At 39.6% G+C, this 288358-nt stretch overlaps 1 protein-coding gene across 7 annotated transcripts; it reads left to right on the top strand.

The window, feature by feature from the left end:
* Positions 1-65677: 65677 nt before the first annotated feature.
* EML4 (EMAP like 4) lies at positions 65678-232372 on the top strand. Of its 7 annotated transcripts, none has more exons than XM_074897121.1 (24): positions 65678-65907; positions 157632-157814; positions 168885-169014; positions 174605-174778; positions 176850-176978; positions 180036-180061; positions 180528-180560; positions 193473-193596; positions 198687-198836; positions 200310-200379; positions 201731-201841; positions 204236-204331; positions 206483-206617; positions 206845-206980; positions 208793-208944; positions 210058-210183; positions 210292-210423; positions 211046-211113; positions 217308-217396; positions 218561-218658; positions 223183-223270; positions 224505-224603; positions 228919-229049; positions 229533-232372. In XM_074897121.1, exons 1-24 carry the CDS (start codon positions 65883-65885, stop codon positions 229995-229997), a joined length of 2970 nt encoding a protein of 989 aa, XP_074753222.1. In that variant the 5' UTR covers positions 65678-65882; the 3' UTR covers positions 229998-232372. The 7 variants fall into 7 exon arrangements, with proteins under 7 accessions (XP_074753222.1, XP_074753220.1, XP_074753224.1 ...); XM_074897119.1 differs by lacking the exon at positions 65678-65907 and adding an exon at positions 102584-102886; XM_074897122.1 differs by lacking the exon at positions 65678-65907 and adding an exon at positions 106310-106429.
* Positions 232373-288358: the final 55986 nt, after the last annotated feature.

Genomic DNA, 288358 nt, shown 5'->3' with positions numbered 1-288358 from the left:
CCAAGTGCTGAGGAAAACACTACAGTGAGAGTCGGTGAGTTCAATCTATACAGGTTATCAAACAAAAATGTGAAACACAAGCTGTTTGCCACATAAAAACTTTCAGAAAAGACAACACCAGGCATTCAAGGGCTCTTCACTTTAAACATCAGAATGACTGAAACCTTCATGCAGCCACTGGAGTCAGACAAAAATCAAATTAGATCGCTGGAGCACATTTTAATTGTGATGATGATTAACTACTGTGGCAAAACTTCAAAGGAAGGGTGAATTCCCCGCTATTTGTCATATCAAGGGTAGATGCTTTTCTGGGGAAGATGATTTCAATAAACAAATTAAAAATTCAGTGCAGGTTTGGGTGAAACTCTGCAGCCTGTGCTACACGGAAGATCAGGCTAGATGATCTAATGGTCCCCTTCGGCCTCGAAATTATCTGTCTGTGGACATATGTCCCTCAGCTCCAGTCGCTCTGTGCACGAAGAGAAGAGAAATCCCACTGCCTGCTGCAAATATCGGTTTTTGCACAGCGGCCCGGCCCCCGCTGCAGTCCAGCGGGCTCCTGGCACCCAGGGCAGCCGTTAACAACGTGAACGCTGCCTACAGCCCCCCTTCCCCGGGGCGCCGGTAGGTGGGCGCGCTGCACGGCACCCGGCCCACAGGCAACTCCGGGGCCTGCGGGGGCCTACACCCAACGGGGCGTCACTCTGCAGGCCCGCCGGCCGCGCTGCGCGCCGAGAGAGAGCACCGGCGGAGCGAGAGCAGGGGAAATGCACGTATAAAGCCTCCACATCGTCTCACGCCAGTGCCCCAGCACACGGACGGGGTAAAAACTGGACAGAGGTGGCTCCCAGCTCTGATCATTAGCTGGTAGCAATCTCTACTGATTTGTAAAAACAGGCTCTTTACACCCGAAAGCCACGAAGAGAGAACCGGTAGGATCGCCCCTTCCGGAAAAATATCCAGCCCGCTCCCGGCGGGAGCTCGGCCCACCTGAGGAGACGGGCGGCGGCAGGCAGCCGGCGCGGCCGCGCAGCGCGGCCCGGTCCTGACGCCCCACACCGCCCGTCCGCCGCGGGGCTGCTGCGAGGCTCCGGCCGCCGGCGGAGAGCGGGGGCCGCGGCGCCGCCAGGGGGCAGCGCCGCGCCGCGCCGCGCGGGCCGGGGCCGGGGCCGGGGCCGGGGCCGGGGCCGGGGCCGGGGCCGGGGCCGGGGCCGGGGCCGGGGCCGGGGCCGGGGCCGGGGCCGGGGCCGGGGCGAGGTGCTGGCAGGCCGGCGTCCGCCCGCAGCGCCGCCTGGGCCTCCCGCGCTGCGGGGAGGGCGCTGGAGGCGGTGGCTGGCGGGCGGGAGCGCGGCTGAGCGCTTTCTTCCTCGAGCAAAGTTCCTCAATGGCTGTGGGCAGAGTGCACACCTGTTTCTTCCCGCCATCGAGGCCTTAATTCGGAAACAAATAAGAAAACAGTGATAGGAGGGAGGCAGTGAAGTTGTGTGCTCAGGAGGCATTTAAAACCTCAACCTCAAATTCAACCGAAGAGCTAAAACCTATCGTTTTTCCCCTGAAACGAGATGCAGTGTAAGGCATGGGGTAGCAGAAGTCAACAAGGTGTCTCCGATTAACTCACCCTTGTAGCATTTTAAAGTGATACAAGACATGAATGTGTTCGCTGTTGCTTTGTATTTGCACATAGACGTACGTGAGGAAAGGTTCCTGTGAGGAACAACCGTGACGCACACCGAGATTTATGTTCGTGGAGAAGAATATCCATGGGGAAGCAAAAGTTGTAAATGTCTAATTCTTCAGTTTAGTAACTAGTATGTTTTAGGAATTTACTATCCTTGTAAACTCGGAGGATTTGGAGCTTTTGTAAAACAACTGTTTGGTGAGCCAGACCTGCTGTCTGTGTCACACTGAATTTACGTGCTAAACGCCGTTTCTGATCCCATAAATGCCAGTTCCAGAGTGCTTGCAAAACTCTGTAACAGGACAGTGGTTTTGCTCTGTTCCCTCTGAACACAGAAAACGTGCTATTTTAGTATAACATTAAATTTGGCCCTTATTTTTAGCGCATGCTGATAACTGGGCAGACATAGTGTAGCAATGGAAGTTTGTAGCAGAAACAGCCATTGCCTTCCAAAGTGCTCAGCCGACTTCCAGAATTTGTACTTGTTATATGGCAACGCTTCAAGACACAAGTGACATGACACAGTTGTGATGGAAACATCCTAATTGCTCAGAAGATGAAGTCTGGCCTCTCTCTCTTTTTTTCCATGCTGTGAGTTTTGTATTTATTAAGAGCAAGCTATCAGGAAATTAAATTTAAAATTACTGTGCACTCAATAGCTATTACTGCAAAAACCAGTCATTGGACTTCTTACTGTTCCCCAGCTAGGCAAAGTGAACTCCCTTTGACATTGCCATTTTTCTTGTGCAGTCAAATCCACACCTTCCTCCCTAAATCCTGCCTGGCTGTTTCTCCTACATTGGTAAAAAGCAGCAGGAGAATTGACTCAATTCTTTTACCTTAAGGTCCCTTTTTTTCTTCAAATATGATTATTCTTCATCCAAAAAGATACCACAAGAGTTGGACTACAATCTTCATGAGATAAGAATTGAGAAGATGTCTTGCTTCTAACGGCGTTTTCTTGTATTATGTCACTAAAGGTTAGTATTTTTTATGGAAGTTTACAGCCAACAAAATAATTCCTTTTAATGAATAGTTTCTGATCGATGACAAGTTACATTCCCTTGTGCTTGAAAGGGAAATGACACCAAATAATTATTTTTAGAAGATAAAGTTAATTCATTAGGAAAGAGCTATACTTCATGTGTCTTTTTTTTTTTTTTTTTTTTTTGAGATGTGTTGGTTATTTATTCCTTCTGGCTGCAGCTGATGTGGAATAAAGGACTGCATACAATATTTTCTAAATGAGTGGCTTCTTTAGTTTTTCTGGTATCTATTGGAGATCCAACATCATGAATGAACAAAACAAAAACATCCATTTATTTTAAACAGTGTGAAGGGCCCTTCAGACACTTACCTATTGCTGTTACCTACTCACTGTCCCTTTGATACTGAAACAGTTAAAAATGTCTGAAATAGATTGACTGGGCCAAATTTCTCTCTGGTGCGATTCCATAGAGTATATCAGGAATGAATTTAGCACTATTTCATCTGCATTATAAAAGCTACATTCAGTCATTAGCCAGTTGATAAATTATTCAGATTTTCTTCCATGCAGTCCATTAGGGACAAAGAAAATCCTTTTTCAATCAGTCATTGTCTCCACTTTATTTTTGGTACTAATTTAAGAAAACACACCGTGTGAGCAAGTGATTAATAACATAGGCAGGCAGTCACCAACTCTCTCGTCTGTGTGCACGTGTAGGTGCAGCTAGAGCCTGTCCCATGTCCCACACCAAACACAAACAGCTCGGGGCTGAAAGTCAGACAGCCTAGAATGTGCCCTCATTTACCAGCTCTGCCTGCCAGGAAAGTTCTGCCCCATGTAATCTGTGGAGTAGCCCCACGGTGCCCAGCTGCTGTGCCTCTGACTGCTCTCTCAGCTCTGGCAGCCTCTTTGGGGCTGCCAAGTGCTAATTAATGCCACTCGTGATGGGGAGCTCTGGTGAGCCCAGATGTCTGCAGCAGCAAATCTGCACATGCCAAAACCGATAACTTTCCGTTACTACTGACAGAGGCCAGGGCTAAAGATGTGCAATAAAAACAAAAATGATGGTTGCATCATTGTGCATCCATCCACCCGGCCTCACCCCAGCCTGTCATTATACTGTTTATCAGTGCTCATGATGAACTTTTTTTATTACTGACACTGTGAAGTGATCGGGCACTGGACACTGAGCATGGCACACCTGGTTTTGTTGACAGTGAGGAGTGTGTGTCATTGCCACAGAATAACTTCACTAGTCACTATGGGCCATGCCTGTTAAAAGCACTCAGATGTGCAGCTTTGACTTCAGGTGCCAAAATCCCACATTGCTGATTCTCCTGCTTCCCAAACTCTACAAACACCCATATTCTCTTAGCACCAGTTTCTGGCTGCAATGTCCCACAGAAGTACCCAAGGCCTGAATCCTTAGCTTGTTGAAGCCCTGTTACACATCCAAATGCCTTGGGGATTTCCCACTAGGACATTATGTCCGTTTCCTTGTTATGCATGTTCTGAGAATAGCCAGTGAAGCAGTATACATCCGGGAGAGAAGGAGAGGGTGTTTTCCCCATTCTTCTCTCTTCAGACATCAGCTCTTGAATGACTACAGCAATCGGCTAAACTGTCAGAGATGCCAGCTAAAATTCCTCTTCCACCAGCTGTTTCAGAAGAGGACATCAAAATTCCATCTCCTATGGAAAACAGAAATGCCTCTCCCTTTTGTTTGCACAAAGTCTGTGGTGAACTAAACTCTTTGCTGAATATTTTTTGGTTTGCAGACATTTTTAAGATATAAATCAGAGGATGGGCAGGGATTGAGGTCTCACAGCTGAATGTCGTGGACACGGGGCTGTGGCCTTATTGTCCTTCAATGTAAATAGTTACCTGTACTGAGGATCTACTCTCAGACCCTACCATGAGCATCTGAGATGCATCCTAAGCAGACAAGAGGGAAAGAAGTATTCATCATAGCCCAAGAACAATGGGATGAAGGTGGTTAAAGGTATTTTTCCATTTAACATAAAGAAAAAAACTCTGTAATCACAGAATTTTATCTGGATCATTTAAAATCAGGTCTGCCATATAAATTAATGTTGAACTGGTAAAATAGAATCATACAATTTATCTTTTCCTTAGTTCTATTGTTTCATGGTGTCTCTAAAAAGGAATGGAAAGTTTCTATCTGCCTAGCAGGAATGTTGGGAAACTGATCTGCAGAAAATGGAAAAAAATCAAAACTATTCCTGAGTTCAGAAGTGCAGCAACTTCTAGGTCAAACATCCACATCCACCTGACATTTTAGGAGAACTCTTACAAAATGTGGGGAAGAATTACAGACGTTTGTAACAGACATAGGGGGAAGTATGAACTGTACTAAAATTGTCTTTATAAAATGTCATTAGTTTTATCCCTACTTGAATTGTGTAATTCTTTTCATATAATCTCACCACGAGATGAATACCTGACCCATTGTCTATTACAGGGAAAGAATAAGTAAAAGTTAGGATATGTCTGTCATAGCAGTTTGGGCTCATTGCATCAGGGCCCAAAAGATAATGCTTAGCTCTGCAGCAAAATACTTGCTGCTCTGTCACGCGGGTGAAACTAATTCACATTAGGAGATAGAGTTACACACTCATAAAGCCAGTAACCATGCCAAAGCTTTGATGCGTTATATAAAAACTCAGTATCAGTTTTCACTCCCCTTCAGTTCTGCCTCACTTAAAAAATTCCCCACTCAGGTCTGTTTTTTCCAATCCAACACAAATTCTTTGCAATATAAGGGAACACAGAGCACAGTCCTCTCCAAAACTGATGATATTTAAATTAGCTTCATGTATTTGCTTATTTAAAGCAGCATGACAGCAGGGATAGCTGAGCTCCACCTTGATAGTATAATAAACTTGAACTTAGTGATATGTACAGGGGATTGATTTGTGCCGTTGACAGATTCTAGGCTTAACAATGACTGAGTTAGAGGGGATGTAAAAGCAAATGGCCACATGGTTTCCTGAAGAGGAGTGCTCCCATGGTCTTATACTAATCACTTCCACATTTAACTCTTATTTTTCTCTGTGTAAGCTCCCTGGTTTTCACCGAAAGGTTATGACCATTCAAACTGAATGCATTTATTCACCAGATCAAAGGCTTTTTGAGTAATAAGCACCAATTAAAAAAAAAAAACAACCCACAAAATTTCACTTTCAGATATATCCCTTGAAGGCACCTTCTAATATGTGTTAGACCACAGCCCTTACTAAATGCAAACTGACATAGGGTAAAAATCCATATAAAAAAGTCAAACTGTGTTGGTATAGATAAATTTGTACTCTTTTTTCATAATCTCCAAAAAAACTTCAATCAGAAACACAAAACTGTGATGACAACTTAAATTTTTGCCAAAAGGTAGCACTGGTTTTCCCCCTTGTTTCACCAGACTTTGTCTCTCTCCCCTTCTCAAGAACCGCAGAACAATCTTCAGTGCCGGCTCTCAGACTGGCTTCCAGAGCGTGGGTGTTTTGCTGCTGGTTTGTATTGAGACCAAAAAGTCCCAGAGATGTTGTTACCTTTCCCCAGAATTCTTGCCTTGCTTAAAATAAAACATAGATTTGGAGTTATAGAAAACCTGTTAAAAGAAGGAGGAAGAGGGGAAATCCTGATCCCTTAGCATTGTAATTGCCCATTGAAATATGACTCAGTTCTCATCAAGATAGCACAGGTATAGCCATGCTGACAGTGTGGTCGGAAACGCTCAGCTCCTTCAGCTTCCAAGAGCCTAACACAGCCACTTCACAGCATACTGCATGCCACAGCGCACAGCTCCTTCCCAAAGCCTGTCTCATGCAAGCAGGCATCAGCAGGGTTGGCCTTTTGGGGAAGGAAATGACCTTGCCTATGAAGGGGCAAGGTCGCAGGCAAACCAGCAGCTGCGGTTTTGCAGAGGAAGTACCAAGTACACAGCTGATGTTACCTTTTCGTGATTCTTGCACCAAAGGAAACAGAAGCAAGACAAATTTAGAGCATTGTCCTGGCCAGCAGTGAATTAGTTCTTGCAGTTTGAGCCTCTGCCACAGCTCCTGGCAATTTAAATGAAATTATAAACATGAAAGGCTTGACCTTGCGTGTAACCGGTGTATGGTATTGTGAGAAAAAAAAAGTAATGGAAGGACAGAGCTGTCCATACAACCCCAGCTAGGCAACAGATGCACATACCTGCTAGCTGATAACAGCCAGCAAGAGGTGCCCGCAGTCTCCAACGTAAGTTTATTTCCTTGTCTCTTTGTATTCAGCCTTACCTCTAGCCCTGTCCTGTTCCCTTGTACTCTGAAGGGAGCAAGTGCAAATGCAAGGCTTTTGCCAGTTTCTCTGTGGAATCAGTGTTACAAATTTGTTGTTTGTCCAGGCTCTGCTCAGGAGCATTTTGTTGTCAGAATATAAAATACATCCTGAGCCCTGTTTGCCCTTGATCTTGAAACTGTTGGTGTTATTTTCAGCTTTGCCCTAGAGACACTTAAGCTAATGTGAGTTCTTCTGTTGTAGTGAAAGAAAGATGAAAAGAGATTAATGCTAGGACTGCAGAAAATGGAGTCTTAAAGAAAAAAAAAAGTCACAACTTTCACAGTACTCTTGGTAAACCTGAGGGTGCTGCATGTCATGATGCTGAGCTATGTAAAGACCCACATAAGCAAAGAGTTGGTTTAGCAACACCCAAATTAGAAAAAGTCAGCCTTCCAAAGCAAAACAGGAAGTCAGGTCTCTGTGCCCGCTACCTGACTCACGGCAGCGAAACCATTGGTAAAGTGCTGTCCAACACTGTCAGTGAAGACCCTCTCAGAAAAAAAGTGTCAATGACCCCCCCAAAATCACTACTTTTTTCTTTATTCTTTTTGCATTATGTCCTGGTTTTATTATGTGGGACAGATTTACTTTCAAAGATTTTTATGGGCTATGGGGAAGTCTATTAAACCACTGCATTATACTTCCTAGTTCTTATGCATATCCCTTTATAAACCTGAAACTTCACAATGTTCTCAAAGCAGGCTCTCTATTTCTATTTTAGAGAGAGGGAAGTAAATTGGGTTGCCCCAGCCATGGCTGGGAGTTGATGGCCGAGTCATGATTAGGACCCTGGACCTCAGTGTGTTGTTCAGCCCCAGACAGGGCGGGTCTTTGATGGGCAGTGGTCCATCGTGGCAGTCCTGGAGGGCAGCATTTCAGGCTTCAGGCAGAGGCTGCTGGCAAGGTGCAGTTCCCTATGCAACTGGGAGAATGGTTCTAGGTTACCAAAAACTAAACTAAAATCAAAGCTATAACCCAAATGGAGAGTAAAATCACAATTTCATTAACCTCGGCTATTTCTGAAAGACAGCATCAGCCTGGTGCTAGAGTATACCACAAGTTCAGTCACCTTAATAATGCCCAAAGAATTCACAGCTTGGTCAGCTTTAGAATTTAAGGGACTGTTGCTTGTGCAAACTCTGCTCAGAAGTGTTTTGCTGTCAAAAGTTGGAAGATATCCTACAGACCAAAACTTCAGATGCTGTGTATGCCCAGAGCATATTCCTGGATACTCTTTGTGTGACCCATCTTTTTGAAGCAGCATGTGCATCATTCTGCCTGGAAAGCAAAGCAGAGTCACAGAGGATTAGGAGCTGGACAGTGTCAGAAGGGCAGGAAGTCAGTATCTGAACAACAGAATCACAGACACTGCACTTCAGTAATTAAATTGAAACAGCCAGCAGGACTGCTCTCCTACCAGGAGCTCTTCATAATAGGCAAGAGAGATGAGTAAAATACTTCAGATTTTATTCAGCTCTAGTGTTTCTTCTTCTTGTAACTTCAACAGCCTGATCAACACTCAAAACTGTGCATTCAGCTATTGTCACTATTGCAAAGTATCTTGAAGTTGTGAATGCTTTGTATTAAGACATTTAGCATAGTCTAATAATTCTTTGGCTAGAAAAAAAAATCCTCCTTTTCTAGCATGCTGCATTCAGCTTAAATTACATTCCTCTTAACTCTTGTTCACTGCATCATAGCATAATGGTGGAAAAGGATATCAAGCACCTCTTGGTATTTCAACTTCTCACCATCCTTGCTGTAAATTTCAACGTGGATAGCCTGGACCCTAGCACATTGAGTACTGTGTTTTTTAAAATATCATATATCCTCACAGAAGAAGTTGCATATGCTCCGGAACAAAGAAATTAGTTGAATGCCCATGCCTACAGGGCTATCACTTTCCAAATATTTTTTTATTTTATTTATGGCAATATCATACAGCTTCAGCAATTAATTACCTTGCTTAGCATTATACAATTGTTTTGACTTAGCAACTGTTTTTTCATATTCTGGTCATGGTAGAAACCCAAAAACAGGTACCCCTGGAAGAGACCAGGATTCCTGACCTTAACTGTAGGTGGCATTCTTCATCTGTGCGTCTGCGTTATTGCTCAAGGAACAGACAAGTGAATAATTTTCATGTACCCCTGATTAATGTTATCAGCCCTCTCCTAACTTTAATTAAATTGTACTTTTAGTCAGAAGGAATGCAGGTTCATAAAATGTGAAGTTGCGTAACTATATTACCTGGAAAGATTAAAACAATTTTCTGCTGTTCTTGCCCTAGAAGCTGAGGAAATGACATGTGTTTGAGTGATTTGGAATGTTTCCAGAGAAATTCTTCCATCATGTGCTATGAAGAAGAAAAAAACGGTAATGCCCAGAGGTTTATCCATGGTCTAGAGACCATTTTCAATTACCTTGCAGCAATAGTGAGTAAATCCAACTACATTTTAAATTATCAGTGTTATCTCTAGAGAAATCTCAAATAATTTCCTTTAGTAGAGGGATTTTGGCATGCCCAGAATTCCTCCTGTGTACTGGGTTATCTGAGACAACTCTGAACTCTTCCAGCAGAAAAAAAAAAAAAAAAAAAAAGAGGAAATTTTCCTCTTCAGCTTAGTGAAAAATTTAGTGAGCTCAAAAAAGAGAAGTAATCATGCTCAGCTAGATCCATATTGAACTACAAGCAAGCAAGTAAGTTACCTTTGAGTATCCCATGCAGCTCGTAAGTACGTTTTGCTTTCTGAGCTTTTCCAGCCTTGATCCTTCTTCTGAAGCAATGCCATCAGTGGTATCAGACTGTGTGCACCCTTCATTGATGCAGGCAAACATCCACAAAGGAGTAGACTAAGGACACAGGGTTCATCTACACTTGTGACCTGAGAGAGTGCACAGCTTCTAATCCTGCAAATAAATCTTCCAAATAGAAATGCAATTCAATTAAATTATTCATTTCCCTTCTCAGCTTAATCAAAGATTAAACTACAAGAAATACGTACTTGTGCCAGATAACTGAAAACAGATGGCTAAGATTAATTTTGTTCATCACAGAAATTGGTAGGTCAAAGATACTGAGTCCTTCAAATTAGGCTTTTTTCTTTTTTAAAAAAAGACTTAGTTTGTGAGTGACTCATTTTCTTTTAATGTTTTTATTTCTGTCATGACAGTGAGGTGCAGTCAGAATCGTGAAATGAACTGTTTATCCACATGGCTGAGAGGATTACAGGAAAAATTTCACAGGGATGTATTAATTTTTCCACATTTTTTATGTGTGAAATGTGTTACCAAAATGTTAATTTCAGCCTTCTATATGACTGAGTTAAAACCAAATATTTTAGTCTTATCAAAGGGGGAACAGTCAGATGAAACTTAAATCAGATATTCTGGAAAGATTGATTTTTTCAGTAACAGTTTGGGGGTCAATGCAAACAAAACAAAATACTGAATTCAGCTGCAGAACTGACATTATTTTTGATCAGTTCTAAATGTTATTGCTTTCTATTTCTACAGCACTTATTGGCAACAAACCTGAAAGAATATAAATTTTTCAGAACTTACAAAAGTTTAGCTGGATGGAAGTGCTCTTGCATTTCCTTTGTAGAAAAATAAGTGATTGAAAGACAAAAATGATTTGACAAAGCCCTGTCCAGGATTTGTGCCTAGATTTTACTTTACCTTGTGTGGATTTTCTGAAGACAGTGAAAGGACACTAAGTGAACTGTACTTACCTCTTTCCCCTGTCTCACATCCTCAGTGCTTGGGTCAATGTGCCTTTACTGATACATGACAGAGAAGAAGATGTGATGAATCTTCTCCTACCTATTCACAGTGTTGCTGGGTTCAGCTTTAGCTGATAAGATCAGAAGTACAGATCAGTCACTACGAGAAAACTGTGAAAGCTATTGTCATGGTTTAAACTTACGTGGAAGCTATTGTCATGGTTTAAACTTACGTGGTTGGCTGCCTGGGACCATAAGCAGAAGTATCTTTAATTAATGGGCAACTTTGCAGCTATTTGGACTCTACCTTGACTCTTTTCCATGAACTGTTAAAGGTCAAACTCATGTTCACATAAATATGACCAAAGCAAAATCTAGCCTTACTGGGTATAGTTAAATCCCACCTCAGTCATATCCCTTGAAATTGTGGTGATAGATTCCCCAGGACAGTCAAATGGTTGTAAAACCTCCCCATTCTGCACATAATGAAATGGAGATAAGATGGTCATGGATCCTCCACAGCAGCCCAGGGGCTGAACTAACACATCAGGGCAGCTGCACTTCATGTTCTGTGCCATGGCACAGGTGGCTCTAAGAATTAGTTTCACAAATCCCTTTTCTTAGATTTAATAAAGGGGTTTGACTAAAGCAAAGATCACCATATAAGCTGGAGACAAACATTCAGAGAAATCCTCATCGCATTATGGATTTGATGATCAGAAGCTTCAGGTGACCCACCTGCACCACATCTTTGCAAGCCTTGCAGTGCTTTTTCCAAATCAAATTCATTCAGTGCTTTGGAAGAGTGCCTTGGAAAATGAAGTCCATGATTCTTGTTATCATGTGGACAGCACATAGGCATTTTTTACCATACCATAAGAACAGATAGCACATCTTCCCAGTCCTCTAGAAACTGAGTTAATGCAGAATGACTAATGCCTCTGTTTGAACGGTCAAAATGCTCATTGTAAACTTGATGCATCATTTAGCCTAAGTACATTGCAGCAAAGGATACAGTCCAAGGAACACAGTTTCTTTTCCCTTGATTAATAAAGTCTCGGAAATCATGCTTACGAGCATTCTGTGGTCCCTCAAGGTCAAGAAAAAGATGCAATACTTGGGAATTAGAAGTGGTTCACTAAGGCATTAAGTAGTACTTTAGCTCACCCTACATTGCTCAATCATTTACTTTAAAAACTTCCATGTGGCTTCATCTACTCTTCCCATCTCGTTCTGCAATGTTTTGTTTTGTTTTGATTCCCCATTAGGACGGATAGTGCAGACCTTAGGACTGACCACTTAGTCGTCATGCCATGGGCAGCAGTAGTTTGGCAGAGCTGTTCTTTCTTCTATAAAGTATCCACTTCATGGGAAATGTTGTGCAGACCCCTGACAGAAATTAGGGCAACAACCCAAATTTATTCATCTTTTATGTATGATTTCTTGAGTTTGGAATTTGCCCCCAGATATTGCAAGCTGACTTTGCAAGGTTGCTATAAAACATAAGGAAAGGTCAGGTTTTGTAGGAACTACAAGGTCAGGTTTTGTAGGAGCTATATGCGGCATCATCAAACATTTTCCTTACAGCCTTCTTCTCAGTGATTTATTTCCAAAATAAACTTCAGTGATTGTGTCAGTACATAAACGATCATTCCCCTGACTCGCCAGTGCTAAAAAACTTTCTAATACACAAGGAACAGAGGGTGTTCAGGCAAAGCTAATCAGTGTTTTCTGTCATAACACTGTTGAATAAGAGCAAAGAGAAAGAAAATATTTATAAAGGTATCAGACCAATGAGCATCACTCAGGACCAACCCAACTGATGTAGGTGACAAAAGGTGGAGCAAGGCACAATACACACAACTCATGGGGACATGGTGCTGTACCCAACAGCACTGGCAGAATTCAAAATTCTATACCTTCCTTATGTTGTTTGGTGTTTTAGCCATTTTACAGAAAGACAGTGATGGTATGGTTCAACAAAGTCTCCTGTATGTTTGTTTTCCATAACATCTTATATATACGTAACTTAGTATAATACCTTTGAAGAACTTGGCTACAAATGCTTTCAAATGGTTTCTTCAAACAGCAATACACTGAAAGTACTATTTTTCTCCTGAGGAAAAAAAGAAAGTCTTTGAACAGCTTATATAATATGCAGCATTGAATGTCTTGATTAATGAAACCCCAAGGGATATAGAATAGAGCTCATATCACAGGAGCAGTTCTAAGGCCCAGAAGCCTATTATTTTGTAAGAATTACTATAGAAATACAAGCATTCATTGCAGCATGATCATTAGGAGCATTTCTATTTTATCATCTTTGGAATACTCTAATATCTGCTAGTCAACTCAGGAATGTGAGATTGCTACAGGAGGGAAACTATTTTTAAAGGATGGAAGATACTCATTCGTCTATCTCAGGAGCCAGTTTGAACATATCAGGATAATATTGCTGTCTAGAAAGAAAGATGTTTGGAGCACTAGAAAAAAGATGAATGGCAGCTTCATGTTTGTCAGCATAGCACCGTAAAATCATGTATTTCAAGTACTATGAATGGAGTAAAGGTCTGTGTATCTCAGTTACCTTCTGTTCATCAATAGAAGAATAAAATTTTTTAAAATGGGGGAAGTGTTTTCACTGCAGTTATGAATTTAAAATATTGTCTGACAGCAGCTCCAGTATATTTTTACTGCTCCTTCAGTAATTATCAATCAGCTTAAAAAGAAATTATAACCACAGCTGTGTGGTTAGAATAACAGCTGTAACTGAGAAATAGTAAGAAAAATAGGTGTCAATAAATACATTAATTTCACATTATAACAGTTCACTCTTATTTCCAATATTTATTTATTGAAGCCCACAGTTATCTAATTATATACAACTGAATCAAAAATAGAGACAGATAGTCTAACTATATCCAAAAAATATAAGGGCTGGCAACAGCAAAATACTATGATCAAGGTAAGGAGAAGAAACTGAAATACTGAAAAGTAAAGGAAGTTTTAGCAAAAGTATGCAGTGTAAAAGAATATAGGAAAGACAATTTCAGGAAAAATACAGTGAAGAGGTATAGCTAAAACAAATGAAAAAGAAAAAAAAAAAAAACAAACAAGGAAAATGCTGTTTAAAAAAACAGAGCATGAAATATAATATTCCACCTTCATTGAAAAGAAATCCAGTGTCTACTTCTTTTATGCATTGAAGCGTAAACACTGGCTAAAACATGCTGGCTTCCAAACAGCATTGCCAACATAAATACCACCAGGAAACACAAGCTGTGTGTAGTGCTTGCTCTGTAGTTAATTCTGTTGTTCTGTCTTCTACAGGCATAAAACACTGCGCACGTTGTTCAGTAATGCTATACCTGAAAAATGTGCATTGAACAAAACACCACTGGTGCAGTCTCAGTGCGTGTGGGGGGTTGCTCAGCAAAGTGAGAGAAACACCCACCATGGGGCTCCTCCATGGTGCCCTGTGGGGCACTGGCCACAAACCCACAGGCTCCCTCATTACTGCTTGTTAAGTTGTTCAAATAACGTATCTTTCAAATTTAGCATTTCATCTTTGAAATGCAGAAAACCTACACTGCATCATATTTTACATAGGTGTCCCTCCACAGCTAAGGATAATCTCATAGCTGCACCCTTAAGAGCTGGAATCTGTGCTCGGCTCTGCGCTAGCTGTGTGACCCACTTCCCTAGCATCTACCCACACGTGGTTACAACAAACTGCCTGTGATCAAGCTTCCCTACTGATTTCAATGGTTTATCGTAAAATACTAGAGTGTGAGAACCACTGGGAAATGTGAGGAATTTAAGCAGATCAGGTCAGTTAGAGATGGCATGGTTGCTGAAGGTGGTGGACTACCTGAAAATCCTGCCCACTGGGGCACAGCTATCAGCATCTGCTGGGAGTGGACATGTCACCTTCTGAAGGCTTTCTGACTCTGGCGGTATCCTTTTGTTTGGTGACTTCTGCTGCTTGCTAAGGGAAGAGGCAGAGTGGTGAACAAGTGGTTCTTACAGTTTATAGACTCTGCATAGGGCCCATAACATATGCCTAGCATACCACATACCTGTTCTTTCCGGGGCTGGCCTTATTCAGTGCTGACATCAGTTTATTTGCCCTCACCTTGACGTGTGAGTGAGATCATGTCTTTGTAGCTGCAGAAGACCCAGGTTGAGACAGCCCTCAGCAGGCCTTCCCAAGGCTGGCATGTGCTTGGTGCCAACAGTCTGTCTAGCAGTGCCCATGGGCCAGTCCATGTCTGGCAGTACTGTTGGGACAAGATTAAGTAAATACAAGGTTGCTTTAGGTTTAGAATATCACTGAGCATGGATAAAAGTCATGTTTCTTTTCCCTTTCTGAAGAATTGCCGTGGCTCCCCAACACCCTTAAGACACTCATAATTATTTGGGGAGGAAAAAATGAAATACTTTTATATCATGTTTTCACTGGTTTAAAGAAAAACTTACATGTCATGGCTGTGCCTTAACTATTCTTCCTTTGATGTAGGAAAGAAAGGTAACATCATCTTTGAAGTCTTTTAATGGATGGATGTAAAATATACTGAATTTGTGTCAGGAACAAACATTTCTCCCCTACTTTCTTGCCGCACCAATTAATTTTGCAATGAAATGACAACATTGTCCTTATTAAAATTTCTGACTGTGTGGTACAGACTTATTTTCGACTAAAAGTGTGAGTTAAACATATCTTGACTTAATCACTGTCTTCTATATATTTGAAAAGGTAGTCTATGAAGATACTCATTGAACCAAAAATACATAGTGAGCCACAGATCTCTCAGAGTGATTTTTCCCATAGTCTAGAATCTGGAAATTGGTTCAAGCTAGGAAACTCTTAGATGCAGCATTTATATAGGTAGTAAGAACAACTCTCTCTAATGACCTTTTAAGGTTCACATACTGCTCAGTATTTTCTTACTCAAGAAACAATGTTCAGCTGTCTCAGCTCTTGCAATGAGGTAGCAAATTTCTATTGACAACTATGAATGCACTTGCAACTCAGATTTCCCTGAAGTCCAAGTCTTAACCCCATGAAACTATGTCACGAGTGAATCAAGTAATTGTTGTTAAATGTATAAAGAGAAGTGTTAGAATTTTTCAAAAATGCAAATGTGTTGTTAAGAAGCATAAAAGTATCAAGAAAAAACAGATAACAGCATGTTTCAACTCATCATTTCACAGAAACAAAGTTCAGCTAATGTTTGAAAAGTTATGCAAACATTGCACATTGACTGCCTTTTAAAGCAGAAAACTAGGGGGTGAGGTGTCCTGCAGTTTTTCTTTGAGTAGACACTGGTGATTTTTACGGTGGAGAAGATAAACAAAAGACCTATCTCAGGTATCTCGGGAAGGAACTTGCCAACCTGTTACTGAACAAAACTAGTGTCAAAGTGTTTTCCAGCATGATAGAATTATTTTCTTGTTTTTTCTGTATCCTATCTTGACAATGAACAACAGGCAACAAGAATGACATTTTTTAAACTGTATGTTTTGAACATACCAAACTTCTGAATGTTAGAATTAAAAAGCATGCACGCATACATACATAGATGTTCTTAAGTGTAAAAACAGAGCACAAAATCAATGCATGACACACTATGCAGCCCCTGGGCAATTTTAGGAGAAAGGACATGAAGATCCCTGACCTTTTGACATTTATCCTAAAATATATGAACCGCATTTCATGATTTTTTCCTCTGCTTACTTGGTTATTGTTTTCTTTTACTACTTTTATTTTCTTTAACTATTTTTACATTTCATTCGTTAATAGGTAAGCATTCTACATTTTTTCCTTTTTTTTTTTTTTTTTAAAGCTAGACAATGTAGACCATCATCAAATTAAGAGCTATTTGAAAAGAAATACAAGCTGGTTTAAGTCAGAAACTCAAGAGAGTCAGAGTAATGGTCTCCAGGTAGCAAATTCCAAATCTTTCTGCCTGCCCTCCGTGAAGAGTTAGTTGTTGCTTCTTTCTCCTTTCCAAGCAGTCTGACAATAGGAACTTCGAATAATGAAAATGCAGAGTAAATAGTCCTGAGAGTGCTTGACAGAAAAACAAGTCGTGTCTCTAATGGAAAGCTTAAAAATACATTTTTTAATGGCAGAGATTTTGCAAAAAGTTTGCTCTTATAAGCCAATGATTCAGTAGCATTTTCAAGATCAGGAAATCCTTTCTCTACAATGGCTACATTGTCATGCCAACAGACAGATCCAAAATTGCATTGTGACTCATTCATAAGGCATTCAAACATTTTTATTTTCTTCAACTGTCTGGAGTTTGAATCATCCAAATCTCCATCAAAAGCAGCAAGCAAGCACTTTCGCCTTTCAGAAGGGATGTTTTGAGGAGAGGCAATGCCTTTCGCCGGCCAGCGCGGACACATGTGGCACTCAAAGGTCAGTAACAGCAGTCAGCGGTGTGTGCAGTATCCCAGGCGCTAAAGGGCTGCTTACCAACTTGTCTCTACAGATTTTTTTCCTCTAATAGATCCTTTCAAAGAACAAAAGTACTTTGGCTGTGGCAAGGTATGTGTACATCATAATGACTTTGTACAAGCTATGTACCGTTGAAATTAATCTGTTTAGACAAGTTCCTCATCTGATTCACAGCTTAAGTAATATACCCTGAAAAGGTTTTCATGGGGTTTTATTAATTTCCTGTGTTGCTTCTATTCAAGTATTGCTTATGTAACATTTTTTAGATGAACACAAGAACAGCAAAATCTTCATCACTGACATTCATGGAACTCCACAAATTGCTTTCAAAAGTGATTTTATCCTCCGGAATATTCCAGAAAGCACCAATAATGAATTCACAGGGGGTTTAAAGAATTAGTGCACAGATATTTTAAGTCAATGTTCACTTCTGAAATCTTACTAATAATCTGTGAGGATTTTTTTAGTTCCTGAGAAAGTCTGTCATGTTTGTTTTCTTTCTCATTTGGATTATCTGCTGCACTGTTCACAGCTGAGAACTTTTCACTTCTGAGTAGCGGAAAATGGAGCCATAGGTGGAGAAAGGTAGTTTTGGTGTCTTCTCCCTTTTTCTTTTATCTGAGGGCAATAGGGTTTTGGTCATAAATTTAAGTAATTACTGCATGCAGTGAATTTAAAATGCGTATGAAAAGTACTACACAGGGTAAAGGAACAAAATTTTTGCCTTTTCAATCCAGTACAAACCATACTATGCCATTTGCTAGTCGAGAACAAGTGCATCAGTCACAGGGAAAAACTAGTCAGCTCATACAGTTTGAACCAAATCAGTATTTGAAGAGGCTGATAGAATTATTAACACCACATAGTTAACCAGTGATTACTGAACTGTAGATCCAGGATCAATATTGATAATACAACAGATACCCCAATACCAGGCATTTATGAAATGTTAATAATTGTTAATAAACACCTGAAAATTTCTAAACACATTTCTAGTACATCTGTGGTTACTGCTGTGTCTACCCCAAGGTCTCAACACCAGCTACAAATCTTCGTGCTTCTTTATAGACTATCCACGTTTTCCAAAACTTATAATAACTATTAGTAGTCAAGAACTGTGAAATATCTAGGTTCTTGCTTACAAGCCAAGAAAATTAACTACATTGTTATGATTTGTTCACTCAGCTGTCACTGAAACGAAATATAACACTTCAAATTTCAGACTGACCCTACAGGCTCCTACAAGCCCCTGTATGTCTGCCTAATTTTACCAAGAGGGGCAGTTCCATTTGGTCACTGGCATAAAGAGAATAATAAGCGTAAAGCAAACATATGAAAGTATGCTAGATTGATACTTTATGTCTTAAAAATTGGTGTGTTGAAACAAAGGTATTCAACACATTCATTTAAACCTGTTGATTACTTTGTCTTTAATGAAAATTCAATTTTTAGTCTCTTCATTGCAATAGTGGTTCAGCAGCTGTTTGCTACAAGCTTTACAAACTTTCAGATTATCTAGAATTACACCACAGGCATTTATTTTTATTTTTCAGAAAATAGGTCAAATATTTGACTAGAAACAAGTTGGTTCACAAAGTTTTAATGCACACAGAAAGATTAATCTGTAATGGGGAAATATAGAAAAACCCAGCTGCTCACACAGCCTGGGAGCTAGTATTTTCAAACTCAAAAACAGTGGCACAAAAAAAGCATACTGGAGATTCCAAGCCTCAGCTTTTCAAGATTTCCAAGCATTCAACCTTAAAAAGCCTTATGAATAGAAAGTACTCCACATCCTCCATACCTGCTTCTGACTTTTTGCAAAAGCACTCAAATGCTGTGAAGATTGGCATTCACAATCGTCAGTTAATTGAACACATATGCCATGGCACCTATACAATTTATCTGTCTGTGTATTTCCACAAATGGAGTATATCTGGCTGTAGCAAGATTTTGGAGGTGCTAAATATGTAATGCCATATTTTGCAATCTAAAAATGGAGAAAATTTTTGCTATTTCTGTCAGTTATAATGGACTTAAAAAACCCTTTAATCTCCACAGTGTAGTTCTATCACATCTGTTTCACCATCAGCTAAATCATTACAGAAAAATGCTCTACCTTTTTCTACATCAGACTATTAATCCAGCAGAATTACCTTCTCAGATTTAGAGATATACATGCAATATAATATTTCCAGTCTTTGTTCACCTCTGTTCAGAGCTGGAACAAATCTATATAAGAACTGCCAACTGGAAAAATACTGGTAGGACAAGAGATTTGCCATGGGCTGGATTACACTATGAACCATAAAACCCCCAGGAGCATGTTTTAACCACTCTTTCTGGAATAATTTGTCCTTGTCTACTGTAGCAAGTCTTATTAAATATAGAGCTAGTTCAACAGCAGCATTTACTGACACTCACCAGGAGCAGTAAGTGACATTTTAAGGTAGATCATGACTGTGAGCAAAATCCTGACCTCAGTCACTCCCTCTGGAACACCATTGACTCCAGTGGAGAGAAAGCAAAAGAAGGTTTGAATCTAATTGCTATTTTTGGGATAAAATTATATTTGAGAACTATTAAATGCCAAAGTAGATTGACACTTTCGCTTTAGATGCTGGTGTCAACCAATATCAGGCAGTATTTTGACTTCCAAAGGAAAGTTACAGCCAGTGAATGTCACTACTACTTGCCACTACCTTGCAGAGAAAACTGGCCACTTCCACAGTATTATGTACTCCAATGCCATCAGGGTGGATGTTTTCCTAGGGTGCATTTGTAGCCCATACCTTTATGAATACTCATGCAATAGCAGATTGAAGCATGGCTTATTGAATTGAACTGTAAAACACAAACTTCCCTGGAACAGGATATCCATTAATATACCAATCCATCTTAGAGAGTTTATGAATGGCTGTCAGTTTGAATAAGAAACAAATAACTTCTAAACACCCCTCCAGTGGAAGCCAACAATGAAGTCTACATAATAGTAAAGTGAACAAACAGAACCTACTGGGAAGGAGCTTAGGTTATCACACTAAGCCATGTCACGTATTTTCCTTGCTTTCAGCCCTGTGGACCCATGAAAAAGAAAGAAAACATGATTAATGCCTCTCTGAAGTCCACCTGTCACTATGTACCAGATTGTCCTTCTATGCCTGTCGCTTGCTAACACGTGCTGGAGCTGAAGTCAGGATTATCTCAGCTATACCAAAAGAAAATCAGCCATCCCACTGTAGGATGGAAGACTACCATCTGCACTATCTCTGCTCATCCTCCCCTGCTCCTACCAGCTTAGTCAAGAAAAGTCAGGTACTAATAGGATACGCAACGCAGAAGATTCTTTATTTGAAGCAAAATGTGATGGAGTATAGCATAGTTCAAGACAAGCACAGCGTCTAGGAGTATTACTACTAAAATGCTCCTCCAAGGGGGATTCTGCAGTTCTAAAATTAGTTACACACAGTATGAAAACCCACATGGTAATGACCAGGAAGCTAAAAGACTAATTTTTCAAGCTCTTTGCTCAGTAGGAAATGTTTAATGCAACACAGTTACATTTACTGTTTTTCTGCTAACAAGAGTGAGCTCTCTTCTGGGAGAAGACATTGGCAATTTCTTTGGCCAAAAGACACGTGGCAGAAATTTCCTTCAGGTACTCCAGACTGCACAGTGATGCCCATTGACCTACCAGTCCTCCCAGCTTACTCAAAACAAACTTCTCTAGGGATGTTGAATGGGAGACAGGGAGTGAGTGTCCACCGAGACCCAGCACAAAACACCTCTTCTAAGCTGATATGAGCGTAGGCAACTGGCAAGAGGTTTCCTGGCTTAGAGAGAGTAAGAAGATAACCAGAGGACTTAGAAAAATCAAAAGTAATTACTCATAAACCTGTCATCAGTCATTTATGGAATGAGATGGCCATGGAAAAAGTTACCTTTTACTGTATGCCTGTTTTGACCAGACTCTTATTTTAGAAGTCCTGTCAGACTGTTTCAGAAGTAGGCATGACATGAAGAGCAGCTCTGGCTCCTTACCCCCATGCACTTTGCCTGGGTAATTCAGTGGTGTCTGAAACACCCAGAGGCTGCTGACGCCTTCGTACCTGTGCACACATCCATGTCCATTACAACACCAAGCAGTGCTTTCCTTTTGGGAAAGCAAAAAATACTCAGGTGGACATACTCAAGCAAGGAGAGAGGAGGTAGAACATTTTGAGCCTCACTTACTTTCCAGGTAGCCACTGCTGGTTACTGGTGACCATGGGCCATCTCAAATCAACACATAGTTTCAAATGGTTTCATCTTCTTCTCAGACACAAGGCAACAGGTTAACAAGGGGCATATGAGAAACAGTGATAGGACTTCTTCAGAAACATCCCTACTTAGGAAAAAACATGCTTTTTCACGCATTCTTTCTTTGCACCTTATTATGAGTGCTAAAACTATCTGCTCTGTGAGCATCAGTAACTGCAAAGCAAACATGTCATGTAATCATGCTCGATGGCTCTGTTTCCTCCATGAATCTCAAAGTACATTACAAAGGACAAGATATATCGCTATTCCTATTTAAAGTGGATGGTGCCTTTTTCACAAATGTAGTTACCATACCACACAGTCCCCTCAGACAGCAGTAATGCTTCCTTGGTGTAGCTCTAGCTATAAAGAGAATCAGCCCAGTGATGCATTTGGACCAACACACACAAGAGAGATGAACACATGGCTTGAAGCATTGTATTTCAAAGTCTGTATCTCTAGAGAACATATGAAGATTAGAGAATATCTTTCTCACAGGCACACAAGCCCAAACACCTGTATATTCTTTTGGGTTTATTGTATATAATGATTTTTCTTTCCATTCTGTTTTATTAGCACATCTTCCTGACAACTGGAAATGGTTAGAAAACAGCAGGAAAATAGGGGTGGGAGAGAAGCAGGGAAAAAAAGAGAATATTTACATGCTGCTTTAAATTTTTTCCAGATTTGAGGTTTCAGGGTGGTGGGAGAAAAAGAAGGGGCCTGTTTTTCTAAAAAGCATGTGAATGCAAAAGTCGAAATCTTTAAATTTCCAAATGCCAAAATTCAATGGCATTAAGTCAAAACAGATGTTTCATTTTGGTTTTGCATTTTAAAAATTGATGTAAGTTTGAATATTGTCATTTCATAATAGAACATTCTGTTTTTAAAAAGTGCTATAAAGAACTCCATTTTCCTTTTACTTGAGTTTTTTTGAAAGAGTTTTCCCCAGGGAAGTTTCAACAGGAAAAAAGAAGGGGCGTTCTGACCTCCTCTACCTCCAAGCTTGACTTTAATCTGCAATGAAAACAGCTTGCCTCATGGTCTTTATTATGCTGGAAAAAGACGACCAAAGAAGGTGTTAGAATATTCCCTACTGGACATTATGGTGATATAATGAATTATGGGCATTGCAGACACTACCTTTTACCACTTATAATTTATGGGGGAACAGTAGGATATAAAACTGAAGAAGAGGAGAGTACATTTTTCATTTTACAATGTAGAAATTGCAATGTATAATTTTATAGCTCTGGGGTGTCTTTATTTTGTATTTGTTTTTCCTGACAATTCTTTTATAGTATTGAATATACTTTTAATGATCAATATTTGACATTTTGCATTTTAGTTGCAATTTTTTGAAAGATGGTGTTATACTTGAAAGAACCTTAGAGCAGTCCATGCAAATATACATATTTAGTATATGCAAATGTACATACCTCTGTATTTTCATTTTTAATCTATTTTAATGCAGCATGTCTTCAACACAAAGGGTCAAAAAAGAATTCTAAAGACTGATTTTCCTTGGCCTAACTGTTTGCTATATTGAAAATGCTGCTTTGTGAATGATCTAGTTGACATAGTTGCAAGAAAACGCAAAATCTTTTCTAAATTTTGTAACTAATCATCTTACTGCTGCAATCCCATTCTCTTGTAAAGATTCCTGCACCACTGTAGTAGCATTTATGCAAATATGCACACTAAGATGAGACTAAAGACTGTAGAGCAGTTAAAGGGATTTTTTGATAGAGCAGATAAGAATAATCTAAGAGGAAGAAAAATGCAGTTGCAAAACAGAGTTAACAGTGTGGATCCTGTGGGGGGGAAGGAGTGGGGAAGGAGAGAAGGGAACATATGCCAGAGGATTCAAGCTAAGAAATTCTGGAATTGCTTTGCAAAAGGCAGAAATAGCTCATTTGCTATTTTTGTCTTTTGCAAAGTAAGTCTAAATAGCACACTAGAGCCCAGGGCCTGATTTTTTAAGACACAAAGGATGTAGATAAGATACTTTGGGTGCAGAGAGAAAAAGTGTTATCTGGCATCTAACTCCCACTGCGAATCAGGAGGCGAGCAACCCATTTTAACTTTAAAAAGTCAGTCCCCACCTCCAGATGCAGACAAATAGTGTATGAGGGAGTAGCATTTCCTCGTTAAAATGTTTTTCCATAACCCCTCAAGCAGTGGTAGTGTATAAGAGCTCTTTGGCAGAGGGCAGAGTGCAGCAGGAGCACCACACTACAGCAGGACATCTCTTTTGACTGTTAAATCTGCACTCTCAGCTGTCCCTTTATAACACAGTGCAAGAAAATACATCCATTATGTTAGGTACCCTCATAGCTGGGCTGAGCCTGTGATTTCATGGTCAAGAAGAAGGCCTGCAGCTTTCTGCTCCCTTCATCTGGACCTCTGCTGCACACTGTCTGCAGAGCTGCGACAATTTTCTTATTAATCTGTGAATTACCAAGAATCTGATTCTTGGTTACTTCAAAGTCTGGTGGGGTTCATTTACCCAGAACAGCATTTCCTGGGGGTGACAAGGTGGCTCAGGGAGTGGGTGAGCTGTAAAACCCAGCTCCTCTGGGGAGCCCACACATGCTCTTTGGTCCTGGAGAAGCAGCAGTGTGTTGCCCGTGGCGGGGAGGGGGATGCAGCCTGTGTGGGAGCTCCCTGCACTCCGTGTTGGCTCCATCCCAGGCAGTCAGTGTGGAGGCCCATCGCAGAACAATGCTATGTTTACAATTAAATGTATTAATTAGCATCACTGTCTTTGTGCTGGCTCTTGATCGGGGTTGTTGCCTACAGGATAAGTAATCCCATTTTATGATGGGAGAGTGCAGCTAATGTACACAAGGTCGCTTTTGGTGTGAGACAGGGCAAAGCACTTTTGTGCTTGTAAAAGGGTGGAAACAGAACAGCAGATGTGGCCCCAAAAGCTCTCTCCTTTTGTTTCCATTGGGATATTTTCTGGTTTTATGCAGCTTGAAGAATAATCGAAACCAAATGATTCCAAGCAGCAGCTAAATAAAGTTAAGGAAGAGGTTAATATAAACTACACGAGAAAGATACACTGTGCACAAAAGAGTTTTCAGTGTAAGCAGACAAGAAGGGTGAGACAGTAAGACATAAGGAGAGCACATATTTCCCTCAGCATCGCGCAGGGAGCTGGTGAGAGCAGTACAGCTTTCTGAAGTCAAACATGAATCTCACTCCATTTCTCTAGCTATAAAACCATGCGTATAGGCTGCTGTGCCGCTCTTCAGAGACTCAGGAGTGAGTCTTCAGTTCACACATAGCAATTCTCCAACTTAATTTTTACTGTTTGGGTCAAGCTTCCCCCTCCTTAAGTGTGTGGTAAGATAGGTATTTCTGGTGTTTCAGCACCGGAGTCTTATTTCAGTGCTTACTAATATTTACAGAACACAGTTTACACTTCTCTTAACAATTACAAAATCATTGTTACTCAAAATAGTGGCCTTTTCCCTCAGAATTGGCACTTTGAGTTCTTTTTTATCTTTCTCCTCCTCCTGTTCGCATTCCCTTTCCTTTCCAAACCCATCCTGTTGTCTCTTAGGCAATTTACAAAGAAAGTCACTGACCTACCACAGTTCAACTCTTGTACAAACTGGATTGAAGGAATCGTGGGTTTTAGTAGAGGGGTCTGACTGCTTGGCTGACAGTGCCGCTTCCCCAGAGCTCTGGCTTGGGCTATGCACTGTTCACAGAGCTGGATGCCATTGTTACACACCATTAGCTGACCAAGAATTAAGCAGGTTGTATCACTATGTTCTCAAGAAATTATTACTTCTCGACAGTCCCTTTGTTTTGACGTTAGCCTCTATTTTACTGTAACTGATTGAAGTATTTCTTGTGGCATTTCATCATTACTCAGAGCAGAACAAGTGCAGCCAGTGATTAATAGCACATTTGTTGTGGGTCTTGGATACCTGGTGATCTGCATCATGGTACTTAGTTCCCAACATCTGCTACATTCAGAAAACATTGTGAAGAATGGGGCCTTTGTAATGTTTCTCTGAAGGTTTTCAAGCATATTTGCTTGCATTGTGTTTACAGTAATCATGTCTATTATTCCTGTGCTGGTGGAACTTGTGAGCCCTGAGCTATGTCTTGGCACCTGCATGCAGACATTGTATAAATATATACATAGCAGATTTTCAGGCTGCTCAGGACTGGACTAGTATTGCTTCCTGGCAATATCTTAGCAAAGCAAGTTTATTGGCACAAATACTCATTAGTTAAAACAAGTCTGAAGTAGCTTTTATAGAAGTCTATTTTGAATCGGTATCATGCAAAATCTCCATAGGAGCCCAGTTCCCTGAGGTATAGACATCTGATCGAGGAATGTGCTGGAACACTCACATCCAGCAAACACATGCTCAGCTTCAAGCTTTTGTACGATACTAAATACTTGCAGTGAACTGATATTTTGTAGCGCCACTCCCCATCTGAAAATTCCTTGTGCTCCCACTACAACATCCTGCCTAGTGGGCTTTCCATGAGCCAAGTCCCCAACAGGAGAAGACCTCCCCCCAGAAACATCTCACAAGGAGAAGAGATGCTGGTGTTTCTGCTGCCGGGGTTGTCTGGGGCAGAACGGATGGATTGCAGCCCCAACAAGCAGCTTCTCTCCGTCCCTGCTGGGGGAGCAGACAGGCTCAGCAGCAGTCTGCTCCACATCTGGTTGGCTGCTCCAGCTTTTGGCATGGAATCTGCATGGATATTTGCAGTCTGTCGAGTGGTTTGATGAACATGTCAATACGATGGTCAAGCACGTCAGTTTTCATTTCATGTAGCATTGCCAAAGTATGTTTTTATTTAAAGTAATGCTATTTTGAAACTCTCTTTCATTCTTCCACGATGGCTCACAGATTACTGACACTCATTTTTGGAAGGCTTAAATGGCCTTTACAGCTTAACCTTTGTTCTTCCCGGGCTTCTCAGGGAATCTGCAAGCTTCTCCCCACCTTGAACTCTACCACAGGCAGGTAGAATGGCTTTAAATGTTAAGCTTTGCACATACAAAAAAGACTCCAGCAACCCTCACGTTTTGCAGTGTTTATACAGGAACAGGCTTTCTCCCTGTTGGAAGGGGCCGGGCAGGATCTGAGCAGTGTAAGAGCTGTCCCAAAACAGAAGAGTCTTCTTCAAGTGAAGATAGTATACAACAAGGAAGGAAAAATAAAATCTGTTTGAATGAGCCTGTCTGTATACAAGGGTTAAAATCTGCTCACTTTCTTCCTTGCTCCTGTCACATTCCACTCCGAATTATGCTTCTGCAGCAAATCCTTCCTTAGGAATAAATCCTGCTCCCGTTCTACTACGGAACCATTACAGTGGGTCTTATTTCCCCCATATCAGTGGTTAGAACAAGGATTATCTGAAGGGACAAACAAAACAAATATTACAGGAAGTCTATAAAGCCTTCAAAAGGAGGGTAAATAGCTAAGCCATGATACTGGGTGAAGGTTCTCCAGAAAAAGAAAAAAAGAGCTGTAGAGAGGGCCATCTCCTCATCCACTTCTTTATCTGTAAGATCCCAAGGAAGAGATGCCCGCTCTGCCTGCCACCTTTGAGGCAGCTGGTGAGGGTGCCTGGAGGGACTCTGCATCAACCGGCATCACCTGCCAGCCAGTATGCTGTGCACCCCGATTAAACCTGGTTCAAATATCTCCCTTCCTCCCTCTTCCTGCACTAGTCTTTTTGAGGGGGAAAAAAAAATCTCACCGACTTCAGAGAAAAGCACAGTATTGGCCTAGTTAGCCCAACAGTCACTACTGGAGAAATGTCCCAACATTGTTTAAGTTCAGGCTAACCTCTGATAGGGCTATGTGCTTGTACAAATGAGGACACCCAGGAACATTAATCCTTATTTGTCTTTAGAGTGGATTGGTTAAACTAAACTCCCACACAGATGCTTTTACGCTTTCAAAGGGAATAAGCACTGGCCGCCACAGTGGTGTGTTTAACAGTGTCCACAGGGCAGTTTAATTCAATTTAATTAATCCATTTTGGAATTTACTCCTTTAATTAAATTTAAGCTCGCTTTCTAAATATACGATTTGTTGACAAGCCCTAAATGAATAGCCCTTCACATGAGGTTGTCTTTTTTGCTAACCAAAGGAGCTGTAAGAGGAGCTGGTACAAAGAGAGTGCTTGGCTTTGTTTCAAATTATGAGCCTTTCTATGACATTTCATATCACTTTTCTATTCCTGCTTCAGGTTTATAAGGAAGAGTTCAAGATGCAATTAAATGATAAGAATGTCTCCTGTTTCGTAAGGAATCACCCAGTTTCTGTGGATCTGTAATGACTTGAAACTTATCAAAAGCAAGACCAAGCATACTGCCTTAGAGAAATGTGTTATAAATGGAGCATTCTCATCCCAAATCTCCATCCCAGGTACCAAGAATGGACAGAAAGTATTATTTTTACACAAAGAAACACCAGCCCTTTTGGTTCAGTGAGCTCAAGACTCAGAGAGATCCAAGACCTGTTGGACGACTGGATGACTACAGCGTTTAAGGAAAAGAAAAATAAACTGATAACATAAGGTGATTAATGACTAGTGCATTCATGGTATAGTTGTTTATGGTCTGACCCCCCAACCTGTGGGTATTTTCAGGATGCATGAATACACTGGTGCATAGCAACCTTCCAAAGTCTTGTTAAAAGGCAGATGCTGAGTGGAAATCTTCACTTTCTTGAATTGCTGTTTATTATCTGAGGAACTTTGGGCAGCTAAGATACAATTCTCCAAGGGGTTATTAGACATTATCTTAATACAATGAAGCACTTAAGCACCAAGCTCTGCTGGATCTTTAAACCAGAGGGCTTTGCAGCACCTTGGTTATCAAGCCCCAAGTGAAAGCTACTCAGTGAGGAACAGGAAGATAAAGTGCTTCCAGCCCTCTAGGAGTTAAAAGCACAGCTGCAGCATTCCAGTAATAACATCCGGGAAACATCAGCTCCCATAAGATCACATTGACCACAAAAATCTCTCAGGCTTAAACTCTTGGAAAATTGATTACTGCTACTTTTTTAAAAAACCCTGTCTAGTGACAGCAGGTTTATGACGTAGATTTGTAGCCGCAGTTATGGCCAATATCAAGTGGATTTCCTCTCTGGAAAGAGACGATAGCAGCAGGCACTGTTCTCCAAAGGTCTAAGAAAATAAAACTGTGAGGGATTGTTCAAAGACTTTTCTCTCAAGTCCTCAAGAAGAGGGGAGGTGAGCATTAGCAGTCATCACCTTCCACAGTTGCGCAAACTCCAGTTCACAACCTCACACATAACATTAATCCAATTTTCAGACTGGTGTACCAACCTAGCAGTGCTCTAGCTATGTCTCATTCAACACCCAAGTGTTTCATTCAGTCAGATGGCTGGGTCATCAGTTTTGCTTTGTAACAGTAGGGTATAGATGTGTACATTTTTTGGAAGCATAAGTACAGATCCATCACAGCCCAAGATGCATGAAGTACATTAAACAGCTCTGTGGGTATTCTGGAAATTATCCGTAAAGAAGCTGATTGGTTTTGGTGTACACACCCATGGTAGTATGGGTTCAAGTGATCTTTGCTATATGTCTGGCTGCTGCCTCAGCTTTCTCTTTCTGAAGACATATCCCCTGAATTTCCTTTTCAAAGAAAGGAAGAGTCTGAGAACACAATTTAGGTCAAATGTCTTATCTACAGATTTTCTATGGGTTCCCCTAATGGTCATCAGGAACTCCACTGAGGGCCTTCCTGCCTGGAGGGCGATGAAGTGCTGACTCTTATGAGGAGAGTTTTACCTCACTGGTTGCTAAGGTAAACTCTCACATCTCCTTCACATCGCTACTTTCTTCTGGTCCCATGTGGTCAGCTGTGTACTTTACCCCTTTTCCACTTCAAGGGAAACAGCTTATGAGCTAACACCACCTCCTTCTCCTCCAGTTTCTACCTCAAGGAGTACATTGATCAAAATATATGTGATAGCAGTGATGGCTGATCATTTCCCTACCCCAGCTCTTAAATACACCGCTTCATCTTTTCTGCAGGCCATTGTCTCCGCCATCTTACACTTTTCCTTAGCTTCTCCTTTTATTAAAAAATCTGTTTTAGAGGTTGTGTTCCTTGCTGCCTTTCTGCCACCACCGCCCCTCTGCAGTCCTGCCCGAGGCACTAGAAGCGGTATTGCCCGGCTCCAGAAACCTGCCACCATGCTGCAGCACAGTGAATCTCTGGGTTGCCATCAAGCCCTTTTCCCTGAGGATTCCCTCCCCAGTGAAGCCCAACAAACACTGGTCTCGTCCCACCACCGCACTCTGCATCCAGCCTACAAGCCTGCACTTGCTGCAGGTATGATCAGGGAGGAAAAAACACATTGGCACTGTGTAAGTCTGGGTCTGAGCCTTGGTTTCTGTCCCAGGTCGATGCTGTACCCTCCAGAGAGGCAGAGAGAAACTTTGGGTGGGTGGTGGCCAAGCTGACAGCCCCGCTGCAGTATGTGTGAAGCCGAACTGCGGAGAACGAAGGGGAGATTAACACACAGGATAACATCTGCAGCAGGTGGATAACAACAGGCAGATCTAAGAGGCTGAGCAAGGTCGAATGGCCCTTGCAGCCCAAGTTTGCATGAGACCTGCTTCTGATCCAGGCTAATAATGAAACATAAGTGAGTAGATCTGAGTTCAATGTAGTTTTAAGCACCAGAGTACCAAACCCCACAGTCTTAGACAATGCTGTAGCATTTGTAGGCTAACAAGGAATTAATTTTTCTCCTCCAGGACTATTACTTGGGTTTATTGTCCTCAGCAGGAGGTGACTTGTGCTCCCATGCAAGATATGCAGGGTGGAGAACTTACCGTGCCTCCATTAATGTCTGTAAAATGGGAAACTGTCTCTTCCTGGGTGGTATCGATTTCAGCATCTCACCTTACTGATTATTCCATGGCACCTTGACAAAATTCAGATTTATCTGCACATCTGGCATTAAGTATTTCAAAAACATGCATAGGCCAAGACCAGCCTGAAAAAAACTGCGTGAACTAAAAAATATATGTATTTTTCCTGGTTTTGAGATAGCTTCTCTCCATTGTTAATGATTACAACTTCAGATGTTAACAGAGCATAGAACGCGGTATTTAGAGAGCAGTGATTATGCAGCAGTTTAAGCAAGGTCTGTAAGCAGAAGCAGTACATTTTATTAGACTTGCTGCTGTTACAGGAAGAAACAAATAAATTCTGGCCTTGTGTGCACTGAATGCCCCTGAATATCTTTTGTTTACTTTTCCTGCTCTACAAACCATGCTTTTCTTACAAGTTATGTAATAAAGATAGGTTAAAGAAACAACGGGTAAAAATAAGAAGACAAAGTTGGTTCCACCAGGAAAAAAAATAAATTCAAATGATGTTGTCAAATCCTGAATTCAAACATGGTCAGTCTATTCCATCTCAGGTCTTAATATCTGAAATATGGCCCAGCCCATATTTCTGACTTATTGCTTTCAAATTTTATCAAAACCAAGTAGCCCAGAAGCTCATTGCCAGATCATCTATTTGTGCCACACATGCAGAAAGGAGATCCTTTTCTGCTTGTTCTGATTTTTTCCAAGCACATCTTAGGTCTGTTTAAATCGTGGTAAATATCTATTCTCCAAAGCATTATAACTGCAGAAAATAAAAATTGCAATCACAAATGTGAAATATTTAGATTCTTGTTTGGGATCAGTCTGTAAGTCTAGATGATTACTCTGTTTTTTTGAAATATATGTAAGCACAGATGTAAAACGAGAGGAATTATGTAAAGATACCAAAACTCAGTGGTAACTGAATCTCACATGATTCCTTTCAACTTTGGCCAAAACCTTTGCCTCTGCTAATACCAAGGAAACTTGAAGGATGCAGCAAAATAATAGATGGAAATTCTTGCCTGCCAATTGTTTATTTAAAAGCCTGTTCAGCACTGCATAATAATAATAATCTGGGGTAGGAGAAGAAGGCACAGCCTTACTCTCTTGAAAGGGCAATTGAAGGCGCTACAGACAAACACACTGATGACTGAACTGTAATTTATAGCTTAATCTAAAACTTTCCACAAACAAAACCACAGCGGGTGAATCAGAGCTTTTGCCAGGGTACCAGCATTACCATCACTATTCACACAGGAAAATGTCTTAATCTGGCAGCAGGCCAGAGCCTCACCCCCTCACTGACACTGGGAATGTAGACACTGAGAAGGACACCCACCAGTATCAGCAGTGACCCAGGTCCTGGTCCCCATGGTCAGAGGTGGTCACGCTTTGGGTCAGCTCTGGTTGAAAGAGGAGGTGATCAGCAATCCCTCCAGACTTCTGGGAGGTGTGATTGAGGGCTGACTCAGAGGGAAATGTGCAACCTACTGACTCTTGCAGCACTCGGGGTTTTCCCTGAAAAATATTCAAAAATTCATATGGAGCTTCACTGATTTACGGGTAAGGGATCAAATAAGACAAGACTCATCACACAGAATGAGAAACGATCAGCTAAACTACCGTAGATGTCAGAGAAATCTTTGCCTGAGAGGAACTTGTATTGTGCTGCTCTGCAGTACTGTGCAAAACAAACTGCTGTTTTCCAGTGAAATAATATTAGTTTCAGGTTTATGGGATCATTCTGATAATGGCCATTCCCACAGATAGAGCTTCTGTGATTTGTATACATTAGCTTCAGTGGGCTTCTTCCCCAGATTTGTAGGTGTCTAGAGTCAGTTTCTTTCTGTACATATTGTAGAAACTTTACATCACTAAATAGCCCTTAATGATGAATAATCAAAGAGTTCTAAAAAGAATTTTTTTTATTATGATGCTGTTCTTTTACCTCTTTGTCTGCAGAGGGAAATTAGTTCTGTTCTCGTTTAGATTAGCGTTATTTTTTAACAACTCTGTTTATTTTGTTTATCTTATTATCATTTGTATTGCTTGCAGAAGAAACTGCAAGCCTTTTTTTGACAGCTAGTGAGCCAAATTGTAATTTGGTATATGACCATGCACCTAAAATGAACCCTTTCCAAAATCTATTGCATTTAGCAGAGGTAGCATTGTCTCTCACGATTTTCATTAGTGATTCCAAAGTCTTATTTTATGTGGCACGAGATAACAAATCTCACTTAGATCAACTTGAAAGAGTCTTTCATTGAGAAGCCAAAGTCTCAGAGCCATTGTACCCATTTAAAAGCAAATTAAACTGCACAGTGGCACTACAGGTTTCCTGTTTCTGAAGCTGTATAAAAAAACCAGGTTCTTTCTTTTCTGAGTGTGGTCCCAAATATTTTCAGGATGCTTTGTGGCTGTTCATTACAAATTCAACTTTTATATTTCAGAGGATATAAAGAAATAGATAGCTGGGTAAAAAGCTGTGCATACATTGCCTGGCCTTCTGGCAAGATACCACCTATGTTTTCCACAGACAGACAGAAACACCCAGAAAAGAGATCTGTGCAAGTCCCTGCTGTGGAGAAGGTGAGTACACTGGATTTAGATTTAATCACGTTCTGGTGCATGTTCACTCATGTAGCAATTTGTCTTTTTGCATCAGGAATAAAATATACAAGCTGTCAGTTTAAAACATGCCTTTTCCCTTCTGCTTCTGTTATTCTTTCACTGGCAGGCCCCAAAGTCCATATTCTGAAATGAATTTCCAGAGTTAGAGTAAGGGTTTTTTTGGCAGATCAGATTTCAAGGCTTTTCTCCTACACATGTGAGATCTGAAGTTTGCTGAGCCTTATTGCCTTAAAAATGGGGCTACAAAGGGAGCATAAGAAAAACTGGAGTAGTCTGCCAGAAGAAAGGGGTCAAGTGCCCAGAAAGAGCATGGTATCTGTTAAAAAGAGTTTTCATGTTATCACATATATTCAGAGCCTATTTTAGTTTCAAAAATGACCAGCGGTGAGATGTTTTTCTGTTGTCACAAGCAAAATGTCTTCTGTCTTCCTTTCACTTTCAGGTATCTCTGACTATCTTCTGCCAAAACCAAGTGCAGTCAAGTGTCCAGAAAGATCACTTGCTACTGATGTAGAGCGTGGCAGTGCCAGATCTGTGGTATCAGCAGCAGGGTTCATGGCTACCCCTCCTCTGGAAGGGATGAGAGGACCAAAAGACAGGAGAGCACAGAGAAACTGGTGGCAGTTTATCTTGCCCCAGCATCTGGGCAGATGTACTCCTTCCTCAGTCTACTCACTGCCCCTTCATTGGGCATGAAGAGGCTGAAAGTTTATAAAGCTGAATTTAGAGAAATGTCAAACACAGAGGAGATAAAACGGAGAAGACCACCCTCTGAGTAATTCATTCAGTCAGTCTCCTGATAACACACAGTATCTTCCTTGTGCAATGCAATCTCACAGCCTGTAATTCTTCATTTCTGCTCTTTGTGCTGTCTGTGAATGCTATGTGCTCCTGCTCCAGCAATTTGAAGTCACCTCCCCCCATAGCCTGTTTAACAACTACAGCTCCCCTTAGAAGAATTAACACCACTTCTAGCTGCACTGAAAGCTGCTGAATTAATTCTTCAAGCATCTGCCAGCACATAGGGTTACTTCCCATTTTTGTCAGCATTCAGCTTTCTGGCCATATTCTCAGCTGCTCAGCCTCTATCCTTCTCCCCTCCAGCCTGCTTTTCATTTCCTGCCACTCAAATCCAGTCCCCCCAGCCCCCTTACCGAGAAGGAAAAAAAGAAAATGAAACTATCCTAATATCCTTTCACAAATTCACGAAGAATAAACTTATTTGCCAAATGTCAGGCACCAAAACTATCCACATCTAAGACACATTATTATTTGCACAATGAGAAGCAATGTATATTACCTCAGAGAAATGCAGAAAGAAGGGAGCTTTTTGCAATAACTGCATTTCCAGTTGTGTGTATATATATATATATATATTTTTTTACTTCAGGGAAATTTAGTACAATTAATATATAAAACAGTGTCATTCTTTGATCTACAACCACAGATATATTTGTGCAGGAAAAAAAAAAAAAAGGCAATTTCCTAATAGCCACAGGGAAAGAAAAAAAAATAAATTGCCTATTAAATAGCACCAGTGTTGATGAAAACAGATTCCAGTGACTTGACATTCACATTGTCTGTTGCTCATTACAGCAGCACACAGTTGTACCGATTACAGTTGAGACTCTCAAGATTTCCATACGGCACCACTTGACCAGACGTGTTTGTTCTGGGCTGAAATGTAGCATGCTGGACACGGGGCATCTTTTATTAAGCAAATGGAAATTGAAGGGGTAGCAAAGCCTTAGCCAGCATTGAGTTTCCCTCACAGACCCATGAGCCCATGCAAACTACTACTAAAAGCAAGAGAGGTCTCCTGCAGCACAAGGTGCTCTTAGAGAAAACAGTGTCAAATAATGCCACATTGTTCACCACAATAGCATCTCTCAATAACAGATGGTTAGTGCTATGACTATAAGCAACACAAGGCAAGGCTTCTAGGGAAAGACAATTTCTTTCGCTAGACTAGTTGGCATATTTGGAAGAAACGAACAAGTTTGAGGAACGCAAACTCTTCTTCAAGGCACCATCTGAAACCATTTTCATCCCATTCTTTCCTCAGCCACTCCTCATTCCTCAGAGAGGATTTTTTGTTGTTCATAGAAGTTCATAAGATCATTAAAAAAGTTACCCTTTCACTGGATTTTGTTCTGGCAGATTGAGTTTATGCCACAACTGTTATTTGTATCATGTAGCTATGATGTCTGCAGGGATCAGAGAAACTGTACAAGAGGGCATAAGTCCAGAGGAAATGGTGAAAATTTTGGTATAAAAATCACTAGAGCAACTTCCTGGCTTTAGTGGTTTCTTAAAGATTATTATTGTGTTAGCTATGCACATTAGGGTGCACACTGTAGGTGAGAGGATCAGTGGCTGGGAGGGAGGTCTCCCGCTCAACCTGCTACTCAGGGCAGGGTCCCAGCTGGGTTATTGCCACACACATGTCCCTGGCCGTGGGCTGCTGGGAGTGTGGCCTTGCCATGGCAGTGAGTACCCCAGAGGCTGCAGGAGGAGGGGGCACCCATGGCAACAGGAGATGGGTGATGCTGGCATGACAAGAGGGTCCCCTGGACAAGGAACACACAGGAAAGCTACATCCTGAGACCTTCCCCTGATGTTACCCCCAGGTTCTTCCTCTGGGGGTCGCGGGGGACTGGCACCGTGGTCCGGCACAGGTAAAAAGCAGCAGGTAAAAATCAGAGGCAGAGCACCACCCTCCTCCTGATCTCAGGAAAAGCCACCCCTTACCCTGCCCTAGCCCTAGGGGACTGTCCCCTCCTGGCCATGTCTTAATTCTCCCAAGGTTCAACTCCTTCAGGGCCCTGCAGGTTGCACTTCAAGTCCCCATCACACATCTGAAGTAGGGAATTTTTCTGGATGACTATCGCAGGAAGGCCAGGTAGGCAGGGCTGGCTTACTGCTGTCAAGTCCGTGATGGGAAAGAGTGCTTCCTTAAGGATAAAAAACCCATTTTTGGCAATTGAAGAGCTCCCATCATTGCAGCAATGTACACGCCATGTTTTTGACGAGAGGAGTGGAGGATGTGTGTGACAAGGGCAGTGGGTGACACAGCCTGGGGCAGATGCCACTGTGCCAGAAGGACTCAGACTCAATCCCAGCCCAACTCCCCAGGGCAGGACGCAGCTCACAGCAAGCAAAGCCACTGCTTACCCAGCACGCCGGGGAAGAGGGCACTCCAGCAAGCTGTCACACCAGCGTCTGCATGCGTTTTCTTCATTTGGGAGCCAGCAGCCACATCCAGAGGACTGTGCACTGCTCTACCTATGCCTTTTACAGTCCTCACCTTCTCTTAAATACCTTCTTGGTTTAAATGCCAGGCTTGAGTTGAAACCACCTCCCAAAGCCTTTTGGGTGCTCTTTTCCTGAATGCTAAATGTTCCCAAATTAAGCCTGTTGCAGCTTGTGTGCATCGTTCTCACTGTACTTCCCATCCTGAGGCCTGACCATACAGACAGGTTAGCTTGCATAATGTTATCAGAAGCTCGTGCAGTCTGTAATTTTCCCAAGATTGCAGCTCTTGGCACACAGCAACGTTTTGGCTTTCTGTTTTATTAAGTACAGTTCTAGCCTTTACAGAAGTAGGAGCTTTGAAAATGAAATGCTGTCAGTCCAGAAAATAAAGGGCAACCAAAACGAGAATCCATAGTTATTATTTTAAAAAATACGTGTTGTCAGACCATCTCAAGATTTCTGAAGGCTTGGGGTTGGCAATATAAAACCTGCCTCTAGTTCCTGGAGTCAAGAGAGAGATGTATCTGTAGTGCAAAAGCCCAGCAATAGAGATTTCATTCTCATCCTGTTATCATCCATCATCACTCTGTCAGGCACAGACACACAGAGACCATTTCAAGCAGTCTGGGCCACATCCTTATTTAGAGAATAGTCTCAGCTTCCTTGTACTTTTGCTTGGTGCCCACTCATGCCGTGTAGCACATTAACATAACAGCTGACAGAATTAATCAGCAGTAATAAAAGCACTTGCATGACTTGACCCATATAATCTATTTGAAGACATCCCTGTCTTGCCTGCTCTTTCACTCACCCTCTGCTTTTATGTCTAGCTCACTTATTTTTATCCGTCATCTGCAGAGCAATTTAAACATGCTGCAGCGCTAGTGTGATTACTAAGCTACACAGCAGAAGTTACTTTTGGCAGTGGCTATAGTACAGAGCAGGTCAAATATAGCTGCAAAGCTGTTCTTGGGTAGCCTTTTTTTTTTTTTTTTTTTTCCCCCCTAATGAAGATCTATATTGGAAAAATGTCATTTAATGCGAGACAAAAGAATAAATCCAATTAAGTTTTGAAAAATATTAAGAGGCAAAAGAAAAAGTAAAAAGAGGAAATAAAGGGAAGGAAAAACTTGGAAATGACCACAAGAGTTATTATGCATGACAGGATAAGTCACTCTTTTGTCCTGGTGTGTTATTGTTGTTAATGAAGGATATTTAATCTAATCAAAGGATGCAAAAGCAAAATGTTCAGACTAGGGCAATGAAATTTTTTACAGACCTGTGGGCCTTCCTTTTGAGAAGAGATGAAAATGCCTGATTTTATTTCATGTGCAAAGAAGTAAATGATGAGGACATGAGTAATTCAACAAAGCCAATTGTAAGGACTGTTCAAGAAGAAATAAGGGAACAATTACAATTTCAGCTATAATCCAGGTAGAAAGATGGCTCCCTGCCTGGGCTGATGGTGAAGACCAGGCAAGTCAAGCAACAGGAAATTCCTTCTCATATAGCTACACATATGCATGTTTTCCCCTGGGAATACTGTTTTGTCTTACTTCCTAAGGGCTCATTGTAGGAGGTTTGTATGGGTGGGATCATCTGAGGAGTGGTACTGCACTCTGACCACCTGCATGGCCTCTCAGCTGACAAGCTCTGAGAGCAGATATCCAGCACTGGGCTGGCTCTTCCTGCTCCCATGGGTGCAGGTGACATCCAGAATGTACTACGAGTGTCTGATATTGTGACTGACGTAGAAAAGGATGCCTTTCTACCCCTACCTTCTCATGCACAGGGTGTCACTGTCTAACCTTTATCAAGAAGGTTAAAGTACAGGCAGATGCAACTCCCTATGATACTTTTAAATTTGAAAGTATGCAAATACACATGCAAGAAAGGCATGGCCCAGGAGACCTCATCTGCTGCCAGGGTGCAGCTGCAAATTTGAGGGAGTTCCTCTATTAGGCAACTGCATGACTACTCCCCTTAAATAGGCTAATGATTATAAGATACATTCTCCATCTGAGTCAGAAATGTATTTCCCTTCATTCCACATTGTGATAGACCCCGCTTGCACTATTTTTGCCTAGAAATGTATCACAGGGAGACAGGTGAAGATGACTAAATGAAACCTTACCTTATTAAGTGCACTTTCTACTTGTTTAGCCTATATACTAGCCATTTCCAGATGGCAGTTTTCCCGATTGTGTTCTATTGATAAATTTTCTCAGTAGCTCTCTGATTTCATACTTCGTGCAATGCCCGTGGAGCTGCCCGGATAGAGTTGAGTGGGACAGCACAGAAGGCATAATTTCTGCTTGCTGGCTGTAGGAGATGGGTAAGCTTCAAAAGAAAATGATCAGGTCAGGTTCTAGAAACAAGATCATTAATTTGAAATGTGCAAATCTTAATACTGGTAAATCTTTGCTGTTAGTGCGTTGCAAAAAGCAAATCTGGAAACAGAATTCTTGGTTGCTTTACTGAGGTCAAATAAAGGGAAAGGACATTTGGTACAGATAAACAAATTTGGAGTGGAATTTTGCTTTTGAATTTTTCCTGTGTACCTCCTCCTTACAGTCCTTAATAACAACTCTCCCCTGAGACTTACAGCTTTTGATACTAATTAGATTTGTTGGAAATAGAAGCTATTTTGGATAGGCAGTCTGGTGTCTTATTTGACGTCTGAACTAAACGTCAGTAGCTGAGGCTCTGGACTATACTGCCCACCCTGCATACCATGCAGATGTTTCCAACAACTCCTCTTCACTTTCTGTGCCTTGTCAAGGCATGAAATGCCATCCCAAGAAGGGTTCTTCAGCTCTTTCTAAAATATCATCAATAAATTATCAAATGTTCAAGGCTTCATGGACAGGCCTCTTTATTTGCATGTGCTTCTCAGTGGTTTAACTTGCAGTTCCCTACACTCAAGATGTTGGTGTTTCTCTATTTGTCTATCTGCATTTTAGTGAAACAGCAGAGCTCAGGAGGGAAGCCTCACATAAAACTGAATTGACTGGCAAAGTTTCAGCCCTTCTCTACATAAGTCTTTTACCCAGTGCCTGGCTGAGCTGTGGAACTCTGTCACAGGGTGCTGTGGTTCCTAAAGGAACTTTCATAAAGTGGGTGGATTAAGATATATAAGTAAATATTTGGGGCTGTAAAAACCAAAACCACTACCTCTAGGACAGGAGGACTCCAAGCCAAACTTTTCTGGAGTTGAAGGAGATACTCTATGGAAGTTCTTAAACTTCTCCCCAGGATCTGCTATTGGCCACTGTCTGTGGGAGGACAGAGAGAGAGGCTATACAATCTTTGATTATCCCTTGTCCTTTTTTTGTTATCAACAGATGCAACAAATAAGTTCTACAGGTATTTTAATTCATTTCAATTTCCCAAGTTACCTCTGTATGCAGTCATACAACGGCCAGTAACAGTGCTTTTGGCCCATCATGTTTTCTTCCCTGAAGGCAGTTCTTGGTGGTTCTGCTGAGTCTGCTGAGCCTGGACCCACAGGAAAGCTCCAACACTACCTAAGACCAGTGGAGAAACTGAGGGGTTCTTGAGAAAACCTATTCAGAAAGCATCACTTGCTTCAGTTCAATGTAGAAAGAACTGGCCAACAAGAAATTGACTGGGAGGGTAAACCGTTTACATCTAGAACATGGAAGAGGATCAGCCTACTCTTCATATGGTGGAAGGTAGAAAACAACAAGCAAGCCATGGCCATGAAAGGGAAAAGAACTGGGTAAAATTCTGCATAACTGGAAGACTCATGCAGTGTCAGTAGCACAGAGAATGTAGAAAGCAGCCTTAAAATTTTAAAAATAGCAAGTGGAAGAAATAAGGAAGTTTATGATAAAAATATGCTTCGGAAATGCGTTTTACCATTGCATTGTAAAAACTTGAAAAGGGAAGCAAAAAAATTATGGCCAGCACAGTTAAGAACAGTAAGAAGAGATCTTTAAAAGATTAGGAGTGAGAGGACTAAGACATTCAGTGCATGTACTGGAACAAATGGTCAACTTTGAGAGCATGGCCAAATTTTCAACAGTGATAAACTAGCAAGAATGTTTGATATTAGTGGGAAGGCTTGGACAATTTCTGTTCAAGAATTTTACAAGAACTGGCTGAGGACTTTTCTGAACTCCCTCCTTGAGTCATTTTTGGTTGTGGGTTTTTGTTTTTCTGCAGCAGCTGTCGGAATGTAGAGGAAAACCTGGGAAGAGAGATGAAAATAATTTAGGATTGTGAAAATATTTAAAACAGGTAGGTAAGATGAAGACTATTACATGGGTGCTTGTCTCTGAATCTTGAAGGATATATCCATATATCTCTCATCAGTCTTAAAGAGCATATCTACATGGCACAGTACAGCTCATTGCTGAGATAGTATCTTGATTTCAGGAACAATACAGCTGTATCAGTTCAGCCTCTCCCCCATTTTAACTAGCCTGGGCATACCACTGTGCTGATGCAGCTAAATTGTTCCCAGTTCTGGAGCTGGTTCAGTTGGAGTTATGTCAGGTATCATAGTATATGTTGATATTGCACCATAAAGACAGAAAGGTTAGATTCCATATGTCTGGCCATGTAGTATATTGCTCAACAGAGGGGTCATACCTGTAACAGTAAGGAGAACTTCCTACAACATGCAACAGTACAACATAAATCTCATCAGGTATCCTTCCAGCAGGGTAATTTGTACTTGTCTCCAGCAATCGTGAACTAACAGCATTACAAACAATGATATATGAGCATTCATGTGAAATATAGTTTAGGTGTTGCCACCATATCATGAAATACTTTGCACAAGACTTCTTAGTGCAGATGAGGTCAACAAGAAGGTGCCAGCCATAACGATTTATGCACACAGAACCAAAAGGGAAAAAAAAAAAAAAAAAAGTTGAGAGAAAACTCTCAATTAGAAGGGGAAAGAAAAATACTGAAGGCATAAAAAATCATCACATTCTAGAGCATGGTTTGTTGAAGACTACAAAATGGGATCTCTCATCTGTGTATCATTTTGGTTTTCTTTTCTGTAGTTGGAATTTTTTTTAATAATTTCTCTTGGAGTCTTATGGGACTTCTTCCACAGTAACTGCCCTGGAAGCTATTATCCTAATTGCACAGATAATTCATGCAACCCACGGGCTAGTACTTGGACTTGGCTTTCCCTTCTGCCAACTTTTTTTTTCCCATCAGATTTTCTTCCTTGTTTAGTGCCACACTCCTCATCTTTCTCTTTTCCTCCCTGCTGTGAAAATATGTTTCTTTTCTGCTCTCTCTAAATCTCCTCTCGCCTGAGAAGGAGATATGGGATCCTGCAGAGCCGTCCACAAGCTGCTCGTAAATGGGAAAAACAGCGGTTGCAGCAGCCCCTTGCAGAGTTTGGCTGCCTGGGACAGTACCCTCCCAGGGTACCCAAGTTACCTCCAGCAAAGCCCTGCTAGCTGAGAAGTATCAACAGTATTCCTGGAGGAGTGAATACATGGCTATCCTGCTCCACGAAGACAGCATTCTTGCTCCCCTGTACCATTATGATACCCAGTGATGATGCTTGGTGCCATCATCTCATTGCAGCATGTGCCTGGCCATGCCAGAGGAAACCCTCAGCTCCATATGTATATGGTCCCTTTGCTTTGAAGAACATCCACGCCCCAGCTTGAATGTATTTGATTGTTTTTGTCATTAAAATGACAAGCAGATAGGATTCATGGGAGCATGGACTAGAGGTAAACCCACCTGAGCACAACAACTGGCCCTCCCTCCTGTCTTCCAAAACATAACAGAGATTACAGACGCTCACCAGTATCTGCCCTTCTGTTGCCTTGCCTCTGTCCTCAACATTCATGAACTTTCACTTCTAGTTACAAAACATACCTTCAATATCCCTGGATATGCATGTAAAATCTTAAGAACAAAGCCATAGGAAGAAAGAATGAGAAAGAAAAAATATTGTCTGTATCTATGGCTCCTTCAATGCAAGGGCTTCGAGCAAGGTAAATTACAAAGGGAAGCCCAAGACGATTTCATGGTGGCAGCAGGACTTTCCTTCCCAAGCTAACACCCAGTCTGCTTCACTATGTGATTAGGGAAGAAAGAAATACAGTCTTCATGATTAGTTCCAGAATTTGCAGAGAGATGCTTAGTTCTCCTCTTGTAGAAGGGCTTTTGTGTGTATGCCTATGCTTTTTAAAGTCTTTGGCAACCTCCCATCACTACAATAGATTCACTGCAAGCACATGCAGAGTATTAGTAAGTTATATTGTCCTTTACCTTCCCTCATCATGTCAGCAGTATCAAGTTCTGGAATTAATTTGATGTCCTCTTTCTTCATTCTGATTGTAATAAACCAGTCCTTTCCAGTTACCCATGTAATATTTTGAGCATAATATTTCTAACTCTTACCATTTGAAGGTTTGCTGGTTTGGGGTTTTTTTTTTTTAAACTATGGTTTCTAGGGTCATGTAGGTTTCATTTAAAAATTAATCTGCCCCTGGGATTGCAGAGAAAAATTGAAACAAAATTGAAAACTTCTAACAATCTAAAGCAAATGAAAAGAATTGCACAGCTAGTATTTTTCTATCTATCTCATGATTTTTAGGCCAATCTAGTGATTTTTGTGATCTGCCTTTCAAGTTTTGAATGCATAGGACTAGTGCATCTGCTTCAGTCCCTGTTGCGCTGAGGGGGCATGCTGTTCACATGCTGAAATTCTGGCACTTCTTAGGGAAGAAACCTTTTCTCAGGAGATAACTCCGCTGTGTAGTTCAGGATGCTGCCTAGGTCCTGTAAAGAAAGGATCGAATACTGGGCAACAGCAGCTCCAGCTGAAGGAAGGGAGATGTTCTCCTTCAATAATTAAAGGTGGATTTTTGTTTCTTAGTTTTTGGCCTATGCTTCTTATGCTCGCTCAAGCATTACCTCCCAGCCTTTGCTCTGCAAAAAGCTTGCACAAGAGCAGACATGAGTTTTCACTTCTCAGACAAGGATATACCATTTCCAAATTAGATCTTAACTTCACTGGATCAAAAAAAACTTACTTCTGATTTACACCTTTACAAAGTAGGAACAAATCAGGTTTATGATATCCTGTTTCTGCTGAGTTTTTTTTTCACAAGTAAGGTCTTGTTACAATTCTGTAGGCACAGACCAGGGCCTGTCAGCACAAACTACTTATTTATCTGTCCCGTGGACACCCGCATACTGCCAAGTCTCAACTCTAAGCCAGTTCCCAATACACATGCTGTACTATGCAACCCAGTACATATGCATAGCTGAAGTAAAATAAGTCTTTTCCTGCATTCTCTGCACGTATTGTGTATCTCTGTTCGTACAGCTATGGTAGTAGTTATTCCAAAAATGAAGGTGCTAAAAATATCTAGGCTTCAGAACTGAAATGGCATACTGCAGCTTTTTTTTCCTCTAGGTATATGTCCTTCTTATCAAATGTTAGTAAGACCCTGTACATAACCACATTACAAATAAAACAGTAGCACACATCTTTTTTATAATACTATATTTTTTAACAGCACATACACAGACATCTGGCTAATAACATTGGAAGACATGGTACAATAGTACCCCAGTTCTTGCATTTATACAGAATGCTGAAGCAAAAGGAATCTAGAGGACTCTTCCTCACTTTCATAAATTAAATACATAACATGCCCCTTCTGGAAAATGCACACCACATTTCCAACGTTTAGTCATAATGAAAACCAGAAGGCCACAGTCTGGCTGCTCTGGAGTGTGTGTGCACTGCGGAGAGAAGGAATAAGGACCATTTCCTCTGTTTGCATGTCTCTCGCAATGGAGATGAAGTCTCTGCAAAATGGTGGGGTTGAGAGGCTTCTGGCTCTATGTCCTGAGGTCCAGCCCCGCAAGCCCTGCGAGGCTCCAGCTCCATTGGACATCAGGGCCAGGGGGGAAGAAAAACAGGGGAAAACCCAGCTTTTGTACATGAGCAAAATCTGATTATAAAAGCGCCGGGATGGAGGAGTAGGAAGTGTCCGTCTCATCTCAGCTGCATGTTGATGCACATTTTGGCCCCAGAATTGAGGGCTCCAGAGATGATGAGCACTGGTGGACACCTGGGGTGGCCTTGCCGTAGCCAAGCGGTGTGGGGGCAACCAGAGGAGTGCAGGAGAGCCCCTGGCTCTGTGAGCCCTCTTGCAGAGGGGAGCCCTGGGGCACTGCAGGCTTTCCCACCAACCTCCCCTCTGGCAGGTGCCTGGGGACCCCCTGCTGCCACCACTGCCTCCACTTCCACAGGCAGCAATGGGAACGGGGACCTCCTGCCCACAGCACAACTCAGCCACCCGTGAAATGGTGAGGAAGTGGCAGTTAGGGTCCACAGAGGTCTTTTAAAGTAATTTTTTAAAACTGGGTAGGAATATAGCATACTGTTAGCTAATACACATAAGAGTCAGATGAAGTCACTGGAGATAGCCAAATCCTTTTCTCCCTCTGTAAATACATATGATTTCCCTCCGTCTGTGAACAGCACTGCTGGATAAGAACAGCCACAAACTGTACTGAAATGTACTTTCCAAACAGTAATCAAATTTGCTTAATTTATATTCACATCCTTTTTGGATCCTCTTTCTGAAAACATCCCGCTAAAATCCTCTCTTTTAGAGACCACATGTCTTGAATGAGCAAATGCTGTAGAAATTAATGAAAAGACTAGTTTATGTGGGGATTTGTAATTGCAGATTTGCAGAGACTACGGGGTAGGCTGAGACAAAACAGTGTCCCGGGCAGGTATTGCTGGGTCAGGAGCTAGGTGTCAGACTGGCACTGCTAAAAAGGTACCAGCAGGAGCTGGTACTCAGGTGTCCCTCTGTCACTGGGGGTCTGCCCATGCAGAAGTCCACATCCTGCACCTGCAGTGAACTGAAAACATGGGATGACTGCATGAAAAAGGAAGAGAGGCTGAGCCAAACATAAATAATTAACTCAGTTGTCTCTCGGGGAGACTATCAGCCCTTTCAGGCTACGAGTAACACCATTAAAGACCGTGACTGGAAAGAGAGGTATGTCATGGTGAGGGAAGGATTTGTTACCTCCTCTGCATAACAAGTGGAAAACTATAAAGAGGGGAGAGCACTAAATTACGTATGCAATCTGCTTGAGAAACAGTTTGGAGACATGGAAAGTCAAAGGTGATGTACTGTTGACAAGTAGAGCACAGGAAAAGGAAAACACTGTCATGCTAAACACATTACACAGCTCTCCAAGGGCTTGCCGGAGAGAACACTGAATTTTCCAAAGGTTGCCAGCATGGAAGCAAGTAGGACCAAAGTTTATTTTCTAGGAAGTTCATCAAATCCGAACATTAGACTTTAAAACAATAATAAAATTTAAAAGACCACTGAAATAAAAAATAATTCCTAGAATTGTATCCAATGAACCATGAAACAGAAATTAATGGTGTGACTGGTGCATCCAGATCAAAACTCCAGATCACATTGTTTAAATAATAACTATGATTATTTTGCTAGCATAGAAATAGTTCTTGAAAAATATGTTCTTCATAGATAATTAAAACAATTCATACATTCACAGTCTGTGAGGAAAATGAGAACTACATTGTAAGTACAAATAAACACATAGCTTTGGTTTGACACCATGTGCTGCTGAAATATGCTTACATTTGCATGCACCAGAGGTGGATCCAGGTTCCAGTGATTTTTAATGCTACTTGATGCTAACTGGCACAGCAGATCTGACATTGTTCCCATATATTTGCCCCATTTGGAGCAATCTCTTGTTCAGCCACACTTTCTGCAGCGGATTAGGAATAAAGATCATGTTGCTGTCAGGGTGTCTGCTGCAGAGAATCTACTGATGTCATTAAGGTATTACAATGGCAAAAGAGGAAGAGAGATTTTTATCTAACCGTTACCTCTCCAGCTTTTTCTGCCAGGTAGCATTTTTGTATGCCAGGTAACATTATCTGTTTGTCACTTTGTAACTGCATAGCAATTTTTCATCATAGATAGACCTGCCTTAATATGAGATTAAGGATAACAGCTATATTTAGGAGGATTTGGAAGACATCTATATTTTTTAAAAAATCTCGAGAAAAGGAGCTTTAGGAAGATGTTAAATATGTAAGATATGGCCAAGTAAAAAGCTGTTAATACATCAAGACAGAGGGTTTTCTCATGAAAAATGCTTATGGAGTTTTCATACTTATGGCTTCACTACAAAGGGAGGATATGGTGCAGGAATGGAGCATGTGAATTTATAGAGCACCGATTATCCACCACTAGCTTCTTGCCTGGACACCCCTAATGCATAATGGATGTGAGGTACCTTATTCCATTTCTTACAGTAAAAGGGGTAGCTTTCCTATGAATACATAAATCCAAGACTTTGTCTTCCACAACAGAGTTATTGGGGAAGAGGCAGTTTGTAAAGAAATGCCTGTTACTAAACTGTTATCTCACCCTGTGTCCTAGATGAAAGCAAGGCATCTGGAGTGTTCACAGCAGGTACTGAGGAGGGTTCAGTGCAATACCACATACCTGTGTTTGACCTCTCTTATGTTGTCCAGCAGTAGATGCACAGTGCTGTAGCTCCATTTTATTTTCAAAATGAGACAGCTAACATGCAATAAGAAGAGGCTGATGCTTCATCTCTAGTGTTAGAAAGGCATATTTTTACTGTGTGCTTCATTTCCCTTGCATAACCTTTGTGGGTGCAAAGCACTGAAGATACACTGGAAGGGTGAAACAGGTAAGGTGAGCCATCAGTAGCTATTGTGCTGGACTGTTCTTGTCTTAAAAGACAGCAACATCAGTTGGTGTGTCTTCTCCACTGATATTTTATGGTGTTATAACAACCCCACTAGCACCAGTTGCCTTGTAGAAACCATCCTCGGTGCAGTGAAGAGAAAGAACCAGGTAATGTGAACTAGTAGGAGCACAAAGCTCTAGGATATGAAAGGGGATAGTTTTTCCAGACAGTAGTAAGCCTTCAGAACTCCTTAATTCAATGCAGAATTAGCCCAGCAATAGCTCTCAGCAGTCATACGTGTCTTCTTTATGCAGCTTCTTGCTCTAATTCAGCTCTATTTCAAATAAAATATTGTTCCATTAAAACCAAATTCTGTGTGGTTTAAAAAAATATATCTTAGATTTTGACTAATAGTGCTTGGTGAAGAATAAATTCCTCTTTTGAAAGAAGATAGGAAAACTGATTTGACAGCCAACACAGAAAGAGGAGCACTCTTCCTCCCAAAATAATATCACCAAAAGGATTGCAAGAATTACTGTGGATAAAAATAAAAAAACACCAGGGACTGGAAATTTATACCTGATATTTATCTGTGAGTTCAATCATGACCCCTTAAATGAAGGAAGGAAGAATAAGAAACTTGAAGGTTCCCATGGTATCATTTTAATCCTGTACTACATATCCCACGAACTAAAGGTAGAGCTGTAATGGGAAATAGGAGTTTGGAAGTTTGAAGACAGTGAAGGAATGTCTTCTACCGCATCATTTATGCAGTGGAAGGGCATAGGCTAAGTCATTATGGTTTTCCAGTACAGGTAAACACCTAGGGAAATAAATTAAGCTAACACACATTAGGAAGTGGATGTTAAAATCTTTTCCTGATTTTTTTTTTTTTTTTGCATGTTCATAATGTTCAGTGCCTGAAATGTGAAACCAGCCTCAGATCCAGGTCATCTAGACAACTGATGGCCATCTTAGCATTGCCCTAGGAGGTTCAGGAATAGAAAAAAGAAAAAAGAAAGCAGAAAAAAAGATGGAGCTGATTTTAAACAGTGAAAGCAAAAAATAATTTCATTAAGATATACAGTGTCCTAAGAAGTTTTCTTAAGTATTTCTCTCTTCTGTAGGCAAGAAAATGTACCTGTACAGACTTTGAAATCTCCTTTAAACAATAATGCAGAAACATTAGTCATTATGTACACAAAAATATAATAATATAATAATATAAATTGAATTGAACTCTTGGTGGAAGGTTATATTTGCAATCACTGGCATTAACACTTAAATAAAATTGAAGACTTGTCATTGACTTCAAAGAAGTCAGGATTTCAACTTTAACTACATTTTCCAAGTGAAATTATAGGGCCTAATGCAAAACCTTTGGAAGCTAATAAGAAAAGACTGTGGTTGATGCCAGTGGATTTAGTGGGAGTAGGTGGTAAATTAAGAGTGTATAAAGGAACTACTGAAAATATGAAAGAATATTCCCCAAATCTTCTAGAATGTCTGTTTCAAATTCTGTATAGTATATTGGTTATTCAGACATGTATCAGTGAGTGTGGGTGAAACGAAAGGAGTGTTTTAAGGTTTAAGCCTACTGCTTTTGGAGTAAGTGAAGATTTGTCTCATTTTTATTGGAAGCCATCCTAGTCCTTTCCAGAGCAGCAGAGCAGAGCAGATCATGATGTGAACTGGCGACACAGTATTGCTAAGGCAGTTTTTTTTAATGAAAATTATTTTTGTGGTCTAGTGTCTTCTAGACACAGCCCTTGCTTCTTTTTCATGCAGTTTATCACAGAATCTCCTTATCTCTGATTATTGATAAATAATACTAAGCCACATTTCATTAAACACTCAACTGATAGTTTTAATTGCTTCAAGAAAGGTTGGAAAAGCACATTCATGGGTGGAGGGTGTGGCACCAGATTTGGTATCTTTGCTTTACTTGCTCTTACTATGCAGATTTGTCCTTTTCAAAGAGGTGATGAAGAGCCACATGTATTAATTCCAAATACGATCCAAAGTCAAGAGTTACACTGAGCAGCCAGCCTGTAGTCCTTTCTCACTGTGGATGTCCCTGACTTCCCTGGACTCCCCCAGGCAAGACCATGTGCCGGGGATGGTGTCTGTATCAATCACGGCCAATTCTTCCTCATAAGGCAATGCTGCTGTGGTGCAACTGATAAATAACAGGTGGTTAGTGCAGAGGAATGCAGGCACATAACAAAGGCTGTATAGGGTTAAAACATTGGGATTTTGCCTGCAGCTGTCCACAATAAATATGCATAAGTTCATTTTTTGCTTAGTTATGGATTCATCCACCTGTTTTCCTGAGAGTGCCAGACATTTTGTACTCTAATTATTACCAGGTCCTATCCAAAGTCCATTTAAGTTGACACAAAAGAACTTGTCAGTGATCTCAGGGAATTGGGATCAAGTCATATGGAGCAGTTTCACTAGCACATTTATATTACAGGTTCTTAGTTTTGGCTTTACAAGAGCAAGCCCTAGAGAAAAAAAACATTCATACTTTGTGCAAGGGACTTACAGATTCTGTGCTGTTCTTACTTCCATATTGTTTTTAAAAATAAAGCTGTGCTCCTGTTAAATTATTCCAATAGATGTCTTTGCAGAACCACAAAGTCAATGGAGGGTTCAGAGCTGCAGCCCCAGTTGATCTGCTGATGGCTCCCACCTCAGTTCAGACTTCAGACCTTCCTAGGTCAGCTTTCACACTCTCCAGAGCGGCTTCACCCACAGCACAACATTGCTGGTAAAGCAGATGAATCGTTGCTGCCACAGAAACGAGCAGATTTCCTCCTTCAGGCCACCACTTTGCTCTCCATTGACACTTCTGATGCTTGTTGCTTTCTACCTGTTCTCTTTGACTGTTATCTTACCAGTTTATGTCAGATGATTTTATCTCTATTGCCTTTGTACCCAAAGTATCCTACAGGTATAATTAATCACTGGATCCACAGGCAGAATAACAGCCCTCAGAAATACAAAATTATCAGGAAAGTATCTATAATCCACGAATGCTCCAGAAAACTTCACATATAGGGGGAAAGATTTACCAAACAAAAAACAAACAAAAAAAAAACAACAGAAAAGGAATACCTAGAGGTTAAGTTCCCACCGACATAGTTGAAAAGTCTGTAGATAACCAGATATACAAATTACTGAAGTTACCAGTAAGTTCCAGTGAGTTTCAGGATCCATTTTATAAATCTGGAACTGCATCACATAATATACTATATATCACTTAATTATACATGTAATGATGTAAGCCATCATATTGTGCAACCTGGCCTTCTCTATACTCCATTTTCCCTCTTAGTGAAGCAATCAGTGAAGCAATTTCTTGAACTCAACACTGAGTGGCTACTCAGAATCATTAAATCTCATGCTTTATTTTATAACAAAACCTGTAGTTCATCAGTATCAGACTTATCTCTTTTTATTACTGTCTGGTATTTACATTGAAGATGTTGGCTAGTCTTGAAACTGAGGCAGTAGAAATGTGGTTTGCATTTAAAAAATGAACCCATGTTCACTGACACCTCTGCACAATTATTTTCTGGTGTGAGTCCCTTGGGATGGAGATCCTTGTCAGCCAGGTTTTGGGAGGTTCATGGGTATGATTAGGTGACAGTGTCCCAAGTGCCTAGCATGCACAAAACAATATGAAATCAGTCTTCCAGTCTTGGCAAGTAAATGGAAGAAGAGCTGGCCTAAACTTTTTTCTTTAATAAGTCTTTAGCTGTTATTTAAATTTCTCCATTCCTACTTTATACTTACGTTAGCAGACTAAGCTAAAATTTTACAGGCAGTTTTCCTCTCTGCAGTATTGCAATTTGTAGTGTAGACCTACTTGTGTGACCTGTCAGTAGCAGTTAATGATTTTGAGCTGGAAAAAAAAATAATCAAGAAGATTCTTTCCCCAAATCAGTTTGCTTGTTAAAGGCTGGAACAGAAAGTTTGAAATATCTACTCTTAAGATCACATTGGTGAGTCAAGATGTATTTGCTTGCTGCTGACTACTTTTCATGTGGTATTCTCATGACTGAGTAAGAAGAGCAATAGGGCCTCTCTGATCCCACATGGGATGGGAATCCTTCTGTCAGATCCAGATGCGGAGAAGCAGAGCTGCCACTCAAGGTGCCCCAGGAGAGGCTGAGGAGAGCTTAGCTCTTTGTGGTTCAGGTGAGTGCCTACCCAACTGACTCATGTCCTCTCTTGTTAAGTGCTGTGTAATAAAATCTAAGACCAGATCTATTGACTTGATAGATGTATTTTTCAAAACCAGAAATTGCACTATGATTATTTTGGCATAGAAACACTGTGCAGCATTTTCTGCTTCTGAAAATTGCTTCAGCTCTGTGGATGTCTAATGATTTACTCACATTTTTTTGAGACATCAACATTTCAGAAAAGACTACATAGCCTAATTATAGTTTTTTAGTGCAATATATTGTATTAAAATACTATGTATCATAGAATATACATCACATTAAAATACAATAGTCAATACATTATTATATATCTATCATATCATTATTCTTGTCACAAACCATTAATATGGTAAAATTGATGGTGAAATCAGAAGTCTTTTCTGAAGCCCTGAAAATATGAAATCTGATTAGAAGACAATTTCAGCTATCAGTTAAAAGCAGTTTTCATATTCCCTGGTGTGAAGAAAGCTCAAAAACTTAGGCTGAATGCAAACTGAACAGACTAAAAGAGAAGAAAAATACACATATTTGTTAAAGCCTTCTGTAAGCTGATTTCATTCAGCAAGTACAACCCTGCTAAAAGTTGATTAGACACCTGATTGATTAAAAATAGTAAAAATTTCTAGCAAGCAAAAACTGAAATAATTCTTCACACAGGTATGTAGCCTATTATTGAACTCTGTGCCTGAATGCCTTCCAGACTTCTCTGGTATGGCCGAGAAATTTTAAAAGCCACATTTTCCTTTTAAACTAATATTCAAAAGAAAAAATTAAATAGAACTTCCAGAAAATAATCTCCTGGGAGTTCAATAATGTTTTTCACTAGAGTTTGCTGCAGCAAGTCAGACTGTACTCATTATTGCTTAGAATTAAAGAGGTAATTAGCAAAAAAACAGACAGAGATGCCTAACTGGGTGAACCTGTACAGCTCTAATGCAATCCACAAAGACTGCCAGGACAAGGTGAAGACAGAGTTAAGACTTTGCTTTGTATATTCCTTTGATATACAAATACATGAGCCCAAGATTAAAGCTACATTTTTAGTAAAATCATAAGCTATAATACCTGATGCAAAATTGCACTCGGCTTTAAAGGCGCTCGGCCCGCATCATAAACCTTATTGTATGAGAAGTTAATAATTGATTTGGCTCTGTATTCCAGACAAAGCCTTACTTCTCAGAAGCATCAGCATATGCTGTAAAGGGACTTGAGGCTTATGGAAAAAACATGCATCACAGAAGCAGGCTGATTTTACCATAAGTGATCTGCCTCAGGAAAAAAGTTCTGCAAAGACATATCCCCCGAACTTAATAAAAATATAAAGTGCTTATTCCTAGTAAGTCCAAACTTTTTCTGGTGAGATTATCTCATGCAATAAATTTGGCAAGGATCATCCCTTAAAAAAGTTAACTGGTCTTACTAAGCATAGATAATAATGTATTTTAAATGCAAGACATATGCAAAGACAGATTAATGTAGCAAAAGAATTCTGAATTTTGCAGCAAATTATTTTCCTTGCAGATGAGCATCCAGAATAATTTCAGTGGAAGTGGACATCAATAACAAAAGACTTCTTGGGCACTGAGCAAGAATTTATCCTTGGTTTTTTGTAATACTTCATAGGTAATGAACCTAAGAATCTGGAATAAACTACATAGTACTAATGCTAGGAAAACTAGTTCTGTTTTATCTAGTTAATGGTAGTAACATTGCTTGCAAGTGTGGATGCTGGTACTTTCATGATAAGAAAAAGCATCTTTGAAATTCTTTTATAATTTGTGTTATTTTATTAGTCTTCAAAGTGTTTTAAATAAATGTATTAAATTGGGGTAAACCTAGTTTAACAGTGAAAATCTTTATGGTCTACTGTGTTTGATATTTCTGTGTGTCCTGAGACACTATGAAAAGATTTTGATGTTCAGAACCTGAAGAAGTAGATAATTAAGTATAATTCTGCTAGCAGATGAATCCACTATTCACTGGTGCTGACTCTTCATCATTTTGCACCTGGTGTAGTCATTCAGAGATGTGCAGAGTCAATGCAAAACATTACAAAATTAGAATCAGATTGTTCCAAATCTTTTTATGAAGGTACACAAAATGTAAAGGCAAGAAAATGGAAAGTCACTCCCAGTGTCTTGTGGATCTCCTACTGATACTGGGCTGGATTCTAGTTTTATTCAAGTAAATTCTTCAGCTCTGACCCATTTTACCATTAATTCACACTCAAAGATGAGATTTATGGACCTGACCTCGTAACTTCAACCATGTACAACGTGGCTTCTTTGAAGAAAAGTTATCCAGCAGTAAACAGGAGGAGACCCTCAATTAGTCTCCATGAGGGTTTTTTTTCAGGCATTTGATAGAATTCATACCGCAAGAGTCTGGGCATTTTGCTGGATAGAATATGCACGAAAATATTTTCAAACTAAATGCAGCTGGTTCTAATCCTCTGATAATTCAACCTACATGCATCCCTAGCTTTAACATGAACCAAACCATCTGTAAAATGTTAGTCACATTAGAAGACACAAATCTAGTTTTTGACCAGACCCAAGCCAATCAATATGACTTTCTTTCTTTGATCTTTGTATTTTCTGGAATAATGGCAAGAAACCAAACAAAAGTCACCACAAAATCAATCCAAGACATAATGCAGTCTTAAAACTACTAGGCACTCTTTTTGATGAGGGGCTTCGTTGCTGGTAGGGTTTCTCTGCTTGCCACATGCATTCCAGTGGTGATTTAAATTCTTTTGCTGAAATAAACTTGGAAGATAAACTGTACTTGCAATCATATAGCAAGCAGTAGGAATACTAAAAAGGAAACACGAATTTTATCTTAAAAGGCATAGATGGCCCTCCTTGATTTTTTCTGATGAAATCCAGATGAAATTCGTTTAAATAAGCAGGACATACAGACAATACGGGAACTGAACGCAGGAAAAATGCTGAGAAAAAATAAAATGCAGCCAATTCCAAATACACCAAAAGCATTTTATTCATATTGTATGTTCACATTACATTCAAACTATGCTTATTCCATACTCTAACATTCCAGCTATAATGTGGTTTCAGTAACGATTACAGATAAGAGTTTGTATTTAAAAAAAACCCAAGGCTGTTTTATTAAAAATAAATTTGTTCGTATGACAGATGCCATTTTTTTCTGAAAGTCCCTTTATGTATCAAGTAGTTTTCCTCCATTTGTGAGATTCATATTCTTGGGTTAGGATTTTCACTGTCCTACATTTATTTGTGAGAGCTAGTTGGGTAAGAATGGGCGTGAAGAACTGCTGCTGGAGTAGGGTAGTATTTTGATTTTGCTTGGTGCAATTGCCCATGCAATGGACAGATGAGCAGAGTCAGAAACTGCTGCCTGCCCACGAACTTCTCTCTGGACCTTGGGGAAAGACAGTAGCACTTGAAATACACTCAAGTAATTTTTTTGGCTACAGACAAAGATGATTCAAATGTAGCTCTTCACTTGCTGCTTGAAGCACATGGCATGTTTTTAGCAGTATTCCTCCTATGAATCTAAACCCATAAATTATAGAAAACAAGAAAAAGATTACTAATTTGACACCAGGTCTGTTAAAGAAATGCTGCCCCATTCCTCCCATTATCAGGCATAACTAATAAGTTCTCCTCCATGTTTTTTTTTTGCGTGGTTGCTGCAGTCTTGTATTTCTCTTGCCATTTTATTCAGGTTTATTAGTTTTAATCGACATTTTTTGCAGTCCTCAAGATCAGTCACTCTTTGCTACTGATGTGAAAGCAGCTGGAATAATTTAAAAGCTGTTCCAAACACCATCATCACAACCAAACCTTTACTGTTTCATTTACCTGAAACCCTTATAGTCTAAGTAGTGATATTTTCATTTGGACTACTAACCAAGGTCTACTAGTGCCTGATGGTGCTTTTTGCCTTTTCCACTTAGCTGTAATCGTTATAGTCTCCTCATAAACCAGAGGACTGGTTGCTCATCCCATTCTTTCATGTTGGTAAAAGATTTGGGAAGTCTCCATCCTTTCAGCTACTCTACTGGTGCAGTGTGCCACAGCAGAATGGGTGGAAATGATCTTACCCAGTTATATGGTCAATACAAGTAACCCCTCTCGTACTCCCAGCTCTGAAGGATGCTGGAAGGCTGACACAGGTAGGGAGTGACATAACAAAAAAACATTCAGTGCTGATCTGCTGGCCTTCAGAACATTACCTGATGTTCTGAATACAGTTGCAATCAGATTGAAATAAAAAGAAGAGAAATAGATCGATTCTCCTTTTCCTATGCTGCCACCTGCCCTCTCCCAGCAAGACTCTGGTTTGACAGTCTTTGTAGAAAGAACATTTAAATCAGATTTTGATCTCCATAAATTGTAACAGCTGGGACAGCAAAATATAAACCAGCTCATGATGGTTTTCCATATGAAGAAATGCTGGAGACATCTCTAAATCCTTTGATTTGGCAGAGAAAAGTAGTATATTTAGCCAATATAGTCCGTCTGGTGCATCTTTTATTCAGAAAGAAAATGTCATTCATTATCATGCATACTTCAACCAAAGCATGCAGAGATACAGAGAGAGGAAACCTTTAAAAGACTTATATAGGAAGAGGAAGAGCACTGTAACTTTAAAGTCCCTAGGAGACCATGTTCTTCTTTAAAGCTGAAACGAAGAACCTTCAGAAAATCTCTGTTAGTTGTGAACTGGGACTGGCAGGGCCATCTAAGCCAAAAAACCTCTTATATCCACAGTAGAAAAGAACATGGTGAAAGAATTAGCAGAGCAAAGACTAATTTAGAAATATATGGCTCTTAAGAGGACTGGGTTGCCTGATCCAAAATGTGGTAAAGGAACCTACAGAGTATGAGACATCTGCATAGCCAGCATATAATTTGCAGGAAGAGTAAGAAAAAACTTCATATAAGAATGTCCATCAAAACAATGGAAGTGGGGAATTTGCTCAAAAAAAAAAAAACAACCAAACCCAACAACAAAAACCCACCTATTCATAATGTCACAGGAATTGTTAACTTGAGACTTTTTTGCTAAATTTGACTCTGTACTGTCCAATGTCCTTGCTTTCCTCAGCTATGAAGCCCTAAAGGAAACATGCCTTTCTCACCATTCAAGCTTTATTTCCTTAAAACATATACCTCTGCCAAGATGGAGCTGCAGAACCTAATGTCAATGCCCTGAACCACCTGTGGAAATCCTACCTCCACTGGCTGCTGTTTAAAGGATGAATTCATGAGCATCTGGACATTATATTAAACTTTTGTTTTTAATGCTTGTCTCACAACTTCAGCAATATTAGTTTTTGAATGACATTTTCCTTTCTCTTTTGAAAACCATTGCCTTTGCCTGTGACTCCATTTATTTATCACATGATGCTCAGGCAGCAAGCAGTTTTCTCCTATCTTGTCTCCAGTCTAATACATTCTCTGCATCTGGCAGTAAACCCTGAGAGTTGTGGCCCTGACACATGAAGGATTTTGTCTGAGAAGCATGTTTAGAAGGAGAAATGTTCCTATTCACCAATATTATATTTGAAACAAAACAAAAAGATCAAGTTGCTCTGGGCACTGACCTTTGCCTTCAGCATGATTTCTCAAGCATTATAAACCACATAAAAGGACAAAGGATATTTCAGTGCCAGGCCAGAGAGGTTTGAGCCAAGAAACACCTTTCCTGGATGAAGATCACAGATATTGAGATCACGTGCCTAAAAGAAAAGGGAATTTTCAACTTTCCTATATTTTCATGACCAACTAGAAGAGATGTTAGCCAAGAAATGATTCAAAGCCTGCCCACCAAAGGAGGAAAGGCAAACCCCAGGCTTGGATGCACACTGTCTCTCCTGCTGCCATCTGCTGTTTTCGCGTGGAAGCATGGACAATTTCAAATACTATACCATGATTTTTCCCTCTGCTGACTGCATTAATCCTATCTGCAATTCGGCAAACCTGCATGGACCACGTGGGGAGCAAGCACAGCTCTTCGATTTGCAGAGTTACTGACAGTAGCTGCTGTTAGTGAGGATGCCGGATTCAGATCGGCTTTGCTCGTAAGCAGCAGCAAGAAAACCAACGTGTGGAAAGGCTAACGCTAGCTGAAACGCTCTGCAGAAGCCGGTCTGTTAATCCTTCGGGAGAAGAAGGGCACCAGAGATACACTAAAAGGCGCTACTCAGAGCTGAGGAGCTGCAAATGTTGCTGTGCATAGTACTACGGTCTGACAAGAAACTCTTCATGGATGCTGCATGAAAATTGCTCCTGGCTTAATAAGAGTGTATGCAAGAAAGCTTTTGGAAGCCATTTGTTATGTCTGTTTGGAAGTGCCTGGTAAATTTTGCTCATTAGCTTTAAAAGGAAAACCTGAGTAGTTCATGGTGCTATTATTGAATGATTTTCTTGAATGATTTTCTTTCTCTGAGATACGGGCCATCCTGTGACAGAGGTGGCTCTATCCTGTGACATTTTTCTCTTGACATGAGGGGGAGTTGGTATTGTGTAAGATCAGATCAAGTTCTTTCAGATTTTAAATGCAATCATCTAAGCAAAAATCAAGGAAATGCTTTCATTTCCCCAATTCTTTATTTAAGAACTGTAATTTACTCAATTGAGCTGAGAAATTTTATTTTTTGCTGCCTATTTCAGGATTGGTTTTGACATGAATTCCCATCTGGGGCAAAGGGAAAGGTTGTTCATTTCTGCTGAAAAGCAAAGCAAGCAGATTAATAGGGGAAATAATGTATTCATTCTGGTGTATTACCTACTTTCTATGAGTAAATTTTGACTGGAATGTAAATGTGTCTACAGCACAGCATGGGTCTGGTGCTTTAAAAGCCAAAGTTCAAGTCCTGATGTCATTAATTAGGAACTATAATTTGTAGATGTCAGCTAGGTAAAGGAAATGAAAACAAATGTGCTTTATTAACTAATTCTTCAGGCACAGGTAAATGTATTTGAAAATGAGTTCGCTCACCCCAGCTATACACTGCATGTCTAAAACAGCCTTATTATGAATAAATTAATAATCTACTGTCTTTGACTACAGAAAAGCTAACTCCTCTGGTTACATCTGTTAGGGACCTACGTCCAGGAATCATGGTGCAAGACAGGTTTTAAGCTTCATCTTTAAGTCTACAGATTTGGTCCAAAGAAAGCTCAACTATCATCGCCCCCATTACACTATCTGCCTAAATGAGTGAAGGCCTTCTCAAAGCACAAGGTATTAAGAAGAGACATATGTTTTGATGACCATTAAGAAACTAAGATTAGAATTTTTATTTTCTTGATTGACAGTGATGATCCTGATATCATTTATTCACAAAGATGCAACCAGGTATCTCATTAGACTTTGCATTAGACTTATGCTATTTCTGTATGACCCATCCTGCAAATGCAGTAACGGTGTGTGTCCAAGAGCCTGGCAGAAACCTCCTTCCCGATCTACATTTTCTCATGAAGTAGTAAAGTAAATGCCTGATACTGTAGACATGGAAGATATCAATGCCTAAAAGCTCAGTTGTGCACTGCTAGTATACAGTGAGCAGCTTTGCCCTTAATCCAAGTTATCCATATATAGATATTATTGCAGGATTAATATATTTTAATGGGAATAGAGTTTCTTTCCACTTTATTTGTTTAGCCTGTGCTGACCTGGTTTTGGTCTTCATTCCCCAGCCTATGGTCTTACATTAATGTTCTTGTTGGTATTCTCAGTCTGTAAAGCGGAGGATGATCACTGTGCTGCTCACTGAATTTGGGTGCGAACGTTATAATTTCTAAAAGAAAATACTGCACGCCTACCCCGCTAGTTAATAACCAGGCAATAGGGTGGTTGTAACAGGTTAAAAATGTAGAAATGAAAACGGGAAAGAATCCCAAACTCTCAGAGGGGAAAAGGACAAATATGAGAGAGAAATTTATTGCTGAGTATGGCATAGCTGAAAGACAATAAAAGATTCCTTAAACTGGGCATAACAACAGGACAAAAGAAAAACAAAACCTCCTAAACCATGTCTGTTCATTTTTATTATGGGGTCAGCTGCAGACTGCCAGCCTGTTTTAAAATCAACATTTCACAGCAAGAAACTATACAGTAATGTATCACTTCTCTGCATGCACTTCCTTCCACTGACAAATGGTTCAAATGGAGTAATAGCTTAAACAGAATTGCACAGAGGGGTGAATGGCACTGATGAAGAAGGATCTATATGAGTGTATTTATTTACAGACACATGCACATGCACACAGGCTATTGTGTGGACCAGCTTCTTATTGTGGATAATGATCTGTATAAATGAAAAGCTACAGGAGATGTTTTAACAGTCAGGGGAAACAAATATAAACGCCACATGCAACGCTAATTTACTCCGTCCCCAGGGGGGATATCCGTAAGCCAAAAATCAGCTCCTCTTCCAGCAGTTTTACTAGTTAGCACCCTTAGTTAACATTGCTAACCTGCTAGCTTTACCTTTTCCTAATTTTTCTAAGTAAGGAGAACAGAAAAGGGATTGCTCCAGAGCTCATCATAGTGCTCTTGAGTACAAGCTGAAGCACATTTTTTCCTGAGGCAGAGAATAAACTGCACCCTAATGTAAATGGCTGATACAAAGCCAACACACCAGTTTATGCCTCAGCTAAATCCTTAACTTAGCACTTATGTAAGACATTAGACTTTTATAGGGCTTGGACCAAGGTATGAATTTCATGAGGAGCTCACTAATTTGAGAAAACAAGTGAGTGTGCTCTTTGGTATGACAAACCAGACCACTTATCCATTGGGGAGAGATGAAGGACGATAAGAGTCTATTTTTCCAGCTTTCTGAAATGTTTTTTAGATTTCCTCATTTAATATAAGCTCGATACAAACAAAGTTTCAGAATAAAATTTTTAACCTGCTCTCTAGATAAAATGCTAAGCCTTTCCCCTCATGTGAAAAAAAAATATTGTGCACACAGGGTTTCAACTATCTCTGCTCAAATTCAGCCAATTTTCAAATGCTTAGGAATCACACTGAATCTGCTCATTCCCCACCAGGGCTGGTGAATGAATTAGCACTACAGCTCTGCTATTTTTCTCTTACTCGGTAGTCACATTTCTAGGAGACTGCCATTTTCTAAATACATTAATGCAATGATGTGAAATTTAGCTTAAGCTAACAGGGTTTTGTAGGTTCTAAATGCATATTTAATGAGGACTCCAGGAAATTATGCAGTTCTTGCCAAAGTTTCATTAATAGCTTGGAATTGTAATTTTGCGATAATCAATAGAAAGCAGCAAACTCTAAGCTTGATTTTTGGGAAGTGGGTGCTCAGCACTTCCTCAAAATAAAACCATGTCTACTGAGTCTCCATTTTGGAGGCCCTCACAAATCCTTAATATCTTTACAAAGTATGCTTTTTTTTTTTTTTTCCTGACTGTCAGTAAATTGTACTTATCCTATTAAATCAAGACATTTGGGAACAACTTTGCAAACTGTGTTCAAAATCTATTTGCAATAAGCTGAAAAACTAAATGTGGAGAAGTAAATAAAAGATCAACTATATATAGCTGCAAAAGTCAACCCTCACTCTTTATGAGCTTTTACATTAATCAACAATGAAGGAGTAGCATTACAGAAATAAGACTATGATCCATCCTACTACAAAAAAATCCACCTAACCAGAGATTAACCACTTGAAACCTTTTGGCAAACTTTGCTCTTTTTGTTTCGGAAGACAATTTCTGCTCCTACTTTATACAACAACGTAGGAAGACCAGGAGATGTTTAAGTATGCCTTAACCTCAGACCTCTAGGAAAAATTTGCAAAAACTGAGTGAAGCAGGTACACAGCAACATCAAGACTGGCTTCTAATATGTATTATACAGTAGCAGCTAGGCATCTTAATAAAAATTAATGAGGATAGACACTGCAGTTAACAAATTCAGCCCCATTTTAAAAACCCTGTGTCATCTTTTCGTTAAACACATAATTAAAAGCTTTAATGGAAGCTCTCTAGTTCTTCTCAAGTCCTGGCAAGACTCCTAGTGCCTTCCAGCCCATTCAGCATTATAGGTGCTGATTCATGCCCTTGGGTAATTGAGAAGGATGGAGCCTTAGGCTGCTTCTATGGAAAGGCAAAATCCCAGCCCAGAAAGAAAAACTCTAGAGATTCTATGTTGGAGGTAAGAGGAGCACCCTCTATAAATCAGGAAAGAGTAATTTAATCTTCCTCTAGGTCAGGCATCACATTTTTCCCTTACATCAGTGACCCCTGGGAACTTGTTATAACTTTGGAGAATTAACAATATCCCATGCCTCATGGCAAGCCAACAAAGTTGTTCCTCTTGAAAACAAGGCCCCATAAAGAACCCCACATATCTGCAAAGGAATAACATCTCAAATGAGCATGGGGAGTGATCATACACTGATTACACCACCCCCAGCTGTGGGGCACAGCTGGTTACAAAGAGCAGCACTTTTTCCACTCTCCTAGCTCTGCAGGTGGGAGCAGGGGGAAGGCAGGATCAGGCCTGTGGGACTGGGGCTCCCTGGCTGTTCCTCGCCATGCATCCAGGCTCTTGCCACTCACCCTGAAGAGGTGCACCAGAAAAACTGCAGGAGAGAGATTTCCTTCAGATGTTTCCATTTTGGTCCAGGAAACTAGACACCCCTGTAAGTAACAGGAGACGAGTACTGTGGGAAGCAGATTCTGCTTTCTAATGAGTAAAATGAAGCAGCTCATACATCCAGACTCCCAACTTCGTGTGCAAGAATCTCAGCAATTTCGTTTTCAGTTGTTAATCATTTTTATGTTTCCTTAGTGGAAAAATGCTTAAATATAATTTACATTCAAGCCACCAAAAACTTATAAACAATTCCTGGGCTGAATGCTGCCAAAGTATGTCAGTTAAAGAAAAAAAGGACAAAACAAAGGTATTCTTACAAGAAGTACTGTTCAAAAACCTGTAGTCCAAGGAAAATGTGCCAGAGAAATGAAACAATGGGGGAAAATAGTCTATTTCCTCAAGGGCCGGGTAAAAATCTCTGGAATGTGTGTAGCCTCCATTGTGTATTTCAGGGTGACCTCCTTCTGTGGTTCATGTTTTCTGTAAATCCTTCTAGTAAGAGGGAGGCTCCACAGGTATGCCCAGGTCCTCAGCTGGGGTATGTCACCCTCGTCCGGTGAAGTCTGTAACACCAAACTGATGTGAGAGCAGCTGAGGCAACAGCTTATTGCTCACCAGCTACTCTGCGCAGCATCAGGCAGGCTTCATCCAACTCCAGCACCGCAGGGTCCAGCTGCCTCCTGCATCAGTGGGATTTGCAAAGGGCCAGGCTGCACTGCCAGGAGGAGGGGAGGCTGCAGACAAGAAATTTGGATTTCCTAAACTGCGAATCTGTCGAAGTGATGTAAAATTCCTGCTCTGCTGTATTGCACTTGTCTTTATTTACCATCTGTATCTGTAATAAAACACTGGATGTTTCGCTGATTTGAAAGTTAAGGTGAGATATTCTAAGTTTACTCCAACCCCGAATAATGGAATCTTTCTTTAGCATCAAAATGTAAACTAAAAGGAGACAATCACTGAGCTTGTTAAAACTTTGTGTTCATGTTTTTGAATCATTGTCAAGTAAGAAACAGAAGTTAAACCCCTTACGGCACTGTACAACTTTCTCCTCCAAGTTAAGAACTAGGTAGTATACCAGAGGTGAGAAATCACCTTGTCCTTAGGCTTTGCACCTGGAACAGTCATACGGTTTATCAGTCTACAGGCTATACTGAGTAATTTGCCAGTACCTCTCTGAAACCTACGTTAAAAAAAAAAAAAAAACAACACCAACAAACCCCTGTTTTTTCTTTAGTTGTGAGTTATTCTGCTCAACAGCCAAGTAAAATTGTTTAATATGATAAACACACACCCATGTATGTATTTACTGCAGATTTTTTGCTAAAACTCTGATTGTGTTTTGTCTATACCACAGTTACATCTGTTGTCTACATTGTAAACACAACCAATAAATAAATTACCACTCCAATTCCTGTGTAAATTCAGATAGCATTCAGAGCTTGGCTTAGACTGAAGGTAATGTAAGAATTTAAAAGCTGGAGTTTGCTATATTTTGTTAATTCCTCTATAGCGTTTGTTTTTCAGAAATTCCTAATTAAGAAGTCAGAGATAGACATCCTTGGTTTTTTAAATTTCCTTAATTTTATTCAGTTCCTTAATTCTGCAGCAGTTATAGAGCTTTATTTTTTAAAATGTTGGTACCAAGTTTAGGTTTTTAACAGTACTTGAGTAACAAACTCTTCTTCAGTTTAAGGTAAGATTACGGAGAACTAGCTTTCTTTGCAGCTCTTAAACTTTTTATGTACTTTTGCGCAAGCTCTGGAGGACCCAGATAATAAAAGGTATTCATTCATGCTCCTAACCACTTTTAGTAGGAACTAAACATCTGACGTGTTGTTGTCTTCACCTCTGTGCCTCAGTTTCGTGTGTATAAAAGAGGCATCACTACTTACAAACCTAAAGATGTTTGCAATAACTCACTCACGGTCTGTCTGAAGGATGGTCCTGCTGAGAGCTCAAGAAGGCGCTGGGCATGCCTTTTGTTTGTTTGGGGCTTTTTTGTTTAACAAAACAGCATACTGAAGTACACAAGACCCACCTGAAGAATTTACATAAAGCTTCACCTCAGAGGGAACGAGCTGTTTTCTGAAGGAAACTGTCCATAGGCTCAGAATTCCCTGGACATTTTTTCTAGCTAGAGATTTGTATCTCTGTATTCCCAATGCTTTAAGCATCCTGGAAACCTGACCTGAGGCAGGTAATGAATGGGGGATGGGGAGATGGGACTGGAGCTGTAGTGACTTGCTCTTCTTGTTTTTGTCTGTGAAAGAAAGCATTTTTGAGGGACTTGTTGCTGGAGTGACTGCAGCACTCTTTGCCATGGAAGTAGGCTATATAGAGTCATTCTACAGCAAAAAAACCCATGAGCAGCTAGGATGTCTAATACCTGCTAATAATTAAGAACTAGAAAGAATAAGAACCAAGAAACTTAGTGGCTAATGATGTCCCATTTATATAGCAGATCGACTGAAAGACATCTCTTTTGACAAGACTGCAGGATGTATGGATTATTTACTAGTTTACAGGCAGCCACACTCAAATTCATTGCTGTGGCAGCTCTTCAGTAAAATCTACTGGACATCAGGTTTAGATGAAAAATTTCAAGGCGTTTTCCTCTAATGTGAGCAAGCATAAACCTCTCAGGTTTATTTTATATTGCAGATCAGCAAGATAACGATGCTTTTGCCTGAGCGGACGGAAGGTGCTGGGGAAACTGGATGCTGCTACAGCCAGGTCTGTGCTGCTCTCCAGCACCACGTTTCCCCCCAGGCCTGTTTAAACAACATCCAGAGACTGTCATCAGAGGGCACGGCTGCAAATGCCAGGGCCATGCTCAGGAGGCAATTATCCCTTTCTCTGTACGACCGCAGCACTAGCACTTGAGTGCATTACAGGAAAAGACTTACAGCAAAACAGGATGTTGCAATGGGTACGTAGCTTTTCCTGACCAAGGGGAAAGCACTGCATCACACAACTTGATGATGTTGCTTAACATACGAAACACTCTTGGCTAAGAGATGAGATGGTAGGCAGCATGGCTGACTTGAATTTCTGGTTCTACTTCGTATTTTCCCTCGTCACCAAGCACATGGCTGGAAGTTGCAGGAGACAGCAGGGAGCGTGGCTGACTGGAAGTGGAAGGGAGAAGCCGCCTATACACAGCTATGAGAAACATAAAGTTACAGAAGTGACAATTCCTCCGGCTTAATATCCAGCGAAGAAAAGCTTCCCCAAACTAGTTTGAACGAACGTTTTTGGCCTAATCTAAGAAAATCTCTGTTTTGATTGCTGGGATCATCGTATTAAATCGCCCAATTAACCCTCCCACAAACTGCCCGAGAGTATAACCTTCCGACGGCACATCGCGATGTTATTCCTAACCGGCTTATCCTGGGGAAGGTGTGCTGGCACAGACCGGGACCTGGCACCGGTTCCCCCCATCCCCGGTGCCGCTAGCCGAGAGCTGCGCCCCCCCCCCCCTCCTCCTCCTCCTCCCCCCGGGGGCCCTTTGCCACCCGCGCTCCCGGTCCAGCAGCTGCCCGGGCCGTGGCGGCGGCGGGAGACACGCAGGCGGCGGGGGCTGGGGGCTGCCCGCCGGCGGGGCCCGGGCCCGGGGCCGCCCGCAGGGGAAGCGGCGGCTGCCAGGGCGGGCGGAGTCGGAAGCACGACAGCGCGGGGCGCTGGGGCGGCGCTGGCGGCGGCGGGAGGAGCTCGGCACTAGCTGCCGTGCTGGGTCGCGGCGCAGGGACGGAGCCGGGCAGCGCCGCCGCCGGCCCCGCAGCAGCAGCAGCAGCAGGAGGAGGAGGAGCCGCCGGAGCCGCCTCCCGCCGCCGCCGAGCGCGGGGAGCCGCCGGAGCCGCTGCCCCGGGCGGCTGGTGAGCGCCGGGCTGCGGCGCTGCCGCCTGCCGCCGCTCCGCGGGTGAATGAACCTGTCCCGGCCGGCGACGGCGGCTTCGCCTCGGGCTGCGGCACCGGCCTCCCCCCGCACAAAATGGACGGTTTCGCCGGGAGTTTGGGTGAGCGGCGGCGGGAAGCGTGAGAGAGAGAGGGCGGGACGGGACGGGGCGAGTGTGCCGGCAGCCGCCTCCCCGCCCGCCCCGCCGCGGGGCCGGGGGCGCGCACCTGCGGCCGGGGGGTGCGCTCGGCGGGGACCGGCCCGGCGGCTGGGGGCGACGCGGTGCCGGCCGGGCCGGTGCGTGCAAACGCCGCCCGCGCCGCGGCGGGCGGGAGGGAGGGGATGCCAGCGCGAAATCTGGTCAGCTTCAAACCATCTGTTGAGAGAGCCCCGGCTGCACTTGCCTCCTTTGTTCTTCCCTCGCCGTGGGCTTGCGCTTCCTCCGAGTTAGTTGCTTGGGCTGTTGGTTGTGGGTTTGTTTTGTTTATCGTTTCTTTTTTAGTGTTGCGATTTTACTTTTCGTCCCCCACTTTTGCTCCGAGGGTGGGAGGGTCCCCGACCGGGCGCCGCGGGCCTGGGTGCCGCCGCGGGAGCCCCGGTTCCGCGCTGCCCCGGGAAGGCGAGGAGCAGCTCTGCCCGTGGCCCGGCCCGGCCGTGCTGGCTCGCACGCCGCGGAAGGTGGGAGCCGTGGCCGTGGCCGCGTCAGAGGCGGCGGCGGGGGGGGCGGTCGTCGCCTTCCCGGTGGGCGCGCATCCCTCGGTGTGCCCCGGCCGCTCGCCTGGCTCCCCGAGCGCCGGGCTCCTCTGCCCGCAGCTCTGGGGTGCGATCGCAAATGTTTATCTCTTGCTTAGTCAAACAGTCCCAGAAAAGCGGTAGGCTGCGTTCTCTTCGGTTTTGTTAAGGCTGCGGCAGATTGTCGCCAGTTTCTTTAAGAAAAAATACTTCGCCAGCCCGCTTTCTGAATGATTTGGAGGACAGGCTGCATGTAGTATGAAGTCATCCTGATTAAAAGTGTGAACATGCATCCAAATGTCAGGATTGTAAAGCCTGTGCATTCCTGTGTCTTTTCTGCAAATCGTGAGGGTAACGCCGGGCCGAGCGTTCCCGTTCCGCGGGGCGCCCACCTGCCGCTCCCTTCGGACGCCGCCTCTTCGCTCCCCGCGCCGCTGCAGCTGGGCAGGCATTGCGTGATCGGGCTCACTCCATCCTTTGTAGAAGAATAAATCCGGGCCTCTAAAAAATTAGATTAATTTGTTTTTACAGCACTCCTGTGAAATCTGTAATAATAGTGAATAGTTCTCAATTTTCTGGAAAAATTGACTCATTTAAATGCTTCTAAGTGTGATCCTAACCTTTCAAGGTTTTTGAAATGTCAGCTCCAGCATTTTGGGCACCTGTCCAAGCCAAACTGGTGCACCGTAATTAACAGTACGCTTTGGTAGTTTGGCTCTTTGCCTGATACGCTCGCCTTGCTCAAGTAACTTCCATGGTCATTTTATATCCGACGATCAAAAAGCGAGACACGGAGGAATTGTACAGGTTCTGTTCCCGGTTTTCAGAGGGAAGATTGTGCCTGTGGGTGACATATGCAAATACTCCACGGTTAATATTTATGAACCTCTTTACCCAGTAGTGGAACTGATCACCATATCAAAGGCCACCGATTTTGCTTTTAACTCATGCGGTATTGGCCCCGCTGAGGTCGGTATTTAGAAATAACCGTTTTCTGTTGGAAGTGGAGAAAACCCTATTATTTTGAAATAACAAAGCATCATTTTCCTGTGTGGAGGTTGCCGGCTGTTCAATGGCGCGGGCTGGTTGAGTGGCCCAGCACCTTGCTCTTTGGAGCATCCCGTTTGCCTTATTAAGGGAGGCTCCATCTGGACCTTTAATTTGTTTCGCTGTTTGGTCGGGAAGGCACTGTAATTTTATTAAAATTTAAAGAGGATTAAACCCAGCTCAATCTTTTCAACTGTGTATCATGATATTCGCTGTTAGTTGGCCTTTGGTTTTGTTTTTATGGCAAGCACTGGTGCATGGTGGTTTTCTGGACTTGGCCTGAGGTGAGGGCATTCCAGAATCTTTAGCTTTGAAGTATGAAACTTGATGTAACTTTCTTATTTTCAGGTTTGAATCGTGCTGCTTAGTCCTCTTCTATATTTGTAGTCACCTGTTGGTAGCTTTAGCTGCTAACAAGCATGCAGCGTTCACAAAGATGTGTGAATTGTCCTGACTTATTTTTTTTAAACATCTCTAATTAAAATCTAATGGCTTGAATTTAATTAGCTGTCTGCTAAACGTCTTTTAGGAAGGCCATAAATTAATGTAATTTAGAATGAAATGTAAAAATTAATTAAAAATATGGTTGGCAAAACTGTGCTATCTATGTATGTGCATGCTCTACCAGTCAAGCGAGCTTATTAGAGAGCAAGTTGTCCTTTTAATGCCTTTTGTCATTATCTGGAAGGCAGAATGTTATTACAGATTGTGCCCTCCAGCACAGGCAGAAATACCTTCTTACATGTCTCTTGTAGTTGAAAATACTTCATGCAGCTGTTTTCTTTTGGCTTCCACATTGAAATTTTTATGAGAATAAACAGATGAAAGAAACCATTTTATATGTAATTTAGAAAATTGTTTCGGTTATTGGTTTAGTAAATGCTTATGTAGCACTCTATTTAAGAGTATATGATTACTGTATACAGTAAAAAAAAAAAATCTATGTAGGATGAGTTAACTTGCACAGCCAGTGCACTTGCACAGAAATAGGTATTGATTTACTCTTTTGATAAAGCACTGAGTTATTTCACGTTTGCTGGGACTTCAGTACCTTTCGAATATCACCAGTAGCAAAGAGGTTATTGAATCCCATTTATTGTCTCAAGTAGGATAGTCATACCTTGCATTTGGACATTTCCAACATGATGGTTGTCAGAGGGCTCAATGGACTTTGGCCACCTGCTTTTTCAGATGCATCCCTTGAAGTGAGAGAGTGTGCTTCTGAATGGGAAAAAGAAGTCCAGGAACTTGGACTTAGCGCCTGGGCTCCTGCTTCACATGCCCTGGCCGAGACAGGAGCACAGCATGGGTGTCTGGCTCTGCCAACTTCTCCCCTGTCTTAGGGTACTGTTCAGAACAACCTGAAGGCGGCAGCTTCAGGGAAGACAAAACACTCTTAATTCCACCACAAGAATCAAGCAGAGAGTTCTGCCAAAAAGGAAACACCAGAAAACCCATGTGGGAAGTAATACAGCCAAGCCTGTCGGTGAGGGTCATCCTGCTTTAGCCTGCTCTCCTCTTGGTGCTGCACCATGGCCCCATATCTCTTCCACCCTCACACTGGTGCCTGTGAGCCCATGGTTCAGAGATGCCCATCAGAGAGGCTGCAGGATTGTAGGAGACTGACAGTTTTGCTGCAATAATTTTGATTTTTGCATATAATCGTGGGTTATATTAATTTACAGCCTTCCTGCTTGCCCCAGCTGTTTTGATGATTTTCTGTCTAAATTTGCTCGTTAGAGGGTAGGAGAAGTGGGACAGGTGGTGGGAGGGAAGCGGTAGGAGGCCTTGGCTGAGGGTAGGTGGGATGTGGTGGCACTGTGTATAGCTGACAGCTCTTGGGTTGGCTCTGCTGTATTGCGAACCTGCTGCAGTGTGGAGGGTGATGCCTTTCTTGGGCCTAAAATGTAACTTTCTGGTGCAGCTAATGTCCGCTTTCTGCTGAAAGGTGTCTGAGTGCTATCTTAATATGAAGCATTTATCACACTGTCACTTCTCTGTGGCACTTCTTAAGGTGTTCATTTACTTTCTGTAAGGTTAATTGGCTAAGGTATGAGATCCACTAGATTTAGGTTTATGAAGAGGAAGCCCTGCCTGAGGCTGGTAAAGGGTGCTCTTTGGTGGACAGTTTTCCATTGCTTTTAGCTGTCTCATTGTTTTCCCTTCTGAGTAAGCTGCTGCTAATTGAGCTCTGTAACAATAACTTATTGTAAACAAAGATATGGAAGCATTCATCAGATTATGTTAAAAAAATGACTACAGCTGTTTCCAAGTTTGTCACCGGCATATGATAGCAACATGGTATAAAGCATTTCAATAGGACTCTCTCCAATGATGAGGTCTGTGGCAGAATAGTAGCTCATGAAAACAAATGAAGAAGTCTCGACTTCTGAATTCTAACCATGGGTTTTGTGCAGCTGTACAGGATGCCCTGAAGCTTAGAAGTAGTCTTTATTGGAAAAGTCTCTATGATTGAAAATATTTTCACAGAGAAATTAAAATCAATCTCCTCTTCAAATCTCAGGCAAGCAGAATAGTTTAGGGTTTTTTATTTTTTTAAATTTTTTTAGAAAAGAATAGTTGAGTTTATGCTTTTTTTTCAGAGAAATAGAAGGCAAAGGAGAACTGTAATGACTAAGTGGAGGCCAACGTTTTGCTCTGCTGTTGATGTTATTGGAGAGAGAACTGGAGAAATAATATTAATCTTTTCATTTTATGTAGGATCTACATATTGTTGTACCACTGAACATGTGCTGCTACTATGTATACTGTGTACTGATACAGTATATGTACTAACTGCTTACTGGAGGGGTGGCGTGGCATGTAGGTCAGTTCCTAATTTTTTAACCCAGTAAGTTGTCTTCTCTAAAGCACCCCCCCCCACCCCGAGTGATGCACAGGCAGGTGTGTTGGACTGATCAGGAGAGCTCGAGCAGAGAGGATCTTGTGGTCCATCATTGGTGCTCTGAGCCTGGGGAGCGTGTGTGCATCATGATTCATCTCTGGCTGGGTTCAGTACTGAGAAAAATGAGCATGTGGAATGACTAACTACAGCAAGTTGTGGTATTTGTCATTTATTTGGGCTAGAATGTGAAGTTTTATGGTTGCCCGTCTAGACTGCAGAAGTGGCTGTGGTGCTGCAGTGCAATTGCTCATAGTGACAGCGAGTTCAACTTAATTAATGGGGCTCTGTTTGTGGGATCGCTGTGTGCTATTGTCAGTGTGCTAGTCTTCTTAAAAATAAAAACTTTGGCAGGACATCAGTCTATCCTGCCTGGGAAGGATGGCCTTGGTTGGTGCCAGGGGTGATTAAACTATAGGAACAAGGAGGACAGGCTGTTTGCTTTAGAAACTCGGTGGTGGCCCACCTTTTGCTAAAAGGGTCTTTAGTTAATGGGCAGTGAGGAGGAACCCTTTGCTCTCTAGCCAGCTGAGAAGCAAACGATTGTGTGTTTAAAAAACACAATTTTTTTTTTTTTTTTTTTTTTTTTGCACAGAGCAATTGGCAATATTTGGTCTTCTTTTAAAAACAAAAAAACCCAGAATCCCAAACACAGGCGTCTGTATTAGAAAGACTCTCTTCTCTCTCCTTTAGAAAGGCTTTTAATGCCTGGGATGCTGAGAAGAATTTTTGGCCTCACAGTGTGTTTTTCATACTCTTTAACTGAATATTTTTGATATGGGAAGCAGTTATCTGACAGGATTTTCTCTTGCCTGAAGAACCTACTCTGAAAGGATTTTTCTTCTGTGCTTTATATCATGAGGTATATAAGAGGGAAAAATTGGTTAAGAGCAGTTCTCTTGCCCTCTGAAGCATCATTTTGTTTTGTAAGCAGCATTATGTTGCTAATTGTGTTGTTATGTACTGGGAGATATGTATGTCACTTCTTGCTCTTCAGAGTAGCTGCTTCCCTTGTTGGTGTGTTTTCTGTCAATTACTGAGGATTATTTTCTCCTTCTCTTTTTAGGTCCTTGCTAAATCTAATCCTTAATGAATATGATTTTAAGGCCAAGAATGTTGTTCCTGTTTTACCCACACATAATGTAGTAGGAAGGGTGTTAGAGGGTAATTAGTTTTATAGCACATGGCATGTGTGATGACAGTGCAAGTCTCTGCTCTTGCTGGTGTTGAGCATTTCTAGTAGGGACATTCTTCTGTTCAGATGAGAAGCACCTGATAAACAACTTTTTATAAGCTTCACTACCTTTTCAAGAAATCTGTCTGTGGTTCCTTACAAGCTCAGGTGGAGCCACTGCTCTTATGGGTTTTCTTCTCTGTAAGCAAGTGAGCACAGGCACCAACAATTTAAAAAGGAATGGCTTGCCTTTTTTTCTGTCATCTGCTTGTTTAAATGGATGCAGAATTTTGGTTTTCCAGGCTTTTCTTTTCATCGGGTGCTGAAGGACGGATACCTGGAAACACCATGTGGTGATGTGCAAGTTCTTCTGAGAGTTTTGAGTCATCTTCAGGAAACACACATGCATGCACTCAGATTTAAAAAGGCTGTGTTCATGGAGAAGCTTGCAGTTTGAGCTGATAATTCACTCAGTGGAAGTAAATGGGTGGTGCTGCTGGAGGGGTGGGATGTGAAGAGACACCAGAGTCGTTAAAGGCCTGAGTTTATTGCTAAATCTTGGAACATATGAAATGATTTTCTTTTCTGGTTTTGCCCTCCCTCCCCCCCCCCCCCCCCCTTTTTGTTTTTCTTTTCCACCTCCTTCCCATTCTCCTTTGCTTCTTACTTTAATATTTTTTTTTCTTTTTGCTCCATGTTGTAAGCATTCCTGCTACATCCCATCAGTGAGTACTACAATATTCTTCTTAAACTTTCTGCCCTGATATGTCTTACTGGGTTGGATGAACTAGGGCTTTTTTAATTAGTTTTTTGATTGTTTTGCCTCTCAGTGGATTGTCTCTCTGCTTACCCTCAATAGTTTCAGCCTAACTTGTTTACTAAATATAGCTGTGTCTTGATGTTCTTTAACTGCTGGTTTCCCGACTACTCTTCTGACTTTCTACTGTCTGTACTGATCTACTTTGCATGACAGTGCTGTTCATTGGGAAGGACAACTTTTTTTTAGCAGGTGTTGGAGGATCGAGTTTCTTTGGTTGGTGGTCTACACTGCCTTTCTGCCCCATCTATAATGATGTGGATTGTGTCCTCTCGAAGCTTTTAGACAAGATACTTTTGAGTGCAAATCTGTTTTACTGTAGAAGTTGGCTTACTTTTTGTATTTAAATAAATTTTCTTTAGCTTTCTGGAGCTGCTTGCACATGTGAGAGACTTAGGCATAAGAACAGTGCAATGGAAGGGGCAAGAGATGGAAGTAAACCAGCTATGCTCTATAAAGAGCTACATTATATTTTAGACAGGTACAACTACCTTGGATTTCAGATGTTGTATTAAGTTAAAGAAAAATACTTGCTGTTGTCAGTTGCCTGATTCTCTCTTGTTTCACTGAAGCTCAGTTCATAGCTGTGAATGTAGTGCTCCAGCCTGGAGTTGCTTCCCACTTCTCCTGCCAGTTTCTTTGGGCTTTACAGAAAAAAAAAAAAAAAAAAAAAAAAAAGGAGGAGGGGCTGAAACCAAACTGTTTTATATTTGAATGTATTTTGGATTTGTGTAAACAGTTTTAATGCATCAAGTCAAATTGGCAGGCTTTCATAATCCTCTGGGAAAATTAGGAGTTTGAAACCCAGTGGATAAATTAAAGTCACAAATGCTTCTAAGCCCCAGATTTGGCTCCCTAAAGGGACGCTGTAAATTAGTTAGGCCTAGAAATGTGGTTTAGTTAAAGTAAATGAAAATGCTTTTTCATGAAATTTTATAATTTTAAAGACAGAAGAGTTGGATTTCTTTATCCTGAGTAGAGGACACAAAAGCAAAAAAATGGCTATTAACAAGAGAAATTTATATTTGCTGTCCAAACAAAAGAGGTAATGATTTCATCACTTTTTATGTTTTTTAATAAAATTATGACATAAGGGTAATAGAAATTTTTAAAATGCTTAATTTCAGTCAGTGGCTGAGGTCAGCAAGGCCTCACATGTGTAACTAAATTAACAATCCTAAATATATGTAAAATGTAGGTAGAACTGTTAGTTTGCTTATGGTTTACTGTATGTTACATTTTTTCCTCTTTTTGAGAACAAAAGGAAGATGTCACTTTTATGTCAAGGTTCTGATGAGCTTTGTGCTCATCACTGTACAAAACAACAGCAGTAGGGTGGGCTCCAGTTTGTTTCCTTCCCCCCTTATTCACAGTCACAAGCAGACCATGCCATTTACTTAAGAGGTTTCCTGTTGTGTGTGCATTATATGGATCTTTATTTAATTAGACTTCTGGGTTTCATTGGCAAGCTCTGTTTAGAAATGGCAGAGTAAAGCCTAATCGTGCAGGTTCTGTTTTTGAGGATGGACGTCACCTTCCCAAACTAACTGGTTTTAATTAGACTTTTATTATACATTTTACAGTACCTCTGGCTTTTATAACTAGTAGACAAACTTTGGAGTGGCTTTGAATTGTAGATGTAATCCTTTAGGTAGGGCATGGCTGACTGAATTCCTTTCTAGAAGCAGTAGGTGCTGGAAGCCTGACCATGTAGAATTCGGAAGTAAGAGTATTGCTCTAAGAGATTTCAGGTTTGAAGAAATACAGTGCATTTCTGGTTTGATGTAGCTGTGGTGAGCTCATGGCATTGAGTTGAGCATTTCTGAGATGACTGCCACACAACATACATCTGGGCTTCTCTGGGAGCAAAGTCCACTTCAGATGTGTTAACATGCATTACAGCTGTTACGGTTTGGGGTGGGTTTAGGTGCAAATTTCAAATTTAAAAATGTGCTTACTTGGTGTTTCCAAAGAGAGGTGTGGAGAGGAGGAACCCTCAGCGGTAGGAACCGTAAATTAAATTCTTTCAGCTGCAGGATTCATGGCAATAGTCATTTCTGCATAGTATCACTTAGTTTTTTTAAACAAGAACTCTAACAAGGAGAAAATGACAACTTTGCTTAGCTATGAAGTTCTGCATTGAACTGCTATCACCTCCTCTCCCAACGTGTACTGTGCAAATGCCATCAGAAGATCTGGCAGGAAATTAGTGCTTTGTGTGTCTGTAATGATTTCTTTCTAAACTCTAAACATGTCCATTAAAGTCATGAGGCAAGGGGGACAACAATAACAAGAAGTCCAAATGCTTTGTCTTCTTTTTTTTTTTTTTTTTTTTTTTCCCCTAATAGGACAAGCATGAAAGAGCTATGAGTTCCTATTGACAGGTTTGTGATAGCTGTAATAAGCTCTGCTTTGAGTTGGTTTTAGACTTGCATGAGTTGGGATTGGGGATGGGGAGGATTTCTGCATGTCTGTTTTTTAAACACTTGACATGTGGGATGGCATTTTTCTATGAAAACTATATGTCATATTTAGGAAAGATGATGTTTTGGTAGTGCTCTTCTCCAGATTTGGATTTTTTGCTCTATTTTTTATCATCTACGACCATAGTATTTTCTGAAAGAGGGTTGAAGCATGAATAAGGCAGCAGTTAGCCTGTGACCATACTAGCAGACTGCTACAATTCTTGGACTGAATCCTCATTAGAGGAGTGAATGTATAATTACTATGAATATATAAGTTGCTTTGGGAGGTCGATATGGTGAAATGCTTAGGAGCTTGATTTCTTTGAGTTTATTCTTTACACTAAAGAGCCAGAGTAATAAGGCCATTTATTTAGCCAGTGTGGACTTGATGGTGGTATTCCTGATGTAAATGTGATTTTTGTAAAAAAAAGTATTTTTTTGAATTACAAATGTCTTAGGGGTGATGTTGTTTCTATCTGTTAAAACTTTTAAATTTTAAAAATTTCTATTTAATAAAAGTTAAAACTGAAAAAACTGTCTTGCGCAAGTATTTAGCCTGAAGCTAAGAAATACCTGAAATCTTGTTCTGAGTTTGGTAGGCATGATAGTTTTCCAGGAAAAGCTTCCTGGAGGATATATGCCTTTTCTGCAGCATGCCTCCTAGGTGGTTCTCCTTTAGTGTCTAACCCCATATCAGAAATCTGTTGTAGTGACATGGCTGAGGACTCAATTTCTGACAGGACGGATCAAAGGGAATAGGAACCGCACAAAGATACCATGTTGGCGCAGGATTTATGGTGCAAAGTGGTATGCTGAAGTTGCAGCATGCCCAGTGACAATGAGGACAGATCCAGTAAGGCAGTGTGGTATAGGTATTTATATAATTCCTTTTGACTGCAGGTTCTGCGTAACAGCATAATATTCTTTAATTCTACAACTAGACCTGTGTTTCCTAACTTCCATAAGCTAATTGAACTGGGTTCTCCTAATTTGTACTGTTGGTTTGTTTCTCTTTTCTATTTTTTTTTTCCAAGATATTTAGCCTTGATTTATACTTCTGGTTTCAGTTCTGTTTGATTTTTTAAAAATTCTGTGAACATTCATGTATTATTGGTATTGTGAAGTTAATGGAAGCTATAGCTATGAAGTGTTTGATGGCTCTGTAAAGAAAGAGGTAGGCAATTTGAGATATTTTCAGAGTAGCTTTAAAAAAGAAATTGCTTGTTTTCCTGTTAAACACAGAGGAAAATGGGTGTTATGCATAGCAGTAGAAAACCGTAAGGAATTCAGATTCTTGGAAAAAAAGTTGTTTTGTTTGGTTTGGTTTTTCCCTCAATCATTTTGATCTGGCTTACTGGTGTTTCATTAGAAATGATGTTCCAAAATGGCACTATTCCTGTGCTGTCTGCTAGTCCAGCTAACCTGAATGGTTAGGTAAAAGCATTAAATAGGTGTGCATTCATATCCATTACTGCTTGTGTACCTCTTCAGTTCTGGAGGTGAACGTGCTCACCAAGTGGCACCGGTATGGCTGGGTAACTGGGATGCTCTGTGGATTGTAAGCTAAGGAGTGTCAGCAATGTGCCTTTTCCAGAGGACTGCAGCACCACAGAAATGAATCATCTCAGATGTCTTGTGTGCGGGTGTGAGAGAGTTGGGAGCTGCTGCGCCAGGAGCTCTGTCCTCACCCCGTGGTGGGCTTGGGAGGAAACGATTGTTGAACTCCCAAGTGCAGTACTGCCTCAGGTTATGCATCTCCAAAATCTACTCAGCACCTTAGTCAGTAATTGTATTACAAATTTATATAAATTTTTATGATTCGATTTAAAAACTTTAGAAGTGTGGAGAATACAAATAATTTCTATGTAAGATTAACATCAGGCCTTAAGCTTTTCCATGCTAGATGGTTTAAATGCAAACAAAATGTATATAAGCTTGCGGTCTGCGAATTTGTAAACTTTGATGTTTAGAACAACTGCAGCCAAGAACTGAAAAACAATCCAACTTTATTCACCTAGTCAGCACGGGTTTAATGAAAGGCAGGTCCTGCCTGACAAACCTGATCTCCTTCTATGACAGGGTGACCTGATTATTGGATGAGGGAAAGGCTGTGGATGTTGTTTACCTTGAATTTAGCAAGGCCTTTGACACCGTTTCCCACAGCATTCTGCTGGCAAAACTGGCTGCTTGAGGCTTGGATGGGCACACGCTTTGCTGGGTAAAAAACTGTCTGGATGGCCGGGCCCAAAGAGTTGTGGTGAACGGAGTTAAATCCAGTTGGCGGCCGGTCTCAAGTGGTGTCCCCCAGGGCTCGGTTTTGGGGCCACTCCTGTTTAACATCTTTATTGATGATCTAGACGAGGGGATCGAGTGCACCCTCAGTAAGTCTGGAGATGACACCCAGTTGGGTGGGAGTGTTGATCTGCTCGAGGGTAGGGAGGCTCTGCAGAGAGACCTGGACAGGCTGGAGCCATGGGCTGAGGCCAACTGGAGGAGTTTCCATAAGGCCAAATGCCGGGGGCTGCCCTTGGGCCACAACCACCCCCAGCAGCGCTACAGGCTTGGGGAGGTGTGGCTGGAGAGCTGCCAGTCAGAGAGGGACCTGGGGGTGCTGATTGACAGCCGGCTGAACAGGAGCCAGCAGTGTGCCCAGGTGGCCATGAAAGCCAAGGGCATCCTGGCTTGTGTCAGCAATAGCGTGGCCAGCAGGGACAGGGAAGGGATCTTACCCCTGTACTCGGCACTGGTGAGGCCACACCTGGAGTATTGTGTCCAGTTTTGGGCACCTCAGTATAGAGATATCGAGGTGCTGGTGTGAGTGCAGAGGAGGGCAACGAAGCTGGTGAAGGGCCTGGAGAATAAATCCTGTAAGGAGCGATTGAAGGAGCTGGGACTGTTCAGTGTGAGGAAGAGAAGGCTGAGGGGAGACCTCATCACTCTCTACAGCTACCTGAAAGGACGTTACAGAGAGGTTGGTGCTGGTCTCTTCTCACAGGTGATTAGTGATAGCACAGGAGGGAATGACTTTAAACTGCAACAGGGGAGGTTTAGACTGAACATTAGGAAGAAAATTTTTCACAGAAAGAGTGGTCAGACAGTGGAATAGGCTGCCCGGGGAGGTGGTGGAGTCACCATCCCTGGATGTGTTTAAGGGTCATTTAGATGAGATGCTGGGGGATATGGTGTAGGGGAGAACTTTGTAGAGTGGGGCTGATGGTTGGACTTGATGATCCCAAGGGTCTTTTCCAACCTGAATAAACGAATGATTCTATGATTTTGTGTGCCCTTTTGCAATAATACTGCTTTTTCATTGGGATAATCTGTCAGTGTGTTGTATGGTATTGGGTGGGACTTAATCTGGCATCCTGTTTTCTGAACTGAGATGACAGACAGGTTTTTTTATTATCATAGAATACCAGGTTGGAAGGGACCTCAAGCATCAACCTTTCTTGTCAAAAGCACAGTCTAGACAAGATGGCCCAGCATCCTGTCCAGGTAAATCTTAAAAGTGTCCAGTGTCAGGGAATCCACTGCTTCCCTGAGGAGATGATTCCAGTGGGCAATTGTTCTCACTGTGGAAAATTTTCCTCTTGTGTCCAATCAGAATCTCCCCAGGTGTAACTTGTACCCATTATCCCTTGTCTTTTCCATGTCACTCCTTGTAACAAGGGAGCCTCCATCTTCTCTGTAGCCACCCTTTAAATACCGGAACATGGTGATAAGGTCTCCTCAAGGCTGAACAAACCCAATTTGCTCAGCCTCTCCTCACATGGCAGGCTTCCCAGTCTTTGATCATCTTTGGGACCCTCCTCTGGACCCTCTCCAACCTGTCCACTTCTTTTTTTGTATGGTGGGACCAAAACAACACAGTATTCCAGGTGTGGCCTGACAAGCACTGGGTAGAGTGGGATAATGACTTCTTTATCTCTGCTGGTGATGCCCTTGTTGGTGCAGCCCAGCATCCTGTTGGCTTTCGTTGCTGCTGCAGCACACTGCTCACTCATATTGAGCTTGTTGTCCACCAGGACCCGCAGGTCCCTTTCCAAGTGATCTGAGTTTTAAGCAGATTTTTAATCATTCATTTTGTATGTGTGTACCAAGCTTGTGGTTCTGCTACAAAAAATGGTTTGTATGTGTGTATTGTGCTCTGCTCTCAGAGGAATATACGGTTGCAATTCTAATTTAATTAGAATTTTAATAATCAAATGTTGAAGTGTCATCCGTCTCACCATGAAGAGTGTAAGCTGTTTACTAATGTGTTAAGGTATTTCAAAACACGTGTATGTAACGGTTGTAAGCTGTGCAGGCAGCGTCTCTTTCTCTGTACCTGAAGAAAGCCTTATGGCTCAATGTGCGACCCATCTCTAAGTATGGCTGGAGCTGTAGGAGGGAGGGGAGGCTCTGGGTTGCTGGATGAGCACTGCTGTACCTGTGTGCTCTGAACCCAGGGCACTTGCCTGAGACCAGCCGGTTGTTTTGTGAGAGGGAGGAGATTGCGTAGTGCATTGAGCAAGAGTGTCTCTAAATGAAGTTCAAACCTGCAGCTTCCCCCTGCATGTGGAATCACTCAGTGTTTTTTCCTGTTGCTTTTACACGGCCCTTGGACCTTTGATGCCCCTGTATTCAGTGCGTTTCCTCCTATTTATTCATCAGGTCTTCTATTTTAAGTTGTACTGAAAGTGTGGGCCACCAAAGAGTTAAACGTCTGCCCTTTAATTCAGGTATTTTGGGGTCGTAACCTATGCATTTGAAATGCCGTCTATGCTGAAGTCAATAATAAATCAATAAAGATATGTTAGTGTTGACAGAGTGGAGATTGTACCTATTGCCCATTCCAGACCGTGTCCTGCTCCAGTTCTCTGAGTTTTCTCCTCTTGCCGCAGGGAGTCCCTGTTGGCTTTTGTGCCCGCAGAGCTGGGTACAGCTCACTTACCCAAAGCCTTACAAATTTGGGGTAAAGGCTGCAGAAAGGTAAAGAGGGGAGATGATGTCTGTGCAGGTGAGGTTTGAACCCCAGGTGGGACTTGACTTGCTTGATCATCCTCCTCCTTACCCCTCTCTCAGCATATCAAAATATGGTGATTTTGAAACCTTCAGAAATATAAAAATGAGAACTATGGTTTGTGTGCTCTCTGGTTATCAGTTCAGTTATTGCCTAGCTAAATAATATGCAGGTATGTGTGTAGGAGTTCTTGGCTAACATGCTTGTAATTATCTGCATTTACGTAATTATTATTTGCAGTAGAAATTTCAATTTCCTGTTCCTATAGCTATAGCAGCTTTACCAGCAAAAGGGTCTAACTTGGCTGTTGTTTTTGAATTAATGGCAACACTTGCTGTTTGCTTTTCATAGGCCACAAAGGGACTTTTTTCCAAAGCTACAGATAAAATGATAAAGGGAATTATGAGAAAGCAAAAAGGAACTGACAAGAAAGCATACATATAGAGTATTTGCAGCATATAGCATGTATTGTGTTTATTGGTATGTGAAGATTTGGTTTTGATAGGGTCACTTACATCTGCCTTTCAGCCTTCAGTTGAAGTTAATTTAAACAGATAAAACATGAATAGTCCTTATTTTTGTTTCCAGGACTAATTGGGAAGTTTCTAGACTCTGGTGTGTGCTTATATATACCACCACCACTTCCCCCTGCCCCCTGGTTTTATTTAAAGGGACTGAAGTCTGGCCTTTTTTAGTTCATAACTGAACATTTCAAAGAATGCCATTACCGTTTGTTCTGGACCTAGTAATATCTTACATTTTCAGCAATGTCTACAACAGGTCTTTTTAATTTCTACAAAACCTGCATAAAATCATTACATAGTGCTCCTGTAATCTCATTAAAGTATATATGCATTCTTCAGTTGAAACATTTCTATTGCATTATATAACCCTATTTTTGGGTACTTTCTGTATGTATGATTAATACATGTTTTAGTTTCTTTTCAGTGTTACTGTGTCTGAATTATTTTATGCATTGCAGTATGTATTTTGATTTTGCATAACTTTTAAGCTAACTTTGAAGTAGCTTTTTTCCTTTTTGTCGTATTGTTATTTACAAGTCTCTTGCATACAATGTATGGATTAAAACTCAAATACCTTCAAATTTAAACTCATTGGCAGGTAAATGAAGATAGAAATCTTTACTAGAAAGAAGTGACTTTCCTAAGATGAACAAGAAGCTACACTTTGGCAACCAACTCTTCTGTACTATCGTATGATCTTTGTGTATGTATTTTTAGAAGAAAAATGGGTAGGGTTGATGTCATCTAAGAGTTGCCTGTTCACTCTTAACTCTTCTTCATCAGCTTAATTACCCTGTGATGTTTTGGACTGTTGAGTTGCAGTACTGGCTGAACAGCCTCCGGTACTGGCTTCTGCTTTTGATCTGCATCATTCTCTGTTGTGGAATAGAGGTGAAATAACCATTTCATAGTGTTTTTCATAATCTGTTTCACTGGCTTTCATGTCCCCTGTCCTGTGCAGTGCCTAGTACATGTTGTACCCGAGGTTTTCCTCTACACTCTGTGAGGAGTGGTTGGTTGGTGGCCTTGAGTCACGTGCTACCCTTGGACACTGTCATGCTGGGAAGCAGAGCTGGGTCCCTGCTGAGGCTTGGGGTAACCCATCTGGGGGGAAAACTCTTGAGGTGTTGCTCAAGATGAAAACCATTCCTGCGGCTGTTTGCTAATCCCACTGCACATGTGGTCCTAAGTGGTGTCTGGGGAAGCTGGAGACATGTTGTGTGACAGCAGAGACTTCTGTGTTCTTGCATGAAATAGGGGTAATGTTAATCATCAGATATTAAATGCAGGTTTGGCTTGCTGTGAACAAGCAGTGTTGTAGCAGGGAAGGGAAAGGCAGACACCAACCCCTGGAAAAAGGCCTCTGATCAGAGGCTGTGGGAGCCACCCTTGGCTGCTCTCTGGGAAGTGTCACTGGGATGCTGACAAGCTGCAGCTGACTCGAGTGGTGCTCTGCAGAGCAACTCCTGTTTCTTCCTCTTGAGTTCATGTGCTCCTCACTATAAATACCTAGGTTGTCCAACACTATATAATTTTGTAGAGCTTCTTCCACCCACAGTATCTGTATAGATGTTTTGTTGTAAGTTTTTTTTTTTTTTAAACTTTTGTTCCTCATGGAATACTCTTTTTCTGGTTTTCAGTGTCTGCCATTTAACTTCAAGTTTTTGCTGAAAAATCCTTGAGGTGGCTCCTGAGTATTTTTGCTGTTAGCTGCAAGGCTGCACTCTAGTCCTCCAAGAGGAGCCAGGGAGAGGTGACCATCATCCTGACAGCATACTTGATAGCAGAGAAAAATGATACTGCAGTCTTCCTTCGCAGCGTGCTGTGCTGGGGAGAATGGTGGAAATGAGATGCAACTTACATTTCTTTTTATACATTAAAATTACATAAATTGTGAAATGAGGAGGCCGTCCATGATGTCCCCAGCTGATGACTGCACTGCTGTTGATGCCCTGGATTGAGATCCTTGACAGTGTGTCCCCGACCTCGTGGTGGTGACAAAAGGAAGTCATCTCTCAAGTCTGGGGACCACTGTGATGTGTAGACAGCAGGGCTAGCACAGCTGTTCTCTGCAAATAATACTGTTTGTCCAAATCTGGTGGCGCACAACATGCACCCTGTGTTCTCCTACTGTGCTTTTGGTTGTCACGGGCTTTTTTATGTCATGTCACTCTTTTTCTAACCTGTGGCCTCCTTGCATGCTGACTTTTAACAGTTTCAGCATTATAGAAGCGATTTTCTGTCTCCTAGAAGAAGCTATTAGAATAGGTTTTAGCAGTTTAACTTTGTGCTACATTAACCATCAATATTCTCAAAATGGAAAACTGAATCATGTTGATGCTCCGAGAACCCAGCGTGTTGCTGGGCTGCTTCCAGGGAGCTTAGAGCAGAAGGGTGCTGTCATTGCTGCACTGTACGGGGTGTTCAGTCCAAAAGGACCTTTTCTTCAGTTGCCTTCTAACCAGAACCATCATCCTTATTATGATGGCTGCCCTATGGCTTTCTTCTTTCCCTTCTTCCCTTCTTTTAATTTTGCATGTGTGTTTATGTACTAAAACTGTCAGGAAGACCATTTTCTATACTAGTATAACACTGAAAGTAGGTAGGTTTCTACTTGGTTTTGGGGTAGTTTACTCATAACTCAGTGAATTAAGAAAATGTTTTGTTAGTATTTGTAAATAGACTCCTAGAGTTCCCGAAGGCTCATACATTTGTGGCATTGTTTTGATGTTTGGATTTTTGATGCTTGGATTTCTTTGTTTGCAGAATGGTTAATGCATTTTAAGGTAACGTAATTATGGAAAAATAACACAACTAGTTTTTCCAAAATAGAGCCATGCTTTTTTTATCATATAACATACAATCTTATTTTAAATGCGTTTACATTGGAGAAGTTATTTATATTGTAAGGTACGTTCCACTTCTTTGTTAATCATTACAGTTTGATTATTTTGTTTGACATGACTCATTTTTCCAAGGACTTTTATTGCAGCAATTACACATCTACAACAGGAAGTCTAGAAGGAAGTGGAGCATCAGATCACTAAAGATTCTGTGCTGCTTTTATGGCTTATTTTTATGTTTTGTGGTGTTAAAGTTAATGATTTCTTGATGTACATGTTCTGTTTCACATGCATAGTGTATATTATGTCTGCTTTATCACGGAGAATATTTTTTTTGAACCCATACACGTCAATATAATTAGTAAGAAACTTATCTTTGGCTTTGTAATGGAACATACAGTTGTACTTAAGTTCTTTCTAGTGCTGCTTCTTTTGTAGATCTAGAAAGTGATCTGTAGTAGCCATATAAAATAGTTACGATTATCAAGAGGTAGTGTGGCTCTTCTGCTATATATTGTGATCTTGTTATTGCCATATGTTGTCTTCTACAGTCATTTTGCATTTCTCTTTCTGCTCAGTTTTGAGTAAGCCTTAGAGAGGAGCTGCATATTCAGCAATTCAACTACTTACTACCTACCAGAAAAAGCTAATTTTTAGTTTTGAGGCCCTATTTATAATGCTTTGGTAGGCCATTGCTACTGTTTGTATGAAAACATTACTAAAAGTGTCAGCAAAGGCAAACCAGATGGAGTCAAGTTCTGGTTGCATTTTCACTTATGTTCCCTTCTTGGTTGACAGATGATATGCTGCTGCCTTTCGGACTGTGCTTTGCTCCATGTGTGTAAGCTTGTCTGTGTGGTACTGTGCAGTGCTGGACCCAAGAGGAGCTGGACCCAGTTTGGAGGTGTTCTCTGAAACTTGTGGCTCAAACCATGTGGTGCGTGAGGCTTTGTTGAAGGACTGTAGAGGGCTGGCAAGAGGCAGCTCTGGCAGCAGAGGCCAATGGGCTACCCAGTGCCATTCAAGGAGAGGGTTTCTTAGCATGGCTCTCCTGCCTGGGGAAACAAAGGATTTTTTTTTAAAACTCATGAGCTTTTACCAAACCCTTTTCATGTGAGGACTGAGTAATGGCTGCATTTGAGGGTAGAGGGATGAGAAAAAATGAAAGGTGAGTGCTTAAAGTCCAAAGGATGTCTTGTATAAAATGTTTAGGATTAGTTGTGCACCATCAGCATGATAATGGGTACATTTCTGCAGAAAATCAGCTAATTAATGATTTGAGTTGCCGGGTTAGACAGTTTACCTCATGGTAACTACAGTCTTGCATGTCTAGGTGTGGCAGCAGTAACTATTCTATCCTTTCAGTCATGCTGGAGAAGCCCTCCAGCCTTTCTGAGGAGTTTTGAGACTGAGCCTTGTAGGCTTAGCTTTGTCCTCCATGAGGAGTCCAGGTGCAGGAGGCAGAGCCAGTGTTGTGTCAGTGCTGCCATTGACCTCAGTGGATCACTGTTAGTGGCGGTATAGGAGGTTACTGGGAGAATCAATTTGTCATCTTATCTCTGGAGGACAGAAGACATGGGTCTTGGAAGTGAGTGGGCAATGGTGGTCTGAAACCTTGGTTTGGAAACTGTAGAGATGACACTGTGCCTCTGCCCTTTTGAAAAGCTCTTGAATTGGGGGAAATTAAAGAAGGTGCTAAGCTGTTGTATGTGCCACCTGGTATGGCCAGCCTGTGGTCTGGTCCCCCTTTTCAAAGCCCTGTCTGTGTCTGCTGTGGAGCCTCTCTCTGCCAATGTGGTGAAGTTTGTTCACTTCCCACCCCAAAGCTGAAAATATCTTCTCGAGGCAGGGCTCGATGCAGGGCATCAGGGCTGATGCTGCAAGGGAGAAAAAAACTACTTGGTATGGTGGTAGAGCAGTTGGAGAGCCAGGTGGATGCTGTTGAACATCCCTGTTCCTCTCTGCAAAACCTAGCAGCTTTCTTCTCCCTCTGTTTCTTTTCCTCCATTTCTTTTCTTCCTTCTTGTCATGCCATCCTCAAAAGGGTATGTGAAAAGAGACCAGGTGCTCCTATCTTGGTAATGGATTTTCCTTTCCAGAGCCTTTTGAAAAAGATGGATGTGAAGCATTAGGCTATGTCATTGTTTAATCTCAAAATTCATATATAAACAAATATATTACTGATTTTTTGAAACAAACAAACACCAATCTTGAATGCAGCTAATTGATATAATTATCCCACTTGATTATCATTATTTGTCTAGCTGTTCTTGTTAAGGCAGTTATACATCTGTTCCAGATGAGAAAATGTATTTTAACTTGGTTTTACTGTTGCTGTGTGCTGAAAGAAGAAATAAGCCAACCTAATTCAGGCCTTTAGCATGTACATGTTTTAGGGAAGGAGCCTCAAATTGATGAATTAATATGATGAATTAATAACTTCAAGTTAATATTTTGTTTAAAGACCAGATTTCAAGCCTCATATCCTAAAGCAAGTATGTTGTGGAGCAGCTAATTATAAGAAAGGCAAATAAATATTGGATTACAGAATTTTTCAACATTAAAAATATGACCATATGTGTGTTTGAATAATTCCAGATGGAAGGCTGCTGGTTTATAACTTGTTGTTTTGGATTTAATTTCTTCAGATTTTTTTTTTGTAAACAGGCCATTCCATAGATATATTACAAGCAGAAGAAAATAAAAGAATGTATTTGGTTTGCTAGGTGTATAAATCTAAACTCTTAACCTATCCATTCTCCCACCCCCCCAACATTTTCATTGCATAGCTGAGCTATCAGGGATGTGTCAAGTTTCGATTGTTTGTGTAGAGCTTTCATATATTATCATTATGTAGTCTCAAAGTGATCATATTTTACAGTATGATTATTTTTAAGAAGTATATTCACATGCTTATTGAGAGTATTCCCAGAGTGAATGTGAAACCTTTCAAATAACAAGGTAAATATTTGAGAAAGTTACAAACCTCTAAAAAAAATACTATAATGGAAACTGTTTTGCAGTGTTGGCTCTGGCTGCCAGCATGAGTGGACCCTACATCTGCTTTTAAAAGAAACATACTCTGAGAGCTTACCAGTTAATTCTCTTTAATAATTCCTTTCAAAAAAAAAAAAAACCAAACCAACCCAAACCCCAACAATACAACTTTGTGTTTATCAGGTAATTTTAAATACCTTTTTATTACAGAAAGAACCTTTGAAATAGGCATAAGCTTGGTTCATGTCAAAGGTAGTGGTTAAATATCCCATCTCAGTAACTGCAGCTGCATTTTCATCATCAGGTGAGAAAAATGCACTTCTAGGTTATAGTTAATGAAGTTTTAATTGTTCCTGTGTCTGGTCACTTGGGACTCCCTTGCTTCAGGATTGGTTTTGGTGATCCTCCAGTGTTCTTACCTCCTGCCCCAGGCAACTTGATTATTCTCAATCACCACAGGGAATGCCTGAACCATGTTTCAGGTCCTTTTTATTCCTTTTTTGCTTATTCTTTGTGATAAGGCACTAGGATATCCCAAGGTAATTCAGGATGATCATTGTAATTCTTACTATGCGTGTCTATTTGTGTTTTCCTTGGGGGTTTTTTATTTACTACTTCCTCACACAGTTTGAACAGTATTTTATACGGCAGTACTTTAGGAAATAATAACTATACCCATGTCAATAGATTCTTTATTTTTAATTTCACTCGGAGTATCATGTGAGGTCCATGCATGACCTATTAATAACAGATGATGGGCTTGGCATCAGAAGTGCCTGTTCTAAGTTGCCTTTTCATTTTCATCCTCATTTTATTTCTGCTGACACAGTCAAACTTCTGAAGCTTAAGAAAGGCTATGTACTGTATTTACTTCATGGCAGAGGAAGGTGTAGGGATTTAGTCTTGGCCATGACAATTATAAAGTCAGAATATCTGGAAAACTCCTTTTCATGGGTGAGAACTTTATCCTTCTTTTACTACTTCTTGAGGCTAAAAATATTGTTTATTGATTATTCAAAAGTCATGTGAAGTATAAAATAGGACTTTCAGAGCCCTGTGGCTTTTAAGCCTTTCTAAGCTTGTCCTAATGACTTTCAACCGGTCATTAAGACCTGTGCTTTGGTGAGGCATTAGCGTTTGTGTCTGCAAAATGTGGGTTTTCTTTATGTAATGTAAGAAAGCAGAGTTCTGTTATATGTCCTTTTTACAATAAATATAAATGTGAAGAAGATAGGAACTTTTTTTAGAAATCAGATCAATTTCAACCAGTGTTACAAGTATGTGTGATTCAAGATAAATCATCTTGATTTTTCGGGAAACATCATCTTTGTGGAAAAGTGAAATTTGAGTAAAATAGTTTCTGGAGTACAGAACCTACTGTACGGTGCTATTTCTGAAATATCGCTAGGAAAGAGGCCAGGATTAGAAAGAGAGCAAAATTTAGCAGTATGGAGGACTGGGATTGCTAACAATAAGCAGTTTCTCATGCTTGTGACTGTACCATTTTTACACAGCAGTCCTTTAAAATGTTCAGAGGAAGGATAACGTGATATGCCTCTTCAGGCTCTAGTATTTCTGTGGTTCTCTTTATCTGTGGTTTAGACTTTTTGGTTTGAATTCTGTATTTTAAAGGGTTTTGTCACTTTTCTATGAAACCTTTGCCCTGGCCTTTCAACATCTTAGATGAAAACAGTCCTGTGCAGCTAGATATTCCCATTGACTGGCTTCTACCTTGTTCAGTGTGTAAGTTTAAACATGGTCGCAAGCCCTTGTGTCTAAGGAGGAGGGCATTTCCATGCAGTTGTTGTGAGAAACCAAGGCGTGAATGAGCTTTTGCAGTATTAGGCTTGTTTGCGCAGTTGCTGTTATAAGAACCCCCTCAGAAATGCTGCTTTGAAAATGAAATCCTACCTACTGTTCAATTTGTTTTGGAATTAAAGACAACTTATTTGATGAGCAGTTAACCTGGAAAACTTGCCTTTAGGTGTAAGGCTGGTTAACATGTGTGGTGCAGTGTTCTTTGTGTGCATTTTAAAAAAATTTTTAAACAGCTGATGTAGAAGCAGTGAGGCACTGTCTGGTATTTTTTAAGCTCTGTGATCATTCCTCTGCATGAGGGTTTCAGGAAGACACTGTCACCACACCCACAAACAGCTCCCTCTTCTCTGGGGACTCCTTTTCCTCGTATTTCCTATGGTGGCTGTGGGATTCAGCTGTTCAGAAGTATGTTTGACTCGTTCTACAGAGGCAACAGGATTTTGCTCCAGAGTCAGAAGCCCTTGAGCAAAACCATTTCAAGCTGACAAAATCTGTGAGCCCATGCCGTTGCAAGGGATGGGAAGCTGGTGGGTGGGGGAGTGTGTGCACCTAAAATCTTGGAGTAATTTGTGGTAGGAACTGTATTTTGGAACAGAAATGTGCACATTGCTCAGTTAAGTCAGCACCAATTTTCTGTGCAGACCATGAGGAAGATGCTGTGCAGTGGGTGCACAGACAGCTTAAACAAAAAATGGCTGAATCAATTACATTCAGTTTTTCTACAGCAAGTACCTTTGGGTAGAAATTGGGCATGTAGAGCACAGGCCCATGTGGAAGTAATTTGCTGGAGCTATGAGGAATTAAGATTTGGAAAAAGGAAAGGAGGTGCTCTAACAGGAGCGGGCTGGGGTTGCCTCTCCCAGTGTGTCCTTCCACACAAACAAACGGTATTCTTCAGGTTAATCGTGGGCTATCAGAAGGCAAAAGACAGCATTATGTCTCAGACTAAACAGTTAAACATTTAATTAATATACTTAATTAATCTATGTAAAACTGAGTATGTGTGGAGGAGAGGATGCATTAGAAGCTATTACAAGACATTGTCAAAGCATTACTAAACGGAGATGGCAGAGGTGATTTCTATTTGCTTTAAGAAGTAAAGATGAATTGAAGAAATACCAAATACTATTACAAATGAGACCCATGCTGTCCTCTCCTGCAGAGCAAAATCTGTTACGTAATTATGGATTTTTAAAAATATGTAGTCATTTCTATGCTATGCAAATAGTATGTAGTCTCACTTCTCTGTAGTCTGGGTTGCCACAGGCAATTGCAATAACCAAAATGTGTTGAAAGATAAGGTGATGCATTGCATAAAAACTAGAGTATTGTTGAATAAGAAAACTTTGTTAATTTCTTCATAAAGAAGTTTCTCTGGGTTACTCAAAAAACATTCTATGGCTTCTGGCACAGATATATTTATAAATAGATAATATTTGGCCTGAAAGGCACCATTTGATTACTTTGCTCTTTCTATATGGGTGTATTTGAAATTTTTAGTTTGAGACCTTTGAAGAGGAAAATGATAGGTGCAAATAGATACTCAGGGGCAAAAAGTTGATGCACCTGAGTAAAACTTCTAACAAGAGGAGCTGTAACTGTTTAAAAAATACCTGTAGGCAGGTGTTCTCAGGTTAAAATCCTTAAATATATAGAAATGTACTTTGAAATGTTTCAGGGTTTTGTTTACGTAACTGGATTAGACAATAGTTTCTCCAACTCTTTTTGGTGGTGTAACCTGGTTACTTTGATTGTCCAGATAAAATCTTGAGTGACATAAGGACACCACTGGGGGACAAAAGAGTGCCATTGTACAACCAAGTTTTCTTGATATCTTTAGTAGACACATGTAAACCTCTAATCTGTATAACCTTCCTAGTTTAATGAACCATGGTATCGATATTAAATGTGACTACATAATTTCTTCAAATGACTAAATGGTTATTCAGTTCTTCTCTATTTTCTAAATGGATTAACCAGATGTATCTATTTAAATCCTGAATTTCTGATGCCACAGTATCTTGAGTCATGAAGTGTCTTGTTCACTCAGACTGCATTTTCATAAATGACACTTGACAAGTCAGCAGACAGGAATTTAGAAATGGATAAATCTTGGCATCTTCAGTCACTGATCAAACTCTGCCACGCTTGCTCTCTCTCAAAGCGTTTTAGTATTCTGAGGGTTTTTTTTCTTCCACTTACCTCTGTTCATACAGGATTCATTCTTTGCTTGTTAGCTGATTTGCAGACATATGTTAGTTCAGTTATTTTTGTGATTATTTCTTTGCAACCGGGGAGCTAGCAAAAACTGTTGGAATTAATGTGCATTTGCACATTGCTTATGTTATTGGTGTAGGTGTTTTTGTTTTACATTAATGTAATGCATGCTCAAAGTGTTAATTTGCAACTCGGCAAGAATGGTGAGAAGTTTAGCATTTAACATCTTTCCCACGTTTTTGACAGCATTCCTGCAGTACCTCTTCAACACATTTGAATATATTCCTTTCATCAGATGTCTCAGAGGACTTAGCATTTTGGCCAGGAAAATGGGGAATCTTCTATTGATTTTTTTTTTTTTTTTTTTCCTTTTCTTACATGTATGCGTATATAAATTGTGCTTATATAAATAACTTTTTGTACACCTCATGTAGAAACTCTTAAACAGAACCTGTTTTCCAAATGTCAGAACTGACGTTCTTGCTAATGGTTGAGTACCCTCTCTGCAACATGTCTCAAACCTCCATTTTTGAATTACAGACTTTTCAGTGCATAAATTCTGCAGTATTTTAACTTCTGAAGTTACTTTTACCCAAGTATGGTCACTTTAGTCTCCTTGATTTGCTCATGGGCTTCTTGCGTTCACATGCCCCCAACTTTAAGCAACACGGCGTGAGTGAATCTTTTTTTGGTGGTATAGTGCTAGACAAGCCTGTTTGGTTTTATCTCCCTTCCTTCTCCCCACCAGGCTATCAGATTTTCCTATTCCAGAGAAAGGATAATGTTTAGACTCTGCAGTTAAGAGTGCCCTATTAACTCCCTGAAATTCACAGTCCCCAAGTGAGAACAAAATTCTTCAAAATAGTAGTTTTCAAATGAAAATAACATTCAATAGAGTAGATGAGCTGTGTCTGTGTAATTACAGGAAGCAGGAAGATCAGTGTTGTGTGTGAGAGTCAGCTTATTACTGGCTCTCATCTTGTCTTCAGGTTCTGCTGGCACCTAAATTTTCAACCAGTGTAGGTTCCTCTTGTTTCACCTTACTAGGAAACCTAAATTATGACAAGATTCCAGTCTTTGTAATAAATTTCAATTAGTCTCCTAAAGCTAACATGGACTTTAGTTACACACACAATATTTTAATTATATTTATTAGCAAAAGGCCATAGTTACTTCTGTATTCAACATGTAAAGTAGACTGGTTTTACATTTTTCAAGAAGGTGGCATGCTTCTGTCCACTCTCAACTTAAACTATCAGACATCGAAACAACCCAACTCTTGACTTCCTGTTGTGAGGACTGAGCACCAAGATAAATCAAAATTCTGAAGCTTTTTCAACACATGCAACAAAAGCGCAGCAGGCCAGCTCCACTCTTGATGGAGTTCTATTGATTAATATCAGCTGAATTTCTGGCTCAGCATGTCCAGTGCTTTTAATTCCCAAACATAGCTGGACTGGCTCTCTGAGACACCAGGAGGACATTTATATTGGAGGAAAGTTTGTTGTATCAGCTGTGTTACAGAAAACCTATTTTCCCTGGGCTGTTTGTTACAGATTTTTTATTGTGACTTTGGCTAGCTATCAGATACTTCTATTGAAACAAACAAGTTTCTTCCCTAAGTTTTTCTCAAGATGTTCTGCAGTGGAATACCTCTGACAGACAAAATGGGTGATACCTAAGTATTTAATAAGTGACATCAGGAACTCTTCAAACACATTAGTAAGCCAGTCATTGAATTGTGACTTCAGAGTAGGTTCTAGTGGGAGTAAACCAGAAGAAATTTCCATTTCAGAACACTCATCTTTTGCCCCATATGTTTGTTCCCTTCAAGCCAGGTCTGTGCTACCAGCATCTGTGCTGCCTATGTCTGTTGCTCAAGGGTGAGCTGCAAAAAGATATTATCTGCTGTATATAAAGTAAAGGTCCTTATGTACAGGTATGGCAGAATAACTCTGTGTTTGCATTTCAGGATTTTTTTTTTTTTTTTCTTCCCCTTGCCCTTTCCCATTAGCTTTGACCCAGCGTTTTGGAGCATCTGCTGACAAGTGTATGTCAAAAGACTGTAGAGTGGTATCTTCTATTCTTGCATTTTGGCTGGCAGTACATTTTGGCTTGCTGATATATTACATTTGTAATCCTATACCGTGCATGCCCTCCTAGAATAGATCATAGAATCACTGAAAAATGTAGGTTGGAACCGCTGGAGGTCATCTGGTCCAACACCCGCCAGGCCTGGCAGTGCTGGCTTCAAAGTCAGATTGTGTTACTCAGGGTCTTGCTCCAGTTGAGTTTTGAATATCTCCAAGGAGAGAAAGGCTACAACTCCAGGTAGAAAGGAGAAAAAAAAAAAAAAAAAAATCTGGATTGGAAGTTGTTAAGAGCTAAAACACCTTGCTGAGTTGGAGTTTCCTTTGTTGCAACTTGTGATGGTTGCCTCATGCATGCCCCTTCCCTTTTCACCTCTGAAGAGAGTTTGGTGCACATTTTTCTGTAGCCCCTGTCTCCCAAGGTAGTGAAGAGTAGAATTGGATCCCACTTTGACTTTTCTCTAGGCTGAACAAGCCCACTTCTCACAGCCTCTGGTCATATATGCTGCCTCCTTACAATCTTCATGGCCCTCCACAGGGCTCTTTCCAGCTGATCAATCTCCACTGTACTGGGGGACCCCAAATTAGACATTGGTCTAGCTGCCACCCAGAAGGGAATAATAATTTCTGCCAGTTTGTTGGGTACGCTTCTGCTCATACAGCCCAGTATGCAGTCAGCCTTGGCTGCTGCAAGGATGCCTTCCTGACACCTGTTCAGTTTGTCCACCTGGATCCCCAGCTCCTTTCTGTTGGTTACCCCAGTCTGTGCTGCTAAGTGGGGTTATCCTGGCACTGTTGCAAGACTGCATTTGTCTTTGCTGAATATTGTGAGACTTCTGTCAAGCTACTCTTCCAGTTTGTCCTGATGCTGGCAGCCCTATGACCCAGCATTTTAGTCTTCCCCCAGTTTGGTGTCATCCACAAATTGGATGAGGATGTGTCCCTCCCACTGACCAGACAAAGCAGTATTGACCATGGTACTGACCCATAAGGAACACACCACTTGAAATCAACTGCCATTAAACCACCATTAGACCAGAACCATTGACCACAACTACTGCATTTGAAGCCTGATGACCCAGCTAGTTTTTCACCCAACTTCTAAAACTGATCATGTATCTTTTTCTCTCACCCAATCCTTACATTTCAGAAATGCGTATGTAATAAACAGATTAGTGGAAAGCTGAAAAGTGAAACAGAAATTGTTTGTATTGTAGACTTATAAGAAAGAATCCTTGCTTTTAAGAAAAAATTTGGAATTGTTTCTGGAAAGGACAAAGTCCAGCAGATGAATGATTTTTTTTTTTTTTTTTTTTTTTAAACCAGTCTATATTCATGTTACGTGGTACGTTCAAAGTGATTTGAATTGGAAAGAAATTAAAGGGAGAATTGGAGTTTTGAGTTAATTTTTTTTGGTAAGAATTTATATCTTTTGAGCTTTATTGCACTGGTTTCATGTGGAGGATCTTTATAGGAAGAGCAACTGAGGAAGAGTGTTTTTAAGGGAAATACGTGTTAGCAAAACCACAGAGTATCAGGAGGGTTCAGCACATTGGAACTATTTTAAAATAATTTCTACTTGAAAATCACTGAAGTTTTAAAGTCATTTTATGTATGACTTTTTTAATTTCTTTTTCTTAAAGGTTTGGGAGACTCTTCTCTGGAGGTGGCGGTAAATTTTTGTTAGTCAGAATTTGCTTTGTAAATTGTTCTTCATCTGAAAATGAACTTGGGTTGGATTGGATAACCCCGAGGTCTGTGAGCATGGCGGTCCTGAAACACCTGAGCTCATCTGAGCAGTGAGGTGTGGCAGTGGGCAGGGTTTGACTGGAGCATCGTGTGTGCAGGGGGATGGTTTTCCTGCACAGTGAGACAACCTTAGCGGGTGTTGGTAAGTCACAACTGAACACCGTGGAGCTGTGAACTTGCTCAGGAGAAAACAGCATGGGAGAACATATTTCCAGCTCGGCAACAGCTGATGTCCATGAGCTTCATGGAGCATTTTCCCACCGTATGAATGTGAGGAATGGTGCAGGGAAAATGCTCTCTGGGCAGAGGTAGGGACATGTTGCACAGCAGCTTAATGTTGGAAGACTTTAGCCCAACAGTCATGTTTTAAGTGAGGATTTGTATGAAAATCCTGTGTTGTGCTGATTGCAGGGATTTTATACCTCTGTTGCTGCTCTCCCTCCTTGATACCTCCTGCTCCATCCCCCTCCACTCCTCGGCAAACAAACCAGTGCCTGCCACAACTGGCTGCATTGATGGGCATGTGTTCAAACGAGTACCTTGTATCTTAAATATATACACGTAGCTGTGCATAGTTCGGGTAAATCTTACATTATGCTGTAGTGCACACATTTTGTTGACCTCACTAGATCCATTACTTATACATTTTTTTCCTTTTTCTGTTTGATTTGGACTTGGAAAAGTTTGCAACAACAAAGGTGTATTTGCATGCCTTTTAGCTAAGCCAAGCAGCTTTGATTGTCAAAAGATACACAAGTATGTTGACTTTGCGAGTGGACAAGCATTTGGTAGATGAATTAGATGGATCTATGGAAAAACTCTTCTATGAGGCATCTAGATGAATGAACATTCATTTTCATTATGCCACAAGTAACATGTTCTGACCATTAAATTTCACAATACATCACCTGTAAAAGAAAATTTGTTGGCGGAGATCAGAACTAGTGTTCTGGAAATGAGAAAAAAATTCTTATCAAGAACTTGCATGTGAATTTTTTTGTCCACTGTTATAATAAAACTGTGTATGACTTTCTCTCCAAATAGTGCTTTTTTTTTTTGTTCCTTTTAAAAAAGTAAACAAACCAAAAGAATTCTTGCAATGAGTTTGGAAAAAAAATCCAGGTATGAATTTATACAGCTGTGCATGGTACTAGAGATATTGACCTGTCAAATACAAAGGAGGCTGGAGATGCATTGACCTTTTAGTCTTAAACACTCAGGTTTGCTGGAAGCACAGAATAAAATCATGATCTGTTTCTTAAGGTGCTGGATAGATATATAGATTGATGTCAGCAGGAGTACTTAGAATAAAGAGAATGCCTTCAGTTTTGAGTAGAAGCCTGTTCGCCATACCTTGAGGACTACTCACTCTCCTAAAAATAATCTGCTGTCAAATACAGGGAAAAAGTGAGAGCTATCAACTTGCAGCCTAGTTTACCTAATAGAAGATGTGGACTTTTTAAAAAAATTACTTCTTTTCATTGTTGACAGTGTAGAGTGAGTAGGTTTTTTGTTTATTTGTGGTTTTGATTTTTTTTCCCCCTCTTTACATGTTGCCTGAAGCTCGTCTTGCTGTGGTTGAATGTGGAAACAGGCAGCGAGCTATATCTTCTGGAAGGAGTTGCAAGTTCACCTTTAAATGCTGTTGCAGCAAGAGAGGACTTTGGTGTTGGGGAAAATGGGGCAGGGTTTTGAGAAGGAAAAGGATGTGTATAGGTGGGAGTTCCCCTTATGGTGCTGCAGGCAGAAATAATTTATTCTGTTTTCACTGTATATGATCACTGGAGATCTTCGCCTTTGGAGTGACTTAATCAAGATCGTGTGCAATCTTCAAGTTTGACACAAGCCAGTAATTGTAGTTTAGAGAAGACTACTTTTAAGCAGCTCTGCTGATCATAAGGTACATGTGCCCCTGACTAACCCTTGATTTGCAGTTACAAAGGTGTTTAAAACATCTTGGTCTGTCAATCTGAAATTTAAAAATCAAGCTAATTTTGGAGAATAGAATTGCTATTCTAATATACTTTGCAGCTGCATCAGTTTGAGGAACACTTGTGTTGAGCGTTTGATTAATTTGTCTTCTGTGCTGTTAGACATAAGCACAAAAAACTTGTAATAAAAATCTGACCCTGATCTGTAAGTTTGTTAGAACTAGTGGGGTTGAGTATGAACAGAGCAGTTTGACTGCATGAACCAACAGTGGCGATGGGCTCCAAAACTTGCAATTTTTCAGCACACAGCTTTGTAAGAAATTCCAGAGGAAGAAACTTTATTGGGTTGCTCATGGAGTTTTATACATTTATTTTTATTAAGATAGAAGTGTAGTCAAGAGAGCACTGTTAGCTTGGGAGCTTAGTTTGTTTACTGACAGCATCACATTCATGCTAAATAGAAGTCTTTAATCAAAAACTAATTTAGATGTGAAAATATACCTGTAGCTTGTGCATGGGATACTGTGTAGAGCATGTTATCAGCTGATGTAAAAGTTTTGCTATTCACTAATCTTTTTGATTTTTTTTTTTTCCCCTAATACAGTAAACAACATGGTATAAATATGGTACTCTTTTTGTCAGTTCTATAAGTTTAAATCTTAGTAGCAATTTCGAGAAAGAGACAATTTCTAAAAGCAATTGTGGTCCTCCAAAACACTCTAGTATCTCACAGGATATTGAGCCTTAAATGCATTGTTCTGATTATGTATGGCGCTTTTTGTTTGTTTGGTTTTTTTTTTTTTTTTTTTAGGCTGTGATGTAGCTTTCTGCTTGGCTTTTTTTAGTAGCTGGTGTTCTGTAGATAAGTGTGTTGTTTTTTTTTTTTTTTCCTTTAAATTCAAAGCTTTACATAATTTCAGTGGATTCTGTGGTTTCGGCAGGTATAAGGCAGTGGATTCTAACTAAAGCACTTGAACTCTGAAAACGTCAGACTATAATACCTTGTCAGGCAGAAAGCTGGTGATTAATATTAATTTTGATCTTGTCTTTGTTATTAGTTGCTGATGCAGAAATGAAAAGTTTGTATGTTGTTTTGGAACTGAGATTTGCTACTTATCAGTTATGCAGTGGTTTTATCTGAGATTGCCTAAAGCCAATTCTGTAATGTAGAAGCTCTTAGTGTTGTCTGTTGTATGGATGCAGCAGATCTGGTGCTGGTGTTGAGTCCATAACAGCACTACATTTTACATTCACTGAACATCATAGTGCAACAGGAAGAAGAAACTTCATTTCTGCAGGGAGCAGAAAGCCGACAATGGAAAAATACTGTTTTCTTTGTTTCTGTGGATTACATCAAGAGATGTCCAGAAACTGTCAGAAGAAACAGGAGCATAGCTGGAGTTAAAATGAAAGAATAAATGGAATTAAAAACAAGGTTGGAGTTAAATTAAAGGCAGTTTAAGAAATCTGTTCACTGATTTCTGTGAGACCAGTCCCCAAGGTTCATCCGATTAGGCAGTTCAGTCACTTTTACCACAAAGCAAAAGAGAAATGCAGAAGTTCCCACTACTATCCTGGCTGGTTTTTCCCCTTGCATATTTAAAATGCTAACTGAAGTTTAATCTGCTCTGTGTGCTTATATGTGTGTGTCTACATGTAAATAAAACTCAGACTGCAAATAATACTTTGTAGCATAAGAACTGGAAATCTCCCTTGGTGATGCACTGCCCTTTTCTCCCACACCATCTCTTGCTGTGCTCCATTGCTCTGCTCCCCTGATTTGGCTGCTCCATTTTCTTATTTCCCCCAGGTGCAGGCAGGTGCTTAAAACAATCTGTTGGCAGGGTCTGACAGCTTTTTCCTCTTTATTGGCGGGATTTGGTGAGATCACTTGGGCACTTGCTCTGTGAACTGGGAAACTGTGTTGCAGTCTGTTCCAGTTAGGTTTTTGTGAGTAATCCAAGCTTCCCGTATCTGTATTGTCTTAAGATTTTTCTGCTGTTAATTGATTCAGTTGCATGAAGCTGTGACAGCTAAGATATAAGCCTTACCATTTTTACTTCCAGTGAAATATTTATAAAATGTGAATTTCACTGTATGTGGCTTGAAAGTCAGATGGTGAGTCTCTGGCTGTATTTGTTTAACCATCTGTAGCCAAGTACAATTAGAACGTACTGTAAGTGCAGTGGTAATTAACCTGTCTAGAAAGCATGCAGAATTCTTCTTTACTGGACGATTATTTTAATATTCCCTTGGTGTAGCTTGGGGCGGCAGGGAGGTGGATCCCCATGCTAAAAATAATAAAGAAAGAGGTACATTTGTGTGTTGCATCAGCTTTCAGCAAGCTTAAAATAATGTGTTCTGCAAGAACATGTTTCCTTCAGCTGATTCTCTACAGACAAGTTTAACTTTGCACAAACACCCCCACCTCCAGTGTACATACACAGAAATAGTTCATATGGAGAAAGCTGTGTTTACCGTTCAGGTCATATAATAACTAATCCATTTTTATGTGTTGTTCTAAATTCAGGAGGCTCTGCACTAAGGAAAGAATCTATAAATAATATCAAATGGTGCAAGTAAGAGGTGACTTTGAATATTCAGGGCAAAACAAGTTTGCTTGCTGAATGAAAAGGCTAGTGGTTTGTTCACATGGAAAAGAAGAGATAGTGTTAACTTTAACTAAAATATAGTATTTTGAATTTGATTGGTTTGGTGTGAGCCCTGCTCTAACTAAAGTGCTTTCCAAAAAGGTTGTTTAGGAATCCGTGTAATTCCTTCAGTTTCTTTGTTCCCCAGGGAAGAGAATTGGAAAATGGATGTGTAATGTGAAAAGGTTTTCTGGGGATGGGGGCGCGGTTGGATGAGGGGGGGTTAAAGTGTGGTTTTTTTTTTTGTTTGTTTTTTTTTTTTTTTTTACAAGTGAAATCATATATGGGTGTTTTGGAGTTCTGGGAAGTCAAGGCTTATTGTATTGCTTGCTTTGGAAATGATGCAGTCTTACTGCCTGTTCACAGGGCAGGACAAAAAAAATGTTAAGGAATTGGGTACAGGATGGGGGAGATCACTCTGACACTGAAGTACTTCTAACCCTCAGCTTGCTGTTTAGGGAAGAGAGAACTTGTAAAAAAAGTGTTATTGTAACTTTTCCAAGTTGAATGGATTGTTGCACTTGTTGATGTTTGAGTCAATACTGAAACACAGTTTCTAATATCTTTTTATATTGGCAGGGGAGCAAAATGAACCTATTTAATGGAAAGACTCACTGTGAGCTTTTTTATTTTAACTTGCTGTAACAGGACTGCTCTGAAATCATACGTCTCTCTCATTCTGTGTGCTAGAGCCAGAATCTCTTGATTGCACCGCTTAGGATGCATTTATGCTGAATCTCCTCCTCAAATACCAATTATGCGTTACTGCATGTACTGGCTCATAATTTGACTAAAGGAACTGTAGTATGAAATATCTTGTACAACTTCCACAGAGGTGCTTAAAAATAACTACACATTCCTCTTCTCTGTTTTACTTTAGTTGTAGAATAATATTTTTGTTCTGTGCTTCGGTGAGTTTTGTGTTTTGCTTCAATATAGTTGATATTTAAAAAAAGGACATAAATGGTTGTTCTAGTAGGCTAAGTAGCTATTGACCTAAATGTTTAAAGCTTAGCTTGGAGATGTGAGATTAAAATATAACTTCCATAAATGAACGACAGCTCCAATGTTTGAAACTTTTGTTTCCTGCTCTATTTCTCACTGTTATTTTTTTTAGGTGTAAAGTAAAAATAATGACATTAAGAGGAAAAAAGCAATGAAAATATAATTCATATCTGTTAAGATAGTAATTTCCACACAAGTTCTTGTAATGCTGTTTCCAAGCAGGTATTTTCCCACTGAGGCATCTATCCCCTCAGTTGGACCTTTCTTAATGTTGTACATCACTGCTTGCCCTGGTGTTTCTCCCTTTTCTTCTAAACCAGATGGCAGCTGGCTGTAAACCTTGTCTATAAACTCCCCAGGACCTTCTGTCTGTCCAGTGCTTATTGCTCTGATCTCCATCCGGCATTTCCTGGGGTGTACAAATATCCTAACTCATCTGACTTGAGTGATTGGTCTGTTGGAAATACACTGCAAAGACATCTTGCAGTATAGGATTACATTTAAAGAGCATCAGTGGATAGCAGTGATAGTTTGTACTGTCCGTTACTTTGTTGGAGAGGTACTGAATTGAACAATACGTGTGCTTGAAAAAGCAGAATTACATTTATCTTCGAAGAGAAAAAGAAACTGAATAAAATGTTTTGGAGTATGATTATAATACTACAGAGGAGGCATGGTGCAGAAAATTGCACTTTTGCCCAGGTGGTTTATTCATGGCCTCAGAGTCAGGGGATAGGTAGGCATGAAACAGAAGGTATTTACCCTCTAAAATGTTAAAAAGAAACTTATCCTGAAAATATGATTTTTGATTTTTTTTTTTTGTTTCTTTTAAGGAGGACATGTATATGCTTTCAAAACTTGCATAAAGAGCTGATGTTTCTGTTTGTGCTTTTGTAAAACACACCGGCATGTCTAGTAAAGTGAATTGAGACAATAAGTCGAGGCTGTTTTATGATAATTATTTTCTCTACTAAATCAAAATCTGAACTTGAGTGTAGTCCACAGAATAGACTTAAAAGTACAAAATTGATTTTTGTCTCTAAATAAGTAAAGGCTTCCAGATATTACCACATATGGGAGTCTGAAGTTACAATTAGTACTCTGTTAAACTGCATTGATATACCACTGTATTAAAAAATAACAAATCCATATAAAGCTGCAGAGTAGAAAGGATACTGTGCCTTGCTGATGATATTCTGATGAATTTTATTAGTCTACAGTTAAGGTTAAATAAATATAAATCAGCATTTGACTTTTTTTGTGGCTTGAATTTTACATCTAATTATATTATAAGGAGTTTAATCACGAGTCCATTGCTCTTTACCTCTATTTTTATGTAGAGTGCAAGGTCTTTTAAAAATAAGTAAATAACCTCTATCTACACAATGAACATTCCCAGCCTTAACTAATTACTGCTACAAATAGTATCAGAGCTATAATTTGAGTTGTGTACCTTAGTGTTTGTGGGTTGGGTTGTTGGTTTGGGGTTTTTTTTGTTTTGTTTGTGTTGTTGTTGTTGTTTGTTTTTTTTGTTTTTTTTTTTTTTTTTTTTTTAGCTTATGGCAAGTGGAATTTTTTCTCATACTTCATTCTGGTTACCAGTAGGATTTTAAATCTCTTACCTCTGAACAACACTTTTCCTTTTTGTGTTTTGCAAATTTGTATTTTTTTATCACTCAAGTATGAAGAAGGAGGATTTTTTTGTCAGCATAAGAATTATTTTATATGATTCTGCATTAGAAGGTATCTATTGGATTTCAGTATTACTTACTGATCTGGACAGATGAGCTAAGCTGCGCAATGTGCTTTAACAGGTTGCTGCAGTTTTGAATGCCTGCCTTTCATTTGCACTAAGTACAGAGGCAGCTGATTGGGGTTGGCCAAGTTCTGCTATATCAGTCGTAATTTTTTGAACTTAGACATGCCGGTTGTGATTTAAAAGAAGAAAAAAATCAATTAACATTTTAGAAACGTCTTCCTCTTCTATCTTCTGTCTTCTCTCCCTTATTTAAAGTGAAAGCAAATTAGCTCAGAGCCAAAAATGTTTTGAAAATCTTTGTCATGGACAAAGGAAACTAAGCCATGATACTTGTCTTTTTTACATATGAGTGGTTTTTCTAGATATTTTCCTAAATGTAATGTGCAAGAGTGCTGCTGAGGTGGTAACCCTGACCTAACTAATGCCATGCCCAAACAAGCCCAGTGAATTTGTGGAGGAAGGATTTAATTCCTGTCTTCCTACCCATTCAGACAGAAGCGTGCCATCAATAATTTCACTCAGGAAGCAAAGAAACTTGAATAATCAAATTTAGGCCATAAAAGTTTTAAGTAACTTCTGGTCTCAGAAAGGATACATATGTCTGAAGGGAAAAAAAACCCAAATGACAGACAAAAGGGAAGCAGGAAGACAGAGTGGTACACCAAGGTTGAGTCAACAGAGACCCTTCAGAAAAAGGGAATTCAACCCTAATGAAACCAATACAGAAAGCCATAAAATACATCAGACAAACGCATGGGAAGGAAATCAGAAGGGTGATAACTCTATGAAGCAGATGGTCTACTTCGTAATGTGTCATCTTACAAAAATACAGAATAAATGGAATATTTCCTTCTCCAACAGGTAGTTAAAGGAAAATTTTAAATGGGACTGTTGTGGTAAGTACTCTAGTTTTGTGGGGGTTTTGGTTTTTTAGTTTTGTTAATGAGAATGAATTACTGTCAGGCTTTAGGATGTTAAAAAGATGCTGAACCTGGTGCATTGAAGCACAGCAAACTGTTGTGACCAGTTGGATATGTCAAAGAATTATTGTAGAATTTAAGGATGATGGGCTTTCTTTGTTCTAAACATGTGTTTTACTGTCAACATGAGCAACATGGTGAAATGACAAAAGCTGTATAAGAGTAGTCAGTTACTTAGTTTGGTTAAGACAAGGGAGGTTTATGAGAAAATAGAGTAACCTGATGAAGCAGCATGAGTGAGCAACAAGGAGACAAGGACAGCAGGTTGGACTAAGAGGATTTACAGAGGCTTAATTACTGTCTTAATTTATGAAGGAAGGGGGCAGGACAAACATGACTTTACAGATAAAAGAGGACCTTGGTGTATATTCTAAATCCAGAATTGGGCAATCAAACTGTAAGTATATAGAAGATAATAGATGGCTTTATCTTAGTGCTTGTCTTCAAGGGATCAAAAAAAAAAAGGGGTGGGGGAAGCATATGAAACAATGGAAAGGTAGAACATCTCCAGTGAACAATGAACACTCAGCAAAACTAAATCCAAGGAAAAGGAAATACTCCCACCCACTCTTTTTTCCTTATCCTTGTTCTCATAGAATTAGTGTTTACATTGAAAAACACTTCGGAGGCTACCGAAGCTGAGAACTCTCCTGAAACCTGAGATGTTTTAGATAGTCCTATGAGTAGCAAGAAGGAGGTGTTACAGTAAATAATCTGTTTTTAGAAAAGTGTAGAATAATCATGCTTTTGAGCATAAGCACGTTTTGGAGGTGTGGGGGGTTTTTCCCCTTCAGAAGAAAGCATTTCTGATTGCTATTAATGTAAATGGAGAAGCAAATGCTGTCCATTTTTAGAAACATGGTGTAAGTTAGATTCACTAGTAATCTCACCAGACTCAAATTTTTTTCTCAAGTAGAGCCCTACCACATGGGCAGCTCGTGACCTCAGTGTATGTCAGGTCCTCCTGAGATGGGAGGAACATTTATTTACTTCCTTTTTCTTAAAAAAAAAAAAAAAAAAAAGGCACAAAACAACCCAAAAACCCCCACACCAAAAATCAAATGCTTTGATTTTTATATTGCTTAACTTTTACTTGGGAAAACCATCAGGAATAACTGGTCTTACAAACATACAAGTATCTTCTTCTCTCCTGCTTTTACGAAGTTGGTATGAGGCTGTAGCATCAATGGAGAAGTCATGGGCTCTTAACTCTGTGAATATAAATAGAATTAAACAGGGATTGCTCTGGCTGAAAATGAACTGTCTTAGCAGTTCAAGTGCTTCCAAGTGGTACTGACTGTTGGAGCCATGTTGCCTTCATCTGCCCAATTCTGGCTACTTTGCAGCCACTGCTGTCACCAGGGAAAAGACTTGTGAGAACTTGAGATCTGCCCTGTAGCATATGAATTTCCATCTCAGATATGTAAATAAAAACCTGAGGGCTGAGCAAGGGCTGGTGCAATAGACTCAGTCTTGAAATTGTCAAATACAACTCTTGACTTCTCTTACTAAAGAGAAATGTAAGTCAGTTGATGTCAGGTTGGGCATGTTGGATCTTCTTGTCACTCCTTGAGGTTTCTGAGATCTGTTGTGTAGTTTTGAAATACAATGTAGAATTCATAAGGTGAATTTGTAGGACATGGGTATTTTGGCAAATCGTGCTGGAGAACCATCTAATCTAGTGCAGATTCCCCTTCCTGTGGTACAGGGAGCTCTGTAGTTTGTGATTATGAAATAACCTTTTCTTTTGATGGTCAGAATAAATCCTAGTCAATTGCCATTAGTAATTATCAAATGGAACGAAATATTTTTTTTCAGAGGGGCTTTAAACTTATAATGCACTTAAGTATTCTTTCATTTGCTTGGTGTTACAGAGCACATCTGCAAAGCAGTTTATACTGGATTTGTTACATTTTTGTATCCATGTACATGTGTGTAAATCCTTGATGTGTGAATTGCTTGTACAGATGTGTTAAAGTAGAAACCCTACACTCCAAAGTCTGTATGTTATGGATGTAAAGTACTGTCTTGGGCATGAGGAGGTCTCATGTCAAAGTGTTATCTCAGTACATGTTTCTAAGGCTTGCAAAAGGAAGGTGCTTAACTGACTTTTCTGCTTGGGAGAGAAAAAACCCCACTTTTATTACTGTTTGTATTGAATTACAGGAGTTAGTCATTGCTCATGTGTGTATGTGCGTTGAGAGAGACTGCGTTTACAGATGGCAGTAAATCTATCAATTCGTTTTCTTCATCTGTTTCGGTTGTTTTCTGTGGTCTCACTGAGATATTAAAGTGTGATTTTCCTGTGTTAGGTCTTTTGAAAGCTTTTTTAAATCCAGTAACCACTGGTGAACAGTGTCTTACCAGAACTGCTCTTGTAATGTTTGAGTAGTCTTGTGTATTCTGAAGCACAGTAAAGCTGAAGTATGGTCGTGCATCCTAAAATGTAGTTAAATCTATCAAAGCATTAGACATGACAACTTATACATTTGCCAAAGGCAAAAAAAACCCCAATCCAAACCAATTGCATCATTTTCACTGTCACTCAGTATTCAGTTGGCAATATTCAGTTTACCCTAACTGAAGGATGAATAAATACACAGGTGAACTAAAGAAACCTCTGTTTTTAACAGTTGTGTTGGAAAGTCCATAGTAATAGTTTCTACACACCTGGTGACCTTGAGTATGAGAACATACTGTTGTCTGTCTAGTCTCATATCATGTATTTAACTTCAGGCATCATCAGCTGATTTCAAGAAAGGTGTAAAACCTCCCTGCCAGACAAATGTGGGATAATCTTCCTCCTTGTTCTTAATTATTTTACATCCTTAAGAAGGGTGCTTTGTATCTCTTTTAAAGCACTTGTGTTTGGATTATTTTGTCGTCTTCCCTATCATGTCTGTTTTTAAAACTGGCTTTTCTTTGTGTTTTTTTTTAATGCCTGTTTTTGTCAATAGTAATCTGAATGTATTTATTGCGCTGCTGAAGATCAGAACAAATGGCATCTGTTAGGAATGATTGCAACTTTTGATTTTGTTAAATGTAAATGTATTTGTTAATATAGATATAACAGTACTTGTAATTAGAGTGCTATTCTGTTTTTAAGGAGAATATTGATATAGCTTACATAGCCTGACATTAACAAATATGAAAATGCTTCTTTTCCAAATATATATTTGCATTACGGTTCCTAATATAAAGGAGATCAAAGTCCCTGGTGAATATTTTTCTTCTATTCTTAAAATTGTTTTAAAGACAACATTTTCTTCTCCCAAAATTATTAAAATCAGGCATTTAATTTTGTTTTCCTTTGTCAAAGTAATACAAAAATAATCCTGGTTGTAAAGAATGGTAAAAATAAGGTGTAATAAAGAAGAATATGAACCTCTAAAATACTGGTTGCTTTTTTAGTGGATCTTTTTGTTCACGTTTATTTGTGGTCAGTTGGAAGGAAGTAAGCACTTTGCATCCTGCTAAGCATGGAAAGCTTTAAATATATATTTCTTGGTGTTAACTTTTTTAAAACATTACTTATGAGTGACACATCCTGGTGTAGTTTGTTCTTCCTGCTAGTGACCTTGAAAGCACGTCTGTGCAATAATTGCTTATTACTGGAACAAAAGATAGTTCTGTCTAAGATTTGTTTGAATTCAGGAAGCCGTGTTTGCCAAAGTAAAATCTTGGTGACGCAACTATGTCAGGTTTCAGCAGCCACACCTCTGCTAAGCAGTTTCAAGTTTTCAGTTTTAACCTTTGTTCATAGCTATATTCCTTTTCCAGCAGACCATCTGAGGCAGTTTTCTCTCTTTTGCGATGGAACCGTGCTAAAGAAATGCAGAGTTTCAGAAGTGAAGCAGCAGCAAGTACTGTTGAGGTTTGCAGTAGTTTTATGTGAACCGGTCAGCAGAAGGATAAATGGATTCTCTTCCCAATAATTGTGGTAATGATAACTCTCAATATTCATAAGTATTGAATGGTATAGATGGTGTGGGTTTTGCAGAATATGATTTTATAATAAGCTATATTTGATATCTGAAAACCAATGCGAAATGCCATCACTGGGTTTTGATTGCTTTCCACTGTGAAGGGATACTGAATCAAATTAAATACGTAAATCTTCACTGCCGTAATACAGTTTTCAGCATGGCTTGGGGGTATTGCATTAACATTTGTCTTTGGTATTGGTGTTTAATGCAAGAATACCTTTCTAATGAGCCATGCTGCTGAAAGTGCTTCCTCTAGGACTGTGTGAATAAAGTTTTCAATGCTTTTATGATGAGGATTTGCTTTACTGTAATTATGGATTTGTAAGAATCCCTTCAATATTAATAGTTTTTGGATAGCAATTCTAGTTCTGAAGTTTATTTCACAATTAATGTGCTGAGCTGCTGAGTTGGTTCCTTTGCCTGTGCTGTACCTGTGCATATTGACCTCTGTTCCTGTGCTGTAGGTGCTCCTGTGAGTGCAGGACTGGGTCTCTGATTAGCCTAATTTCTCACCATTATCAAACTGGAAGTGAGCATGTAATTAGAAATTAGCTGTTCTAATTGACTTGGGGGAAACCCAGAGTTTTGAAATCGAGTCCTGAAGGATCAGCATTTCAAAAGCAGTTTCATCCATTTCTGCCTGGAGCTCCCCATATTTATGTGTGTGCATACACATGCTGCGTTTAATTACCAAAGTTTTGTACTAAGACTTCTGAAATTTGTCCCTCAGATGCAAATGCTAATTTTTGTCAAGCCTGTAAGTGCTGTAGCCTCCTTTTTGAATGTTTGCCGGACGTAGAGGGCTGAAATCAAGAGCCCTGGTCTTGGAGAATGTTCAGTGCGTTGTTAATCCTCCTCTCAAGCCAGATGCAATGCCAGGGGCTGAACCCTTGTTTGCAGCAGAGGTATATAAAACAGTCTTTTTACAAATGGCTTGCGAAGAAGTGATAGTAGTAGTGTCTGGAGCCTCTTTACTTTGTCACTGTGTTCAGCTATGCCTCATCTTTGTACTACCCCTATTTACTGCCAAATTATGGGACAGCGGCCAAAGACCCTCACTGAGAGCAGTTTGCAATCCTCTTCTGCGGTGAGTTACCTTTAAATATGGCACCACGTTGAGTACAATGTAACAGTCATCAGCACACTCCACTGTTGATAAGTTAAAATGGGCAGGCGAAATTAATCATTTATAAAAATGCACATTATTTTTTTTCTCTAACTTGCCAAGAATGCCATGTTTTTCTTTATGTTCCTTCTTTCTGACTTGATTTCTTCCAGGGCTAATCAAGACTACACCCTTCCTAAGTCCCTTGGAGAAGCTGGTGAAGGATATAGGCATATTCTGTGTGGGGAGGGGCTAACCTGTAGTTTCCACTAGGCATGGACAAGGAAAATGAACTTAGAAACATAGGATTTTTTTCATGGGCAGCACTGTCCCACTAACTCAATTGTCACCAGTGTCAGAAACTTTTTTTTTTCCTTACGATTTTTATATGGTTACTAAAATATTTAATGTGGTTTTCCATTAGGAAAAAAAAAAGTTCAATTTCCTTATTGAATGCACTCCTAGTCATTGATATGTGCTGAGTTGCCTGCTGCAATGCAAATAGGGATCTGCTGTGCTCTGTGTGGTCAGAGCTTGCATCTGTCTAGGAGACAGTGACTATCTGCAGAGACAATAGCTTCAGCTTTCCTAGAAGTAAATCTGTTACATGATAGAAGATACTTGGAACAAGATTCAGATGCTCAAGAGTGGTGTTTCCCAAATGGTAAATGAAAGAAAACTGTGCATGCTGCAAGTGGCTTGGGGAACATACTTCCACCAGGAATCAGGATAATTGCTCAAGTGATATTTATTGAGCGTTTACTTGGGGGGGAAAAAAAAATTTTTTTTTTTCCTCTCTCTGTATAATAGTCAGAAATTGCGGGACTCAAATTAAAATGAAATAAAAAATGCTTGCTGGAAGAGGCAGTGAGAAAGAGGAGATCCTCAACAGCTGTTACAGCTGGAAAACCTCTTTCAGCTTCCAGGAGACTGATCTAGAAGATTGACTGACTGTTACCTTCTCCTTGGGCCACATAGTGGTGAACGCTAAGGTGATGTGAAAATAGGATGGTAAAAGACTTGGAAAAACATGAAATAATCTGATTTAAGAATTTTTTAATTGAGCATTGTTTTTTTTGGCTGTGTTTAGCTATAACCGATACAGTTTACCTGGTGTGTGACAGGTACCTCTGAGAAGGGCTAGGGTATGCTGTGGGTTTTTTTATTTAGTTAGGAAATATGTAAAATTAAGAGCATTGATAATTGAGTGCTTAAATTTATTCTATGCAGAGATGATCCTTTTTACTTGAAGACAGCTTTACGTGCTATTCACAGCCCATAAATCATTCTTGCATTGCCTCCTTGCAACACTATTGGCAGTAGTGGACGTTACTGAAAATATGCCTGTTTTCAGTTAGCTCAAGGAAAATTCTCTAGTCATGGAAAGAACATCCATCTCTATTACCTGCCTTGAGAATTAAACACCCAAATACATTTGCATGAAGATTACCAAAGTTTACTCTGCTTAAGTAGTGATAAGTGCTGATTTTTAAATAGGAGAGGATAGGAAGATTTAACAGACCTGCCTTTATAATGTTTCAGCGTTGTAATTGGTTGTGGGATAGCTCCTAAGAAATAGAGAAGTGCAACAAAAAGCATATTTGCCTTGGAAAACGGGGAAGATTTCAGAGAGCCATCTGTAGCAGGTGGGGTGTGTGCTGGAGCTCCTCAGTCAGTGCTGTGGGGTCAGGCATAATGGCAAGGCACTGCCTGCTCATCCTAACCCACTCTTCTCTTCTGGACAGGAGAGCAATCCTGGTATTTGGCTTTTCCTCTTCAGCAGCAGTCTGTACACTCTGTATACAACCTTCCCCCTTTTTATCTCTGGAGTAGGGGAATTGAGAACTTTTTAGTTCTGTTTTGTCTTGTCTTCACTCTCTGTACAACTCTTAAGACACCTTTGTTTCTTGTTTGTGGCTTTGCCTGTTCCATTGTGCTTTGGTTAAAAAAAGGTGTTTGGTCCTTGCACTTAACATGTTTCAGCACAGATGGTTCTATGCTCTCATGGTGTTCCTCCTACAGCTGGTTCCACCTCTTCTGCATCGACTTTGTTCTCTTAATTGGAGAAAAGGCAAGAGACACTGCCAGCTTTCACAAAAAGCTCCTTTTCTTCCAAGGGGAATTGAAATACTTTAATCTGTGACTTTTTCTATTGAAAACAAGTTCGTGTGAATTGGCATACTTAAGAAATGAACAATATCCCATTAACGTGGTCAATCCTAAATCCCTTTTTGAAGGTAGAATAGATGTTCCTGATTTATGTGAGGTTGCCAGAGTAAATGTCAGTTGAAGTCTTGTGGCTTGTGCTTAGCTGGAACAATATACCTGGCCTTTAAATAAAGCTTTTTTTCATGCCTGATCCCGGATGAAGAGCTAATTTTATTCTGTTTTGCTGTTAGTGAACAGACTTCTAAGGGTACTGAATCAATAGGCACAACTGTTTTCTCTTTTTCCAATGAAAGAGGCATTTACTTCAGCACGTACATTTTGATGTGTAAAACTTATGGTGCAGATAATATTTTTAGGAGCATCTTGTCAGCCTAGTGAGGAGTACAGGCTGCTTGAGAGCATGTGCTTGTGTGTATAAATTGGAGGAGCCTGTTTTGTGAACGGATGTCCACTGTTTCTAGAAAGTGAAAATTTCCATAAAGTAGTATCACTACATGTGTTTAGATTAAAATCGTGGTGGTGTTTGTTTGGGCTGCTAGGGAAATGCTGATCACCTAATAATTTAAGTAGTCACCTTTTTATTGTGGTCAAAAGAAGTGGGTCATTTTGCAATGTGTGTAAAATGGAGAGCAATATACTCTGTGGCAGGATACGTTGAGGCTTGTTGCTCAGGCACTCAAAAGATATACTGTTAAAGAAATACTTCTATACATATATATACTCCACTGGGAATATTGAAAATTTTGTTTAATAGCACATAAGTCTGCGTTTATGAGACTTTAAAAGTACTTTAGAGATCTTCACGCAGTTTATGGCTGCACATAGAAGCTCTGTATGTAGCTGTGTCAGTAAAAAACTGGGCTTTTATTAAAGACTTAGTGGACAGTTCTGAAGTGGCTGTAGTTTATCATTGCCTGAAGTGCCTGACAGAAAGATCTGTTGTGGCAGATACCCATTAAGGGACCTTTGTCTACTGGTATTAGGCTTCTTAAGATGCAAAATACTTTTTACTAAACTTAAAAATCTGGCTGTGGGTTGTTTGGACGTGATGCTTGGAGGAACAGCATCTTTTTTAATCATGTTTTTATGATAAGGTGAAGGTGGAAGAAGAGGAGGCAGGTGGAAGGTGAGGATGGCAGAAGAGGAGGAAAGGCCTGACCATGATAAGCTGATTCGTGTAGGTCATGAGTTAAGGGGTATCAAGTGTTATTTTGTGTATCGATTTTTTTTATTTTTTACTCTTTAAATATATCTGTGGTTTCAGGCTTTTGAAGGCTCAAGCAGACTAATGTCCAGTCTTTATGAATTCATGTACTAGATGAGTAGCTCTCTACTGAAGGGCTTCTGGACAATGTTGTTTATCCTTTACTTGCACAATAAAAAAGAAAAAAAGTAGAACTGGAAACAGATTATTTATTACTTAATTATAGGTTCTCTGCTTTAATCACAATTGTATGCTTCCCTTTTATAAATGCTTTTACCCTCTTGACTGCTGTATCCCATCGAAACGCCTTCCACTTGAGGAAAATTTTGAACTTCCAAAAAACTGCAAGTTTGTGGCAGGAATAGGAAGGGAATATCTTGAAGTGAGACCCTGTATTTTTTATTTTTTATATATATATAAAAATTATTTTTAATATATAGACACATACAAAATATATATCTATAGATACAGATAAAATATGTATATAAAATATAGATACAAATATGTAGACATTTATTATATAGTACATCTATAATATATACACATAAATATATATGTTATATCTATGTGTGTATAGGTATTATTTTTTTTCTGTCTTGCTTCAGTAACAGTTAGTAAGGTGGCTGGTTACTGAAGTTAAACCATTTCTGTGCAACTCGAGGAGGACCATTAAGGTTGCCTCTGTAACCTTTCAGGAAGCAGCTGTAGGGAGCGCAGGTGCTCTGGCAGAGCAGTACACAGGGAAGAGGGAAATGTTACCATCACACACAGACACATGATGCTATTTGGTGTGCCAGGTTGTTGCAGTACCAACGGCCAAGTCTACTTCAGTTTGCTAATAATAGTGTTAGATAGACTTGAGGCTAACAACTGAGAGAGGTCCTGATCCTTTTGGAATTAGTAGGAGCTTTGCCCTTGACTTCTGGAAGGGAGAATGGGTGAACTCCCAGAATAAGCTGAAACGTGTGTAAAGCTAGAATCAGGCGCATCTTGGATGCCTTAATATTTTGTGCTGTCAGAAGTATATTCTAGAAAATTTTTTCTGAGGGATTACTAGATTATCACTGCAGCCCTAAATTAAAGCTGTTTAGGATGGGTGCTATACTGAAATGTCACACTGGGCCATGAAAGGTAGGCAAAGCTAGCAAAAGCTTTGGGTTGCTTTTCAGGAACAGATGACGCTCTTTCAAAAGCTTTTTTATGCCTTCCAGAGAGTGATTTTTTTTGAGTTTAAACATCCTGTCTCTTCAGGTTGTTTGGATAGAACTCACAGGAGTGGAAGGAAGAGAATAGATGCCTTATGTGTGAGGAAGCGCTCTGTTTAGCGGAGTCAAATGGTGGTATGTGCCAAATACATAAAAGCAAGAAAACTGCTATTTATTGCTGAACTATTATGTATTTTTGAAGGGGGAAGAAGAATAAAAGGAAAGAAAAAGGGGAGGAGAGGAATAAAAGGAAAGAAAAAGTATGATGGGTTTCTTCCAGCCCTGATAGAATCTCTGTTGCTTACATAATTTTTGAAAAGGAAATAGTCATAATGGTTTTTCATGGATCATTGGTTTATGGGCTTGGCTCCAGAAAACCTTGTAGAGAATAATTTAGTTAAAACAGTGACGCTAATCAAGTGAAACTGAGAGGGTAGATGCTCCGCAAGGTCAATAACAGGATGTTGATTCTTTTGTTGATACAGTCTCCCGAGTCCCCTAACTGCCCTAACTGTGGGCTTCCCGGTGTTAATAGACTTTCCTAGGTGGCACATGAGAGTTCCGTCTGACCTTTTTTTTAATGTGTGTGTGTGTTTGTGTATGTGGCTGCGTTTGTCAGGAGCCAAGGACCTGTGCATACTACCAGGGTTCAGGCTGTAAGGCAGAGGATTCCTCAGTAAGGCTTCTGGATTTGAGGGGGTGCTTTTTGAAACTCATTTTCTTTAATCTGTGTCTGAGCCACCTTTGGCTCTAGCAGAGACAATGTTTTCTAGAGGACTGAGTGTGCTAGCACCAGGTCCTTCTAACTTTCCTGGAGCTAGGAGCAGCAGCAGACAGTGCCCACATTCAGTGGAGGGTTCTTGAGTCCCAACCCTGTATGTTAATGGATCTTTCCACCATCCTCGGTGGTCTTCCCCTAGTTTCCCTTGAATCTCCCTTTTGCTGTGTGGCAATAAATGCAGTTCAGGAGTGGATCACATCAAGAAAGCCCTGGAATTGTGGGACACCTGAGATTCCCAGAATGATAAAATTCTTGTTGCCTAAAAAATTGTTTGTTTTTTTTCTCCTCTCTAAACAGTATCAGAGTTTTCCAAATGAGTTCCTTTTTACTGGTAACTGTTACCGTGCCATGAGCAGTCTTATTTTCACGAAGCTGCTAGCTTGAGCTAGAAATAAAGATTTTTTTTTTTTTTTTTTTTTTTTTTTTGTTCCTTTCCCCTGATGTCAAGCTCCCTAGCGGGTCTCTAGTGCAGAAACAGGTGGTACCACCAGCTGGTGTGAACTTGTGCACGGGAGATGTTGGGGCTAGCAATGCACTGGAGTGGCAGTAGCTCCTGGAGCTGGTATTGCTGCTAATCACAACGTCATGTGGAAAAGCTGTTGGTGATAGCTAGGTGTTTCATATGTGTTTTAAAAGCATGCTGTGCATGAGTTTAATGTGAGCAGTTAAATACTAGTGCCAATTTGAAACCTCCTCTGGACTGGGCATTGACCACTTCTTCCAGCGGCGTGAAGGTACAACATCTGCAGGGTGCTTCCTGTAGGGGTGATGCACTGGTGCACTGGGCTGTCACTGACAGACAGCACTGATGGCACTGATGTTTAACCTCTGTTGGCAATATACCCCATGTTTAACCTTTTACATTTAAAAAATACAATTTATCCTATGAAAATTTTCTGAGTATCAAGTGAACTATCCTTTTCTTCCTTCTGCTTTTTGAAACCAACAGCTTTGTTTGAGAAGGTTTTGTTTTTTTTTTTTTCTTTTTGGTGTGTGTGTGTGTCTGTCATGTTTGCTTTTGCCTGCATATAATCCCCAAACAAAAATAACTTGCTGTAGTATATTTTCAAAAATCGATTTATAGCAGACAGCATGTGTTAACATACTGTCAAAAATAACCACATGTTCCTATGGAGGAGGCAAGGAAAGGACAGAGTTCTTGTAAGCGGGACTAACTACATACTTATAAGACAGGGAAAGCTGGTGAGAAATGAATATTAAATACCCTGAATGGTTTTGAATAGGTTGTATACTGTCTTTATTTATGCTTTAATAAAAAAACAGCAAAATATCCACTGCTACTCTGTAAAGGTTTTGTGAAACATTTCTCGTGCTTCTACTACAAGCAAAAAAGAAAGCAATTCCTCTGCAGTTAGAAAGTCTTGATTTTTTTTTTTTTTTTTTTAAAGTCTGCTTGTTTTACCCAGCTGCTTTTCTTGTATTCTTGTTTACTTTTTCAGGTTTTGAAAAGTTGAAATGTAATCTTTTCTTATATACTAGTTTTGCCAGAGCTTTTCAGTGAGGTTTGGACCTCATCATTCATACATAGAAAAGAATGAGAAAATGAAAAATGCTGAAGTGGGCTTAATATAACTTTTGCTGTTTGTTCTTCCTTTCAATTATCTTTTTTCTTTTTTCTTTTATTGACTGTAAAGTCACCATCAAGTAGGGATAAAATCAGAATCAGTTATGCAAATCAAGTGTACTTTCCTCTTTTCATAGTTCATCTTACTGCTTTGGACTTGACAGTAGCCTGCTGCTTTTGGACAACTACAGACCATTTTCCACAGTTCAGTATTACATAATTTATTAAAAACCAAACCAACCACCACTCCTATCCACCCCCCCCCCATTCAAAACAACTAAGGATGGAGAGCTGAAGTTTGTTTTTAAATAGGGTGCAGCCTTGTTTGCAAATAGGAGAAGGGAACTTTTTTTCAGATCTAACTACTCAAAAGTCTTATACTGTATGTCAAGCTGAACTAGTCTTAAAAAGAAGAAAAGCAGAAGGGGGGGAGGGGGTTGGGAAGGAGATTGTCTAGTTTGCCAGAAGACTGCCATGCTTTCAAGTAGAGGGGAAGACTAGAGGCATAATACATGCCAAGTAATATGTAAACTTGCTGAAAAACAATAGTTTGGGGTCATGCATATGATTTCTATTGAAGTATCATACAATTTAATGATTTACAACTTAATGATCAAAAATTAATTTTAGATGCTATGGTATTGTGCATACTGCATCCATGCAGGTAGTCCTGTTTGCTGGATGCTGTGCAAACTTGGGAAGAGAACAGAAGTTACTATGAAGCATTTCTAACCAAATGAATCAGAAAGTGTAGATTTCATTGGTTGTCCAGGACAGTTAAACAAACCAAAGGTGTTGCCAGTAAAATGGGATTCAAATTCACTTTGCAACATGGAGAGTTTGTGTCTGTGAGCTGCTAGACTGTGAGCCTGCTTTGTTGTGGGGTAAGTTGAGGGGAGTTCCAATTCAATTTTGAAAATTTATTTCTCTTTGAAATCAAAACCTAAATAAATATTTCCTTTTCCTTTCAGCACTGAGATTTTTAGCAGTGGGGAACTTCTTGTCAAAGTGCTTAGTGCCTACCTTGTAATGGAAATTGTGGGAGAATGTGAATAGAACAGAAATAGACCCAGAGTTTATCTGATAGTTCCACGAAAAGTAAATATTGAGATTTGTTTCTCTTCTGGTAATGGACTATTAAAGTACAGCTGACTTGGGAATGGAGGGCTGAAGGGGACAATTTGCCCAAACAGTCATGTAATAAAGAAAAGTTTAAATCTAGGTGGGCCTGTTGCTTCCTCACCCCACGTGTTTTAACAAATTTAAAACATTAATAAAAGACTGAAATTTCAGAGTGAACAAACTGTAGCCTGCCCTAGAGAGACAGCAAAAAAGATCAGAGACATTTTTTCTACATCCCTGTTATAGTAGGGAATGTACTAAATGTCTAGCTGAGTGGGGGAACAGACCATACCTAAACTACAGAAGTCTGGCCCAGGAAAGATTCACTCAAACAGTAGTGAAAATATGAATAAAGTGCTGTGCAGACCCTGCTGAAGTTTGTTTTCATGTTGAAGTACAGCTTGTCTGTCATCTTTCCAGCTGGAGAGATGCTTGTCCCTCTTGCTTCCGGGCAGTGAGAGCCCTTCCACTCCTGAGCTAGACAGTGGGTTGGAAACTTTTTTCTGTCTCTCTGACAGTAAGTAGAAGCTATCAGTACCGAATTTAAATTACTATAACATATTTTGTTGTGTATTAACGAACCTTAGGAAACTGGTCAGGTTGAACATGTGAAGCCTCAAAGCAGAAGTGCTTGGGTCACTTCTGTTGCTCACTTGTTTGAGATTGTCTTGAAACAGTTTTTGCTCCTTATCTGCCCCAACCAGTTTGACAGGCAGTCAAACCCTCTGCGCTGGGACCAGCCTCTGTTTTTCCTCCTCTAATCAAGCCTTGTTTTTCCTGTGAGGTTTACGCTACTTAACACAAGACATACCTACAGAGCTGTGTTGCTTTCAGCACTGAATTGCTTGGCAAGAGGATCCTAAGTGCTTTATGTCCCCTTATACAATAGATTTGCTCTATCCTCTATCTGAGTAGTCTTTTCTGCACCTGTTTAAGTTAAATTGGTTTTAGGGGAAGGCATGTGGTTTTCCATTTTGCTTTGGACTAGGTAACCACAACTGTATGTATAAAATTAGAAATACAAATTTTATATAAATTGATCAATCCTGGTTTTCTACTAAAAATGCTTTTTTTTTTTTTTTTTTTTTAATTTCATGTAGAAGCACTGCAAAGCATCAGTATCAAACACTTGTTAAGAGGGCTAGTAGGATCCTGTGATCTTTTGATGCTATGACAGATCCTGTTAATGGGTCTCAGATCATAGTGGAAGTTGTTATTCATAATTGTCTTTCACTTTATATGCTTAAATTTGATTTCATTTGTGTTGCTCCAGCTAGCCCAAAAGACTGTCTGACTTCTGTGAGATGCTTTCAGGAACAGCGAAGTCTCCAGACTTTGGTGTCCCAGAAGGTGTTAGTGGATACCTGCCTTTTTATAAGGTCACCGTGCAACTTACTTATTAGCCCTGATCTCACAAAATCTTCTCTTTGTCTGGATATCTTATCTTTTAATTGTCTGTTTTTTAAGCTAGTGCTTTGCTTATCTTTAAAATTTTACAGATCTGTACCTTAAACATTATTCCATGAGATATCACATCAGTTCTTGTTTTAACTCTGGATTAAGTTCACTGTTTTATTCTTTTTTGAAGAGTAAATTACCCAGGTAAAATAATATTTGTCTTGTCGCCATTTCACTGTTCAATTACATTTCCTTGATGACTTTTGTTCAGATCTTGTATTATCAAGGTCATACTTACGTCCTTGTAGTGCCAAGATTATTTTTCCTTCTCTCCCCTAAACTACTTCCTTTCACCCTCCCTGCCGGGGTTGTTTTCCAACCCTGCCAGGGTCGTTATCTTCCCATGCAAGACCGGGAACGACACAACACCAATATGATGATCAGATCTTCCTCTATTCTCAGATTCTGTTTACATTTTATAGTATTCTAAGATCTGCACACACGTAGTTATCTGTTCTCTAATAGGCTTCATGCATTGTTTGGTCACGTCTACAAGCACTTACATTGATTAATTATGCTTGCGTAAACAAAGCCCAAAACTTGCCCAAACTTCTTTTATCAGTATCTTTGTTCTGCACAAACTGGTACACTTCTGCTGACCACAGCTGCTCCTTCTTTGCTGACCACAGGTGTTCATTCTTTTGATAACTTTGTCTTCAGCCCTTGTACTTTCCCATCTGCATTCTTTTTCACTGACTTTTCCTTTGGCCTTGCATGTTTCAATCTACATTCTTTTCCCATTGGCTTTGTATTCCTATCTGCATGCTTTCTGCATTGGCTTCCATCTAATGTAGCCCAGGACCCTACACCTTCCTTCTTTTAATGACTTTTGGCATATCTGTCATTGTTATGTGTGGCAGTTATTTCAGTGCTCTGTGGTGGAGATTATCCAGATCCCCTTATTTTTTTTTATTGTAAATGGTCTAATTTTGTGTCCACACTGTATGTGGTAATAACCATTATCCTATCCTCATTTTCAATGTATCATTTTACTATCTTTATTGAAACAGAAAGTAAAAAATTTACCGTCGTGTTTGTTCTTGCTTATTTTTTCCTAAACATTCTCTTAAACCTCAGTGTGTAGTTAGCTGCCTTTCTCTTCCTCTTTTGAAGCTGCAGTGCATAGTAACAGTGATGCCTCCAGTATTTCCTTTGCATGGTTCAGCTCAAGCAGGCTCCCAGTTGGTTTTACTCTTCTGTTTGTACCCTGTAACCTCTGAAACATGCATTTCTTTCTTAAGCTTTTTTCTACCTGTGGAAAAAAGTTTTCCTGTTTGTTTTTAGCATTACAGGTCAGGTTTTTATTCATCCAGGTAGTCTGGAGTCCTTCTCACCAAATTTGTTCTCTAGCTTGGAAAACAAACCCAATGAGTGGAAACAGATTGCAGTTAGAGTGCAAATACCCTTCAAAATCTGTCCACCTAATCAGCCCCATTAACAAATTCCAGTTGTTTCTTGAGCTTTGCCCTTCCCAAATTCCAGACTGCTTGATCTGTCTCTGGGAAGTGATCAGAAATGGTCAGGATTAGTTTGTACTATTACCTGTCCAGCAGCACGAACTGACTCTGAGACAGCATCCCTGTTGAGCAAAGGAATCCTTCAGCTAGCATATCCATGACATTGCTAACATTCATAGTTTTGGGATTTTTAAATAAAATATCTTGTTTTCCCAGGAGTTCACACTTTTCATCAGCATTTTATGAGGGATAATCTTTGGACTGCAGTCTGTGTTCAGGTATAAACAGGGCAGGATCTGTAGGATCCCTGTTGCTCTCCAAAGCGATAATTGCCAAAAGTCTGTTATGTTCCAGCTATTCTGTATTTCTTAACCACTTCATTGATATACAGTACATCCTTATTCCTTTATTTTTTAAATTTTGTTTTATCCAGCTTTAATATCTTGCAGCCTTTGGTGCCTGTGTTGAGGTTGCTGTTGGTGTGTAGCGGATAGATGTTGCCCATGTGCTACACAGCAGCCGGCTCTGTGTTCTGCAGTCAGCCTCATCCTTGGCAGTCAAATGTAGCAAGTCGAGCTCTTAAACTCTCTGATACGGTCAATTGCTTCATCTTTCTACACTAGTTGGTTTTGATGGATGGACGAATCCACTGTGGAAGACTTGTGTGTGTTTAGTACCTCTCTCTTCCTTTATTTTTAGTCCTGTCTTATTGACCATCCTACCTGGCAATTTTAGCCTTTGTGTAAGTATTGGCAACCTCTCAAAGGTCATGTTTCTCCTAATCTACTTCTTGTATTTCATAATGTGGCAACAGCTCGTCTTCTGTGAGACTAATGCTTTTTCTTTTGAATCTCTTAATTGCTGGCTGTGGCTGGACGGTATAGTGCTAGCGCTGTCATCTTAATGTGGAAAACAATTCATCATGCAAGAGAAATGTGGCTGAATTATTTTTTGCGTGTGTTTAAAAACCCCTTTTCTGCAGGAGACTTACTTTAGGAGCAAAAACTGTGTGGGAGAGCTGAAATTGCTGGAAACGTGTTTATAAGGGAAATTCTGGCAGATTTTTAACTGCCACAGAAGAAATGTGGCTGTTTAAAACCCAAGAAGTTGTACAATTCTTTTTCCAGACATGGACCCTTTACCTTTAATTGCTATTTTAGGATATGAAAAGGTTTAGGAACAGAAAGACTGGTATAAAATGTCTAATCACACCCATAATTAACTCAGTTAGTTTCTAACTCCGTGTGCACAGTATTGCATCTGCTTGAAGGTGCATGTACTGTATATGCAATTGTTAGTGGTTCCTCCCTCTAAAAGGGGAGTGATAGATGTTAATTGTGCTGTGAAATCACGTGAGCTTTGAATGGTTAAAATTCACTTGTATATCTGGATCTGCTATATATGTTGGTATACCATTTCTGTGAGTGCTCTCTTTATTGAGTTGCCCAGATCATCTTCCATGCTTGCCAGGCTTTTGGGGCTTTGTTCTCTGTCTGTGTGTGTTTTCTTCTTTCTCTTTTCTCTCACCTTTCCCCCCCCTTTTTTGGGGGGGGTGGGGGGTGTTGTTGATTTTATTTTGGCTTTTTGTGTTTGTTTGTGGGGTTTTTGTTTAGCTTTTCTTAAGTTCCAGATGGGAAAGACATCATCAGGTCTGTTGCTTGTGTGTAGGCCTGGGTATGCAGAGGGTGTGGGATTTTTTGTTGTTGTTTTATTCTTCTGAGTTAACAGTGAGGAGAGATGGGCAGAGGGAAAGCTTTAGCAATTCGTGATGCCTAGCAGGGTTTGATTACATTTGAAATAACTAGTTGTGATTTCTGTTTGGTTTTCGATGAAAAGAAGGAAGTGGGGCACATCCTGCCTAACAACTTCTTGTAACGGTCTATGATTTCTTTGCAGCATGTGCAATGATATAATTCAGATTGTTTTCTGTGTGAAAAATGTTCAGTACTGCCAACTCTTGAGACTTCTACATAATATTGTCTGTGCTGGTGGAGAATACCAGTCTTGATCATCTCTGTAGACCTTTGTAGTTAAGTATCCCCAGGCATATTGTTGCTGCTGCTCTCTTAACATGTGAGCGTGTTTTTAATGCGTGTTTTTAATGTTAATACCATCAGATACAGGGAAGGGTGTCGGGGGATTCAGAAGGGGCAGGGTGAGACAAGGTCTCTGTTACTCTTTCTAGAGCTCTTCAGAGATGTTAGTGTAATCTCCCCTTGACCAGTGACTCATACCAGAAAAGGGATCTCAAAACTTTTGAACCCAGGAACAACTCATTTATAAATATCATTTTGTCTTCTCACTTAACACAGTACTTCCTTCCTCTCCTTTATGATCACTGAACAGATGCATCACCTGTTAAAACTCAATTGCATTTTACAGTAAGCACTCGACACCTTGGTGCTAGGTGTGTCCTATATGCACCCTGAGTGAGCTGCTCTGAGGGGCCAGGTAGGTACCTGGCTTTGTAGGTCACAGATGCATACCTGCATCCATCCATATATTTTTTTTTTTTATATATATATATATATATGTATTTATGCCAATTGGACTTGCAAGCTTTTTTAATCTAAGTTTGGGGTTGTTTCAGAGCTGTGGTGGTTTAAGGTGCTGGTGACCTGGTGCGGCATGTTGCTCAGTGGTGTCAGTCATTGTCTGTACAGCTGGTTTGCCCCGGGGAGCACTGCCCTTGTCCATTCTACCGTGAGGTTGGGGGTGCAGCCAAGCCCTCCCTGGGGAACATGCACATACCCACCTCGGCAGAGATGAAGGATTGATGCCTCTGTAGGCAGCTGCTGCGTGTGAGGGCGGTTGTCTGTAACTGCAGTGTCAGAATAAGATACGTTAGGGCAATAATTTTTTAAAGAAGTCTGCTGAATCTTGCAGGCCACTTTTTTGTCTTCTGTGCAGGTGAGAACTTGTTTGCTGTTCTAAGGAACCTACTTAACCCTGTAAGCAGGTTATTTTTAAGATGACTTCATGCTGAGATCTAAGGACTGTTGTAACCAAGTCCCACTTTGTCAAGAAGGGGAGCTTTTAACCTTTATTTGGGGAAGTGCAAATCTTAATTGAGTTCTATGATTTGCAACATTTGCCAGGGTTAGTGCCAGGTCTTTGAACTCTCTGCTTTTAGGCTAGGGAGAACAAAAAGAAATAAGCATTTGAAATAAATCTTGTTTGCTGATCTAGGTGTAGATTTCATTTTTATGAAGGTCCTTTTGGGGAGTGGAACAAAGTGTAGATTTTAAATCTCTTCTCTGTCTGTCCTTTTGATGCTCAGAGGGGGCTGGATTTGTGTATCCAGGAGAAATCCTGGACTGAGGGTATATGTTTCTAAGCAGAAATACTAAGAGAAACTTACGAGATTGCGAAGTGAAAAACAACCTTTCATAATAAATCTAAGCATCTCTTTTAGCATAATAGGATTCTCAAAACAGTTCCTATCATGAACAATTCATGCTTTAGATAGGGAAGAAAAGCAAAAACAGGAAAAAAAAGAAATATTTAAAGGAAATAAAGGTATTTTGTTGGCCCTCTGCTCTCCCCTCACTGCCAGTGTCCCCTATATATTATTTCCTGCTTGGTGCTTAGTGTTGAAGGTGCCCATGTTATGCCACTTCTGTTCCCAAAGCTGTGGAGTTACCACCCATGTGCATGTTGACAAAGAGGAGTGAACAGTTTTAGGTCACTCTTTAAAGGCGATCCCTGGAGGAGTTTGGAAACAGACCCTTTGTGCAAGTACTGCTTGGGAGTTTGTGGCATGCCCTTCTGTGGTGCTCCCAGGAGATTGTCGCCGCTTTGAAGAGACTGTGGGGCTGGTGTGTGTCACATCTGTCACAGAGCTGGAAGCGGCTCTTGTCTTGTGTTCGCTAGAAAAGCATTGCAGCCAAGGGTTCACCTTTGGAAGGGCCTTGTTCAGTGCGAGGTTTGGGAAACAAAATACTGGCTGAAGTAGAGAAATCCATCCTGTCAGTAGGAGAGTATAGGAGGGTGTGGGGGTGATCTGTGTTTGTGTGGCTTGTGTTTTGGTTTTTACTTTGTGTAACTGGAATACTGTTGTGTACCTCTGAATTGTTGGGCATGGCTAATAAATTCCTACTTTGCTTGATTTTCCAGTGGATTGGAAATATGACTGTTTCCTTAATATGGAAAAATTTGTTTTCATTGATACACTTTACTGCTTTGTTTTCATGATCTATGAAGGAATTATAAAACTCTAATGGGCACAAAATTCTGATGTAAATCTAGAAGAATGAATAGAAGCAAAAATACAGTCTTGCCTGTCTTACACTGAAACTTTAGGGATTTTGCACTGACGATTCAGATGTGGGGATTTGCTTTTAATATGTAGCCCCTCCTAACTGTGCTGGGAATAATCCAACCATGTCAGCAATGCCTAGAGTAGGCTGTGTGGTTATGTTTTAGGAACCTGAAATTGTGTTCATCTGTGGGAAGGTTAGAAAGGCAAACTCATAATTCTTCCTTATCAGTTATATGTTTTGAAATGATTTTGGAAATGTACAGCTACAGGTTATGTTGCAGAATGGCACACACTTCAGTTCTTTCTGGTACAGCCACTTGCAGTTCAGACAGGTTAAATAGAAAAGAGTTTTAAAGGCTCTCTGCTTAATGCTCCAGTGCAATTAAATCCTGGCTTTGTTTGTAGAAGATACGATCAGCATGCATTAGAACAATCAATATGACCCATAAAAATAAGAGGCTTTGTTAATTTGTAATGAATGTTTGAGTAAGCCAAAATGAAGTGAGCTTTACGAAGAGCTGTATAGTCAGGGGCTGAACTCCAGCAATCCTCCTGGTAGAGGAGGCCTTGTAAAGCTCCTGATGTGGGGTTTTTTACAACATCAGCAGCTCTATTGCTAATGGGTATGATTGTTGTGAATGTTTCAAAGGTTTGGTTTTCTTCGAAGCTGCTCTTGATGAAACTGTGAAGTAGGAGAAAGAGGATTTCTGTGTTTGTGTAAGAGAACTGGGAAGTTAGCAGCCCTCAAATTTGCAAAAGGAAAAAGCATGTAAATTAAACATCTCAGGGATGCAGCATTAAGAAAGAAAGAAATATCCTGAATTAACAAACACAAGATGACCAAAAACATTGCCCCCCTCCCAATAATTCAGTGTTCTGAGGTTGTCCTTGTATTTAAGATCTGCTTCGTAAATTATGAAAACTTGGATGTGGCAGATATCTGTCGTATAACATATGGTTTAAACAAACATTTAATTTAAACTGACACTGTTTATAGCTGTTCTGTTCAAGCTGCTATCTCACTGAACAGATTCTACTATCTAGTGGCTATGCCTAGCAGACAATCTCACTCACCTCGGGGGGGGGGGGGGGGGGGGGGAGCTTCACTCTGCTCCAGCTACCCCATATGCTGAAAAACATTTTTGCAATTGTAGAAGAAACTCAACACACACACACCCACACCCCCCGCAATAGAAGGCTGATATTCCTCCCCTTCACATTCTCTGAAAACGTTGGATCATTTCAAAAGCAAACCCAGAGTACCAATGCATCAATGATTTGTCAGCTGTGGTGAGTTCAAGCGAACTTGAAATGCTGATTCTCCTGTACTTCTTTCATGTTCAAAGCCTTCTGCTGGCTTACAAAACAAGTTAGTGCTTTGTGTAGGATGGTGCACTGTCTTGCTTATGCTGCTTAAGTTAGATCATAAAGAAACCCAAAGCAATGGAACGTTTGAAAAAAAAATAAAATTGAGAAATGGAATGTCTTGCTTGGGGAGTTAGTTTATATTACACCATAACATGAGGGGTGGTATCTACAACAGTACTAGGGCAGCAGCCTATAGGGGGAAAAGATGACTTTCTGTTATTAACTACAAAGATACTTATTTTTCAGACTTCAGTTACACCATCTGACTCTTACTCTATCTAAAACATACATGACATTTTCTAAGGTAAATGTCTCTGTTAGTAACAAGTGTTTCAGATTTTAATAATGAATTGATTGATGTGGACCAATTTTCAGTTTTAGTCTCCTAGGAGTCAAAACTGTCCTTGACACATTACTGTGTAATACAAACTAATTTTAATACACAGACTCACTTATGTAGCATTTTAATACACATTAGTGGAACTCATCTGGTGAAGAAGCAAGTCAGTGAAACCTGTGCTGGTCCTACTTCATAGGGTACTTTAATGCATTTTTTTCTGTGGAATTCTATTAAGTCAGCATAGTTTTGGTTTTGTCATCTTTATGAATTAAACATTTTTCTAGCAAAAAAGTATGAGAAATCAAAATTTGCATAAGCAAATTTTTAAAACCGGTGGAGTAATAATATTAATAACCATTCTTTTTATGAAAGTAGCTCTGATAATCATTTGGAACATGATGCTATAAAAGAAGGAATGACAGTATCATACCATATTTACTATAGCCCAAGCTGTCCAAATGCCATGTAGGTACAGATTATTAAAATGCTGTTTTTCAAACAACACGTGTACCTATGAGGATTGTGTGCTTTACTAAATGGCTGGAATTGCCATGTTATGTTAAATTGTATCAGAGTAAATATAGCCTTGAGGCTATTTTCTTTTCAGCCAGCTGGAGTTTGTCACTGATTTTTAGCCTGTCCATCACCTCCCTTTGGAGATGGTCTGTGTTCAGAGCTGCATCCCCCTTCTGCCCAGTTCCACAGCTGCCAGGCAAACTTCTCCCTGCAAAACTCTGCAGCAGGATCTAAAAAATCTCTTACCAAATCAAATCTTCCAACAGTGAATCTAGTTTAAACCACTAATTTGCTAATGATCTAACTGAAACTCCTGACTCAAGAGGTTTGTGCCAAGTATGGTTTTTTTCCACTCTAAGGTACCACTCCTTTTACTGAAGAGTGGTACCTTGAAAGCAGTTACCTGCAAGCATTTTCTGTCATGTTTTCAGGGATGGCTGGATTCATCCCCATAGCTGGTGCCTGGTTCCATCCTATCTGTAGGAGAAAGGACCTGTGCTGAAAAGCCACACACTCTCCCCACCTGCATCAAGGTGCTCCACACCATCTGTACATGTGTGCAATACCAACAGCGCAAGGTGGTGCTTTGGGTTTGAAAATCAGTAATGTCGTCTTGTGTGGAGGACTTTGCTAATTAACATTTAAAATTTATTGCTGCTACAGATTCGGGCAGCTTTTGTTTTTAAAGACAATAAACATCTCAGTTTTCTGTAGACTAAATGCTCATGGCACGTTGACGTTGATGCGTGATGCCCACGCTCAGTGGCCGCAGATACAGTCTACCTCTGGACCATTTTGTCATGGCTCTGGGGGTGGGTGATTAGGAAAGGATTGCAAATTCAGTTTACTGTTTTGCTAGCTTGTTCCTTCCAATGTATATCCTGCCTAAGGAGAGCAATTGATTTTTAAATGAGTAAAGGAAGGAGACAATGCAAATAAACTGTGTTCTCTCACGTCGGTTTTAATGCCACAGACCTGATTTCATCAGTGGAGACAGAAAACAGCAAGATGCTTCCTCCAAATTGTTGTTTAATTTAATCCTCTTCTCTCCACTTCTCCCCACCTCCCTCTAATGCACGTATCCGCCATGGGTTTTGAGGATGCTGCAAGAACAAACTGATTTTCTCTGATTGCAGGTATGCTGTAAAACCTGTAATTTGCCTTAATGGAAGGTAATGCTGACCACTTGATAGCAATGAAGCAGATAAAATCGGTTGCCTGATTACCTATCAAGTGAGTTACTCATTAAAACAAGTACTCCTCCTTTGGTGAAACAAAATGAGTGATTTGAATTCTGTCAAGAGATTAGCAAAGAAACATACTGAGGTATGAATCTCTGTTAAGAAGATCTCGAAAAGTATGAAGTATAGTCATTTTCCAATCCACAGCTGCTCTCTCTTGACCTTGTTTTAAAGGGGCTGGGGGAGCTGCCTCCTTGTGAGTCACCTTGCAGGGTGATAGACACTTTTCAGCAAGGAGGTGTATAGTGGCAGGAAGAAAAATGCAAAGCAGTAATTTTGAGGATTTCTTCTGAGATACAGATGTGTTTGTGTTAAAATTTAAATATCCTAGCTATTCAAGTGTAGGAAAGCCTCACAAGTGACTTGCAACAATTCATTAATTCCTGATATTGAGCATTTTGACAGAAGAATGGAAACGTGTATTTTTGATTGGATGATGCCTCTAAGGTTGCTTCAAATCTGTTACGTTACAAACTGAATGCATCCTCAAATGATGCCTGCAGAGGCACACACCATTTAGTTTAAACTTCAGAAAAAATGACTGGAATTTTCTTTTCCTTGCTATTTTGGCCTGTCTTTTCATTGCTACCTCTTTTTGTTCTGGTGTCCTGCAATATAATTTGCTAGTGTGTGCTTTCCCGTAGGAGGATTTTCAGTTATGTTGAAAATAGAGAAAGCATATTCATACTGTGAATACAGCCAATGGAGAAATATAATAACATGTCCAGCATTACAGGTTTGTTACTTTCAAGCAGATGTTGCTGCAGGCTCTGTTATGTTAGTAAGTCTCTAGCACTTGGTTGAAGGAAATAGCTGAGCCTTCCTGTTTATAGATATAGCAGACAAAACATTTCTACTAAATAAAACTTAAGCTGAAAATTTTGTCAGTTGCTCAGTGTCCTGTAAGCTCCTGTGCTGGTTACAAATTTACTGGTAAATAAATCACTGTTACAGTTTTTCTTCTGAAGCTTTGTTTAGACAAAAACTTCTAAAAAACATTTAAGTTATTTTGGCTTGGGGATAGAAAAAGGAAGAATATGGGAGTTTTGGGGCTTGTGTGCTGGACCGAGTATTTCAGTGGTCAGATGTGACCTATGGTATGCACGATTAAAAAAAAAATTTTTTTTTAGTTAACTTTTAGAGCACTTCACTAAGTTTTGATCATCTTTTATGTCTCAAGGCTGTCTTGGGATCAAATCTCACTTAAAAAATTTGGAATATGAAAAAACCCCATGGACTGTGAATATAATGATGGTTTATTATGTCTGTAATTTAAAAACTGTGTAGCCATGTGAAGTTACAATTCTGTGATCCTCCATTTGGCTTTGTGGAGTGCTTTAAACACTGTACAAGCTGAGAGGTGAAAAAGTGTTTACAGCCCATTTCACAGGGAATACATAATTCAAATTGAAGTTGTATGTTCAGGTTGTCTGTAGGTTAGAACTTTGTGTTAAGAAAGAAACGCACACCAAAAAAAATCCCAAAACTTGGATTAAAAAAAGCTATGTGTAAAGGTATTTGCCAGGTTTCTATCTAAAAATCCTGTGGAGGGTTTGTGCTCAAATCAGTCTTGGTCGCGTAAACTTGCATGTAAGCAGTTACATGAAGCCTACTGACTTTGTGGATTAGGGGTACCCTCTCGTCTTAAGACAAATACAAATGCTGCCGTAGTCTGTATCTCAAAAAAAGGTGGGGGGAGTAGCTTTTATTCTTTTAGTTTACCTCCTATGCAAATAGATACAGATTATTCCTTATCCTAAGACCCTGGGAGCTTAGACTAGTCATTACTTTTGTCTCTTCTGATAGTGAAGAAGTTGCCTTTAATTATGGTCCCATCACCTCTGTTTTTTATTCATTTAGATCATGGACTTTTATCCTTCTCAAAGAACAGATGGGTAAACTCTTCATTTGAGACTTGATTAAATTCCCGTTAAAGTTGTGACTTCAGTGTATTTTGGGTTCTCTTGTTTTCCAGCTCTTATTACTTGAAGATGACTAGGTAGATCTGGAGCACAGAAGCGTCTTGCGGTGAGGTAAGGGCATAGAGAGCTCAGTCATATGGAGCCGTAACCATCCCCACCTCCTAGGGCCGGTGGTTTTGCAGTGTATGAAAATGCCTCTTACGTAATACGATACCATCAAATTCTTGCCGCTTCTGACCTTTAGTAGGTCTCTGAAGCTTTGGTAAACTGGATTCTTGGAAATTACAACTGCGTTTCTTAAAGCCACCAAGGATCTTCTCCATTTTTCTTGAGGTGTTTTCCCCCATAGCATGATGTGTCCTTGTCTACACCACAGCTATTTAATCTGTCAGCTCAGTTAGAGTTCTGCTGCTGCACTCCAAAGTTTCCCCTCTCTCGTTCTCCCTCTCTCTAGTTAGCCTTTTTGTTCTTTGCTTTGACCTTCAGCTGTCATAACAGGATTGGTGATCCAGAGGAAGAAATTATTTTTCCTGACCTATAGAATGGTTTTGCTGGCAATATCAACACACCTTTCAGTAGTCAACCTCAGTCTTGACCTGTGAAAGAGCTACCAGTTAAAATGGTGGGTTGCTTGTTGTCTTTTACTGTCCTTTGGTTTTTCTCCAGAGGGGCTAGCAAAGGTATCAGTTGTGTCAGCTTTTTGCAACATTACACCTTCTACAGGAAGAATAAACTGGAAATCAATACCTAAGTTTGTGTCATTAATGTTATTCAGACTTTCAAGTAAGTGTGACTTCTACTCTGGGAGATTTCATTTGCTGACGTAGTTGAAAGGCCTCGTTTGACCTCTGTGTGTGAACCAAGCTTGTTGCTACTAATGACGATTTTTTTATCAATGCATGGAAACAGTGTGACTTGTTCTTCCCATTTTATATTCACCAAGTTTTAAACTGGAACTGAAATATAATACTGAGCATGTTACTGAAAAACAAGAGAAGTAAACAGAAGTTTCCATATTTGTCTTTTTTTTTTTTTTTTTTTTTTAAAAAAAAGTATATCTTTTAGGTTCTTCTAACAGCATAGGTCATAAGCCCTGCCTGAGTATTTCGTAGTAGTTCAATCGTATATTTGTAAACAAACAATGATATTTATTATTGTGACCCATTTTACTCAGCATACAAAATCTACTGTCAACTAAATTTAAAGGAATGACATGGATATCAAACCATCTTTACAGATTCCCTTTAAACCACTGTTTAGTAGTCCATGCCACTGGAAGGCTAATTAATTTATGGACTGTACAGCTGTTATATATAATATGTCAAAACTGTGTGGCTATAAATGATCTTTTGATAAGGTCAAACTCTGAAGTGTTGTAAGAGTTTAAGGTCTGACACCTACATCACATTTGCGTGTACTAGTTAATATTTAAATTAGAGATGCTGTGTTTATGCTATGTGGTCACAAATAGAGATGATCACCCCACTCCTCAGGTGGAAGGTTTGAGTTCTGCTGGCGTATGCAGAAGTCTGGAAGCTGAAAGATGTTCCTAGCCATCTAGATTAAGCCAGACTAGTGTCTCTAGTTTTTCTTCCTCATTTACATGCCGTACGAAGACATGTGGTTACATCTGAGCCTCCTTCTGGGATGCGTTTCCCATCCCTGTCTGCTGCCCACAGAGTAGCTTTCTGTTCATAACAAGGATTGTGTCATCCTAGTGCACTGCTGAGCTGGTCACCCTCTGTGTGAGCTGCAAGTCTTGTGCTGGATGTCCTCAGCGAGAGTTAGTTTTGTGTGAAGGATTACCCTTTTTGTTGGTGGTGTTTTCAGAAAGACTTTTCTACTTCCTCAGCATATCAAAGTGGATAATAAATGAAAAACTGTCTGCTCTCTGTCATAAAATAGTGGACTCAATTTCTGTGGTGGGTTTTTTTTTTTTTGAATTTTTACACAGTTTATTTTTCACTACTTTTAAAAGTGATAAAAATAGTCAACATTGCAGCAATGTTAGTTGAAACGTGTGGAGACGTTTTGGTATGCAAGAATGACATTTAATCTTTTTTTGAAAGAATACATAACTCTTAAGCAGTATAATATTTCTAGAAGTAGATACTTTATTTTGAAAGTGCTTTGTAAGAAAATACTTTTGCAGTTCGTCTCTCCCCTTCTTTCCCCACTTCTGCATGGCAAAAGTAACCTTTTTCTTTCTGTTGGCATGAGCTAAATGATGAGACAGCAGTTACTTAACTATAGCTAGTCTATAACCACAGCTTTGGTATAACAGAGGCTACCAGTTAGTAATTTCTCTAACTTTTGCTAATTGTTTTCAGAAAGTGGAAATGCTTCATATTTAACAACCTTGTATGATTTACCTGTAGCTTTAAAAATTTCACTTATGCAAAGCTTCTGTGTTTGAAGCTGCATAAGTTCTTGACCAGAGACAAAACTGCAATTATCTCCACAAAAATACAAACTGCACCTAACAAGGATGCTGCTGTTCAGACTCTTCTCAGTGGCAGGGTTGCACTCTTTTATGGGCCACCATGTAGGATATGTGGTTTGGAACATAAGACCAAACCAGAATTCACAGGTGAAACCTTTCTGTGGCCGTGTTTTAAGTTGAATACATTTTCATCCTGTTTGCTGGCTGTTTCTGCATTGCATTTGATGGGTATGCAGGAAAGCAGCTGCAAGCAGTCTGCTCTGCAAGTGCTCCAAGCAGGCAGCGGAAACATGGTACAGCTGTGGTTTGATGTTCTTCTCAGTGAAATACCAGCCTTAAACATTGCCACCCTTCCTGCTCTCCACATCAGCCTGCTGCCACCTCCGTCATGTTGGTGCAGCTGCCTCTTCAGGTCTGTGCAAACTAGAGTAAGCAACTGATACAGCAGAAAAAACACCTGACAAAAATAGACGTTCAGGTGGTTATTCTTAAAATATGCATGTGCGTTTGGAGGGCCTTTTGTTGTTTCTGTTTGTTGGGTTTTTTTCTCAAGTTAGGTAGTGTGGTTTGGGGGAAAATAAAAAACATTCAGATTCCTTTCCCTGGATAGTTGACCTGGTGGACATATGTGTATGGTTTAGTTCCAGAGGACAGCCTCAGGACAGCTTTCAAGATGTGATGTACACTTACTGCTTCTTATGTTTTCTGTATGCTAGCTCTGTTTGAGAAAAATGCCCATAGGACGAAGGAGCTCAGTTTAGCACCTGGGAGGGGTGATAGAGGTATGGCCTCTGGCACGGCAGTGTGCTCTCTGCCACGTCCAGCCTTAGCACCACTTGCTTGGGGTCTTCACTGTCTTCTGTATCAGTTCTTATTTCGCTCAGTTTTCTGGCAAGGAAATGTGATTTACAAGTGTAACTGTTTCACAATCACCTTAAGTCATCCATGGGCAGAGCTGCTGTTGACCGGCACAGTTCCCGACACTCTTTACAGAGAGTGCTGCCACCTCCCAGCTGCTGCTACATGGTTCATTGTGCCATATGACTGGCCTGGTGAGTTTCCCTGTTTTGGTGTTGGTGAGTTAGTTTTCATGCTGTTCAGTCTCCCAGTGTGCTTCCCTGGGCAGCCCTGTGAGCGGTTGCCCCAGTGACAGGAGCAGGATGAGGATGGGAAGGATGCAGAAGGGCAGGGATACTTATTTTAGCAGTAGTGCTGCCATATGCCAGCTGTAAGTGAACTTAATCATAGCTAAAGGTCCTGCCTTCAGTCATTCTCGGTATTAATGCTTCAGAGAATGGGGCTTTGATAGGTTTTATTACAGTGCTAGCACCGGGAGTGAAGAGGAAGAGTGAACAGAGGCTGCTGCATCCTACAGGTGTTAATGAGAGCACTGGATCCTGCGAGGCTGTCCTTGTCCTTCATAGCTTCCTGACCTAAATACATCCTGCAGGTCCTGCTGGAAACAGACCTGGTGCAGGGAGCGTCCTTAACTGAAGTGTGTATTTTAAAACTGCTTAATTATTTTTGTCTTATCTGATGAGATGGTTTTGATCTGTTGTGCTAGTTAGGCTATTGCAGATAAAACATGGTTTTAAAAACAGTCTGTTGATTTCAGAAAGGATTCGCTGCCCCCCCCCCCCCCGAGAAAAAGGAATAAAAGGCTTCAAGTATTTAAGAATTGGGTAGTAATTAAAGAAATCATTGTTATTCTCTCTTTTCCTTGGGGTAAAGGTAGTACTGGAGCAGAGATGCATGCAGCTGCTGAAAGGTGATACTGTTTGGCCATGAGGTTAATTGCCAACTGAAACATTGCTGCAGTTTCTTTTCAGAAAGAAGAAAGCAAAATAGTTGAAGGGTTGTTTGCCAGTGGAAACATAGTTAGTTTTATACATATGAAGAAAAAATTAACTAGTGCTGCCCTCTTGCAGTTCAACAGCAAGACAGTCATTAATCTAGTCCCAGTACAGTTATCCCTTTCTATTACCTAGGTACAGTTATAGCTACAGGCTTTCTGAAGGAAGGGTAGGTCAGGAGAGTTTCCAGTAATCCTTTGGAGGGAGGATAACAATGAGATGGCCTCCTGCAGCAGCTCTTGGATCTACAGTTTCCTAAGTTTGAAGGACATAGAGACCCTTGTTCTGTGAAAACTATTTTCCAAATTTCATGTAACTGCATGTATTTTCCTAGTAGCAGAATCACTTGCCAAAGGAACTCAATCATAATCTTTCTCTTTGTTTTTTTAATTACTGAAGGTATCCTGAGGACAGGGTGTCCTGCAGTCTGTGCAGTTGGGGTTGTGGTGGCTTTGGAGGGGGCTCACCCCCAGTTTCCTTAGCTGGCCTGGGCCACCAGAAGGCAATGGCTGGGGTATGGGGCAGAGGACCCACTTCTTCCTCCTCTTCATGGGGAAGTGATGATGACTCCAAAGAGTTCATGCCTTCCTGCAGCTCTGTTCAAAAGCTGGAGGAACCATTGGCTCCCACCTCTGAAGAAAAGGTGAGTTGGAGTGACAAAAACCTGAAGTGTGTCTAAAACGATTCCTTTTGTGGGTTTGTAATCTGAGTGATGCTGCTGCAGTCTTCGGGACATCTGCTGTTCTTACTGGATATGTAGTGTTCCTAAATATCTGTATGTGGGGGGCAGGCAAGCAATGAATGAATCTGTACTTCTGTAACGTGCGGAGCTCTGTTCCTTATCTTTAACTGGCTTTATTATGTTAGACTGAAGAGGGTTGGGTTTTTTCATGGTGTAACATTGTACTTTGCACCACTAATATTCTGAGAAGTTTTTTTCCTAGGCAAAGGTTACTTGCCTGTGTCATGTGTGTTTTATTTTGGCCTGTGCCATATTTTAAGTACTTGTTTCATCGTTTGTGCCTGCCTAAAATGCTGAAGAAGGGTACCTCCTCATGCCCCATCATTCATGTTAAATAGTGGCAGGGAAGAGAAGCCTGAGAGGGTGTTTAAACCTGAAAAGGGTAGAGGTAGACAGCTGTTGAAGAGCTCGAGATTGCTTAGCAGGGCGGGTACAGGCCAGAGCTAGAAGAGTGAAAAATCCTAATGAGGAGTTAAGGTTTTCAAGAGAATTTGAAGGCAAATCAAGGAATGTTGATCTAAGTCCTTAGCCCAGCAGGAACAGGTGATGGGTGGACTGAGACTGCTTCTGCCATTTCAGGGTGAGCTGTATACAGTGGGCCATCTGAAATGTTATTTCAAACATTAGCATTCAGAGGATTGTTCTGAAGGTGCTCTAACATTTGCTTTGGTTCCTTCTGCCTCACTCTGTATGCTCTTGATTCAGCAGACGTTAAGCTCTGTTTAAAATACTGATGTAATGCCATTTTTTTTTTTTCTGTGCTGAAGAAATTCATTCTTTTTAGAGGTAAAATTTAGAGGGAAAAATTAGGGTCATAGACACTTGGAAATATCCTTATTTCATATCCTTTTAGTACAGTAGGAGATTTGTATAAAAAACTTTTTTATACTAAGTGTTTTACTTACTTTCAAAATGAGACATTCTAAAAAAAATTTATTAGTTTCAACTATATTGGATGCTTCTTGCCTGTTGTATGTAATCTGTCATTGTTTGGAGCACTAATGGCCACTTAAAGTTGCAAGTTATTTATCCTTCTGCTCTCTCTGCCAGTCTTCACCAGCACATACAATGTCTGTTTGGCCTTATGGAGGATTTTTGCCCCCAGTTTCTTTCAAGGCTTCACAGTTGTATTAGGAAGGATGTTGAGTTTGAAGGGATACCAAAATGTATGTCTGTGCCTGTTAAATAATCCTGTGTGTCCAGCTCACCCAAGATAAGACTCAGTGTTTCATCTTGCAATGAAGATTGTTTAATCTAATGACGTGATGCAATGTGGTGGTTGGGACAAGTTGAAAGCATGGGTTCTTGGTCAATCCCAGTGCCTTAGCTGTGTGTTGAGGCCTATGGTTTCATTAGGGCCCTTTTCCTTATTTGTGTGCCATTGCGTTTGACCCTTTTTTTATCTTCTGCCATTCAGTTTCTTAGTCCCTTCCTTATGTTAATCATGGTAGCTGGTTGGCTGGCTTCATACTGCAGAGCTGTGTTGAGTTGCCTTTCTCTTTTTTTTCAAATCACTGCAGAGGTCGATTCCTCCAGTGTTTCAGGAACTGCTGGAAAAGGAAGGTACAGCTGAAATTATGTAGATTGATAATTCTGGGGAAAACACACAAACCCCATTGTGTGCTGTATTAACTATATGTGTTGTTATGAACCCTCTTATCAACTGCTGTGGCAGTGGAAAAAAGAACTGCCCCTCCTTGTTTTTTGAATGGAGATGTGGACTTCCCAGTGTATTTCTTTTTTTTTTTTTTTTTTTTTACTATCCCACTGTTGTCTGGAAATCAAAACTTTAATCCAGAGTTATTTAATATGCTTGCAAAGCTTGAAAGTAATAAACTATTTGAAGAATGATAGAGCGAAGAGGCAAAATATATGCCGTACATATTCACAGATAGTTTTGTTTTGACATTTATCTTGCTGTCGTCATTCTGCCAGTTGGCTTCAGGCACGGCTACCAAAAGAATGAACACATGTTGCATTCATTAGTTCTCATCTGGCTGTGCTGCTTCTTGCAAGACAGACGAAATCATGATCACGCTAAATAGATTGTAATGCATTCATAATATGAGTTCCCTTCTGCTGAATAAAACGACAGCTTTGCAGAGCTACAGCTTTTTAAGCCCCGATATTTTGCTCTGTTTTAATAGAATGGATAGGAGTATATTGCCAGTAATGTCATTGCTTTTTCGTCCCGAAAGATGTCATATGAAAAATATTCAAATCTAATACTAAGCAACCACCTTCTTCCTCTTCCCCTCCCGTGTGAACTTTTCATGTCACGTTGTGCTTTGACTGACGTGAGATCTGCCGTGATTCTGACACACAGACCGACACGCTTTGGAACAATAACGGTTTATCTGAACCGACCGAGTATAAAAATCCGTTCCATCAGCCGTGGGTGGTGGTTCTTTATGCTCAGACCGAGGGCAGATGGACCGCCGTTGGCTTTCTACGGCTAATGTCACCAGTCGGAGCCGGCCGTGAGCGCCGCGCGGAGTGGCGGGGTCTGGCGGGCCGCCTGCGCGACAGCCCCCTGACGGCGGTTTCCCGGGGGAAGGGCGCAAGCCGCCGCCCGCCCGGGAGCGGCAGCCGCTTTCCCGCTCGGAGCGGCTCGGCCGGCTGCGCTTCGCCGGGCCGGGCCGGGCCGTGGCGCCTGAGGGAGGGACAGCCGCCTTCCCGCGCTGCCCGCGCGCCGCCCGTGCGGGTGCGGGGCTGACGTCGGAGAGCTGGCCACGCCCTGCCGCCGCCGCCGCCGCGGTGTGTCCCCGACCCACCCCCTCCGGCCTCTGGCGCTCGCCGGGGCTGCGGGGAGCGCACCGGCACCGGCTCCGGCAGCGGGACGGGGACCGGCCGCCGCCAGCACTGCTGCGCGTCCCGGCGCGGCGGGGGGCTCCGCGGAGCCGGCGGCATGCCGGGGCGCGGGGGCTCGGCCTGAGCCGCACCGGGAGGGCGGCGGGGGCCGCGGAGGGGCCAGCTGGGCGTCGCGGGCGGCGTCGCCGGGAGGAATGGAAGACGGCTTGCCCTGCCTGGCCGCAGCCGGCGACCCCTCGGCGCTCGTCGGCTTCTGCGCGGGTAAAGTACGGCCGCCTGCCCCGCGCGGGGAGGGCACGCACCCCCGGCGCGCCGGCGGGGGCTCTCCGAAACCGGCCCCCAGCTCCTTGGGGTCAGCAGTTCCCGGGAACAGGGGGAGCGGGGGAAACCTCTACAGTAAATACCGGGGGAAATACTTACCGGTGTGATGAAGTGAACTCCGCGCCCTCCTCGGCAGCCGCCAAGGTGCGCTTACTCGGAGGCTGAGGGGGCTCGCTGCCGGGCAGCGCCCGCACCTTCAGCAAATTAAAAAAAGATTAAATAAAATGTCGATGTATGTGGGTAGCGGAGAAAATGACGGGAAGAGAGCGACAAAGTTACCGCTTTGCTGGGCGCTACCCGGGGCAGCGTGGGGCCCGCCGGCATCCCGACCCGGCGGCTGGGCTGGGAGGGGGGAAGGAGTTTGTGCCTGGCAAGAGCCCCTTCGCAGCCGCTTCTGTGTGCTCGGTCCTGCGCTTCGGCCTCCCTCTTTCAGGCGGTACAAGGGAGAAGCGAGCCGAAGCCCGCGCGGGGCTCAGGCAGGAGGCAGCAAAGGCTCGGGCAAAGTCGGCAGTTCAGAGCCGTGTCCGCCGCAGCGTCAGCTCTGCGCCTTGCTGTACTTTGTGTGTGTGTGTGTGTGTGTGTAACGTGTGCTTGCACAAATTCCACCCCCCACCCCGCTTTATTTTTACTAATGTCATCGTAAAAAAAAAAAATATTTCTGCACGTATGTCCTTTCTTCAAACGGCTGCTATCGAACCAGCCCCTCTTGAGCGTAAATCAGGTCATCACTCACAGCGTTCTGGCTGTATCGACCAAAAGTATACAAGTTCACTCTGAAAAAGGGCAACCAAAAAAGTAATCCCCACCAACAAATCAGATCCCAGATAGAATGTATTGCTCCTGTCGAGGGTGGAAAAGTGCGTTACTGCGAATGAAACAAACGTCACTGAGCAGCTCTTCTTTGTTTGCCGATTCATGCTGCGTGGTTTTGATACCAATACAGCATCTCGTGTGGAAAAATTTACACTTCTGGCCCAAAATATGATGGTCAGCAGGAAAGTTTGCTTAAAAAGAAAAAAGGTAGGTATTTAGTGTGTGTATTTAGTGTGAGAAAGGAGTGACCTTGCTGCAGTGTACTTCCTTAAAGCGAGCAATGCGCTGCACTTTATCTGCTTTAGCATTCAAAGCATTCGGTTTAGAATTCAAGATGTTGCAACCGTCCGGGAAAGAGGGAGGGTGAATTGGAAATTTTAAAATTACAAGTGCTTTATAACAGTCTTTTGCAGGCTTGCAACGATTTTTACAGCAGAAACTAAAAGCTAGTGTTTAGCTGTTTATCTTCAGAACAAAATTCAGAAGAACAGCGTAAATTTTATGGCTATAGCTTGCAACGTTGTTACTGATGAAGAGGTTTATGTTAAGACATTTTCATTGACTTTAATGGCTTTTAGCAAGAGTTTCTGTGATTGTAAAAAATATAGCAGTGTTTCAGACTTGAGGCTGAGGCGTATCTTGGATTTTCAGAAATAGTGTGGAATGATGGAATAACCTTCAAGATTTGTCTAGAAATCCAGCAGAATAAGGTGCAAGATTTTTTTTTTTTTCAATTCATATGTTACACTGTAATTTTTTTCTACATTTTAGAGAATAATTTTGACTAAAATCTTGATACAAGACTGAGGATTTTGCTGAATAAGAGTTAAAAACAGAATTTGTAACTAAAAGAAAATGTGGCTTTGGATACTCTTAGCAGTGTAATGTATTCTGCTGATTTAAATCTTGATTCCTACTTAATATCATTAAACCTAATGTACCTTTATATAAAGTTTTCTGAGGAATATGCGTTGGCTGGCAAGTAAATTTACAGTGATAAGAAACTGGTATAATTGAGAATCAACAAGTGCTTTGTTCATATGAAGTTTCTGAGCTCATCCTCCAGACCTCCTTGCCTTGAGGGCTTTTAGCAACATTATAGTGGTAATAAGTAGGAAAAAGCCTGAGATTAAACTGTAGAAATTTTTTTTTTTTTTTAAGCCGTACTTGCTCATTCTTGCTTTATTTGAAGGAAATTAAGGCTTTGTACTAACAGTAGGATATTTTGGGTGAGGTTTTGGGGGATAACTTTTTTTTTAAATAAGTGACCTGTACTGATATGCTTTTCTATAGGAACTTCTCTACCTTACCTTTAATTTTGATTTGATTTGTGCACAGGTATCATTGTATATACATCCAATTACTTATTTCTTGCTAAAGCTAAAAATAAATTCCTAATTCAGCAGTGAAGAACTAGCACTCCCTTTTAACATATGAGATATCAATGCTGGCAGGCAGCTTAATCAGATTTTTTAAAAAGCTTGTTTGATGTCAGTACATAATTTCTTTTTTCTACTTGTATTTAATTAGCCTTTTATAACTAAAGCTAAGGCAGTGACTTAGTCCCTTCAAGACGACTTCAGCTATCAAATTAGATCTGGAGTAGAATTTAGCTTAAGTGATAGAGATCAGGATAGAAATTTTTGCTTTGACAAAGGAAAATATTTACCTGGAATCAAAACTTTAGTTTGGCATGTTTCTTGGTTAATTATTTGCTTCCAGTTGGCATTGTAAACACTGTTTATAAATGGAAAAAAAGCCCACCAATGTCTGCAGATTTGTAAACTTTACTGTTTTCAGGCTCTTAAATTGCTTTGGATACATTTATCTTTAATGTTAAGACTATTAGTTTGCTTCGGTGGTGTTTCACAGTGGGGATTTGCCAGTTGCCAGAGGTGTTGATGGTGAGGGTGGCGGGGTTGTGGTGGCTCTGCAGGGTTTCTGTAGGGGTGAGGCCGAGTCTTCCTTGGGCCTGGTGCAGCACACCCAGGGGGTGTCACCAAGCCTGGGAGGGCACCTCGGCTGGCTGAAGCTCAGCCCTCCGCCTCGCTGGCAGAGCGTGATGGTGACCAGTGCATGATGCTGCTCCTGCTGCCTTGTCTTGCCCAGGTGCTTATGGAGAGATAGTACTTACTTTGAATTAGTATCCAATATAAGGAAATTTGCTTTAAATTTAGATGTTAAAAGGGCTCTTTTCTTTCTAGTGCCTGCTATGTAGGCAAAAATAGAAAAATTTGACATAGGAGCCCTACTTTCAGCTTGATATTTTACCTAAAGTGGTTAGGCAACCATTTAAATAGACCAAGTATCAGACTGTTTCAGGGGATTACATCTCCCTGAATATATATATATTTTTTTAATAGGCTTGGACTGCCATAACTACAACATTTGTGTTGATGCAGTGAAGCCTTTTTAAATGAGATGACTTTTGCTGTAATTGCGTTGAAACTTTTGAGCTAGTGTTAGTCTAGGTGCTGCCAATAATAATGATGATAAATGTAAAACTCCGTATCAATATCTTAATACTTTTTAAAACACAAATTAAAAAAAACCCCAGTCTGAAGAAGCCCGTAGCCTCTTTACCTAAAATGTTACTATAGTCAGTGTTTGTTTAAAGATTTAACTTGCTGTAGGTTTCAGTGTATTTGACACGATTTGACTATTTGAGAGTCAGTGCTGTCATAGTTAGTTTTAAAACTACTTTAAATATTTTTTTTTTCTAAGTAATTGGTCCACATTATTGTTTCCCTCTCCCCAAAGTATCAGAGCAAGTGCTCCTCCCTTCAATTGATTCATTTTTACAAAGGAGAGGGTATGCAACCCGGCTATTTCAGAAGACCTGGAGCTCCTTCTCCCCAAGGTTCTAGTAGTCAAAATGGTTTAGGCTGTATTTTGGGAAAATTCTGTTTTCTATTGACCCCCCAATGGAAGGGCAAACTGATTCCTACCAGGAGGAACAGCAGTTGCCAAGGAATGAATGCAAAGGTTTGCATTTTTGTAGATGTGGCTATTCATGCTTGTAATTGAAGGGCTTAAATGCCTGGAAATGGGGCTTTCAACTGTAGGGATGGATGGGATATTACTCTCCTTTTGTATGCTTCTTTGCTTATTATGCCCTATTTTATAGAAGGAAATGATGACAGCCACTGCTCTTTACTGGCATAATTTTCCACATCAGTTTGACATCTTCAGCTAGGATCCTTGTCTTTGTCTAGAGGTGAAATCCCATTATAGTTCATGAAAATACCATTGCTGCCTCTTACACAGCCGTAAGTCTACTAAAATTTGCAGGATAATGTATAACTGTTTTTAAGTTCTGCTTCCTTATCAGGTTAGCATAGTTTTACTTACCACCTTCTACTAATTTGGCAGAGTTACATAAATCTTTTATTGAGTGGTTATATTGAGTAATTATAAGTACAGTTGGACTAAGCAGTATTTACTTGCTTCATGAGTTAGCTGAGCCTGTGCTTAATGAAGGGAGCTGTAAGCTAGATAGGCTAGCTGGTTCTGGGCTTGATTACATTAAATTTCTTGTCAAAGTGCTATTTCCTCTTCAGACTACCCCCTTTCCAGGTAATCAAGTGGATGCATCTAGTCTGATCCAGCTGTGCACAGTACAGGCTGGTGTGGTGGCATCGTGCAGAGCTGTGAGGACCCCTCTGTCAGGTCAAACACAGTGTTTGATTCTGCACGTCGCTGACTGTAGATGTGCTGTAAATGTTTGCATGTACACAGCTCATTAAAAGTCTTTCAATGTATGCCTCAACTGAGAAACAAACAAAAAAGTATATTGTGCATACTTTGGTAAATAATTGCATTCTTACTCTATAGCATGTAACTAAATACCTACGGTATTGCTCTGTAACAGGCAGTGCTGTGTAGATACGACATAAAATTACAAATATCATGAAGGTCTGTATGGGATGTCAGCTCACACTGTTTAGAAGGTTAATACTTAATGCTGACTCAATGGAAAAGTCTCATTTCTTTAACTTAATAGTTACCTTTTAAAAACATGGTTACATTTTTTGTTAATGTTTCTTCTGCTTTGCCTGGTGTCTCTATCTCACTTTTAACAGTTCTAGGAATATTATTAGTCATCAAAAGTGGGTTAAGAAGATAATGATGACTGTGCAGGGTAAATTAGCATTTTCTTAGCAGTCACAGAAACTAACTGCAAGATGAAATGACTGCAAGCCACACTTGAAGTTGCTGAAATATCAAAATTGGTGAAGTAACAAAGGTGCAGTTGATCCAGCAAACTTGTCATTAAAGGTTAGATAAAAAAGTTCAGACTGCACACACTTTCTCAGCAGTGAGTCTTTGCTCTCAAATTTTGAGTAATGCACAGACTAAGAAACCCAAGAAAGTATCTTTGTGAACCCTGTGTTACACCCCTGCTTCACACAGATAAGTAAATTAATCAGGAAAGCAGCAGCATTGGAAGCCTCCCTTTTGCAGCACCCCGAACTGAAGTGCTTTTTCAGTCTGCCTCTGCAGTGAGACAGAGTGGCGGCTCTGAAAGCAGAATTTGCAAAGAAACACAGAAAAACTGCAGGTCCTGCAGATCCCACCCTGTGAGCAGAGAAGGAGAAGGAATGACCAGATGTGAGAGTCGTTACAGTTGTTTGTTGTGTGATGAGAAGATACTCTGATGTATCATCAAAACAGAGAATTTAGGTGCCGCGTCTTCTGCCTTTGGTCTTCATTCCCAGCACCCTTTTTGTTCTTCATATGCTCTAAAAATGCATGAATTTATTGGGTTTTGCCCTTGTTTGTGATGCTCTTCAGAAGCATTTAAAACTGTGAGAATACCCACAGTCAGATTTCTGATAGCTATGAAGTGCATCAAAGGGAGTGTTCCCTTCCACAAGAAGCTGATTGAGTTGGTCTTTCAGGTTTTTGCATGCCGCTGCCACCACGGCTTTTACCTGTTTGCTCAATGGCTTAAGTGGCACGATGTCTTGAGCAATAAGGTTTTTGGGGGGTTGGGGGCAAAAATCAGAGCTGGCAGTGGCTTTTGATTCCAGAGTAGCTTGTGCTGATCACGTGCAATTTCTATATCAGGGTTACGTTACATGGGACGTGGTAGAGTGGCCCTGGGAACTGTTGGGCAGGGGTTTGGTAGAGGCAAAGCTGTGCTCTTGGCCCTGCTCCCTCCGCACCAGAGCAGTAATGCTGCTGGGGCAGGGTCACTCGTCCTCTCCACCTGCGGGTTGGTGCTGGGAGGTCTTCCCCAGCCCTCAGAGGTGTACAAGCTGCATTTGGTGTAGCACTCTTGTACAAGGACTTTTTGCTATGAAGCTGCAGGTCTCAAACAATAGTCACACCTGGTCTATGGGATTGCATGAGTTGCAGAGGGTTAAGTGAAGGTGGAAACTTACATCATGTTGACACAGTAGGTTAGTAAATGTGGATTAGTAGGTTAAACAACCTGGCATTTAGTCTTGAGTAAGAGCGTGTGCTTGACTAGTTACTATGTGGAAACTTTGATGTTGTTAACTCACTCTTGGGCTCACTCCCTGGTAGTTTATGTGGCTGTACCACAGGTTGTACCCTATAGAACATGCTGATACTAGCTCAGTTTTAATTCTTTTCTGCTAACGCTGAAAATAAAATAAATTTTGTAAAATGAGATTATCAGAAAGGGTAGAAGATGCTGAGAATGTGTAAAACAATTTTGTTCTCATTGATGTATTCTGTTGTGGTGGGGATCCTTTTCATGCATGAAGGATCCTGTTAATGTGGCTGGCAGTATTATGCAGAAATAGCATGCTCCTGGATGGTTCTTTTGTATTTATAAATAGCTGAATTATTATAGCTAATGCTTAGTAAGTGTATGTGGAATTAATCAATCTTAAAACGTAAGCATTAAAGGAATAAACTGTATAATTCTGTGGTTTAAGATGATAGCTGCTTTCAGAATAACTGACATTTTTTTTGGCCTTAGATTGTTCTCCCCACAGCTATCAAAGAAAGTTATACAAATCTCTAGGATTTTAAAAAGGGAAGAGAACTGAATTGCAGACACTGGAGATCTACAATATATAGCTTTTTCTCGTGTATTTTTCACTTCATTAGTTTGAAGTGTATTGGTATGAAACTACAGATTTTTTTTCCATGGGTTGCAGGCAGGCTTTACCTAGCATTGCTGTTCCTGATCTGTTATCAAAAGCTGGAAGTGATACCGAGTGTACTGAAGAGAAGAGCTTTGAGGTAGGTCTGTGAGGGAGTGATGGCTGACGTGGGTGGCAGTGGCAGCTTGAGTGGCAATGTAGAAGCTGTTGGATTGCATCGGTGCTGGTATACAGTTGCAGCAAAACGTTCCTGTGTTTTTTGAACTTGTTTACTTTAGCACAGAAAGATTCTTTTTTCAGAGGTTTTGATTGATATAATTTCTTGATTAGTTAATGCCTTGGTCTGGGGGAAGAAGGAAGAAAATGGGAAAAAACCACATCTTATTCCTGGTTTATGGAACTGCTGTTAGTCCCAACCAAATTTAATTCTTGTTTCCCTGCCAAGTTTTGACCAAGTACTTGATCATTTCTAATATCAGTCACATCTGTGATCAGTCCTGTCTCCCTTGACATTTGTAGGGATGTTATCTTTACCTAAAAACTGTTGCTTTGGAGTAGATGGTGAGTAAAGAAACCTGAAGATTTTTTTCCACTTCAGAGGCTCTATCCGTGGAAAAAACAGTTAAGTAATCTGTTTCTGATACAAAACGTGACGTGTTTAAGTAACTTTCATAGAAATATGGTTGCTTTTGAGTTTACAAAATTTGGCAAACATTCCATATAAGAAATGTATGTGTTCTTCTACAGGATCCTTTGAGAAGGAGGGAGGAGGTATCGCTGTGAAAAGGCTTATGTTTTTCCCATGCAGGCAAATTCTATGCATGCATTTGTGATGGTTTCTTATGATCTATCAATAGCAATTGTGACACTTCCATTTTGTGTAGGACTTTTACATAAAATATGTTCAAGGTGAAATTTTAGAAGGTCTTAGCCTGCCTATGTTGTCCAAGTGTCCAAACAGAAGTTCATTGATATTTTTTTTTTTTTTTTTTAATTTTTTCTTTTTTTTCTCTGGAAAGTTGTAGCATCACGTAACACTGTTTCTGTGTGTCTGTGTTTGCTTGCAGGTCAGTCAATTCTGAAACTTGCTTTGTGGCTTAGCCTAAATAAAGAGGAGACCTAATTCCTCCCTTTCCAGCTGACTTTTCCGTTTTAGGCATAAAAGTGCCAGGATTATCAGCTGAAATGACCATCGAAACTGACTTAATTTTTATGTATTAATTTCTGTAGAAGCAGCCTTACTATAGCTTTTTAAGCTATATGTAGTCACACATATAGAAGTCTGTCATGCTGTTCAAGAGTTCTTACTCTTCATGAATTAAATTAGTTTAATTTCACAGTTACCTCACGTTTATAGAGCATTTATGGAAATTTACTGTTGATAGTGTCCATGCAGTAGACATGGTAGATCTGCAGTCTGAATTGTTTAAATTGTGTCTTTTTTTGTAAAATAATGAACAATAATAAATATTTCTACAGTTGTCCAGATGCAGTGTGTTGCAGAACGTCAGGATCGATGATGACAGGACAGTCAGTTTGTCAGGCAGCAGCAGCCAAAGCAGCAGGAAAGGTGCGAGCAATGGTTTCCACCCACACCTTGTTTATAGGTGTTAACTTCGAAGCTTCGCTGGGGCTGTTTACTTGCTAACATAATAAAACAAAAGGAGCTTAACTAAAGAACGTCAGTTTTTGAGTTGCATTTATGCTCACTTCCCCTTTTTGAGGATGGCTGTTGACTTACATCTGTATAAATATTTCTGCTTGATGTCTGGTCTGAAATGTTTTCTGTGACACACAGCGTGCAAATACTCTGTTTCTCCATACTTGCTCCTCTGTAGTAACTGAAGTGGAGACTGTGGCTAATGTGCAATGAGTAGTTGCAGATACCACCTTACAGGTTGGCTGTGTGGGAGTCATGTAGCTTGTGCTTTATCCTTGAAACTAAGCAGACAGATTAGCAGCATCTATACCATGCCTAGTCTGTACAGAGATGTTTTATTTCTTTTCTATGCACCACCCACACCCCCAAACTGCAGTTTATTTGGTTCCACCTGGAGTAAGCATTAGCTGTTGTAGAGGTGTTCCTCTAGTACCAAAGCTGCAAGCAGTTGCAGAACTTGGGGAGGCATCTTGGAGGTACACAAAAGTGGGATTTTGACTGCTGCTGTTGGAAGTGTCATCTTGGATCTAGCTTGTGATTAGAGAGATTTAGTCTCATGCTCCCAAAAAACAACGGACTTTTAAAAATATCAAAAGCAAACCTTATGTCTGTTCTTGCCCACAAGGTTCAGGAGAGGTTTAACGACTGCGAGATGGTATCCCCTGCTGCAACAGCGAGTGTCATGTTTTATCCCAGCAGAGCTGGGATAAGGGGTGCCTTCTTCAGAAGATGCTGCCTGCTGGGATGGAGCATGATTGGCATGCAAGCACAACATGTTGCCCTGGTCCTGCTGTGGCAGCATCTCAGCTGTAGTGAGCAGTCACTGGAGAAAACACTGGAATTAATACTGCCTCCAGAAGGCTTGCCTCTTAGCAGACTCATATTTCACAAAGGAGGGAGGGTATTGTCATCCTTAGCTTTTGGATAAGAAAATGCAAAGGAGGACAGTGACTTTTCAAGGTCACTTTAGCTTCTCAGAGAGAAAGTTGGCATTTTACTGAATGGGCTCTGGTGTTGAGAGGTAGTAAAGCTGTGGCCCCATAGAGATGTGAATAAGTGGAAGGAATTGCTATACCTGAAATACCAGAAAACTAAGATAAGGCAGTGAGTTGTGAAGTCTTTTCCAAACAGATTTTACCTTTATCTGAAATCACTGTGTCCTGTGACATGGAGAGCTGAGAGCTGTCAAATACACAGCTGTGTACACCAGCCCTGGAGCCTCTCCCCTCCTCTAGTGTAAGCGCATTTCTGCTGAGCACAAAAACCTGCCAGATCCCGTTCTTCCCAGCAGAGCTGAAAGGGAAGGCTTCCCCCGTGGGGAAGAGAAGCATTTTGGGAGAGGGACTTTGAAGGCTCAGGGGGATGCCAGCACCATGAAACCAAATTGCAATGGGTTGATGGCCTGCAGGAGTCGTCAGCCTCCCTGGGAAGAGGGTGAAGGGCTCTAGCCCATGGGAATAGCGTGGTGTCCTGCCCTGCTGTCCTGGCACCATGAGATGTTTGCAGTGAATTTGGGAGAGTGCTGATGAACAAGGGTGTCGACTTTAAGGCTGAATTTTGAGCCTGAAATGATGCTGCAAAGGACAGGCTTGGGCAGCTTTCCCTTAAGCACAAAGGAAGGTGAAGACAATTGAGAACAGCTTTCGCTATGCTCCATGTTTAATATTGGTATCAAGAAGTGAATCTCTTCAACGGGTCAATACTCTAATACTGATGTTTTTATATGCATGTCCATCATTCCAATCATGGACTATTCTTGTTGCGTAAACATAATAGTAAATCTACAAGATAACATCCTATTGCCTATGAAACACAAGCAGCTGCCGACAGCTGCGCAACCTGTAGAACCCAGATTCGTAAGTGGACTGTATGAACAAAAACATATTTATTTGGGAAATAAAATAAAATACACCAGGACTCTGTTTTTCCTGACTTGATGGAATTTTGCCTAGTGGCATTTATGATAGAGTGCCTTAGAATAGCACAGAATGGAGATCAAAGAAACTTAGTTTGTACAGTGGTATTTTTGATGTTACAAATTAGTTATTTATGAGTCCCGAGGGAAGGAAGAAAAAGCAGCACAATGAAGCAACCCATACAGCAAATTTCAGAAATGTTCCAACGCTCTTATTAACAGACATAATGTCTAACTTTATTGCTAGATAACAGAAGCTGGTGATTATTCATTTGTGTTTCAGGATTTGAGATGAGTAAAACTTTGCAAATAAACATTGCATGGTACAAAATAAATTGTATCCATAAAATAAGAGGGTATGTTGCTTTGCCTGATGTTATCTCACTTAATGATTTCAGTGCTTTTCTGTTTTGCTGCTGAAATTATACTCTAAAATTGATGAGAATATAGCAAGCTTAAAGAGTAGAAACACCTTTCCTCCAGGGCAAAAACGTACTTTTTAAAAGCACACCACAAAAACTCAGATAAGTTTGTTGCCTGAATAAGCAATATGTATTTAAGATCTTGGCAGGTTTCTGTAAATTTCAGACTAAAAGTATATTGATACTACAGAATTCAAATGTTTGGCAGCCAAGGAGATACACTTCAGTGGTAGGGAGTGTTGGACTTTCCCTTGTTGCAATCTAAAGAATTAATGTTTTGCAAACAGGGTTTTATTTGCATGTTACTGGGAAAAAAAAATATTGGAAATATATTTTGGAAATAATAGCTTGGAAAACCAGAGGTGAACTGTATGAATTGGGGCTTAAATTGTAGGGAAAAAAAAAATCATCCTAAATATACAGACACTTCTCTGAGCACCATTACTCTGACAAGTGCAGTTAAACAATAAGTGTCCCCTGGAGGAGGTAAGGTGCAGAGAAAGAAGGTGGATTACCCTGAGTGCTCTTTTTTTTTTTAATTTTATTTTTTTTAATTCCACCGCCCCGCCCCCCCCCCCCCCCCCCATCCCTCCTGTTTTGGGTTTGTTTTTTTTTTTTTCCCACATTTATAAGCCTTCACACCAACTTCCTTGTCTGCCAGATAACTGGTGGGTACCTGTCTGTGTGAGTTTTCAAAATACTCCAGGAAAACCAGAGTGTTTCAGATGATGCCTTGTTTCTCTGTGAACTCTGTGAATTTGCTGGACTTTGTGATGGTTTGGATAGCAGCATTTTTGTCCAAGCCTGAACATGGTTATTATAATTATTCATTGTGTATAGCAGATCAGAGACAATGCTGCTAGCTTTTATAGATTTATGCAGTAATGAAATACATTTAAAGAAAAGTGTATGAGTGAACATAAAAGCCAGAATTGGGGTAGTCCTTCAAGCCTACATTTAATCTTCTAGATCATACGGTGTCAAGACACAGCCTTTAATTACTTGACCATAGTCTTCCCCAAGTCAGTCAGTACTCCAGAAAGGTGATTCTGCCTAAAAGGCATTTGCTTAGTGTTTTTGAGCTGCCTTCATCTTCTTTGCTTGACTCCGTGTGTTATTTTTACCTAAAAGGCTTTTAGGATTCCTTTTCAAAGAAATGCCTCAATTTCAACACTGACTTTACTGCAGGTAGTGCCTCGGTAGTCCACAAGTGTTCATTAACTTTTATGTGGTGTGGGATGATGCTTACACTTAACAGATGAAGAGTGAAGTTAAAAAGAGATTAAGGTCAAAAGCATTTGCTAATTACCCAGTTTTCTAGTTAAGCAATTGCCCAATTTGAAACTTGGAAGACTTGATTGTCCAAGTGCCTACGTAGGACAGCTTTGTACCTTCAAAAAGCCTGATTGCTGCTGGTGTGAGGTGGCGGGAGAGCTCAGCGCTTTTCCACGCTGATGTCCGCTGTTTCAGGTTAGTCAGAACACGCAGGTTTTAACTCCATGTGGCCTTGGAAGTGGGGGAGGAATGCTTTCCTGCTCTTGGCGTCTTGCTCTGACCACCCTGGAGACCCGGGGAGTGTCTGGCTTTGCCTTTATTATGCCAAGCTGGAGCCTGCTGAGTTTCTCCATGGGGTGACTGGGGTGCTATCCGCTTGTGGTGTGGGGAGGTGAACGGTGGCAGAGCACTTGGTGAAGACTTAAGAGATCTGGTCCCTCTTCAACATGTGAAAAGTTGTTTTCTTAGAAAAGGTTAACTAGGTCAGTTTGGGTATGGGGGAGGATAGGGGAAAGGAACTCCAGGCACTGAAATCTTTAGCCTGTGTAGTTTCATGCTTGGCAAAGTTCTGAATTTGGTAACTTCAATTAGCATTTTATCATGGAAATGTTCTAGCACAAGATGAAATATTTTCGACAAAGGAATACTAATACATCTGTGCTAAAGTGTTATTTTTAATGCATGTGTGACCTACAACAGAGCAGTTCATTGCAGCTGTCTCCCTGGTTGCTATGTGAAATTCCAAGCATATGTGTTAGAAAAGATGCTCTCTGCCCCTCTCTTTCTCTTACTGTGACACAAAAATAGGGTGACATCAGATACTAAAAAGACCCTGGTATGAGTGGGATTGCTGCTGGCAGAGTTATAAGGGAGATCCCAAGAAGGTGCCTGTAGCCACCATGAATTCTGTCTACAGAGTGTAGAGGTCGCTCATCTGTTTAGCAGAAAAATAATTTTGGAAGATAAGGGCATGTCCTGCTGGCAGAAGGCCACGTGTTGAGGAGTCCTGAGCTTCAGAAGGGTATCAGGAGTATCAAAAGCGAAGCAATGCTAGGGGAAGAAAAATACTTAAAAACCACAAGGCTTTTTAAGTAGTGGGTGGTGAAAATCCTATGAATGGTTTTACTGTTGATGTTCCTTTCAATGGCAGTGGAACTGATACAAAGTATGCAGTTAGGGAAGGATAGGTGAGAGCACCGGCATAATTACCTTCCTCTTCGAGTACTTGTATGGATACCAATGACAAACACGAGAAGTATGTGTAAGTGTTGGTTTTCTTTTGTTTTCTTGGTCTATGTATCAAAACTAGTATCAGCAAGTATAAAGTGATCTGTTTCTTCTTAAAACTTGTGTGCCCAATAAATAATACAGTTACTGGAAACAGGCAAACTGAACACTCATGTTGGTCAAATACATCAGGAGTGGAGTTGTGCCCTGTGAATCTCATGCTGATATATTTCTAGATTATCTGTATTAAAAATAATACTAGTGTTTACAGCAGCAGATGCACGGGATTATTACAGAAATGCACTGTAGATGGGAACTGTGCTAGGCAAACGGTTGGACTAGATGATCTCCAGGGTCCTTTCCAACCTAGATGATTCTGTGTGAAATATTTTTGTCATAACAGCTGTAATTTGTGTTATTATGAAGTTATTTTTTTCAGGATGTTTTTGTATCGTCTTTTAATCTTTCTCCTTCCCTTGCTTTTTCATGTCAGCAAAAAAAAAGAGAAAGATCTGAAAGCCTATGTGCACAAATCTGATTAGAATACACAAGTAGAACTACTAATTATCAGGGATGAACTGGTAGATTGTCTTACGTGTCAGACCAACCCTTTAAAATTAGATTGCCTGAAAACACTGGTGGTGTTCTCTATAATGTAATGGTGCAAGTAGTAGGCTCACAGTCATGAACTCATTTCAAATAAACCATAAAGCGGTTCACAAATAGCAAAGATCAGTAGTTACTATTGTATTGCAGAATGTTCATGTGCTAGGGTAAAATCTTCTCATGGATCATCTGGTGAAGGACCTGGAGAACAAATCCTATGAGGAGAGATTGAGGGAGCTGGGACTGTTCAGTGTGAGGAGGAAGAGGCTGAGGGGAGACCTCATCACTCTCTACAACTACCTGAAAGGACGTTATAGAGAGGTTGGTGCTGGTCTCTTCTCACAGGTGGTTAGTGACAGAGCAAGGGGGAAAGGCTTTAAACTCCAACAGGGGAGGTTCAGACCAGGCATTAGGAAAAAATTTTTCACAGAAAGAGTGGTCAGACAGTGGAATAGGCTGCCCAGGGAGGTGGTGGAGTCACCATCCCTGGATGTGTTTAAGGGTCATTTAGATGAGATGCTGGGGGATATGGTGTAGGGGAGAACTTTGTAGAGTAGGGCTGATGGTTGGACTCGATGATCCCAAGGGTCTTTTCCAACCTGAATGATTCTGTGATTCTATCTACAGACAGAACACTGCAGTTGTATGATGTATATATGTTGTGCTTAATTGAAAAGTCCTAAGGAAACTTTGCCCAGTGTAGTTATAGATCTTCTTCTTTTAAAATTTGATGCAGTGCTTCAGTGATTTAAATGTATAGGCTATGACAGATATTTGCAGATCTATCTATACATATATATGCAGATCTGTGTAGATCTATTCCAGATGGGACATTTTACATTTATTCAAGTCATGCATAAATTCTTAACAGCATAAATTATATTCTTTTCAGGGTTTTGACTGAGGTTTTTAGTCACAGTCTGGATTTTCAGACTTAAATGACAGTGGGGTGTGGTTTTTTTTGTTTGTTGAACTTTTTTTTTTTTTTTTTTTTAGGGCCAAGTTCTGTATCCATCAGTTAACATGGTAGATTGCACTGCTGTGTTTTAAAGTGAACAGTAAGCAATCTTTTTACATGGTTTTTGATTAAAAATGCAGTTTAGCCATTGGGATGATCACTTTTGATGTTTAAGTCACTATCCACTAGACATTGCACTCTCATTTTATGGTCTGATTCTGCAGTATGATCTGTGCAAATAAAATTGCTGCTTACTGTGGACGTGTTTAAAGTGGCTTGTGAAAAGCTAGTGGAGAGTAATACCTCTTTTAATTAACTAGCATGTAAGGGACTAAAATAAGATGGAAACACTGGACAATCTAACGAGCTGCACAAGGAGGACAGTTTTGTCAGCATGATGGTTCTTGTGCAGCATCAACCCTGAGCAAATAGTGGTGTGTGACAACATACGTTCTTCCTGAAAACCTAACAAAATGTCTGTGGAAGAGAAAATTACAAGGCCTAGCTAGTGTTGGAAGTACTAACACGCTGCATATTTGAGAGCCATGAGTTGGGGACCGCTGTCTGCAGTCAGTGACTTATGTATACCCATCTTAAACCATCCGCATTATTGTTCTACAGGAAAGTACAGAAGGAGCTTTTACTTTTGTCTCCAATAATTAATGTGAGATCAAGTAATGCACTGTATTTAATTCAAAATAGAAAAATTGAGAAATTGGGGAAAGATAATGAAAATGTAGGAAAGGAAGTAAAAAACTATGTGGGGTAATCCAGAGTGTTAAAGGGTAGAGTCGTGCATTTGCGGGAAATGACAACTTGGGGACAACTTCCCACTCCACTTCCATGCCGACACATCAGAAGTTCATACAGTATTGTTTGGGGGTGGGGGGGAGAAGCTTTTTTATTCTTCCATGTTTGTGTTGTGTGTTTTAATTCCCGTTCTCATGTTCCTTCCATGACTCACGTCGTTTACAAAACCAAGATAATTTGTGTGTGTGCTGGCACTTGGAGGAGGTAGAGGAGTTAATGTAGGCGAAAGTGTAAAGTCTAACTTTTTTTTAAAGAAACTATGTATTAAAAATACAGAACAGAATTACTGATCTTTTATAAGCATCTTTCATAAGGTAGTCTTAAAACAAGTGATCTGCAGAAAACTGCAGAGAATTTTCTTTCACTTAACATGGTAAGAAAAACAAATTTGTCTATTATCTCCCTGGAAGTATAAGCCTCATCCAGAGTCAAATAATTCACTGCTCTTCAGAATAAAAATTGCAAGTTGTGCAAATACATACCTTCCTGCATACATGGACAGACCACGGACCTAGTGAAAAAGGGTTCTTTAGGGCCAATTACCTCCTGAAATTGTGAGCCAGAGCTTTATACCAGTCCAAGTAACTTCTGTTGCATTTCTGTGATAAAAGACTCATACCACTCTGGGGAAAACATAGAAAACTCTGTGGGTGCCTTGGCAGGCAGGGGTTTAAAAATATCTGTGGTTTGTGTGGTTTTATTGGATAAAACGTAGGATTTTCCACCCTGTGGTTTAAATTTCCATGTGCTGGAGTTTGTAGAATTTGTTTTTCTGAAATGTTGCTTATGTCTAAAATGAAGCCCTTACTTATGTTTAGTTGGGGCTGGGAGGAATTGACTCAGAGAAGTGATAATGTATGCTCTGGAGTTGTTGAGGGGCCTCCAGAATAGATGGTTCAGTAGCAAGATACTTTTAAATGCAGCCAGTTCAATTTTCTCTCAGGTAGTGAGTGATGAAGGGTGGTACTTTTAAAATAGTTATCCTCATGTGCCTGGTTGGTGACATATGAGTTGAGGAGTGATATGTGGGTTGGGAGGTTTAAGTACCATCTCTATGTACTGGATACCCCTTTCAAAGTTCCTGGCCAAAGTCTAAGGGGTGGTTTGAGCTGCTGCTTTGTTCAATCTGCTGCGAATGTTTTGATGCATGTGAGTGTGAGGAGTCCTATGCAGCATAATGTGACTGTTTAATGCTGTTCATTGGCTATGAAAAATGAATTCTAATTTTTAGGGTCATCCAGATGTCTCATGAGTACTGAATTCAAGCATCCCATATACATCTCTGCTTACTCCAAAAGGAGGGGAAGAATCGATGTTTTAATGGCTAAAATTAAAAATCAAACTAATGAACTCTGATAAAATAACAGGACATCTTATTTTGAAAGTTACAGTACTCCATGTTTAGACCTAGCATGGTTTTGCTGTCATTTGAGTACCAATACTCTTACTTTAAAATACTTCATAAAATTGAAGGACCTTAGATCCACATCTGTGTGGATGTCTCCTCACTACTACTGGTGAGCGCTGCAAATGGTGATTCTTTCACAGTGGATCTTGTTCCCAGTGTGTATCTTGAAGGCATAGGTCATGGACAGCTTGGGAAATGTGAACAACACAGCAGAAATTATGCTATTTGGTTATAACAACTGGATAATTAAACAGGTCTTTTTAAGTAAGTGAATGAGTCAACACTCAACTGTACTTAAATATTTCTTGCTATATTCCCATAACTGGTTACTCTCTTAAATAAATAAATCTCCCTCTGGTTTACTAAATTATGAGTGGCTTATGGAAGGCCTGGATAGATTTCTGAGAATGCCTGAGGGGAAAAAAGGACAGATGTTTAGGAGTGGCAGAAGAGGAAGGGAGGAGGTGGACTTCTGCTTTGCGAGTGACTGACTTTTTACTTGCATTTTCCTTTCTGAAGGGGGAAGGGCATGCCCTTGAAGGAAGCTTTTTGTTTAAACTTCGGAAGAAGTAGTTCTTTAGATTATAAGAGTGTATTTTTAACAGAAGAAGAAATCTGGAAGAGATTTTGAAAGCTTCTGTAAAAAAAAAAAAAAAGTATAGTTTTGCATTGTGCAGATTTGTCAAAATGATCTCAAGATTGCAGTTGTGTTTACTTTCAAGGCATCTTCTTTTAAGCTAATCCCTAGTTGACTTACTTTTCAAGACACTGCCAAGAAGGGCATGTTGGAGTTCAGTTGAATATTTGCTGTCATGGGTGAGGTATTTGGGTTGGGAATCATGCATTTTAATTCCCTAATATTTGCCAGGGTAATATGACTGTCATCACTTGAAGCAGATGCTGCTTCTGTAGAGTGATAAGAACAATAAAATGCCTTCCCAGTGTGCTGTTGTGTTCTTTGATCAACCAAGATATTCTTGATTTCCTAGTGATCCTCTTGCTATCCAACTTCTTTCAGTGACTGTCTCATGTGCTCTCTCTGCAAAGCAAAGTAGGTGCTGGTGGTTTGAAACCTCTTTTCTCCCACTGTATGCACACAGCCAATTTTTGAATCAGCTGAATGGTTTAACCTTGTTTTCCTACTTGTGCTCTGTTTATACAGCTACAACCTCTGACAAGCTGTTGGGATGAAGTTGAGTTTGAGGGTCCTTCTGCCTCTGCATGCCATTTCTAAGGGTTAAGCCTCTATAGCACAGGCAACAGAGGTGAACATTGGCCAACTCCTCTACCATCTCATTTAGTATGTTGAGGAGCTCAGCGCATTGCAGCTCACCCTTATGACACAAAGATTTGCTCTCCTGTTCTCCTTTGAAGTTTATAATTAGTGACATAACTGTGGCTTTGGGAGCTGCATGAGCCATCTAGTGTACCCCTTTTTTGGGGTGCAGGGGTTCAGCAGAAGCAGTCTAGTCAATTTTAGTAGTTGGGGGGGGAAAAAGATGCCCACGTTAGGCAGAGCACTTGCATCTGTGCTTACCAGACAGACCAGATTGACAATGGAGCCTTGCCTGCCTTGGTAATTACTGTTATTTGGACTCCACGCAGGGAACACAGTAATGTCTGGCTTCTAAAATGATGATTTGACATATCTACTTACTTCTTCTACAAATGTTTTCTAGTGATCTGCTGTATATTTATATAGCCTGGGAATTTATCCATAATTTATTCATTATAAGACTTTTAATAGTTTGTTAATTGAAGGCTTTGGCAGACAAGAAAAAGGAAAAAATTAAGCTTTCCTTTTCTCTTTTTTTTTTTTTTTTTTTTAAGGAAATATCAAACTTCTCTCTTCTGTTTGGAATGCTATCCAGTGTAAGATGGGTTATAAAGATTATAATAATTTGAAAATAATTGTCATTGTTTTCTGCTGTGTTCCTTTTGATTGGTCCACTGCATATGTTTAAAGGCTAATACTGTAGACAGCGAAAGTATGAATTATATGGTGATACTTCAGCTCCATTTACTTCCCTAAAGTAAAAGCTTTTCTTCATGACTTACTGTAAATTTAGCTCAGTTCCTTTTTATATGCTGCAAAGGAACTTCTAGGATCTTCTATGTGCTTGTAGGAACTTCTCCTAGCTCCTTAAAAGCGATGGAGTTTCATGTTTTGCAAAAGGGGGTTTTAAGAGCAGTATTTTACCCAGTCCTTCCCAACCTGGGGTAGCTGTCACTGGTCTGGCTTTGTAAAGTACTATTGAGAGAGCATTGGATATACTGTGCTGTAGAGTTGTTAAAATAACTTTTCTGCGTATAGGAGGTATAGTTATGGCTGGTAGTATTAAAGGCATTTTGTTCAGAGTTGTTCTGATATGTTGTCTCCAGGTCTCAGTCTGATTACATGCCTTATTAATTCCCCTGCAGTTCTTTTTATTTATTAGCCTGAATGAATACAGTATTAACCATGAAGTGATACACATCTGCCTTTGGTTTAACCAAATAGTGAATTAAATCAATATGCAAAGCTGTCTTCTTGTAGGAGTTGTTTTATCAAAGTAATCTTAACTGTTCCTTTCAGCTTAATATTAATTGTGAATACATATAATACTAATATTAGCTTGTTTTACTAATTCCTTGTAGGAATTTTGTTAGTATTGTGAAAGTATTACTGTGATTCTTTAGTTTGGTTTGTTCAATTCTTGGCCTTCATTAGTGAGCATCATGTTTTAACTGAATGAATGTTGGCATTAAACTCCTTAATCTATTTCATATTTAATTTACTGGAGGGGTTTGGCTCAGTGTTTCTTTTGCTTACATTTATTTTAAAAGTGCCCTTATGCAAGTATTTCAAAGATTAAGGATTATTTTTTAGTGAAAATCAGAGTTTTAGGATTGTGGCTTATATTAGCTTTTTTCTCCCTTGGTATGCCTTCTTAAGATTAGTGAATTAAAGTTTAGATTGTATATAATTGTAGTAATAATACCAGCTATTTACTGCTATGTGTAAATTAGCTGTTTTTAAATATTTCATGGAAATATATACAATTTCATATATGTCATTGACTTAAAATGTCTGCTTGTATAACACGGGTAAATTTTGTAAACCTATATTAGAAGTTCCTTGGTGAGTTTTTAGTAAGCCTAAATCAAGATGGATAAGGAATTCAGTACTTTGTGATTGAGCAACATATTCTTATGGGGTTTTCTTTTTTTTTTTTTCTTTTTTTTTTTTTTTTTTAAGTGGTTAGCCTGTGATTTATTGGAACAGCCAAATACAAAAATCTGTTATGTGTTATTTTGGCTTGGCAGAAATAATGCAAAGAACTGTCAAAGGCAAAGAGTATGAAGAAGCTGTAATTTCCTTTTTACCACTGAAGAGTAGATTTGGCTGGATTATGCCTTCAGTGCTAATCTATCTCTGTGTGGCCAAACAGATTTTTGGAACCTTTTTGTAGCGTATTTATTTTTTGTCCGCTTCAGGCCAAACGTTATAATGTCATTTGGTTTTTTGGCGCATACAGGGTGGCTATGTGAAAGAACTTAAAGAGAAGGAATTTGAAGTTACAAACTCTGATCTAGACCATTTAAATTGAGATTGCCACTTAATGCAATTAGGTCATGGCTAGCAATACTTGTATGTTCAACTGTTTTTTTTTTTAACTTTACAGCTTGCTTTAATATTAAGGATCATAGTTAAAATTCTTCAACAGTTCCAAAAAGAATATATTGCAAAATTTTGTCACAGTTTTATACCTTTTAAGTTAGTTCAGTTGGCTATTTAAATAAACATGTTTTTCTTTCTACACTGTTTTAACGAAAAGTACATTGCCTCCTCTGATTTTAATAGGGCAACGCTCCTTAAGCCTTGTTTATAAGCTAATGATTAGTAACATCTCTTTCTTGAAGCATTAATTTGATGCGTGTAACCTAACACCTATTCTGTATTTGCTTGAACATGACTGTTTGAACATCTTCAGTATTTCAAAATGATGGGACAGACTGTACATGCTTATTTCTGTGGCTTTTAGTTTAGAACAAAGCATTTAAATGCCTCTTTCTACTCTGTTTTCCCACTGTACAGATGACAGCATCTCAGCTGCGAGCACGTCTGATGTCCAGGACCGTCTCTCAGCCCTGGAGCTGAGAGTACAGCAACAAGAAGATGAAATCACTGTGCTAAAAGCAGCATTGGCTGATGTGCTAAGACGTCTTGCTATCTCTGAAGACCATGTAGCTTCTGTGAGAAAATCGGCACCAAATAAAGGTAAGCCCATATTTGGTAAATTCTGTCTGGAGTCAGAATGTTATAATTTAGAATGTTCTTCGCTGATCACTTCTTTTTTCCCTTTTCTATCTCATTTGGAAAGGCAGGTATATTTTGATCTGGAGGGATTAGTTTTTTAAGAGTGGCTTTATCTATTATAGCTAATAGATATCCGATATATGTGTATTAATTTCACTGTTTGCTAACATTTTTATGTACTTAACACCCCTGAAAATTTAACTTACTTCCTGTTAAAGAGTCCCTGTTTTACTTTGAATGGTGAAATACTTTACAGCTTCAGTTTAACCTGCCACTGGGGGTTTTGGGACTTCTGGGTGGTTCTGTCTCAGCTTTTACTTCACCTACAAGTTATTCAACTGAAGGGGTATATTTCCCCCTGCTTCTAAATGAAAGACAAAACAAAACAAAAAAACAAAACACATTTCCACCAAATAAGGAAACTTTCTGGATGTAGTTAATTTCTGTTCACCTACAGAGATAACTTAACACCAGTAGGTTTCTTGTAAGAAGTGGCCATGTAGCCACTCAGCCGTCTTTTTTGGTTAGTGGCTAGTAACTTTTACACTGCAACTTTTAAATATGTAGGATTGTTTAAAAGTAAATAAACTAGATGCTGTTTGCACTAGTTTTTACATACTTGTTTTTAAGCTCATGGGCATTTCCTTTTCTATTCTGAAGAACTATTTGAATTTCCTCCAACTTAAAAATTGTGTGTTTAGAGAGAACTATGGCTACATATGTTTGTGGTATATATTGGGCCTCTGATTAAATAAAAGATAAGGTCATATTTCAGATAATTCACAGTTCTAATTCACCATAAATGCATGCATCCCTATCAAACCATGCAGCACAGAGCTCCCTGGGCTCAATCCCTGTATTTCAGCCTTGAACTACACCCATCACACCAATGATAGTAAAATACTGAACTGTCACATCATAGCCTATGTTTGTTTGAGTGGCTGCATTATACAGGCTAAAAATGCAAAAGCTGAAAATGATGAAAGTTTGCATTATTTTAGATGTGTCAGAGAGATCAAATTCCTTAATTAAGTGTTTTTGCAGTCTCTCTGCCAGATGGAAGGAAGTGATGATGCTTAATTGGCCTAGGCTCTGAATTCTGCCATTCTCTATTGCTTGCTAAGTGGTAGACTCTTGTCATCCCTGCTTATAAATGCAGCTTTTATCTACCCGATATGTGTTTCTGGTCTCATCAAGATTGAGAATTCCTTCTCTAACTCTGTGTAAATAGAGCTCTAGCAAGTATTTTGACTAAATCACTCTGCTGTCTGCTGTCCATTATGACAAAAAAAAAATGTCCAAGTGGAAAACTGGGCAAAATGTGGTCAACAGAGGACTTATTTTTGCCATTTAAATGCAGAGAAGCTTCGATATGCACAAACATGGCTAAAGACCTTTGTCTTGGAGCTAATTCCCAGCAAACACTGTGCACAGGCAGGGCAAACTTGCTGTGTTCTGCAAAATACCCTGGGCCATCTCCTTACTGGCACTTAGGGGGTCTTGGGGCCATACCAAGTTCTCTGGGTGAATTTGTTCAGGGAAAAATAAATTCATTCTTTCTGGGGGGGGGGAAGGGGAGTGTGGAATATCTAAATATCTTCAGCTTTGTGTTGTTACATCTCTACGATTAATGACAGCAGCATGTTACTGTGAAGAAAGAGATGGGGTTGTCAGCAGAGATGTACACATATGAGCTAATACACTGAATTTAAATGAGTTATGACAAATTGTCACTGTATTTAATTTGTGGTAGATGTGTCCTCATTGTGTTCAGCTACCCAGTACCACCAGGCAACATGTTAACTTCACTGTTTATCATGAAATCAGCTGCATATAGATGGTATAAAGAGTCACAAAAGAAAATGTTCACATATAGTCACTGGAATTTTATACAAGTCTAAAATTAGTCTTGAAGAATGAGCCTAAGATTAATATTGATTTAAACCTAAACATCAATATTTTAATAAATATTTCAAAAGAATTTCATGCATAGCTTTTTGCAATACCTTAGATTCTACTTTTGATTTCTGTCTTTCAAATTCATTCAGCAGATAAAAAACTCTTGAAATGTTTTAACAAAGAGAAATGTATTCTTTTTGTGAATAAGTAGGATTGGCAGAAGATCTGAATTGTCATACAGAAATACTCAAGGAGAAGTCATTGTTAATTTTTCTTTGAAGTATTTTATGGGTACATAACAGGCTCTTACTAGTCAAGTCATGGTTGCTGCAAAGGTAATTGTACTCCTCCAAAACTCTTTTTGGTCTTCATGATCCTGTCAAGGATCTGGATTTCTGCATTACAACAATTGTAGTTTCATGGTAAATAATATAGGTAGGTTTTTTTAAAAAAAAATTTGCTGAGGCGTTGATTCACAAAAGTATTTGCAACAGCCTTTAAATACATACTAAGATAAAAAATGAGTAAAGAGAATAGATGTGTATATATTATGTGAATACACTGAAAGAGATACGTTTAACTTGAAGTATGGCTACGCAATGAGATAAATACTTTTAAATAAACTGAACTTTGAAGAATCATAGTATCAGAAAAAGCTATCTATCTTTAATATTTCCATCAAACATTTGCTGCTGAAATGAGTTTTCTGAAATCTCTCGATTTTTTGTCTTGTTGCTACCTCAGCAGTGTCTTTGAAGAGGGTCTTTTTCACAGGCTAGAAATAACTGTTGTGAACAGACTGTGTCATGCTGAAAGGGAGAAATCCTGATCACTTTTTCACTGATTTTTCTCATGCTGAAGTTAAGAGCCCATCTTGGTGCAAGAAGAAATCTTCATTCTTTATGTTAGTTTGTCTGGATTGCATATCTGGTGAGCTCATTCTGTTCTTATTTTTCTTAGTCTTTTATTTTAGATTGACAGGTTGAATCAACCATAGTTGAAGATTTTTTTTTTTTTGCGTTATCTTTGTACGCTTTGTTTTTCTTACAGCTTTGTTGCATGCTTATTTTGAACTTAGTCCGGTTTTCAGTGAACAAATTCACATGAGCATGGGTAGATTTTAATTTCTAATCCATGGGCTATCAGTCAGGAAGTTGCTACCTGTGATTTTGTCTGTCTAGCCCTGTCTCAGAGGCCAGGTGTTCTTCATGCAGGGTTAGGTGTTCTGTGAACTGCATGAGATAAGAGAAAGAGTGAGGGTTTTCTTTTTTTTTTAGACACCTTAGTGCCTCCTAGGAAAGCATGAAGTGGAGATACTGTTTGAGGGAAATACCTCTAGTAGAGATTGCTACAGAATTAGCACTTGTCTGTTACTGCACAGTGAAAAGCAGACTGGGAGTGTTCACATGTGGCTTGTTTTCCTCTTTAGTATTTCTCAGTGCAAAGTAATTCTAAATAGATAAAATCTTTTCAGAATAAAAAGGCTGTGATAGTACTTCTCCATCTCTGCACACAGCTAGGAATACCTGCACGAAGGAGAAATTACCAGATCCAAAGATAGTGTTAAGGATTAGAAATGTGAAGGGACTTGATTAAGGAACAGGTCCCCAGCAGCTACAGGGTTTGGGGGGATTGTAGTGTGGCAGTGAATTTATGTTTGTCGTTTTTCCCTATCTTTCTCTCTTTTTAATAGATGGCTTGGTAAGAAGAATTTCTTTGGTGAGAAGTTCTTTGCTTTTGGCATCTCTGCGCTCTTGTTGCCACATGTCTCTGCTGTTGATGCATGGTTGATGCTGTTAACATTCACAAAAAGTTCCAAACCCAAAAGATTACCTGGACACCAAAGAAAAGGAAAGCATAAAGCAGCCTGGTACTTGTAGCTGCCAGCAAGATAGATTGGCTCGCAGCTGGTGCCCGGTAAACCTATTAAAATCTTCCAGGGTGTCAAAATGTATGTAACAGGAGAATTCATCCCTCAGGCTCTGGGTGTGGAGGCAAGTTTGTGGCACACAATGGCACTAGTAAAATGTCTCAGACTAATCATGTCACTGGGGTATGAGCTCTTGCCTGAAAAAGTGGCCATTTACCAGAAAGTATATCTGATGTCTGCCCATAGAGGAGCAAAGAGTTCATGTCCTTTTTCTGACTCAGAAGTAATGAGGAGGCTTGTCACGGGTTAAAGCTTTGGAGAAACATTTCCTATTGCTTGGACAAGAGTTGATATCAAATAACTCATATGCATCAACTCTCTAGGTGAAACTGAAGCAGTGGGTGGCAGTTTTCAGAGAGGATCTCCCATGACACTGCAAGCTGGCAGACTTAAGAAGCATTTATTTTCCTTAGAGCAGTGATCTTTGGGACCTGCAAAAGCAACTATGTACCGGAAATGCAGATATTTGTTTTAAATTTTCTTTTTCTATCTATTGTGTAGTGGATTTTTATAATAGGGACCTGTAGAGTTTTCCTTCCTTTCCTGCTCCTTTCTCTCATGTGAAACAGTGTCTCTGTTAAGTAGGAAAAATCCTAAGTAGCATCTCGCATCAAATTCCATCTTATTTCACTAATGTAGGCAAAGCACTTCAGATTATATTTTTACCTTATCTCAACAGTATTTTTATTTCAATAACATGGAGTAATTTTGTTTTATAATGAAAGCATAAGATAGACTTGCATTTGTGGTTTTAGTCTTAACACATTTTAATGTGCAGAATTGTTCTAATAACTGGGGCACGTCTAATCAGTAAATGTTAAAGGAACAGAAAATAGAAGTGTAGATAGGAAAATCCTTATGGTAGAGGTAGGACATAGGCTCTTATCCACACAACTAAAACTAACCTGGCAAGCTTGTATGTGTGTCATTTTACTCATGGGAATAGTCCAATTGAAGTCTGTAGGCTGCATGCTCGCATAACAAATAATGATACTCTTGAGGTCTAAATGGATTTTCCAGGTATTGGTTTTAGTGCCATCTGTTCTTTCTGCATTAAAATTATATTTTCTGCATTCCCCATTTTTTCCTATCTTCTCCTCTGTCATCTTTAGTGTTTTCTTTTTCTTCTATTATACTTACTATTGATGTTCTTCATGTGTTTTCCTTTATTCAAAGAATATGGATCTAGAGGGCATAAATGAACTAAAGATCACTAACCAGCTAAACCAAATTTAAGTAGAGAAGTGAAGAAGAAGAAAGTTCAATTCCACACCCCGCGCCCCCCCCCCCCCCCCCCCCCCCAACTTCTGTAACTTCATCCTGTTCACTGGAGAACATATTCAGAGCATTGTAGAGGAGTGTTTTTCAGTTGCGGTGATAAGTGTCCTCATATTTCTTCTGTATACTTCCTAGAGTTTTGGATGTGTTTTGTGCATTTGTGTGCTTTTTTTAGAACACTGTGGGCAAATTCTCCTGAGTGGTACTCTGCTGTTCTCCACGATGCTTCTCAAACTGAGAATTGCAACCTTGGAAGAGTTAAACGGTGCCACTTTTTCAAATAAGAACTGCTTGTTGTTTATAGTGTTTGAGTAGCTCTTTCATCACTGTTTGCCAGAGTATATCAAATTATTTCAGATTACTGTAGTTAAAGTTTTATTTCTTCTGCTTGGCTATAGGTCATTTGGCAGTTGGTTGAGGAAGTAGATGGTGCTTCTCTGAAAGTATCGCAAAATTATAAGATGGTAGGGAGGGAGGAAGAAAAGGGCTGTGTGGTTTGAATAAGCAATTGTCTTTCCCACACCGAAGAAGACTTCAGTTTCCCTGGGTAGTAAGATTTTAAATGCCTGCCCAAAGAGCCAAGCATCAGAACAGGGGCATGGCTCCCCTAGACTCTTCAGCTTTAAAGCTGAATCTTTAGGAGGATTAGTTACAGTTAGAAATGTGTGCATTGACAAGTCACTAACTATAAAAATTTTGTAGGAAATCTCTAAATAAATATGTATATTCTTAACATTGTAATTAGCTTATCTACTTACTGGGAGAGATTCACTTGCATCTCAAGATGTCGCATATTAACTTACCTCTATTCAGATAGTTCTGCCTTTAATAGAAGACAAATAATACACGTTTAATAGGTAGTTGCCAGTTGAGATTTATGAAATTTTACTTCAATTAAAATTAAATATAAAAAGGATTGTTTTTTTTCAGCTATATATGATTATTGTAAGAATATTAAAGTTTGTCAAAACTTAATTTTGCCTTAAAATTGGATTATTAAACAAGATTAAGTATGATCCATAGCTAATGAACCAAATTTTTTTTTCTGATTTATATTGGTCATTATTTGAGAACTAGTATCTTGCCCTGAGCTGTAACGTTTGTTCATGTAATAGAAGACGAGAACATTTTTTTCTGGTTAAAAACTGAATTAGAATTTGACTCTTACTGTGTAAGGGAAGTAGTTGAATAAAACAAAATGCTGAAGAAGAATTTCCCTACCCTTCATAATAGAATACTCTTTCTGAAAAGAGTCTTAGTGTGCTCCCAAGCTATTTCTTTGCCAGCATCTTCCATGAGCTGAAGGACTTGACATCCTTTGGAAGCAGAGCAGTGACTGTGGTTAGTTGCTTTGGTACAACTTAACATCTTGAAGTAAATTTAGGATTTGTCATAATTTCTAGTTTGTTTTTAATGTCTTTATTTTAGGAAGGAAGTGCAGATAAAATCATACGTTCTGCTACACTTAGAACTATTTCAGTCTGTTTTTCTGTGGCTCACCTGTGTGGGTTCTCTGGTGACTAATAGTGTGGTTGAACACACACTACATGCTTCTTTTTAGTAAGAGTACTAAATTGGATTTTTATCCTTCAAGCCATCAGTTTTATTTGCACAAAACCCCTAGGCATGTAATAGATTTGAAAGATAGAAATCTTTGTCAAGTTTTGTTGAAAATAAAGTATTCTAAGGTGGTTGAAGGAGTTGGATGTTGTATGCCTTCTTGTAACAAAAAAAAAGAAAAAGCAAGGTTAAAAAAAATGGTACAAGTAAATCTTTTTTTCTTTAATATTTAATTTGTTGAGCGTTTTGTTTTAAATCCACTTGAATGAAGTGTCTTAGTTTACATTGAAACTACCCGAAGAAAAGAAAGAAGGGTGTGTTTTTTCTTTAGAAGAAAGTCAGTTTACCTGTCAGGATATCAGCAAATACAAAGATATTAAGCAAATCATTGTTCCAGTTAACACAAATAATAACATAATAAACTGTATTTTGACATAAAAAACCTATAACTTTTGGGTTTAGGAAGAAGTGAATTACTAACTGATCCTCAGCTCTAGTACCTTATATGTATGTTTGGAAAGAAATGCTCTCATGTTATCACAGGACACACATTTTCAAAACTTACCACTGTCTCTTACAGCTTGGCTTGTTTTTCCCCTAGCTAATCAAGGCTGATAAAGAGTTGAAAATAGATTCTTGGTTTATTGTGGTCTGTTTTTTCTAATCCTACTTATCTTTCATTCACACACTTGTATACTTGACAGATGTTAATGAAATAGTTCTTTTGAACTCAACAGATATGTTGAAATTTATGGCAATTTAGGAAAATTATCAGAACGGAGATGAATCCATTATCCATAAAAGACATTTTTTACCACTTTGATCTCTCACAATTTGGCTTTAATCCTGGTCACCATACACTGGCTTTGATTTTACGTGCAGTTTATGTCTGGCTTTTGTTCCAAACTAACAGATAAAGCTGAGTGCTATTCAGTCTGAAAAATTTCAGACTGTTTATGCTAGTAGGTGACGTATGACATGATATTGGCAGAGATGTGCAATCCGAGGGCTGGGAGAACTCAATTGGTTTAGTTTATTGATCTGGAATTTGTGTTCTCCTGTGCCACTTCGTTATTTCTGTGAAGCGAAGTTGCTTGACTGCTATGGAAGACTGTCTCTGCAGTGAAGAAGGTTATAGTGTTATTAATTTTTGACATATTTTGACTGTAGAGATGCCCTTATTAAGAGTTGTGAAGAGAGCTGGATGTTTCTGGCTTGGCTTCTGACCTGGGCTTCTGACCTTGCTGGGAAAGATCCCAGTTGTGTATTTCTGACCCGTGGGCAACCAAGCTTCACTGCTCCACTGCCTGGGATGTGCACAGGGCTTAAACTTGCCCTTCCTCCCACAATGTAAAATTTAAATGCATTTTCTTTTCATATAATAGTTTACTTGATTTTTTATTTCCCCCCCTCCCTTTAAAAATAGGTATTCTGAAGGTCACTTTTGAATAGCTAGTTAAAAAGGTGTATATAGAGAGAGTCTGGAGGGGGGCTTACTTCTTAGGGGTGTTGGGTTTGGGATTTTTGTTTCTTTTTCATTGTTTTTGTTGTTTTTTACACTTTATTGTGTATTGAGTGTGGCACACTCAGCTGTGACTGACCAAGATTTTTTTCTGGAGTGTAAGAAACCCTGATATATTTTTTGACACTTTAAAAAAAAATAATCTTTCAATGCGGTTTTTCATAGTTATTGATGTTTTGGTCTGTGTCCAAATGTTTCGGTCACTTTTTCAATAAATGAATGATTGAAGAGATCAGGAATATGTCATTTTACAAAAATTGTTCTTACTTTGATTCAAAAATCTTCATCTCAAACTTAATTGTACATGTCACTTGTTGAAATTAGGAAGTACTCTGCAGATCTACCATCAATATCCACATTATCGAAAAGCAAGTAACTCAAACTGCCATATGGATCCTTTTTAAATTATTATTATTGCACTCATCATTGCATGGAGCAGTGTACGTTCCTGTTATGAGTATATATTGATGTACAGTTTTATTCATAATCAGTTTTGTCCTTGGATGTAACACTTTTCTTATCTAGTAGGGGGAATTCTTCTAGCTGTTGTCAGTGAACAAAATAGCAATGTGTTCCTTGCTTGAGAAAACTGACCAGTTTGTTCCTCATCTTATTAAGTTTGTGTACGCTGTCTGTAGCATTGTTCTTTACACTTTCCACAGAATGCTTTACCCACCCTACTGAGAATTACCGCCGTTATGTCTCCTGATTCACGTTTCTGGAAAGCTGTTCTAGTGCTGGTTGGAGAGGCATCGATTTATTACAATGAGCAGACGGAGATGTTAAGGTCATATGCAGTTCAAGAGTGAAGCATAGGCCTTGATATTATGCATCTTCACAAAGAAGATGATTTACTTTGTCACTGAAAATAAAAGAAGCTAATTTATAGGCTTCTAATACTAAAAATGCTTTTTAAGGTCATACACTTTTGTTCTTGCATCTAAGTACACAGGGGGGTAAAAATCTCTTAAGCTTTAGAGGTTTTGTACAGTATATTAACTTTAAAAATAAAATCTGTATTCCAAATGTGTATGTTTCAAGTAAAACAGTCTCTAAGAAGTACTGGTTGGAAGGAATCACACTAAGTTGATTTAGGCACAATTTAGGAAGAGCAATGATCACTGCAGTGTTTCTGTATCTAAGTGTGTCTTTACTTTCTTCAGATTTCCTTTATTCTCATTTCTGCCTGGGATATTCTGTATGCTCCTTTTGCTTTTCCTGATCTGAATTTTCAGATGTGGTCACATGCTGCTTGGTGTGTTTAAAGCAATATATGGTTAGTGCAGGTCAGGCCATTTCTGCCATCTTCCCAGTAATTCTGAAATCTAATATTTCCTCTATGGGTATCTCTCGGATGTAAAGTCCTTGTTTAAAATAAGAATTAATTTGCCTCTCAGCCTGCCTGATAGAACTGCGATGTGACAGATGGACCGAATTCTGGTATTGTTTAAATGATGCATCTGTGCGAGTTTACACTCAGCGTGCTGAGCAGTTGATTCTCCCTCACTGCTTTTTTACTCCTTTCTTTTATCTTCAATGTGTGGCCTCATGCCTTATCTATCTCACACTATTCCAAGCCTGCCATGAACACAGACATGTTATTTTCCTGTCAGTCGTGTCCTTCATGCTTGTTGCTGAAGTCAGAGGGGCTGGACATCACAACCCCGTGAGATGCGGTAGCAACTTGCTGTTTCTGAAATGGGGATGGGGCACAGAAAGGGGGTCAAAAGTGACTGCTGATTTTTGGATGCTTAATGTCAGATTAGCCCAGGGATTTTCTCAGGGCATGTAATGCTTCAGAGGTGAAAAGCACAAATTTAGCACTTGGGGCGAAGGAAGAGGCAAAACTCATTTTCTGAGTAAGACCTTAAAAATAAGACAGGCATGCAAAAAAGGCGACACACACACAACTAGTGGGAAAGGGTGAAATGTCAGGTTCGAGTAAAATGCCTTGTATTTCACCGGCGGTCTGTGACAGAGGCAAGTCTGGCAGCCAATTGCCAGGCTAGCGTTCAGCTCTTTAAATAGAAGAGCCTTCACTCCTCCGTCTTCCTTGCAATCCCCTCCCACATTCACTGCATAGTTTCAAACTTCTGCAATGAGTGAAGTTGGCATCTGACAGACAACAGCCTTCTTCACATATACAGTCTTGATTCATCCCTGGAGGGAGTCTGTAATGTTTGCTGGATGTAGCAGATGTTCTATGGAGTGAAATATATCAGAAACTTAATAACTATGCCATAGCGTGTATAATATAATGTGGAAGGGGTAGCTGAAAACAAGTTGAAAATCTTCATTTTTAGATGAAGAACACAGGATCACAACCCTTAAATAACCTATTTTTTTTCAGTATAGACAGGGCTTCTGTCTGCAACTTCTTTGAACTTTAGTAAAAGACAAACCAATTGAAAACAACAAACCTCATGGTGTTATCTGAGCTGTGATGGTTTTGAACAACAGAGCTGAAATAATCAGATTGTCTGTCCAGCAGCTGTTGGAGCTAACCAGCTTCCAAAGGCTAGCTGTAATCTATAAGTCTTCCTGTGGATCACAACTGGAAGAAGATGTGGCTGAATTTAATGTATTTGCTGGCAGCATGGCAGTAGAAAAGTTGACCTCTGTCAGAGCGTATTCTTGCTTGTCTTAGTGTCCCAGGTCTCCCATCTCCAGCTGCCTAGCTTTCATAAATGTCTGTCACTGGATATAGGCTAGATAGTTGTCCTGAATGCTGGGGCTGGTGCCCTGTGATACCAGATCCACATCCAAGAGCTTTTGCTTTTTCAGATGGATCTTTGAATACAGCTGTAAAACCTCATGTTCTTCAATATTACTTTTTTTCTAGGTCAACCAAGTCTCCGAGAAGCTATCTCAATGTCCTGTATAACTAATGGGAGTACAGGAAGCAGGAAAACAAGCCATGGTTCCTCTGTTTCTGTTGCCAGAAAAGAAACTCTTTCATCCGCTGCAAAAAGGTACCGACTTGCTATTAAAATTGAAATTGCTTTTTTTAAAAAAAAAACCCAAACAAATAGAGCAAGAGTTTGATTTTTGCCTCTGCATGACCCTCAGCAGAGCTTCCTGAAGTCTAGTAAAGCGCAAATAAACTTTGGAGATGTACCATGCTGTTGGACTGCTTGCATCAGGGTTCTAAAAAGAATTTATAAATAGAGAGTATTTCTATAAAGTATAGTGTCCAAAATGCATCCTTGCTAAGGGACAGAATGGGCAAATGTATTTCCAGTACAAATGGACAGTTTTTCCTTCTGGTATTCATCTGCATCTTTATTTTTTCCCAAGGAAATTAAAGGACAAAACTGCCTCCATTGTCTGGAGTGTAAATAGTAGACAATAGTAAAATAGCTATGAAACAATACTGAACTGTGTAAGATAAAAGTTTACATTTTAATGTAGAAAATCTTAACCCAAAATATGGCTACTTAGTCTTTATGAAGAATATCTGTATCAGATCTCAAATGTGTAGAAATAACACTGCATGAGTATTTGTAAGCCAGATGAGCCAAGCACCAAACAGTAGCTTTCCCCCTCATGTAATGTTTTCAACTGCATACAGTAAACAGAGTGTTTGTATAACTACTTTCTTCTACGGGTCTGTCAGACAGCGATTACATGGCTTTTTTAATCAGTAGGGTTTTCACCTATTTCTGTTTGTTGGGAAGAACAGGCTGCCCGGCACAGCCCCAGGACAGACAATACTCTAACATAAAACTGTGGTAAATTATGTGAACAAATTCTTGGCCTCTGTAGAGTAATCTGGTAACTCCAGTGGCTGGTTTATCTTCTAGTGTGGCTGTAAATACTGTGCTATACAACAAGACAGGGAAATTATATACTTCACGGAATAAAAATGCTGTATGCAAATATAAACTGTATGAGAACAAACCAAAAAAAGGTTTAGCACCCTTTGGAATTTGGAAAGCAAGGGTAATGCCCTGATCTTTGTTCTTCTCCATTGATTGTGTAGAGTTGCATATCTTTCTTTTTATTGAATCCTTATGTTTACTTTTTAACAATAAATCAGAAAGTGATCACTGTGTGTCTCTGCTAGTGTGACAGGCACCGGGACAAAAGACATTCCTGGAGGAAGGTATTGCTTAGCGCTTTTCCATTAATCTTACCTCTGTGGCTCTTGGCACTTTGACGAGAGCCAGCCCAGTTCCCGTGGTGTTAGGCTTGCGTTTGCACTGAATCACCTTCTTGATTCATTGGCTGCTCAACACTTGACTACAGAAGAAGAGCAGAATAGAGTGGCTGGCATCCCTTTCATCTGAGTTAAGGTCTTTAAAAGGAGACCTGGATAGGCCAAAAGACGAAAGCCTTAATATGCAGAGGGCAGCTCTCCCCAGGCACCCAAATAACTGTCCACGGGAGGTTTGGTGCTTCCAATGCATCTGAAGATAATGCAACTCCGTTCTTCATGGCTTGTTTTAGGAAGGCTTAAGGTCCCCTCTTTAGTTACCTTTTCAGCAGTTCCTTTCACTATCCTGTCTTTATACACTCCCATGAAATTTGTTTGGTATTTCTAAGAAGATAGACTTGCCCTTTTCTAAAATGATCAGTTCAAAAAAGGTGAAAGAAAATGTCAGATCTTGGAGTTTGTGGTTGTCGTTTTTTAACAACAGGAAAACTGTTCAGTGCCAAATAGCATTCCTAGTAGGCAACATAAGTAGGAGACATTTCCCTAAAGTTAGGGTAAATGTATCTATTTCTGACATTCTTGTCACAGTTGAAAAGGAAGGAGGCCAAAGGAGAGTATTGGCTGGTCATGGGATGCTTCACATCAACTTGTCAGGGCTTTTCTTCTGGCCGTAGGTTGAACTGGTGCAGTAGGTGGACATGGTCATCTATTGATGTAGAATTACGCTAAGTTGCCAAACAGCCCCCATAACCTGCCTATAGCTTTTCATGTTCTAAATATATGTAGCCATACATCTAGTCACAAATAACAGAAAGCCTACTTGTGTGCAAACTGTGATTGTTGTTGAAGTTTAGTGTCTGAATTTTGTGCAGTCTTAATGTTGGACATTTCTGGGGCTCTGGCCTCTATAGACCTGCCGTCTTTGAGAATTTCTTCTGTTTCATTTCCTGGACTGTTCAATCCTTGTTCTACCAACCTGAACACTGAGATAATGGAGATGATCTGATGACTCAATAGCTGCACAGCAGCAGCATGTCTCATTTCAACAAAAGTATGCTAAAATATCAGCTGTCACTAAAACTAGAGCCCAGGCATACACCATGAACAACAGGTAGATGATGTCCCATCAACAGAGATTAATTCATTTACATGTTGGGAAAATGTCATCTCTATAGTCTACAACTGACTCGTGATAGAGATTGCAAAACACTTTAGAGCAAAAACCATGCTACATACCTTGTATTGTCACTACAGTTGGAAACAGGTTTGTACTGCATTCTACAGATGACTTTCACAAAGACCTGCTTGATCATTTTCATTAGGACTAAACATTCTTCTGAAAATGGCTTCTGGTAAGAGTAGTTTTCATGTTTCAGAATGGCCACCCTTCACAATAGCTGCCAATGTGTTGTGGTCCAAAGGATAAAACATTGTGTTAAGTGAAACTAGAGTATCTGCAGAATTAGGACAGCTAGTAATACTCACATGTAGACTAAAGAAATGCCTTATCGAGTTGGGATTTGGAAAGAATTTTTGGATGCTTTAAATGATTGTTTCCCAGAACAACTAGTCTTTAGAAACCCACAAGAAAAGGTGCTGGTCTTGATTTGGTTTCAGCTGTTGCACAAGATCTAGTTCAAGAGGTATTAGTTGGAGAGCTGCTCTGTAATAGCAGTTATAATACGATTAAGTGGAAGATTTCAGCAGGAGAGAGCAAACAAAATAAATTCAGCACAAAAATATTCAATAGCAAGGCTGACACATACCTACGTGACTTACTTTCACATTAAAATGGCAATCGAAAAAGAAGCCCACTTGCAACCTGGTGGTAGATGAAAGAAAGCACTGTGTTGGAACCCAAGGTACACTTTGTGCTGCTTGGAGAAACCAGAGTGGTCCAGTGACTCTCGTGGCCCAACAGAGAATTTAAGGATTGAACCTAATGACAGAGGTGTGAAACATAGTCCACAGCTGACAAGCTCAGTGAAGCCATTGAAGAGATTCCCACATTGAACCTGTGGTTTCTAGGAGATGGATCAGATGAGCTAAAGGAATTTAGGTAAGAACACAGAAAATACGAGACCAAATTGCTAAGTTAGATGATACGCTGCTGTCAGCAGGTGGCATTCAGCTGAGCATGGTAGAGGAATGCAGAGGGGAGTTGCAGGAGTGCTGGTGTATCATTGTAAACAGGATATTAAAAAAAATATGGGGAAAGGGACTGCAGGTCCTCACTGGTGAGCTCCTTTATGCCCATCATCAGAGACAAAACATGGTACCAGGTGAGCCGTTGTTCTGACCAAGTAGGACTATGCTTTGTAGACTTGCAAGCTGGAGTTATGGAAGTCACTACATCTGTATATTCTCTCTCCTCCTGCATCCCTCATCTCTTTTACTATTATTAGACTGTATTTTGAAATCCCCAAGTAGAATAAAAGTGAAAATTGGAAACATGTCTTCCTGAAAGATGATTTATTTAAAGAAAAAAAAAAAAGGGGGGGGGGGAGGGGACGGAGAAAAAAAAAGGAGAGGTCTGTCCTAGTGGATGGACTTTGTTGTGAGAAATCCTGTATTTATGGACGAATTAATACAGAGGTCTATGAGTGTACCTGTTGGATTAGAAGTAGAGACACTCTTCTTTAATGACTAGAGATTCCAAGAATTTATTTAGCTACACTGCATTTCTTGCCACAGACTGAAAAGTTTAAGAATGTCTAGTGTGCTTTTGCATCTAGCAACGCAAGCTAAGTCTTTTGATTAAAAAAATAGTAATTTTTATGCTTCTAGTTAATCAAGGACTTCTGGCTATAAATTATTAACCAAACCCTCACAGTTCTTCAAGCTTTGTTCTCTATGATCCTGTGCCCTCAAGAAATGTGAAAGCTCTTTTTGTTCTGTTTTTCTGTAAGATAAATGTAACTTTGATGGATTATATTGACATTATTAACTAGTAAATATGGTTTACAGAAGAAATCCTGAGTGATCCTTATAAATGTATTTTGGGTTTTATATTTTTCATGTTTTGACCTGTTCTTCAGTTCTTTTTTGGAAGCATTTAGAAAAGTTGAGGGATTTGCCTTGGTGGTAGATGATATACTTTAATGGAAATAAATGAAACAAAAAGAGGGTTCTATGAATGTTATATTAAAATCAGAAGCCCATTTTTATTCGTTTATTTTGAATATTGTCTTACTGGTTTTTATTGTTTCATGGGGAAAGGTAAATGGTAACACAAATAATTAAGATTATACAAGGGTTGGGGGGGATTGGTGAGAGGGAATAGAAATCTGGATTTTCCCCTTCAGAAAGATACTATTTCTTTTTTACTTTGCAGGTTACTTTAAACTTAAGAGAAAAATCTTCCTTTTTACCTTTATAGCCGGTGTTTGTATCTTGCTTTGTTCACTGAGAAATATATCTTGGAAGATTTTTTTTTTAATCTTAAAAAAAATAAAGCCGGACTGTACTATGGAATACTCTTCTCTTTCAGATGCTGCTATTGTTTCTGTGATTCAGTATATTGCCAAGCATGCTATTTTATAGAATAGCCTTTTAATTAGTCTTTCTGTTTACTTAGTGGACCTATGGTTAGGTTGTTAGTGACATGCATTTAAAGCTGTTTCAAATGTTAACCTAATAAATACAGCACTATGAAAACAAAACTGTATTCTCAGCTGTCATTTACTGAAGGCATTAAAGAAGTAGCAAGACAGTCTGAGTTAGTCAGCCACAGATCAAAGCAGCAATGAGTTTTCAGGAATGATTTCCTTTGAACTCTGGTGCCCCCAGGGAGAGCACAAGGATCAGTAACAGCATTTCACTCTTTCCATGATAGCGCAAAGATGAGCAGTATCACATACATGTGCAGAAATACAGAGACAGGTATAGTTTCATGGCAGGCTCAAGCTAATTTAAGATAGTGCAAGTCACACTCCTACCTTTCGCTTGCACTGAGCCTTGGCTGGCAGCGTGGTGAGATGGTCAATGAGCTGCACCAGACAATGGGTTTTTTTTGTTCTGAGGGATGGTAGACTCGTGGTGCATCAACTTGTATCAGCTTTGAATGCTGTAGAAGCTCCTGCAGATGAAAGAAACACTGAAGTCAAAGTCATATTCATTTTAAAATCAGAGAGTAAACTTAGTGCAACTACACAGTAAAAAATAAGTACATAATCTTCCATGCCCCCCTCACCTTTTTTGGTTTTGGAGTTCGTGAGTACATCTTAAATCAGCAATGTGCTAACCTGAAAAGAGTGAGTAAATAATCAATGTTCTTTCAGTGTTTATATATAGTAAATTGTTACATGCTTCTCCCATCGTCTCACAGAGGGCATTTTCTCCCATCTTTTTAATTTATTTGCTTGTTCTCTTTTGTTTTTCCCCCTATGTTATACTTTATTTTACAGCGGTACAGAAAAAAAGAAGGAAAAACCTCCAGGACAGAAAGAAAAAAAAGAGGAATCTCATTCTAATGATCAAAGTCCACAAACTCAAGCATCACCTTCTCCCCAGCCCTCCTCACAGACTCTCCAAACACACAGGCAAACTCAAGAAAGCAAGAGTTCTGCTGCAGCTAAAAGGTTTTCACAGTACCACACTACAGAACTGGAAAATTATTGTAATGATAACGAGTTCATATTTGAAAAGTCGTCACATGAAATAGTTTCAATCTCATGATCAAGTTAATAATGTTTTATATTTTTTGTGCTACAGAAGATGCATTCAACATGCATTGAAACAGAGCAAATATGTAAAAGTGTAGTTTTTCTTGGAGTAAATTTTTAAGATTACAAAGGGGTTTTTTTTGTTGTCTGTGATTGAAATCCTGATATGGTAGATTACTTATAATCAGTCATTATTCTAAAATATGACTGACTTGATCCTTCTCAAAATATACTTCACAGGTAGCTGAGTTGTGGAGTGTATTTTGCACATAGCCATTTACTATATCTTGTAACAACATTTTTTAAATATTCGTATCATTGTAACTCTTCCTTCAGGAGTTTTTCTTCTCAAATTATTGTAAAGTGACTGCAGTTCAGATTTCTTTTACGGCCCTTCACTTTTTAATTCCTTCTAGGTTGCAGGGTGGTTCACTTCATTTTTATTTTGATTCTTTACATGAGTGAAGCTCTGCTTTTACACCAAATCATAGAACTGCTTGACTTGAGTGAATGTAGGAGTTTATTTAGGATTGCCTCCAAGTTCCCACTCATTTCAGTGGGAATTAGGCACAGAAAAAATGAGAAAATGGATTTTAAGATTTGGGTGATTATATCTGAGTTTCAAAACTATGCATATCACTCAGTGTGTTTTCTTTTTTTTTTTTTTTTTGTACATTGTCACCTTACTGTTTTGGAAGGTGTGAAATTTTCTTTTATTGTTTAACATTTAGGAGACGGAAACAATCTCTTAAATAAATGAAATTTATTCTTCTGTAATTTACTGTAGTTCACAGGATTATGTTGTCTTGCATTGCTTGAATTCACAGCTCTAATAAATATTTGAACTTTCACTTGACTGATGCATGTTATAACACTTCATAGAGGCTCTGTCTCCATGTCTTGCACAAACTCTTAAGTTGTCTGAAGCTGAACTTGCGGCCTGTTCTCCTGCCTGGTATCTCACTGTAAAGATGTTTGTCTGAAGTCTCGCTTACTAATCTTTTGCAGTGTGGGGGGAAAAAAAAAAAAAAAAAAGCCTTTTTTTGTCTCCTAATGGTTTAACTTGATTTGATTAAGTTGTTCGTCGCAGGACCTTTCAGCCTCTTGAGGTGCTGTGGAAGAAGCTTGCCATTTCTAAGGTTGCAGTTCAGGACTTACTCCTGCAAAAAGCATTTCTGACGGGATGAAGTATGATATTGTTAGCAGGACATATGCAGACTCTAAATCAGATGGTTGAAGAATAATCTGGACTAGATCACTTTTAGATGTGTTTTCCATGATTAATATGTGTGTGAAATTAATGAACTAGTGACTGCAAAACTTGCAAGTTCCCATTAGTGTAAATTGGCTACAATAAGACGGCTGAAAAATTATATCAGAATTCATGGATTTAATAGTCTGTAGTATTGGACCAAACCTGGCTTGCCTCATTCATGCAAGAAGTTTGCAGACAATCGTTTCAAAGATTAAAGTCATTAATGTTATTTAGAATGTGCTGTCTGCAAAACAGCCGTATGAAACTGTAATCTAATAAAACTGTTCTGTCTCAGAAATCAGTGTGTTAAAGTTGGTGAACAGTTAATCAGGGAAAAAAGTTCTACTTTTCTTTGTTACTTTCTTAAGCTTTTTTTTTTCATAATTTATTCTTTAAGGCTAATATACTGTAGCCTCATTTTTTTTTCCACTTTTGCAATTTGTTAGCAATATAGTAATGAAGTACAGAGTTACTTTGTTCAAGTTTTTATGTAAGAACATTTGGAAATGGAAAGGAATGGATAAAACATTTGGCAACTGTCTTGCTCAGTTGTTTTCATTCATCCAGTTAGAACTTTTTGACTAATCTTTTTTTCCTGTTTCATGCTTCAGCTTGAAGGAAGACCTAGCTCTGCTTTTGTCTCCTGCTGCTTGATCTGTCTGTTGCATACCAGTTCCAGTCTTGATTATCTTATTATGTTGTCATTTTAAAATATAATTTTGTTTCTTCTAGCATAAAGAAATCCTTGACTGCTGAAAAACCTCACAGCACCTGGGAGAGTTCAGATGACAGTCGTAACAAGCTGCTGAGAGTAGCATCAACATCTAAATTAATATCAAAAGTGGCAAAGAATGCAGATAAGTATGTATCAGTTTGGTAGATAAAAGCAAGTGAACTTTAAAGTCAAAATATTATGAAATTGCATTATTTTGGTGAATTTATTTATGTATATGCTAAGACCATTTGCATCTTTGTTTTTACCAGGAGTAATTACTTGCATAGCCTGCCAGTATGGCACTCCAGGTGCCTGTGGAATCTTAAAATTATTATAAAATGTGAATGCAGGATTTGAGCGTAAATATAATGTTGCCTATTTGGGTTAGAAGAATTTATACACCGTGAGTTAAGATTTATGGCTTAATGCCATTGTTGTGAAGCTCCCAACCATTTTTTTACTAATTAAAACTGATTTGAAAATGTAATTTACTGGATTTCACATAGTATGTATATTTCTAAAGCATACTGTAATAGTAAAAATATCCTTTTATGATTTCAGGTAGGTCTCTCCAATTAACTGTTTTAACAGCTTCCTGATTAAAGGTTCTAGATAATAGGCAGGGATCTTCATTTCAGCGTCACCTTCAGTAGGTGATGTGCTGTAGTCCATCATTCCTCTTGCGCTCTTCTTCAGCAGCAGGTTTTCTCAGTTTGTGGTCTTCAGTGGAGGCCTTGCTGGGGCTGAATAGCACAGAATAGTTACTTCTACTCCTGTCAGCACAGGACAAGAGTTTGCTTTTTTTGCTGTAACTCCACGTTGTTGGGCCCTATTGTGACCCACATGTTGTCCTCCATACTCTTTGCCAATTGGGCTTCTGACTTTGTATTCACACACTTAGTTTCTTTTTATTGACTTTGTTGACATTTTGCTGAATTCGTTGAAGTTGTTGCGTTGACTTTTTGACTGACCCCTCTCATATTTGCCGAGATCCCCCCAGCGTGCTGGCAGCTTCTCCCAGCTTGATGTTGTCTGCAGATATCATATATCACCTCATTAATCTTCATCCAAATAGCCATTAACTGGTCCAAGGCAGAACCCATCCCTCTATGACAAATAAAACTCTTCAGACCCTTCAGTATAATTTCCAGTCTTTTTATGATTGTGTCTGTAGTGCTCTCCTTAGCTTGCATATAAGATTGTCAAATGCATACTTAGAGTCAAGAGCTGTGCAAGTGCATTCCTTCTTCCCTAGGAATGGGAAGAACAAAAACATCTTAAATTAATCTTGGGTGTGGATATCAGCACGTTTACTAAAGGCTTTATGTTTAGCCTGAAGAGCTCTGCAGAGCAGTGAAGTGTTGTGTGTGAGGGATTATGGGTTATGTATTTTGCAAGTATTTCTTTTGCTTTTGTAATTGGTTTTCACTGTTGGAATTTAAAAGCCCTTTGGCAATTTAGATGATAGTAGGGTACTGCTAGATAATATTTTGGAATGAGAAAATCCTCTTTATTTCTATTTACCAAGTTTCTTTTCTTGGCTTTTGTTATGCTACTAAAATATCTTTAACAATGTGGTATATACTTAAAATCTGCTAATAATAATTGAAAAAATTGCTTTTATTGACTTTTTTATATTTGTTCAGACATGTCAAAATACAGATATCTTGTTTCTTTTGCCTGTGATTCTGTTTATTTTGTAAAAGACTTTAATGCTGGCCTTCTACAGTCTAATGTAGGAAAAAAATCAGGTATCTAATAAAAGACTTGACAAGGGAAGATTAAGATTACTTATTGTTAGAGAAACTTGTCCATAACTTGAAGCTGTTGTAAAGTATTTGGCAAAAAACAAAGCTTCAAACATTATCTCAGTTGCAGGCCATCGTCTGATTGAAGGCTGGGTGTTCTGTTGTTTGAGTACCTTGTTTTTATGCTCAGATTTATAAAAGCACTATTTGCATTCAAGAGCACACATTAATACTTATTTCTTACATCCTGTGTGCCCAGTATCTAAAGGAATTGATTATATTGACATATTGTTACATTTTATTTGTCATTCCCAATTAAGAAATGTTGGCCTAATCTGCCTGAAGTTATCAGTCTTGTGCAAGGGAATAGAATTCAGTCCCTAATGTGGGCCCCAGGACAGAAATGTTTTACATATGATTTGCACTACCAGCCCAGGATATGAACTTGGTTTACTAAGCTCAGTCTTTAAGCCAGCACCGAGCTGTAAATCAGTCTGATAAAGCCATAAGAAGTAGGAGGGTTCCCATGCAGCCCTTTGGTGTTTTTCAGGCAAGACTGGGAATCCAGTTTTAATTTTTCATTTGTCAGTGTGGTGAAGGGCGATTCTACCAATAGCCAGAGATTACTTTCTTCATGCATATGCCTGACCCTTTGTCACTGTTACAAAAATTTGACCTCCATCCAGCTAAAAATACTGGATGCCACTCATACCTTCCTGCTGCATTTCAAATGAATTCAGTAGGGGGGTTTTATGCAATACATTCTCCTATCAAGGAGTGTTACTGTGGTAAGAAGTAGCTCTGATGCTGGAAATTAGTATTTCTTCCCTCTTCACAAAAAAGGATTGAGGTTTTTTGTGAAGAGTTCATTTCTGGTTCTGGTGAGGAAAGACATCCCAGCTGCACTCCTTTGAAGACTTTGTGTTCTATATCCAGTAACGCTGCATAGATCCTGTTTAAATGAAACTGCAGCTTGCTTACATTTAATCCATGCATCCAACAGGGTTAATTCCTAGAAAAATTTGTGTTGTTGTGTGTTGACAGCTTATTTTGACAGGTGTTAAATGCTTTGTATGCAGGCCTGAGGGTGTTTGGCAGCTTAAAACATTTGTTTTTTACAGGTTTCTCTCAAGATGGAATTTTCCGTGCACAAAGAATATGCCCTCCATAATTTATTTTTAAAAGCTTTTTGTATTTTGTTGTTATCACAGTAATTCTTAGGAACCCTTGCCATAGGGCCAAAGACTTTAAGTTACTCAAAAGATAGAGAACTGCATAGAATAGTATAATGGTAAAATACACTCTGGTGACCAAGATTAGTTGTTTAGCATCCTATACTACATAGTTATGCTGTACACAGAATCTGATGAGATTGCTAAATGCAGTAATGTGTAAGAAATGGTTTGATAACTGTTTCACATAATATTAACTATATTATTTTGAATTTTTCCTTAGGCACAAAGATGTCATCATCAGCCAAGGTAAATAAAACCATTTATTTTTGAATACTGGATTAAGTTGAAAAGATTTGCTTTTGACTGAGCAGTATTTCATGTAAAAAAAAAAAACAAACAAAACAAACATTGGGACGTATGCTTATGCAACAGGGATATAGACCTAAAATAGCATTAATAATTACTCCAAGAATTCATCTGGCCAAATGTTACTAAAGACCTGTATAAGGATCTTTGTAATGATGGAGAAATGCCTTATCAAATTGGATATTTAGGAAGGACAGAAATTTTTGGTGGGTGGTGGGAGGATTAATTTTACTTTTGTGAAATAAAAAAACCTTTTCTGATTATTTTCTCTGTGTGTATGTGCATAAATAGAGGTTTTGAAAACAAAAATCTTAAGTTTTGACCTGTGTGCCAGTCTTCGTCCAAGCAGGTGTGAGTGAGACTTTAGAAATAGTTTTAAGATATTTTATTTCTGTCCCATAACCAGCAAAAATGTCAACTCGTGAAAAAAACAGCCAAGGTAAGAATTGAGCTATGCCCTTTGGTCGCTTTCTAATTTAGCACTCTCACGAATCTTTTATTTGGCTTTTCACCATCAAAGAGCATCAGTGCATGATCTCTTAAAAACTGACCATTCAAGTAAATATTTCAACTTTCTTATTATGGAAATATATCTGCATATACATGTTGCAATCTATGGGAATTATTTGGGGGTAGCCTAAAATAAATTACTACATGCATAATTTCCTCAGAGAGGAATGTGTGTTCAAATAAGGTTCTAGAAGTCTTGCGTTGTTGCCTAAGATATCAGAATATTATGAACTGCCAACTAAAAGATTGTTTTATCTCAGCTTTCTGTCTTGCCAATATTACAACATATGCACACTTATCAGACAAGAACAGAGACTGAGGGTTTTAATACAGTCTCCTAAAATGAAAAATGAGTCTCTTCTAAAGTGCAAAGTCTTTGCACCGATGAATCTTGCATTCTGTGGCTACCTGCTGCTGCTGGCTTGTTCAGACAGGAAAAGGAGCCATCTATCTGAACGTGGTGGGACGTGACAACAAAAGAAATCTACTACTTGTGTTGCAAACTAGTCTGCTTTCATGTCCTGCAAACTGTACTGAAGCATGCAGTTTCAAAACTAAAGCATGTAACCCAATTGCATGCTGTACACAACATATATCTATGTCCAGAGGTTCTGTCTCATGCTTTTTTGCTGCTAATTAACAAATCTGTAGTCTCCAAATTCTGTGCTGTAGGCAAGGTTGCATTACACACTGTTTGATTACTTTTGGTCGTCTTTGATTTTTCTTTCAAAAACAAAACAACATGCAAATTTTTTGGAAGTTAGTATGTGAATTGTTGTAATGAAAGCAAAATCAACTTGAATCCAATGGCTTTATCTTTCTCTAATTAATAATTCATTTCTCAAATTCATAATTCACAATATTCTAAATTGATGCTTACCAAAAGCACACTTCGATGACAAAAGGGGTGAAAGAGGGTGCATGAGCATCAGGAACAAAGAAGAAATGTTTCTTTATGCCAGGTTGCTTAACACCAGCCGTGGAACGGTACATATGTGCAACAACAGTTACTGTAAAAAGAAAACTAATCAGTAGTGTCCAGACCAGCTGCAATTTCGTTTTGCAAGAATTAAATAAAACTGTTATATTAAAAATACCTTTTCTACTAAACACAGCTTTTCACAAAACCAAGTTGCATACAGCTAAAATACCTTCAATACCAGTTCTTTCCTTACAATGTGCTTCTGCAATTCTACGTATTCTGCCAAGAATGGACCGTCCTTCAGTTCTCTCATCCTGGTAGCTGTAACTTCCATGGCCTTGATGTGTACCCTGCTATCTGTTGCATCACTCTGCAGATGATGTTAGCTTTCCCTGAATGATGAACGGGTACCTGCCGTGTGTCATGCCATAGTCTGTTCTGAGCCCGGCTGCAATGAAAGAGAAATATGATGCAGATGACAGTGGCGTCACAAGTATGGAAGATGGAGAGAAAGTCTTGTCATAGAAAATGCGTTTACTAACATTTTAAACATGTAGTGGCAAAACATCATTCTGCCTTTAATATGGATGAAGTTGCAATTAGCAGGATTCAGGCTCCCAAGATGTGATTTTTTTTATATGGACCAGTGAATGTATTTTTTGACAGCTTTTAGAGTATGTGCCTCTGTGTGTGGGTGTAAGGCATGTTAGGCGTTGTATTTACTGCCACAGAAGTAACCACCTGTCAGTGTAGTTGCAGAGGGTCCTCCCATACTTTCCAGTATAAGCTCAGAAATACTCAGCCAATTCCCTGTAGTACAATGTCCTGTTCGGCACAGGTGACTTTAGCCTGTTTCGTACTTGATAGTTGCCACATAAATAAACCAACCAATTTCCACTTGGCACCTTGACCCAGCCAGTCAGAATGTTGCACAGACAGTGAACATGGTTTCTGGAGGTAAATTCTGTGCAGCTGGACAGGGTTGTCTTGGGCAGGGTGGGATGAAGGGTAGCCTTTGCTCATGCTGTTTGTACAGGACCTTCCTGTTCTGCAGCCAACAGCATGAAAACTTACAGCTGCTTTAACACTCCCTTGTGACTTGCCAGCCTTTGCCTCTAGAAGCAAATAGTCTCTTGCAAGGTGTTAATTAGGTTACAGCAGCTCCCCTGAGCCTCTCATTTCACTGGGCTGTATGTGAAACGCCACGTTGGCCCCTGCCACATACCTCCCACGCTAACAATTGTGTCAGTGCGCTTCCTAGAAATAGTGTGAAGGGGACTCTTGGGAAGACTGCTGGTGTGCAAACTGTCAAGCTTCAAAGCAAATCTATGTAAAAATACCTCAGTGTCTTTATACACTCTTAAGTTTGGAAACACAGTGAAATTGCAAATTATCATAGCAGGTGTTTGCATGGGATAATAGGATGGAAGGTGACAATTCTGTGTAGCTTTGAACATCCTGGAATCATTTTGTTTCCTTTTTTTGATTCAGCTGTTAAAGAAACTGCTTTGAAACACGTTAGTATAGTACAGTACCACAAAATGTAGAGAAAATGTTTTTGCATGTTTTGTTCTTGGAATCTTATTTTTCTAGCAGCAGAAGTTACTGCAGTATCACCTGTATTGTGACCATCTGTGCACGTTCATTGTGATTTCTGTTGAGAGTATGTATTAACTATTAAAGACTGAGGAGCAAGTGGGAATCTTAGATGAACTTCAGTAGTGAAGGTATTAACTTAGATGTCTGAAATGACATCAACATTGGGTATGGAGTCCCCCACAGAGGGTGCTACAGGTGTTGCATGTAAATGTCAGCAAGACCTAGGCAGTCCTCTTCTCCTGCCAGCGGCAGCAGCACGGGGAGCTGCAGCCTGCAGCTGCCTTGCCCAGCAGTCACTTGAGTTTTCTCTGTTTAGCATCATGGTGAGGCCAGGTGTGCTACCAGTGTTTGTCACATACTTTCTATCTCAGTACCCAGTTTTGTTCCCTCAAGTGCCTCTACTCCACGTTAAGGTTAGTCCTTGAGCTTTAAGGATGTGGGTATATGCTAAAGCAGAGGTAATACAGACAGAAACATCCTGGTGATGCCAATCCAGTGAGGGAAGTATTATACAAACTTCCATTTATTTGCTGAAGAGATTTTTGGGTTTAGGTTTTTCAGCTTATTTTTGAACATTTATTTGTTTATCCTTGTAAACCAGGACAACCTTTTTACAATAAAATCCAATACTGAGGAGGTATTAAAATTCTGTGAAAATCCAATAAAGCTATGGGTGAAATGAACAGGTGCTTATGACAACCTTAAAAGGACTCTCGCTAAAAGTTTTTCCTTTAAATTCTTTACCAGCAGGTGTTTATAATTGCCTATAAAAGCCATCTTGCTTTTCACTTCAGCAGAGACATTTTTAAAGCATTAATTGTAAAGCATTCATATTTTTATACCCAGAAGTTAAAGACCTGGCTTATATTAAGATAAAAGTTGTGTTTTTTTTTTTCTCTGAGGTTCTGTGTTTGAGTTTGGTTTTCAGTGATAGCAGCTCTGTATTGTGAATCACTTGTTCTCTTACTGCTTTATAATAAGTGACACTTAGACGTTTTTGGATGGCAGTAAAAACCATATGTGAAAGAATTAATGAAAAACATTCACTGCATTCCTAACTTTCTTTCTTTTTAGATTGTGCTTTATTAGTTTCCTGTGCTTTTGCTTCTGTTAGTTTAGCCGTGCTATAGTTCTAGCTTCACAGAATGGGGCAATCGTGTAGCACACAATGGAAAAATTTACCCTGCAGACAGTGTATCCTGTCCACTGAGAGTGCAAAATTCAGTAACTACCTCGGATCAGTTTTTCATCAGACATGTATTTCCTGTCAGATGCTTATTGAAGGTGCTCATGTACCTGAGGGCAAATGGAGACCCAGTCTACCTCATTATTATTAGGCTGCTTGCTCCCATTCAGGCACAGTGCATATTATTAAAAACTATAGATACTGTCAGAAAAACAAATCCATATTTGGGAGTTTTTATTATTAATTCTTTGTGAAGTCAGAATTTTATTATGTAATCAGGAAGCATTTAGATACAGTCTTACTCAGTTTGTGTCCAATGCTCCTTTCTGAGTCTTTTTTTTTTTTAATAAAAAGCTGGAATTTAATATTAAATGTGAATTATTTTAACACAAATGGTAACTGTTGTTAATACCCAGATAGATTCCTAATGTCATCTGGTATGTGCAAAAAGCGGGTTTTAATTGTGACTTATCAAGTTATATAAAATTATTAACCAGAGATCTATTAAGAAACCACAAGGCAAAGCTGTAAAATCGTTCCAAACTGAGGCAAATCTCATCTCATCTGCTTTTTTCAGCTGTTTGATTTGCACTGCACCAGTGCTCAGTAGTGACAGTGCATGTCTATTTGTCAGGTTCAGCAGGCATTGACACATAGCTGAGGGTGAGAGATGGCAGACCTGCAGCCGCATCTTAATTCCGCCATAACTTAAAATTTAATGATCTGGGCATGGTGGCTGAATTTGGCTGTATTTGTGTCTGTGCTGTTAGCACTGATTTAAATTAGAAACAGGTTTGTAAGCCTTTGTCCCTCAGGTTAGTGGTCCCACGGAGTTCTTGGACACAGGCCTGAAAGCAGAAAGCTTGTGGGAAAGAAACTATTTGTAGTATTAAAAAACATAACTTCACTGGTCAAGCAACTAGGAGGTGAAGACAGATTAATAAATGTACTCTGGATGTGGTAGTTTATTGTATATTATTAGAGAGTTCTGCTTTGCCAAGCTAGTTGGAGTCTTTTGGCGTTTTTCATTTGGTTGTAAGTCACTTTAAGGCTAAGATTCAGATGCTAAACTCAGTTTAGAACTGAGATGAGGATTTTGATGCTTCAGTCCATGTTGCTTTTTCAAATTAGATGGAGTGGAACTTACTGAAAATTAGTCACTAATCATTTACATGATAATATTACTGTAATGATTCCTTAAAAACTAAACTTATAATCGTGTAGAAAAACAGATAAATTTCTTATTTATTCACTATTATCTACTCTGTATGTACTCTGTGTATATATACATATATATATATATAAATATACTGTGCTCATTAGACTTCCCATTATGCATATCATACACTTGCTAGCTGAAGGGCAGTTAATTGCAGTACAGACTTGCGGGGCTACCTCGGGGTCTGTCTAAATAATGAGAAATAGTGTGATATAAAATACATTCTTATAATATTTTGTCAAGTTTTGTTAAAGAAATCAGTAATTGAGGATGAGGGCTTCTCATATGCTTCTGTGAAACTACCATGTATTCCTTGACAATTTCATTTTGAGGCATGTTTTTTAGAAGCCAGGCAGATTTTGGTTTTGTCATGTCACTGTCTTCAAATTTCTGAAGGATCTCAACAGTAGCTTTTATGTCTCCTGAATTGCTCTTCTCTGTAAATACTTCTGAGTTTGTCTACAAAGACTGATGGTTTTTTCCCCTCCTCCTTCCAGTTCCTATTATTTTTATTATTTTCCTCTGAAAACCTTCCGTATTCCCCTAAGAATATTTATCACAGAAAACAGTAAATTGCTTAAGTGTCATTGCATGAGTCTTTCTGTGCTGACTTCATGGAAGCACTAATTTCAGCTTTTTTGCATTGCCATATCTTTGCTGTCTATTATTACCTGCAGTATTTTTCATTGGTCTTACCTTCCAGCTTGCTTTCCCTGATTTGCTGGGATTTAAACTTTTTTTCCAAGAGCACATTAATAGGCATCGCTTGAAGTTGAATTTTAATGTTACCTTTGTGCTGCTTTTTCTTTTTGTTTTTTGTGGGTTTTTTATTTGGTTTGGGGGGAGTTGGTTTGGGTTTTTTTTTTCCCCTTGTAATAAGGCCTGATTAAGAGCTTATTTATGTTAACAGGAATCTCCTTTTGATACAAGGAGGCTTTGCAAAAAATTTTCAGCCACTGTCTACTGTTTGTCTACAGTTTTTTATTTGGCCGTAGTTTTAGTCCTGGATTCTTGGTGTTGCATGCTTTACCAACAGTTTCCTTGCATGCAAGGTAAGTACGCTGGCTTAGACTGTCTGTGAAGAAGATGCACTTATATCCTTGCAGATCAGGCAGGCTTCTAGGGTTCCCTCTCAGTAGCAGCACCTTGTTTCACCCACATATTTATTCGTCTTTTCTCTAGCAGGCTATAAACTATCAAAGAACCTGCAGTAGATTCTCTTGTTGCTAACATCTGCCTCCAGCCTGTTGGGACCTATTTGGCTAGGTTTAGACTAATGAACTTAACACAGGAAAGTAGGAGTGCTGATGAAATTTCACTGATGACATGAAGCTGAGAGACCAAACTGGTACACTGGAAGCTGAGATTTTAATACAGTAAGACCTAGATGTTCCTGAGGCCTAGAGTAGTGTAAGACAAAATTAAATTATTTGGTGTGAAAGATCACACGTGCAGGAGTTGCTAGCAATGTTCCAGCTGTAAACAGGGTGTTTGCCAGAAAGAATTAAATGGTGAGGAAAAGGGTTCTAACATGCTAGTTAATCATACAAAGATTGAACCAGTCCCTCATTACAAAAATACAAATACAATCCCAGGATGTATCAGAAGTAACTCTAACAGATACACAGCCTTATGGAAAATGTTTATGCATTGAAACCCTGGTAGGTTCTCCTCTGTAATGCTGCATGCAGTTATAGCCACACGCAATCATAAAAGGTAAATTTGTGGTGGTGTGGAGACAGACTGAAATCTTATCATGCAAAAAGAGAGTTAAATAGCTGGAAGTTTTTATTATTGCAAAGTGAAAGGTATGAGGAGGAAGGACATGATTGCTGTTTTCATGCTCACCCGATGCACTTTCAGACAGCAGATGGACAGACCTGTGCTAAAGTTAACAGCTACGCTGTCACATGCACAAAAAGTAAACAACGGGGCCATGCTTTACTGTCACCTGGAAGTTGAGAGTTTCCCAATTGTTAGGAGACGGAGGCTTTTGGACAGTATTCCAAAATCAGTAGAGCATGTTTGTGTGTATCCCAGTGACAGCCAAGGTTTTGCTGTCCAAAGCGAGTGCTGCAGTGCCCTGATGAGAGTTAAAAAACAGTGGTGCAGGCAGGGAGAGGGCACCTGGGGGGCATGTTGTGCATCCATTGGGCTGGGTTTGACTGGGCTCAGCTGTGATGTTCCTCCAGCTCATGACCTGGGTTTGCAGAGCCTTGTGGCTGATTGGCACTCAAGTCCACCTTTAGGTGACTGTTCACCACCAAGTCGCTGGGCTGACTGTGCAATTCTTACTGACCAGTGTTGTGTGTCCCTTCAGCTGACTGCAGCTACAGTGTAGTCAGGTCAAGTGTATCTCTGGGGCAGAGTTAGTAATTTCCCCAGACCTCTGGAAGTCCCACAGAGAGCTAGGACCTGCATGGAGTTTGCTTGGGCCCAGCACACCCAGGGGACTCCCATGTGAGGCTAATAAGCCTGAGCCTGGGAGCAAAAATGGGAGTGCTAGTCCTGTGTCCCCTGGAACTTGTGCAAGGAGATTGTTGAGACTCCAGGGGTGAATTATTGTGGAGCCAAGCGGAGTTTGGCAAGGGCTGTGAATTTGAGCTCACAACTGCCCAAAAGCAGCTACAGCTGTTCGTGTTGAAGAGCTGGTCCCTGAAGCACTGCATCCACTTTGATGCTGCCTTTTGTAGCAACCCTGGGCCTGAGCTACTCCCTTTTGTGTGGCATGGCTAATCCACAGCACCTTGGTATGCTATTCGCAGAGCTTCAACTGTACTTTTAGGTTGGTTTGATCCATATTTGAAAGGATTTATAGGATTTCTGCAGTTGCAAATTAATTAACTTAGCAAGCACCAAGGTCCTTTCAGGTATGCCCTCCTGCTCCTTTCCCCCTGCCCCTCTGTGCTTCTTCATAGTGGGTAGTGGGATCTGAACAACTCTTTATATGGGGTAGAGAATTTTTATTTTCATATATACTGTTTTCAGGCTGATAGAGATCAGAATTGTTGAGGACTTTTTGTTTAAAACTTCTAAACTCCCTTACCCACATATCTGTTACAAGATGACCGAGGCTCTTTTATTCCAAAAGATCAAGTGAGGGAAGAACAGTCTTAACATCCTGCTTTGTATTTGGAAATAGTGAGAATGCAGAGAAGAAACAGATAGTCTAGTGCTCTTGACCATTCAACTGAGCCAGTATGCTGTGAAGGAGTTAAATCACTGGTTTTCTTAACTTGCAAATACAAGAATTTGGCCTCAGGCAATTAGTTGCTGTTAGAGAACTATATGCTGCCGTTCTCTAGTATTTCAAAAGATTTTTACATGAATATTATATCTGCCCTACAGGTTATTTTGACGAAAGGAAATTTACAGTCTTAGTCAAAAATCTTTCAGTGGGTTGTCTCTTTTTTTAATCCTTAACTCTTCTATAGGGAGAGGCTTAAGTTATCAAGTTATACCTAGGCTATGTCTCTCTAACAAGTGTGTTAAATACGTATCTTCAAAGGTAATCTTGAATAACATGCAGCTAGCTAATAAAGGCAAAAGATGTTATTTCTTTAACAGGGAAGTTCAGAGAGCTAATTTGTAGCTGAATGCCCTGCAGATAATCTTTTCCCTGAGCTCCAGGAGAGCCTCTTCTTTTCTGGCCAAAGACCTGACTAAATTCCTCTTGCAAAAGGGAAGGCTTAGGTTGGACATGAGGAAAAATTTCTTCACCCAAAAGGGTTGTCAAGTATTGGAACAGTGCCCAGGGTTTGAGTTACTGTCCCTGGAGATACTTAAAAAATGTGTAGATGTGGCACTTAGGGGCATCGTTTAGTGGTCTGGTGGACTTGGCAGTGCTAGGTTAATGGTTGGACTGGGTGATCTTAAAGGCTTTTTCCAACCTAAGCAATTCTATGATTCTATGATCTCTGACATCTGCAGAGTCTGACAGGTGCAACTGCCTCCATACATATGGATTTCAGTTGCAATTTGTCTCCACTGTTATAAGCAGCGATGAGAAACTTGATCCTAAATTTGTGGTGTCATTTTGCATTGATCTTGTGGAACCTGAAGTGCCAAGCTCAGTGTTAAATCAAGAACTTGACTTGCACCAACAAATGGTCTTTTCTAAATACCCTCAGGCTGCACTGTGCTTGAATTTCTAAGAGTATGAGTGCCAGATTTTAATAGAAAGTTCATTATTAATATATTACTCTTGGTTTTGGCCAGTATTATTTTATCTCTGTAAAACACATACTATAAAAAGAATATTTTGGTGGAGAAATGATTCATGTTACTAGATTGGAGTAATTAATCTAAACATTTGTGTCAAACTAGTGACAACACTGATCTTTAGCTTTTCTCAGCAATGCAATTAAGCAGTGCACATTTAGTAAAATATTATTTCTAATTTAGCTACTGGGAAGTGCTTTTTGTTGTTCTTTGATATTTGATCTGAGGCAAGTTTTCTACTATTGTGGATGGACTCAGGGTTCTCGTTCAAAGGAGCTCTATTTGTACTTAAAAGTGGGACAGCTGTTTTTCATCTTTGTATTTGTTCCTTTGATACTGGACTTAAATGGCCCAACTTTCATTCTATTGATATTCTAAATAAGGGAAAACCTTTATGCATGTCTTAGTTTTATGTTGCTCAATTATTATGACTTCTGTTCATGAATTATTTTTTGAGTCTCTGGGGTTTTTTTCTGTATTTGGACTGTCATAGGAAAACTCCCTTTTCTCGCCTCCAGTGGAGACTAAACCTACTATTAAGGGTCAAAAGTGACACAAAATTCAAGTAAAATGAATTTTTGATCTCAGAAGGTTGATTCGAGCACACCAGAAGTGGAAAAGGAGTCACACTAATCATATCTTTTAAGTCTGGGAACTTGGTAAATTTAATAAACTGTGATCTGTTTCACCAAGCAATTAAAAAAATTGTTAAAACATTTAAGCATCAAGAAATTAAACTACAGTGTGTTAAGAGGAAAAACAAAAGTTTTTGACAAATTAAGCTGTATGTGTTTTGAAATCTTCAAAGTGAGTATCACACATGTAGAAAAATACTTTTAACTAGCTTATGTTTAGGTACGTGGATTCATTGACCTGGTTATGTTTGAGCAATGCTGTGACAAGTGCTGTTAAAACCACACAAGCTCATGGGTAGTTCTTTCTCTGACTAGGAGTTACTTAATCTATTACATGATTTGGTCACCATAGATTTTTCCTGTATTTGTCAGTGCTGTCCAAGTCATTAGTGTGTGCTAGGATCATTACTGCTGTATTCAAAGCTAGTGCTTTCTAGTGTTTTCAGAACTGGTGTGGTGTTCCACAGAATTTCACACAACTCCGATATCCTCTATGATCAGAAATGCTTCTTTTAAATACCCTAGAATATTCACATTTTTTTATTAGACTGATGATTGTTGGTCTTCTGTCTTGTCTAGTTGTTGAAGAAAGACCTTGACTGTCAAGAATTAATTTCTAAACTTTGTGCAAGACTGCTTTATAGCTTAGGTAGATGAAAGTAGTTGCAGGGTTTTCATCCTCATTCTCTTCTGACTGTTGTAATACTGAATATGTTTCTGCAGTCTGTATAGTAGGGGTATTTCAAATTCAGAGAAGTAAAGACCCTGACTTAATGTTGGTCTTGCTCACAGCTGATTATTTCTTGATCTTTGCATCTTCTGAAATGTTTCTGTGAGCAAGAAAAATTCTACACTGCTTCTATTGTCACTGAAATGATCTGCTTTCTCCTGCCTTTTTTAGATCTCCAAGTCTGACTTGAGCTGTTAAGTTGTAATTCTTTGGGGATGTCTGGCTTTCTCATAATTTCAATTTTAGGTGTTTTAGGAAATGCAAAACATAGGTTGCACATTCATGCAGTCTGAGTAATAACCTTAATGCTTAATTGGGGAAATATTTACAAGTATTCCCTGGGCATTTGCAGGGAGGTCTGCTACACGTTTGCCTTTTGAAAGAAATAAAAAAGTAATTGTTTAAAGATCTTAACTTTAGAGCTCGGTATTAATTGCATCAAATGCAATTAGAGATTTCTTAATACTGTATTGCTAATTTACAGTTATTTTTCTACTCCAGTCCTACTCAACTATTTATAGTTTGTTTTGAAACTCTGAGTTCCCTCTGGCTGCTGTGATTTTTCAAATCCCTACTCATAAAAAATATTGGAGTTCCAGAATCATGGCAGAGTATTATATTACTTTGGGTTTCTGCTATTAGTTATATTAATGGTTATTAATTACTAAAGAAGTTGAAGAGTGATAAAAAGTTACCATTCAATGATGCAAAATTAGTGAAATACTTGGGTCTTTGTTATCAGTGGTTTTTGGAATAAAACTCCTGTGTCAGCAGTGTTGAAGGCTGGCATTAATTATTGTGGATTTGAGGCATGATTTAACCATAGTTAAACAGCACTACCATGCTGGTTGTGGTGTGTGGGTAGGACAGAAAGGCTTTTATAAGTCTCCAAGGGCTTTTCTGGTCTTCTGAAGCTAGAAAATTATTACTGTCATAGTGTAGAGGGGGACTCCTGTAGGGTGCCTAATAATACTAGTCACAATCATGTATTCTTTAAATCCAGATGATTTACTTTCCAGTGACTAACTAATGTGTTTGACCAAGCCACTCAGCTACTCTGTAATTAGTTTTCTCTGATGGAAAATGATCTCATGTTCCTTGAAAAGGAACTCCTAAAGGCTTGTGAGGTTCTCAGATGCCCCAGCAGAGATATACATGTATTTTGGTCACAGCTACAGACAATGCTATTGCTGGAGTCATTAGGAGCTGTTGCTTTCTTCCGTACTTCAGGACATAATGCAATATGCAGTAGCATGCAATTGGGATTAAAAAAATTAATAATTCAGGTTAGTGTATTAGTTTGTGATGATACATAATTTCACACTATATTCCTCAGCAAAGCGTTTGACACTTTTTCCTGCAGTATCCTTGAGTCTTAGCTTGGTTGTTATGGTTTTTATAGGTGGGCAGCAGAGTGAGTAAAAGAACCACTTGGATGGTTGGCCTCAGGCCATCGTGATTAATGGGTGGCCAGTAGGTAACAATTGGAGCCTGCAGGGGTCTGTCCTGGACCTGTCCTGTTTAATATCTTTAGCAATGACCTGGAACAGGCAACACAGTACACACTCATGTTTGCAGATGACAGCAGACCAGGGAGCCTAGCTGATATGCTGGAGGGTAGAGCTGTCAACCAGGAGTACCTGGGCAGGCTGGAGGGATGGGCCTGCAGGAACCTCACAAAATTAAGCAAGGACAAATGCCAAGTCCTGTGCCTGTTGGAAAGAAGACCCCCTGGCAGGGATATACAGGCTGGGGACAGAGAGGCTGCAGGGAGCAGGTTTGTGGGAAAGGCCCTGGGGGTGCTGGCAAACAGCCAGGTACCAAGAGAGGTTGTGCCATCTCCATCCTTGGAGGTTTTCAAGACTGGACTAGGCAAAACCCTGAGCAACCTGGTCTGACCTCATGGCTGAGCCTGCTTTGACCCAGAGGTTGGACTTGAAGGCTTCCTGAGGTCCGCTTCAAGCTGAAATACCTTATCCTGTGATTCTATAACTACTTCTTTATTCAATTTCTGATTTTAATTTGGATTTGAAATTTGCCTTTGTAATTTAATTTGCATGTCTAAAATGTTATATGCTCAGTATGTTCTTTCACAAATCCAACTAACGCTTACTTTGTGTGTGTGTGTGTGTGTGTGCGTGTGTGTTTTAGTCTTCTGGGTTTTTTTTTTTTTAAAAATAAAAATCTGGGCCTTTACTGAGCTCACATTTCAAAAATAATTGTTCTATCACAAGTATTATCTGCATCTCTATGCTTATTACTGGTTTCTTTTGTGCTTATTTCTTGTGTAAACTTGCCACATAATTAATAAGCTTTTTTGTTTCAACAGAGGGAGAGTATATCAAGATGTTCATGCGAGGTCGACCAATCACAATGTTCATTCCTTCTGATGTAGAAAACTATGATGATATTAGGACAGAGCTGCCTCCTGAGAAGTTAAAACTGGAGTGGGTGTATCCTTGATATCAGTAACTACTTGCTGTTCCCTTTTTTCTTGTCTTGCTTTTTCTTTTTTTTTCTTTAGAATCTGGCCTTGTGTCTTCTCTGTTCAGAGATAAAAATTACTTAGAAGTGGGGGGAAATGTTCAATTTAATATAACAATTGAAATGGTTTGTAGCTGCTGTACAGTATGACTTTTAGCTGCAGAATATGTAGGCACAGAAAAGCTGGACTTTTTCTTTGTTTGCTTTGCTGTTGAAACTAATTGCAATGTATTTTTAGTGTGAGAGAAAGTGTCTTTAGAGAGCTACAGTTTCAGAAATACCACACTCTGCCTCCTACTATATTAATGTAGGCTTTGGGTTCAGGAATATTGTTAGTTTCCAATCCCTGTTCATTTTTGGGAGGTTTTAGAGCTATGGAAGATCTTGAGTTTCTCACTGTCCTTACGTGTGGAGCAAGGATTGCAGAAGCAGCCTTCCTTTGCACTCACTGCTGCTGTGTTTCACCTTCAAAGGGGTTAATTTCTTGGAGACTAGTTTTCATTAAACGCACTAAGTAAATTTATCATTTGTAGAGTGGAGTTGGTGTGTGGCTGATGACAAGTCTCCAGGCTTAGTAGATCAGATGGTAAGTTCATTATGAGACATGTTTTTGCACACATTTGGGTCTTCCTGTCATCCCCTCATCTGCAGATTCTTCCAGTAAGCTATGATTATATAAGTAAGGTTCTTAGTACTTCAGTAAAATAACATGCCTAGGCAGCACTTGAGTTGGTATAATAATCTCAAGTTTGATCCTTCTGATGTGTCTGAAAGCAGAAAGAGTTTTAGGAACATTGATGATACACTGTTCATATGTTATGTACAGAGAAACTGCCCCTACCTCTCTCACCATATCTGTTAGTGACTTAAGGCATACATATATCTTAAGCCACCCCTTGTTACTTGATTTAGGAAAGAAGATTTCTCTATTATTTTTCCCGCCTTTATTAACTAACAGATGTTTGAAACAAATAATGTTGGGTACTTGGTTATGAAGAGCAGCTGTGGAGCTCATGTCCTCTGAACTTTTCAGTGAGGCTGTGGAAGCCTAGATCACAATGGAGGAAAGTTTTAGATTGAAAGTCTGACTGAAAAGAAAACAGAGCTCTTGGTCATGCTTTGCAAAGCTGTGGTGCCCAGCTTTCCTACTGTCACAGCTCTTGGATGCTGATGCTGGCGCTCATATGACTGTGGAGTGAATTGGGTCACTGATCTGGCTGAAATGTAATCTTTTTTGCAGAGCTAACTTTCAGCAGGATCAACTCATTAATTTGATTTGCCCCACAAACATGCAAGGGCTGGAACTCTAATACTGGAGGAAGATCAGATCTACTTTTTCAGCAGCAGTGAGCACTTTAGACTGGTGAAAACTGATCATGAAAACATACCCTCAGTTAAGTAGGTGCAAATCCCAGTGCGGGCACACTTATTTAATGTCCAAAGACCTTAAGTTCAGGTTAAAACTGTTTCCTGATGAGGGCTAATTAAAGTGAAATAAATCTAATCTAAATAGGCTGTCCATATGTTTTTGGAATCTGTTTAAAGAAATGTCATCCTAAATCAGACCACTATGTTTTTGAGTGTAGGGTATCTTCTGGATATGATGATGAAGAAAACAACGAGGAAAAGGCAGTAAAATTTACGAGGACTGGATACTGGTCTCTATGAAGTTGCACAAAATTGCTCTTTGGTTTTGGAGACAAGGAAGATACCATGGCAGAAGATCTTGTACTTCATACACAGGTTTAGCAAGGAGAAGAAATCTGCAAGCCAGCCATAACTGCTGAATATGATAGCAAACTGAAGCCTGTTAACTTATTAAAAAGTCAGGGACAGTTATTGACAGAATATTTTAGTAATGTTTGTTTTGCAACTCAAAGGTCAATTGAGTGTTGAGTTGTTCAATCTATAAGTTTTGTTTTGAACACCTTTAATTCTCCTGACTTCTGGATAATTGTTTATAATTGGGTTTTCCTTCAATATTACTCTTTTGGAAGATGCCAGTCAACTATGAACAACTTCCAAGGCAAGAACAGAAGCGTTTTGGCATTGGTTTTTTGTTTGTTTTTGTTGGTTGGTTGGTTGGTTGGTTTGAGAGAGGGGATGTCCTTTTTAGATGAACTGTGTCCTACCAGGTATATTCAACTACTGAATATACCCAGTACTGTAGATTCAACAGAACACACTTAACTTATGGCTGTTCTGCAGATTACTCTTGGTTGAAGAAACACGAGCTGCTTTGCAAGATAATGTAGCTCGTAGGGAAATTTGAGCTCTTGACTGTGTCTGGCTCCTGAGTGATTTCATTTAAATTTAATACTTTAGTTTGTGTATCCCTGCTTTGTAGTGCAACCTTTTGTACTGCAATTCAGAACTGGTTAAAGCATATCTAGCATTCCTACTAATAGTGAAATGGGCTTATTTAGCAGCTACAGAGGTCACAGTCAGTGCTGCTATTGATAGGCAGTGACTTTAGCTTGGTTTCTGGAGGATGTTTCTTACTGTTTTCTAAAACTAGTTTTAGCATTGGTGCTCTTCTAAGAATAATTGAAGCCAGCAGTAAATGCACTATTGAATTCTGGTGTACAGTGGATCACTTTTCATGAGGGCCATAGATATTCTTTGCCAGTTAAAACCAAAAAAAACCCAAAACTAAAAGCTGTTAAGCATATCAAATGTTGTGACAAAGCAGTCCTTTTCACGGATGAGAAGCATTCACAATATGAAGACAACTGTTTCTGAATTTCCCTCGTTGAAACATCAGTCTAACTGAAAGTTTAACATTGAAATTTAGTGGAAATTATGTGTCAAAGTTGTGTCACTGCTTTTTTTCTGGAGAGAGAGAGAGAGAGTCACTTATTGTGTTAACATATCTGCTGCTTTGTTCTGAGTGGGTGGAGAAGGAAAGAACTTCTGTGGAGGCAAAAATGCCTCTCATTTTCTCTCAAGATATTCCAGGATGGAGAGTGAAGAAAGCAAAAATTTTCTCCCACAAAATAAGTTGTTCCTTTACATGCTCCTAAAAAACCACAGTCCTAGAAAATGCAGCTGCTCTTTGGTACTTTATTATGTAGGAGGTGTAAAGGAAAGGAACGGACTGAAAAAAGCATTTTTTGCAGCCTCATGAATGCCAGAGCTCAGTGGTGGGTGCCAAAATACTTAGCCTTATTTTTGCATGTTAGCCTTCTGCTGTGGAAAGGCATGTTTGCGTAAATCATTAATACTTTTCTAGGATGAATGTTCAAAGATGTCCATCTTACTAAATCCTTACCAATACACTCCCTACTGTGTACAGCCGATTAATAAGATCTGCCTTTCTTCTCTGAGAAGGTATTTAGAATAGTGTTCTTCGTGCTTCAGGATAGAAAAAATATTTTCATTGGTTGGTAGCCCATCATTTTTGAGAGTTCAGTGGTCTTGTTGTTTTCATTTGGCTTGTTCTTTTTATAACAGGCCATTTTGGAGTCTCTTTTTGTTCCATCAGTGTTTAAAACAGAAGAAAGAGGGAATTTTAGTGGGAAAGTAAATAGTGATAGAGGAGAAAGAGGCATCCTTTTTTTTTTCTGCCCTCAACATTGTGTTGTATCAGCATTTCTCTCAATATCATTTGCTAAGCAAAGCAGTGAATCATTTGCTAAGCAAAGCAGCTTCAGAGGAGCCATTGTGGTGTTCTGTAATAAATGGAAGACAGCAAGGTATAAATCTGTTTTGTTTTCTGTACTCTTCAAAGAGATTTAATTGACAACTGAATGCAGTGTCCCCCTTGGAACCATTTTTTAGTTACAGCATGTGTTTAATTTTGCAATGTGTTCCTGCAGTATAGCAGTCCTGTGGCTTGATGTGACTGCAAAAGAGGAAAGGTGGTGTGGTGGGATTTTTGGTAGAAAGGTAGCCCATTTCCAAGCAGAATAGAGGCCAGGCCGTCAGCTTAGGAGGTGTCAGTTTAGATACTCTCAAACTTGGACTGCCACACCTGATTTTATTTATGAGAAAGGGCCAGTTTCATCCATCAAGCTTTCTCCATGTGAGTCTTTAACTTCCTTTTATTTACCTGTTTAACCAGGACCTAACACTGGAATCCTTTAGCTAAAGTTGCTTAATATATTTACGATGTTTTCCTTGCTGTTACAGGTGTATTGGCAGTGAGGTGAAGAGTTCTCTAAAGTACAGGACATAACGGGAAAATTATATTTTTTTGAGGCTACAGAGCTACTGTTAAAGTCTGAGTTAATGATGTTAATCATACCTGGTGACACTGGGAACTGAAATACAGGCAGACAGCCACATTAATAGTCTAGATGAAGAAAATTGCACCTGTTTCAAAGAAATAATGAGTTGTAATAACAGTTGATCAGTGCTAACCAAGGCTGGTTCGCAGTGTGTAAAACTTCTGAATGTCATTAGGAGTCATGCAGGTTTACTGCAAAAATCATCTCTTTTATATGTTTTGGGTAGGTTTGGATAGAATATTTTTCACTGTGTCAGTTCCTTTTGGGTTTTGTTTGTTTTAAAAATACTCTAAAAGAGTCTGAAGAAATATTTCCTGAACTTGGCAGCTGCTGTGCAGAAGCTTGCCTTTTTCTAAAGGGCATTAGGAATTTTCACACGCTTGTTTTTAAAAGGCCAAATGAAAGTAATACTCTGGTGCCTGGGGTGCAGATGCACAGTTCTGTTGCTGTAAAAAATGTTAAATCAGAACAGTGAGTCCTGCTGTTACCTAATGAAACTTCACATGGAGGTTTTTATAAAATTATAAAAGTGTATTTGTTTTACTTCACTGTGTCTTACATATTTTATTTTTAACATCAACGAGCATCACCTTTTAAGGGATTTTGTTTCCTTAAGTCCAATTGTATGAGGTTTGGTTTTTTTAAACTGTATAACTGAAATTGTGCTATAGTTCCAGAGGAAAAACTTAAAGGGCCTTTGCTGACATGAGAGCTCCCTAGGAATCCTTTTAGAAAAAAAACCAAACAACCACCAGGTGTTTTGTTTTGTTTCTGGTATATACTGATTATGAAAACCTTGACTTAAAAAAAAATTAAATATATATGTATAGATATGGGTATCGTGGAAGAGACTGTCGAGCCAATGTTTACCTCCTTCCTACCGGAGAAATTGTATATTTCATAGCATCAGTGGTGGTACTATTTAACTATGAGGAGAGAACTCAGCGACACTACTTGGGTCATACAGACTGCGTTAAATGGTTAGTATATGACATTTTCATGTAAGTATGAGTGTAATAATGTGGAAATGTGGGGGTTTTATTCTCTCCCACTGTATGTAAGAGCTCATTAATGTCATCGTAATTGTAGTTATGTTCTGTTTCATCAATCCCTGTAGATTTCACTGTAGTAAACATTGCACAAATTAATGGTGCTAGAGCAGTCCGTGCTAGTTTAGGATTTCTGGTTTATTTGTAAAACAACAGGATATATAGACAATCAAAGAGTGCCAGATTAGAGAAAGAGTCTTCGCGTAAATTATTCTAAATAGATGTTCCAGAAATTAAAAATTGTCAGCCTAATTCTAAATCAGTTATTTACAGGCAGTATGGCAAAGGCTTAGTCTTAAAGGAGAATTAGAAAACCAAATGGAAAACTGAGCAAAAATTTTCTCATTTTTTAATAGACCAAAGTATTAAGGCTATCTGGGAAATTAGAAGGATATTTGCAAAACAGAAGAGAGAAGCAAGGAAATTGAAGCCAACATTATGGGTGCAAAGGCAGTTGCTGATTTTACGATGTTAGTTTGAAGAGTAGGGCACACAATGTAATGGTGAACATAAGCTCCCTACCTGAATGAAGAACAGTCGCCATTTGAACCTCTTTTCTCCTGGCTGTGCTTTGATAACTGTAATTGCTTCCTGTGGGAGGAATGCTGTCAGTCTTGTGTTCTTCACTTTCATTCAAAAAACTAGCTTGAATTGTAAATGTGTTTGGTGTCCATCATTCTGACATCTTCAGACTTCCCCTTGGTCCCCCTTTCCTGTTTTCATGGCTTTCTTCACCTTTGTAATTTTACAGAGAAAGCAAATAAGAAGGTTGGTCAAAAAATCACAAGGACTAAGAGGATGTGTACTCTGAAATCCGTTTTTTCACATCAACTCCAAAGAAAAATGTGATAATCAAAAGCAGATTTGTACTTAAACCAGTAGTGCACCATACTGGAGAACTTCATTAGTACAATTACATCAGTAATTCATTTCAAGTGGCAGTAATCCCTGACTCCTGGGTGCATAAGCCCTCAGCCAACTTTTCAGCTGTTTTTTTCTCCAGGTTCATGCTATCTGTAGGTTTACACATAACATATGCTGTAGTGTTTATAAATATGGCACATAAGTCTGTGTAGGAAGTTAATCATGAGACAATATATGTTTTGTTACGGTGGACCCCTGATATAGTGCAAACCTTAGATTTGCCAGAGCGCATGTAGAGGTGGCTCTTCTGGCACTCCTGGTTGTGTGCCAGCAGCCATCACAAGAGCCTGATCAACTCATCAGTACAGTGTGTAATGAAATAGTCTGATGAAAAACATTCAAGCTGACTCATTAAAAGTGGGATTAGGACCATAAGTATCTTCATGGGCTTCTGTTGAGAAAGAAATAAAAATTACAAAAAACCTCTCAGTTTTGAAGACCTATGACAGCAAAAGCAAGTCATATTTCTGTCTGTCTTAGTCTTGCAGTTCATCCAGACAAAATTAGAATTGCAACAGGACAGTTAGCTGGAGTGGATAAAGATGGAAGGGTAAGTAATAGAGCTGTTGAGCAGTAGTATCTTGTTTTGAAAATCAGGAAAAAGTGTTTGGTTTTTTTTTTCAATCTCATCTTCACCTTCTGTTTGCAGTTTATTTTATGCACTGCATTTACTGAGATACTTTGCTGTTTCTAAGGTAACAGCCTATATCTCTAGCATAAGACATTAACAACTAAGAACTCAGCCATCATGAAAAAGAGCAGAACCTCATAAAGCTTTATCTGTGACACAGGAAACTCAATTTTAATTCTGCAAGCAAATGTGAAGCTTGTAATTGTTTTATGAGGCCACATAATTTCTGTCACATTTCTTTCAATAAGTCTTCTCTCAGAGAGAACAAGTCCCCAGTTCTATGAGTCAGTGTACTCTTAAGGCTTCATGGAAGAGGAAACCATCTTTGAGAATTCACGGAAGGTGTGTCAAGCTTTCTTAAAACTTGCTCATTTGAGAGCAAGTGCATTTAAATGCTTTTGTCCCTGGCTCTTGGCAGACTGTCAGAATTTGAGTAATTGAATTTTCTTCACGAAGTTAAAGAGGAAAAAAAAAGAGGGGGCGGGGAGAAGACAGATGCTACAAGATGTAGAAACACATTAACTATAGCCCTTACTCAGATGTTCAACTTAATTTCTTAAATTTTGTAAGAAATTGATGTGGGTTTTTTGGTATAGATGTTGTTATGGTTTCCACTGAATGTTTGTTGACTCTCTTGTTAGGGCTGGTTTGTTTGTTCCAACAGTGGGATGATTTATTGTCGCTTTTTATGGTGAATGCTGTCTTAAACCAGCTTAATTCCCACGTTTTTGTGATTGTTTCACATTTATGAAGCTAAGCTAGTTTGGAATAGTACTTGTATGAAATACAGCCATGGGCATTTTAACTGAGTGTTTGGTGACGGTTAGGGGACTTGGTGCACCAGGGTTTATTTTTTTATTTTATTTTTTTCCTACTTTATTAAAAAAACCCCATGGTTTTATCATTATTTTCAGTTGTTATATAAGATTGCTATGTTTGGGGTCTGAAATGCAAGATGACTTCCATTATTTGTTCAATGACTTAAGTTGGGCAAAGATTGATTTTTCACAGCTACCAAATGCCACCATACTTAATTTCCTGCCTTGACAGCATGACTGCCATGTTTGTAGCCCAGACACAGGGAGCAAGATTGTCTTGACTCTCACCTTTGGAGCTTTAAGATACTATCCAGCAGCATCGTTAACTCAAGTCATCCTGCATTTTGGTCTGCAGTTTGTAATTCAGTCAGCATCTGCTTAACCAAACTTGGCACCTGAATATGATGCTTTCACTGTTGATGACACTATTTGTCCCGTTGCTTTTCACACAGCCTCTGCAGCCCCATGTTAGAGTATGGGACTCGGTGAGCCTGGTGACACTGCAGGTTATTGGCCTCGGGACTTTCGAGCGTGGAGTGGGGTGTTTGGATTTTTCAAAAGCGGTAAGATGGATGCAATTACTTGGTGTGTTAAATAATTCATCCAGTCCTATGTAAACAGGAAGGAAATCTCTGGAGATTTTGTATATGGTTGTCTAGCTGGTCTGTTTTGGTATTAAAAGTGTGTCAGTAAAGTTTATATATACTTTATAAAACCAGCTGACAGCAAGCTAGCTGGAAAACAGGAAATTGCACATGTAAAATTGTGGTAATAAACTAGTACAGTGAATAAATAGCAGGCAAGAAAAACTGTAACTAGAAATTGAAGTCCATGCTGGATTTGGTCATTTTGTTTTGTTTGAGGGACTTGTTTTTCTGTTTGGATGTTAAAACCAAGTTCGTTAGTGAGGTTCACAAAGACAAGTTTTAGGGAGTTCTGATGAAAGGGTAACTTTTCTGCTTGCACAGCTGGAGTTAGGTTTTTCCAGCAACAGGAAATTAAAAAAACCCCACAACATATTGTCTTGTGCTGTCTTTTCCTGAGGAATAATTCATTCAATTTGTGCCTCTACTTCTGCATAGGAGGGGAAAAAAACCCTCTTATTTCTGGGCCTACAGAATTTATCAGAAAAATCAGTAGCAAATGGAGGTGTGCTACTTGGCATTGATAAAGTTCTCATTTCAAAATTGGCAATAAGTTTATTTTTTTGTAAAATATGTGTATATTTTAATCTTTAAGCTGCCTTTTCATTTTCACGAAATCACTGAGACATATCAGACCTCCTGAAAACCCAGGCTGTGATTCTTGCATCCCAGCAAGAAGAATTAATATGTCTAAAAAATAAAAAATGCAGAAAAAGAGCATCTACTGTATTTTGCTAATAGAGGAAGAGATTCACGGGACAGGTAAGGTGGAAAAGGGAGGTGTGGATATCACCTCATGCACCATCCTGCTCATGGAGGCTCAACCTGAGCGGGCTGCTCAGGGCTATGGTCCAGATGAGTTCTGGATATCTCCAAGATTTGAGACTCAGTGGTGTCACTGGGTGACCTGTTGGAAAGAAATGCTTACACTCTCTTGCTGCAGTTTCACTTAACACTGAAATGTTGCTACATTAGTTATATCTAGATTTTGTCTTTTAGTCAATTTTTTTTTTTTTTTTTTTTTTTTTTTATTACAAATGGGGGTAGTATAAATAAAATAGAATGATATGAAAGGAGTACTGTCATTCCTGTCACACTACAAATCAATAAAATTTCTTAACTCTGATACTTTATTTTTTTCAAGATGAATAAGTATATGTTCCATCATTTTAAAAACAAAACAAACAAAAAAGCCTAAGGAATTTTTGATCACCTTTTTTTTTTTTAGTAGTTCTATTTTGCAGCTGAAACTGGTTTTGATACCTTATTATAGTCTCACATCATTCCTCACTAGTTAGAAACTGTGAATGTGCAGTATCTAAAACTGTGTTCTTAACCACATTAATTTAATTAATCTATTGAAGAGCTGTGTATGCCGCCAATGCTGTCTTCAGGGTTTCTTTCCATTTAAAAATCGACATGTATATTTGCATATTACTGCTCATGATAGTATTTGGGGGTAAAAATTTCGGCCACCTCTACTTTCACAATTTGTTAGAGGATGAGGTTGAACAGCAAGAATTGAATTTAAAATAAATAAGGCCTCCTTCAAATCTTTCTACACATGCCTTTGAAACAACTGGTTTGTGCAAGTATGTGTTGCTGTGAATAAGTATGTTTTTGTTCTAAGATTTTCTGTCTGCTATTTTAATTCCATATAGACATATTTATCATTTTGTTATAAAATTGTTCAAAGTAAGCCATTTCAGTTATTCAATGCGTTGATGCCAGTCTTTTGCTCTGTAGGCATCATTTATTCAGAAAGTGTTACATTTCCTGCAGTTTTACCAACTATATGTTGAAACTGCTGGTAGTTAATACTCCAGAAGGAAAAAATGAGATGCGTTTGCAAAATTCAATAATGTAAAATTGTATGTATGTGATGGTGACATTTAAGAAAAGAATGCAAGTTGAGCTGTGTGTCTGTCCTCTGAGACCTGAGGAAAAATAAAACACTTGCAGAATAGAAAAAGGGAGAAACCTCTTTGCTACTAGGGTGCTATTGCAAACAACAGAGCAAAAAAAGACACCAACAAAGACAAACTAAAAGGGAGAGACTTGGTAAGATACTTTTTAAAGCTTTCCTAGAATATTATTTGAAGCATGGTCACTTTTTGTGAGACTGTGCTAAAATCTATGTCTGTCTGTAAGAGAAAAGGAAAATACCAGATATATCGAGATTATAATTACTTTAAAAAGACGCTTAATTTTTATTTCTACCTTTGTGGTTTTTTAAAATACTACTGCCCTGCCTTGTTTCTGGTGGAGTATGGTATCACTTTGTTAGCACTTTCTTTTTTCTTTTTTCTTTAGGACTCTGGTACTCATTTGTGTGTAATTGATGACTCAAATGAGCATATGCTCACTGTGTGGGATTGGCAGAGGAAATCAAAAATAGCAGAAATAAAGGTAATTACTGCACAAATTAACGTTTCAAAATACAAGTGGATTTATTCCCATAAATACAACAGTTTGAGACACACAAATTTGATCATCCTTGGAAACTGCAACTGTGTGATACTGCTGGCTTGTGTAAGGGCAGAAAAGAAATGTATTCTTAACCTGTATATTGGAAGGGTTTTGAATATTGGAGCACTTACAATTACATTTTACTCACCCCTAAGAGGCAATCCAGATAAAGCAATTCTCTAATATTTTTCTAACAAAAAACAAAAAAAACAAAAAAAACAAAAAAACAAAAAACAAACCCTGGGAACTTCAAGAAACTGAAGTGATGATTCAGTCTGTAGTTGTTTATTTTAAAAAAAAACCAACAAACGTTTAGACATTTCTTATTTTTATTTTTGCCTGAAATCTAGTTCCAGACATTGATTCTCAGTATGTGTCTCTTCTCATTTGAAGCCCTTTTAGTACTCTTGTAGATTGCCATCTTGTCTGCTTTCCTGTTTCTTTCATAATCTTCTAAATTTCTAATTGATGAGTAGTATTCAGAGGTGTCGTGCTCAATGTTTGTTGAAAGTTTATTCCACAAGAAACACCCAATCCAATAATAACTTGCTAATGAAGTCCATATTTTGAGACACATCATACATTATCAAGCACAGAGATATTACATAGATGTGCAACTGAGCATTTTTTATTTTTTTAAATCATGAATCAGCAAGTGGAATACTCTACCAACATATATGTCTATATGATTACAAACTTGAAATTTCAGATTGTTTTGACCTATTTTCTTTAAATTATGTTAACCAATACTAATTATATTCTATTCTGTAAGTTTTAATGCAATTCTATGTCAGTATTTTCATTTCCTTGCTGATATTTCTTGTGAAGCTATGTGGCATATGCTTTGTATTTCCCCTTTTATTGACATTGTGTTTTGACTATTTTCACTCTCCAGGGACTTCCTTGATGTTTCAAAATTGGCTAAAACAAATTTGGCAGGGACAGCTTGCCCTTCAGCAATTATTCACATTTAGGGCTTGATCTTGCAGTATCTCAAGTGCCTTCCTCAATAGCTAGTATGAGCAGAGTTTCATCCCTTGAGCTGGGATGCAAAACAGAAGCCTTTTCCCAGCTGAACTCCATTAAATTTTTCAGTCCTTAGTTTTCATAGAATTTGTGGATATAGCAGATCTGCTCATGTGGAGGAAACTGTGTGTGAGAAGCATAATTCAATATCTATGACCATTAATAAAAAATTAAACTTAAGAAGGTTATTTTCCTGAAGTGAGCCCGAGTGGTGAAGTGGGAAAGGGTACACTCACAAGTGCTGATTCAGCAGCACTTTTGTGTACACCCCTTCAAAGCATGGGCTTAAATCCCTCAGAAGTAAGTGCGTTGATGCATTTACTTATGTGTTTTAGAGAGTCATTGCCTCCAGGAGATTGTCTTCCAAGACAATATGGTTGAATATATATTAGAAGATAGAGAAATGACCAGTTAATTTATGTTTGTAAAATCTGTTGGTAAAGAATAAAATACTGAGGTGTTAGTAATTCAGTCAAAGTCTATGCAGCCAGTAAAAATACAAAGGCTGGACCCTATGTTTCAGAGTTTTGAGTTAGCAGGCTTCTCTTTTTCTTCTTTGTGAAAAGGAAAGGAGAGGAAAAAAGAAACCAAACTAATTTATATAGATTTTCAGAAAGAGAATGATGGATACAATCCTACTGTGTTACAGTTTCAGTTGCCTCTGTCACAGCTTTGTGATCCAGAATAGCAAACCAGTCTGTGTGAAAACGAAGAAGATTTTTCAACCCAGGAGAGTGTCTTTTATACATCATTCACTTCCAATGGCAGAAGTCTTAGTTATTCTAGAAGTTAGGATCTTTTTGTGATTTAAAAAGTGAATGTAAACCCCTGACTTTTTCTACTGCATTTTTATAAAGATCTCTTATGAATGTAAAAAAAGAAATAGAAAAATTATATGTACATTCATTCAGACAGTTGATTTAGCACAGAACACTTATGGATTCTTTCAAGTATACAATGAGCTGTCTGATTCCTTAAATCTCTGTTCTGAAACTTGGGATTTTACATGTGTTTCTAGTAGTGAACGTGCCATCTGAATAAATACTATTTCTGATGTTATTTCAGACTACAAATGAAGTTGTTCTTGCTGTAGAATTTCATCCAACTGATGCAAATACTATAATAACATGTGGCAAATCTCATATATTTTTCTGGACATGGAGTGGCAATTCATTATCAAGGAAGCAGGGAATATTTGGGGTAAGAATGTCTTGATATCAGGTCAGTTTTAAATCAATGGAACGATCTGCTCACACTTTCTGTAAATAATTTGCTCCATTGTTATCACTCACTGAGCAGAGAGGTAAACAAACAAAAAAGGTTAAATTCTGCTTACATGTATACAGGGTGTATGGGTGTGAATACATTATACTAATTACATAAAGAGTACAAGCAATTATCCCTTTCTTTCACTTATTTTGTTTCAGAAATATGAAAAACCCAAATTTGTTCAGTGTTTGGCTTTTTTGGGAAATGGTGATGTGCTCACTGGAGACTCAGGTGGGATAATACTTATATGGGGCAAAACTACTGTAGAATCTACTCCAGGAAAAGGACCTAAAGGTAGGATACATTCACAGTTAATTGCAGATGTTAGATAGTCTGTAGAAGGCAAACATAAAGGATTGCATAAGAAAAGGAATAGGGAAACAGGCCTGACTAAGGGTGTATACTTTCTATTATTAACAAGTGGTACTAAACTCCTTCAAGCTTCATGAATTTGCTGACTTAAGAGAAATCTAGAGTTTCTCAATAATTAATGAGACTGCCTGAAATGAATGAAAACTACTTTATGTAGAAGTTTTGCATTTAAAAAAATGTGCAGTTAATCAGCTTTCCTTTCATCTTGAGATTTGAAAAGGGCTGTAGGATCAGTTTGAGGAATTCTGCAGGCTACCTTTGCCTCTTAAGGCATATGTAGTACCATGCTTGCTCTCAGAGGAATACCATTAAGTATGGAAGCTGATGTTAATATGACTTGTATGTGAAGGAAAGATATAATGCTTAGTTGTACCAGTTATGCAAATAACAGTATCTGGTTTAGCAACTACTCATCTTGGCTGTAAAATATACTTTAAAACCCATCTGATTTGAAATCTGGGTTAAACTTACTCTTTAGGGCAAAGCTTTAGTAAAAAAGAAAGGAAAATGATTTGTTACCTAGCATATGCAGACCTGGCACAGTTGAGCCCTAAGGTAACTTCTAAATTCAAGGATAATTTATTTTACTTGGCAGCTATTTCAAACTGTCTGGTTTAAATTGGTATGCCAGGAAAACATTCATGTAAAAAGTAAATTTTTAACGGTAAGTCTGTTTTTGTAGGTAAATCTTGTTCTTAGTCTTTTAAACTAACTGCAATGGAAAAGTAATATAACAAATTATCCGATGTTTAATTTTGAAGTTCTTGTGCAAAAATAACCTTTTCACAGTATAGTCTTAGAAGATATCAAGTAGGACATTTATTTACATTGGCTTAATTGAATTTGGTATCTTTTAGTTAGTTTATCACCTTAAGATTAGTGACAGGACTTGATCTCAAACTCTTTTTCATAGTGTGAAGCATGCAGACTTGAACTGACTTTAGCAGAGTCAGCAAAGTTAAGCTCGTATTTATTTGGGTGTTTTAGGCTTTTTCTGTGACTGCTATTTGAAAATATGCAAGTCTCAAAACACCAGAATATTGCTTTTTTAAAAATATACTTTCCTACAGCAGTTCTTTTTGACACGAAGACCTGATTAGGATGCAGACGGCTTCCTTTGCTACCTTTGTTGTTCGATTTTTCTCATCTCTCTTTCATTCTTCCTAGTGTTTTCCTTTGGGTAGACTGCTATATCGATAGATTCCAAATGCTGGTTATACTATTTTTAAGCGAGGCAACATCCAGCATTAGATATTAGATTCATGCATCCTGGAAACTTTGCTATAAATAATTTGCTTTTTATTCCCATAAGACTCTGGACAACAAGTCTTTTGAGTTTCTTTTAATAAAATAATTCTTTTCTAATAATGACTTTCTAAATATTTATTGACTCTAAAGGACAGTTTTTCTTGCATCTGGAAAAACTGTGTTCCCTTAGATAACAGAAAGCATTTTGCAAATAGTTGTTGTTCTTGCCTTCACAAGTTGTAGGACAATCAATCTCCAAAAAAGTGTCTGTTCAGAAAGGCAGGCCCTTTGTTTTATCTTTTAATCCTGCAAGAAAACACTACCACCTTGTGTTTGCAATACTGATGCATTACTAATAGCATGACAGTCCAAATGTAATCATTATTATACAGTTTCTTTATTCTTCTGCCAAAAGTCACAGCTTCTTGTAAACCCCAGGTGAAAAAACAAGTAGTGTTCTTTATTATTTTCTTTCTGTGCATGTAGGAGTATATCAGATAAGCAGACAAATCAAAGCTCACGATGGCAGTGTGTTCACACTCTGTCAAATGAGGAATGGGATGCTGCTAACTGGAGGTGGGAAAGACCGAAAGATCATCCTGTGGGATCATGATTTGAATCCCGAAAGGGAAATTGAGGTAAGAAAGCAAGAGTGACAAGGAAGTTGCCTTGAGCAAGTTATTGACTAGCAAGACAGAGACCTCCTCACCCATTGGAGGTTGGTAGTTGGGTTGATAGAGTATCTTCTGGTTGCTGTCTTTTTAAGTAGATAACAATGTTGTATTATACAAGTGTTTAATTTTTCAGCCTATCAATGAGCTTATGTGAGGCTTCAGTTCTCCTCTGTTCTTAAAACAGTTGTTCTAATAATGGTTTACTCCACTTACCTAGTGTCCATTTATAGCATCCTTTGTTCCTTAACATGTATGTTTAGTTCCATCTAGAGTGTGTTATTACCTCAAATCTAATGTTGACCTTTAGAAAACATGGCTGAGAGCAAGTAAGCATTGACTATCATTTACAACTCTTAGGCTTAAGTAACATACTCTACATATCAATGTCTCTGTTTTCCTTTTGTTAATATGTTAAAGCTAATTTTTTATGTTGAGAAATATTACCAGAACCCTGACAGATGACTTTATGAATTATTTCATTGGTTTTCTATCTTGTTTGGCTATTATTAGTGCATTTTCTAAAGATAAATTGTTTAGAAAACAAAACACATGCATACTGTAAAATAAAGCAGTGTATTAGAATTCCAGCATGCAATAAACAGTGAAATTCAGAGTCATTGCTGACATAAGGCATATGAACATTTACTTAAGGCTAATCAGGAAGCATTTATTGTGTGCCACAAAATTTTTCTTATTTTGCACAATGTGTTTTGAAGAGTAAACAGTAACTATGTATTATTTCTATCCTTATAAGATAGGGTGAGGTTGTGGAGTGCACTTGTTTTGTGTATTTCACACTTAAAAATCCATGTAATTTAATTTGTAATTTTTTTCTAAGACCTTAAAATGACATCATTGTGATTGTTTTGGAGTGAGATTGTCTTGTATGCTTGTACTGAACAAAAAAATGAGAGAGGTTTCTGGTCAAGTCCTGATCTTGTGTAAACACAATTAGATTGTTCCTTTTTACGGGGAGAACTGCTGTTCTGATACTGCTGTTATGCACTATTTGTGGCCTTCAAAAATAAGCATCTGTCAAGATGTATGAAGTGGTTTTACAGATGTTTCTTTTCCTAGGTTCCTGACCAGTATGGAACAATCAGAGCAGTAGCGGAAGGAAAAGCAGATCAATTTTTAGTGGGTACTTCACGGAACTTTGTTTTGCGGGGAACATTTAATGATGGTTTCCTAGTAGAGGTACAGGTAAGCACAACTTTTTTTTAAACAAAAAAGTAAAAACTTTCCCTGCTGGTGTGTTATTTTAAGAATGTTATTTTATTCATTGTTAAATCATATGTGTTTTCTTTCCAGGGACATACAGATGAACTGTGGGGACTGGCATCCCACCCTTTCAAAGACTTATTTTTAACATGTGCCCAAGATAGGCAAGTTTGTATGTGGAACTCTGTGGACCACACACTGGAATGGACCAGGCTGCTAGATGTATGTCAACCTTTAATGTTAAACATAAAGCTGGAAATTAGGAAAAAGCATTAGTTTTCTGCAACATCTTTGTCCCATCTGATTGCAAGAGAAGCAAAAATCCTGTAGTTACGGATTTAAAAACAGCTATTTGGAAGCTTTGGGAGACTTACCCAGATTCATCAGACACTGTATATAGACTGTAATCTGCTTATCATTGTCTGATGCCATCCTGACAATCTGAGTTAAATAAGACTTAGTCCTTTGTTCTTGTTACAGTTTAACTTTTTTTCCCCAATTTTTCACACAATCTGAAGAGGATGTCATACAGTTGTGCAAGGTTTGGCTTTAGGTGTCTTTCCTTACTGTTCATTTTATATTTTAGCTAGATCTGTCCTAATACCCAAGCAAAAGTATCTTTTTACGCAGAAATTCAGGCTTTTTACTTTCGAGAAGATCATGTTGTGCATGTCACTGATACGTTAAAAGAAAACCTATCTGAGGATTATAAACACGCTGCTAACTGATTGGTTTTTCCTGTGTCAGTTCACCTCAGATGTTTAGGGTAGCTTTGGTGTAAGGAGAGTTGTTTGACCGTAAGGGAGCGGGTGGGTGAATGACATGTCTGTGCCTCTCTGTTCAGGAACCGGGACACTGTGCTGACTTCCATCCCAGTGGAGCAGTGGTCGCAATAGGAACACATTCAGGCAGGTAAATGCCTTTCGACTGAGTTGTGATGATTGAAAGTTTAAAGGAGACAGTTGGATACTACGCATCTTATAATTACAATTAATTTGCTTTTTATTCTTTTTGCTTGAGGTTATATAGCCTAAAATGCCTGGGGGAAAAGGGCAGATCTTTCTAACATGGGTTAGATGAAGACAGAAGGATTATTTGAGTGTTGCTAGGCTATTTTATTTTCTTAACTACTCTTTGAAAGCCGTGATCTTGTTGGTTTTTTTGTTTGTTTTTTTTTTTTTTTCCCCCTTTCCTAGCTATTTTTTTTCAGAGGTTTCCATGAGCACTCCTTATTGGCTTTACCAACTATCATATATTTTAATATTGTGTGTGTATGTTACATTAGTTTATAAGACAGGTACAGTCAGATGTTTCTCTTTCACAAATCAAACATGCTTACAACCTCTTAAATTGATGTGGAGGGACAAATGAACAGGCTGGTATTTTGATTTTTGTGTAAGACAAATTTCAACATGGCACATTGCTGCAATCGAGTGCTATTGAGCTGGTCACAGTGTTCCTGAAAGCGTTTCGTATTTGAGAGCTATCAAAACACAAACTGACTCTTCTAACTCTAGTTCCTTTCAGTGGTGGAAGAAAAATTGTTTTAATTCATGGTCAAACTCTGGCTGGGTATCATCTCCCAAGAAAGGAGTCTCATGCAATGTTTTTTTAGCAAGTACCAATTAAAAGAAAAAACAGGGTACTCATAGCATTAGAAGGGCAAGAGGAGCACATATTAAATCTGGTAGCATTTTTGTTCTGTTTTTCAGTTATACCTCATGGTTGACAACTTGATGATAAAATAATGCATAGTGTGTGTAAGAAAATTGGGAATTTTTTTTTTTATTTAATTAATTCTCTATAAATTGTTTTACACCTAACCTCATGCTTAAAAATCATTTGAAGCTTTCTTTTTAGAAACTGCTGAGCGTGTGCAACACCCTTGAACTTTTCCTCAAAAAAAGAAAAGTTCAGTACTTCTTAGGGAATTATCTTCTTCAAGATGAAGATGCAGTCTGCACTGAATTCATTAGGTGTTACATCAGGCTAGAACACCTAGTTTACCTTCCTATCTTGCTGAGCTTTTATATATTTGGTTTCCATGTTGTACCTTTTCAATTTTTCATCTTTCTAATTGTAGCATTAAATTGAACAAGTGTTTCTACCTTCATTAAACAGAACAGAAGATACTGGCTTAATAGTCCTGGAAACAGGGAAAAGGGAAAAGAAGCTCAAGCTACATTTTTAGAGAGTTATTAGACATTTTTGAAATTGCATCAAAGCACAGTCAAGGCATATTGAGCAGACAAAGCATTCAGTCTGTTGTTTGCTTTTGATTGACTTTAAATGCTCTGGAAGGGGGAAAATAACGTTACTTTCAGTTCATCACTTTTCAGTTTAGATTCTTATTTTTAAATTACTTGAGGCAACCAGTTTAAACTATGTTGGAAAAGTTTATGATGAAGGCCTTGGGATTTTTTTTTTTTTTTTTACCCTGTTCTTCTTGGAACGAAGCAGTTATATTTTCACCATTATAATTTTATTGTCTTCTGAAATTGCAATTCAGTGATAGGTTTGAGATATACAAATTAATCTGAATTGAAATGAAGCCTGGTAAGTGTACAAGGGCATAAGAAATAAATGGAGTTTTGTATCAAGATAAACAGACCATTTTTAAATTTACTGCCTAACCGGTGGCATCCCATGGTGCTTTCTCTGCCAGATAATCCGGTCCAAGGGAGTTATTTCCCAAGGAATGAGCACTGCATGATGTATCTCGATTAATGTAGGAGAAAATAATCTCAGACCCATAACAAGTCATTTAGTAACTTGATTCATAGCCCAAAATGCTTAAAGCAAAAGTTAAATAAGTCTAATCTGTTTAGGACTCAATAAACCCAAACCTTGGATGTGTCTGTCTGTTGCCATTCTAGTGCTGCTCTGATTCTAATCTAATGAAGGTTAGTAAAACAGGGGTAGGGAATGGAGCTTTAAGTAAGTTGGATTTGATGGTTAAAATTGTGACATCTGAAGAAAATGGAATTTTCTACCTCCTTCCCCATTCTTGTCTGTTGTTTTACAGTGGTGTGTTTTTATCAGGCCAACATGTCGTGGTTTTGGTGTATTTTTCATGTACCAGTTCCCATGATGAGTATTTCAATATCATTTCCCTTTTTGGGCTGTCTGCAAATGGCCTGCTGCAGGTTTTGTTACCACTTCTTTGAATACCTGCTGTGTGCCTGATCATCAGTTGTCTGGGATTAAGCCTGGTTTGGAGACAACTAGTGTTTTTTGTGAATCCTGCTGTTTTCTGGAAGTGCACAGCTGGAAAAGGAAAAAGGACTGGCAATCAGAAATCCTGCCAGAAAACATGGTTTTTCAAGGCACTATACAGATCCTTTTGTCATGCTGCCAGTGGTATTTTTTGCAGGGAAGTAGACCTTTCTCTGACTTACATAGAATATCTTGATTGCTGTGCATTCTCAAAAGCACTGCAGACAAAAAAGACTAATAAGATTCTTACAAAAATACTAGTATTATTAAGAAAACTGAAGGCTGAAGGACAAGACCAGCATAAGCCAGAGCCACAAGGAGATAAGTCAGTCAGTAGAGCTAGTGAGATTTATGTCGTTTCAGCATCTGTTGTGGTATTAAGATGTAGAAGCCTAAATAACCCAGGGAACCAATCTTTTAAGATGAGTTGGTTTGTGCACTCTGATGAATGCTTTGCAGATTCAACATTCGGTATTAAGTAAACATGGGAGTTGCAAGTGTAAGTGCAAAAATATAATACAACTTTGGAATACCATTTCCCTGGTGAATTAATCAGAAAAATTTTACATTCACAGATGTGAATTATCAGTAATAAATGTCTGCCATGGGTCAGAATTTGTTTTCCAAAAGAGACTGGTCTTAAGGGGTTTTGTTTCTAAAAACATATTTTCTAAGCAAGGGAATGGGAAGACAAGAAACATGAAAATGGCAGAAGTTCTGTCTTGTTTATGTGAACTCACAGACAAGTAAGCATGTTATCTTTGGTAACAATTGGGAGAAAAATCAATAAAAATCAGGAAAAGTGAAAGAGCCACTATCTTACAGCTGGGATACCACTTGTCCATTTATTTAATCTGATCTACAGATCAGAAGTTCACTTGGCAGCCAGGCTTTGTGTTTCGCAGCCCTTAGGACTTTGTCAGGGTCAGCTGTGGTTTGAATGTTGCATACCTTTGTGTTGGAAGGAAAATTCTCTCCCAAAACACAGTCTTGAGGTGGAGCCCGGCTGTTTGGGAGAAGGACCTCTGTGGGGCATGCTGATGAACTGCTGTAGCTGCTAGATTAGAGACACATTTCATGGAGACGGGCTTTCTGGCTGGCACTTGCAGTGTTTGCGACGGCATTGGGAGAGCTTGGAAGATTAAAGAGAGCATGTCTGATTACAGTTTGTGGAAGCATCCAGAAACAGCTGAGCTAGATGTGACCAGTGCTTCCTTTCTTAAACTATTATCAAAATTGTCACGGTACACTGACTCTTTCCATGGTCAGCTAAGATTGCTGCTAGTATCTCCTGTTAAGAATTATTTTTGGAGAAGGGCTGATGTCACAAAATGCTGTTTCCTGATGCCAAATGAAGTTCAGTGTGCACTCGAGATCAGCGTTCTGTTTGATACCACACAATACCACATCTGTGCTTTCAGTAAAATAGGGAAGTTTTGCGTGTTTTAATGGCTGCATTTTAGGCTTTGAGTATTTTTCATTTTACATACTATTAACTGGAGGATTATTACCTGGTTCAGGTAACAGCCTCAAAAGACCAACCTAAAGAGCCAGTCTCAGGGCCAGCATGAAGAGGCATGTCCCTGCCACAGCAGCTGCCCTGCCCTGCCCTGGTTGTGTGTTTTGGAACACGGAGGGCAGAAGTGCTGTGCAGCACTGTCACCTGTGGGAGGGCAGGGGAGGGAGGTACCCATCCACTCTGTGGAAGAAGGTTGCTTTTGGTTGTTACTGTGCTGATCATCAGATTTTATATCTAGGCACAGCAATTATGTTGTTCGGGATAAACAAACGGGCATCATTCTGTGTCATCTTGCTAGAGAAATAGTTTTTGCAGTATAGTGCTTAAGTTTTCTGGTAAAACAAAAGGTCTTCATGTCTCCTGTTTTGCTGTCCTGTCTGCGCACAAGAGGTATGTCGCCCACCTGGGCTGAAGCAGTGGGGAGCCTCCACCCTGTGCTAGATTCAGGAAAACACAAAATAAGAATAAGACAATGGGGCATTGGCTTTCAGACCTGCTTCTTGTGTTGCTTTGAAAACCGGATGACTTCAACTCAGCGATGCTTCCCCATGTTCTACACAGTTCTGTTGTTATCCCATCAGGATGTACTGTTAGAGCAGTTTTGCTGTCATGATGGAGTGATTGTTTTTCTTTCTATGGGTGCCAAATGTCATAGGTACCCTCTCTCTTCTCCCCTGCCAAACCCTTTTGTGGTTTTGCTTGGGGTTTTTATTTATTTATTTGTTTTGTTCTTTAATGTCCACACCTCTATGAGGGTTATCAGCCAGGCAACATTTTAATGAAGCATTTGGCAGGGCCAAATGGGGCATAGTTTGAACTAAATAGCAGAATACCAACTTGTAACTCCTAATGCATTCAGAGAACCTGTGAAGCTTCACTGTGTAGATTGGAAATCAAAAGTCCACTTTCAGCAGAGGATTACAGCAGAGAAACTCTGAGCATAATTTCTGCTGCTGTCCAATGCAAACATAACTAGCTGGTTTCCACTGGTTCCACATGTCTTGCACACTGATTATTCAGCAGTCCGTGGCATGTGGGGCTGGGTTTTTATAATGTTTCTGTCATTTAATTTCTTTCACGTGGTTCTCTAACCACAAGCTGGTTTTAAAGTCATTGGGAACAGGCCACTTTCCAGATACCTAGCTGCTGGACACTGCATCAGCACAAGCTGGAATCTCTTCTCCGTCCATAGAAAGCAGCAATGTGTGCTGTTGTTCCTGGAGTTTATTTTAGGTTATATAAGTTTCTTACGGAATTAAATGGTCCTAGCTTTAGCAGTGTTCCACTGAGTTCACTATGAGATAGCAGGTAGAATTGCCTTACTCATTTCCACAGTGTGTAAACTTGCCATTTGTCACTAGGGATGGAAACCTGGCTGTGGCATGTGCATATGATTGTGAAATCAGAAGTTTGGAGCAAAGAAATTAAATTCTGAGTACAGCTTTAATGTATTTAGCCATGTTGATATCTTACATTTTCATGATATGCATGTATATTTTAATTAAGTTTTCATTGTCTTTGTTTTGCTAATTTTCATTGAATTTAGGAGTTAGGTGGGCATCAGAACTGCTGCAAGATGTTCAGGCTCTGCTGATTTTGCCCATCTTGCTGTCAGTGGCCATTTTTGTGTATGGGCCACTGAGTTTTTGTAAGCTTCTCTCAGCTTTCTACATGCACCTCATAACTAATAGTGCAGGTTAAAAGTTATTGTTAAATAATAAAATATGCCATTTATCACCTTAGTTATAAACCATCCAATCAGAAAATTAAAAATAATGCTAGGTTATGAACCATCAAATTTCAGTAAATGGTTATTCCTTCTTAGTTTTATAACATTATTCATAGAAACGGAAAGGACTGAGGAGAAAGTACCAAGTTAGAATATACTTTGTGTTTAAAATGAGTGTGGAAATGTTTTCCCCTCCCTTCTAGTGTTTCTAGTTTTGGTTTGTTGTTTTTTTTTTTAACTTTGCTTCATAGAAATTGAAAGATCAGTTTTTATGTCAAAGCTGATTTGCAAATGGAGAAGTATGAATAGCTTAAAATTTAGCTGTAGCCTTAAGGCTTCAGGTGATAAAGTGCAGTCATATTAGCTATCTGGTAGCATATCATTCAGTAGGCATTTTGGTGATTACTGCAGTGTTCAAGGGAAGGGGGAAAAATTGGGCTGTATTTCAGATCTTGTATATGTTCTTCACTGGAATTTGTATCACTTTGTGAACCAGAAAAGTGTTCCATTAAAAACAGATGTTCACTGCGCTGCCCTTGAGGGGCTAGCATGAGAAGATGAAGGCAGGCAATGATTATTGCTGTTTTGCTTGGGTTTTTTATTTAGTGGAAGTGGTACTCACTGGAATTCTCCTCTCTCTAGGTGGTTTGTTTTGGATGCGGAAACAAGGGATCTGGTTTCAATACACACCGATGGCAACGAACAGCTCTCAGTGATGCGCTACTCAGTAGGTAGGCAGACTTGTGCATTCAGAATAATTGCTGATAAATGACGTGTCTGTTCTGATAAATGGTGTTAAACTACTCAGTCTCTAGAAAAGGCAGAGCTTTGGAAAAGAATTGTTTAAGATGCTTGATACATAACTGAACACTAGCTACAGGTTGTTTTGTATGTGCTGAATCTTGGAGTTCTGTAACTGCAGATATTACAGTCGCCTTTCCCAGCCTTTCTTTCAAGTTGAGCTGTGCTGCTATAATAAATGTTAGCTTTGCTCCCAGGAAAATTAAAAGTTCTCAACTAAATAGTTGACAGGTTAACAGAAAAGTCTCTAAAAAGCTTAGTATTTCAGTGGTATTTTAATATACTTAGTTTTGAAGTTTATTAATATAAAACCATAAAACTAAGTTCAGGTCTGTCTGAAAGTCAGAGGTGTCTGTTAAGTATTTACTATGGGATTATATGGGGTCTAAGCCAGTATTGAGTCTCCTCTTCAGACATGACGTGACAGACCATCAGAGGCTGACTCCTTTCTGTTAAAACTGCATGGAAGAACACTCTCATAAATCTGTTTCTGGTTTGCGTTTGGATAACATGCCATGTCAGCGGGCAAAATGTTCCTCTGCTGCTACCACATCTGCCAAGGGCAGCAATTTATTTTAAAGCACTGATGTTCATTGACAGTGGAGGTGTTTGATCACGATTCAAGGCAACTCTTGTCCACCTACTTTGTTTTTTAAATGGAGACGACACAGGTTGGAAAACTGCTTAGAATGCTTGAATGCTCTACTTCTTTAGGCATTATTTAATGCTGATTTATATGCAATCTCCTGCTCCAAAGCTAAGCTAACTGTAGAGTTCTGCATTTTTTGTGATGCAGAAAACGTAAGCCTTCCTACTGTCAAAAGTTTCCACAAATCCAGTGCAATCTGAGGATTTATAACCTGTCCATTGGACACTTACTTAAAAAAAGCATAAGTAGAAGACCTTGCCCAAAAAAACATACCCACAAAGTAAACAGATACTGGCTGAAAAACAACATCATGTAAACAGTTATGCATCCTTAAATGAAGTTTGTAAGCAGTAGTTTGAGACTATTGCCTTAGTGATAAACTGAAATAATTAAAATTTGGAAAACAAACATTCTGTTGATTTATATCAAATGTTTTGTGTTGTAGATGGCACCTTACTTGCAGTTGGATCCCATGACAACTTTATTTACCTCTACGTAGTAACAGAAAATGGAAGAAAGTATAGCCGACATGGAAAATGCACTGTAAGTTTTGGAGCAAATATAATCAGCAGTTCTTGCATTTTGATGTTATATATACACTAAGATGTTAAGCAGTGGAACTCTCTCCAGACTGATGCTTTTCCATGTTTAGTTTTGGTTATACATTTTATGGGGGGTTTTTTAGCATTTGATTGATTTAAAACTTTAGTCTGATGGGTTCTGCAACTGTTAGTGTTAGGTGAGCACTTTTGCATCAAATATGACTGATTTCTCAGACTATTGACTTTTTCACTGAAATGGGAAGAGCAGTAAGATGGAGAAATGCCTTGTACCTATATGCTGAAACTCTTTTGGGGAAAATATTATACTTGTTTGGGGATATTTTCCCTCTATTGGTAAAGTACTCCTTGAACCAACATGACAATTATATGGTGGAATTTCATTAGAATATGTAATTTTGGAGGTAGCAAATATGCACTGTTTCCAGCTGCAGTTGTTAACTACAAAATTTGGAGTTGGGGGATACAATAAATTTCTGGCACAAGGTAAATAAATCTAAATGTAGCACAAGTAATGGAGTTATATTAGTCCTTTCACTCACATGAGGTTGTCCCAGGGCTAAAACAATATACTTTTTTCTGTAAAAGGTGCTTAGTTATCTAACATCCTGGCCTTAAGTTCAGCTGTCTTTTCAGGGTAGTGGGAGTATTTACATAAATAATATCTGAACCTTAATGGGATTTGCAAATGATACCATGAATAGGTCACATTTGAAATGTGATTTTTTTTTTTTCTAAGGAATGCATCCCCTACTCAAAACACTCTGTATATGTTTGTCACCAGTTGCATTTCTTTAGTTTTAAAAATAAGAGAACTTCTCAAGCTACTTTGTTAATTGGAAAATGAGAGGTCATGGGACCGTAAGGCTAAATTGTGTGAGTTTGGGGATTTTTATTTCTAAGATTATTTTTTTCTACAACCTTCGATGCAAGACTTGCGGTGGAAACTTAGGGGGAAACAAACAGTCATTAGCCAGTCATTCAGTGCCACACATGGTGTCTTTGAGAGATTTCACCCATCATTTGGCTGAGGACACCCCGCGCAGCTAGATTATGGGGATCCGGAGCAGCCCGTGTCCAGCTGCTGCCAGGGTGGTCAGCAGCAGGGGATTTGCCCCGTACCTGCGGTGTGCAGGCTGGCACGGGATGCAGCTGGGGAAGAAGGCTGTTGGGTGTGCTGGGGACTCCTCAGTGGCAGGGTTGTGGCACAGAGTGAGCCAGTGTCCTACCAGCCCCCAAGCAGGGTGGTGAGGGGGTTAGCCGGTAGCACAACAGTCATGAGACAAGAAATCAGATCTGCAGCCTTCACAGGGAGTTCAGGTGGTGGGGAAGGGGCTGAGCCTACGGGGAGGTCAGACTTGGGGTCCCAGTGGGACTGGTGGAGACAGCAGTGGATGGCTGCACTTCAGTACAGCATTTCACCCCATCACTTATTCTTTAACCATAAAAGATAAAATCACTCAGAGATGGCTAATCTTAACATATATAATATTTAGCTTGCTATGTACTTCAAGGTCTCTGAGCTCTTTGAAGATGTATGAGATCATTTATTTCTGTATATCATGTATTATGTATCAGGAAAGAGCACATTGTAATTTAAACCAGCATCTGCCTGTCTGTGTCTCTACCTTGGCAGGAAAGGAGTTTGTGAAAACTGGGATGGGAGAAGTGAGCATTGTTATACTCAGGCAGAATCATTAAGTCTTCAAAGCAGATTTGTTAACCGTTTTTTTCAGACTGACTGACTGCATGTAGAAGCCAAAATTAGCAATCAGCAATCTGGTTTCTGTCGGGCTGAGCTCCCCTGACCCTTCCAGCTTTTGTAGAAGGCAGCAGCGTGTTAGCTGACTGAAGCACGCCGTCAGGCTGCTGGTCCAGTTTCAGGTGCCCTGTGCCCCCCCTCCACCACCTGCCAGCACGCCGGCAGGACCCTACCAGCTTGATGCTCAGTGGGGAGGCACCCCAGTGCACTCAGGACCCAGGGTGCTCTCCTGGTCGGTGCCTGGGCGTTGGCACCCCGTCTGTCTGGCGTTCTGTTGTGGCTCAGTGGCCTCACGGGTGACCTCTGACTAGTATGACTCAGTCCTCCTGGTAGTCAACTTCTGGTTGTTTCTTCCAACTTCAGGACATTATTTGAATACTTTCAGAAGGATTTTATCTACTGAAACAGCATCAGCTCGCACATAAGGGCTGTATTCCCACTGTTACATCTAAATCCCCTTCCAGTCATGACCAGACGCTCTGCTGCTGCCAGTGAGGCGAGTCTCTGACCTGCGAGCATGTTTCCACAGTGAGGGATGGTGTTGGGTGCGATCAGAAATAATTTCCAATGAGCTGAAACAACCGTTTTGACTAGTGCAGCTGTTTTTTGAGGGCTCCAGCTATGCAGACAGCAATGTGAAGGTATGGGCTGGGGTATGAACTTCCAGCGTGTCAGCAGCTCCGGGGTAGCTGTCTCTGTCTCCGTTTGCCTTACATCAGAGATATCTGTTCGCAAAGGAAAAGCAAGTGCTGTGCATTTACCCAGAGGGCCGTGGGGTGAAAGCCACACAGGCAGCCACGCTGAAGTATTTGATATACTGGACTTAACCTGAAATAATTAAGTGTGCCCATCCGATAGGCTGTGGGCATTTTGACCCTTGCACGACTTAAGTCTGAAACAAATAAACATTGCCAGTGAAGGAGAGGGTTTCCATTTAGTCAGATAGTTTTATTAGCCCGTGATAATATGAGTAATTATGTTCATTGTACATAAAGGTACAGAAAAAGAAAGAGTAAAGTGTTACCTTACCATTGGGCAGCTACCAAAGAAAGATTTTAACAGATAATGGGATCGTCCTATTGAAAATATTATGACAATGTTACGTTAGTTCCAGTTCATAGTTCGATGATCGCTTGCCTGAAGGGATTTTGCAGCATGGAGCCCCCTGGCCAATTGCTTTGTTCCCTCCCCCGCTGCCCCCAGGAATTTTAACAGCTGCCAAATGTCTGGCAGGATTTAGTAAATGACTGACCAATTCTTTTCCATGTTGGAGTTTGCTTGCAAATTTTGAAGACTTGGAAAATAAGGTGGAGGAGAAAAATTCCTAGCCAATTGTGCATTTATTTTTTTTTTTTTCAAAATACCAAGTTTACATGTCGATATCATATATCCCACCCATGACTGCAAAGCAGTTATGTCAATACACAGTTCCTCTGCTTGAGGCAGAGACTAGTTCATAAGTAAATAAATCTTAAAGGCTAGCTTTTCTCCTAAATGTTTTTGCAATCTCTCACAGAAAGCCTGGGGACAGGGAGACAGACACGGGTGTATTGCTACGTGTAATTCTGGAAGCAGTCAGCAGCTCGTAGAGCTCTCTGTGTAGATAACTGGTGTGGTGGGTGGTGCGGCAGCCAGTGCAGTGCTCCAGCACGGCCCTGGCATGGTGGGTACGGGCTTGGCCAAAGGACCTCGCAGGTCCGAGGGACACCATCTTCATAATGCCCGCTGAGAGAGGGAGATAATTGGCGTCTGTCAGTCAAGAAAGTGGTGTTTTGTTGCCTGGCAGAATGACTAGGAAGGGGAGAAAATGAACAGTCTTACAAGGGGAAGAGAAGCAGTAAGAAAGGGTGGAGGAAGAAAAGAGTGACATGGATGTCACTTTTTAAAATTTCCTACCCTTTCCTCTACAGAGAAATAATTGATTCCTACCTTAAACAAATTTGTGGCTTCTCTGGAGCCTCTCATAGCTTTATTATTATTACTACCAACAAAAAAATTTGTGCAGAGGAAAAATATTCTGACCAGCTGCATTTAGGTTCTCCCTCAAAAACAAAGATGGGTGTTTAGCCCTCAGTGTGCTCTTGATGGTGATAACTAAGCAATTAGGCCAAAGTATTTTGATTCTTGTATAGATGAGTCTGTGCCTATTGGGAAGACTCCTTTCAAAGCTGGCACTAACATGCATGCAAGTGTAAGCACAGTAGAAACTTTCAAAAAGCTTTCTAAGGTATTCTTGTAACACCAGTCCTTGATCCTGTAGTTTTACGTGGTGGTTCTTAACTGAGGTATCCTAAGTTTATAGCATGAGCAAAGGTTAATTTGAATGTGCATGCATTTAATGGAAATTATTTTGAATGGATAGAGAAATAAAATAGAGGTCCCGTCTGTCACTTTTCCATTGGCATCTAAAAATGATCCTGTGCAAGTTACTCACCTTTCTCAATTAGTAGCAACATATTTGTTCTCCTTGTAAGAGTAAATTGTTCTGGGGTCCAGGAGGGATGCAGTTTACAAGTGTGCAGAGGGAGAGGCACGATGCCCAGCCTGCATTTTTTTTTTAGCTGTTAGCGAGTGTGACACTGTGAAGTAAGGAGCCTTTAAAGGAGCACAAGTGAATTGCAGAAGACCTGGGGTGGGTGGGGACGTGCTTTTTTGCTGTTAACTGTCCTATCTGTGAGTGCACCTCTTGCTCTGTTTGAATTAAAATAAGTGTTTTCATGTTGGTGTTACTGCATTCTTCTCCAGGGACATTCCAGCTATATTACACACCTTGACTGGTCCCCAGACAACAAGTATATAATGTCAAACTCAGGAGACTATGAAATACTATACTGTAAGTATGAAATTAAATACACTGGAAACAGAAGTACGTATTAGCTGTCAGAATATTTAGAAGAGTGTGTTTGATCAGGACTGCACAAAATGCTTACTGACAAAGGAAGCAGCTTGAACTTGTGTAACCTGATATCTTGATGTTATTCAGAGCTGTGTATTACCTAATGGCAATGCTAAATATAGGTTACTTCTTTACAAGGTCATAAATCAGTTTAACAGCATAGAATTTACAGAACAAGTGGCACTACATTTTGATGTTGGCCCAAAGTTCAGTAGATTGAAAATAATATATACAGTTGTTTAATTAGTGTCAACAATACCATTTATTTTGGGAGAATAAAATCAGTGGGTCTGTGCCACTGTTCTGTTCTGGGGTTTCTTTTTTAAAATTTTATATTGACTGGTGTTGTTGAAAACTAAGCAAAGCAATAATACTACTTCAATGTGTTAGTGGTAATAATGTTTTTGTTTGTCTTTTTTTAGTATGTAAAAATATTAATGTAACATATAGTGGTTATGTCAAAAGTTCAACTTGCATACGGCATATCAGTATGATTTTAAATTTTTGTGTGTGTGTTCTTGTCTCTGTGGCTTTAAATAGATCCATGAGGATTGTAGTTCTGTTTCTGTACAGGCAAGAAGAGCCAGCAGTTTAAATATCTGTCACCTTAACATGTTCATTCTGCCTGTCACAGCTTAGGTTTCAAATCTGGATAGTGCAATATCTCAATCTACCAAAGGGAAGTGTTGGTGCCTGTATGGGGAAGCAAAGAGCTGTGACCCATTAGTACTGGGCTGGTGTATCAAAAGATAGACAATCTTTCCTTTCCTAGTTAGAAGTCGAAAAGCAGTCTAAGGCGCTCTCTGGCAGTTCTCACTCTCTGTTCTAAAAGGAGAGCTTCCTGAATGATTGATTGAATTTTAGCACGTCAATGGAGCTGGTAGGAAGGAGAAATTATTCTATTACAGACTTTATTAAAGCATTTTATAGAGTAGGTAGCAGGGGACTCAAGCTGCAGGGAAGCGTTTTTGAGGTATGCTGGTCTGAAGAGGGAAATGAGAAGAAAATGTCACTCAAATACCAAGCAAAGCTTGAAGTATCTTGGAATTAGAAAAAGGCATTGCTTTGTCTTTGCTTCTACGGTGTGATTCCAACTGTCTTAGCACCTTCGAAGAGCACATATGTAAATATAACTTTATATTGCATAACTCATCATTCACTTTTTTAACAGGGGACATTCCAAGTGGCTGTAAGCTTATCAGGAATCGTTCTGACTGTAAGGATATAGATTGGATGACATACACTTGTGTGCTAGGCTTCCAGGTATTCGGTAAGCACCATTTAACTTGCTTTTAAGCTGAGCTTTTGTGTTTTATTTTGCTTCAACTTGTCATTAGAAATACGCTGTTAATTATTGAGGATGGTGCTGAGATGACAGACCAAAGAGACTGACCACAATACTTGTTTGTGATAACAGAGCACTGGATGCTTTATCTACAATGTACAATTGATTTCTATTTCATCTTTAAGTTTGGGATTTGATTTTTCTGCTGTCACATTAGGCTACCAATTTTGGAGGCAGTGAAGCAAAAAGTTTGAATTTTAAAGTGCTCATATGGCACGTGTGCATTCTCCTTTGATTACCTTGGTTTTGGATGGGAATAAGACTATGTGAGTGCAGGTTATAGTTAGTGACTTAAAATCATGACAGCACTTTGCTACCTGTAGTTCAAGGTGAGTAATATACACTGTTTCTAAAGAGTAGAAATGCTTTCAAGATTGAACATTGTGTAACTAGTAGTTTATTTTTAAAATGTACCAAAAAACTTACAAAGCTGACAGATCTGATTTTAACAGTGCAATTTGAGACTGTGGCCAGACAGTTCAAACCTTTTTTGCTGAAGGCAGCTCTCTTGGCCATAAATGAGGACCCCATCTGTGAGGGGTTGAAAAGGTGGCCTGTCAGTGTTGTAAACCCAAGTTGTGTGAGCAGGATGCTGAATGTCTCGCTTCCACTGCTGAGATCAGATACCTACCTCTGTTCTTCATGCTGGAATCATCAAAAGCAGGTAAATCAGCAGATTCTTTAGAGGTGAGGATTAGGTCTATAAATCTTTTCTTCCCAGCGACTAGGAGTTCAACTTGGAATATCAGTTTATATGCAGGGTAGAAGAAAATCAGTGAAGTCGCAGTGCTTTCTGTAGCTTCTGACACCTATTGTGCGTATTTTAGGACTATTGTACTTAATGAGCAAGTAACCTTGAAGGATTGCAGTTGATGTGTGGGATAACGCTGACACTCTTGTGTAGCATATTGGTTGGGTGGACGGCCTTTGGTGCTTTATAAGCAGGCTTGATCTCCTTTCTGGGTACCAAAGGTCTGTGACAGAGCAGGGAAAATAAAGGTGTCAGAGAAAGAAGCTGACTGGTTAATAAGCTGCATAATTATTTTTCAGTTGTTCAAAGCTTGAAGTAGGTAGCAGAAATAAACAGGAGCGTGCTGTTTCTGGAGCTGAATACTGTTGCTTATTGCTAGTTAGATGAAAGTATTGGCTCCCATTAGCCTGAGAATTGTGAACTGTGTTGTGTACATGTTTATTCAGCCTGAAGTAGAGAGTGGATGGCTGTTTTGTCCTGATGCTCTGTGCATGTGAGCCTAGGCTGACAAGGAATTGATCCACAGCAGTCATTCCCTCACTGTCTTTGCTACTGTGAAATAATGCAACACAAATGCCTTTTTTAAAATGGAGTACCAGAAGATTCAGGAGATGCTAGAGAAAGTGAAAAGCAAAACTCTGATGTTAATATGACATCTTTCTTCAGGAGCAATGACAACAATTTAAAAGGACTGAATATTCCTTCTGGAATACCCTTGGACCTAAAGCCATTTTACATTTTATCAGAGTACTTAAATCTACCAGAAAAGTGGAGGCAGTGGATGGTGGCTCTGTTGTTACTGAACTTCTACCACTACATTTGGTGGTAGAACAGACAGAATAAGGAGAGAAGCTCTCTGAATCCCAGTGCTTTTCCAGAAGTGTCTTTTACTCCTGACCTAAGGAGATATGGTGTGGGAGTACAGAAAGAGTTCTTCTCTAGACCATTGGCTTTGTCTCTTTAACAGCTGTCAGATAGAAGCTACTGGTGACTGGGGCTAGGCTGGAGATGAGCAGCTTCCATAACCACTGTTTTGAGAAGCCTTTTTACTTTTTGTTTTTAAAAAGTGGATAAGTCTGCTGATCCTTTTTGCATTCCCTTTTGGATTAATACAAACTTTAAGTATTCTGGATTAAGTTTAATTAGTCTCAACTGCTCTCAAAATCCTCAGTGTGCCAGAGGACCTGGGAATGAAGTAGATAAAGCAGGTAATGTGATGCTATTCTGGGGCAGAACAGAATATATTTAAACTTCCCAGCCAAGATTCATCATGCCTTAATTTTATATTGTCTGGTAGTCTGACACCCTTTGCAGAATCTTAAAATTATGGCTCAGTCTCAGACAAAGGCAAGTATTTTCCCATTAAATCAGACAGTGCAGCTAAGCCAACCTAGCAGATATTTGCTGTCCAGAGAAGTCTGGCTTTGACCTGAGGATCAGCTGGCTTGGGGATCCAAACAAGCCCAGGGGCTGCTCACTCTGATGTTCAGGGGAGAGGGTTCAGTGTGTGGGATCTGGGCTTTTGGGGTTATGTGTTTTACTAATTTGGCTCTGTGGATAGTGTGTCCATAGGCTCAGGCACTGTACTGTTGTTAGCAGAAGAAAGAGGATGGAAATGCATGGTTCAGATGAGAATAGCATTGCTCCTTTTTGGCAGTTGATATTACTATATTGGCTGAGCAGTATCATCAGTCTGCACCCAGAGCACTTCTCGTTTACTGTACATTTCCCACACTTTTTGTTTGATTCTTATGAGAGGCTTACTGCTGGCTAGCAAAATTTATTAAAATTGAAGTGCTGCTGTCATACCTAATAACAAAGACCCATTATTTTGTATTTTTTATTACTTTCACACTTATTAAGAACTAAGAACTTGGTCATGTTAATGTCTTGTTTTTTCCATGTTTGCCTGATGCATTGAAAGCAAATCCTGCTGTCTTATGACAAAGGGTTCTCTTACCTTTAGAGTTGCTAATTTGTGAACACAGTAGATGTTTAGTAAGAGATGCAATCTTGAATATTAGTATTTTTAATCTTAAATTAAAAAGAAGAGGAAATGTCATAGCTGTTTGTCACAGTCTGCCTAAGGCGGTAGCTGGAACTTCAGGAAACTTATTTGAAACAAGTTAATTTATTACTCCCACCTCATAACAGTATTTTATATATAGAATGCAGGAGAAAGTTAAAATTTGTTTTGAACTGCTTTAAAATTCTGAAATTGTATATATTTTTCAGATTGATTTAATTGATGTGAGAGCACTAAAATGTTTCTGAATACTTTCCTTAGCATTTCATGTTTTTATTTAGTAAATTAGTAGCTTATTGGCTTTGTAACAAGCTTAAGCTGTCTTTGTTATTCTTCAGAGAAAATAAAGTTCTTACTCCACCCACTGAAGAATGGAAAAAAAACAACTTTAAAGTTAAATGCTATTTGTCGTTTTGGTTAAAAACAAGAAGAGATGGTATGGGAGTCTGAAAAAGACAAGGCAGTTCTAAGTTGGTTTTTTGTGCTGTATAAAGTGGTAGACAGCACATGTTTTTTATTTTACCAAAGTCAGTGACTTAAGGGAGAAAGAAGGTATTTTCATATCTGCTAATGAATATCCCTCTCAGTTAATTGGATACACAGGGGTTTGGTGGGTTTTTTTGGGGGGGGGGGGGGGGGGGGGGGGGGCAGGTTCCTCATAACTCCTGAACTTAGAAACCCAAGTCTGACCTGTAAAAGTATGGCACCTTTGGCATAAATTAATATTTTAGAACCCCTTGCTTACTTTTTGTTTAGCTTTTCTTGCAGATGTGAATCATCGGTTTTGTTATAGGAATCTCTAGGGCCTTTATTTTTTGTTAAAACTAGAGCCTCCCCTCTCCCCAATTTGTTCAGCGCTTTTCATCCAGGCAATGTTGTTATTCTTTTGTCTAGACATATCTGTGTCATTCTTTTCGCTTAAAAGCATATTGAATTGTACTTAAGCACTTGACAGCATTCACATCTATGAAAGTCTTACAGGCTGGGTTTCTGTGCAAAGTATCATCAATCAGTTGTCTCCTTTGAATCATGCAAATACTAAGATTTAAAATAAAACCAAAATAAATCTCTGCATAATATACAGTACCTGGGCTTGTTCTGTGCTTCAGCATCATTTTTGCTTCTAAAACATCTGTGCATGAATGAAACTGTTAAATTAAGAGTTGCCAGTTTTAGCAGCAAACTTAAGATAAGCTTTAAATAAGACTGAGATTTTGAACAGGAATTGTATGTCAAGCCCGGGAGGTTATCTTGGCTGAGGCTGAGGGTTCGGAGGAACAGGAGGTGGGGGAGTACTATTAGACTAGCAAAATATTAATGACATTTAATGCAATGCATATTTCATTTTCCAGTTGAATATTTACCTTTCGTTCAGCTTCGTTATAGATTTTGGTTTTGTTTATGGGTTGTCTAATTTGTTTCTAAAACTATCCTCATTAAATATCTGTTCTGTTCTATCCTAGGAGTTTGGCCAGAAGGATCAGATGGGACAGACATAAATGCCCTTGTCAGGTCCCATAACCGAAAAGTGATAGCAGTTGCTGATGATTTTTGTAAGGTCCATCTCTTTCAGTATCCCTGTTCCAAGCCAAAGGTAAGTCTAGACCAGTCTAGTCTGTGTGCATGTTTGCACTGCATGAAGCTTTCCTTGCCAGATACCTGCTTCCAGCTTGGTCTTTTTGGAACCTGGCAGCCAAATAGCTCATTTATATCTGAGAACAGTGCTAGAGACAAAAGCATGGTGTTCCCCATTCAGTTTATATGTAACACAGAAAATATAATATACCTAAAAGTGAAGTGGCAATAATTATCCTTAAGTTCTGGAGCAGAGGCTTGACATTTTCTGTTTGCTGGCTTTGTTGTTAAGTCCATTTGTTAACAAAGATCTAAATCTGTCCCAGGTTACAAGCCTTAAGAAAGGATCTATTGTGGGAGGAAACCTAATGTAAATATAATTCATTACTCATATGTGAATGAAGAGATCTCTTGAAGGGCTAAGCAAAAATAGTTTTAGATTTCAGTATCATGTGCTCTTCTATTCAAGCAAGTGATTGATCTTTCTGCTTGTTTTCAATAGGCTCCAAGTCACAAATACAGCGCTCACAGTAGTCATGTGACAAATGTCAGCTTCACCCATAGCGATGGTCACTTGATTTCAACTGGAGGAAAAGACATGAGTATTATTCAATGGAAACTTGTGGAGAAGGTAACTCTACCACAAAATGACATTGTTGTAGACATTGTTGCAACCAAAGTGCCCATCCCTGTCAGTGAAAATGCTGTACAGTCTCCTGCACCTCTCTCACAGCCTTTTAATGAAATGAACCAAAATGAAAGTGTAACTGGCAGCTCTCCAGCTTCTTTGGAGAGCAACTTGGAGCAGTCTGCGGAGGCCAGCGAAGAGCAAAGCGAGGAGCAAAGCGAGGGGAGCAGCCTTGATCCCACCGAGCCGGGCTATGAGGAGCCCTCCAATGAGATGAGCGAGGAGCACAGTGAATCCACAGTCACTGAAGAGCAGCAGGATAACTCACCGGTGTCTTAACACTCCCAGCTCAGGCGGTTGTTATTTTCCCTTGGTGTGCGTGCTTTCATTACAGGGTGAGGGTTCAAATAGGGAAAATTAGCTGAGAATCATGACCACTCCAGCTTTTGAGTTTCAGTGAGATTTTTAGTCTGAGCTTCAGTTCAATGTGTGGAACCATCCCAAGGGCCTGGCTTGATGGTCTGTGTCAAGATCTGGTCACGGTTAGTAGTGGACATTACCATAGATCCATTTCAGTTCTGAAATTGCTGTCAGGAAGTGGCATGAAATATATACTGGAAAAAAGTTAGCTCTGAGAATTAGCTGAAGTAGACCACCTTAACTATGTGAAAGTGCTTTCTGAAAGATCTAAGCTGATGGGAAGCGCTGAGCTGTTCCAGCTGGAGAGTACTGTGCTGCGTTTTCCAGGTGCAAAGACAAACAAACAAAAAGAACAACCAAAAAGCTGTTGGTAGGGCTGTCTTCCTTTGTTTTTTCTTAATGAGAAAAATAGAGGAAAAACAATGTAACAATGCCACGTGTATGGCGATGCCTTCTTGATCTAACACATATGCAATTTTCTAACACTACTAATTCCTAGCGGAATCTGGATGTGTTCACAGTTGGTCTGCCCTGGGTGCTGCTAGTTCTAAGGCAAATCCTGTTGAGGAACAGTGTTTGCTGTTCCATTTTCACAGACTATTCAATAACAGACTAACCAAATACTGGTGTGTTTCACTTTTCATGACCTGAAAGTTGATTTAAACTGTGGGACATAACTCTGTCTTCAAAGAATTGCTTGTCTAGAGAGTTTGCAACTTAAAGAGAATCTTTTCAGTGACTTTAATGTGAACATCAGAGGAAGATTGGCAAGAACACAGAAGTCAGGTGGGCTCCAGAGTTAAACGTTAAGCCTTCAAGCAGAACTTGCTCCATCCCTAGTAGGAGAAATATACAGTTAACTTAAATTATTAAATCGGTGCTTAGGATTAGTGTATTAAGTTGATAATTTTTTCTTCTGAATTTTTAGAGGTAACTCTAAGAATCATTAAACTGCAATCTCTACTTTTCTTCCCTGCCCCTCCCCGCCCCCCAGCTCCTTTAGCAATTGTGATATAAGCATACAGTAATTTAGACAGTGATGTGATTTTTTTTTTTTTTCCTTCCTTTTCATAGACTTCCTGATCTGTTGTTTTTGTGATTTTTTTGTTTCCACTCCACTCCACCCCTCCCCTCCCCAGGTTGCTCTAAGTCATGCAGCTCTCATGTGGCTATACCTGGCCAGTTACGGGATACCTTGGCATTTGTTATGCATTTGGAAAGTACTTTTTTTTTTTACAAAGTTTGTCAGATAGCTACATTTTTTTCTTAAGTGCATACGTTTCCTACTTAAAAAAGATATAGATTTACTGACAGATATCCATTTCCTATGTACTTGTTTATATTTTGATTACATAGAATTCTCTTTTTTTAACTTGCTGCATTGTGCTGGTATTTTAGTTCCTAGTTAGAATATCATGTTTAGAAACTTTGGATGAGTTCATAAGTCTTAATTGTGCAAGCGTTTACGTGATTGTGCCATTCCAAAGTGCATCAAAACTGTCATTCCCTTACTAGTATCTTCTCAGGAGAAATGCTACAGATCAGGTATTTAGTCATCATTTGGAAAGATAAAAACAAATGGACTCCCAAAGGACATTTAGAACATTTATATATAAAATATATAAATATATATATACACACATATATATATATATAAAAAAATATCCTCTTGTTTACAACAGTTCCAGAAAACCTCAAAGTAGTTCCCTTCAGGTGGAGGGAGATATGGATTCCAAGCAACCCATCTTGCTCTGTACATATTTACTGGAGAGCTCTAGTATGCCTGACTTGCAAATGTGCCAGATAGCAGCAACGGAAGATAAAGGTCAACTCATCCAAGTTCTTGGTTCCAAATGAGGAATGTGCTGTAAGTTTAGTAAATAATCTTAGTAAAGGAGAAAGGATTTTAGAGCTAACGAGGCACAGAGCTCTCTCTGTCATTTTTATGAACTCCACATAAGCAACACATTTCTTTTTGGAACATCTGTCACCTGGGGTTGCCATGTAAAGTGAGAGTTATAGTTGTGATATTCTTGTGTTTGTAGTTCAGAAGACTCTACTAATATGCAAAGCCTTACAGCTTTCAATTGCTGGCAACTACTGTTTAACAAATAATTAAATCTGTGATAATGGATGGAAATGGGTGGGATTATGTAACTGTAGATGCTTTAGAAAAATAATTGTGAATGAATTATGATTAAGAGTGTTTCATGTGAAGATGTTTGAGCCATTTCTATCTATCATGCATTCCTGTCTCAAGGCAGAAAATTTTGAAGATTAAAAAAAATAAAATAATCAAAACAATATATTGCAGTGTCTTTCGCTGTTTCTTTTCTGGTTCCTTCTGTATATAAAGTGGATGCCACAGTTGCAATGTCTGGGTCTGTGATTTTGGAAGAACCCTTTTAACTTGTGCTTTTTTAATAACCTCTTAGACTGCCTAAAAATAAGTTAATTCAGCATTGTGAATAATGCTGGCACTCCTAAATGTTGTTCTTGTTTACTTTTCAAGTCTTATGACATTTCCCTTTTCCATTTTTGATTAATAACTTATTAGCATTATCCTACTATAGCTGATTGAGAGGTCGCAGGGGAGTACAAATCAGTATTTGCCCTGATGCAAAGTGCAGCCTACCTTCCAGGGTTCTGCCAGAAGCTTTCTTCTGGAAGTCATTCAAAAAGTGCAAGCTTATTTTGGATATGTCATGTTAAATACCATGATGCTTCCATGTTCCTGATAGTCTCTGTCCAGTTGCAGATGTAGAAGGTCACAGTTTGCTTAATATATTCCTTGTGAAAGATTCTCAGTCTTTTAAAAGGTTTTGAAACATCTCCATTTCTTGCAGCTGGTTTCTGTCCCTTACAAAAGGGGAGGGTGGGGTAGAGAAGAAAGAAATGTGCAACACAGACAAATACCTTATGTTTATTCTCGCTTAAAGAAAAAACAAACAAAAAGCCCATCGTTGTCACCCCTGAGTTGTCAGGAGAATGCCGGTGTTCTAACTTGAGCAACAAGCAGATGTCCTGAGGTCGTGCTGTGTTGTTTCCAGTGCACCCGCAACATCATGTACCACTTCACCCTGGGGGCAACTGTGCAGTGGTGTGCTTTTCTAGGCTCTGCTCCCTTACTATCCAAATTCAGCTTCTTGCTGCCTCTTCTGGGATGCCCAGTAAGGCAGGAGTCTTCCTGAAGGGTAGGTAGGCTGGTCTTCTGTGAGCCTCCCTCATGGTGGAGGCAAGAGTGGGCTGGTGGAGCCACATCCTATTTGGGCCAGCAGCATCTGCTGTCAGTTTAGGTAGCTGCAGCAGTGGTACTTGTCATGTGTAACTGAAGTTCAGGATGGAAGCTCTGCTGAAGGCATAAAAGTATTAACAGCATCTCATTTTACACAATTGCAAACGTAAATTCAAAATCTGCATTAAAATGTCTGTTTAGGTTGCACAGTAAAATACTTGAATGTTACAAAATGGCAAGCTTACGGATTCTTGCAGTATGTGTCCATGCTGGGTGTATGTCATGCAGAGTGATACTAATTGGGCTTTCAATAAAAACGGCACTTCTAAGGATATGGCCACAGACATTGGTTTGGTTTCTTTTTCACCATAGAAATTCCAGGATAGGTGAGGAAGAGGCTGGGGATATTAATGGGTAATATTGAACCAAGCATTTCTTAGGTTTGATCTTACTGTAATTCTCATAAATAACAAGTACTAGCTTTTGTGTATGATGCGTATTAAGTTCCAGCCTCTTTTTTAAAATCATCTCTAGAATGCATAGATTCTGGCTTTGTCTCTGAAAATAAGGCAAAATTTTAAGTTTAGAATGTTATATTGATTATACTGAACAATACATTGCATTTTCTCCTTTGAGCTTCACCCCATAAGATGTGTTACGCTTCCTTATATTTCCTTCAGTTCAGTGCAGTATTTCAGTTGAATCAGGATAAAAGTAAGTAAAATGTCCTTGTGAAATATAAGCTTGGCTGAGCCAAACAACAAACTCTTCTTTCCACTGCCTCATGCCAATAAAACTGGTTCCTGGCAATGAAAGGATTAATACTACATGAGGTGGGTTTTACTTGCGCGATATTTGTGCTGCTTGTTTGCTTTCCGTCTGAACAAGTCTGAGCCCATTGCCTAATCTTTATTTTTGACAGATGTTTTATGTACTAATACTTTAATCAACTGAGAATGAAAAACTGCTTACAGTAGGATTATACAATTTAGAAGACTGGGCAGTGTACACATTTTAATGTATTTAATGTGCATGGTGTGTCTTTGTGAGCATACTTTTTTTTTTTTTCTTGAAAGAAAAACATCAGTGACTTCACACCAGAGTGAATTAAGAAGGTTTAGGAGCATAGGGGGAAAAAGGGTTACTGCCAGGACAGCAAGGCAAGAGAACTGGTTTCAGGCAAGACAACTGGGAGAGAAGTCGCAGTGGTGGGACAGTGGTTGTACCAGAGCTGCGTTTCCTAGGTTGGGTCACCAGTACCCTCCTGTGCGGGTCTGGCTGTTCCCCTCTTGTCCTGATGGAGTAAGCTGAAGCTCCTGACACGCTCCCTAAAGTTTGAAGTTCCCTAAGCAATATTTCACAAATGCAGGCCACTTTCAAATAAATGAAAAGCCCTTTCGGAGGTCTCCTAACTTCCATACATCAAACTGAGCACAGACCTTAGGCTCCTCTTTATAGAGAAAACTTGAAATGGGGAAGTTTGTGGCTGGGAATGTTACAAGAGTGCTGGGGGAGAGGAGGATGAAATATGCTATTGGGGAAAGACCCCAGTGGGTGGACTCCTGGCTGCCACTGAAAAAGGAAGGAAAAAAAAAAAACAAAAACGGAACCCTCCTGATACTGTACTTAAGGCATGGTGTCAAGATGCCTAAAATGATTTCAAGGTAAGAAGGGGCTATATTATCAATGGACAATTTAAAAAAAAAAAAAAAAAAAGAAAAAGAAATTAACTCTTTTCCCCACCCCACACCCAAAATTCCCCTCTGTTAGGTTTTGTCTGCATGCTAAAACCTAGAAAAGCTTTTGCTTCTGTTAGATGTACTGGGTGGTTACAGTGCGGTTTTGTAAGAGTTTCTGGAGATTTTTGCTGGGCTTTATTTTTAAGAAACAATTCTAGAAAAGGGTTTTCTTCCAAAAAAGTTCTAACCAAAATATAGGAAGAATCTTACGTCTTCAAGGGATATGTTTGTCCTCGTGGTTAAGTGGCAGGTTTTACAGCCCAGTATCCTCTTCATCAGGGGATCTCTGGTCATTTTGCTGCTCTCACCAGACAAGTGATCTCTGGCAGAGTCAACAAGGCCTGTGCCTTGTTAGCAGCCTCTGCTGCATACCTCTGTGTATGTCATGTTATTTTCCCCTCAGACAACTACGATGCTTTGTTGTTTCTTTGCGAAAACTGTAAAAAAGCACTTTCTCTAAATTCTTAAAGACTGCCTGAATTGTAGTCAGCTACATTGTCCGAGCTTTATATTTTGATAAAGTGCCTTTAAGTTGCTATTTCTAGAACATGCTTTTGTATGGCAAGCCAAGTGCTCCAGATAGCTCCCGAGATACTCTATCCCCTGTTGTGGGCTGTTTCAGCAATTTGATGTTTCTGTCATGCATCTTTTGTTTTGCCAGTCAGCCTTGCTCTTGAGTCCTCCTTGTTGCACAGCATGCTCTTCCTCCTGTGTACATCACTGCCCTCCCAGGCTAAAAGCAAGAGGGGACATTTGCCTTTAATGCTGCTTCAGTATTTATTTCAGCTTCCTTTAAATACTCTGTCTTGTCATTCCAGTTAGTGTCTGTTTGTGTGTGTGTTTTTCCCCTCCCACAGCTCTATCAAAGAAGAGAGCAGTCCTTACTCTGGCAATAATTTTTCCTTCTAGTCTCTCAAGTCCATTCACGCTTTCCTGTGTATCTGTAACTGCACACAGGAAGATCATATAGAGAAGGAAAGCTCATAAACTGTCTGCATCAGACAAGGGATACAGCTTCAAAAGCTGTCTAGCATGTAAGTACAAAAAATCCCTGGTATTTTGTGTTCTATGAATGAGTGTCTCTGGTGTGTGGACACTGACAGTAGAATCTGGAACTTAAAAAACTGTACGTCCTAGGTAACAGGAACTTGGAATGGACTTCATGTTATTGCTACATCAGAGAGGCCCTGAGGCTGGCCGCATAGCTCAGGAAAACAAAAAACAAAACACAACAACTAAAGCCTTTGACTTTGGCAAGACAGACAAAAATGTTTTAAATCTGACAGCAAAGGAAGAGGCAGCAAGCAGAGCCTAGGTAGTATTGTGTGTGCAGAGGAGGTAACTGTATGCCCAACTTGTTCTTACTACATTTCTTCTGGTCCAGAGGCAGATGTGAGCTGCATCCTGCTGTGGGTGGGTGGTCTCTTATAGTGACGCTGCAGATGCTACTGTAGGGAGAATTGCTGTGGAAAACCTTGTTTTCAGCATTGCATTGATTAGAATTTTTTCTCGAGCAACTGGACAATGCAGAATTTTTTCTTGAGAAACCGGACAATGCAGAATTAAGTTTTGGGAGAGGAGTCAACCACACACAGGTATCCTACACTGCGATTTGCTGTGAATGTTTAACATGAAATGGCTGCAGCATAGACAAGATGCTTGAAAGGATCCTGGTTGCCCCAAGTTTAGCAAATGGAAAATTAAATGTCAATTGAGTGTGTGAAGCTGGATTTCTTGTGTCAAAAGTTGCAATGTATTTTTTAAATTGATTCACAAATCGGGAGATTTGCAACTTTGTGGATTTTCTGCCAGCTGGAAGGGAAACAGATATGAAGCATTTTAGACTTTCAAGAAAGCATACCTATGCAGGATTTTTTAGGACAGATATCCATTCCACCCTTTGCCAAGACCATATGGATCTGCTTACGTTATATTTTGTGTGTGTGTGTGTACACGTTAATTCTGCTTATATTGGAGTATTTTGAATTCAGCTTAATAATTCTCTAGAAAAAAATCCAAAACAAACTCCATGAGTAATTATCTTCCAAATTGCTCTATCAGAGGCCTTCCTAGAGTTGTGCCTCTGAAACATTTTCCCTGAGTAGGCCCCTTGCTCTCACAGATTTTTATTCAGATGTACATAATGCTTCAAAATGTTTTTTCTCTCTTAAGAATATGATGACCTTCCAGGTTATTTCCAGCAATTAAATCAGAGTCTGTCTCCCTAACCATCAAAGAGGGGAACAGCTACAACTCACGTAGGCCTCCGGTCTTCTGAAAATCTTGGCTCAGGCTTCAGCTATCAAAGTTATCCTGTGCCAGTGTTGCAGTTAGAGATTGAGTAGGGCTGGTTGTGTACGTAAGTAAATGCATGTCCTTAGGGGGTGGCCGGGGGGCGGCTCTGCAGGGTCTCCAGCCCGCAGCGGCTCATGGAGCGCCATTGAGGTGGCCCTGTTTTGGAGAGCACTGCACTACGGCACGTCATCGTCACCAACCCATGTGGTGTTCCTGGAGCAGTTTCACTTCCTCGAATTATTGTCTCCTGGAGTGTCTTCAGTTTAGCGGCAGCACACAGGCTATCACAATCCATAAATTTCTCAGAGAGAAGGAGAAGAAGTTTTTATATGCGGCATTCCCATTTACTGCTTTGATTTTTACTTTTTTTCATTCTTCCACAGATTTAAATTTGTTTGGGTGAAGGAACACATTGTCACAAAGCCTGCCCCAGATTTGACTGTAAAGCTTATTTCTGTGTTTCCCCCATCTCGTTGGAACCTGACCAGTGTCACAGATTTTAATGTCACAGATAGCATGATAGAAATTCTGGTTTAGCTCTGCTGTAAGAAAAGACCTAGGGGGATCTATGGGCTGTATCCCATTTTTGGGTCCTGAATGATTGTCAACTGTAATATCTCCCCACTGCTTGCACTATCTCCCCAGAATCACCCTGGGGAATAAATCATAACTCTACAGCAAAGAGCAGGAAGGATTTTTGTGCGTAGGGGGGAGGGCTGCAAATGGGAGGAGCTGCCATAAACAGCTTACTTGACAGTCCAGCTTTTTGCTGAATTGAAAACATTTCTAGAGGCTTGTTTCACTGAAAATAATGGGAATCGGTTCACAAGTTTTAGGCTAGATACATCAGCATGAAGTTGTATGCACAGAGAGCTTGGCCTGGGGGTACTCTGCTCTGTGCACATGTTTTTGCTGCACATCTGTGGTGTCGCGTCTCTATAAAATATGTATTTAATGAAATGTCCACGAAATGGAGGGAATGAATATCATGTGTGCAAAGAAACAGGCAATTTTTTGATCAGCCCAATATGCAACTATTTTGCAATCCTTAACCTGATGTGTTTGTTTTCCCTTATTTCTTCAGATTTTCAAATGCTTTCCATGAGTTTGAACTGGAACTCCTTGAGAACTACCAGGAATAAAGTAATTTTCAGGGCAGAGATGCTTTTACACAGCAATAAAATGCACCACTGTTTTCTCCTGTCAAGCTACTGCTGATGGTTTGATGAAACGTTGCACTAGGGAGGCTCCATAGTTACTGAATATGATTGTGAGAAAAAACCCAATCAAAATAGTAATGGCAAAAGCCACGTGTTGTAAAAGCATACCCTTTCTAGTGTAGGTATGTAGACATATAATTAATTTGATTGTCTTTAGTAGCTGATTTGTCTGAGTAATGCTGAGACTTGTTTTTCCTCAACTCTCATGCACCAACCACTGATCATTTATGAATATAAGGACAGTTCTTGCCTCCTGACCAGTAGTGCTGCATAGGAATTTGTGGCTTTTTGTTCATTTGGAAAAAGATCCTCCCCCTTCTTATCATGAATATGGAAATTTCACACCAGGCAAATTTTAAGATAGCATTAGCAAATATTCACATAAGAAATTTCATGGGTACAAATTTAAGCTTTTGAAATGGGAAGGTGAATCTGAGAGTTGATTATGGTAATGAAGTACGTGATCTCATACGACTGACACAACAAAAGAGGGAGTTGCACCACTGTATTTTCTTAATCATAACAGGCAAGTGGTCTCCAAACACTGGTATAGATAGCTGGGTTAGTTCAGCAATGAATTTGCTTTAGGAAATAATACGTTTCCTGAGTAATTTGAAAACTGAAAGGAGGGAAGAAACTGTAAAGGGGGATTTGCATGGATGGGTCATCCTACTTTTCTTAGCAAAGGAGCATGCTCATCATTACAGAGCATTGCAGGCTAGATGGTGGTTTTGTGATTTTCATTCTCTAAACTACAAGAATTTGACCTTTTAAAAAGGTCTTTTATATTCTAGTAGAGAAAAGGCAATAGGAAGTATGTTGTGCAATGCTTTGTCAAAACTTGTTACAAAGCAGACTTTCCTAAAGGATTTTCTTCACTGATTATTTTTAACCATTTCTTTTCAGTGCTCTTTTTTTCTGGGGCCACTAGAATTAGACATACTCTTGGTAGTGCTCCTAGCATTTGTTTACAACTCTTGTTTTCCAGTACTCTCTTTCTCAGAGAATGTATTCCATTAAATAAGAGCTTGTGGAGTCAGTGTGTGGATGGAAGCTCTCTGTTCCTTAGAAATCATGCCCTCACCCTCCACTGCACCCTCCAGGAGACTTAGATTTCGGGTTCTGAGTATCTTCCCTCCCTCAGGTATTCTGTGGCACTGCATTAGCATTTTCCTTAACATACAGAAGTTAGTAATGGTTAATTTGACCATTGCCCTTAAAGGAAACACATTGCCATTGAGGAATTACATGCTTAAGCTTTTGAATTTTGTCCTCCAATTTTCTTCTGAGCATCCCTTCTGTTATACAGGCTGTATAAGCTACCTCTGAGATCCTGGATTATTCTGTTTTGTAGCAGTGGTCAGTCCTGTCCTTCCAGCTGTGCTATAGTGCCCCTTATTCATTTCTGACCACCACCTCAGTATAAATTAGAGCTGGATTAATAACCAGCCGTGTTGGTGCCTTTCTTACCGGCAGGTGAATATCTGCTTGGGTGGAAAGATGCTTGCACCTCCCAACTTAGACATGTAAAACTCCTGTACCCAGTGAAGACAGGAGGATATGTGGTGATACGGTTTTCTTTCTCATTTTGGAGTTAGTGTATGGCTTGGAAAACCCTATGGCTTTGCAGAAATTTCTACAAAGACATTTCAGATATTTTTTTTTTTTTTTTAGATTTATCTCCTTTTTTGATGAAGTACTCTGATTAATTTACAGTACCTTTGTTATAGCTATGATTACCTAAGTGTAGGCTTGCACTAAGACTGCAACTAAAGAATGCTGCAGTTACTTTTTGACTTTGGAAATGTTTTCCAAAAATATGTTCTGTTCTGGATATATTGTTCATGTTTTTACTATTTTTACTTTCTCATTCACTTGCAGAATATCTGGTATTTCTCTTTGCTGCAGGTAGAAACTAATTATTTAATCTCTCTACCAAACCTTTGGCAGATGGTACCAATCATCAGGACATGGTGAATGATAGCAGTCGTCAGGATCTCTGGCCTGAGCAGTGGCCAAGAAGGTATTTCTTTCTTTTTTTTTTCAGAGTGTGACTATGTGGTAGTATGATTTCGCATCTCAAGAACATTTAGATATCAGGTTTTGTTGTCAGTGGGGTATGGGGAGGTTTGTTTGTTCTTTTTTTTAATTAGCAGGTTGTGTTTTGATGTGGCTGGTCTATAAGGCTCAGATTTAAGCTACTCAATTTCTGGGAAGGGATGCTACAGTATCCTGCTAGCACTGACTGTTTTGTTGCCACGTTAGCTTGTGAGCACACATGCTTCTAACGCACAAGTTGCTTACTTCAGCTTTTTTTGCTGAAAGAGGAAGTAAACTGTATGCCCGTGGGCCTCCATGAAGCTGTGATGGTTTGCACCAGCTCCAGATGAGGCTGGAGTGTGGCAGTGGTGCTGCTTGGTAGGGTGGGGGAGCCCCAGGAGGGAGGACTGTGCTATGCGAGGCTGAAGGGCATAGGATAGGTTACCTATGAGCTCTGCTTGGTGACATCTCTCTTCCTATCAAATCCAAAATCCAGACACAGGCCATCCAAAGACATGCTTACCATGGCCGGCTGTAGGTAGCTCTTGAACATTTGTTTTGTTTTCTTCTTAGTATGCTGCACCTTTAAAATTTCCAGCTGAGGACCTTGGAGGAAGGCATGTATTGATTTGTTTGCTGGACTCTCCTGATGGGGAGAAAAGTCATTTTAATGGGCAACTCTCACTCTGCCTCTCCTAAGATGGGAAGACTGACCTAGTGGTGAATTATTTGGCTTATTTTTCTGAGGTGGCTGTGATTATGTGAAGTAGTGATGACTTTTTGTCAGAGAGCACAGCACTGAAAAGGTTGAATTTTATAGAGAAAATGTCTGTGGAGAGGTCTGTCTGCATGCACATGTGAAATCAAACCTGCCATCCTAAAACTGCTGTGAGGTGGGTGAAGAGTCTCACACAAAGAGGGGTCAGGGACCCTCCTAGCCCTGGTCTGTCACTGGTCAGCTCCAGTTGCCATCTGGGCTGTTGGGGCTCTTCCGTCCTCTGCTCTTGGACCTCCTATGGTGGTGGGTTTTGCAGTGTTAGCTACATGGGCTTACCCTGAGCTCCCCGCTATTGCAATAAATGTTGAAACATTAAGACACTAGGGATATGACTCAGATGCCTGTGCCAGATACGTGAAAAGAAAATAAGAACAAAAAGTAAACCCTCCAGAAGGAGGGGAGGGCTTGCGTGCATATTTAATTGTACAAGAATTAGGCATTTTAAAGTCTTTCTGAGAAAAACAAGCCTAAACCTTAAGCTAAAATGCTCTACAGCCATTTTGAAAGCCACTTCCTCCCCTCCAGATGATATAACAACTGGAACCAGTTTCCACCCCCGTCCCTCTTTTATCTGTTTCCCTTCAGTAGAGTTGAAGAAAGTATTTCCGCTCCCTCGCCCTTCTTAAACCAGGAGGCTGCCTGATATCCCCTCAATCCCTGGGAAACGGAATGAAAACTGTGATGGGATGACTTGTTCTGTTACAGAAGTGCACAGATCCTTATCCCCAGGATACAGGATGATGAAAGGTGACAGTTCTGTATGTGACTGCCTCAAAAACCCTGTCTGAAATATATATGTTGTGGGAGAGAAGCATGAGATTTTTAAGCACACGTCTTTGAAAATATGAGAGCTTAAGAAGAATTGGGTCACATCTGACTGCTACCATCTGGCCCACTTCACTCCAAGATTACCCAGGAATGTATTTCACATGTGCCTTTGGAACAAGATTGTGAGCTGCCAAAACGAAAATATTTTACAGCTGAGCATTGCGTTTCGCTCAGCAGTTCAAATGCAATAACCCAAGGAGGAGGATTCCACCGGAGAGTATCACGCAGGCAGTTGAGGCTCAGCCCCTTTGTTTTGTCTGCGCAGCTTTGTAAGAGGGGACTCCTCGTTGATTGCTGGATTGGGTTTAAAAGCCCTTGGTTGGGACGGTAGATTCCCAACAGAGAGCAGTCTTTAAACCGGAGTCCTGGGTATGTGACTGAGCTTGTGTTAAACTGCAGCCCCAGCTTAAACAAGGCAGCTGACCTTGTGCAAATGGCACCTCAGAAGCGCCAGTGGGGAGAGCTGTGGCTGGGTGGAGACACCTTGGATGGAGGCTGGAGACATCAGAGTGCTGCTTCCAACTCAACAAGGAAGCCTTTGCCAAAGGTCTTCACCCTTTTATCTCAGTTCCCCTGAGTGTAGAATGAGGGCATCTCACTTCTGTAAAACTGAGGTGTGCTGCCCCGCCAGAAATATATATATATATATATATAAAGATCAATATTATTTAATAATATATTTTGAAACATATAAAAATACATGTTGTGGTGATGATGATATTTACTTGCAAAAAGGCACAAATTTCTCCATGGCAAACTGGCACGTGGGCCAGGAACTTACATGATGAATGAGCACATTGCACCTGTTTTACTTGGGCTGAAGTAGGTTCCTTCCACAGAACATGAGAACTCTTCCTCATTAAAATGGGAAATATGAGGGACAGCAGCACTTTCCTTTGCTTCCATCTGGGCATCCTGTAAGAGGAAAGGGAGTTTTTGCAAATTACTCTAACCAGAGTGGAGTTAATCCTCTCTGTCTCAAGAGAGAAGGTTTGCAGGTCCAGAGAGCTGAGCCAGTGGTAGAGGTTTCATATCTTGTAGCATGTTGAAGATAGTCAGATGCTGAGTTTAATGAAAGATTATAGGCTCTCTGGGGGACGCTGGGATAATCCTGAGAAGGGGGTGGGAGTGCATCCTTCCACTCCCTTTTTTAAAAAAAAAAAAAAAATGTTTAGAATCAGCCACAGTTCAAGTTCAATTTTGTCTTAACTATTAGTTTAGATTTTAGCGAAGGGTGTTCTGCTTTTTAAGACTTAAACACAAGGCACTTCATTTATGTGTAGTAGATGAGCCCTACCACACAGAGTGCAGTATGAAACTGTATGCAACACTTTTGTTAGCTGGAGCCACCCGTCCCGAGCTTTGAGGGGGTGGGAAGGTGTGTAGTGGAACCAGTTTGATGCTTCAAAGGGTGGTCATGAGCAAGCCTTCCCAAGGCCACTAGCCTACAGAGGCATCTCCACACCCTGCCTGTTAATGTGCTGCTGGACTTGCACCAAATTTTTCCATCGTGGTAACAATGGCTACGAATAGGCATAGTCTCAGCAGGGTGGCACATCTCTTGTCTTTCAGGATAAGACTTTTAGGTCAGTGCAAATAACTTTTGGTTGCAACTTGGGGAAAGAAGTTCACCTTGCTTTGTTCATATGATAGTTGCACTGTAGCCAAAGGGTTCAAATAGCTACGTCTTTGTGTTTCATCTCTATCAAACTGGACTGGTTTTAACCAAAAAAAAAGAAAAAGCAACTCATGAATCATGCTAATTTCTCTCACTGCAGTGGTGTATTTGCTGTATTTGGAAACATTTACTAAGCAGCTATGAAATCTTATTTGTCCTCTAAAAGGGAATAATTTGATAACTTTTATGTTGCAGTCTCTACTTTTAAATTATAATAGGCTCAAAATACCAATGGTGAAAATGGTGTCTCATGGCTTTGCTGCAGTCTGAAAGCACTGAACAGGATGAGACAAGAATCAGAATAATAATTTAGAATAATCCACTGAATTATTTCTTGACCCACTCTGCTCATTTCTACTAGCCTAAAGATAGCCTGTGTTTTTTGTAATAAATGTCAGTTTATCTCAGCTTTCTCTCAAACACACCCAAGGAAGAAGACAGAACTGAGCAGCAAATAGACTACCTCAGACTGTGTTTTCCTGGGAACATCTGCACTCCACCCCAACAGTCTGTGTGAGCCAGTGGTTCATAACCATGTGTAGGGCTTACCAAGAGAAAGGACTGAGATTTCTGTAGTCTGGGTATCATCTTCTGGGAAATCTTGTTTTACAAAACACCTGATGATTGTGTTGAAGGTTTAAGATTTTTTTTTTTTTTTTAATTTGACACTTCCCAATTTTTCCTTTGCTGGTCTCAGAGAAGAACATCTACAGCATGGGAACATCATCCTAGCCAGGGAAATGTTTTCCCTAGCTTAATACTAGGAAATACTTAATCTCTCTCTGATCTATCAGGGAACTCCTTCCTGCCCCCACACTCTACCAGTCTGAAATCTCCCCTGGAACATCAGTAAAAGCATTTAGGGAGCAAAAATTTTTTTCTCTCTCATCTCTGTTCATGTCTAAGGCCATTTTCAGAGCCCACAAAGCAGTTTTCACCTTATATCTCTTCAGGGAGCTGTGGGACATATAAAGATTTCATCTGATGTTTGCTGGGGTCAATAGGTGCCTTTCATCTGAAATACAGAAAACATTCCTGGCCCTGTGTGATGTGTTTACTTCAGCAAGGAATTTAGATTTTCTCTTGGTGGGATGAAAAAATAAATCCTATAAAGCAAAGTTTGAAATAAATAGGACTCTTTTTCTTTTTTTTTCCCCTTCTCCCTCCTCTCCTCCATTCTTGGGCATTTCTAGAGCAGTTTGAGCATATTTTTGTCACACTTTCTTCTTCCATTCACATATATTGTGTGTTAAAATCTAGAGCACAGGTAACGGTCTAAATGCACTCACCTAGAACCACAGGGCTTCATTAATGGCAGAGCCTTGTTTACAAAGAACATAATTAGTTCAGGCTCTTTTATAATCTTTCCCTCTGTTATTTCATATGCTTTCTTTGCACCCTTGCAGAAAGGGTGTGTTATACTGCCAGTATAATTGAATAATGAATTTTTGGTCAATAATTTCTTACAAATAAGAGCACGTCTTTTGAATTCAAACCTGCTTAGCACTAGGTGGCACTCTGCTATAACCTAAATTAGTTTGCCTTGGTTTTGAAGTTTGGTAAACATTTTAATAATGGGAACAACAAGAAGAGATTAGATGCATCAGTAAGTTACTGGGATAGGCACCCATCTTGTGAAACGAGGGGAATTTTAACTAGATCGTAAATCTGTCTAAGCCTCTCTAATGTCCACTGGATGAGAGAGCAGGGAGGAAATTAGATCCATGTACTTATTTTAGTATGTTTGTTGTACTTACTGCTGAGAAATCAGTATGGTGTTTTGTGGGGTAAATAATGTGGTGCCCTTTGGGGAAGCGTTAGAATCTGAAATAATTCAAGGCCACATCTGTAGAGAATAGGATGGGGATTGTGGGACACATACTGAAAGAGTGGCAGTTCTGCCCCATTTGTCCTTGGTACATGTTGCATCATGGAGGCTAGGAGAGGGGAAGCTGTGCTGTTTATAATTTTCACACTTTCGCATTGCCATGTTTTGGTGCAGTGGTTTGTTGGGGGTTTTTTTAATGGACTGAATCTATGGTGTGTGTGGAGATTTTATGGTAAAGCAGATCTCTGTGAGAAACAGCAAATGCGTGGGTGCAAGGACCAACTGTTGGTCTGAGGGAAGAATAGGGTCCTGGTAGTGGGTAACAACGTGGGCATGTTTGCAGAGCAAATCATTAGAGGAGGAAATTACACCGATGGATGTAGGGCTTGAGCTCTGGAACTCAGTTTCTAGTGGTAAACAATAATCTAGAGACTCTGGAGTTAGACATCATTGATCCATCCAAGCTTTAATTCCAGGAGGGGATCTTGTCTGGCAATGCTGCTGAAGTTCTCCTCTAATTACATCAATAACATGACAAATGGAAGAGGAGTGTCTCATGCACCACACACCTGAGAATGGGCTCTGAAATTCTGTCTCATGGGACTAACTAAATAGGACAATTGCCTGGAATATGACTGCAACTAAATTTTTCAGGAATGGGATCAGATGCCCTAATTTCAATTAACAGAAGTTGTGTCTATGTTAAAAAGAAATGCAGCTCAGCAGAAGCAAACCTGTGGATCTAAACATTTGGATCTGAACTCCCAATGTCCATGCTTTACAGATTTTAAGTATATATACTTTGGGCTAGTCCTAGCCTGGCCCCACTGAGTGCCCTCTGCCAGCTGGAGGATGTTTGGTGGCCTCTTGAGGCTCATCTTCTTAGCAGGTTTCACATGAAAGGAACCCAGTTTGCAACCTGTGAGACTGCTTGGGTATATCAACTGAAGCACACTCAGGTGATGACCATCAGGAGAGTTGCTTTAGAAGTTCTCTTCTGATCCAGGTTAAAAAAACCCTGTGCCCTAGCACAGTCAACATCTAGAAATGGAGCCCTCCTGCTTCCCTTGGAGGTGATCAAAGCACTGGGAGGTGTTACAGTTCTTGGTAGCTTCTACCCCATCCCTCCTCATGCAGTTGAGTTGCATGTCAACTGTCAGCTAGTATCAGTGATCAGCCTTAAGCAGAGTAGCACAAACGCGACGTTTGCTCTCTGCATACGTTCGAACCCTTTTTATTCAGGGATGGGACAGACTTTGTATTTGTGCTGCTCATCAGGAAGAAATAGATAGTGTTAGAAAAACTCAGCTTTTGAATGCTGTTAAGAAAATATGTGATTTGGAAAATGACTGTCAGCTGTTGGTCTTATATCAGCGTTACTTCTGGACAGCTTCAGAGGAAGGGTGACTTATTGCTCAGGACAGAAACCCAGCCCTGGGATTACTGCTTTGATGTTTGAAGTCTGATGATACAGACTTCCTATGTGACCATGAACACTGGAGCTGGATTCAGTCAAAAGCTCATCTGCTTTAGTGTAACTCATCCCCTAACTCACAGAGGGTAGGAACTGAGACTCTACAGCCAATACATGATCAGAATTAGGATATGAGAAGGACAAATGAAGCATCTCTGCTCCTGACCAGAGAAGAGAGGGTTGTTGGTTAAGTTGAGGCAAGTGGGGGAAACTTCAACAGAGCTTAAAAGCGTGTCTGAGGCTGCTGGACGTACCTGACCCTAGGGAGCCAGAGACGGGTCCTCCCAGCACTGAGGCAGCTGAAGGCATTTTCTGAGAAAGCTGACGAGAACTCACTGTTTGTCCTTGAAAGTGGGGCTGGCAGAGGAGGAAAAGGGTACCAGGTTTTATGAACTAATTTAGGTGTTAGATAGTTCCACCCCAGGTATCCTGGGGACCCTGGGCTGACTTTCTTCCTTGGCTTGTGGAGGTGCATGTCCAGATCTGCTGTTCATCGGGAGAGAGCTGGCTGTAGGAGCTGCAGAGCTTCCACCTTCTGCTTGAAGTAATGCTGGTGAGCAGGAGGATGGAAGGAGAAGGGAGAGAGTCTGGCCCAGACCAGCGCTTAGTGCATTTGCTCAGGAGGGAGGACTGGACTTCAGGTGCCTCTAAATGCCAGAATTTGCCAAAATACAGCAAATGTGTTTCATATAAAGTGGGTGTGTGCCTGTATGTTTCTTGCTGGTAAAAGCTGACTTTTTAATGCGAGTCTATGACCTTTGTGGTTTGGGTCCTATTCCTAACATTAAAGGCTCCCTCCTGAAATACCTTTTCTTGTGCTTCACATAGACCTGTTGTTATTCCCCAAGTGACTGGTGCCATTTTCCTTTGCTATCTGGGCATATAATTTTTTTAGCAGTCTTCTTCCAATAGTCAGTTTACTGGGCTGGGTTTTTTTTCCCCCCTGAATTTTAGCCCAGGGCTTGTTTTGTGCTCTAAGACAGCTCTGATGTTTTAGAATGCTTTTATTATTTGCTCCCTTTCAAATACTTGCAAATAATTACTTAAATTTCTGTTTCATAACAGGTCTTTAGTTGTTGTAATGGCAAAAAGGGGCATATTCTTTAGATTTCTTCTTTTATAAGGGGAAAGAAATATCAAAACTTCTGCATTTCTGCCTGGAGACGTGCATGCAAAAAAAGATAAAGCCAAATGAGAGTAAATGACTATCTGTACACACTTGTGTAAAGGCTATTCTTTTTCCTTTAATCTTTCTGTGAGCTATTGCTTCCCTCTCTGTAAAGATTACATTACAAAAATTTCCATATAAATTCAAATTCTTCTGAGGTGGTTCGTGGTGAAGTGTGCCCCATTTAACTGTTCTTTGTGGTGGAATACCACTGCAATTGGTGGTTTCAAATCAGTCCAATATGTGGTGGAGCACTGGTAAAACACACTGAGGCAGCCTGTCTTCCAGTGTATATTTCTGCTGGCAGAGACCCTAGATCTCCTTGGCCAAGCATTCAGTGCTGGGATATAATCTAGATTCCCAGCAAATTCTCAGTTAAGTGCAAGATGTTTCTTGAGCACAGAGCCAGAGATCAAGCTGAAATAAGGCTCGCTCTCAGAAATATCTTGAAAACTGTTTGAATAACCTAGTGTATACAAATATTTTAGGTCAACTATCATATTCTCTCAAGACTTGTAGGCGTTTCTGTATGGGTGCCAACAGCACTGCATCTCTAAAGAATGGAACCAATGCTGATTTCGTACTTCCACTACTGTGTCAGTGAATCCACCCACGGCTTGATAATGTCAGTGCAATGTGATGGAAAGTTTTAATTATCGTTTGGCTCTTGGGTTGTTTTAGTGATTTTTTTTTTTTTTTTTTTTTTGCGTCAGCATTGTGAGAAAAAGAAGAGGGTAGTATCCAGGGATATGAATCAGAAAGGCAGTCATGCAAATTTTGGAAAACAAACTCACCTGTTCTCAGTTTGCAAAGTGGTGCTGGGAGCCAGTCTTTCATTTTTTTCAACTTTAAAGGCTGGCCTTAAATTAGAGGATAAACAACCCTCAACAATTTCTTCTGTTGCATTCCTGAAGGTCTATAGCATCACATCTGTGAATAGCACACACCCACTCAAATGCCTTCCTAGAGCCACAGACACATTCGGATACTCTATTGATGGGAGTAAATAGGACTTCGGTTGTATTATACTGAGAGATGAGCCCAGATCAACAGACTGTACTGCTAACCAGCTACCAGCTTGGTTAAATTTGTGGCGCAGACAGAGCTTAAGCTAGTGTCTCACTTCATCACAGTAACCACTGTGCAGTCTGCTGACCAGCTATATTTAAGTATTTTGGCAGAATCCTGTTTAAAATTGGAAGGAATGCTTTTAATAGTCTACATTTCTCTTGGAGGCCTGCATTAAGGATATAGTTGCATCCCACACATACATAAGTCTGATTGGAAAGCACGATATGGCATGGATGTACATTACGGCTATGGGATGTCAGCAAGACAGATTTAAAGTACCATTGGCTGAATGACAGAGGAAAGATTTAGACACTTTAAGGTTAGAGACGAGATTCAAATCTTTCATATATGAAAACAGCAGCAACATTGTTGAAATCAGCGGTGTTACTGTGCTGTAATGAACGTGAAAATATTCTGCATACCTAATTATTTGAACCAAAGCACATCCATGCTTTTATGTCACTTTGAGATTTTGTATGTGGAGCTGTGAACCTCCTAAGAAGACACTACACTTGCCAGCTGCTGTTAGCTTTCACACAGGAGAATTTAGCTCATCCAGAATTCATGCAGCAGTTGAGAAGATGAGAAATCTGTTGCTACTCATCAGTCTATGGTATCTGAAAAGGGATGAGGTTTCCATACACCTCCAGTCAAGTTTCTGAGGTTACTGAAAAGATACCTGGTCAGCTTCTGAGTTTTGGGCAATTAGAGAGAGCTCTGTGATTTGCACGTACGATGTACAGGTCTCACTTTTGCATAAAATGTTTGCAAATACTGTGACAGGGCTGTGTCAGCATGTGGGTTGGCTGAAAGAGTTGTCAACCACAAGAATTCACAGCTTAAACATTAGTTCCTTCTCCCCCTGTCTCTTCTCCCCAATTAAATTACAATAAGGAGAATTTATTTTCATATTAAATATTTTGGCTTTTTAAAAAATTTTTTCTGTCTCACAAAATGAAACGATGCTCTTGGGTCACACTGTAACGCTTTCCTTTACAACTACCAGGACTAGAAACTTATTTTAAAAAACAAGTGAAAATGTAACCAAGAGATGGAAGCGAAGATCCTTCCAAAAGTTGGTGATTCCTGAAAGAGGCTTGAGGGTAAACATCCATAAAGAGACCACCAATGTCCAGAGCCTATTGATAGGACTCCAAGAAGAGACAATAGTGAAATAAAGGATGTCTTTGCCTTTTTTTTTTCCTAAAAACTGCATAGAAGCTAAAGCATGAGCAAAATGAGCGGAGTGTCAGTTATGCCTTGAGCAGGAATAACAGTCTCCTGGAAAACAGTGATAAGGCTGGAAAAGGGAGCATGTAAACTGTCATCCCGCCCATTAATTTTGGTGAGCAGAGGAAGACGTATTCTACCTGCCAAGTAAGAGGGTGCATCGCTTCATGATACTCTCTTTTTCTTTGAAGGATCAGAGAACAGCCTACAGAGTGAGTCTACTCAAATTAGGTGGTGTGGATCCAAGCTTACTCTTCGAATGGGAACTCTGATAGCAACTTAATGTTTTGTAGTACTTAAATATTTTTCTAACGCTTCCATGCAGAATTATGGAATCAGATGTTGGTTTGTGCTGTGGATGTGGCTTCTCTCTTTTATATACAATTTCTCCGTTAGTTGCAGTGAGGAACTTGAACTGTGGTCATCTCAACAAACCTGAGTGTTTTCAAAGACTGCTGACAAGCCTTTGAGTAATCCATATTGGATATACACTGACTGCATGTTGGCAAAACAGTTTCTAAGTATAAAAAGATGTGTGAATCTGTAGATAGGTGATCTCATCCTTAGAAGCCTTAGTAGTGAATTCTGCAGCACACCCATGCCTTTGACAGCATCTTTATGAGGACACATATTAGAAAGTATTTCCTGAGATTAATTTTGTACACCACCTATGGAGACCAACAGACACGCATCTTCTAATAGCAGTTGTGGGACTCACTGTGCCAACAACAAATACTGAGAGGTATAAAAGAGGTATATTTGAGAGAGGTGTATTTATAGGTGAGATGTTGCAGGTAGAAAAGCAGTCAAAAGAAGATTAATCAGAAATATACAATGTCTATGAATAGACAACAAAGGTGGAATAAATCTTTTCAAGTCTCACTTGATTCCTTTTCAGATTGGTTTGGATGAGCTAATTATTCCTCTAAGGTTATGCTGACATTAACAAAAAATGATCATAGTAGGAGACGAACTGTAAGGTAAAACAGTTAGTGCTGGGGAGTCTGACATCTGCAGCGTATGCCTAGGGAGAATTTATATTTTAATAGCTCTAGTCTGATCCTGTGGACTTGCTGCCCATTAGTACATTGACTCTTGAAGTGCATCATCCTGTTGAATTTAATGCAGAAGGAATTACTTGTGTGCTCTGAGATATTCTTCGGATATAAACCAAAACACAGTGAGTGGGGTCAACCAGGCGATTTGATTCAGAATTGTGCTCCTGACCCAAATGAACACAGAGACGCTCCAGGCCACACAATTTATTCTCTCTCCCCCTTTTATACCTGTGAATCTTAACCCTCCTCACATCTGTGCATCTGTCAGTCTGTCCTGCTGGAGACTTTGGGAAGCATGGCCAAGCACCCCTGGTGCTGGCAGCTTGACTGTACAGAAATGGAGGAGTTATCCAAGCGGGATTCCATTCCAGGGAACCTAACACAGGATCTTCTGGATCTTGGCTGCACAGTTTTAAGTATCAAATCAACACGAAGGAAGTCAGAAAGGGAGATAGAAACAAATCTGCCTGTTGTTTGCTCTTTACTACACAAACATTTCTCTCAAAGCCAGGAAACTGGAGAGAGAGGGCTCACCTGCCGGCCGCATGTTTTTCTCTAGATTTTAACACTGCGCGATCTTAAAACCCACTCTTTGCTTATCAGTAAAAATGGTGTGTGTTCACTTCATTGTGGCATAGTTCCTTGCATTAATAAGTCCTAAAGCTTCTTTCCCTATTGTCTGACTTTCCATTTTTAGCTTACATTTTTATATTCCTATGGGAGGTTTCCCACTTTCATTTCCACGCAGTCTTGAAGCTGGGAATCCCATTACCGTTGTTCGTATGACCTCCAGAATGTGAGTAAATGTTTCATAGCAGTATATCTTCTTGGCTGTTATCCAGCACCCATAATTAACTCCACATATATTCTTCTATCTTTTGTGCTGGCTTAAGATCTGACCTAATAGAAGCAGTGGAAGCCAGAATAAAAAGTAAAGCTTTATGAGAAAAATCAAACTGGTATAAAAGGGTCCCTGTCTAAAGAATGTGCTTTGCTTGCTGATAAGTCATTACCTTTTTATTGTGCATCCTCTCCCCTTTTAAGAAGTTTGCACTTCTAGGAAAACGCTGCAAAGATAAAGCAGCCCTTCTAAACAATCACGCTTACTTGCAGTGCACAAGATCATGAAAAATGGTTGGGCATCCTTAATTTTTTTAAGCATGATGGTGAGCACATATCATTAGTGAGTGGGTTGAATGAACCTTTACTTAAGTAACAAAAATTTTAATTCAATATGTCATTGAAATATCTTGTTGTCCTGACTAGCTAGTGCATTTTTCAAAAGCAGCTGCTTTTCAAGTAATATGCTTATGTCCTTTTTCATTTTACTTACTATGATACTTACTTCTGGAAAATACTTGTTCACTCTGTATTTAATTCTCTCACGATTTACACCAAGTTCTAGGCAGGACTGAAATAATTCTAGACCTGGTGGAAAAAAAGATAGGATTTGTAAAAGATTACAGGTACAACACACATCCTTTGCTGGGATATCAGTTAACTGTCAACCAATACTTAGATCAGACCAGATTAAAATTTTAGCTATGCTGCTGTAAATCTGGAGTGATAACACTGAAACCAGTGCGGCAGCAGAGCTGAAAGTAGACCTTTGTTTTGTTTTGTTAAGTACCTCATTAGAATTTCATATCTTTGATCCATTTCTGTGCACTCAGTTTATCTTCCGTATCCAATTATGTATATTTAACCTTGATTAGCATAACTATTCAGAAACAAAGGCTTTCTTATAGTTTTCAGGCTTAGGCTATTGAGATGCATTAGACACTGCTTGTAGAGAAATGTTAGTGGCTCAGCTAACCTTTGAATCATATTCCTGTTGATGACTCTTATGTATGCCATTCACCTGGAACAGATATTTTCCTTTCTGCTTTCACCATTCACCAAAAATATCAGATAGAAAAATTAAAATGCAATTAATATGCATGTCTAACACTTTAATATAAATAAATTAGCATTAAAATTGATTCTGGATTTGTTTAGACACTTTCTTCAGTAGCCAAAAATTATCTTGATGCAGGACTGAATTTTATCAGATGCCTCAGTAAACAGCAGAGACATATTTCTCAAAAGAGGAATCTTTATTACAAGGTGGTAATTCAGTCCTAGAACCTAGCATCGGCTTTCTGTGAGCAAGGTGAACCCTTGGATTTTGGTCTGCTGAGAAAATGGTAGAGAAGAGCACTAGCTTGAAATAGAGAGGATGACAGTAGGTTGAATTTAATGAGGTTTGGGGAGAGGACAATGCAAATCAACTGGCTGTAATTATGCTCGACAGCACGGTCTACTTTAAAATTGTGCACTAAGCACTAGTTAGCCCAGCATTTCCTAGACTGGAACTATTTCTAATATGCTGGAAATGAGTATTACAGGGTCTTGGAGGCTCAGGTAAGGAGAATTGTCCATCCATGGGCAAAGGATTTGATATGCAGGATGTCAGATTGCTGAGTGGAATGAGAAAAGGGGATGATATTTAGGTGTTTGAGGAGGACCTTGCATTAAGGGGCACTTTCTCCTGGTAGGAAGCTTAGATAGCTGCAGACATTATCTCCTAGCTTCACTAGGTTTTGCTTTCCTCCGTTGCATGTAGTGAAGGTATTAATAAGTAAAATATATCTTCTATAAGGTGCCTTTCAACAGCTACTGCTTCCTCCCACCCCAGCAAATTTGTCAGCTATGGACTAACTGTGATGACAATGTGGTAGCATGTTTAGAGAGTGTCTCCTATGAAATAAGTCTGATGCCAGCTCCAATCATTTTCCAAACCAAGCTACACAAATACATTTTTAAGACTGGCCATGAACCCACAGCTAAATAACTAGCTGTTTTGCACTTTCCAGACTATATTGCCAATTGATACAGAACATAACTTTTCTCTGGCTTTTAGGACTGACAGAGCTGGAAATGTCACGTCAGTGTGGAAACCAAGTAAAATACAGATACAAGGGCTTTTATCAGGGATGTTTCAATCTCAGTCACAAGATGATAATGAAGTATGAACAGTAAAATATTGCTTTCTCATAGTGTGAAAAAAAGCAGGAAAAGCTTGAAAGGGTTGAGATTAGAACGGGCTATACTGTCTTGAATCATGTTTTCATCCCCTCCAGGTTGCTTTCTATGACTGAAGATCCACCCTCCAGATCATGACACTGCAGACAGGAGTGGGCTGGTGAGACCAGGTTTATGCCATGCCTTTGGGTCCTGGAGATACCAGCTTCCCAGAGAAGTGACCCCTCCTGGCAGTTCAGCAGGTCAGTTGGGAGCTTTGTCACCAAGGAAGAGGTGTCTCCAAGTTCTCTGCTAGGACACCTCTTTCACACTCTCTTTTGGATTTTCTTTTGTGCATAAAACCACTAAACCATCAAGCACAAGTAGATGGAAGTTCCCTCATTGTACATTCTAATGAAGCCTATAAAAATAGCAAAAAACAACAAGCCATTTTTAAAAAAGGTACAAAATTAATCATGATCATTTTCTCTTTCCTCCCTCAGAATATCAGCTGTTAATCTTGTTCCTCCCACAGGCTAATGATATAAACTCCTTCAAAGAACAGGTGAAAGCTAGAGTTGAACCAGAATACTAAAGAAAATTCACTCTGAGGTGATCAGCAAGATTTACTAAGTAAACTTGAGTCAGCTGTATTTTTTTTTCTTTTAATCTAAAGCCTGAGCTTTCTGAAGACTGATAACTTTGGAATTTGTATCTCACTACAACAAAAACAATGTAAAGGTACCAAATACTTGTAATTTTCTTTTAATGCAATGATGCGGTGAAAGATCCATTTTGCTGGCTTAATAAAGGTTTTGTCAGCATACCAATGAAAATGATGAATTATATTGTGGTTTGTGCATACCTTTTGTGGGCAGTATATTCCTACATGCAGCAAACTATTGGTAGGCTTTTGGGAGTCTGCAAAAACAAATACATAAATGAGCATGAGTCATGGTGTGCTTGCTGGTATTTCTTTCTTGAATGATTTAGTGCTAAATTTTTTATGTGATTTGGCAGTTTACTGCTTTAATTTATAAGACCTTCTGAGCTGAGTAGGTGTGAGGGCAGGTGGTGCAGGATGAGCACTTGGGATGTCAGTGCTGCTGATTCCCCCACCCAGGGAGATGTTCTGGTCAGGGTATGATATGGCAGTGTGTCCTCATTCTGGCGAGGAATCCACAATAATATCACTGATTGTTAACTTACTGCAGCGATCTTGCAAAAACAGAGACTGATCATATGATGCAGGTAGCCAAGGTAGCCATCAAAATTACCTTTTTTCATTCAGACAGAATCTTTCCCTTCTCAGGTTAAAATGTTGCTTGAGAAAGGCAGTCCTTTTTTGTCATTCAATAAGTTTTGATGAGATACCTGTATTTTGTTTGTAAATGCAAAAAAGAAAAAAAAAAAGGAATATTTTTGCCCTTTATGAAAATATTTAAAAATTAATATTTGAATAGCTTGGTTGAGAACTGACATTTGGCAGGGATTAAAGCTTTCATTGGGAAGAACTTTGGAGAGTTTCAGTGGAAATTGGGTTTGATTTGGCCAACTTTCTGAGCCTTTGAAAAGCATAAAATGGATAATGCTCAGTATGTTTTTTCCACTAAGCTTGTATGGATGTATTCATCACGCATTCCAGTGTGGATAACTAACAGTATTATGAAATAGGAAATGAAAGTCCACAGGAATCCACTTCTCTCAGTATCTGGTAAATCATCCATTCCGTGAGCCATGTAGTACAGACTGCCGTGAGGCACCTGGGAACTCTGCTGGTGGTGAACAGACCTTCCCAGGCTCAGGAGATGTGTGGGATCGTAGGGAAGGGAAGCTTTCATGGTGGGGCTTTGAGTGGGACAGCACGTTGTTGTTTAGAGGCTCCTCTCCCTACAGTAAATATTGGCCCCGCAGCTGTTAGGAAATTCCAGATTGAGTGCTCTGACCTCAATCACTGGAGCTTCTAATGCATATGCTGCAGTTGACTGCTTGACTGTACCTGTTTATGAAAAAGATGTGGTGGCACGTGGTCTTTACAGCTACCTTCATTTTTTCTGCCCTGTGCTCGGCCATACTGTGCCTCATGTGCCAATGCAAACAGGAGAGTATGCCTCCCGGGCAAGAGCCAGCAATGTGACGGTGAGGAATGTCATGGGAAAAGCATGCCAGTGTTTATAGGCCACCTGTATTTCCAGTTCATATAGGTTTTTTTAGTCCTGTCCTTGCCCGAGTTATGCCCTGATGTTAATTTCCCCCCCTGACTAGGAACTTAGAAACACCGTTTTGCTCCTGTGTTTCTCTACCAGTATTATGAGAATTGTTTCCTAATATTCAACTTAGGACCCATCTGGCAAGTTTTATGTTTTTACAGAGAACAAAGTATTTACATCCTTTTTCATAACAGTCTTCTAAATATTACAACTGTCATTGTTGCCTCTGCCTTGACTTTTATCGGCTGGACACACTGCTCAGCCTTTTTCTTGTGTTTTACACATAATTCTTCTTTGCTGTCTTTGCAATCAGCTCAGATGGTCAGTTCAGTAGGAATAATGTGTCCGAAAATGTTTGGTAAGTAATAGCCATGTGGGTAGTGTTCTCACACATAAAGCAGAAAAGCTGGAATGAATACACAGACCTTTTTTTCCCATTTTTTCTTCAGTTCTCAGAAAATCCTACTGATCAGAGTAAGGTAGGTAGAAAACACATCCTCTGTGTCTCCTTTTCAAGCACAGCACTTGAAAGAATTCAAGACTGAGAGAGTAAGTGTGAACCTGGCTCAGTAACCCAGTGGGTTTCACTTAGGAAGAGGAAACCATGGATTCCCAGCGATGTACGCTGCATCCATGCCTTTTTATTTAAAACATAGATAAGTTTCAAGAACAGAAACCAAAGATGGACACCCCAGCATATGCAACTTCATCAGCTGGCTAGTGAGTGAACACTTTTCTGCAAGCAGGACTTGGCGTCAGAAAGCTTACTGCTGAACTCATCTGCTGATACACTCAGCTGACACATATCCTGAGACTGCAAGTGGGGGACTGGAGAGTAAGTAAACTGGAGAGGGAAATTCCTTACCAGTTCCATCTCTAGTGTGACATTTCTTGTGTGGTTACAAGGTCAAAAGCTGGCAGGAAGCAGGAGGACTCAAAGGGGAGGAGATTGTGTAGGAGAACCCGTGCTAAAGATAGGCTTCGCAATGGGTTGTGGTCTTTACTGGGAACACCATTAATATCCCCTGGGAGTCAACATAGTCTTTTAATAAATGCTTCTCCCCTCTTTATGAGGAGGTAGAACTTCACAAAATGCAATCTATTTTTATTTAAAACCATTCAGTAAATTATTAATATAGAAGTATTTATTCATGTTTTCAAGTGTATCCTGAGAGAACGTTCTCTAAAATACTTGGCAGGCTTTCCACACTTCTTTCCACAAAAAAAAATATTCTATTGTTCTCCATTTACCATCCCCAAAGATTTCAGTTGCTCTCACATAACAGCATAGAGCTTTTCATATGTCAGGGGATAATTTATTTCTTGAATTAATAAATGTAATTTCATTGAGTTTAATATTTTAGCCAGGTTTTATTATAGTGCAGTCTCTAATTTATGTTCAGCTCAGGTGAATAGTACCTTACATTTGTCATCATAATGATGATTGATTGGAGGTCTCTCTTACAAAGTAGTGGCGTGATGGGTCCCATTTTACTCTGAATAGTAATGACTACAAAAAACACTGCCATATGCGACACTTTCTTGTCGTTTTTCTGCAGTCTCAGCTGAGGCCAACTTAATTAGAAGGAATCTTTATTTCTGAGGTCCTCTTTGAGGCCCAGTTTGAGGGAAGTGCATCAAATCCAGGACACCCCCCACCCAAACCTTGCATTTCTGGTGTCTTCTATGTACCTGTGGTCTTTGGCTTCTAAGCTTTCATTTATCTCAAGCCTAAAACTCACTCCTAGGTGGAAATCTAGCCTCAGTAAATTTTGATATTTTGTGAATTTAACTAAGTAACTGCTCACCTCTTCCATATCAATGATCAAGGAAATTAAAAATATTATCTCTATCATTGTCTTTCTATCTGTAAAATATTATCTCTATCATTGTCTTTCTATCTGTAACATGGCAGCAATTATCCTTATCTAACTAACTTTTGAAAAGAAGCGCTGAGTACTTAGAATATCCCACATTTTCTGTCTTTGTTTAGAGGCACGGATTTTGGGTTTTTAAGTATTTGTTCGGTACTATTTGTGTCAGCTGTAGGAGTTAAAGTAACTACAAGTGGGATATTTGGTATTTGCAGTATGGAAAAATAACAAGTTACTGACTGAAGCTGCTTTTGTTGATTGCCTATATAAATAGAGTAGAAGGACTGTTCAGGTCTGAAGAGACAGCAGACACCAGAGACACAGATAAGGAATAAAATGGTCCCACTGAAGAACAAAATTATATTGAACTGTGTTTAAGTGTGCACACCACTCTGGACATGCACACCAAAGACTGACCAAACTTTATAACTCTACAGAGCATAAAAGTTAAAACCCCATAACTTTTCTGGACCAAGCCTGAAACAGTACCAAATCAGCCATGGCTTCTACCAAGATCTAAGGATGTATGCTGGTGTAGTCTAAGAGCATAGGGTACCTTTAGGACAAACTGGATCTGAAAATCAAAATTCTTCGGGTCCTTGGGTTTGTTTGCTCTCTTGCAGTTTATTTTGGATTAAAGCACTGTGTTATATAATCAAGGATTAAAAGCATTAAACCATCCTAAAGAAACAGAAGCATATAATTTTGTCCAAGTTACCAGATCAGAGATCTGAAAGCATTTTTTTCTTGTTTAAATAGAACATATACCTTGTTTGGTTTGGATTGACTAGCCCAGTAATTTAAATATCAGTTATTAAAATCTGAGGGCTTCTCTTCCGCCTTTCCATATTTGGCATTTGAGAATATTTCACAGGCTGACCATCTTCCTGATCTACTTAAGCTTCAATCGCTTTAACTGTAGGCGGCTCACTAAACTGCAGTGACATGTATGCCTTACTTGATCATGTGAGAATTATAGCTAGGGCTTAGTCCAGCCAGATATAATCCTAGTGACTAAATTTAAAATACAGACTTAGATGACTGCTTGTACTGTATTGGTAAGCTGTGGGTATTTATTTGAGTAATTTTAAACTCTCTTAGAGTTCAAAAATAATAATTTCATATATTTACATTTAATATTTATTCTACATTTAGAAGTAAACCTTACATTAACATTATATTTAACATTATTAATATTGGTATTAAAGTAAAAATATTACTGCATAAATTCACGAAACAGACCTAAAGTTTTTGAAAATAGCCTACATAATATGCTGTAAATGTTAAACTGAAATACAAAATTCGTTTGTTGGGAGAGATTTTGTAGCGTGCACTAAGAATGACTAGGTTAACTAAAGTACAAATTTGTCAGGTGCCTTATGTGAGCTGAAACAGTTAATTGTGGTTTGTGAGAGACGCACCCAGGATACACTCAGCCAGAAAAGACCTGCTCTTGCTTTCCACAGTGGGAATGAAATCATCCCAGATCATAAAACAAGCTGTCAGAAAAAAGTGCGTGCTGTAAGGAGGTGCATGGCACTGACAGAGGAACTCAAATCTCTGGTGGCATTTAGGGAAATGTGGAAAAGGACATTCAGATATTAAATCCAGGGTCCAATACTATGTTTAGCCTCCCGCAGGTATATGCTGGAAAACACAATCCATGTGTTCTATGTCCTAATTTCTGGTCTGATTCAAAACTGGAAGAGATCCTAGACTAATTTAGGCAGCTCATGGGTTTCTAAATTTTAGTACCTCTCCAGGTTTGCCATTGGCCTTCATTTTCATCACTGGATGTACCTCTGCCTTCACCTGTGTTTTGCACTAGTAAGGGTAAGGGCAGGGTGCACCCAGCATCTGCAGAGATCTGGGCTTACCAGCCTTGGACAAAGACTACCAGGGCAAGCTGAAACCTTTGTTTGAACTGACAGCTGTTGTTTTCAACTGGTATTCAAGAATAGATTAAAAATTTGATCATTTCTGAAGTATAACACAAGTGATTGTAGGCAGGCAATTTCTCCCTTGCTCTGCCAGTAATTGCATTTTCCTATATTGTGGATGTGTTTTCCAGGCTTCTCAATAACAGTAAATACTTTCTTACGTTAGTGCTCTCAAAGCCAATTTTGATGGCAACTACCTTGCTTGTGCTGATTGCTACAACCATAGAGAAGAGGTACCGTCTCTGATGAAAAAAGCTAAGAATCAAAAGACTCAACATAAAATTTATTATTCTTAGTAAACACAGTCATGTACTCTTGTGCAAACACAATGACTAGGTCTTTATTTCCACTTATTTTCTGTTCTATGCTCTAGGAGTCGTGCACTTAAACAATGACCTATATCCCAGAGAAACATGACTTTTTTCACCAAGAGGTCTGAAGGAATGTAGTTATTTTGCTACAGGTGCTCTGCAAACATTGGTTAGATCGCAGGTAGGAAAGATTTAATCTATCAAGGATTAACTGTTTCAACTTGCACTCTAAGCATTGACTGGACAAATGAAATTTTCTAGGGAACTGCAGATAAAACAGCTGAGTATTGAGACATTAATTTTGTTAGCTACTGGTCAGCAATCACATGAGACTTGCAAAGAAAGACACTTGCAAAAGATCAGACAGATTTATAATGTTTTGTTGTTGTGGATTTTCTGAAAGAAATTTTAGAGGAGAGGAAAAAACCTCAAGCAAACCATCCACTGTTCTGTTTCATCAGTTGCATTACACTGATAACTGGAGTCTAACTGGTGTTCTGCTGGTAAAACCAATTTCTAATCCTGCAGCTTGACTGTGCCAGTACTTTTTGGTTCCGCTTCTCTTGCTTCTATAAAGGACCTAAATTTCCTAACTGCCTTCCTATTCCTCCCCAGTTTTTCTGTCAGCCATCGTACGCTGGTACTTGTTGATCTACTCTTCTCTTGGATGACCTTATCTTTTCTCGTGTCTGTCTTCTCTGAGGTATGGCTTTGGTCAGCTCTTTTCAACTTGCTCTTCATTCACAACTGTTCTTAGTGAACAGTCTTTTCTTTTTCCTTGCAAGCTGCAGAATAAATATTTTATCAAAATGTATGTATCATATAAATGCTTATCTCATAATTTTTGATGATGAATAATCCTGGTATTCCATATTTTTCCCTGGTTTGCCATCTGGTCCTTGAAGTCATGGTGCTATAGTCCTTTACTGATGATGCCTTACAAACCTGAACCTGCAAGTTGAAATCATCTTGTCTAATCTCGGCAGAAAGCATTATGTTCAGGAGTAAGTGTTCTGATTTAGCATCCTGGGGTAGATATTCAGTGTGGGAGTGTTTTCTAACTTGACTTTCGTCAGCAGCCCTGCAAATAATCCCACAGGACAAGAGGTTACTCTGCCATCAGCCCAGATGTCAGCCTTTGCTCTCAAGCTTACTGGTAAAATGCCATTTTCACCATGAAAGATGCCAAACAAATATTTAAATTAGCTTATCTTACATAGTCAAATAGTTTCAAATTCATCGTGATCTAGGGAGAGATACTTATAGTTAATAAAAAAAAAAACCAAACAACAAAAAAACCCCCCACAGAAAACAGCTTGTATTTGTTAACTGTTTATTTCGGTGAATATCAAGTGCAAAAGAGTGGGCTGAGTTAGTACTGTGCATTAACAAAGAAAGAGAGAGGAAAACACAGCGACTGATACCATTGTTCAATCTTGTACTTTAAGTAATGTCACATTTGTGGTAAAGAGATAAGAAGTGACTTGTCTGAGGTACCCTCAGGGAACTGATAAGTGAACTACTGGAGCAAATGGAAGGAGGATTATGAGACTGGGAGGGAATAAAATAAAGACTGATAACATATGGAGTCTTGCAGCTATTTCTTCTGCTTCCCAAAGATTAATTTTAGCTGATGATATTTTTTAGAATGATTTCATAATAAACAGAGGGTTATGGCTTAAAATGCTGGCAAAGGGAGGAATTTAACAAATGACTGCATCACTGAGGTCACAAGAGCTGAGGATTGTATTGGCAAATTGCTACTAAAGCAAAACTGAGGAATTGTAAATGTATTTCTGGCTCAGAAAATAAAAATCAGTGAGCAAGAGGAGGTAGACACCCTAATATGTTTGATTATGGTCAAGCACTTATATTTAATTTAAAATTGTGAATGCAAGTCCTTGTGCTGTTGCACTATGAGGTGCTTACAAGATTTTCAAAGTGTGTGATTTCTTTGTAGCAGTGGATGCTGAATAAAGTAGGCTCTGAAGGACAATGTTGCTCAGAAGGTCAGGTGATGGCAGACAATTTATAATATTGCCATATGATATTGAACTCAACAAACAGGATTCAGATTTATTCATATTAATTTCTAAAAAGAAGATAGCAGATTTTTTCATTGAGCTTTATCAGACATACTGCAGTGAGATGTGCCTCTCCATCATCAGAGATTCCATAGAACTTAAAGTAAAAAAAAAAAAAAAAAAAAAAAAAAGAAAGTAGAAGAGTGTATAAGCCAAATAGACAGGATTTTAGTGGGAGTTGCATGAGAGGAGAGTCTTCTGTTCCTAATGCAGAACACAAATATGTGGGCAGAGGAAGGGAAGGAGAAGGCTGTTGTCTTTCTGTGGTCTTTATCATGTCTCCTGTACCTCACAGTGCCCCTTTTTCTTTCCTTTTATAATTTGTAGTCTTGTTCACTGCCTCTTTTCTCTACACAAACACTTGCCGACATTTTCTCTCTTCAACGGGTCTCCTTGCTCCTTCCCTCTCTATGCTATTTAATCCTCTACTTATCTGACTTAATCCTTGCCAAACCAATTCTGTCTCACATCCTTCCCCCCCCCATCCCCCCAAATACTTGTTTCCCGTCTCCTATTCAGAAAAATCCACCCAAGTGATGATGATCAGCCTGAAGTCCTTCCACAAGCATTTTCTCAATATAGCCATCCACCTTCCAGGAGTCACAAGTTTTCTCTTTGGAATGGCCCCTAACTCTCATGACAGCAAAGCCTTTCCCTCTCATCCAAAAACTATCTGCTGTGTCTCATTACATGTTATCAAGCCTGCAGAATCTAGAGCAAAGAAAAGAGAAGGCCTGAGCTTACTCTGAGTTAGTGTGAGTAGTCTGAATTTGCTACTGACTTGCCTATTTCCATGGAGAAAACCAGTGTACATTTGGCTGTGCTCCTATGAGGTACAGCTTAAAGCACTGGTACCCTGTGTACAGCAAAGTAGTTGCACAATTCAGGCCAGCATTACACACTCTCAGAGGGTGTAACGCAGTTTTTGTGGCACCTTTCTGTAGCTGAAGGAAAGGTTGTCAGGATAGCATCCTGAAGATTAAGTGAATCTAAAATAGTATTTTATAAAAACAATATATACAAGAGAAAGAAGGAAATTTAGAGGCAGTGGTTCTGCAAACAACATCTGCTCTGTCACTCACTTGCCCATCAAGTTCCAATTGAATGGCTATCATGGCCACAATAGACGTTTCCCTCACCTTTCGCCCTTCTTACAGGGTTAACATAGAGTATATATTTGTGGTTGCATGACAGCTAAATCTCTGAATCTCAGCGGGCTGGTGTCTGAGTTACACACCAAACTGTCAGCACCACTGAGATGTAGTCCCAACCATTCTCTGATGTTTAAGTGCATGTCTTAAATCTGAATTCCTCTAAGGTTAGATGGCAGCTGAGAAGTGCATCACAGATACATCTCATGTGCCTCAGAAGGGAATGTATACTGTGTTTTCCTCTCTTGTAGACAGGAGTTTTCCTCCAACCAGCACTGAGGCCTGTGTGGCATGTTTCATCTCACATGGAGGGGTCTCACATGAAATTTCATTAGAAAGAGGTCAAAACTGACTCTCAGGAAGGAATGTCAACTGTATTTTATCAAATTGGAAGGAAAGAAAAGCATCTTCCTTGCAAAAAGGAGTGACTCTACAACTCTTTTTCAACGTATAATCTACTTTACACTTCTATGTATGGTTTCTGTGACTAGTTCATTGGGACCAGAAATTCATGGCTTAAAGAAACTGGCTTTAAGTTTCCCAAACTTAAGAAGATAAATTGTGTAAAAATCAACAAGGTATTATTTTGATATCTGATCTCTCTTTTTACAAATAAAAGAAGCCCTGACTGGTGGTGTTACTGAAATAAGTGTTTTTCAATCCTTTTTCCTAAAGTTTTCAAGTTTATGCGTGGATTCCATGCAAATGATGTGATCTTATGGACAAGGAACTTGCTTTCCTTAGTTAACTTTTGTAGCCTCTTTAGAAGTATTTCAGATATCCTCAACAGACTGTACCACAGGCTGAAAAATAACCACTTGGATTGACTTCATTTGTCTACATATTATTCCTGTAACTTTTGTTGTTAAGGGTGCCATATAGATATTATTTATTATGATTTGGGGTTTTTTGTACATGTGGCAGCAGTGGAGGGTAGCAGCAGTGGAGGGTAGATATTCTTTGCTTTCAGTGACAGTCGCTCCTGGCATCCCTCATAGCTTATACCAGACCTGCAGAGATCCCTCGCATTGGTAGGAGTGACAAAAACTTGTGCCATCCTGTGTCAGCAAGCAGTCTACGGTCCCTTTGCTGTCCTCTCACAGAAAAATCTTTCTCAATCCAATTCATGCATCAGAGGAGAGGAGAGGAGAGGAGTTTAATGTGCTGGGGATGGAAAGAACTGTTGAAAGAGCTAGTTAATGGCTTGCTTGAACATTTTCATGTTCAGTACAGACTGAACCCCCATTTCCCATCATTTAAACTCCCACTGTCTGCAGAATGGAGCTTTTGTGCCAATATAAGTTATATGAAAGTGCAGAACAATTAAAGGCTGACATACTCAATTTGTTGCTTTTGCTGGACTGCCGCTTGTCAGAATCTGTCACTTCAAGAAACCTACTGTAATCCTATTCCTCTATTTTTGTAAAGCATGTTTATATAAAGCCCCACTCACAGCAGTTACTCAATCAAATGCCTTTGTGAACAGGTAAATACAGAAGAAGCAACAGGATTATGTTAAAAGCAGTCATTAGCATGTACCTCACATCAAATAAATAAAAAAGTACTGCAATAAGGCCATAATTTTTCTTAACCCCATTTTAGATTGCTGTTTTAAGTGCAATTTATGCCACACACCCACCCATGTCTATTTTAATCAAACATTTTGTAATGAGTAAATTAGAAGAGAGAGCTGAGATATGATAGAACAAATAAAAGGTTTTTAGGCTCCTCGTTCCAGCACTGCAATGTACCAGATAAAAGAGCAAAACCAAAATAGGTAACTTTTCATCAAAAAAAAAGACCTGTGAACATTTCAAAACAATCTGACAGAAAGTCAAAATGACATAATGTCTTTACCATTAACCATTTGGTGTCACCAGAGCATCCACAAAAAAGTGGAGAAATTTCACATTTCCCATGCAGACAGAAGGTACTCTGATCGCTGCTTTTCTCTTGCAAACATCGTAGATGTAGAAGAAATAATTTCAGTTAAATATAAATACTTTTGTTTCATTGACAGACACTTTCTGTATAACCATGTGACAGTCATTTGTGTCCCAGCAGTCCTTTATAAATGGCATTGATCTGTTGATGTTCTTGGTGCAGATCTATTGTATGTTACCTGAAATTGGCTGCTACTCTTTTCTTAACTGATTTTGTTTTGAAATTATCCATACGAACAACAGTAAAATTGGAGAGTGTGTGTCTTGGCAGCATTGATGTAAGCTGTCTCACTATGTCGCTAGCCCTCTTGCGGTTTCTTGTGCTTGAATTTCCTCTTTCTGAATATACCATCCACCTGCACGTACGTGCTGAATCTTCAGTCTAAAGGGTATCAGCTGAAATTCTGTTAATGAGCAAATATGAGTGTAAATTTTTCTTGCTTTTGCCAACAGTCTAGCAAAGCCTCTTCATCTAAATCAATGGGAATCATTCCCAAAATAGTTCTGCCAATGGCTTCTCCCCCCACAATGGAATATACTGGGAAATTTTTGCTAATGTTGGTATTTTTTACACTGCAATACGGTGCAGTAGCTCAATTTCCCCCTCTCTTTTTTTTTTCTATTTTGGAAAATGTGATTGATACACCACTCTATGATATTCTTTTCTGGGTCATTTCATTCCATTTTAGACATCCGATTATTAAGATTACCGGTTTTAATATATTAATAAATAGTCTAAACTTAGTTATTCAGTTGTCTCAATTCAAAATATCACAAGAATTCATGATGAAATGTTCAAAAGGCTTATTCCAGTGAAATAATCAAGGTAAGTAATCTTCTGAATGAAAGAGAAGGAAAAAACCCCAGTTTTCCACTTGAACAGAAATTAAATTTAAAACTACACGCTTCTGAATGAATAACAAATCTGTTTCACAAATTCACTTTCCTTCAATTACTCAAACACTAGCACAGATGTATCATGCCAAGGGGCATCTATCCCTGTACTGTATCTTTGATGCAAAAGATAACTAATACTTAAGGAAATGTATAAGAACAAAGGAGGCACAGGAAGATAGGTATACTGAGCCTTCAGCCCTGAAAATCTGTCTGGTAACCTCCTGAAATTTTAGCAAACAAGGGTTTCATGTTAATGCCCAGTAGATGAACCAAAAATGGTAGTTTGCAGAATTTGGCTCAATTTTTTAATGAGAAACAGCGTTTCCAGCACTGCCAGAAGAAAACAGTAAGTGGTTGGCATACAGTTTTCCAAAAACCTCTAACATTCAGATGCAAGTAGGATTTGCCTTTATTGATGGCAGGAAAAAAATCACTGCAGTCATTACAAGGTTGATGTCAATTATTATTAATATGGACTGAATCTACTTTGGAGGCAAACTTTTCGCAAAGCAGAAGTCCTGAGACTGTGATCCAAATTTACTAAATGTAGAACACCTTTTATAGGCATAGTCTGATTTAGGGTGTTAAGAATATTGTTTGACCAGTTTCTCACTGCTTCTGCATTCATTTGTTCCCTTGTGTCATTAACTTGTTAAGAAGTGTTCTGAAGAAGCAGGAATTACTACATGCAGCTGTTATCTGTTCAGTCTTGAGAGAAATGGTCACATCAAACAATTCTACTTTTTAATCCCTAGGATGCAGAGTGGATATTTGCACTGTCATGTCCATGCCATGTTTTTTTTCACTCCTAAAATATCTAGTGTAGCTGCACTCAAAGCTTCCAGCGGCACTTGGAAGTGTGACAGTTATCTTCCTTGAGCTGTCTGTCAGGGGATGCTACCCTTTTTAAATCAGCAGCTGTGTGCAGAGAGGGGATTTGATGAGGCGATGTGGTTTCAGCTGTCTACACAGTGTAGTTTGCTTCAGGCACTGAGTCTGTGTTTTGCTGGGCTCTAGTGATGCAGGTAATTCTCTTTGCCTGGCGGTTGACTACACCCTGGCTTGCTTATGGAGTAGATGGCTGCCACTCCATCCTGGAAGGTTAATTAACATCATGCTACTGGGTTGCAGAAAATGCTACATAATTATAATGGAAAAGACTAATCCCTTTACTAGGTTTAGAGAACTCTACACTTCCTTGAAGCTTATAACTTTGTTCATCTCTAGAGAAAGCTGAACCACCACCATATGTACATAGATATATATATCTGTATTGTGCCAATACAATCCCTGTATGTCCATATATCTATATTGTGCCATTAAAATTCCTCTGGCAAAGTTTCTGCCTGCTAATCAAGTCTTGCCCTCTTCAGAAGACATCTTCCATTTCTTAAATCTTCTTAACTGATGAACTATTTCTGTGGTGGATCTGTATATGCCAAGTCACCTCCAGGCCTTTTCCTTTTCTCCCCTTCTGCAGCTTGTGTGTTGTCAGGGCCATGCCAAGGGGCCAGGGGCCAAGGGTGACCCTCTCCCATGGGGTTCAGTCCCATGGCATCCAGGTACCATAGGCTAACAGGGTCCATGGACAGCCCCTTACTCTGTAAGGGGACAAACCACCTCTGGTGTCCACGCAGGGAACCCAGACAGGAGTAAAACGAGGCAGCGCTGGAGGCACAGCTGTAGGGTATATCCAAGGAGTCCATCCTGGAGGCAGGCTACCCACAGTGTAGGGTCGAGGTCCATCCAGTAGGCAGGGCCAGATGTGGAGCTGGAGATCAGCACTGCTGCAGTGTCATTGACAGCCCCAGGCTGAACTGAAATGGGGTTCCTGGGCAATGGGTAGGGTGGGGGGAGGCCCAGAGTAGGCTGGGCAAGGAGAATGAGGGTTGTTAGTGCCCTCAGGGTACCCAAATAATTAGTTTGGGTTTTAGCATTTGGTATATATGTATTTGTTTAAAAATGTCTTCAAAATGTTAGTTATAAAAAATCGTTGTCAAAACTCAAGGAGGAAAAGGAACCTTCCAGAGCCCCAAGATGTACTGTAATTCTGAGCTGGTGACCAAAACTCCTGAGCAGGAGTCAATGACCTCAGAAAGCGACTCTGAAACAAGACTGGGGTGATGGCACACGTCATGACGTGTGCCCCATGGTGACAGCACAGCTCACCAGTAAGGGCTGGGGAACAGGGGCTGTGATGGGGGGTCTTGTCTCCTTATCACATTGCAGAAACCAGCAGATTGCATTTGCAAAGAGATTCAGATCAATAAAATGAAGGACAGAGTAAATAAAAAGGAGCTGCAGTCAATAGCCATTGACCAACAGTTCGCTGCCTCAAAGGACTCGGAAAATCTGGAAAAAGACAATAAGCGAAACTAAAATAAAACCCCTGTAAGTGTTTAGCTACCAGAAAGTTTCCTTTGTAAGCTCTGACTTGTAAGGAAAGCAAAAGAAATGAAGGGGGAGATCTCAAGCTGGTGCTGCTGGTAGCTCTGCTATCTCCTCTTTTCTAAACCAGCAGCTGGGTCAGAACACTCCTTGGGCTGCAGGAGGTTTGTGCTCTCTCCTCAACCTCTCCTGACAGACCTGAACCCAGACACACACACATAGGCATTCCCAGCTCCTAGAAATCATACAGAACTCTTATTTTCCTTATCACCCTGGCAGCCTGTTCAGTTTTACTTGTTTCTTATAGAATTTTCTGTTCTTCAGTGTTTTGGTTTAAGCTCTAGCAAATTGGAGTTGCAGAAGTATTAGTTATGTTTTTGCAAAGCTCCATTGCCTCCCCTATATGACAGATGTTAGAAGGAATAGAGATGAAAGCTCATACCAAATACTCCAAGACATCTTGATTAGCAGAACATTTTTCAAAAACATGCTTATATTTTACAACATTTGATACCCATCTAATTACCACAGAACAGCAGAATGAGTTCAGGATGTTGAGAGGATCTGAAGGCTGTCATTTTCCAGTAAATGGCTTTAATCATCCTGATACAGAACTGTGCTTTGTGTGTGAAAAGTCATTTCCCTTTTTTCCCCCCACCAAAATGTTCCATAGCAGCTTTCTCTCTCAGCTCCAGCCACAGAGGATGTGGACAGTCATGTTATATCTTATTTGTTTTGTCTGCTGATTAAAAAGGAAAGATTAAGCTTATGTCATATTACCCTTCTAAAAATCACTGATTTTACAAATATGTGTTCTGTATTTTAAAGATATTTACTCTTTGAAAGAGAGAGGTTACAAGAGCATAAAATCAATGTAAAGAGTGGTTAGAACTGTGCCTAGTCTACGTTTTTTCCTTTAAATCAAAAATGCCTTCATATTGTATTGTATCTTGCAGTTCTTGAACAGTCTCAGCTGGATGCTTTGGAACAGATCATCTTTCATCGTCTCAGATGTGGATCTGGCAAGGAGCTTCTGTGCTGAGGTTGAATTCTGGGAAGTCTGAGCTCCTCACTGTTTGCTTCTGTCAGAAGGAAGAAGGTCACAGATAAACTTAATTGTGATGTTACCACACAATTAGGGTTATGAGACAATGTCTGGAAATAATTTTATCTGCAATTAAAATCCAAAAGGCAGCAGAAAGAAATCATTATATTTATAAAACCAACAAAAGACATATAACATCCTAGCTATTGAAAGTCAGTTGGACAGACACTGAATATTTTTGGCTTGCTTGATGGTAATGGTTCACAAAAGTTGCTCACAAAAATGACGTAAATTTCATAAACTGGATTTGAATATTTTCACTACTCTGCATTTATGCAAAACCAACAAATACTTTCTCGAAAAAGTTATGTCTTATTGTGGAAAAGTACATTTTTCCTAGGGCTTTCAAACCCCTTCACACTGATTGTCTGACACACAGCCAGGGTCCTGTCCCTCCTGCATCCTGCTGTGGGTGTGCAGGTGGGCACCCCAGGCTCTCCGGCAGGAACCTACCCTCTGCTTTGTCTCAGGTTCTGCTTCTCAAGACGTGCTGAGTTCAAGAGAGGCTGAAAGTGATGGGAGAGGAGGAAGTTGTGCCCAAAAGGCTCACATGCCAAGCACTGGATAAACTATAACTTCACCCACACGCTTCCTTCATAAAGAGTGTTCCTGTCACCACTTTCAATCGTCGTTTATGTGTTCTTTTCATTACTACAGTTGGCAATGTTTTAAAATGCACACAGGTAAGTCTGAAGGCAAATCCCAACAGAAAATCAGAAAGAAAAGCCTAACAGATTGCTTGGCTTTTGTAATCCACTATTGTAAATAAATGTGCCTGCTGGAATTGATTAATTGCTTCCTTTCCAGTGCAAGCACAATTATTCATTGACTTATTTTTGTCAGGCAAATTCCAGGTCACTTCATGTTTGACAGCTTCTCATAATGGAAAAGGGAGGTTTACCAATCATGTGAATCACTTCACTAGGTATTTAGGAGCAAACAGGCTGTGGGAGACAGAGGGTAGCAGGAGGATCCAGAAGCAACCACACTGCAGCTGGGGGCATCTTTCTGGCGCACACCCCAGAGGGGTTGCCACTGGGCAGGTGGAGAGAGAGAAGGGACTGCTCCTCTGTGTTTTCATGGGCTTTCTTTCTAACAAAGAAGCAGAGAAAAAATACTAATACACTGCATGACAGGTTAACCTTCTCATTTTTCAGGTGCTCTTTTTCTCTCTCTGTAGACCAAGATTTAAATGTCTCAACAGAGCTGCCTGGAGAGTACTCAGATCTTCCCCAGAACCTCATTATGTTCTTTCTCAGTCACTTCCATGGAAGCAAAACAGGCAAGAAATTCGATGTGGTAGAAATCTAGATGGCTGCCCAGCTACAACTGATATCAAATAGACTCCATATTTTGTTTTCTAATAATGCATATATGACTAAAAGCTGCTTTTGGGTGGGGGTTCATTTGTTTAGCTGTTGTTACGAGTGATGCAATAGTTGCATCTTTGGCTATTACAGCTGAAATTTCTTATTTAGCCATCAAGTTTTTTCCTGTAGCCTAAGATGTCTCTTGAGGAAGAATGCTTTTAGCGCACTGGTAAAAGATGTCAAAAAAAACCCCAACCGATTGTTGCTGGCAGCTAGGTTACAACTATCAGGGAACTATGCCCACTGTGAACAAATGCTAAATAATCAACACGGTAATTCACTATTGTGGGAACCTCAGTAGGACTGGATAGGACTTGATAAGGTACTAGGACTCATATCTTGAAATTGTTCTCTATGTCTTAATAAGAAATCATCTAAACTAGACAAATCTCAGTCCTGCCATTGTTAGGATAGTTTTACTGATTGTTTTACTGATACCAAAGATCAACTCTCCAGTGACAGTGCTGAGGTCTGTAAGTAGCTAATGATAGTTAAAACTGCACCCAAGAAGGGACTTTAAACTCCAGTGAAAGTCTGAATAAGACCAGGGTGTCTGAGGGGTGATGACTGACATGTAGCAGCTTTGGTATGCATATCCCTCTAGGGATTTGTTCCTGTTCTCAGCTACCTGTCTGAAGTCCAAACAAATTTGTACTCGGTTGGGTGTGATGGGTCCTATATCTCTGCTGCTTGTGGTACCTGCATGTGCATGTGGCTCTGATTCATTATACAGTTTATTTCTTGTAGTATTTCTAGTAATAAAACCCAGAAAAAAAGACATACAGTCCAAAGTAATGAAATGCAGAAGTTGCTAGCCTAATACATGGTCATGCTTAGGTGCTCTACCTGACCTCAGAAATCTGATGGTTCTGGTCGGTTCTGGCATAGGTTATGAATTAATTTCTTCATAAAGAGGTACAAAATGCTACACAAGTTTTGTCATAGGAGTCTCCCAGCTGGTGTATAGAACATCCTCCAATGTTTTGGTATTGATCGCATGCAATCTTCAGAAGTTAAAAATACAGAGATCTAGTAGTAGATTAGTCTACTATTAAATCTCATACAATTACACTCAGTTATTTTTATTTTTCCCAAATATTTCTCTGTGGCCCAAAAGCCTAGGGTCATGGGGACACAAGGAAACTGCTGTTGCAGATCATGCTGCATAATACAACCTAAGCTCGGGAGCAGGGGCATGTCTCTGAGGCTGTCAGATCGGGACATGCTTGGACTGCTGAGATTTTGAGGACTAAAGATGCTTTAACTGGAGCACCTTTCATGTATCCTATATACATCTAGGGAAAAATAATGAAAGAATAAAGAGAAGGGGAGAATTTTCTCTTGTGATAGATGTCTCTGTGGCTGAGCACAGAAGTACTGAGATGAGGGAGGGTCAGGACTATCAGAATGGTTGCCCACGTCTCCTGATGAAAGTTGCGGTGTTACTGCACAGCCTCCCACCCACATCGCAGCCTCGGGCAGTTACATCCAGCCCTGTCTATAGCAGTCCTAAAATGTGTGTCCAAACACAGCTGTGAATAATATTTTTAGACATGCACAGGAAGACTGAATATTCTGCGTTGTGTGATTGGAAGAGTTTGAAAGGATCTGGGAGGCCTTAGTAAATCCAGAAGGGATGCTTTCAGCACAGTGGAACATTTAAAATTCCCAATATTTTTAAAGTTTTATAATGCAGTGACAAAAAATATCACTCAGACTAGGCAATCTTCATGGAAATATTTAGTCTTCTATCATGTGGGAAACAGACTGCAGCTCTTAAATTCTGTTCTGCAAATTCAGAGTCAAAGGGTAATGATTTCCCACATGGGATAAATTGATATATTATATGCAGTTGCTGAGAGCAATGATTAGGAATTAGAAGTCCTTGCAAGACTCCTGAACTCTAACTTTTTATTATGTCAATGATATTGCTTTAACAGAGATAATTTAATAAGTAAAACAATACTGTCCCTAAAATGGACATTCTTCATTTTTTCCAATGCTTTGGACTTTCTCTTGCATTAGACATATTAGCCTAAGTTCATCCTTGCCATAATTTCACTGGTGTGACTGGAGCCATGTGAAGGATGTACATATATGCCAGTTTGCAGCCATAACACGTTATAAAACTTCATAATAAGCGGGATAGTCTGGATTGCACAGTCTCTGGTGGTTTTCCAGTGTAATCTCATCCTGTTTAAACTGTCTGCAGACAGGAATGGACAGGAAACCTCCTGTTTGTATGATTGTGCTGTTTGGAGGTTCATTGTGACACCAGAATTTGTTAATTACTCTGTGATGCTCAGATTTTAGCTTAGTTATGTGCTTAAGTGTATTTGTGCAAAGATACTGTATTTCAAGAATGCTCATGATTTACTTTCATAATCACAGCTTAATTAAGCTATATTAACTTAAAAAAAAAAAAAGACAACACCACACTCTTGAACAATATACTTTGCTTTGCTTGAAACATATTAATATTTTTACTGCTATCCTACATTTTAGAAATTTTAAAGAGCTTTAAAACAATGATGACTAATATATGTCATGTACACCCACTTAGATGACACTGTGTTAATCATCACGATTAACCTTTCTAGACTGCCCAGCACAGAAGTCAAATGGCACAAATTATCCCTCTCCTGATCATGTGCCACGTTATCTCTCTCTCTCTCCCCGTAATGATGCAGTTTCCACCTTTACTCAACTACGGTCTATACCTTCTTGCCCCTCTCTCCATTTCTTGCCTTGAGTTCACAAAACAAAACCAAAAAAACCCTACAACTATTAGGTTGAATTAGATATTCTTAAAATATGCCCCAAGTACCTTTTATGTCAGGTTACTAGTATTACAGCAGGTCATAATAATTTCCATATTGTATATAAAGGCAGAAAGAGATCTTGTAAGATCTTCATAAACTGCAAAAGGTGCTGCCATGTATAAAGTTTATCTCTCTCCTCCTCCTTAGAACCTGGCTTTGCTGTTCTGTAGCTCAGGGCTTTGAAAGGTGGGGTATTTCCATGCACGGGAGCAAAGTAGCCCCAATTTAGTCATAAATCTGCTGTTGCATGCAGCATGAACTCTTCTTTTCAAACATAGGAAACTCAGACCTCTGTGTGTGTGTGTAGGAATGACTAAATGACACAGAAAATCTGCGCTTTACCTGAGGTGGCAGGGAAACGTGTGCGTTATGTCTGCTACAGAGAGCCATGGGAGAGGCTTGTGTGCAAATGAGTTTGAGGCTGTCAAGTCTCCAGGCAGTGGCTGTCACAGGTGAGAGGTGTTAATTAGGCAGCCCTGCCTTGCAGGGAGCCCCAGCTCTTTCTCACTCTGCTGATTCACACAGAATAATTCATTACCCAGCACTGCTCTTTGACTGTCACAAACAAATCATGGACTGGAATTTTTTGCATCCTTCTCTCCATGTAGGAGACTGTGTTTTGAGTATAATGAAATTTTTGCATTACAAAAATTTTTTTTTTTTTTTTTTTTAGAGCAACAGGTCAAGAAATAAGATTTTATATGGTTTTGTTTATTCACATAACCTCTAGTGCACCCAAATATCATATCCACTTGAGGGAAAATCCATATGTCATTACATTTCTCTCCTAAGGTTTCATGTGGTCACTGAAATTTTTTTTAAGCTAAGTTTTATTTTCTGTTGCTGCACTTATTCATTTTACCAGAACCAGAATGTGTCAAGAGAGTGCAGGAGATTATGTTCTCTCTCTTTAGAAAAAAGATACTAAAGAAATTTTGTAAGAAACTCTCTACAAAGATGCCTTTAATGATTAAAAACATAGATGAGCATGTGGACTTGATGATGATAATTCAAACAGAAAAAGAACTTGCCTGCTGTCATTTCAAGATACACAGTGCATTTTGCTACAATGATAGAGACAACTGGGTCACACATTTTTAAATAACAGAATTGTGGACCTAAGTCCCTTATAATTAGAGAAGGTTTTCACAGATAAAGCAGATATACACTTATGGAGATGGAATTCAGTGATGAATCGTATTGAGAATTGTTCTGTTATGGTGTCACTGTGGTGCTCGTATGGGATATTTCCAAGTTTGTAAACTATGAGCACCTGGGGAGGTACTTTAACTGTTTGATGACTTTTAATGCATCAGAGACTGTAAGTTTTTGACCTTTTTTACCTTCCCCTGTAGTGCTGAGACATTAGTATTGGAAAGTGTGGAAAACTAAGATGAGGATATTTGGATATAAGTGTATGATGAATTCTTATCCCAACATACCACAACAATTACTGTGAGAAAGACAGAAATTACCCCACCTGCAGACAGCCCAGGCAAGACCCCAGAAGACTAGGCCTGCAGAAGCAGCTTAGGCAGAACAGCCATTCAAGGGTCCTTTTTTTCTTAACACACTTCCCAGGAACTTGACTGATGCTTCTAAGGTGGAGAAGAGCAATATTCCTTGTACTGTGGCAAGGGCAAGCTATGGTGTTTTCAGGGGACTAAGCTACAGCCCTGAGCATTGTTCTTTAGAAAGGGAAAATTTTTCCCTCCCCACTAACTGCAGAGTTCTTAGCTGCAACCAAAATTTTCTTGAATCACACAGAAAATTAAAATATATTTATTTCATCCTGAAACTTTCCATCCTAAAACTTAATCTGAAAACATCCTGAAACTTTTTTTTTTGGTTTTTTTCTTCAGGATGAGAAGAGTTAAGTTCTTGCTTTGTGAAGGGAACTCAGTTTGGCTTTCAAAATCTTATTCTGGCTCCTTCACCTGCACACAATTATGGTTAGAAATGCATATCATTTCTTTCACTGGTTGAAGGCTAAGCATGCATTTATTGGCACAATCAGATAATTATCTATCCAAGTAATATAAAACAATTGTAAAGGTATTTGCAGCCCACTTCACTTTATCCACAATTACCATAAAACTAAGGGAATGTGAGGAATGAAGTCTGGCTTCATCCTTGAACAAAGCAGAAACTTCTAGAAAATACAGTTTAATTACATTCCTCCTCTTGCTGGAAAGGTTGTACATCAGGAAAAGTCTTCTGAGTCTTTTCTGTGGCATAAATGTAGCCACCATATAAAACCTGTACTCAGAATTGTCAAAAATAACAATTTTACGATGTCTGTTCGTCATCTGGGCAGTAAAAGGAAGCTTTTCTTCATGAATGCGTTGATCTGACTGATGAGGGCCAAGGAAGAAGCAGCACAAAAGCAATACCACAGCTTCACAGAAGAACACAGCGGCGAATATTTGAAAGACAGAGGCACAAACAGTTTTTACTAATGTACAGTTGTTTTGCCATTGCTGGTGGTGACAGGGTGAAGGTGGATGATAGGTGTGAATTCAGCCAAGGAGGACTGGGCAGGGCTGGGCAGGACATATTGCCCAAAGAGACTAGGGGGGGTGTGGTGGTGGTGGGGGGGTGTGGGGTGTGTCAGAAGCACAGGGTATCAGATACCTTGGAGGGTATGTAAATAGGGAGGTATGCTATTGAAGTTTGGGTTCTTGGGTTTGTTTAAAAACAGAGTGAGATTATAACTGACTCCTGTAGATTATCTGTTTATAGTAGGTTGAATAAAATAATAAGGATTTTGGAAAAGCACACAATTTTCTCTCTCTCCATGCTGAAATAGAGCTTTAGCCTCTGTGGGTGGCTAGGAGAGTATCACAGTGTCAATAAATGATAGGCACCTTTTTTTTTTTTTTTTTTTAAGCAAATTTTCCAGGGGGTTAGAGACATTATTATTAAAACAGACCTAAATACTGCATGCTTCCACTGACATCAGTACAAATCTGCCAAAGTGGTTACGCTCCAGTAGGATCAGATCCTGCTGGCCGTGTCTCCGATTGTTTACACAGGTGTAAATTAAGTGTGACTCTACTGTTGCCAGCGCAGCCATTAATCATCATGTCAGTGTAATAGAGTCACCTTCAACTCTCCATTGAAGTTATTGAGGTTCCTACCCAGTGATAAATGTACCATAGCAAAAGTGGTGTGGAAACGCTTATCATGCACCATGATGTCCCTTCGCATGCACACAGGCATTTGGGAGCTGGTACTTCCATCACCAGTGGTGCTTTAGGAAACTGCTCTGTGGTTTGTGCTTTGTGTCTGTGAGGTGCTGCACGCTGGTTGTCACTCATCAAAATCTGTTTGCTGAAGCTCTTTGGTACTACTGGAGACTTTTCTCCCTCTCCCACAGCCTTATTATGTCAGATTTGATAATGCCAGCTCCCAGGGAGCAGTAGTTCATCTCAGAATATGGAGCAGTGTCTCTAAAGGACAAATTAAGTCAGCCACAGCTCTGAGGCAGTACTGTCCCTGGAAGACAAGAATGCATCAACTGCTTGGAAAGGAGCCTTAATGCCTGGTGGAAGTCAAGTTTTACATGGTAAAATGGACTAATAGCTACTACAATAAAACATCTGTAGGAAAATGTTATAGATCCATAAGAAGATAGCAGGGGTTATAAGAAGAATTTATTATTGCGGCAGTCTAGTTTATTCTTTCTCACGGAACTGCAGAACTGAGTTTTGTGTTGAGATGATAGACTCAGGTCATTCAGATTGTTCTTAATTTGTTATTTATGTTAGTAATACAGATTATAAGAATATAAGTTTTTGTTCATCTTTAAAAAACAACAGACAAAACTGTTGTTCTGAAGTTCACTATGAGAAGTTGGCTCTCACTGTTTGTAAACACGCACACAAACAAAGGGAATTTTTCTGCACTTAAATGGGTCCTGAGAGAATAACTGCTTTCTGCATGTGTTCTTTTTTTTTTATGCTGAGTTCTGCAAGGCTGGTTAAAAAAAAAGTAAAAAGATTTTTTTAAAAAAAATTTTACTCTTCATAACTGATGACTTACTTATGGTTGTGGAATGTTCAAGATGAGTGGGTTTTTATTATTATTGCTGTTGTTATTAGGAAAGTAAACAAGGGCATGGACACAAGCCACAGGCTCTACCTAGAGTGGATCACTACTTGTTCTGCATGTGTTGGAGGAGTTTGCAGCTGTGCCATGGGGAGGAGGAGTGTGTGTCTGTGCAACACAACTGATATGCAGGAGTTCTCTGGGAATGTTGTGACTGAGCCTGAGACATAGTCCCTGTGGTCATGCACTGCTCAGGTCAGGTCTGAAATCTCCCAGCAGGTCACAAGAATGGGACATGTCTATTATGGTTTCCCATTTTCCTACAAACTTTGGAGAAGTAACACTGAATAAACAAGCGTGCATATTTCGTTCTGTGATGTCCAGAAGTATGGCATCGCATAGTTTTAGTCATGGAATACACTAATTGGGAGAGATTTTATTTTGTGGTATCAGAACTTTCTTATATCAAAAATTCTGGATTAAAGGAAACATTTGGCAACTGAAGCTGAATCTTGTTGGTGGCCTTATGAATAAGGTTTTTACATTCAGATTTTAAGGCTCTTCACACATTTTATTTGGAAAGCCCAAGCTTCTCTTTTGGGGGCTGAGTTTGTATTATAATGAATCAGAAAGTGTGAAAGCAATATGAAAATAAGTTGTTAAGTCTTGGGAGGAACAGTCATTCAGAACTGCCTATCAATAGAAAACTGCCTTCAATAGGCTACAGCTTTCAAATGTTGAAGGCAAAAAGGACTGGCTATATAGGTAGTAGTCTACGTAAATATAACTATCTTAAGACTGTATAGTGCCTGCCTTCGTCCTCAGAAAGAACAGTATCAATGAAGGCTTAACATTTTCTGTGTTAGATAAGTTTCTATCTATTTATTTCACAATTAACATAAAAATATAGAATGTATATAAAGATATAGCTAATATCAAATTCTTAGCAAAATGTAGAAAAGTTATATGAGTCACCAATAGCCTGCTCAAATAAATTGGAATGTTGATTTCTAACTGCCCATGCAGTGTGGCTCCTGTAGCTGCCCTGGAGATCCCTGGCATGCAGCTGTTCTGAAGATTGGGATGCTACAGATTACATAGGCTATGTGACACTGCAAACCATTTGAATTTATGGAGATGTCTTCAAGACTAGAATTTATTTCTGGTTTAAATTTTTTCATCACTGATGTGCTGAAGAGAGGTTACCCAAATGGTTTTGCTCACTGATATAATAAGGCTGAGAGATGAAGGTGGACTTCAACATCCCCAAGCATTCGCTTAGTCCAGAAGTTAAAAGGCTTGGATGCAATGACAAGAATAAAATTAACATTTAAACAGGATAAGCAAGAATCTGTGGTGTAGTTTGGCCAGGGAGCCACATAAAAGAAAAAACCAAGTGTAACTCATAGATGCAAATTTTATGAGAGACAGTAGAAGCATTACAACATTAAAGTTTTCATTTTTAGGGTGAATCAAATTACTGACTTTTTTTTGTCCAATTTTTTACAATAATATTCTTTCAGGCCCCAGAATGCAGTATTAAAGAAAATACAAGACTTGGGTTCAGATGTCATCGGGTAACTCAGTGACATCTGAACAACACAGGGTTTACAAGCAATCTGTGGTTCTAAATTACATCTGCCAAATGTTACATAAAACAATCAGACTTGCACAAATCAAAGCTGTTGAAAGCCATTTGCATGCTGGATTATAAGGAGATAAAGCTTAATGAACATTACTGCCAACAAATAACATCTGACTTGTTTCTGCAATGTGTATGGAGTACTTGAGATAACCGGTGGCACATTTTAGGTAACAGTGTTGACTTAAAATAAAAAATAGCCCTACGCTTCCTGTGACTTGAAATCAGGAAAGGCTACTAATATCACCTGCAATTTTTCAAAGGCAGATAAATATGGTTTCATGCCAACAATTTTATTTGCTTTCATAATTTTGAGATAGCACATCTTCTGTTACCAGACTCTAAGCAAAATATGAAAAGCGTCCATTTTAAAAATCTTTGCTTAACTCTTTAGTCAGTTCTACCAGTCGCTGTCCTTTTCTGGTGTAAAAAGAATTAGGAATCCATCTTACTGGAAATCCTCGTGCGCTTTTTAAAAGTTTCCTTTGATTTGCCGATATGCTTTTCTTTTGAATCTTCATGCTTGCCTAGGTAGCAAAACAATATTAATTTGATCAGCTCACGTGCAAAGCAGACCAACCTTTTCTCTGGGCTTCCCAAGATAGCTCATATTTGGAATCAAGCAGCACTTTAATGGCTTTATATCTGAAATAAATTTGTATAAATCAGGAGAATTGGGGCCTGTAATGATTTATGGTCAAACATTATGCTTTGAGATGATAGCTCTTCTTTGTTTTCCTCAGGACTGAGAAAGTTTAGACCAACTTGTGTGTTGGTTTAGACCAGCTCAAAACAGATGAATTGTGCTTGACAACTTGGGGAGAGCTTGGCAAAATACTGCTAGTGAAATCTTGGCTGTCACTGGAAGATAGCAGGAATTTTGCAATTAACTTCATCTGGGACAGATTTCTTCCTTTTGCTTCTTATCCCCAGAGGAGCGTGCTTAATCTCGGGCCAGCCAGATGAAGCAGCGATGAAGATGGCATGGTGATGTAAAACATCAGGAATAAAGGATAAAAAGTTGAGTCCAGAGGGCTAGATAAATATTAATCTGTCATGTGCCCAACCACAGAAGGGAAAGGGACTGATACATGTAGTTCTTCTTTCTAGAACAGATGGAAATCCTTCTTAGATCCTTATAATCTGAGAGCAAATTTTCTCAAAAATCCTCTTTATATTGTAGAGAGACTAAACTAGAGTAGAAAGTTTTGTTTCTTAGGAAAAAAAAAAAAAGCAAAAAAAAAAAGAGAAGAAAGCACAGCTGCTTAGCATAAGAAATCACCTGTTCATCATATAAATCAATTTTTTATTTGTTAATTTAAATGAGTAAAGTTTTATGTATTATGTATGTCAGAACAAAGTAAACTCGGAATATACAAAATATTCCAGACTTGTATATATGTTACAAATTGCTACGTCTGACTAAATTATCCTTCCTGGATTTATGTTGCAGCAATGTGTGGAGTTTCAGCAATACTACAAATTTGTCATAAATAATCTGTAACAAAGGTGGTATTTCAGTGAGGAGACCTGGCAAATGTGTTTCATATGCCAATGTAATTTCCAGGTTCATGTGCAGTCAGCGTTTCCTACAACTCTAGTCTGTCACTCCCTATTTAGGACCTGATTTTCAATTTCCGTTGCTTTCAACTGAAATTAGCTAAATCTGCCAGAGAAACAAACCTTCTTAAAATTAATTCCAGAATCATTAGTAATAAGATATCTACAAAAGAGACCAATTTCTATCTCTTACAATTCTGTAGGTGATAGCTAAGATAGAGATGGATCTTTTGCTGCAATAAAAGAGCAAATCAGGAGGAAATTATTTGTGTGATAGGAGAATGTATTCTGTACTGACTGCAGAGGACTGTTTTTATCCTTAAAAAAACAATAGTTTTGCTAAATTACCAAGACAAATGTTATAGTACACCCAAATTGTACAATCTTTTAAATGCATTTTAAATGGACATCTAAATACAGGTCACATTTTCATTTCCTAGGTATATTCAGATACTTGCAGACTAGATTGTGTTTAGTGCATATTTCCTTTCCTACCACCCAGTGTATGTTTACACCCAGACATGGGTTTGATAGCTGTATTTGTTGATTCTTACTCCTTGTAAGTGATATTTTCTTCCACACTGCTGTTTTGGCTGTGAATATTGTTGTTCATTTTTTTTATAGTCATCGTAATATTCCATATGTGGTATGTGACAATATATGCCCCCAAATATACCATGACTGCAGATATGGGCTCTTCGGAAATTAATTGCCAATTTCAATCTGTATGTTTGAAGTGGCATATCTCAGCTCAGAATAAAATTTATTAATCGAAATAAACCCCATTAGAATCAACACATTTTTGCCAACGAGAAACAAGCATATTTATTCCGGTTGCTTAAAATTCTGGACTTCTGGAGGTGATGAAGTCATCGAAGGCAGTTTCGGCTTCCCCTTGGTTTCTGAAGCGTCTCCCGCACAGGAAGCTGTCGAGATGGTTGAAGAAGTGATAGTTGGTGGGTGAGAGTTCTGGTGAGTACGGTGGAGGAGGCAGAGTTTCGTAGCACAGCTCGTTCAACCGTTGCAGTGTCGAAAGTGCAACGTGTGGCCGCGCGTTATTGTGGAGAAGGATTGAACCCTTTCTGTTGACCAGCGCTGGGCACAGCCATTGAAGTTTCTGGTGCATTTCACTGATTTGCTGGAAGTACTTCTCTGCCGTGATCGTTTCACCCGAATTCAGGAAGCTGTGATGGATTAAACCAGCAGCATACCGCCAGACAGTCAGCATGACCTTCTTTTGGTGCAGATTCGGCTTTGGGAAGTGCTGTGGAGCTTCATCGCGGTCCAACCACGGAGCTGATAGTCAATGGTTATCATAGAGCATCCATTTGTCGTTGCGCATCACAATACAGTCAAGAAACGTGTCGTTATGGTTACGAAAAAGAAGTGCCAACAACACTTCAAAATGGTGATTTCTGTGATTCTCATTCAATTCATGCTGCACCCATTTGTCGAGCTTCTTCAACTTTCCAATCTTCTTCAGATGCTCAGAAACAGTTGATATGCTTATCCCCAAGTTCTTTTGCAAGTCCTCAAACAGTTGTGTGTGTATCTGTTTCCACCAGAGCCTTCAGTTCATCGTCGTCAATAGCAGAAGGACGTCCGTGACCTTCTTGATCTTCAAGGTCAAAATTGCCATGTCGAAATTTTTGGAACCAAAAATTCGTACTGTCCATTTGTTAACACTTCCCTGGCCATATACCTCATTGAAGTTTCGAGCAGCTTGCGCTGCATTATGTCCAAGTTTGAACTCATAGATCTGTTGAAATTGCTGTTTTGACATCTGAACTTCAAACCTCTAAAATTTGTCAAAAACGCAGTTTATATTATTATAATTTAATTATACAGCATGAAAGTTCCTAACATGAGCTTTTCAAAAATATATAACAGTACACCAGTCGAGAAGGTACTATTCCTAAAACATATACAATGAAAATCACATTACAAAACAGAAATTAATTTCCGAACAGCCTATACCTTTCCCACATGCTGCTCCTTGTGGATTCTCCCTCACTGCAGTCTTTATATGAAGTCTTAGTCCTCAAGGCCATAGGAAATGTCAGCCTACATGCCGAATTATATGAATAACTTTAGGAATCTTATCATTATGTAATGAGGCAAATTATTACTCTGTGTGTGTGAAATACCATTGTAGCAGCTGAGCACCTCAGCAATAGACTGATGTTCTGCTGCATTTGGTCCTGGAAAAAGCAATTAAACTGCAAGACTACTTACTAACATTTAATCAACAGCCTCTTTTCTAGCACTTCTATTCTCTGAAATCTGACTTAATTGGTTTATATAAAGCATTAACTACTAAAAGAAATTTAAAAAAAAAAAAAAAAAAAGGAGGGAATCCATGCGGTCAAGATTCTTCAGTGATAACACAGTAGGATTCTTGTGTATGATTTGGTAAAATTTAATTGGTTTAAGTAAGAGAGTTCATATGAACCCCTTGGAACTGATATGAGATCCACTGGATCTCAATCTTGAATAAATCAGGTGTCAGGAGCATAAAATACTTGATATCTGTGTAAATGAATAATTTTTTTTTACCCTTTAGTACTATTAAGTAATATTTACTAAAGAGAAAGAGCCAGAAGAATTTGAAACACAAAGGAAAAACTTTTGCATCCTTTTCAGATGCAGATATGTGAAACAAATTTGAAAAGACTGTTTCAGAGTTTGAATGTTCTGATATGTTTTTAAAGTATCAGTTCTAAAACACGCATACCTACAGTCCCGGGGGGGGCGAATACAAATTGTGACAGCAATGTTTACATCCCATTAGAGATGATTAATTAGAAATTGCCACAGAGCATCACTGTGATAAAAAATAGTAGCCAAGTTTAACCTCCGTCTCTGAGTGCTGCAGCAAACAAGTGGAAAAGCATTGTAATCAGTTTTGTTTCATTTTAACTAAAATCTATTTTTTGCTACAACTAATCTTGCAAGAGCAAAAGATGACTTTTTACTGATGAAATCTGAAATTCATGCTGGTTTAAAATTACATTACTGAAATGTAAACAAACTCAGCAGGACCAAAAATGTTGTCTATGCAGTTACACAGCAAATGAAATGTATTTTCACTTGCAGGAACCACCAGAGTAAATGTAATTTATCTAAGTAACAAACCAAATATTCCAATACCATCCAGAGTCTTTACATGAGCTAAAATTTCTCTGCATAAAACACCATCTCTCTCTCTCTCTCTCTCTCTCTCTCCCTCTCTTAGAATTCCAGCCAGTTTTATTGATTTCAAAGAACCACAATGAAATTCAGCAAAGGCTGAATTCATTGTAAAGCATTGTTCAACTGCACGTTATGGAAATTCGTTGCTAGTGAGTCCCAGCTGAACTTCTTCCTGTCTGGATTCAAATCCCTAGTTCCTTTCAGACTGAAATAACTACTAGGTTATTTGTATTTTTGAGATGATGCTCATTAAGCTCTGCTTACTTACACCATTCACCCTTGCATGGACTGACTTCCTAGCAGCTTTGGGGGAGTAACCTGGAGCCCTGTGGAAGGAGGGGGCTGGAGTCCAGTTCCTTTTCCCATGTATGCCTAACTAAATACCTAAATAGATGCTGGAGGAGTGATGGGGAGACAGATTCTCCACTGAAAGAATATTTCTTACCTTTTAATCATGCTTGAGGTCATTCTTTGTCCAAAGACATATTTAAATATTCTGCTGAAGTTGAATTGTTTCCAAAGATGAGACTAATATATGTAGTAAACCGCTTACGGGTGTGGCTCAGCACAGGCATGCTGGAGCTGATATCTGAAGGAGATGACAAGGTTGAAAGGACAGAAATGGACAGGTAAGGAGGTAGAGATGTTGGCAATGAAGCCAGTACATTAAAGCAGACTATTTTCTTCTCTTCCTTGCAGGTCCCAACACATCCGATGTACTTTGAGCATGTGCATCAGATGGGGCTTCCCAGAAGAGCCAGAGCAGTAACAAGTTCATAGTTCCCATTAGGGCTTAAGAACAAGCTGGAAGTTTTGTTGCTCTTCCTTGACAATGTTGTAGGTATCTTGTGAATGCCCAGAAGCAAACCCTAACCCCTCTCTCTCCAGAGCATTACTCTTCAATTGCCACAGGACTCTCAAAGCAGAGGAACGTGGGGCGCTTGAGGAATCAAATTTTACTCTTTGATGCTTGACTTAGCAGTTAGCCTAATTATTATTGTAGATTTGACAGGCAAGTTGTTCTTCTGTGTTCCCACTCTTTTGACCTATCCATATATAGAGAGATTGTGAAGATTTTTTTCTATAATGCTTTAAAATGACAAAGTTCAGTTTTAAAATGAAAGCACAACCTCACCTCTCAGACATTTGAAAGCCTTTAGGGCTTGGAGAGAAAATGAAGAAGGGTGTCTAACTTTCATGAAAACATGTATTTCCCCCCTGATCTCTTTATTTGTTTTGGTAAGAAGTACACAGAAAGCAGATAAATATGTTGAAATTAATCACGTGTGTTGGAAGTGTGGGAAAAGAAAAACAGTGAAAAATCTGCAAAACACACATTTCCTTAACACATGGTGCCCAGAACAAACACAGGATGGGATAGAGATCCAGTGATTTGTGTTGCCATGGCACCAAGGAGGAATGCGAAACGAGGTGGAGGCCATGCGGTCCCATTCTTCCACTTTCTCAAGGAACATTTGACATGACTGTGTAGATTTATCTCCTGCTCTTCACCTTCTCTCAAGGACTGTTTTGCAGTACTCTGTGGACTTTATCTCTCCTTCTTCCTCTTTTCCCACAAAACCAGCACACACACCTTGCACCAAGGAATGTGCTGTGCCTGTACTCAAGAAACAACGGCTTGACCGCAGTCCCACCCACTCACACATACATACTTAGATAAATACTGCCTCGAGTTTGTATCTAACTTGGAGGGATGACTGATACCAATTGGACGGACAGATCAATGGGTTTGTGCTCATTGCCCCCCTCCCCCAAAAGGGACACCTTTTGGTTAGATTTGGGCTCCCGGCTACGTCAAGTAATACCTGGGAATTAAGTGTGTGTGATTGCAATTGTTTTTTTGTGTGTAGTGCTATATAGCCAACCTGCAGTTTGTGCATCTATCACAGGCAATCTCAAAGAATCTGTAGATGTCGCATAAGAATAAAACGTACTATTCATGAACATGACGGCTTCTCCTGAATGCAGCCTGACCTACAGCATACGGGCTGTTTGTGCATCTAGTGTCAGGCCTATAGTCACAGTCTCAGCTGGCATATAAAGAGAGGAGTCCAGCCGCCCCTCACCCCTCTAAATCTCTGAGGACCGGCTAGAACACAAAGGGATTCATCTCTTACCAAATTAATTCATTATCTTAAATGCAACAACATGGAACTGCTTTCCGCAGAAGAGGCTATGAGATAACTGCAGGAACTCAAGCAAGGCCCAGATCCTGCCTCTGTGATGTGCTGATGAACAAAACCCCGTGTGACAAAAAATGAAACGTGCTGTAACACACACACAATTGAACTGCTGTGAAGGCCACAGTCTGGTTATATGGGCAAACCAAACACCAGCTTAAAGACAAAATTGAGGCCTCGTGTAAAGAATAACAAATGTAGAGAGACAATGAGATAGATCTATATGGTGGTGTTCCTGTGCCAGTGTCACCAAGGAAAGCATGGGTGACAAATTGTGACCTACGTTCTGTGGCTGGTAGACACCAACCTTACCCCCTTGAAGCAAAGAAAAGGGAAGCTTCTGGGTAAGGATATTTCTCATATTTAAACATTTCTACTATATTTTTATGCTATGGCATCACCAGAGAAATTCCAAGAGAATTAATGTTCAGTCAGTGCTCAGTGGGTATAGGAAAAGTACGGGGGGCATGTATTTAGCAAGCCAAGCACTAAAGCTTTGGGAAATTTACTCCCAGACATGAGATACCCTTGTGAAAAGCACATAGAAATGTAATCCATGATTTATGAGAATGAACTTCAAGAGTGAGACCTTCAAAATAAATTGCTATCATCAAGGTCTGTGCAATCCTGGAACATTTAGCTATTAAGTACCGTCTTTTTTTTCTCACTAGTGGTAGAATTTGCATTTTGATTAAACTAGCCAAATATTTTGTTGAACAAAAGAGTCTTTTAATAAATGTAATTATGTTTTTGGTCTAGATGACCTTTTTCCCCCCAAAAAACCCATCATGATTACATTTTCTATTAACAAAAAGTTGATTAATGTACTTGGATAAATTAATAAAGAAGAGATAACTGAATTAATCACATTTAATGTAATAGCAGATTGCTAGGA

This window comes from Athene noctua, chromosome 1, assembly GCF_965140245.1.
Source record: "Athene noctua chromosome 1, bAthNoc1.hap1.1, whole genome shotgun sequence".
NCBI lineage: Eukaryota > Metazoa > Chordata > Aves > Strigiformes > Strigidae > Athene > Athene noctua.
This window is presented reverse-complemented; position numbering and strand designations above follow the sequence as displayed.

Coding starts and splice junctions, on each gene's coding strand:
- EML4 (XM_074897119.1), top strand. CDS start 102,799: ATGAAGGAAGGGGGCAGGACAAACATGACTTTACAGATAAAAGAGGAC. Junction 169,015..174,604: donor CTTTCATCCGCTGCAAAAAG/GTACCGACTTGC, acceptor TTTATTTTACAG/CGGTACAGAAAAAAAGAAGG. Junction 208,945..210,057: donor ATCCCGAAAGGGAAATTGAG/GTAAGAAAGCAA, acceptor TTCTTTTCCTAG/GTTCCTGACCAGTATGGAAC.